The sequence below is a fragment of the Xiphophorus maculatus genome, chromosome 18, assembly GCF_002775205.1.
Source record: "Xiphophorus maculatus strain JP 163 A chromosome 18, X_maculatus-5.0-male, whole genome shotgun sequence".
Classification (NCBI taxonomy): Eukaryota; Metazoa; Chordata; class Actinopteri; order Cyprinodontiformes; family Poeciliidae; genus Xiphophorus; species Xiphophorus maculatus.
Window position 1 is genome coordinate 32,218,921 of NC_036460.1, and position 224,027 is coordinate 32,442,947.

A 224,027-nucleotide genomic window follows, 5' to 3' on the forward strand; every position below is an offset into this window, starting at 1 on the left:
CAGGCACGTGGAGGCCACACACAATACTGAGCCTCATTTTGACTTGTTTTAAGGACATTACATTAAAGTTGGATCAGCGTGTAGTGTTATTTCACTTTAATTTTGTGTGTGGCTCCAAATCCAGGCCTCCATTGGTTAATAAATTTGATTTCCATTGATGATTTTTGTGCTGACATTTTGTTGTCAGCACATTCAACTTTGTACAGAACAAAGTATTCAATGAGAATATTTCTTTCATTCAAATCTAGGATGTGTTAATTGAATGTTCCCTTTATTTTTTTGAGCAGTGTATATGTTCAGCTGAACATTTTTCTGCTTACCGAGGCTCATAGAAGCCTATTTCCACACCAGGTGTACAACACCCTCTGTAGAGTCTTTCCTCTACGATTTGTGCTGCCCCTCAGGATTGACCACTGCACCCCCTACAACCAGAACCTGATTGACCTGCCCAACTGCACAGCCACCGCTGTTAGAATTGGCAAAAACAAGGTATTCAGTTGAAATAATCTACAGACGTTAGTTGTAGAAAATGTGTAAACCACAAAATAGGGGTAGGCAATACAGGTCCTGCAGGGCTGGTGTCAAGCATGTACTAGATGTCTCTTAGGTCCAAAACACTTCAATCAAATAGCTGAATCACCTCCTAAGTGCAGTCACATTCTCCAGAGTTGTGATAGTGTTCTCATTATTTGACTGAGGTGTGTTGAAGCAAGGACACATCTAAAGGTTGCAGGACTCTGGCCCTTAAGGTCTGAAGTTGCCCAACCCTGTCTTACAGAGAGCACTAAATCATCAAAAATGACACTGACAAAAATTATATTTGTCATGCTAACTTTTACAAATAGGTGTTCTGTACCCATGAGGACCTCCATGGGGAGGATCTCCATAAATATGGGGGTCTGGAGTTCCCCCAGATAAATTATAGCAAGTACAACATGCATCCATATCGCTATTTCTATGGCTGTGGCTTCAGACACCTTGTAGGGGACACCCTACTGAAGATGGACATCAGGAGGAAAGAAATGATGGTAAGCTGATGTAGTCCAACAAATAAACTGAACTAAATCATGTACATGTAACACACTTTTTTCACTAAAGGTGTGGGAGCATCCCAGTCTGTATCCATCCGAGCCAATCTTTGTACCCTGCCCATATGCTACAGAGGAGGATGATGGTATCATCCTGTCTGTGATCATTACTCCAAACAAGGTCAGGTATATCTTAACTGTGAATTTCTAATACCTCACAGTACTTCATAGAAATAAGGAGAAATGTTAAATGTAAAATTGACCATTTTGAGTTATAATATTATTCCCACATCAAAACCATATCTGGAGTGTTGCCTTGATTTTTTTTCATGCATGTTTGAGAAATCCTTTAATCTAAAAGGCAACCATTCAGCTGTGCAAAACACTAGGTTGACATATCACTGTCTCACAGGGTAGTCCTCCCCCCAAAATTCCCCACTCAGCTCCTTCAGACTAGCCTGCAGCAATTAGCAAACACCTGGTGAAACTGCACATCTGCTGAGCTCATTATAGGAGCTCCCTGCTAGTGCAAGGCTGGTAAAAAAAAAACACAAAAACCAAAACACGAATAAATATTTGAACCCACCTTTTCTCCACACTAGGCCTCCAGACAGACTGAGTTGATCCCATAACTGACTTCCAACAGTTATAGCCTCACTCTTTCTCCAGTTTACTTTTGCAGAAGAGATACAGCCAAAAAGAAAGACAGTGTTGACTAAAACATCAATATCTTCCTGTGTGTTTAAGCTGACAACTTTAAAGAGACATTACATACACCACACAAATTTTTCCTCAGCTTATGAAGCAAAGGTTCAATTGACAAGGAATAAAGCATCCCTAACAAAGAACAGCCTTGCCTCACTCCTCCATCCATTTTCTTCCACTTTATCTGGGGTCGGGTCGCTGGTACCCTTGGGGGTAGCAGCTTCAGAAGGGAGGCCCAGACTTCCCTCTCCCCAGCCACTTGTTCCATCTCCTCCATGGGAATCCCAAGGCATTCCCAGGCTAGCCGAGAAACATAGTCCCTCCAGAGTGTCCTGGGTCTTCCCCGAGGCCTCCTCCCGGTGGGACGTACCTGGAACACCTCACCAGGAAGGCGTCCAGGAGGTATCCTGACCAGATGCCCGGGTCACCTCAACTGGCTCATCTCGATGTGAAGGAGCAGTGGCTCTAATCTGTGTCCCTCCCGGATGACCGAGCTTTTCACCCTGTCTCTAAGAGAGAGCCCAGACACCCTACGGAGAAAATCCATTTTGGCCGCTTGTATCCGCGATCTCGTTCTTTTGGTCATGTCCCAAAGCTCATGACCATAGATAAGGGTGGGAACATAGATTGACCAGTCATTTGTGAACAAGATCCAGAGATACTTGAACTCCTATACTTGGGACAGGACCTCCTCGCCCCCGACCCGGAGAAGGCACTCTATCCTTTTCCGGTTCAAGACCATGGCCTCGGATTTAGAGGCACTAATCCTCATCCCGGCCACTTCACACTTGGCTGCGAACAGCTCCAGCAAGAGCTGTAGATCACGACCTGATGAAGCCAATAGGACCACATCATCCGCAAAAAGCAGAGATGCTATCCTAAGGCCACTAAAACGGATCCCCTCAACACCTTGGCTGCGACTAGAAATTCTGTCCATAAATGTAATGAACAGAATCGGTGACAAAGGGCAGCCCTGGCAGGGTCCAACTCTCACCAGAAATGAGCCCAACTTACTGCCGGCAATGCGACCATACTCTGACCTGTCACACAGGGACCTGACAGCCCGAATCAAAGGGCCCGGTACCCCATACTACCGGAGAACCCCCCACAGGGCTCCCCGAGGGACACGGTCGTACGCCTTCTCCAAGTACACAAAACACATGTAGACCGATTGGGCAAACTCCCTGCACCCTACAGGACCCAGCTGAGGGTGTAGAGCTGGTCCAGTGTTTCACGACCAGAACAAAAACTACACTGCTCTTCCTGAATCCGCTGTTCAACTATCCGACTGACCCTCCTCTCCAGGACCCCTGAATACACCTTGCCAGGGAGGCTTAAGAGTGTGACCCCCCTAAAATTGGAGCACACCCTCCAGTCCCCCTCCCCCTTTTTGAACAGGGGGAATACCACCCCACTCTGCCAATCCAGGGGAACTGCCTACGATGTCCATGCAATATTGCAGAGTTGCGTCAGCCAACAACATTCAGAGCTTAAAGGAACTCCGGGTGAATCTCATCCACCCCCGGGGCCCTGCCACCGAGGAAATTTTTAATCACCTCTGCGACCTCGTCCCTAGAGATTGGAGAGCCCAACCCAGAGTCCCCAGGATCAGCTTCCTCAATGGAAGGCATGTTAGTGGGATTGAGGCGGTCTTGGAAGTATTCTGCCCACCGGCACCTCTCTTTACCAAAGTGTCCAAGACATATGGCCACAGATGAAATGATGACAAAGTCGATCATCGAACTGTGGCCTAGGGTGTCCTGGTGCCAAGTGCACATATGGACAGCCTTATGCCTGATCATGGTGTCGTTATGGACAATCTGTGACGAGCACAGAAGTCCAACAACAGAACACCACTTGAGTTCAGATCGGGCAGACCGTTTCTCCCAACCACGCCCCTGTAGGTCTCACTGTCATCACTCCTCTTAAAACATTGAATGAAGCACTTAAGCAACCATTTATTTTAAGTACATTTGCAATGTCATGGTACAAAATCTGGATCATAGCTATGAAACCAGGGCTTAAACCAAAAGCAGTCAAAGTTTGCCACAAATATTGGTGTTCAACCTGGTCAAAACCTTTTTCTTGATCTATAGAAATCAAAACAATATCTATGCTCAGTGAGCTGGAGATTTCCAAAACATCTCTGATTAAAGTGACATTATCACTTTTCAGCCTGCCAGGCACACAAAAGGTCTGGTCTCCATGAATGACTGAAGACATCACTTCTCTAAGTCTGGTAGCTAGGACTTTGGAAAAGATCTTGTAGTCCGTGCAGAGCAAAAAGACTGGTCACCAGTTCCTTAGATCCTGTAGATCTCCTTTCTTTGGAAGCAGAGTAACGACTGCTTGTCTGCAGCTCAGAGGCAGCCAATCTCTCTGCAGGCTATCTGTGATCACCTCCAGCAAGTCCTTGCCAATCACAGACCAGAAGGACTTGTAGAAATCAACAGGAAGACCGTCCATGCCAGGGGATCTACCACTCTTTAGGTTCATCAAGGCAGTATGCAGTTCATGCAGCGTAAGCTGAACCCCCAGTTTTTGATTGAGTCTCTGGCTGAAGGTGCTCCTGTATCCGGCCAGCACGTCATGGAGTGGACGAGACTCGTTGTCCAAGATGGCCTGCATCTTGGGACAGGATCCTTCTTTCTGACACCACTGTCAGAGACTCCAGCTCCACTCCAATGACGTTACTGGACAACGTCTGTTGGTGTCCTCCACCTTCAGCCTGCATACAGGGTAGCACTGGCAACCACAGAGTCATAAAACACCCTTTTATATGCGTCATAATTATTTTTTATTTGCCTGTTTTTCAGGACAAGAGTACTTTCCTTCTGGTTTTGGATGCAAAGACATTCAAGGAGCTGGGAAGGGCTGTGGTGCCAGTCAACATCCCATATGGCTTCCATGGAACATTCAGTAGCACAGCCTAGACTTGCCTTCTTTAATGTTCTTGTCTAATTATACATTACAAATGACTTCGCTATACATTTAATGATAGACTGAAACCCTTCATGGCTCTCTGTTTATATGTTGCATGCTGATGTTTTGCTTATATTACAAAAAAGGCTTAAGAATGTTGATACTATGAAAGCTTTAAGCACAATGTACCCTGTATTAGTGTAAGTGTGTGTTTATGCTATTGTGCAGCAGGGAATGTGTAATGAAAAGAATAGAAGTACTTTATTCATCCCAGCAGGGAAATTACTTTGCAGTTACAGCATAGAGACAAGACACAATAACAACTACCACTGCCACTACCACTACCACTGAGTAGTAGTTGTAGATAAAATAAAAAATAAAATATAAAATGCTATAAATTGTAAAAATATAAAATGCTGTTAATATAAAAAGCAACTTAAGAGCAGTCCTTGCAAGATTCAAAAAATGCAGATATGTATATGTAAATATATGTACAGCAAGTGTGCCACAGTGCAGTTGTGCAAAATCGGACTGATTAGTGCAGAACAATGATTTAGCTTTGATTGTACAGTGAGATGGCATGTGGCAGGTAGGATTTCCTGTATCTGTCCCTACGACAGCGGAGCTGGAGCAGTCTGTGTGAGAAGGTGCTCCGCTGTCTGTCTACTATGTGGTGGAGAAGGTGCTGTTTATTGTCCATAATAGACAGAACCTTCTTCAGTGTCCTCTCCACCACAGTTTCCAGGGACACCAGCGTTAGTCCCAGTACAGAGCCAGCTTTCCTGATGATTTTGTCCAGTCTATTAGAGTCGCTGGCTCTGATGCTGCTTCCCCAACACACAGCAGCAAAGAAGATGGCACCGGCAACAACACTGTGATAAAAGATTACTTAAATAAAAGATACTGCTTCCGTAAACCCTGCAATAGCAGAATAAATGATAAATGATGGCAGTACATTTCTAAATACATGAAGCATAAGGAAAAACTTGTGCTTATGTGTAAAGTGCTTTGATTCACTCATGTTTGACTGAAAAAAGAAAAAACAGGAAGTGATCATTGGAATAAAATGTTTCAAAGATCACTCACACCATTTTTTCCCTGTAGCTTTAAAAATTACTTTGGTAATTTTAAAGGAAATACTGTCACCCCGCAATGCTTTTCATAAGTCACAGGAATGTTTTCTTCTTTGTTTGTGCTTCCCTTTTAAGTGTCTGTAGAGAACAAAATGTGTCACTCTTTGTAGTGTAACTGCAGCTGGAATAAGTATAGACATTTTTAATTCATTTAACATTTTATTTCAGCAGAAAGATAAAATAATTTTGTAAATGAATTCTCTGTCATTTATTTACAAAGAGGAAAAATATGTTTCCATATTTCTATATTCTAAGTATAGATTCAATAAAAACGTAGGTCTTTTAACACATTTCCTCCTGAACTGCAGACAGGTCACATTTAGTACACAAACAGGGTGACCAGAGAAATAAAACAAACACAACTGCCTCTTCTCCCACTTAACTTGTCAAACAGCAGATTTAACTCTGCAGTTTATTAGAAATTAGAGCCAAAGTTTGCCTCAGGTTGCACTTCTTCTCTTTCAGGTAGGACTCCAGGTTTCGAGCTTCTGTCAGAATGCCCTCCAGTTCCTTCATCTGTGTCGTGTCTGCTGCTGCTCTCTCACTGGAACAAACCAGACTGACTGTAAAAATATGATCATACTCTTAAATCAGCAAAAAAGTTACACATCCTGATGTTGTGTAACTTCTTCGGTCTTCATCCCACGTTTTGAAAACAATCAGTTGTTTAAACAATCAGTTTAAACAAACCTTAACGACTGGTGATTACACACTAAACACCTGGACCCGCTGAAAGATCACAGACTACTGGATCCTTTCAGAACAACGAAAGCTGACAGAGAGCATCAAACTCAAACAGTTTTAAGGTCAACACCTTGAAGGAACACACACTAATAAGTGGAGGTAATAGAATATATTAGAAAGTAAACTTAGCTCATCCTGACTGTATATGACATTGTTTGATGGGGTTAGGAATGACTCAACATTGACTTTAAACATGTAATCTCTTTTTTCCACAGCGTGAAATCCAGTGCAGTCATGCGTTTATGTTACGTAGACACAAACAGAGTTTTTTTTTTTTTAAGTTGCCATAAAAAAACTGCTAGGACCGTTGCCAGGTCCTAGCAGTCCGTCAATAGTTGGGCTGATGATCGGTTTAGACTACCTGACTGCAGGTGTTTGACTGTGATAGAGATTGGGTCGGTTTCCCTCACACATTCACACTCTTCACTCCATCTCATTTGGTGCTGACTCACCTGGCAGATTAACCACAACCAGAGACAGATGCAGACTGTCACTGATGGGAATTGGGGGTAAAATCATGTAGAGCACATCCAGCTTTATTGTTACTGGACTACATCAGTAAAGCATTTGAGATGAAGATCTGTCATGATCTTCACTGACAGCCAGATGGATAATCTAGCTCAGCATAGGCAAAATGTTTTGGGTTCTTTTATTCCAACCCCTAAGGAAGAAGTTAGTGCTTTCAACTATAGCAAAGAGCTGCAAGAGGTGTTGCTGGTGCAGGTAGTCTCTTCTGCTAAATTCAGAGACAGAAAGCCTTTTGTCTTTGCCATGACAGGGGAATGAGTGTATGTATGGCTGAAAAATTTTCATGCAGTCTAGATTTATAAGCAGATCCAGGTTTTTTAAGGTTATGATTCACTCTTAAACTTTTAATCAGCTGATGTAAGGGTGATCGATATTTTCAAAAAATATCACAATATTTTTTTTAAAACATCCATGACAACATCACAGACAATATTCCACATTTTCAGATTTTTCATTTGTTTTTATGATTTGGTCAAACAAATATGTAACTTCAAAACAGTTGCTTTTTTAGTTTAATTTATAAACTGACATTAGAATAAGAAATATTTTCATAAATAAAATCACATATGTTTAGTGCATCAAAGAAAATATAAAATAGATCAAATATAAATGTAAACTAATTATAGCCAACAAAAAGCAGTTTGAAATCAGTTACCAAGTGTAACAAAAAAAAACCCCACAAATAAAACAAACTTGTAGTTCTACTGAACATTAGTTTTAGAAGATGTTAAAAAGTATTTCCCCCTCATGTTTTTTAAAGAACGCCTACATTATGTGCAAAGCTAAGAATTTTATTTTAATATGAAAAATAATCTTACTTTTAAAAATGCTCAACACCAAAATACATGTTACATAAAAAACTCTGCAGATAGTAAATGCTTGTGCTCACATTCTAATGATCTGGAACTCATTTTAACTGCTTAACTGAGGTCGGGCTTAACTGAGCCCAACCTCAGTTAAGCCCGGTATATATATATACATATATCAAATATGTCAATATCATTTGATATTGTTATATTAATTTTTTTATTATTGTAAGCAAGATTATGTAGCACACCCCTAAGCGGATGAACAATCTCAGTTAAAATGCCGTTTTGAGTCATTTGTCTGCTATTCTATTTGCACTGTCTTTTCTAGTTTGTTTTTTTTTTGCATTTGAAGCTCATTGGTTATGATTTCCAGAATGCAGTTTGAATATTTGCAATTTCTTCACTGGCATTGATATTTTTTCGCAGAATTGTATCTGACAGTTAACATTGTGCCAGTGCTTGTGGTCACAAACTGTGTTAAGAAAGTGTGATGTAAACACTATCATTGGGGTGGTTAAATGTGGTCTCTTATGCGGTCATAGGTAGTTGCATAGCTAATTACCAGACATCAAAAAATAAGCTATTACCACCCTCAAGCTCCAAGCCAGAGTAGCATGATCAAAAACTGGAATAACTTCAGGATTACCGTAAAAGGTCAGTAAAGTTTGTGAGCAGCATGCTGATCTCTCTTCCTGCACCTGGAGCAAGAAACAAAATGTCACATAATAGTAAGATTTCCATTCTAGTAGTAAAAAGGAACTATCACATGTTTTATATACGTTTTTCAGCATCTGTAAGTGATCTGAGGTTAGTCTAGACTGGGGCATCCTTACACATATTAAAAGTAGCTCACTACTTGTGAGAAAGGCATACTTGCAGCTGTGGCATCAAATGAACCGGCTGACTTCAGAATAGATGGTTCAGAATTAGCTTTTTTCTTCTTTGGTGGAGATTTGTCCCGATATGAACGTGGACAATCCATCTGCAGCAAGGAGAAAAGATGAATACTTAAAGCTTGTCATGGCAGTTTTGTTCCTCTTAATCTGTCACTGTATCATCTGTCAAACATCTGAACGCACGTTAAAAACAGATTTCTCAAAATGGAATATCCAAGGTAAAGTGATGCATGGTTTTGAAAATATTTTACAAAAATAGTAAATGTGTGCATTGTATTCACATACAACAGACCCTTTTAATCGAATACCTCGAAATAAAATTCTCTCTCCCCCCCTCACCACTGCACACCATTTTCTACCTCGTTACATGCCTTGTTTAAAGTGAGCGACACCAGAGTATCTTGACCTATGCATGTAAACCCTAAGGCAGGGGTGCCCAAATTTTTTGAGACCAAGATCTACTTTTTCATTCACCAGCCGGCAGAGACACAAGACACAAAGTTATGAAAATTGTAAATGAAACTCTATTGACTAATTTTATATGCAAATACACATCAGTAACAGCACACATATTAAAGTGGTAGAACATTTAACACAGTTTTGTCCTCATAGAGATTCTGATACTAGAAGGAGATTACTAGTTTCTCATAGCAGAAGCTTGTTGCAAACTTTAGGCCAGCAGGCGAAAATCAGTTATGGTAGATCTGAAATTTAGTTTTATAATTTAAATGTGAGAGATGGCAGACTAATAGGAGGAATCAAAGAGAACTGTTAAGATAAAAGCACATCTTCTAAAGTTGGGATATTTTTCCTCCAGCAGGTAAAGGGAGTGTCACCTCAAGCCAGATGTTGGACTGGATTTTATTTCAGTGTCAATTGTGAATGTTAGCTCCTCATTTTCAGCAGTGGAGCTATGCAGGTTGAAAAAGCTTCTCATTTTGGAGAAAGTCTCATAAACATCAACATGTAGTCAGTAAAGCTCCTCTCAAACTCTGGGCTCAAGGCAAGATTTTAATATTGGACAAGTAATTTAATTTCACAAAATTGTTGTGGGAGGAGCCATTTATTTGCTAAATACTTCATTAAATGTCCTATTTGATGTTTGTTGTGAATGACACTCGCAAACAAGGTAATTAGACCAATTTTGTCGTTTATTGAACACTAAAATTACAGCGGCTATAATGCGCCATAGAAACAGTAAACAAAGGTAAAATAACCTGAACAAGTAAGCAACTCAAAACCACTCCTATTTTTTTACTTAGTCTGTACTTAGAGATTACGTTAAAAACATAACATTCAGTCCTCTACGATATTTTATTTTCAGTCTTTCTGTTTATTTTGCGATTATCTATAAGCGCTCGCCTGAACACAGCAGTGGTTGATTAGCTATTTTAAACTCCTGCTCTGCTAGTGATGTCAGAAATTCGGTCTGTGGATCACCTTTTTTTAATTGAACCGAAACGCACAGAATTGCGCAACACATTTGCGCATTAGTTTTGTTGGGTCATTAATTTGAACATGTTTTGTTGAGTTCTTCTTTTTTATCTTTAATAAATTTACAAACGTTTTCGATCTTAGTGAATATTTTGATAAGTGTGTCAGGAGAGGACCTGCTGGTCTCAGCCTCCTGGCAGCATTCAGCTTGTCTCTTACTGCAGAAATCAACTCAAAACCTTCCAGAGATCGACCGGTCGATCGTGATCGACATATTGAGCACCCCTGCTCTAAAGCATTCAAATGCTGCATAATGCTCAAGTGAATGCTGGTAAATTGCAAGCCGCACTTGCAATTTACGCTCTTTGGTTATGCTATTCAATCTGCATCCACTGAAAATACACCCTTGCAAGGTACAGTGTTTATCACAGAGCTAGAGTTGATTCAAGTGGCCTAAATATAAAGATCCCTGCCACATATTTTTTAGACACAATTTTTCTTTTGAAAACCTTGTATCCTTTTCCTATAATTTCAAAAGGTTCTCTGTGCTGATATGTCACATAAAGTGTCAATAAACTTCGTAGTTGTAACAAAATTGCCAAGATATAAAAACTTGCATGAATATACTTATTTTATCCATCCATTGTCTATACCCGCTTGTCCCTGTATGAAATATACTCTTTCATGAGAAACTATCTGCCATGTAGAGACAACTTATTAATAGGGCTGCAACTAATGATTATTTTAGAAATTGATTATTCTATCAATTATTAACAATGAGTAATCACTTATTCAGACAAAGAAATTGGCACATTCTCCAACTGAACCACTTAAATAAGTGGTTAAATTGACTGATGCCTCCCATCCCTCCTCCCCCTACCCTTTTTTTATTACCCCCTCTCCTTTCTTTTCTGTCTTTATTTTCCTTTTTTATTTTATTATCTTTATACTTGGTCTGTACATATTTTGTCCTGTTCAGTTATGTAAAAAAAAAAACTCTTAGGAGGTGAATTATATGCCTTTTTCCAGCTGTTCACTCAGTAATTCTTTTGTATTTGTGTCTCCTTTTTTGTATGTCATGGAAAGGTTGTGTAATATGTGACATAAGTAGTAATTTTGTGACATAAATAGTTAGAATTCCTGTTGTAATGTCCCCTTTCCTCCTAATAAAAAAATATAAAAAAATACTTATTTAATATTTATCATTCCAAAAAAATATTCAAATTTATTAGAATATTAGAAATATATTTTAAAAAATGCTATTAACCAAATAATTCAATTCATTTTATATAAGAAAACATTTTATTGCCTTAAATGCAATGCATTAGTGAACACTTATTTCTAACATCAACATGTGAAAGCTCAGCCTTTTCTGCTTGACTTAGGATCAAACACAGTGTAGAGCTAAGGTGCTTTGGATTAACCAATTAATAACTGGATAGCAAAATATGCTTAATAGAACATTTATTTTGAGGAATGTTAATGGGGTGAAGCTAAAACTATGCCAATGGAAGAGTTCTGGATAGAACAAATTTGTAAACAAAGAAAGGTAAAGTGTATATAACTTTTGTACAGTTTACGCTTAATTAGTACTGTGGGTGTGTTCTTTATTCAGCAAATGGCCTGTTTTTGAGTGTCCAATTAACAAATAATTGATTACTAAATTAGTTGATGATGATTTAAATAGTCATTTAATGACAATCTGACCGTTTCAGTTCTATTTGTTACAAACATTTCTTATTGTGTAAAACTTTTGAAGATTAACACTGAACGCGTGACAAGTCTGTGGAACGCACTGAAGTGTAACACTGTCACATAAACTAGCCTGTCTTAGTAAAATATTCATATAAAAATCATTTTATAAAAGAAAAATAAACTTTTTTATTGCCGTAATGCTGTAAATATTTCATTTCGGGAAATAAGTTAGTCTAAAATGTATGTCTTCTCAAGATAAGTAACATGGAAATTGGCTTCTTATTTTGATATATTGAGTACATGGTTGTGAGAAGATTCCTGCAGATAAGTAAACAGTTGGATGTGTGCATGAAGTGATATCAGATGTTCTAACCTCTTGGGAAGTTGTTTGGGTTGTCCCTTTGTTGCTGCTCAGCGTCTGTTTGGCTACTGCTGGTGCCATCAGTTTTCCTGCCATTGTTGCCATGTCTTTCATTACACTGTAGACAAGACATTTAGCAAGTCAGTGGCTATTCCTAACACTTCTATTACAAGTGATAGGTCACGTTTGCATGAGTTCAATGCAGCTAAACACAAACGTTGTAAGGTTCAGTATAAAAAGTGCTAAATAAATGTATCTAGCACAGTTTCACTGAGCAATCGTGGAATATTAGTGGTTTTACTGATAGATTTTGTTTAAGGATAAATGTCAAATATTATTTACACTTTTACAGCTTAAATCTGTAACAATTATTATACCTCCATAAATATTACTGTACGTGTTAATTTATTATCTTATCTGTATGAGGACAACCAGAAGCTGCTTATTACACTTCTCAAAAGCTATAAAGTTGATTTGTATCAAACGACTTCATACTCATGCTTGTAATTTATCAGCAATTCTATTTTTTATTTCGCGACCTTTATTGCTAAGTATAAGCTAACAATATCCTGAGGAGGAAAAATAAATATAAGCAAAACAAGCTAGTCGCTAGCCTGTTGCTAATAAACTGCATAAAACATGTAACAACGATTGTTTACAGGTGACTACTCACAAGCTCACTCACAAGTGCAAAGGGTCTGTTTAAGAATTAAATATATTCATATATTATTGCGTTTTCATCCGCAGCCGAACTAGACGTTATTTTCTAATTAATTTTAGAGGGGCGCAAAACAACAGCGCGTGTCAACCGTGATGGATTCAAGAAAACGTCGGGCCAAAGAACTGCGCAACTTTTCTGTGGCTTTTGAAATTTAACCCATTAATGCCTGAATTCATATCCAATTGTATGGGCGGGCATTGGGGAGCATTGCTCGCCCACAGAGTCAATCGTTCTCCTTTTTTACCTCAGAGTGACCAACTTTCTATTATTTCTATCTCGATTTGATACAATAGAGGTTCCAGCACTTCCCGTATCTGTGCCCTTTGTTTCCCGCATTTTTTTTTCAGTCGTTACAGCTGCTTAATCCATTGTTAACATGTCATAGGGGAGAGCTGCTGCTACTGTGCAGAGCGGCACGCCGGTGTATGTTAGAATCATGGCAGCAAACTAGCCAAAGGAAAAGAACTCTGCACAGTTTTATTCCTAAAATTAACCCGAGTGAGTTGAATAATGCTGTTGTAATGTTAGCTAAATGATGACTAGCTAATGCCAATATATCACGTTAAGGTGGTTAACAAGAAGAGGCTACTAGTATTGTTGTCATCTATGTTCAAAAGTGGGTAGTACTGGTCATGTTCATTTGAGCAACTTTTTTGAGAAAATAAAGGGTACTTATAAATAATTGTGTATGTTTTCCCCATGAAGAGACTTCAGATGTACCTTTTTGTAGTCTGAGCACTCCAACACTACCGTTGGACTGTTGTTTGTGGACACTGTGATTTCCTGTGAATTATTTGTTTATTTCACATTCGTTCGGTTATTAGTTTCGTTTCATGGAAACGCAAGCTCTCAAGAACAGTCTTTGTGAACGTGAGTTGTAGATGTTTCTCACATTCCCACAGCTCTTGAACGCAGCATCATTGGCATCACTTGCCAGTAGAAGGAGCTCTTTCGAGCTCACCTAATCTAGGAGCCAAACATACACAAACATGGCGAAAATGCAGGCGGACAAGATGCTGTCCCCTCTCTGGTGTTCCATATGCTTCTTGGTCCTGGCGCTTTCCGGGGGAACCCCGTCGGTCCTCCATCTTCACCAAGAGCGACGCTACACCCTTCCTCAGAACAGAGGCTTTTTCACCGTTGGAGCGAATCTGGATGTATTCGCGCGAGATGGAAGAGGCGCCGCGGCTCCAGCGCTGCCTCTGGCCGCTCAAGTTGCGTCCGGTTCAGGCGCCCAGGGGGAGCAACGGAGCCGACGGAGCGCTGGCAAGTCGGCCATGCCGAAGGTTTACGGCCAGGTAAAGCAGCGCACGATGCAATCCGGTGAGGCTGGGGCAATCTGAGCTCCATGCATCATCTCACACTGTCCTTAGCTAACAGACGTGGACATTTCTCACCATTCTTCACCATAACCTCACATTACTCCAACTTGAATGTGGTAAAGAAATGTGTGTTTGTGCTGTTTAACCTTGCTCAGGGTAGTGCTGAGGAGGTTCATCTGGTGTTTGCAATGGTGCAGTGAACATGCACAAACCAGCAGCCTGCAAATGGCAGCCTGTTTAGAATAAGATAAACCAGTAAATTCAGATCTTACTAGAACCCACTTACAATTCTACAAACATCAGAGTGTCTGCAGGTTCCTGTAATTAGCTGGAAGAGGGAAGCCTGGTGTTTTCTCAATAAAGAGACTTGTGGTGTTTGCAGGTGTGGACTGTTGGGTAACTAACAATTGATTTGTTTTCCTGGGTGCTGAAGAAAATGCAGCACTGCAAGGATTTTATTGTCATCCAGCACTGAAAATACTGGAAGGAAAATGCCTTGGCAGAATGCTGTACAGGTATGCATTAAACAAGAGCTTGGTATAATTGATACTTGAGTAATAGTTAGATCAGGACAAGGAAGTGATCTCATCCTGCCTTGGTCAGAGTAAAGCAAGCCTATGTTTGCTGAGGGGGTCCGCTGTGGGTTTGCATCACTGGAACATAATTATTAGGATTGGCGCAAGTCGTCAGTGATGCTAGCTTTGCTTTGTCATTCAATAAAGGCCATCCATTAGTCTGACATTCTGTGTGTGACTAGTGCACGCTCCTCATCTTCCAGGATGACACAGCTGTTGAGCAGGAAAACACTTTGAAGGAATGAGTGCAGTACCACAGCAGCATGCAAGTTCAGGAAGACTTGGAGAAAGAGGGCTGTGTTTTAGGGAACTCAGCTGAACTGATTCAGGGTGCTGCTGCCATTTGGATGATTCCTGCAAGTTCTGGAATACAAGAGAATTCAGAGGCAAAACATGCATTAGAATATGAAAAAAGTTCCCTGTCTCAATTAGAAGATGACCATTCTTCTAATTGTGAAACTACAGATCTCTACTTGCAGTTGTTTAATTTAATAATGAACCATTTTGTAGAATATGTACATAAACAAAAACATTGAAGAACCTAAGCTCCTTCAAAATGCATAAACGGCTCTATCCCTTCTTGCTGAGTTTCACTAACCATGTTTCCATCAATACTTTTTATTTAGCACATATTAAAGCATTGCATCAAAAATGTTATATTACTCAATTTTGTGAAAAAGTAGTTCTTATGCTCATTGGAGTTTGTTTTTGGCTTGTTTGAATGAGTTAATCCGCTAAAGGGGAGATGGAAAGACATTTGCTGAATAAGTTTTAATGTAACGAAAGCGTCCATCCACTGACGGATATGCACCTTACCAGAGGCAAGAAGCTCTGAAAAATGTCCAAGTCCAAACCTTCAGTACGGACTCTGCATTTTTCTGAGATGTGTGGTCTGTTCGAGTTTGCAACGAATTAAATTTTTTGTTGTTGTTGTTTTAAGTTAAAGTCGGATCTGTTACTCTGAGTGTTTCACTGACGGATCAAATGTATTCCTAAAAGATAAGTTTATAGTTTATGCATTTAAAAGCCAGAGAGCGGAACAATCATACCACTGGCACCTCTGTGCGTTGAAGCCTGCACTTGCCGCTGCTTGATCTCAGCACAGATCGTGCACACCTCCTTTCACTCAAACAGGACACAGGCTGACTTGTATGCCTGTGTCAGCCTGGCATACAAGGCTGACACAGGCATACAGATAACCTTGATAATAAGTTTATCAAGGTTATCACCCTTGATAACCTCATGAGGTTATCATAATCACAACCTTGTAATAATAATTCCTCACATGAACCCCTGTGAGGAATTTGGTTTCTTTAGAGAACTCGGAATTTGGTTTCTTTAGAGAACTCCACATCAAGGTAAGGGTTTAAAGCCAGCCGCGTTAGCTCTGGTTGCTCAGCTCAATGTGGACCTCAGGAATAACTTGTACAGTAGTCGCGCTTTCAGAGGTGCTTGCTAAACAAGTGGTGAAAATGAATTATCTTTGCAAACAAAGAATTATATGGGGCATTTACATCTCAAAACGCTGCCCAGCGTGTGGCTCTGTCTTCCCTGTAAAGTTTATGTATGTGGTCCCGGTTGGTCGGTGCAGTATTGGTTATCGAACCGGTTCTAATCACTCATCATGCAGGTGCAGCCCGGTGACGAGCTTTCGTGCTCTCCTCGTAGTCACTCATCATGCTTGTTTTTATATTATTTTATTATTATTTTTCCGTTTACACGATGCATCAAACCATATCAAATGCTTTGTGTACTTGGGTAGCCAGAGGCAAAGATCTGACAAACTCGTCACTTAAAGTTGGGCAACCACAACATTTTCTGTGTATTTAAAAACTCAACAGACACGAAATGGAAGAGCTACTAAAGCCACATTAGCTACCTTGAATTAAATCGTGTTGCAGCGGATTTAACTCATCATGCATCATCATGACTCATAAAGTCCAAGGCTTTATGAGGCCTTGAGCAGAATTTGATTTGAGGGCCGCTCTTGCTGCTAAAAACATCAACATCTTTAACAGCTTCTGTGTTAGATTTAGTGAAATCTGGGAGAGGGGGAGTAGTTTAATTGGCCAACCTAAAAAGCAAAAAATTATAATTGCAGTTTACTAATTTGTATTTGTGAAGAAACACATCTCAAAGTCACAGATTAAACTCATAGCATCAGAGTGTAGCTGTGGTAACAAAACAATCTAACTATGAATATTGTTTTTTGAACTTTTACAAAGTAAACTCTCCACCTCCTTAAAATCTTAAATTTAAATGTTAATTTAAAATATTTAAATTTATGTATGCTGAAGCCATTAAATCAAATTTAGCAGCATTGATAATCTCAATAAATTAATGTTATATATCTGTCGTCTGTGTTAAAATATTAGCATTCATGGGGTCCCTGAAGGTCTGGGGGCCTGATGGAGCCACTGACTTAATTTGGATTAAACAGAAGTGCAATAATTGATATACATTTTAATTGTCTACTTGTTATTTTTAAGGCTAGTTGTGGGTTTTGCATTTCACTGGCGATGTCTTCCTGTAACATACGGAAGGCGTACATCTGAAAACCTTACTCCAGCTTACTTGTTGGAGTTCAGATTGATGTACATCACTGATTGTTATCTTGGGCAAGCCCTGCAAGCACCAAGTGTAAAATACCGTTTTCAATAAACCGGAAGCGACCAAGCCGCTTATTCCCGAATGTGGAAGCAGACGTTCATTGGTTCAATATATATTTTCTCATTGATGCAAGAATTCAAAGATTTTTTTTATCATCATACCAGCTTGGGTTTGTGGTACGAAATTTGTACTCAGATCCCAGATTAAGAAACACACAAAACATAAATAGATAAATAATTAAATACAAATAAATAAATGAACAAAGTAATTTAAGAGACATATATATATAAAACTAACTAATCTATGTGGAGAAGCTGCATTTGGTGCAGGCCAAATTTTTATTTATTGACTTAAATGTTTATTTATATATTTAGGCCTGTCGCGATAAACGATAAATCGATTAATCGTACAATAAATTAAAACTATCAACGTCTTTTCAATTATCGGCATTATCGTCTCTTCCGGCCTTTTTCTCTTTCTGTTGATGACACCGAATGAAAAAAGGCTCAACTCCGGTGCTCTCCACTGACCCTCCCTTCCTCATTTCCTTAGTGTAAAGCCCATTTTTAAAGCCTGACAGACCACACACAAAATAATGGCTGCAAGTTCAGTGAACTAATTTTAAAACCAGACATTAATCAATGCTTTACTACAATCTACATGCAATGCATGTGGCTAGTGTCAGCGTAAAGTCCTGACTGAATGAAAATCATTATAACCTATTTAAGTCACGTTAACGAAGAGCAGCTGAAAAGTTACCGGGTTTATCAACTGCGGTAGCAATTTCGCTCCAACTCCTCCTCTTGTCATTTCTATATTCTTTGCATGTTGAATAAACATTAATGTTGTTTCCACTTATCTCCAATGTTCGCTGGGTTGCGCCGTGTCAGCTGTTTGGGATTCCCCTCTGTAATTTCCTCTCAGAAAGCGTGGAGCTTTTTCCCCGCTTTCTGATTGGCTACCTGTCACATTCAACAGGCTGCGTTAACGCTCCCAGTCGGGGAAAAGCCCTGATTTAGATCGGAGCAGCAACGACGATCTACCATAACACACCACACAATCTTAGAAAGACCAACGTCCTAAGATTGTCGTTAGGGGAAAAATAGGAGCAAAAAATTATGTAGTGTGAATTATTGCATCAGGTAGTCGATGTGCCCATCTTCTCTATTTTACTGATGGGCAACATAATATACAGACTTCATAATCTGCACTCTTTTGGTTGAATGCAGTATTTATTTCCACTTTGGCTTTATGTTGTTTAGTTTTTATCAAGTACATTTTTTGTTAATGGAGACTGAGAATCCATTTTGTTTTTGGTTGTTTTGTTTATCAGCTCCAGTGTTAAATATTCTTTTGAAAATAAAGTGTATCTATCTTTGGCAGGAAATCACATGCATGATTACGTCATTTCCATTAAATCAGTGTAAAAAGGTCTTCAAACAATATTATCGTTTATCGCAATAATTTTTTGAGACAATTAATCGCTCAGCAAAATTTGCTATCGTGACAGGCCTATATATATTTATTTTATTCTATTTTGAATTTCATGTCTAAACAACAAATTTTATAAACTCTTCTGAACAGCTTGTAGTTTTCTTTTTTACAGTGCACTTTGCCCAGCCAGTTATATCTTTTATACCCATGTTAACGACAAGATTTGGCTTTTTCATCACAAACACATCTGCCAGCTATGTACTTCCACGATGTGCTCTGCCACGTATTTGTTGTGACCGGAATGATATAAAATTTAGTTTTCCAGTTTGTTCGCAAAGCTGATGCTACGTTAAGCATCAACTACAGCACAGCAGCCTGCTGTGTTCAGTCTATCTGCTCACCGGTGTAAATACGCCCACCGTGTTCACTCTGAACAAGGCAGAAGCTCCAGGAGGAGAAAGGTTGTTGTATTCCATGCATCTCACCAGTCATTTTAAGGATGCCTATTGGTCTCCCAAAAAAACCTAGACATTATCATCTTCAATGAAGTTCACCTGTAACGAACTTGAAAATTGGATGTTATGCTGCTAGCTCATAGCATTTGTCAACAACTCATAGGTTCAAGTGAGAGCGTTATGCAACACAAATAATCACCTGGATGAAACATTGTGTGCTAAATAATAAAACATAATTTAACAAATTTTCGAGGCAGATAATTTGTTTCTAGGAATTTTAGTAATTGAAGTACTCGAATCATTCGAGGAATCATTCCAGCCCTATTCTTCAATCAGAAATCCTCTGGCTGAACCTGGCTACGTTCTGGAGTGCAGCTTAAAGTGCCAAACATCCTGCTGCAGAGGCCATCCACCACAGACACATTCTGAGCTAGTGGTGAACTTGTGTGCTGCTGTAAGTGTTGGAGGAATCTGTAAAACATGGTGCAGTATGCGTCTGGGTTTTAAATTGGCCACAGGAATGTTGCAAAGTGGAGGTCTGTTGGCTCAGAATCTGAAGAACAGCTCTGCTGCTGCCTCTGATGTGTGGTTGTCAAACCACAGAGCTGGAATTGCCCAAGACCCTCCCTGTAATCCGCTGATGAGCGCATGAGGAAGGGTCAGGTGCAAGTCAGCTGAGCTTGGAGAAGGCTCGCTAGTTGAACCACAAAGGCTGTTCACCAGCTTTTGAACCAATGAAATCAAGATGCTGTGTTGCATAAGAAACTAACTGTAGGCTACAGTGGTATAAAATAGCTTCTCATCATCATCCTACCCCATATTCAACAGTAACACCCTCCAGAGTTTTTGCTCTACCACCAGAGCTCTGATCATCGGTCAATGAACCCTAATAATGTCATCTTGCTCCCAACAGTTTGCTGCAACGTGTGAAAAAGCCTTTTGTCTTCACAGCCAGTCTGATTCCAGTTCAGTCGTGCCAGGCTGCAGAGACTGCCTCCCCCCCTCTAGTCCTCTTCACCTGATATAAAATGCAGAAATTTACTGCTGCAGCAGGCCTTGGCTTGAGAGACGGCCCAGGCTTTTACCCAGGCATGCTGACGAGGTGGTGTGTGTCAGTGGAGTGGGGCCTTTGTGTGCAGGTAACACTTTGGCGACAGCATATGCCCTTGTTCCCCAGAATGTTTGCGTTGCTGTGACTACAGCATCACAAAAGGGCAAAACCACATTGATAAATCATCATTTACTTGCTGTGCCTCTTTGTTGTCCACCCACTCCCTGGACGAGAGCTTGATATTTCTAGTTACTACGTTGGTTTTATAGATTTTTCTTTTTTCAGGCTGCTGTGGGAAAAGATATTAGCGTCTTTGCCTTTTATGAGATTTATTTTTTTCTTTCTCCCTGTAAGACAGTGCTTCTCAATTCCAGTCCTCAGGCCCCCCTGCTCTGCATGTTTTAGATGTGCCTCTATTCCAGAACAGCTGATTCAAATGATTGCATGACCATTAAGTGCTGCAGAAACCTGTTGATCACCCATAGATTCAATCCAGGTGTGTAGCAGAAGGGAAACACCTAAAACATGCAGGGCAGGGGGGCCTGAGGACCGGAATTGAGAAACACTGCTGTAAGATCATGGCAGGAACACTGGTGTTAGATCAGCAAATGAAGCTGTGGAGAGCGGATCACGTTGGACCACAAAAACTTGTGTCAAAAAAGCTGTGTGTTATTTCTGGAGCAGCAGAAAGACTTTGGAAGAAAAATTAAGCTCTTTCAGGGATCTGCCCCCTCTTGGAGTCATCCATAAAAGATTAGTGAAGAAGAACTCTGAGAGATGAGATAGCCGAGATAGCCAAGCAGTGACAAGAATGATGAAATAGCCCATTTATTTGTATTGATCCATCTGCATGATGGGAGGTGCACACAGGAGGTTTTGGTGTTTTGGCTTGTCATTGCAGTATTTACTGTTTGCATGGAAACAGACATGCAGGCAAAATTATAGGTACGCCTCTCAGGTGTTAATGACATGGCCATGGAAAACTACAGATCGATTTTCCTTTTTAAGTGAGCTGGGTGCGTTACAAGTCAGTCTGCTGTGGTATGAAATTACAAAAACAAAAAAGTTCAAATTTTCTACTTCCACCTGTTATATTTTAGTACTGTTTCTTTTTGCCCCCCAAAAATAAATAAGTAGGGCTCCACCAATTTTAAAAATATGGCCCAATATGGATATCCAATATTAATATTGCTGTGATGGCCAATAATTGATCTTTACTGATATTACATATATTTCCCTGCTCTTGTAACTGCACTGAAAGACAACCACACCACTGATCTATTCTCTTTGCTAGAGGCAGTTGGGAGGAAGTTATAACATTATAATCTCTCCCCATTATAACTGTCCTAACCCCTCTGGAAACATATATTAAACTGCCGCCGCTCAAAATAGATTTGACCTAAACAATGAGCTGCTGGCAGTATTAAAGTCTGATATTGTGGCGAGTAAATTCAGAAAAAAGTATACAACGCTCCTTAGGGTCGTGTACAAGGTAAACATAAACGTATTGTTCAGAGGTACTTTGCTGATATCCACATGGACAGGAAAACATGAAATGCCAAAAAACATCAGATGCCAACCGGGCTACTGCTATAAGCTAATGCTATGACACTGATGTGTGAAAACAATGTGTAATGGTCAGAAAAGCACCGATAAGAAGAACGGTGAAGTAATAACTGTTGTTGCGCAACACCCCCCCCCCTCCTTTCTGTCTCTACTCTCTCACTCTCGTACTTCCTCTTCTGAGAGGGGAGATGTGCTACCAGCTCTCCATCTAACGGGTTAATTGAGTTTCCTAAATCTGCCGGGATTTACCCTGTCCAGAACTGAAGTAAACTCTGTTTAAGCTGGTTTCGAGAAACGATTCGCCTGGTTTCTGACGGCCAACATCCAGGTGTCCCACCCTTCTTCCCCCTGTGAATTAGCCAGACTGAGCAGCCTACAGCCAACTAGTTTCACAGAGCACACCTGTTAACGGTCGCTCGTTCTCTATTTTACAACTTGCATTTGTTATTGAACCAGGTAGGTTTTAGTGACTCGGGCGAGTCCCAAGGATGTTGTTTTAAATTTGGGCTACCAGCAACCTATAAAACATTTTAAACTTTTTCCTCTCCAGAATCAAACATCACAGCTATTTTACAACCATCAAAGAACTTTAAGGTGACTCATTAACTGAATGTCCACAACATCTTTTAGATTTTCTTTATGCTAAATATTTTATTAGTAAGGCATTTTTGCAAGGGTCAGTACAGCTTAATTCAGTAGCAGAAATAATCAAATAAGTAAAATCAATCATCTAGTCTGTCTTTCCCTACTGCTGATACTAAGAACTAAAAAAAAGAGAACCTTTGAGAGAGACGGACGGAGTTTGGTGTTTCGAACCCCAGACCTGGCCTGATGATGAAGAAGGTGTTGCAGCAGGAGGAAGACGCCGATCGATGAAGGCCAGGATCTCCGCAGGTCTGATGATGAAGAAGGTGTTGCAGCAGGAGGAAGACGCCGATCGATGAAGGCCAGGATCTCCGCAGGTCTGATGATGAAGAAGGTGTTGCAGCAGGAGGAAGACGCCGATCGATGAAGGCAGGGATCTCTGTAGGTCTGATGAGCCTCCTCTCCGCATGGATGGTGAGGTCACACAGGACTTGGTGCTGGCAGGAAGGAAGGCACCAGTTCTTCTTCTTTGTCTTTGCCTTTGTCTTCATCTTTGTCTTTGGGGTCTGAACCCAGCCGATGAGAGAAGTGCGATTTGAAGCCACAGGTTGTGGGGCTGACGGGTTGGTCCCCATGGCCGGACAGTCTTCGGCTCCGTGGCCCCGGCTCTTCTTCAGCTGCAGAGTTCTTTGTCCATCTCTTGGCTCGAAGCTGCCCGGAGGATCCAACGAACGGTTCCTCTTTTGCACTCACCTTTTATAGGGTTTCTTTGGCTAGCACTGTTGCTGGGCTTGTTTCATTGGCTGACTGCTCAGATGATTTCATATCCATCACTGTCTTACAGACATTATGTCCTGATGTCTGTGCTAATGTCTCAGGGTTGCTCAACCTCCTATGTCCATTGCCTGCACAACCTTTCACCTACTCTCTAAATAAGGCGTTGATCATCTCTGCTCTCCTGTTAGTTCCTTGCCTTTCACCTTTCACCTACTCTCTACCTCCAACATATCAGTGATGTTTAATTGCAGTTACACCTTTTACACCATTTCAAGTTCAATGTCAAAATCACATTTATATCACATTTATTTTCTTTAGCTTCTCTGATCTAGCATTCATTTATAATTTTATAACCATAACTTATATCACATTTATTTTCTTCAGCTTCTCTGATTTATCATTCATTTATGATTTTATAACCATAACTTATTAATTATACTTATTATAATCTTAATGTGAGTTATTACAGATGTTTTTCTGAAAAGAAACCAAGAATAATACATGATTCTAATTATTTGATGCCAAAGTTACAGTTACTTGTTTTTCTTGTAACTGTTCCCACAAATGTTCGTGTAAATATTATTACAAGTAAACCAATATTAATATAAGTATTTTACTTTGAATCTTATCAAATTACCCAAAATGTTTTAGATTTCATTCTTTAAAACTTTCATGATTTAAAATAAGAAATAGTCTCAGCTATTTTTTATAAATCTGCAGGCTGGAACTTACTTCCTCTTTTTCCAGGAAACCTGCTTTTCTTGCTTCATGACTCTCTCTGACTGACTATGATTTCTTATGATTAAATAGAGAAAAGTAGAATTAAAGCAAAGTTTGCATGAGACAAAAACAACACACACAACCAGATTTATTTTATTGACACTTAAGTCTACTGTTGGGCCTAGATATCACTTGAGTGATTCATTTTAAAGATAACTTTATTTATTATTACTGTTAAACTAACTTTATTGACACTTAAGTCTACTGTTGGGCCTTGATGTCACTTGAGTGATTCATTTTAAAGATAACTTTATTTATTATTACTGTTAAACTAAAATCTCCAGCATGGGGAAGTGGGATGAGCTCGGATTTTCTTGACATAACGTTCTTGGAGCGTCCAGGCTGAACAACATAAGCTAACGGTATCTGTTTAAATATTTTCACCAATAATGGTGTTCTGTCCCTCCAAGCTCTCTCATCGAGAGTTCTCCAGCAGTACCAGTTAATTCAGGAAAATGTTAATCAGCTGGCTGCTCTGTCGACTACTTAACAGTGAAGCAACAAAACAAACCAGTTTACTCCCCTCCATTATTCCTCTGTTTACTTGTAAAAACAGTGAAACGTTATCTTACACAGTCTGGAGATGTGTTTGGGGTTATTGTCGTGTTGAAAAATAAATGATGGTCCATCTAAACGCAAACCGGATGAAATAGCATGCCGCTGCAAGATGCTGTGGTAGCTATGCTGGTTCAGTATGCCTTCAGTTTTGAATAAATCCCCAACAGTGTCACCAGCAAAGCACCACCACACCATCACACCTCCTCCTCCAAGCTTCACGGTGGGAACCAGGCATGTAGAGTCCATCCGTTCACCTTTTCTGCGTCACACAAAGACACGGTGGTTGGAACCAAAGATCTCAAATTTGGCCTCATCAGACCAAAGCACAGATTTCCACTGGTCTAATGTCCATTCCTTGTGTTCTTTAGCCCAAACAAGTCTCTTCTGCTTGTTGCCTGTCCTTAGCAGTGGTTTCCTAGCAGCTATTCTACCATGAAGGCCTGATTCACATAGTCTCCTCTTAACAGTTGTTCTACGTAGAGATGTGTCTGCTGCTAGAACTCTGTGGCATTGACCTGGTCTCTAATCTGAGCTGCTGTTAACCTGCGATTTCTGAGGCTGGTGACTCGGATGAACTTATCCTCCGCAGCAGAGGTGACTCTTGGTTTTCCTTTCCTGGGGCGGTCCTCATGTGAGCCAGTTTCTTTGTAGCGCTTGATGGTTTTTACGACTGCACTTGGGGACACTTTCAAAGTTTTCCCAATTTTTCGGACTGACTGACCTTCATTTCTTAAAGTACTGATGGCCACTTGTTTTTCTTTACTTAGCTGCTCTTTTCTTGCCATAATACAAATTCTAACAGTCTATTCAGTAGGACTATCAGCTGTGTATCCATCTGACTTCTGCACAACACAACTGATGGTCCCAACCCCATTTATAAGGCAAGAAATCCCACTTATTAACCTGACAGGGCACACCTGTGAAGTGAAAACCATTTCAGGTGACTACCTCTTGAAGCTCATCAAGAGGATGCAGAGTGTGTGCAAAGCAGTAATCACAGCAAAAGGTTGTTACTTTGAAGAAACTAGAATATAAGGCGTACATATTTCCACATGTGTTAATTCATAGTTTTGATGCCTTCAGTGTGAATCTACAATGTCAATAGTCATGAAAATAAAGGAAACTCATTGAATTAGAAGGTGTGTCCAAACCTTTGGTCTGTAATGTCTGTAATGTGTATATACAGTATATATACACATTATATACACTGCTCAAAAAAATAAAGGGAACACTTAAACAACACAATATAACTCCAAGTAAATCAAACTTCTGTGAAATCAAACTGTCCACTTAGGAAGCAACACTGATTGACAATCAATTTCACCTGCTGTTGTGCAAATGGAATAGACAACAGGTGGAAATTATTGGCAATTAACAAGACACACTCAATAAAGGAGTGGTTCTGCAGTTGGGACCACAGACCACTTCTCAGTACCTATGCTGTCTGGCTGATGTTTTGGTCAGTTTTGAATGTTGGTGGTGCTTTCACACTAGTGATGGTAAGATGAAGCCTCATGAGGCATTGAACCACTTGAGCCAACTGGTTCGAGAAAGGGTTCATTTCTTGAGGCTTCATGTGCACACGAAACCACCTATTGGCCAGGTGTATAATCACAGCCAGCTGTATCTTAACACGTGTGATGCATTGAATTTTTGTCTATTATGGCTCTTGAGAATGACTTCACAAAAGATGTAGGACGAAATCATTTGTCTACATAAATTATGTATACACATATGTGTATAATAAAATATTGTTTGAATGTATTCTCTGTGTGTAATTATTCCCAAAATGGTAGTGTCATGTGATATGGCATGTTGTGTAATAAAGTTTTTCTGTGACTCTAGAAAAATGGCATGGGCTTAATCAGGCAGAGGACAGTGAAAGTGCTTGTGGAACTAGGGAGGGGGTAGTGAATAGGCTAATGCTTGTGTAACTTGGATGATTTCATGCATTTTTATTAAGAAACAACAATTTCTCCACAGTTTTTGGTTTCAAACGAGTTCTCTTTTTTGACACTACATGGATGATGTGTTATTATTGTACCCCAACTCCTTGGAGCACAATAAACACCTCACCTTTACAGAAAATAAGAAACAGTGAAAAATACAGTTCCTCATAAGCAAATATAATGCATCTGCAAATGTTCAGTTCACCTTACCTTGTTAGGGCTTATCAAATCGAAATGTTCCCACATAGGGGAAATCCTCCTCTATCTCGCCGGCTCCATCCTACTCCTATCCTGTCCTCGTGCTCCTAAATCTCCTATCTCTCTCTCTCTCTCTCCTAAACTCTCCAAAGACCAAACTAACTGTCTCAAACTAAATAACCACTATCCAAACTCTGCTATCCAAACTATCAAAACTCTTTCCACTCTCTCAACTGACCGCAACTCGCTTTAGAAGCCTGTGGGGTTTCTAAAGCTGTCAAACCCCGCGCCAACATCTGAGCCACTTCCCGAAGCAGTCACGTGTTACAGCCAGGCAGCGAGGCTTCGGACGTCATCGTTTTCGGCTCCTCCCCTAAATGAAGCAAGCCTCGATACAGTCACGTGTTACAGCCAGGCAGCGAGGCTTCGGACGTCATCGTTTTCGGCTCCTCCCCTAAATGAAGCAAGCCTCGATAGGCGCTTTACGGAAACGCCCCCTTCATTACTCGACACACGCCTCGAAGCCTCGGCACATCACGTAACATCACTATTTCACACTCGTGGTAGCATGAGACGGACTCCACAACCCACACAAGTGGCTCAGGTAGTGCAGCTCATCCAGGATGGCACATTAATGCGAGCTGTGGCAAGAAGGTTTGCTGTGTCTGTCAGCGTAGTATCCAGAGGCTGGAGGCGCTACCAGGAGACAGGCCAGTACACCAGGAGACGTGGAGGTGGCCATAGGAGGGCAACAACCCAGCAGCAGGACCGCTACCTCCGCCTTTGTGCAAGAAGGAACAGGAGGAGCACTGCCAGAGCCCTACAAAATGACCTCCAGCAGGCCACAAATGTGCATGTGTCTGCACAAACGGTTAGAAACCAACTCCATGAGGATGGTATGAGGGCCCGACGTCCACAGATGGGGGTTGTGCTCGCAGCCCAACACCGTGCAGGACGCTTGGCATTTGCCAGAGAACACCAGGATTGGCAAATTCGCCACTGGCGCCTTGTGTTCTTCACAGATGAAAGCAGGTTCACACTGAGCACATGTGACAGACGTGACAGAGTCTGGAGACGCCGTGGAGACTGGTGTGCTGCCTGCAACATCCTTCAGCATGACCGGTTTGGCAGTGGGTCAGTAATGGTGTGGGGTGGCATTTCTTTGGAGGGCCGCACAGCCCTCCATGTGCTCACCAGAGATAGCCTGACTGCCATTAGGTACCGAGATGAGATCCTCAGACCCCTTGTGAGACCATATGCTGGTGCGGTTGGCCCTGGGTTCCTCCTAATGCAGGACAATGCTAGACCTCATGTGGCTGGAGTGTGTCAGCAGTTCCTGCAAGATGAAGGCATTGAAGCTATGGACTGGCCAGCCCGTTCCCCAGACCTGAATTCGATTGAGCACATCTGGGACATCATGTCTCGCTCCATCCACCAACGTCACGTTGCACCACAGACTGTCCAGGAGTTGGCGGATGCTTTAGTCCAGGTCTGGGAGGAGATCCCTCAGGAGACCATCCGCCACCTCATCAGGAGCATGCCCAGGCGTTGTAGGGAGGTCATACAGGCACGTGGAGGCTACACACAATACTGAGCCTCATTTTGACTTGTTTTAAGGACATTACATTAAAGTTGGATCAGCGTGTAGTGTTATTTCACTTTAATTTTGTGTGTGGCTCCAAATCCAGGCCTCCATTGGTTAATAAATTTGATTTCCATTGATGATTTTTGTGCTGACATTTTGTTGTCAGCACATTCAACTTTGTACAGAACAAAGTATTCAATGAGAATATTTCTTTCATTCAGATCTAGGATGTGTTAATTGACTGTTCCCTTTATTTTTTTGAGCAGTGTGTATGTATATATATATATATATATATATATATATATATATATAAAATATAAGCCGCATGGTTCAAAGCGTGGGGAAAAAAGTAGCGGCTTATAGTCTGAAAAATACAGTAATGAAGAAAGACATTTCCAGGGAAGGCATACTACATTAGCTGTCGCGTCAAGATTAAAGTTACATCTTACATGTCCGATGTTTAGAAGCTGTCCAGTGCTGTCCGTAAACAGAGATCACATTAACACAATCCTGTGTTCTTAAAGCACCATTGTATAACACAATAGTCACGTGGTGCGTCATTCCTTCCAGGATGCACTTTGATACATATATTTAGTAACAAAGTGGTCGTTTTTATAAATTGATTAGTGATTTTGGTATATTGCAATGACGCCAACGCTGGAGATGCAGTCCCGTTAAACTGTGTCATTAGAATAAGTACGAGCTGCTATTCCTGAGGCTGCAGCTCACGCCTCTAACAAACCGGTACACTCCACTGATAGCTTCATTACTAACCCAACTCTGAATGCTCTCCTCTTCCGGTCCTGGCAATGCCACTCCACCGATCCCCCGCCCACATGACAGGCCTGTCACATGTGAGTGGAAGTCAGCAGAGTCAGACAGGGGAAGCCCATAACACCCTTGTTACGGCCCCTGGCCTCTTGAGGCTGTGCAGGCTCTTTGTTTTTTTTCTACTATGCAGGATCAGCTGTGCGGGCACAGCTTTCTGATTGGCTGCCTAGAGGCTGCAGGAGAGCAGCTCTCCCATTGGAGCAGCAAAGCCAATCAGATGTTGATGAGACCACCTGCACCACATAAAAGACGTCTGAGTTCATTCCTCCAGTGGGGCAGCTAGCAGGAAGAGGTTGTGTGAAGCTGACCCCCACCTTCCGTGTTTGGTGACTGTTTTGGACAGTTCGAACAATTTTGTTCTTGCTTATTTTGCTCAGTGGTGAATCTGCTTTAGATACATCTTGAACAAGCTAGAGGCTTGTGTTTGGGAGGTTTTGGTGCTCCCTTTTGTCCTTTCTTTTGGGTTGTTTTGAGTTACTTTAGACTGATGTGTTTGAACATCTTGTTATTTAATTTGCACTCTGATTTCTGAATTTGTTGGTCCTTTACTTTTGTTTAATTGGGTTAAGTTGTATTGTGTTTTGGTTCTGTGAAAACCTTCTTTTTGTAATAAATCATTTTTCCATTCCATCCACTTTTTTTCTCTGGACACATTTTTATGTTACCGCCCCGGGACCCCTAGACCATAGGGGGCGTAACAACCCTACACATAACAATAAGGATCACAATGCAACTTATAATAAATACACATAATCATATGGACCCCAGCAGTACTAAAACACAGAATCGTTGCACTAAATTTAGAATGACACATAGCTATATTATTGTGTTTTGTTGCTCAAGTCCGAGGATGGTTGTGTGACAAAAGAGAAGAGGATACTGCTATGTCTTACCATTACACTGACTTGCTTGGCATTTGCGCAGAAATCACACTTAAACTGTATTAATTTAATTTTATATACTTTACCTTTTCAAAAGGCTACTGCTTTATTTTTATAACTGCAGGTTGCGTTTTATTGCACTCCGTTTGTTGCCAAGATAAGGGGCACGTTATGCATGTTTTTTTTTTTTTTGTTTTTTTGTGTATGTTGTTTTTTCGATCACACACTTAATGGTGATTATTTACAAAGAGCGATCATTATGCAAACTGCATTTGGGAGCAGATTTCCCGAGTTCCAAAAGTTAAAAAAATGACATTAAAAAATCTGATTTCTTTATTGCATTTCTTTAATTTTATCAATGCAACGAAACATAATACATTAACAAAAGAATAGTCATGTGGTGTGTCATTCCTTCCAGGACGCACTTCAGGGAAAATAAACATTTATGTATACACTTAATCATTTTGATGATAGGCTAATATAAACATAAGGCTTTTAATTTTTTGCTGCTCCAGACAGATTTTTTTTTTTTTTTTTGATCCGATATGGCTCTTTCAACATTTTGGGTTGCCGATACCTGGCTTAGGTAATTAGGACCCCCTTTAAGTGGTCCACACATCACGATTTACATCAGTAAAATTGTTTTCAGTCCATACAATAATAGTGAAGAAAAAAAGACTACAGATTAAAATATATTAATCATGATCATTTTGTTATTGCAATAGTCAACAATAGTCAACAACGGAAGGCATGTTGGTGGAATTGAGGAGGTTTTCAAAGTATTCTGCCCACTGGCACAAAACGTCCTGAGTCGAGGACGTTTTGCACACCATCCCCCCTATAAAGAGTGTTGGTGCTGTACTGCTTTCCCCTCTTGAGATGCTGGATAGTGAATCAGAATTGCCTTGAAGCCGTGCAGAAGATCACAAAATTACACAAAAACTGGTCGAGCTCTTAACGCACAGTATTAAATATATTAGAGTTTCTTAAATTCATATCTGATTTTTATTTTTGTTTCGTATTTGTGTCTTGCAGGCCAACTTGAATGACTCTCATAATCAGATGGTGGTACACTGGGCTGGTGAGAAGAGCAACGTCATTGTAGCCTTAGCCCGAGATAGCACGGCAGCCACTGGGCCCAAAACCAGTTCTGTAAGTACTCATACAGCACAGTACTATTTCATCTTCCATGCATTCAACCTCTGCTGCATGGCATTTACTGACTTCATTTTTGCTCACCCCTAAAAATATCTACTTAACAGACCAAGATCTTTCATTTCAAAAAATAGACACTAGTGGGGACAATTAATATCAGTGTGGTTTTGGACAGACATGGTTCTCCCAATCTGCCATGGTTGGGCGAACTCCCACGCTCCCTCTGGGACCCTGATGAGGCTGTGTAGCTGGTTCAGTGTTCCACGACCAGAACGAAAACCACACTGCTCTTCCTAAATCTGAGGTTTGACTATCCAATGGACCCTCTTCTCCAAAACCCCTGAATAGACCTTGCCAGGGAAGCTTAAGAGCTTAAGACCCCTCTGTAGTTGAGCACACTCTGTAGTCTCCTTTTTAAATAGAAAGCCCACAATGGTCTGCCAATCCAGGGGAACCTCCCCCAATGTCCATGCAATATTGCAGAGTCACGTCAAGCAACACCCTACAGCATCCAGAGCTTTAAGGAACTCTGGACGAATCTCATCCACCCCCCGGGGCCTTGCCACTGAGGAGCTTCTTAACCACCTCGTCAATCTCAAGACCAGAAATTGGAGAGCCCAATCCAGAGTCCCCATGCTCTTCTTCCTCAGTGGAAATCATGTTGGTGGGATTGAGGCAGTGACGTGCGGTCAGGGGAGGCAGGTGAGGCAGTGCCTCACCAGCCATCATGGAAAGAAAGAAAATATATAATCATAAAGTAATTTAAATTGTTATATTCATCCGGTGGTTTGTACTAAAAAATATTTATTTTTCATGTAGCTTCACCAATTTCGATTTTTATTTGTTCAAAATCGCTGAATTTTCTTATTTTCCCATTCAAATGCTTGGAAGCGATGCCGGTGAGGCAGCAGCGAGCTCTGCCTCACCTTGGATTGCGCAACCCCTGGCTCTGCGCTGGCTGCTAAGCGGAGAGAGCATGTTGCTGTACGGCGTCAATAAAATGGTTTAAACAAATTTAATATGTGAACTTATTTCCAATAATTTAGCTTATGTATATAATGTACAGTGCTTTTTGTCACCAACTGTGTTTGTGTAACGTGTTTCGTGTAATGAGCGATTATAAACGGCAGAGAACAGGTTCGAGGTGAGGCAGGCAGTTCTCTTGCCTCATGGCAGGGGGCGCTCAAGATCCCAGACGTTCGTCTTGTTCACTCCTCAACTGCCGAGTAAGTGACAGCGAGCTAGGCTAAACGATTCGGGAAGCAAGTCAAGTGCAGCGATAGATTATAATAGAGATAGTGATTTTTTTCCTCTCGCTTATCCCGACTTTCGACATGGATGACTACATTACAACACTAAAAAAGTTTTCTCAAGTGGACTTTCAATCGAAGCAGGTAAGAGTAATAACATTTATTTTGTTTTGTTTTTTAAGGAAATGCGTGTTTTGTGAGCTACAGTTAGTATGTGTAAGGATGCAGAAGTGAAACATAACCTGTAAACTGCTGTCAATCTATGCATCTATTTGCAAATCTGATTCTGATGACGTCAGTGCCTCACCAGCTATGAACCTCACCGCACGTCACTGGATTGAGGAGGTCTTCAAAGTATTCTACACACCGGCACAAAACGTCCTGAGTCGAGGTCAACAGCACACCATCCCCGCTATAAAGAGTATTGGTGCTGTACTGCTTTCCCCTCCTGAGACGCTGGATAATGATTCAGAATTGCCTTGAAGCCGTGCAGAAGTCTTTCTCCATGGCCTCTTCGAATTCCCATGCCCATGTTTTTGCCTTAGCAACCATCCAAGCCACATGCCACTTGGACTGCCGGTACTCAATAGCTGCTTCAGGGGTCCAACAGGCCAAAAAGGCCCAATAGGATTCCTTCTTCAGCCTGACAGCATCCTTCACCAAAGATGTCCATTGGGTTTAAGGGTTGCCACGACAGGCACTGACAACCTTGCGGCACAGCTCCACTACTCCGCTGTCATGCATGTTTTTGATGAGGCAAGACTCCAGCACAGCTGATTCATATGATTCCATTACCTCCTTTGCAATCCTGCAATTGCTGCAGAAGCTGCTTAATCGCCTGTTCATTTAACCCAGGTGTGCAGCAGCAGGCCCTGAGGACCAGGGTTGGGGACGCCTGATCTACAGCAGTCGTCCCCAACCCCCGGACCGGTACCAGGCCGCACAAGAAATAATTAAATATTTCCGTTTTAATTATTAGCTGAGTCTGAAGGATCTTTTATTTTGAAAATCCTTTAACCGGATTCTGTCGGTCACGTCTTGCGTGCCAACGTTGAGCCCACAAGCAGCAAAATGAGTAAAAAACAGATCAGATGTCTTTGGAAAGTTTCTTTGTGAAGGGCAAAAGCCCCAGAGAAGAGACGTGAGAATTTATTTATCCCGGTAGGTGATTCCAACAGTCCAAGCCTGCTCTGCATGATATGCGGCGACCGGCACGCTAATGAGGGAATGAAGCCTTCAAACTGTTTCTCCACTTGACCATAAGCAACACACCTTGGGTGTTATTGTCTCATCACTCCCAGATGGGACCGTCTCGTTGCAGAGAAACATGCTCAGGGCTCCCATTAATTTGCCGTTATTCAGAGTAAAAATTTTCATGAAAATAAAATGTTTGTTTTGTGCCGCATCTGTATCTTATTTTGAAGGTGTAAATGTTACCATAGCGACCAGAGTCAGAGAGTGTTAGGGCAGTGGTAGAGATGAGAGGAGCAGAACTTGTGAGTCTTAAGTTTGGTTCAATCGTGCCGTGTGAATCACACCCCTCTCTGGGTACTGTGTACCCACGCTAAATCTTAGTGGCATGCAGTACCCGACCATAATGACTTACTTTCACCCCTGGTAACGACATTGCAGACTGAAACCTAAAGCCATTTACAAATATGTTTACAAGCTGCCTGTCATGTAAATAATGTAAGTGGACATGTAAGTAATACAGCAGCTTAATGAAAGCCAGGTATAAAATAAGTTAAACAAAGCTTACTGTAATTTTAGTCAAAATAAAACAGATGAAACGAAACTTCCAAAGGTAGGATGTATGAATAAGAAATCTGCTTAGTAAGCAGTATGTGACATAGTATCGATGTGCACAAGCGCATTACCACAAGGTAGGACGCTTTGATGGGTAGCGCCGATAGAACACCAGGTCTGTGGAAATGGGATTACTTCAAAGTAGAGCTGAGCCAGACTGGGTCAAGTAGACCGGAGCTGCTAAAGTAGAGCCAGTGTTAAAGGGACAATAGATGGTCATTAGCCAAACTTGCTGTACAACACTAGTAGTAACTGCAGAAAAAGGAAATCATTGTTCTAAAGCTGCACACAGTGAGGCTTTGGTATGGGCCTTAAAATCCTGATTGCCGTGTTCCTCTTCAGGTCTACGTTTCGTACAACTATGGGACAACTTTCATACCAGTGTCGGCCAACTTCCAGCTCTCTGAAGCGAAGGCCAAGAACGGCAGTAAACAGGTCATCTCTCAGTTCTACCACAGTCCTGCAGACAACCGCAGGGTGAGTCACTAATCTTCTCTTACTGTGGCTGATATATTCACAACAAACTTGGAAGCAGCCGCGTCACTGCACTTTTTTAGCAACAAAGCAGTTCAAAGTGCATTATGTGTCATCAGTATGGCCATTTATCTTGTATAACATTCATGGTACTTTAGGAACCATGAATAAAATAATTCATCCATCTTTTTTTTCTGTTTTAAGAAATGAAAAAACTACAACAATTTAACTTCCTATGACTTAATGTGCAACCTTGAAAGACCAACTGTATTGATAGAAAAAAACTGAAAAACTAAAAGCAACTTGCATTAATTTGTTTGCTTTTGGCTTAGTCATGCACAGAGTTTGCTAACCATTAGTGCAGATTGAATACTGATTGAAATATTTTGCTCTCCCTGAGGGGGAACTTCTTAATTGTTCCAATACATTTTAAGCATTTCGATAAGGCATTAGATGTTTGGTCAGTGATCCCTTTGGTTCTGGATGCTGTGCTCCTAATTTTCTACTTTCTAACAGCTGGTATGACGAATAACCATGGTAACAAGGTATTGTTTTAGAACTAGAAGAAACTGATTAGTATTTCAAAAGCTCAAATACAAGTGCATCTGGGAAGTATTCACTTTTCCCCTCCATCTTATATTCAGTCCTTATTCCAAATTGTATAAAATTATCCTCTTTCTTCAAAATTTTATTCAAAATTTTGATTCTCCATTATCACCTTGTGGAAATGTTCTCATTGCAAATAGAAAACTTAGGAAACCAAATTTCTTTAAGTATTTACAGTGTTGCCCTAATACTTTGTTGATCGACCTTTGCTAATAACAGTTGCAGTCTCCATCTTAGCTCACCTGTCTTTAGGCAGTTACATCCACTCTTCTCTGCAGTTCTTCTCCATTAGGTTGAGAAGAACTGCAGGGAGACATATGTCAGCCATGTTTAGTCATGTTTCGATCTCCCCAGAGTAGGTCAGTCAGATTCAAGTCTGAACTCTGGCTCAGCCCCTCCTGGATCTCCACAAGGTAATTTTGGATCCTTCCACAGATTTATGACTTAATATAATCCTATCTACAGACAGATTTTTGATCTCATTTTTGGTGTTTGACCTCTGACCTGTTATCAACTGTGGGACCTCATAGAAACAAGTGTTTGCCTTCTCAAATCAAGCCCAATCAACTGAACTGGACACAGCTGAACTCCATTTAAATTATAGAAACATCTCAGAGATTATCAGTTTTTTCCCTTCATGACTACTGCAGTTAATATTTATGTAAGTGGGACCTCTTGTTTTTCTGTTTTTTATTTTTTGCTTAGTTTCTATTTATTTTTAACAATAAATATTGAAACTTTTTCATAGTTACATTCTTCTTTCTCTTGCAGCTATATACATTCCACATTATAAGTTGCCAATAGAAAACAAGATGGCAATAACACTGTGAAAGTTATAGAACTTTTGACAAAAATGATGACAAAATAGGGATGGAAACAAAACAAGATAAATAAAAAACAAACAAATCCCATCTGACGTAAGGTGGTGTGCACATTCTTGTTGGTTTTTCTATTTTCAGTAAATAGAAATGGCGTATGTACCAGGAAACTGACTCTGTCCAAATGGAACACATCAACACCATCACACAGTCCGACTTTCTGCCAGGACAGCCAGAGACTTAAAGAGGAACAGCAAACACAAATGAGGTGGATGAGCAGAGCTGCTAACAACTGTGTGTATCATCCAGGACATGTTACTGTGGAATATCGTTTCTGCTGCCTGGATATTGAGATGTTAGCACGTGATGATAGCTATGACCGTCATACAGCAACAATTTTCTTCTTGAGATTGGTTGCAAAACTGACTTCTTTTGGAGATCATCCATAACGATTCTTTGAATACGCTTGAATGACATGACTTATGACAACATTTCATTTCCTTCTGGGGAAAAGAAAGCATTGTTGAATTTAACTGAATTTCTACTTTATGCTTGTACAGTGGTTCTGTGTGATCATTTGAACTATTAGTATATGATGCTTCTCCCTCTAACCCAGGTTTTTTGGGGAGTTTTGCCATTATTGCAAACTATATTGCAGATTAAAATCTAATGCTCCGTCCTCACTCCTCCTTAGTATCTGTTTGTGGACTCCACCAACAACTACTTGTGGAGCACATTTGACTTCTGTAAGACGGTGGAAGGCTTCTCCGTCCCGTTCAGACCCACTGACCTGCTGCTTCATCCAAGACGCTCCAACCTGCTGCTGGGATACGATGGCTCCCATCCCAACAAACAGGTAGAGCCTCTTCTTGCTCTCCAGGTTTTAAATCCTCTCCAGGTGTTGGCTTATTTCTGAGTTGACTTTCTGTGTAAATACTGCCCTGTGTACATTATTGGTGCGCTAGCACAGCTAGGTTATTCTGCAAATATATATATTTTACAAAACAAAGGATTTGATGCTTTGGTTTCAGCCGCTAGTATGACTTCTCTGTGCCATAGCTGGTAAATCTTCCTTACTGGAAAATTTTAATAGGTGTTAGCTGCTGATGTTTCCTCAGTATCTGCGTTCCCATTAACCATAAAATTGCACAAATAGAAATTACAAAAATTTGCTTTCTGCGCAAGGAAGAAGTGGATTTTTTTGATGTAGGTGTATTTCGCAAAACTGCAATGGAAACACTTTTTTCGCATTGCACAAATCACATTTCAGATGTTACTGCTGATGAAAAAGATGAAGAAGGCGACAGGACGTGGCAGAAGGTTGATGATTTGTTTTTGCAGCTGGCTCTATCAGAGCTCTCACAGCATCACACATTTCATAAAAAGTTGTTTGTCATTCCAGCATGCTGAATCCATAGCTCTTCTGTAAAATCATCAACTACAATTTCCCCAAAACACCACATACATAGCCGCTCCCAATAAAGGGGTTTATTGCTCCAATGCCTAAATAAGATGCTGATGGATCGCTGAATAGCTGAATTATGAATAAATCTCATGTTACTGTTTTAAAAAAGCCCATTTAGGTGCTGTACCCATGCTATAACTACTATGACACTAGCATGACACTGCTGTTTTATTCAACTTGTCTATGTTAATGTGTGTCCTTCCTATTAAATAAACGTAATGAAATAAATAAAGATAGAACTGTTTACATCCATCACTGCCATGCCATGAACAAACTTATTCAGATTTGACTTTAATTTAATTTATTATGTAATGGAAACACTGCAATTGCAAAACTGTTTGGTAACATTTAGGCCTGTCCCGATAAACGATAAATCAATTAATCGTACGATAAATTAAAACTATCGACGTCATTTCAATTATCGGCATTATCGTCTCTTCCGTCCTTTTTCTCTTTCTGTTGATGACACCGAATGAAAAAAGGCTCAACTCCAGTGATCTCCACTGACCCTCCTTTCTCATTTCCTTAGTGTAAAGCCCAGCGCACACTACACGATCTTAGAGCTGTTGGCCAATTGTCGGCCCATTTTCAAAACCTGACAGACACACATTAGCCGACAGAAATCCTAGGTATAAGGTTCGATCCTGCCATGTGGTGTCCAACAATGGGCACAAAATAATGGCTACAAGTCCAGTTAACTAATTTTAAAACCAGGCATTAATCAATGCTTTACTACAATCTACCTGCAATGCATGTGGCTAGTGTCAGCATAAAGTCCTGACTGAATGAAAATCATTATAACCTATTTACGTCACGTTATCGAAGAACAGCTGAAAAGTGGGGTTTATCAACTGCGGTAGCAATTTCGCTCCAACTACTCCCCTTGTCATTTCTATATTCTTTGCATGTTGAATAAACATTAATGTTGTTTCCAGGTATCATCTCCGCTGGACTTCGGTTGCGCCTGTCAGCTGTTTGGGATTCCCCTCTGTAATTTCCCCTCAGAAAGGAGGAGAATCTGTGCTTTCTGATTGGCTACCTGTCACATTCAACAGGCTGCGTTAACTTAAAGCTCCCAGTCGGGAAAACCCCTGATTTAGAGCGGCAACGAAGATCTACCATAACACACCACACAATCTTAGAAAGACCAACGTTTTAAGATTGTTGTAAGGGGAAAAATAGGAGCAAAAAATCATGTAGTGTGAACTATTGCATCAGGTAGTCGATGTGCCCATCTTCTCTATTTAAATCTAATTATTACTGAAGGGCAACATAGTGTACACACTTCATAATCTGCACTCTTTAGGTTGAATGCAGTATTTATTTCCACTTTGGCTTTATGTTGTTTAGTTTTTATCAAGTACATTTTTTGTTAATGGAGACTGAGAATCCATTTTGTTTTTGGTTGTTTTGTTTATCAGTTCCAGTGTTAAATATTCTTTTGAAAATAAAGTGTATCTATCTTTGGCAGGAAATCGCATGCATTATTACGTCATTTCCATTACATCAGTGAAAAAAGGTCTTCAAACAATATTATCGTTTATCGCAATAATTTTTTGAGACAATTAATCGCTCAGCAAAATTTGCTATCGTGACAGGCCTAGTAACACTTTATTTGATTGACATGATACTGTCATAAACATGACATAACACTTGTCATGAACATGTTTAAGTCTTCATGAATATTTATGACTGTTGTCATAAAGTGTAATTTGGTAAATAATGACAATTTTAATGCAAAGTTGACATTATTCAAAATTTCTTTGTTATTACAACTTGACAGAAACCTACCCAGCTAGCAAGCAAATGTATGGACTATGTCCGCCGAATGTAGTCTGAAAGTCGGACTTCAAATGTTCGGACTTGACGTACGCCGAAAGTTGTCTTAACATTCACTCCAAACATTTGCACATTATGGAAAAAATATTTTTGCTGTAATTTTATTTAATCAATTTTAATATCTTTAAAACCTTTATGGTGGTTAATACTTTTGACAAAATCTTTAGTTTTGTCCTTTTAGAAAGTCTGCATCTCTGAATGTTGACTGAAATTTGTATGAACGTCCATATGTGATGTTTTTATAAAATGCGGTTACTAACTTTAATACCATACTTAGGCACTAGGGGGCTCCACGCCCGGCCAAACATTATCCTCTCCATTCAAATAATGGTTATAAGTCTGATTTTTCTGATTGCCTTTCCTGCATAATCTGCATTGCATTTATTCTAAAGTAACGTAAATCTCAAAGGAGAGTAATACTTAAATAAAAGTCCAAGAAGTACTTTCATTTAGAAAATATTTATATTATGCCGAGTGACGTCACTTCCCAACCCAGATTGTGTTCAGATTTCTACAGTTATGAAACAACGCTTCTGTATTTCACATGAAACCGATGAGATCTACCTTGTTAGGTAAGTTTTTGGTTTGCATCCTTATTTGTATCATATTCTGACCAAGCATGTGTTTAGAGCGTAAAAAGGCATATAGCTTGTAACCGACACTTTTTATGTGTACGTTTGTATCACATCGTCCTTCATATCGACCACATGGCGCCATTATCTTATGACTTCTCAATTTTTATTACAAGTTTGACGCAGCCAGAAATATTTTTCTGTGTGGAATGTGCTGCTCTTTTTTTTTCTCTCGATGTTGTAGTTTCCTGGACCACAGTGTCAACATAACTGGTAAGCAGGTAATCAAGAAAGTTTGTGGTCGGTCTGCTTCATTCATAGACTGAGGGCCATAGAAAAAAATCCAGCATGGCCTCAGTCCACATATCTACCGAAAGTCGGTCAGAGTGGTGCTTGCTAGCTAATGAGTAAAAATGATAGAAGGAACTGAGTGCAAATTGTCTTTTTCAGCGTATCAAATGGAAACATTTATGTTTGAGATGTACTTTGCCCCTTTTAAAAAACCAGGTTAAAGAAAATAAATGCATTAATACTTTATACTGCCAAATGTGCAAAGCTTACTGACATTTTCCAACACAACAATGAAAAGAGGCAGCTGGTAAAGGGAGTTAAACAATTTAATCTTCTTTTGTGATCAATGAAGTATTTTTGAATTGAATTATTTTTTGATCCATAGGTGGAATCTAACTAACAGCAGGATCGACAGGACCAGTAAGCACTGAAGTGGAGTAGTTTCTGTAAACTAGTAAATGGTTGTGAAGGAACAAAAAATCTCTATGTTCAGTCTGATCCATAATACCATGTTGTTAACCCTGTGGTTTATCCTGAGCTACTGTCATCTCACAAAACACTGCCTGTCTTTTCCTTCTCTCTGGATCATCTGCTAAAAAATATGCAGCTGGACATATTAATACCACAACATGAATTGATATCACAGTAAAAAGTACTAAGTGATGCTATGCTTTGTGCCAGTTGTAGTTAAATTGTCAATTAGATCTAATGTTTATCTCATTATTTCAAGGTCCTTCAAAGTCTTGTCGATGCTGATGGCTGTGAGCAGGAAGGATCTCCTGTAGCAGTCTGTGTTACAGCCTCTGACTGAAGACACTGTTTTTCTATGATAGTCTCATGAAGAGGATGCTCAGGGTTGGTCATACTCTTCCTTTATGAACATTATTGGCATTTCATACTATTAATAATATACTATTTAAATGTTTGCTGTAATAGATTTGATTAGAGTAATAACTATTTTTTCTGATATGTAATTTCAGGTGACAACGTGAAAGTAAGGCATAAATTCGCCTGGCTGAAGATGTCAAACCTCAAAAGCAGAATCCCAGAACGATCAGGTGTAAAAGGTTTTTCTATGGCAGTAATTAGGATTATTGGCTGCAAAGAGAGTGAGTTCTTTGTGGTTTCCTTCAGTTGGATCTCTTTATGCTGTTTCAATGTTATTAGGAGATTTAAAAACCACCTGCCTTTACTACTGTATTACAGACCACATCAAAATACATGACAGTCAAGTATTAATGGACAGAACTTGCCTTAAATTAAATAAATTATGCTGATGTTTATGCAGCTTTTTTAATTAAATGTTTTTGTTACAGGTGAACTGAGATCTATTCAGATTCTGAGGAAAAGCCACAGATTCAGAGAATCTCCCCCATGACCAGCATCTCCATGTAGCCACAGCCTCCCACGTGTCATCTACCGTCACCATCTTATCCACTCTGATGATCCACCAGCTGCTCTGTGTTCACCTCCATCCATCCATCCATCTTCTTCCGTTTATCCGAGGTCGGGTCGCGGGGGTAGCAGCTTCAGAAGGGAGGCCCAGACTTCCCTCTCCCCTAGCTCTTCCGGGGGAATCCCGAGGCGTTCCCAGGCCAGCTGAGAGACATAGTCCCGCCAGCGTGTCCTGGGTCTTCCCCGGGGCCTCCTCCCGGTGGGATGTGCCCGGAACACCTCACCAGGGAGGCGTCCAGGAGGCATCCTGACCAGATGCCCGAGCCACCTCAACTGGCTCCTCTCGATGTGAGGAGCAGCGGCTCTACTCTGAGTCCCTCCCGGATGACTGAGCTTCTCACCCTATCTCTAAGGGAGAGCCCAGCCACCCTACGGAGAAAACCCATTTCGGCCGCTTGTATCCGCGATCTCGTTCTTTCGGTCATGACCCAAAGCTCATGACCATAGATGAGGGTAGGAACGTAGATCGACCGGTAAATCGAGAGCTTCGCTTTATGGCTCAGCTCTCTCTTCACCACGACGGACAGGTACAGCGCCCGCTTGACGGCAGACGCTGCACCAATCCGCCTGTCGATCTCCCGCTCCCTTCTTCCCTCATTCATGAACAAGATCCTGAGATACTTGAACTCCTCCACCTGGGGCAGGACACCCCCCCTGACCTGGAGAAGGCACTCTACCCTTTTCCGGCTCTAGACCATGGCCTCGGATTTGGAGGCACTGATCCCCATCCCGGCCGCTTCACACTCGACTGCGAACCGCTCCAGCGAGAGCTGCAGATCATGACCTGATGAGGCCAGTAGGACCACATCGTCTGCAAAAAGCAGAGATGAGATCCTAAGGCCACTAAATCGGATCCCCTCAACACCTTGGCTGCGCCTAGAAATTCTGTCCATGAAAGTGATGAACAGAATCGGTGACAAAGGGCATCCCTGGCGGAGTCCAACTCTCACCGGAAACGAGCCCAACTTACTGCCAGCAATGCGGACCAGACTCTTGACACCGGTCATACAGGGACCTGACAGCCCGTATCAAAGGGCCCGGTACCCCATACTCCCGGAGAACCCCCCACAGGGCTCCCCGAGGGACACGGTCGAACGCCTTCTCCAAGTCCACAAAACACATGTAGACTGGTTGGGCGAACTCCCATGCACCCTCCAGGTTCACCTGTGGCCGTTTAATCCAACAGGGCTGAAGACTCTCAGTCTACATTGTCTTCTTTGGCCACTGGGTAATAAATGCTCTGAGTTATTTTACATTCTATTTTACTGATTTTTTTTGTCATTCTTTGCAGACTGGAGCATTCAGTGTAACGTCTTCAAAGCTTTAGAGGAGGTGAAGGAGACGGCCTTGGAAAACCACAGGATGCTGCGAGTCATTCTGATCCGACTTACAGCCACTGATTCTCCTGAAGAGAAGGATTCACTGGATGAGCTCGACCTTCCATCCTCCACCGCAGAAAAATTAAAAGTCCTGAACCAAAAACTGGAGTCAGGAGCTGTTCAGAAATAAATAGTATGTATAATTCTTTGAAAACTTAATTAGCTTTTCTCTTGACATTATTCTTCCCTTCTATCAGGAGCAGTACTGTGTAAATATTGACTTTTAAATTCTTTGTGGTGTTATTTTCTTAGCTGGATCTCTGAGGGACCTGATTGGCTGTCTACAACATTTTATCCAAAATCCTCTCAAACCGCCAAGCAGAGCAGTAGAGCGAACGGGATGGAGAGAGAAGTCTTTCTGCTCACCAGCACTTGGTGACTGAATTTAGTAAGTATAATCTCATGGACCTTTCAGTCTAAAACTATGTGAATTGTTGTATATTATCCTATAGGTGGACTTTGTTGTCCGCGTTTCTTTGTAGCCAATGAAATATTTTGTTTCATAAAACCATGAAACTTTTCTCTATAATACATGTCTCCATTAAAAAAAAAATATATATATATTTTGTTTCTTTTTCAGAGGCTGTACCAAAGAACCAAAGGTCAGATTCAGAACACCAAAACAGTTTTAAGAAGGCTCAACGTTGTCTGGTTTGTTTGTTGGTTTTTTTATTATTATTATTTTGTGCATGTGTCAACGCTCATGAAATCAGTTATGGCGTAAATATCTCTTTTAAAGTCATATTTTTAAGCAGTGGTTGTTTTTTAAATGCACTTTGCCTTGATTTATTATTATTGTGAATGTCTTTTCTGAAAACTCATTTCACTAAAATTGATACCGCGCTATTTCACTTTGTTATAAGCAAGGCTTCATTAATGTCTTTTTGGTACATATGTACTGCATATGTATGAATAAATGTAATTCTTTTTTTAGCATATTTTGTCTTGGGTAATCTTTAATGTTAATACCATAAAATTAATAAATTCTTTGCCAAGTGTATTTAAGTGGTTGTCATTGATTTTCCAATTTGATACAACATTGGATTAATATTCCTAGGAAATGGAAGACAACTGTTCCAAATGAAAACCTTGTGTAACTTGCACAAAATAATCAGAACATATTTTATTTTGGCGGGTCAAGCAGCAGCACACTTTAAGTTCCGGGTTGGGGGTGGACTTGGGTCCTCTTCATGATTGTTGCTGCTGTCGCTGTGGCTGGCTGCGTGTGTTGGCGTTTTCCTAAATCGCTGCAAGAACATTGCTAAATCGACTCAGATTAACACAGCCAAAGCACTACATTCGGTGTGTTATGACAACTACTCGACGGTGAGTTGTTGATCCTATGTCTTTCGTTTTTTTAAAGTAGAAACTTGGTGGCGACACGCCTACTTGTGATTTATGTATTGGCATTTTAAAATGGTTTTGTAGGCTAAAAATCATTCTTTTTCTGTTAATTATGTGGCCGAATTAAAGATATGACCTTAAAGCGTTAAATAAGGCCTTTGATTTTGTCCTTTAGTGGTATTTTTAGTTATTTTTTCATTTGATTTTGTGAACGGCCAACAGAACTCTGCAGTTGGTTGGTTGCTCCGTAGTTGCGCAACAAAACCAGAAACCAATTCAATGTTTATTGAAATAGTATTTAAGTAAATTAAGTTTAATTGACTTTAGTGTCAATTAAACTTGGATAGAACTTCTATATCTTACTTGACTTTACTTTGATATCTCGTCTGACTTTACTTGATCTGTAATATTAATGTGATCCAATGAAGAGCTGAAAGAAATGAAAAAACAACTTCAGAAATTACAGCAGCAAATGTCTCAACTTCTGTCCAGGAAGAATCCAGCTGAATTCAAGTCCATGTCAAGGCAGAACCAATCCTACTCTCCTTCACCTCAGTTAAAAACAAATCCCAAGCCTTGGTATTGTTTTAATTGTGGAGAAGATGGCCATCTTTCCTCCTCCTGCACAAATAAAGCAAACCCCAGTCTCGTTGAGCAGATAAAGAAACTGTTACGCCAAAAGCAGCAAGCATGGGATGCCAAGAATTCAAAATCATTAAACTAGAAACAGCTTCTGTTGTGGGACACACAGAAACTGTGTATATGAACAGTCCCAAAGAACGCAAAATGAAAATACTGCCACGAGGTCTTGTTGGCACAAAGAGCACAGGTCAAGTTCAAATAAAAGGAGATCAGTTCAACTGCCTCCTTGATTCCGGCTCACAGGTTACTACTATCCCCTACTCTTTCTACAATACTTACATCACGGATCATAAAATCAAACCAATAAACAACCTGTTGGAAATAGAAGGAGCAAATGGACAAACAGTGCCTTACCTGGGATACAGTGGGGAGAACAAGTATTTGATACACTGTTGATTTTTCAGGTTTTCCCACTTGCAAAGCATGTAGAAGACTGTAATTTTTATCATAGGTACTCTTCAACTGTGAGTGATGGAATCTAAAACAAAAATCCAGAAAAATACAATGTATAATTTTTAAATAATTAATTTCCATTTTATTGTGTGAAATAAGTATTTCATCATCTATCAACCAGTAAGAATGTTGGCTCTCACAGACATGTTAGTTCTTCTTTAAGAAGCCCTCCTGTTCTCCACTCATTACCTGTATTAATTGCACCTGTTTGAACTCGTTACCTGTATAAAAGACACCTGTCCACACACTCAATCAATCAGATTCCAGCATCTCCACAATGCCCAAGACCAGAGAGCTGTGTAAGGACATCAGGGATAAAATTGTAGACCTGCACAAGGCTGGGATGGGCTACAGGACAATAGGCAAGCAGCTTGGTGAGAAGGCAACAACAGTTGGTGCAATTATTAGAAAATGGAAGAAATACAAAATAACGGAAAATCTCCCTCGGTCTGGGGCGCCATGCAAGATCTCACCTCGTGGAGCATCATTGATCTTGAGGAAGGTGAGGAATGAGCCCAGAACTACACGGCAGGACCTGGTCAATGACCTGAATAGAGCTGGGACCACAGTCTCAAAGAAAACAATCAGTAACACTCTACGCCGTCAAGGATTAAAATCCTGCAGTGCACGCAAGGTGCCCTTCCTCAAGCCAACGCATGTCAAAGCCTGTCTGAGGTTTGCAAATGACCATCTGAATGATCCAGAGGAGGACTGGGAGAAGGTCATGTGGTCTGATGAGACAAAAATAGAACTTTTTGGTTTAAACTCCACTCGTCATGTTTGGAGGAAGAAGAATGATGAGGACAACCCCAAGAACACCATCCCAACCGTGAAGCATGGCGGTGGAAACATCATTCTTTGGGGATGCTTTTCTGCAAAGGAGATAGGACGATTGCACCATATTGTGGGAAGAATGGATGGGGCCATGTATCGTGAGATTTTGGCCAACAATCTCCTTCCCTCAGTAAGAGCACTGAAGATGGGTCGTGGCTGGGTCTTCCAGCATGATAACGACCCAAAACACACAGCCAGGGCAACTAAAGAGTGGCTCCGTAGGAAACATCTTAAGGTCCTGCAGTGGCCTAGCCAGTCTCCAGATCTGAATCCAATAGAAAATCTTTGGAGGGAGCTTAAAGTCCATGTGGCCCAGCGACAACCCCGAAACTGAAGGCTCTGGAGATCTGTATGGAGGAGTGGGCCAAAATCCCTGCTGCAGTGTGTGCAAACCTGGTCAAGAACTACAGGAAACGTCTGATCTCTGTAATTGCAAACAAAGGTTTCTGTACCAAATATTAAGTTTCGTTTTTCTGGTGTATCAAATACTTATTTCACACAATAAAATGGAAATTAATTATTTAAAAATCATACATTGTATTTTTCTGGATTTTTGTTTTAGATTCCATCAGTCACAGTTGAAGAGTACCTATGATAAAAATTACAGTCTTCTACATGCTTTGCAAGTGGGAAAACCTGAAAAATCAACAGTGTATCAAATACTTGTTCTCCCCACTGTATGTAGAGGTCAACATAACCTTCCCGCCTGAATTGTTTGGTTTACCTGTTGAAGTAGACACATTTGCCCTTGTAGTACCTGATATTAAACCATCTCAACATTTGATTCTCATTGGCACCAACACCTTAGATGTTTGCTTATAGCAAACATTTTGATACTCATCCTGACCAGTCATTTCAACCTATGATCTCTGGGTATATAGCAGTGTATAAGATCCTCCAACACCGCTATGCCCAGAGTTTGAATGACTATAGTGCAACTGTCACCCTGCAGTCTAATCAGCCTCAAGTCATTACTGCTGGTCAAACCACAGTTGTAGAAGGATGCTTAGCTGCAAGACTATGGCAAGATGAAAAACAAGTCCTCCTGGAAAAACCTAGTTCCTATGCCCTCCCTGGTGGGCTCATGGTAAAAACCTGCCTCATTGACTTGCCTCTAATCGGCCTTGTCATCCGCCAGTTGTGATAAACAATGAGTCTGACCATGAAATTCACATTCCAGCACGAGCAGTCATAGCGGAAATCAGCACTTTCCAGAGTGTGATTTCACAAGAGCAAAAAGTCCAGAATTCAACCCAGTCTACAGAGTCGCTACAACCATCTCAACCACAATACAACTTTGGAGACTCACCGTTATCTCCAGAATGGAAGCAGCGAATTATCCAAAAACTCAACAGTATTCCTGAGGTGTTTGCAAAGCACGACCTGGACTTTGGCTGGACAGACAAAGTTAAACATCAAATCAAGTTGTCTGATCCCACTCCCTTTAAACAAAGGCCAAGACCAATCCACCCTCAGGATGTTGACGCTGTAAGAAAGCACTTGCAAGAACTTTCTGATTCAGGAGTCATACGTGAATCTGATTCAGCATTTGCTTCTCCAATTGTGGTTGTACGCAAGAAGAACGGCAGTGTACGCCTCTGTATTGACTACAGAAAATTAAATCTCCAAACAATAAAGGACGACTGTGCTCTACCAAAGCTTGAAGACACATTTTCTGCCCTTTCTGGATCAAAGTGGTTCACTGTCTTAGACCTGAAGTCGGGTTATTACCAGATTGAGATGGAGAAAAAGGATAAATCCAAAACTGCTTTTGTTTGTCCATTGGGGTTTTGGGAATTCAACCACATGCCACAAGGGGTCACTAACGCCCCAAGCACATTCCAATGGTTGATGGAAAGATGCATGGGAGAATTAAATTTAAAAGAAGTTTTGGTTTTCATTGATGATTTGATCATCTTTGCACCTACTTTGGAGGAACATGAAGAACGACCGATGAAAGTTCTCAACAAACTTAAAGACTTTGGGTTAAAATTGTCAGTTGAGAAATGTGTATTTTTCCAAACATCTGTGAAATATCTTGGGCATGTAGTGTCCCAGAATGGTGTTGAGACAGATCCCGATAAGATCAAAACACTTACCTCCTGGTCAGTGCCCAAGAACCTGAAAGAATTGAGATCTTTTCTCGGGTTCTCTGGATATTATTGCCGTTTTGTCCAAGGATACTCAGCCATAGTTAAGCCACTACATGACCTGACTGCTGGTTATCCGCCATCCCAGAAGAAACTGAGATCAACAGTAAAACCAGAGAACTATCTGAACCCCAAAGCACCATTTGGAGGACGGTGGACACCAGTGTGCCAGCAGGCTTTTGAAACCATCATTGAGAACCTAACTTCTGCTTCTGTAATGGCATGTGCTGATCCACAAAAGCCCTACATACTCCACACCGATGCCAGTTCCACCGGTCTTGGTGCGGTGTTGTATCAGGAGCAGGATGGAAAGAACAGAGTTGTTTCATATGCCAGCAGAGGTCTCTCGCGAAGTGAGTCCAAATACCCCGCTCATAAATTAGAGTTTCTCGCTCTAAAATGGGCAGTGACGGAAAAATTTAATGATTATCTCTATGGTGCTCAGTTCACAGTTGTCACAGACAGCAATCCACTAACTTACCTGTTGTCCTCAGCAAAACTCGATGCTACCAGTTACAGATGGCTTTCAGCTTTGTCTACTTCACATTCAAGATTATCTACAGAGCTGGAAAGCAGAACATGGATGCTGATGGGTTGTCTCGGCGACCTCATGGTGAGCTGTCTGATGATCCTACCTCCAGGAAGGAACATGAACGAGTCCTGAAATTTGTCCAACAACACCTAAACGAACCAGATTATGTCTCCATCGACCAGCACACCATCGAAGCAGTTTGTGCTTGTCACATGGTGTATAGTGCAGTTGTACATCTTGACCATGCTCTGGTGTTGTCTATGTCCGCCCATGCCAACAGTCTATCTGACAGTTTTACTGATGATGAACAGTTCAGCTCCTCTTTACTTCCTCGATTTTCAGCAGATGACATCGCAGCCAAGCAGCGTGACGACCCTGTTATCCGCCATGTCATAGCTCAGCTTGAACGAGGAGAGTCACCATCACCATTGGTGAGGGAAGAACTTCCTGAACTGCCCCTTCTACTGCGAGAAGTAAACAAAATGGAGCTCCAAAACAACCTTCTCGTTAGGAGGAGACAAGTAGGAAGTGGACCAGCATACCAACTAGTGTTACCTGAGGAGTATTGAGCTGTTGTGCTGCACCAACTGCATAACCAAATGGGCCATATGGGAATTGAAAGAACTCTCGACTTAGTTCGTTCTCGTTTCTACTGGCCTAGAATGTTCATCGATGTTGTCAACAAAGTCAGAACCTGTGAAAGGTGTGTGAGACGTAAATCGTTGCCTGAGCGAGCAGCACCTTTGGTCAACATTAAAACCACTCATCCTTTGGAGTTGGTGTGTATGGATCTCCTCTCTGTGGAACCGGATCGCAGAGTCAAAGACATTCTTGTCATAGCAGATCATTTCACAAAGTATGCCATTGCTGTGCCTACTCCAAACCAAAAAGCCAGGACTGTTGCCAAGTGTTTGTGGGACAATTTCCTTGTGCATTATGGCATTCCGGAAAAGTTGCACAGTGGTCAGGGTTCAGATTTTGAATCACAAACCATTCGAGAGCTCTGCAAAATGGCCAACATCCAAAAAATAAGAACCACTCCATACCATCCAAGAGGAAATCCCGTCGAATGTTTTAATCGAACACTGCTGGACATGCTGGGAACGTTAACTGAAAAGGAAAAAACTCATTCTTTGTAAAATTGCTAGTGCATGCCTACAATTGTACGAAAAATGATGTTACAGGATACTCACCATATGAGCTGATGTTCGGACGCCAACCTTGCCTACCAGTGGACTTAGCCTTTGGACTGCCATTAAGTAAGGATGGATTTACCTCCCACACACAATATGTGCAGAAGTTAAAGTCTCACCTGGAGGAGAGCTACAAACTGGCTAGTAGGATCTCAGCTAAGGTGATGCAGCGTAACAAGACTCGATTCGACCGAAAAGTTACTGCGTCAGAATAGGACATTGGAGACAGAGTTTTGGTGTTGAATGTGCGAATAAGAGGGAAACACAAGCTCACAGATAAGTGGGAGTCGTCTGTGTATATTGTTGTGAAGAAAGCCGGTAATCTTCCTGTGTACACAGTCAGACCAGAAGGCCAGAACAAACCACTAAGAACCCTGCACCGAGACCTTTTATTGCCATGTGGGTACTTACCTGTTCCTGAGGAAGAAATACCTACCAGAGATAAAAAGAAATCTCCTGTGTTTTCTCCAGTATCTGCTGATGATGAAAAGAATCCATCAAAGGATGAACTAATCAATCCACCTCTGCACATTCCATCATCTTTTGAACCTGTCAAATGTACGATTGACATTGACCTACCTCCTGCCGAGCAGTCTGTCCCCTTGACACAATCTCCAGTACCTGTCACTGAAGAAGACAGTGCTGAGGAAGATGAATCCAAACCTGTGGAAAGGGAACCCACCTCTGTTAAAGAGGAACAACTAGCAATGGACAGTGAGGAACCTGAAATTGACTCTGAACAAATCAATCCTGCAAAGGTCTCCAGAGTTGAGCTATAGAACAAAACCTTTGTACATTGGAATAAAGCAAAGGATTATGTGTTCTTGAAACAGAGAGTTCTGGTCAGCATATTGTAACTCTGAGATACTGATTAAAAAACTTAAACAGAATTACTTAAGAAAAAAGTTTCTTTCAAGATTCCTCACATTTTTTGTTCTGATTGTGTCAGCCATCTCCTTCATTATAGCCTTCCTGTAACGCTCTGAAAATAGGGAGATCTTGTTGTTTTCATTTCCTAGGAGCAGCTCTTTGAAGGTGTCCAGAAATGCTCAGAAATTATAGCTGTTCTTACAATGTTAATCATGGTGAAAGCCTTATCATAAATTCAAACTGGTGAATCTCTTCTGGACATTCTCATAGTAGGTCATGACTCAATCCATTGCCGTCACTTAAAGAAAGGACAAAACCAAATAAACAAAAAAAACAATGTGTTCTTAATCCCGCATTTATTTAAGTACCATTTCAAGAATGTCCCTTGATGCACACTCTCAGAATGGTAGACTGGCAGACAAATGTGGTTGTTATAAAGTGCAATATAATTATTTCTTAATACAAGTAGCATAATGACTAGAGCTGAACAAAATTATTCTGATCAAATATTTGTTTGGCAGAGGTTCATACAGCCTGCCACTATTGTTATTCAGAATGCATCATTTAATGAAGTGGTCCCCAACCTTTTTATCAGCGCAGACTGGTCAAGGCTTGTGGTGAACCGTCAGACAAGGCTTCTGCATGTTGGTGTGTCCATTAAAGCGGACACACATTTTACGGACACAATATGTGCCATGTGCGGACACACATGGCACATTTTATAATATTTTGCCCCGATTTTCCCCTTAGGACAATCTTAGAACTCGGAACGTTCTAAGATTAGAACGGTTGCGATAATTTTTACTGATCATCCTGCAGTGTGTGGTGTGTTACATAGAACGCCGGACCGCTTTTAATATTTAATATTTAATTTAATATTTTTTTGCCCTGATATTCCCCTAATGACAATCTGTCAGGTCTAAATACCTATTAGAGACAATTAAACAAATACAGGAAAGACAAGAGAGTTAGATTCTTTTATACTCGCGAGGAGAGCAGACAGAGAGATGTTTCCAGTTACAAATCTCCACCTACTCTGGAAACACATCTCCCGCTCCCTCTATTTTATTGATCTTTAGGAACCTGCCACAAGGGGCGCTGCAACCCTATGGGGTGGGGTCAAAGCATTCATCACATGGTTGCAGCGCTAAATAACATTCACTTCTAGACACATGTTATCTATACTCTAAATCTTTCTTGCTCCAGGCCCGGTGTGAAACAAGACACATTGCATAGCTTCAAAGCAACGGCTTTGTATCACAAAGCAGCACAGAGCAGAGTTTATTGTCAGGCCTGTAAAACTCTGCTGGGAGCAATTAACACCTCTGTCTTGTAGGAAGTCCTGCAGGGCAACAGCTGCTGAGAGTAGCTGTCACCCCTATTTCCCAGGGCAGTCTCAGGATAGAATCAAAGTTATTTAACACACAGAAACATTATCTAAATGTAACTACAAGGCTACATGATACAACAAATATTTGATAATTACTAATAATACAATTTATCCAACAGTTCCCTCCTGTTTATCGAATATTTGGTGTCGTCTAATATCCCTCCAAAAACAGTCACTTCAAATGATTTCCGCTGGGAGTTCATTTTTTTGAAAGCAAACATTTTTACACTCAGGGGTTATACCCAGTCCAAAAATTAGGATCTGGATACCTGTCAGAAGAAGAGTCATCATCAGAGTAGGCTTTGTCAACATCAGATTTTTTCTCTAATAAAGGATACATCTGTGCCATCTGGTCCTCCATGGGTGAAATCGCTGTGGTAATGAGACGGTTGAACAAAGAACGCAGGCACGGAACAAAACAACATCCACACAAAGTCAAAATTGCAGCAAATACTGCAATTGATACTAAGACAGAGGACACAAGGTTTCTATACTTCCCAAAAGCATCCATCCATGCATCCCACATGGAAGTATCCACTCCAGAGTGTTCCTTCATTTTGCCATTAAGGGTGCGAAGCCCTGTAATGGCCTTCGTTAAGCTTCCATCAGCTGCTGTATTGTTTGGTAAAAATGTGCAACATTTTTCTCCAAAAATCATGCACACCCCTCCTTTCTCAGCCAGCAGCATGTCAAGAGCTATGCGGTTCTGAAAAGCCATCAGTGAAGTAGCAGGCAGCTGTTCATACACTGCCTCGAAACCAGCCTGTGTCCAGTTTCCCAGTTTTTGTACATTGTAATGGATGTAATTTATTCCGTCTACGTTTTTGTTAATCGTGCACCACCAACAAATTGTAGATTCAACCCCACCCTGATCAACTAATTTATATTCATCAGGCACTCCACGAGGGACCCCGATGGCATCGATGTATGTCGGATCAGTATCTGTATTTTCCATGTCACTTCACGTTTCTGTAAGTGTTGCCTCTTCTGAAACAAAACACTAGACAAAAAAAGTATTAGATCTTCAGCAGATGTAGGACAGACATATACAGGCAATAACAGAGAAAACTAATGCACAAAACCCCGTTACCACCAGCTTCAAAAGACATGTTTCTAAAGTAATGTTTTGCCAAAATGTTAAACATATGCAGATCTTTCTCTTAAACCAATCTTATAAAATAGAACTAAACAAACAAAACAATAAACAAAAACTTCAAATTTGTTGCAGTTGTACAGTTTACATTTATCATCAAAACAATGAATATCAAAGTGAATTAGACAGTCCAATTTAAATTACTTTTATAGTACAAACTGGATCTTACTAGTTATTTGTCTAAAACATTCAACATGCTTTCCTTAAACAAAAATTCAAAAGAGTTAGACCTGGAGAAATTATAATGTCAATGTATAATTTAACAAATCTAGGCATTTTCAGAATATACCAATTTTACCTAGGTCTTTTGCTTGTCGTTGAATTTAAAGTTCTATTCAGAACCATTTTAAATGGATGTAAATCAAAACAAAAATCAAGTTTAGAAAAATCATTATAATCCCACCTGAGTACTTTTACTGATTAGTGATAACTTTAATCAATAACAGATTCTTCAAAACATTTCTTTAAACATTTTTTGCTCCATTAAATTAATGCTCTGAAAATGGCTAACACAATAATATTTTTAATTTCTATAATTGTTTTCCTAAATTAATTTACCAAAATATGCTTCATTAATCGCTATAATTTTGTTATCTATTGTTTCAAAATCCTTTAGCCCATTGCAGAACATGTTTCAATGGAGAACGACTCAAATCCATTCAAAAGAAACATATATTTCACCAGACCATATCTTTCCTTTCACTTTTTATGTGTAACACGGATCAAACGTTCTTCAAAAATAAAAAATATTATTCAAGTAATATAAAAGATAAACCTATAACAATATTCTCCCCCCAGATGATGCATTACTCGCTAATGCATCATACTTCTACTACTTTAAATAACGATGTTGATAAAACAGGTTTATGATGTTCCCTGAGAAATTCTACCAAATTCAATGCTGCCTTTTTCCCAAAAGGTAAAACTCGTCAAAACAAACAAAACAATTTATGTTATCATGCTTTATCTTCAAGATTACTATTTTCCCAAAACACTTCACATTACAGTTTTAAAGCTCCTTATCACATTTAACTCTTATGATTGTCAAATAATTCATTTTACAAACTCCTCAAAAATTTTCACTAGTGTTTGACAAGGCGTGTTTACCAATTTAGACTCTGTGAAGGTTTCGCATTAACCAGCCAGAGAGACGGTGAAGAAAATTCAAAATATAGTCAACAAAAAATCAAAAAATGATAAATTGGGCCCAAACTAAAATCAACATAACAAAGTACAATGCAGTCGGTAACAGAACAAACTCAAGCACAAACTGACTTAACAAGACATGAGGGGAACTTAGATAATGGCTGATCAGACCATTAACACACACTAAGGGGCAATTAAACACACAAAACCCTAACAAATACTGGTCAGTATATCACTAAATCTACAAATGAAAGAAATTAAAATAAAAACCAAATTTCCCCTCCCCTTTTTGAACGGGTCAAGAGGAAACTGGTAACTCAAAAGAAAGAAATGAATTCGTTATATTTAACAAAATATAGAAGAACTGACACTTATAGCTTAAATAAAAAGTCAGACTAATGAAAACAAATTTAAAGATGGGAGAGACAATGATGTGCCTCACAGCAGCTTGTCCTTTTCTGCTGAACTGCTGTAAGCAGAGGTTACTTCGCACTTAAAATTAGTGGTATGCAAGGAGGCTTCACATGTTAATTAGTTGAATCTAGTGGGGTAGCAGTTACAGCCCAACTCTGTGGCCCCCCTGCGGAGCTGCTGCAAGGGGGGGGGCTGCAAGTCTCCTGATCTACATCATTCACTACAAAAATTCCACCAGATCCTCTTTAATTAACCCATAAGTTATTTCTAACTTAATATTATCCTTCAACAACAAATTTGTACAGTGTAGCAAACTTTTTCTATATTCAATCAATTTCTAGTTAACAAGTGAGTTACTTCTATTGTATTCTGTCTTATTCATCCATAATTCCTGTAGATTTAATAATATTTTATCTATCCTAAAGTTTTGGTCAGTTTAAAAAGACTGATTTTGAAACTATCTAGAATCGGTTGCATACTGCAGTTTGTTGTTATCGGAGCAATGCCTCTTACAGTTAGAGCCTGTTTCTATTTATTTATTAACTTTATTTCCTTATTTCATTTGCAGCCCTCTCTTCTTTCTGTAGGCACTTTTTTGAAATGAAATGACCTTTTGTAATGCATTAAAAGTTCTTAAAAAAAATAAATAAATCCATAAATAGAATCTTTTAATAGGTCTGCACGAGTTACTGGTTTTCCTGTAGAAGTTATCATACCCCTATTTTGCCAGTACTGTGCAAACGTGTGTACTGTTGCAAACGCATATTGACTATCGGTGTAATCGTCACTGCTTTATCTTTCATTAGTTTACAAGCGGTGGTTAGCGCTATCAATGCTGCAGCCTGAGCCGAGTAGTGTGAGGGAAGTTTTTTAGCTTTTAACACTATTTTTTTTTTTAGTCACTACTGCATAACCGGTTTGAGTTTTCCCTTGTACATTTTTCTTTGAGGAACCATCAACAAAAAGTATTTCACCGTGATCTAATGGTAGATCTTTTAAATCATTTCTACTCTTTGCATTTTGTTCTGCCATTTCCTGACAATCATGCTTTGTACCATCATCTGGAAGAGGTAACAAAGTTGCAGGATCTTAAAATCGTGCATCTTTCAATAGTCAGACGAGGTTGCGATAATAATGTGCTCATACAAGTGAGATGCCTCGCAGGCGATAAAAAATCATATTTGTTTGTAATAATAGTGCTGAAACTGCATGTGGTACTTTTAATGTTAACGGATGAAACAGTACAATAGGAGCACTAACTTCTACTGCCATAGAAGCAGCAATCACTGCTCTCACACAGGGAGGCTGGGCACACGCCACACTATCAAGTTTGGAAGAAAAATATGCTATTGGTCTCATTTTATCACCATGTTGCTGAACTAGCACCGAGGTCATATACTGACCTTTGCAATCCACCATCTGGAAAAAATGTTTTTTATAGTCTGGTAAGGCGAGCGCAGCACTTGACACTAGGGCCTGCTTTATTTCACTTAGTGCTGTCTCTGCTGCCTCTGTCCATTCCAAAGAGGAAGACATTTTTAAATTTTTTTTTTTCCATATATTAGTTTGCTTAAAGGAACCACTATTACTGCAGAATTAGGCACCCAGTCTCAACAATAGTTAGTTAACCCTAGAAAAGACATCATCTGTGTTTTGGGGTTTTTTTTTTTTTTTAGTTTATTTAAAACAGAGTTACATGCGGGGAGGTCCACGTTCTATATACCAGAATCGTGGACGCTGCTCCATCTTCCCCTACATTTGGATTTGCTAACTGTATCATAGGATAAAGATTAGTCGTGTGTGGCTGACTATTTGCCTCTTCTGAAGGGCAACATGGGGGAGGGAGAAAAGCCCAGTGGGAGCTGCAATTCCCTGCACCAAAGTTTCTCCCCAGTTCTTAGACCACTTAAAGTTTGCTTTTCGTATTATTTGTTTCTCCCCTTCTGTTTTGTTATTTTGGTATTTGGTAACTTCAGCTACTTCCCCTCCCCCTCCTGCTGCTCGACTGCCTGTTAACCGCTATGTGCCCATCAGTGGTTGGAATCAAAACTAATCCTAGCTACATAAGGCCATCCCTGCATAAAAAGTGTTATTTCTGGTCTTACACTGTCCATAGATAATAAATCCTGTAGATTTAAATTGGACTTCTTCACTCTCTAAACTTTCTGATTCTAGTCATGCTGACTGATCTATGTATTTTTTCTGGGCAATGTCTGGCTATGTGTCCTTCCTTCCCACAACACCAACATCCTAAATAATTTTGTTTGAAATTATTTTGTCTGTAATTATTTTGTCTGTAGTTCCCTCTTCCCATTCTCCCTCTCTGTCCTCTGGGGTTCTGACCTCTACCCCTAAATCTTCCTCTTCCTCTCCTGTCGTGATATAATATTTGCTCCTCATCTGGGAAAAAGGCTCCTGAAACCTTTGTCTGTTCTTTTGAGACCTTTTCTACGTGTATAGCGTGGTTAATGCATCCATCTAAAATCCCAGTTTTCAATCCTACGTAATGTTGATGTATTCTCAGGCTGTATTCATCAAACGATTCTTCCTCCTCTTCTCTTTTTTGTGCTAATTCCAACCAAAATTTTACATCCTCATACCCTTCTTTGCGCATTTTCTTTGGGTTTGACTTTGTTTTTTGCTTTATTTCATCCTGCAGTACTGTTAGTTTCTGTGAGTTTAGACGGCCGTCAAAGTTATAGTTTGTTATCCATTTATCTAAATGTTTTATTTTATGCGGATCCTGATTTTCAACATATTTCCAGTCATTTGATTTTAAACTGGCTGTCGGCTTAATTTTACTTAGACTCTTCCCCATTTTTTTTTGTTTTTTTTACAATTTAGCCCAGTTTGTCCGACTCATAGGGAATCCTATAAACTGGAGATCTTTTCAGTAGGCCAGCAATTAAAAATACCTGTAGTGGTAACCCCCGCTTCAACTCTTTCGAGTGGGGGGTTCTTACCTCTGCATCCAAGACAGGTTTGCTGGTTACAACCCTACTGTTTTTATATGAGATAAAACACCAAGCGGTATTTATATCTCCAATCACACTCACAATCACACGTGTTGTTGCTGCGGAATTTAAGCTCCTGCTCAGCCGGACTCCGCCATCCGTTCCAATTACAATTTTAATGCCTGATTTAAATATTTTTATTATTGATTAAAGTTTATTATTATATATCGAATTGAGGAAATTTTATTATTTTAATTTTTTATCGGCTAATTGATTAAATTTTATTATTTTTATTTTTTATCTTCCAATTTATTAAATTTTACTGCAGGTTAATACTAGGCTCCGTGCGCCTTTTCCACGAAATTTTTACGTAAGGACTTCGGACGCCCTTCACGGATTCAGTTTTATTTTTTACCTGTTAGAGTCTAGAATGTCCAGGGTTTTCTTATTCGCGCAATGACCCGCAGTCATTCGCCACACTTTTAAACAAGAATCTACTCACCCTCTCCTGTCTTCCCGTCAGAGCCGTCAACCGTAAGATCCCAGCAGGCAGGCAGAGCGCCAGCCCTTGAACAGGTTCTGATAAGCTTCCACTAGGAAACTTGCCGTGCGCACGGTCTTTACTGGGGTCCACCATGCCCGCTGGAATCCTTCCGGTATTTTGGCATCCGGCTGCGAAGGACCAAATAATGTCAGGTCTAAATACCTATTAGAGACAATTAAACAAATACAGGAAAGACAAGAGAGTTAGATTCTTTTATACTCGCGAGGAGAGCAGACAGAGAGATGTTTCCAGTTACAAATCTCCACCTACTCTGGAAACACATCTCCCGCTCCCTCTATTTTATTGATCTTTAGGAACCTGCCACAAGGGGCGCTGCAACCCTATGGGGTGGGGTCAAAGCATTCATCACATGGTTGCAGCGCTAAATAACATTCACTTCTAGACACATGTTATCTATACTCTAAATCTTTCTTGCTCCAGGCCCGGTGTGAAACAAGACACATTGCATAGCTTCAAAGCAACGGCTTTGTATCACAAAGCAGCACAGAGCAGAGTTTATTGTCAGGCCTGTAAAACTCTGCTGGGAGCAATTAACACCTCTGTCTTGTAGGAAGTCCTGCAGGGCAACAGCTGCTGAGAGTAGCTGTCACCCCTATTTCCCAGGGCAGTCTCAGGATAGAATCAAAGTTATTTAACACACAGAAACATTATCTAAATGTAACTACAAGGCTACATGATACAACAAATATTTGATAATTACTAATAATACAATTTATCCAACACAATCTTAGAACGTTCCGAGTTCTAAGATTGTCGCTTGTGATAATCGTACGATTATCCTGTCTGTGTGGTGTGTTACGTGGAACGTCGGACTGCTCCCATCTAAAATAGGGCTTATTCAACATGTTTGATTGTCTTGGCCCTTTTATTGCAGCCTGTGGGGTTTTCCCTGACTGGGAGCGAGAACGCAACCTGTTGAATGTGACAGGTAGCCAATCAGAAAGTGTGGTGACGTAAGTGTGTGAGTGAAGAGTGATGCACAGGGTATTCCTTTGGCGAAACAGTTTGAAGGCTTCTTCATTGCCTCATTAGAGAGCTGGTCACCACATATCATGCAGAGCGGGCTTGGAATGTGGGAATCACCTACCTGGAAAAATACATTGTCCTGTCTCTGGGCCTTTTTCCCTTTGCAAAGAAACTTTCCAAAGACATTTGTTTACTCATTACTCATTTTGCTACTTGTGGGCTCAAAGACGTAACCGAGAGAATTCAGTTAAAGGATTTTCAAAATAAAAGCTCCCTCAGACTCACATAATACATAAAACAGAAATATGTAATTATTTCTTATGCGGCCCGGTACCAATTGGTCCACGGACCAGTACCGCTCCACGGCCGGGGGTTGGGACCACTGCTTTATAGTACAAACCACAGGGTGAAAATAGCAATATAAATTATTTTATCATTATATATTATTTTTCCATGATGACCGCACATCACTGTTATAATGATAAGGCTATTCATTCAGTCAGGGCTTGACGCTGACACTAGCTCGCTTAAAATGAGCCCACAAACTATTGCTATTGCTTCTACATTGTCACCCTGTTTGTTTATTCTAAATTCATGTTTGGTATGTTGGGGATTTTACGGGATTTTCTTCTGGAATTGGGATGTTTGTGAGTGGAATCCGTGTGTGGTGTGTTGGTCCTGTGTGTGGCTGGACACACGAACCGATCTGACCTGTTGTACTTTTGTACTTTTGTGTGTGGTCACAGAGGTTTGGAAAATCGGCTGACATTTCTTAAATTGTGCCGTGTGAACCAGACTCACTCCAATCTGGTAGTGATGAGAGACAATGACACCTGAAGTGTGTTGCTTATGCACAGGGTGCTTGGTCACTATGTGGCAAAGCAGTTTGAAGGCTTCATTGCCTCATTAATGATCAGAACACTGGTACCAATTGGTCCATGGACCAGTACCGGTCCGCGACCAGGGATTGGGGACGACTGATTTAATGTATAGTTTTAGGCACATGAGTGTATCTTTTCACTTAATGAGCATTCAGAATTATACTCTAGCTTATGGATGTTTGCAAGAAGTTTATTAATAAATAAATAGATTAAACACCAGTTTTACATTTGACAATTAGTTGTCTAAAATGTAACTTCTTAATTCAGCTGATGGATGCTGAATCCCGCTGCCCCTTTCCCACTTACCTGTCCCCTCCCACCAACCTTCACCTGGAGAGAATAGTAACACAAAAATGACTTACCTAATTTTCTTGGGGAATATTTCATCTGCTTCTTTCTCTTTGGTCAAATAGGGACTTTTTTCTTTGGTGGCTGGTCCTCATTAGCATCCTCTACACCTGTAGCATGTCTTCATTAAAATGGGTCTTCATGTGGCTAAAGTTAGCAAAGCAAGAACAAAAGCACCATGTCACATCAGCCAAGTTCCTAAATAATGCACATAAAGGATAATGTTGACTAACATATTAGCTTTTAATTTGCTAGATAAAAATTGGAGGGAAAAAAATCTATATTGCACTACTTAAACCAGGGGTCTCAAACTCCAGTCCTCGAGGGCCGCAGTCCTGCAACCTTTAGATGTGCCTCTGCTGCACCACACCTGAACAGAATAATTAGGTCATTAAGGCTCTGGAAAACTGATCTACACAAGGAGGAGGTCATTAAGTCATTTCATTCCAGTGTTTTGTATCTGTGGCACATCTAAAAACTGCAGGACTGCGGCCCTCGAGGCCTGGAGTGTGAGACCCCTGACTTAAACAGTCTTAAATAATGTTTCAAATGCAAAGTTCATAAGTGCTTTGTAGACATCTTGCTGTAAAACTTTAGGATCAATTAAATTAAGAAATTTAAGACTAAACAAAATGGCAAACCATTATAATATTACCACATAAAGTTACATAATTTTTTTAATCTATAATACTTTTACAACAAATTTTTTTTATAACAAATTAATGACAGATCATGATTTCTTGGTTAATGTCACGTTGTCATAACAAAGACATTTTGAATAATGTCAGCTTTGCATTAAAAGTGCCATTATTTACCAAATGAGACTTTATGACAACAGTCATAAATATTGATGAAGACTTATTTATGTTCATGACAGGTGCTATGTCTTGTTTATGACAGTGTCTTGTCAGTCTTATGCACACCCCATTACATAAAGTGTTACCAAGTAGTTTTTTTTTTACATTAGCATAATATAGACAAAGACTTGTGCATATTTGTAACGGAAAAGCAGCTTTAGAAAGCTTTCGATAATCGTCTTCCTGCCTTAAGCTCAAGCATTTCCAGTGTTCTCCTTGTCATATGTGTGAGTGCTGGAGCATAGCAATGAGTCTGACCTACATTTTTGAAATTCACCATCCCCCTCTTTCTGCTTCTCCTCCTTCCCTGCCTCCCCCCCACTATCCCTCATCCACCCACCTCCACCTCCATAGCTGTGGAAGTCAGACGACTTTGGGGAGACGTGGGTGTTGATCCAGGAACATGTGAAGACCTACTTTTGGTAAGACAACAGCTGTCTCTGTTCGTGATGTGCAGACCTTTCACAGGAGTGTGAACGTAATGTGAATGGGAGGAGTGTTCTGGGCTCTGTGGTATGTTCTCTGGATTTACAGTGAAAACAAAAGAGGAGATTCTTCCTTCCCGAAAATATCAGTGGAATGGAAGAACATCTTGTTCGAGAATCCAGCTGGGTTCAGTTATGTCTGCACCAGCATCATATGTCATGCTCTCATGGCTGAAAGAGTTGAAGAGGGGTAAATGTGGACAATTAGTTGGCCAGGTTGAACAATGTAAAAGATGACACCAAGACATCTTGTTGCTGTTCTGCTCCTGATTATTCAGATTACAGGGTTGATTGTAATAGACAATCAACCCCCATGTCTTTCTTTTGCATTGTCACAGTTTCACCACCATTTATGTGAATTTTAACCCGTAATCCACTAAATTTATTAGTGATGCACAATTGTCTTTTGACAGGTAAAAAGCCTGTTTATTTGTAGGATTGATTTTAAGATTTCATTGCTTATTTTTTAAATCTTAAAAGGATTGTCTTAGCCTATCTTTGTGATCTAAACATGCATTCTGCAGAAAGAGTACTTGAGTCAAACAGCCAGTTTCTCTTAGATGTTCTGAGATTCAGGTTCAAATTCAGAGGTGGTCAGACTTTTGCAATTTGTGTTCCTAAAGTTTAGGAACATGCAATTTGTGTTCCTAAAGTTTAGGAACACAAATTGCATGGACCGCCAAGACTGTTGAGACTTTTAAATCTTTGCCCATACACTTTTTTTTTTAGCTGTTTAATTTAAACATGGTTTGAGTTTCTTTTATGACAGTTAAGGATTATATTTGTATTTTCTTTTAACCTTATTTTTATATATATTTTTTGTGTTCTTATTATTGTTTTCTTGATTTATTTTATTGAATTGTACAGCACTTGGGTCAACAGCAGTTGTTTTATGTACTATATAAATAAATTAACATTGACATATTGGAATAACATTGTAATTCATCCCCATAAATCAAAATGGGCTAATATTAAGAACCGATATTTATTCCTATCTTGTCGCCATTTGTTTCTGGAGGGAGAGGGAGAGGGTGGGTCATGTGTTAATGGTTTGGCCACCCTCCCCCACTCCCCAAGGGCAGCTCCAAGACGCCCCTCAAAAAAAGTCCATAAATAAATATCAACCAACCCAGGGTGGGCGGAGGGGAGCTGGACATAGGCAAGAGTCCACAGAAAAAAAACCCCAACCAAACCAGGGTGGGCGGAGAGGCGCAGGAAGGAGGGCCAGAGTCCAGGAAGCAGAAAACTCAGTCCATAAATAAAACAAAAACTGTCAGGGCGGGGCCTGTTGAAAACAGCGCAGGAGGCAAACTCATGGTGGCGAGTCCGGAGGCCAGGAATGACGAAGGAAGTGGACCCGTCGTGGCGGATCCGGAGGCCGGGAACGGGGCAGGAAGCCTATCCGTCGTAGCGGATCCGGAGGTCGGGTATGGCCCAGGAAGCGGACCCATCGTAGCGGATCCGGAGGCCGGGAACTGTGCAGGAGGAAACAGCGGAGAGGCGGAGGCGAGCGGCCGGATAGCCGCACGGACTCTCGATGAGGTGGAGGCTGGCGATGAGCAGGAGATCCAGGAGTGCCAGCAGATGGATCCGGAGTGCCGGCAGACTGTCTCGATGATAGCTCTGGTGGCTCAGGCTGGCTATCCGCAGGCAGAACGCAGGAAGACTCTGATACCACACAGGGGAGAGAGCCACTGAGGAGCGATGAAGAGCCACTGAGAGAACAGAGAGGATGAGGCAATGAGGAGTCACTGGGAGGCAACAAGGAGTCACTGGTAGGTGATGCCGGGCTGGCAGCAGATTAGTCTGCAGCAGCTGAAGCCAGGCTGGCAGCGGAGGCTGGATGTGGACTGGCAGCGGGGGCTGGATGCAGGCTGGCAGCGGAGGCTGGCAGCGGAGGCTGGATGCAGGCTGGCAGTGAGAGGTGAAGTGTCTGCAGCAGCAGTGAGAGGCGAAGTGTCTGCAGTAGCGGCAAGAGGCGCTGAGTCTGCAGCAGCGGCAAGGAGCGAAGTGTCCACTGTGGCGGCGAGGGGCAAAGAGTCCGCTGCGGCGGCCATTGAATGTGGTGCTGGTCCCGGAGATGTTGGAGTTGGAGAATGGACTGTCCGGCTTAGGACGCAGAGCTGTCTGGCGTTCCCACTCTGCCTCCTGCTGCAGCTCCACCAAACCCAGCAAACGGAAATGGGCGGACCAGCCCTCCAGCACATAGAGAAGTCAAATTGCGATCCCAAGACTTCTAATGTCGACCACTGTTGAACCTGTGGTCGGGTCCTTCTGTCATAAAGTCTGGTGAAGAGGTGTTGAGATGCTGAAGACCCAGGGTGAAGTGAAAGAATTATGTTTTTAATGATGATATGAATACAAATCCAAAATCCAGGCAGCACAGAATGAGCGGAAGTCTATTGCTCAATGCTGGTAGCAACTGGTAACAGGACAAACATCTGACGCGACAAGACAGCTTGACGCAACAGATTAGACAAGGACCCGACGAGGAACAAGGAACACAGATGGGATTAAATACGCAGAGGGTAATCAGGGAACAAGACACAGCTGGGAATCAAGGGGTAGACAGGACAACATGGAGACTCAATAGACACAGAAACCTAAAATAAACAACGAAAACTCAAATCCTCACAAATGAAAAAAAAAAAACTTTGGATAAAGGATGAGGTAGTTTTAGTTTGCAAAACTGCAATGGAAACACTTTTCGCATCACACAAGTCACATGAGCAACAACCAGTGGTTGCCACTGGTGCAAACCCTGAAGAATAAGACCAGAAGTGGTAGGAGGATGATGGTGTGACATATTTTTTTATGACTTATCATGTGAACGAACTTATTCATGTGCGATTTTAATTGTTTAATAGAAGGGCCACATTTACAAAATTGTGTTTTTTTGACATCAGTGGAATATTGACAAAATTTGCACACATTTGTCATGTAAATCCAGGTAGTGATAGGGATGCAGCAAAGAATTGTGAGGGTATCCGTGGGGTGTTTTTTTGTTTTTTTCAAGGCGTCAAAGGGGAAATTGGATGTTGGTGCATTTTGTGGTGACTTTAATCAGCAAGAGGACTGCTGTAAAATGAATGTGTGGTTTTCTAGTTGGACCACAGATTTTTTTGCAAACTTTCTCCAGGGCCGTTTAAACAGCTACTGGAGTACATTAACATTCTTTTCTCTGACTGTTTGGTTTCTTTAGACATATTATATACTTTCTTTCTAAAGTCAAGCACAGTTGACAGTGTTTTTATTATGTGTGAACCGTGAAGGAGGGAGATTTATTAGTGGAGTTGTGAAACAGGTTTCTCCCTGAAATGCTGTTTGCTTTAATGATCACAGAATCTCCCAGTATGAACTGCAGACTCTCACTAGTAGATCATTTGTTTTTCTCCATGCAACATGACAAACAGAAATGTGAATTCTGGTGATCTGGTGGACTTTGTTTTCTTTAACCCTTTTAGGACTACCATTATAAAAGTCCGCATGAGCATCTTTTTACATTTTTGGATGCTGCAGAGTCATTATTAGGAGCACTCCAATGTTCTTTACATCTATAAAATCCTTATAAGTCCTCCTTTCCAAGTTTGTATGCCATTTATCAATAATAACTGATTAAAAATAGAAAATTTGCAAAACAATAACAAGAACTCCATCCGTTTATAATTTTTTTGACATATTTTTGTAAATATGAAGAGTTTCCTAACTTTATTTACCAAAGTTCCCAATACAAAAAAGTTGCACACAAGCCTTCTAAACCAAACACAATTTATTTGGAGTTTTTTCAAAGCTTCGTTTCAAAGTTACAGCCAATTTTCTAAAAACAATAAAACGAGGGAAAATAAAAAAAATGCTTTTATCAGTGCAATCAGAAAAAAGAAGTGCAGAAGATACATTGCACATTGGACGAGCTCCAAGACTTCGGACGCAGAGTAAAATCTTCTTACTCCGTGTCTTTCCATAATTTTTTTTTTTTGGGTGTTTGCCTTGCAAGAGCAGAGCCAAATAGCACGTGCAGGAAACGGAAATGACTTTTATGAAATCTCACCTGAAGTCATGTGACATTTCATGAAATCTCGTAGTATTTCATTCTGTCAACGTCAGAACAACACAGGAAGTGATTGGCCAGACCCGAGCTGATCTACAAATATAGGGATGGATGCCACATCATGTTTGTGGACCCATCCTTTTTACTATAAATCTGTGAACTCGTCTGCGCGCGCACAGCAACTCGGGGGGGATGTTTAGGGTCGGAAAAGGAAGCGCAATTCTTACAGTTTAATATGCAAAAAAAAAAAATTGCTCTACCTTACGTGGTTCGAATTCTACCGGCATTTGAAAAATATGTATGCATCTCAGATCGCCGGCGATCTGGTAGCCCGAATCGGGTTAAAAACAGGATTTTCATGATTGTAATTGGATCTCATTGGATCCCTCTGCCCTCACTTGTGATCAGACATTAGATATGTTCTTTGAGGAGACCAGATGCCTGCAAAGATTAGAGTGTATCACTTCATTTGATTTCCCGGAGTCCTCCAACCACAGCATCAAATTGAAACAGCTGTGTAGAACGAGAAGTGTCTAGATTTCAATGGGTCCTCTGGAGAGTTCCCAAGGTCAGTGTTTCCCCAACTCTGGTCCTCAAGGCACACTGCCCTGAAGGTTTCAGATGCTTCCCTGCTTAACATATTGGATTCAGATTATTGTAATTCAGCAAAAGCCTGTTAACCAGCCATCAATTGAAATCATATGTGCTGAAGCCTAAAGTATGCAGGGTAGTGTGCCTTGAGGACCATGGTCGAAAAACACTTCCCCAGTAAATCCATCAATCCATCTATTTTCTGTACACCCTTGTCCCTGGTGGGGTCGGGAAGGGTGCTGGTGCCTATCTCCAGCGAACGTTCCGGGCAAGAAGCAGGGTACAACCTGGACAGGTCGCCAGTCTGTCACAGGGCCCCAGTGAATCCAAAAGGAGAGAAATATCTTCCCAGAAAGATGCTCCAGCTTGATTCACCCGATGTTTTCATTAATAATCCTCTGTCCTTTGTCATTTTTAGTTTAGTTCCGTGTTAGTTTGCAACAACACGGAGCTTCAGGTTTTAGTTTTAGAATTACTTACATAATGTGATAGATACTTCCTATTATGACAGTGTCAGTTGAAACGCCGTCACCTCCATGGGACAATGTTGGTGACATCAGGAAGAGAAAAAAAAACAATCTGAGCCGCAGGGCCAGCAAAACTATGAGGAAAAAGTACCACTTACAGTACGTAAAATATGGTAATTATTTGTCTTTGTAAAACAAACCAAACAGATTATTATCCTAGAGTGGTCACAGAGGTGTACTGATCCATACTCCGGTGGTAGGAGGTTGTCCCACAATCGGTGGGTTTCCAGTTCCATTCCCACTCTTTCTGCCTCTGTCATTGTGTCCTTGGAAGACATTCACCCGCCTAGCCTTCTGGTGGTGGTCTCCCCTGTCAGGCTGCCCCAGGACACTGTGGCTACTATCCAATAGCTTGCCCCATCAGTGTGTGAATGTGTGTGTGAATGGGTGAATGACTTTTACCATCACTGATACTCCGCCAATGCAGAACAGAAGCAAAAACTGACTGAAATGTTTTTTGTTTGCAGTCTGTGATAAAATGGAGTCACAGCTGACTCACTGCCCCCCTCCTTCCTCGACCCCCAAATTAGTTTTATGTTCATCTTTGAGCAGCAGGCTGGAGGTAGCAGAAGGCTGCTAATCACTCATGTTTCGCCAGCACTTTTTCATTGCAGCTGCATTTGGTTTTCAGGTCACATATGTTTCTTGGTCAACTTCCTCCCCTGGTAGTTTTCATACCTCTTCCAGTCACTCATGCATTAAAGCATCAACAGAACAGAGAGCCCTTTTTGATGTTTGGGGTGGTTTCCACCTACTTTTGCCAAGAGCCCTTTTGCCTACAGAAAATGGCAAAGTTTTCTACTCAGGTTAAATAAAATATACAGCATAAAAAACATTAGAATTATGGCTGCGTTCTCCAGGGAAACCCTGCTGCCCCACTCCAATAGTTTTCCAGAGACCCCCTCCCAAAAAAACTATTTATATTTATATTTATTAGTAAGCAGAGCTGGGTAGTAGCTAGTTACATTTACTTAATTACATTTACTTGAATAACTTCCTTGAAAAAATTTACTTTTTGGAGTATTTTTACTGCGCTGTAATTTTTCCTTTTACTTGAGTAATTTTATTATGAAGGTGTTGCTACTCTTGAGTAAAATTTCTGGATTATCCACCCACTGTGAATAACTTCACTGAATGACAAACATGTTTTAACCAAAAATTCACCAGACACAGACACACATAGGCCTGTCATGATAACAAATTTTGCTGAGCGATTAATTGTCTCAAAAATTATTGCGATAAACGATAATATTGTTGAAGACCTTTTTACACTGATTTGATGGAAATGACGTAATAATGCATGCGATTTCCTGCCAAAGATGCACTTTATTTTCAAAAAAACACTTAACACTGGAACTGATAAACAAAACAACCAAAAACAAAATAAAATGGATTTTCAGTCTCATTAACAAAAAATGTACTTGAATAAAAACTAAACAACATAAAGCCAAAGTGGAAATAAATACTGCATTCAACCAAAAGAGTGCAGATTATGAAGTGTGTATTATGTTGCCCTTCAGTAATAATCAGATTTAAATAGAGAAAATTGGCAGATCTGACTACCTGATGCAATAATTCACACTACACAGTTTTTTTGCCCCGATTTTCCCCTTATGACAATCTTAGAACGTTGGCCGTTCTAAGATTGTCGCTTGCGATTTCATAACCGATCATCCTGCAGTGTGTTGTGTGTTACGGTAGATTGGGAACGTTAATGCAGCTAGTTGAATGTGACAGGTAGCCAATCAGAAAGCGCGGATTCTCCTCCGTGCTTTCTGATGGGAAATTACGGAGGGGAATCCTAAACAGCTGACACGGCGCAACCTGAAGTCCAACGGACATTGGAGATGATATGTGGAAACAACATTAATGTTTATTCAACATTTTGTGCAAAGAATACAGAAATGACAAGGGGAGGAGTTGGAGTAAAATTGCTGCCTCAGTTGATAAACCCGGTAACTTTTCAGCTGTTCTTCATTAACGTGACATAAATAGGTTATAATGATTTTCATTCAGACAGGACTGACACTAGGGTTGTCACATGCATTGCAGGTAGATTGTAGTAAAGCATTGACTAATGCCTGGTTTTAAAATTAGTTAACTGGACTTGTAGCCATTATTTTGTGCCCATTGTTGGACAACACATGGCATGATCGAACCCGATCGAACCGTTATACCTAGGATTTCTGTTGGCTAATGTGTGGTCTCTCAGGTTTTGAAAATGGGCCGACAATTGGCCGACAACTCTAAGATTATGTCGTGTGCACTGGGCATTACACTAAGGATATGAGGAAGGGAGGGTTCTTAACAGTGTGACACCCCCTGTAATTGGAGCACACCCTAGGTTCCCCTTTTTTGAACAGGGAGACCACCACCTCAGTCTGCCAATCCAGGGGAACTGCCCCCGATGTCCATGCAATATTGCAGAGTCATGTCAGCCAACACAACCCTACAACATCCAGAGCCTTAAGGAACCCAGGACGAATCTCATCCACCCCCAGGGCCCTGCCACCGAAGAGCTTTTTAACCACCTTGTCCCCAGAGATTGGAGAGCCCGACACAGAGTCCCCAGGCTCAGCTTCCTCGATGGAAGGCATGTTGGTGGGATTGCAGAAGTCTTCGAAGTATTCTGCCCACCGGCCCACAACGTCCCGAGTCGAGGTCGGCAGCACGCCATCCCTACTATAAACAGTGTTTGTGCTGCACTGCTTCCCCCTTCTGAGACGCCGGATGGCAGACCAGAATCTCCTCAAAGCTGTGTGGAACTCTTTCTCCATGGCCTCTCCAAACTCCTCCCACAGCCGAGTTTTTGCCTCAGCAACCACCCGAGCCGCATGCCGCTTTGCCTGCCGGTACCCATCAGCTGCTACTGGAGTCCCCTGATAGGACTTCTTCTTTAGCCTGAAAGCATCCCTCATCAAAGGTGTCCACCAACGGGTTCAAGGGTTGCCGCAGCAACAGGCACCGACAACCTTGCGGCCACAGCTCCAATAAGCTGCCTCGACAATGGAAGCACGGAACATGGTCCACTCAGACTCAATGTCCCCCACCTCCCCAAACTTGTTCAAAGTTCTGCCAGAGATGGGAGTTAAAGCTCTGTCTCACAGGGGACTCCGCCAGACGTTCCCAGCAGACCCTCACAACACATTTGGGCTTGCCAGGTCTGACTGGCATCCTCCCCCACCACCGGAGCCAACTCACTACCAGGTAGTGGTCAGTGGACAGCTTCGCACCTCTCTTCACCTGAGAGACATACGGCTGCAGATCCGATGAATCAATGACAAAGTCGATCATCGAACTGTGACCTGGTGCCAAGTGCCCTTATGCCTGAACATGGTGTTTGTTATGGACGATCTGTGACATAGCACAGAAGTCCAAAAACAGAACACCACTTAAATTTATATTGGGGGGACAGTTCCTTCCAACCACACCCTCCAGGTCACACTGTCATTGCCCACATGACTGTTGAAGTCCCCCCGCAGAACAAGGGAGTCCCCAGGAGGGGCACTCTCCAGTACCCTCTCCAAGGACCCCAAGAAGGGTGGGTAATCTGAACTGTCGTTTGGCCCGTAAGCACAAACAACAGTCAGAACCCATCCCCCCTGCTGTAGATGGAGGGAGGGCTACCCTCTCGTTCACCGGGGTATGAGAGGGTACCCTGGTAAAGCCCAACCTCAACGTACGAGCGCCGAGATGGGGAGCAACAATTTGCCCATGATGCCCTCTCATCGTGGGCAACTCTAGAGTGGAGGTATGTCCAGCCCCTCTCAGAACCAGAACCAGAGCCATGCGTCGAGGCGATACCGACTATTTCTATCCGGAAACTTTCAACCTCACACACTAGCTCCAGCTCCTTCCCCACCAGAGAGGTGACATTCCACGTCCTCAGAGCCAGCTTCTGCAATCTAGGATCAGATCGCCTGGGCCCCCTCCCTCGGGGGCATCACACACTGCACTCGACCCTTTTGAACCCTCCCACAGGTGGTGGGCCCATGGGAGGGGGGAGCCATGTCTCCTCTTCGGGCTAAACCCGGCCGGGCTCCATGGGTAAAAGCACAGCCACCACCACAGCCACCACCCATCAGTGTGTTATGGGTGGTGGCCAAGGGAGGGGGCCCTGGCGATCTGATCCTCGGTTGCAGAAGCTTTCTCTGGGGACGTGGAATGTCACCTCTCTGGTGAGGAAGGAGCCAGAGCTAGTGTGTGAGGTTGAAAGGTTCCGGCTAGCCATCGTGCCCCCCCTCCAGGCCTGGCTCCAGAGTGGGGCCCTGGTGGGCCACATCCGGGCGAGGGAACACCAAATCCAAAGTTTTCATCCTTCAGAGGGGTCAGGCTGCGCTTTGTCTGGTCCCTCACCAAGGACCTGTCTGCCTTGGGGGCATAAAGCCCCAGACAGCAAAGCCCCTACGATCATTGGGACAGTCAAACCCCTCCACCATGATCCACCAAGGAGAGGTGGATGGATGGATGGATTTTTTTAGCAGTGCTCCCTAATGACAATGGCTATTTTTTAGAATTTTTAGAACGGGCGACTGACAAGGTCTTCTCAGGCGACCGGGTGCCCGTGGGCTCCGTGTTAGTGACTCCTGCTTTAATTTTTAAAAAATGTTTCTTCTGTTTCTTTTCCATATGGGTTTTTATATGGGGAGTTGGAACTCTTTACTGTACAATGACAACAAAGGAGTTCAGTTTAATTTGCCATTAGCATGGATACCATGGGGAGCAGTTAGGGATGCATAGCACATCTACAGTAACATTGGTTTTTGTCACTGGGCCAATATTAACAACCAATATTTATATCGGATATCAATATTGGCCCAAATGTTCATTTTGATGCATCCAGCAATACAAAGAAAAATCAGTTCTCATTTTATACCTTTCTTGAAAATGTACAGTACAGACCAAAAGTTTGGACAGGACAGACCTTCTAATTCAATGGGTTTTCTTTATTTTCATGACTATTTATAAGGCAAGAAATCCCACTTATTAACCTGACAGGGCACACCTATGAAGTGAAAACCATTTCAGGTGACTACCTCTTGAAGCTCATCAAGAAAATGCAGAGTGTGTGCAAAGCAGTAATCACAGCAAAAGGTTGCTACTTTGAAGAAACTAGAATATAAGGGGTATTTTCAGTTGTTTTACACTTTTTTGTTTAGTGCATATTTCCAGATGTGTTATTCATAGTTTTGATGCCTTCAGTGTGAATCTACAATGTCAATAGTCATGAAAACAAAGGAAACTCATTGAATTAGAAGGTGTGTCCAAACTTTTCGTCTGTACTGTACATGAGGTCTCTGAGTTTTTCAGAAAGCTTCCAGTTTCCAAAGTTAGCATGCTCAAAGGATAAGACAGATGCGGATGATTTTACAGTACAGTACTGTACTTCTTTAAGTCTTTCTCTCAAAAGTCTTGCTCTCACACCCTTACACTCTTACTTTGAATGTTTTGACATGTCATAGAAAATATGATTTACTTTTCAAAAGTTTTGTCCGTTCTCCTCCGTAGCGTTGTCCACAACAAAGAGTGTTATTCTTAACACAGTCACAGTACTTTTATGCTGTCATCTGAAACTGGAGGCCCAGTTTCAGAATAAATATGTTTTTTGCTTATTTATTCAAACTGTCATGATGTCATGGCAGTTAAGAGACAGATAATCTGTGGAAAGATTGATCTCCTCTATCTCCTCCGTGAGATATTATTGTTATTTGAAGAAATGCACCAAAAACAACCAATCAGAGCCAAGAGAAGAGTCTTGGAGCTGTCAGTCATCCTCATGTAATTGCTGTTCAGTGTGCTAACGGTGGAGAAACAACTTTACATTACAGGTAAAATGGTTATCCGCCGTCATCAGTGGCCATGCTAACTAACCTAGCATTCATGACAGGCTCAGGTATCAGGAAGAAGCTGTAGCCAACCTCATGGGTACTGGAAGGGGGTGAGCAGGTGCAAGTGAGGGCGAAGACCGCATCCTGACTTTGATTGGTTGTTGCTAGTTAGCACTGTAAGAAGGCAGAGGAGTTCAATTTTTTCATATATTATCTGTTATAACAGATAATATGTAAAAAAAAAAAAAAAAAAAAAAATTAAGTTACATAATGCTGGTTTTAGGTTGGTTAAACCTTAACAGTTTTGTTCACCAGCTGTGCATAAATTAAAAATATCACATTTTACTGAAATTTGGAATGTAATTTCTTTTTGCTGATGCGTTCTAAAAATATTGCTTTGAGATTATTGAAAATCTGCCAGGAAGCCATTAATATGCAGGTTGACTCAGGTGAACATAAAAACAACCAAAAGATGGGAGGACACTCTGAGTGTTCACCCAGGGATTAGTCCAGAGGAAGGAGCATATAGAGTCCAGATAGCGTCAGCAAGTTGAACTGGGAGCTTTGAAGGGAGGCCAGAGAGGCAGAGCCCAGGCAACACACTGGTCCCTCTGTTCAGCTCTCCAAGCTGCGGGGGGAAACAGCCTGCTCTGGAAAGCTGCTGATAGGATGCAGCAAACCACCTCCATTCATGCGAGCCGAGCGGCTGTACCATGCTACTCCAGTCTGGTGGCTACAAATAGCTCCACATACAGCCATGTGTTCTTGGTTGGAAAATGGCAAATCAACTTTTTTCTTCAGAAGATTTTCTAGACTGCAAATGTCAACAACAATACAAAAAAGAATCAGAGGTCCAGATTCTTGGTGTGGTTTGGCAGTGTTTTAAGACAGAATTTAGTTTCTAATTTAACACATTTGAAATACTAATGCATTCAGCAAGAATATCCTAACTGTTTGGAAAAGAAAAAAAACAACAAGCATATCAGAGCACAAATAACAGAATATTTAGACATGACTTTGAGCATTTTAAACCAGCAGCTGGGTGCTCCTAGCCAGAAGGATAGCAACATTGTTTAATTTGTGTCTGACAGTGTGACCACTTCAGTCCAGGACTCACCAGAGAAACAGAGCAGCCTCACAGGAGCATGACCACATTCTGACCCAGAACACTCTTAAAACTGGAGAGGACACAAAATTAAAATGACACAAGAGCTTATACTGCTGGGAGAGATTGACGGTTTATTAACATGTTTAGTTTATTGAACCATCTTCCAGAAACATGTCCTTTGATGTGGTGGTACTCTACAGAACAATTTGTGCTGCAGCCAATCTGCTCTTTGAGCAGCTCAAACCTATTATGTGGGCTTTACTGTCAATATTGTGCAGATTCTGTCTTGCTGCTGTATTTTGATGTGAAAGAAAGTCATGAGAAGATGGGGATGAGTCTACTGGCCAGTCACTAGAATTTGATTTTCTTTTACCTGATTGATTCTGAAAATGAAAAGATGTTGCATGTTTGAACAACTATTCCTTCTGGCTTTTGATGAAGTGCATTTGGAATAATCTTTCCCCTTACTTTTTTAATGACGAGAAACCATTGCAACAAGATTATTATTTTATTTTTTTTTACAATTGGGAATAATCTTGTCACACTAATCAATTAATCAAATAATCACAAGGAAAATTAAAATGTGCTCGATAATTCTGATGATTAATATTTTTTGATGAGCAATTTTAATTAAAGTATCTTCCAGTTACTGTGTTTAGTGTTCTTATCTAAATCTATGTGTATCAGTCTTTTAGAGAGTGAACTTGCATTATTATGCCATTATCTATATATTACTTGAAAATTGCCTCAAAATAATATTTTTGTTAATGGCAATAATTTTGGGACAATTTATTGTCTATCAAAATGTATTATTGTGACGGTCCTCACTGGGAGTAGTTGATGGGCATCTCAAAAGCTCACATTATACCTGAACTCTGACCCCAAATTCCAGAGGCGGTGAAAAGGTTTCATGGATGCAGAGAGAATGAAGAAGATGAACGTATCTCATCCATCATTTAAATTGGACAACAAACATATCTCTGACTCTGACTTTGTAACAAAGAGGTTTATAGAGGGGCAGCAAAAGCAAATGAGGTGGCTTAGCAGAGCTGTTAACAACAGATGATGTCATTCATTGCATGTTACTGTGGAACAAACCCGATTCCAGAGGAATGTAGCAGGGGGCATATTGGCTTATTTTAGGAGGGGGAAGGGATAGGGGCAGGTTAAACTAGCTTTTACTTGAGTATAAATACATAAACAAACCTTTATGTAACCTTTCAAATAAAATAACCGTTTGTTAGTACAAAATAAACAATAAGCATGTAAACAGTAACATGTATAAAAAATGCAGTAATTATACCCAAATTTGCATTAACATTAGCTCATATGTTGCAGGATTCTAAGAATGTATTGTTTCCTATCTCTGAAGTCTATTTTTAAAAATGTAAAATCAATCTACTCAAGAGTAGCAATAATAATATTCCTTTAGTACAGTGGTTCTTAACCTTTTTTGAGGTACCGAACCCATCAGTTTCATATGCGCATTCACCGAACCCTTCTTTAGTGATAAATAAAATTATTTTTTTCCAAATTCAAGACATAGGTATATGTTTTTTTGCTGGTGCACAAAATGAGCCGTGCATGAACGTCACCTTTGCTCAAAGAACAAAACCATGAACTCACAGCAAGTTACAGTATGACTTCATTCTGGCCCCCAAAAAATATTTTGGCCCCATAAAAGAATTTCAGCCCCCAAAATATGTTTTTACTATTTTACTAATTAAAAATAAATTTGGATTTTTTCAAAGAATTAAACATTTTTTAATAACTTATTTTTTTTATTTATTTTAAATTTAATTTGTTTTTTGTCGTTTTGAATCCACAAAATACTTTTTTGGGGCCAGAATAAAGTATTGCACAAATGACATACCTGCAAATCAGTGTCACTTCTGCTGTTGTCTTTGGGAGACCAGTTCAGATAGGCGTGGCTTCACTTTGGCAAGTGCATCTTCAGAGCAAAGTCTGTTCATTTTCTTCTTTTTTTGCACGACATATTTAGTATGGATTAAAATATTAAGAAAGAAACCATGCAACGTACAACTACGACAGCCGCTGATACTGCGTGCACTAAATTCCCCGCAGCACTGATTGGCTGAGCAATGTAACATGATCCTCTGCAGCAAGTGATGGCCAAGCGGGGCGTGTCATCACGACTGTACACAAGTGTGTCTTTACCTCCACGGCAGAGGCTCCGCTGAACCCCTGAGACCGACTCATCGAACCCCTGGGGTTCGATCGAACCCAGGTTAAGAACCACTGCTTTAGTAAAATAAAAAAGTACAGTGCAGTAAAACTGCTCTTATAAGTACCATTTTCCCCAAAAAAAGTTACTCAAGTAAATGTAACCAGTACTACCCACTTTTGAACATACTGTAGATAACAACAATACTAGTAGCCGGTACTTGTTAATAAGCTTAACGTGATATATTGGCATTAGTCATCATTTAGTCATCATTTAACTAACTTTACCTGCATTAAACAACATTACTCGACTCACTCTGTTAGCTTGGGGGAAACAGAAAGTTGGTAACTCTGAGGTAAAAAAACAAACAGCTTCCAGTAAAGGGGGGGCAGTTGTGTGGGCAGTTGTGAGACTGTCATACAACAAGTCTTCAAAGTTCCCCTCAAACTTACTGCTTCTTCCAGGTCAGGCATCACCATCTATAACTCTGAAGATACTTAATGATATAAATTATGGCATTTAATTTACCTTTTGGAATAAAGTACATTTGAACTGAATCAATAAATATTGCTACGACATAAAATGTGTTCTGAACTTCAACTGCATCTAGATAATTTTAAAGTGCAATATTAATGACTATTTCTATAGTGAAATTTAAAGTATGCATGAAAAATTCTCTAATTTTAAACTTCTGTTCTTGAATTGGAGAAACACTCAAGAATTCCAAAGTGCTTGTACTATAAGAGGGATTATTTGTTTGGAAACACAGATTATTTGTTTGTTGCAACTTGACTTGTATATCCAACAAGTCAAGTTGCAGACACATGTGCAACTTGACATGAAGCCTAGGCGCAAATTCAAACTGGAAGACTCTTTATAGCCCCACCTGCATCATCCAATTGGCGCGTCCCGCTCATCGCCGCCGACCTATCAATGCTGGACCAAGCCATGTCACGTCCAATCACCGACCAAGGCCCAGTTGATAAGGACCTCCATCCATGGCATCTTCCGCTTTCCAGCTGCGCTCAACCCTCCTCCACCCCTTCTCCACCTCCACTCTTCAGGCTCGCATCCTTCACCAACCTCCACCACCAGTGTCGGGCCCCGGGGGATGACATTCCTAACCTACATCAGGAATGCTCATCCGAGCTTATTGCAATTCACAGCTCGATGTCCTCAGCCGGGGCCCGAGCGCCAAAGAACTTTAAATTCATGCATGTCAATAAACCTTTTTAATTGCTGTTTTTTCCGTCTGAGTCTCTCCAGATTGAATTGTCAGCGTACGACAACTGTTTATCACAATGATAAAATAAGTTATTCTACCAAATTGACATTATTGAATGATATGTGTCTTAATGGCCCATAAGTATTAAAGGCCGTTGAGTTGATAATGAAAAAAATGGCCCAACCATCTCTGACATTGGTTACTAGCGATATTAAAGTAATTTGTTCACAGTAAGGTCATCAGCTCTCAATGAGAAGAGAGGTGACCTGTGCCTCCAGGGAATTGTATATTATTGTATTAGCCTAAATGTAAATAGTTTAAATAGTTAGAATAATGTGTTCTTGTCTGCGTTCTGAATGCGACACGCACTTTAGAGTAGATGATGAGGCAACATGACGTCGACTGATAATCTCTTTATAAAGTATCTATGCAAACAATAAATTCTATTCTATTCTAAATGCGAAATCAAAATGGTTTTTATGTCCAGTCTTGCTGTCAGATTTAATTTTGTATATATATGTAGCTGAGATTTTCACCGTAATCATAACACAGGTAAGATCCCCCTCAGGTATTATGAAGGGGTAAGGAGAGCATAATCCTATGCTCAACAGAAAATGAATAAATAAAAATTTCAGGCTTTCAAAAGGAAAAACAAAAAAAAATTCAGAAAAGTTTAGTTTGGAGAACATAAAAGCTGATTTGGATTTATTTCTTATCTCTTTCGTCCCCCTGTTCCTTCACCTGTCTGTCTCAATTCTTCTTGTTCTCCTCCTCCGTCTCAGGGGTGTGGAGCCCTACGACCCCTCCACCACAGTGCTGGTCCAGAGACATGAGCCACAAGGCGTCTCCACCATACTAAGTAGCACCGATTTCTTCCAGAGCGAACAGAACCGGAAAGTGATCCTGGAGCAGGTGGACAGCTTCCAGCTGAGAGACAAGTACATGTTCGCTACAACCACACGGGTAAGTGGGAGGAGCCTAGCGCCCCGCCCACAAAACTCTGACATGCCTCCGTCATGTTTCCATTAACTGTCAGGCAATCTGAGAGGTAATTTAAAAAGATCTTTTACATCAAAGACTGTCAGTGTGTCGCTAGAAAAAAAATTCCAAGTGCTAAAATTGAAAAATATGAAAGGCGAGAATGGACATTTTCCGCATATTGATTTTCCCAGGGATTTTCTTGAGATAAGTTGTCCTTCAGATGCATGCCTTTGTGGATGGAATCAGGTTTAACACACACACAAGCACCCACACCAATCTGGTGATCTTGAGAAAATCATATGCAGAGAACATCCAATCTTTTTTTAATGTCACTGAATATTACTGTTTGCTGTGAGCTCTGAGAGATACTGTCTGTTTGTGTCCTGCTTACTGTAGACATAAGATTCACTTCTACATGGCTTTAGCTTGGACAACTTTGGTATTTCCATATTATCTGATACACTGTGATATGTATCTCATGTATTTCAGCCACAAAAAATGTAGAGTTCTGTAATAACGTATTTTCTTTCACATTTCTACTGAAAGTCTGTGAAACGGCTTTCAGTGGAAAAAGCACCAATATGTCAGTTTTCTCAGCTGCTCTTAAATGATTTTAGACCAGAACCTGATATGTTGCTTTCTGAGATCTTTCTATTGTTTTGACAAAAAGAAAAATTAAATGTGTGTGTATATACTGTATATATATACAGTCATATGAAAAAGTTTGGGCACCCCTATTAATCTTAATTATATTTATCTCTAAATATTTGCATGTATGTAACAGCTATTTCAGTTTGATACAACAAATAACTTATAGACACAGTAATATTTCAGTATTGAAATGAGGTTTATTAGACTAAAAGTAAATGTGCAGTACACATTAAAACAAAATTTGACAGGTGCAAAAAAATATGGGCACCTCAGCAGGAAAGAGACATTAATATTTAGTAGATCCTCCTTTTGCAAAAATAACAGCCTCTAGTCGCTTCTTGTAGCTTTTAATGAGTTCCTGGATCCTGGATGAAGGGATTTTTGACTATTCCTCTTTGCAAAACAATTCCAGTTCAGTTGAGTTTGATGGTTGCCGAGAATGGACAGCCTGCTTCAAATCATCCCACAGATGTTCAATGATATTCAGTTCTGGGAACTGGGATGGCCATTCCAGAACATTGTAATTGTTCCTCTGCATGAATGCCTGAGTAGATTTGGAGCGGTGTTTTGGATCATTGTCTTGCTGAAATATCCATGACCGGCGTAACTTCAACTTCGTAACTGATTCTTGAACATTATTCGCAAGAATCTGCTGATATTGTGTGGAATCCATGCGACCCTCAACTTTAACAAGATTCCCAGTTCCGGTGTTGGCCACGCAGCCCCAAAGCATGATGGAACGAACCTCCACCAAATCTTACAGTGGGTAGCAAGTGTTTTTCTTGGAATGTGGTGTGCTTGCAGAAAAGGCTTCTGTCGTATCACTCTCCCAAACAGCTTCTCCTTATGCAAAGTGCGCTGAATTGTTAAACGATGCACAGTGACACCATCTGCAGCAAGATGCTGCTGCAGGTCTTTGGAGGTAGTCTGTGGGTTGTCCTTCACTGTTCTCACCATTCTTCTTCTCTGCCTTTCTGATATTTTTCTTGGCCTGCCACTTCTGGGTTTAACAAGAACTGTCCCTGTGGTCTTCCATTTCCTTACTATGTTCCTCACAGTGGAAACTGACAGTTTAAATCTCTGAGATAACTTTTTGTATCCTTCTCCTGAACAATTATGTTGAACAATCTTTGTTTTCAGATCATTTGATAGTTGTTTTGAGGTCCCCATGATGCCACTCTTCAGAGGGGAGTCAGATTGGAGAACAACTTGCAACTGGCCACCTTAAATACCTTTTCTCATGATTGGCTGCACCTGGCTATGAAGTTCAAAGCTTTATGAGGTTACCAAACTAATTTTGTGTTTCAGTAAGCCAGTGAAAAGTAGTTAGGAGTATTCAAATCAATAAAATGATTAAGGTGCCCATATTTTTGCACCTGTCAAATTTTGTTTTAATGTGTACTGCACATTTACTTTTAGTCTAATAAACCTCATTTCAATACTGAAATATTACTGTCTATAAGTTATTGGTTGTATCAAACTGAAATAGCTGTTGCATACATGCAAATATTTAGAGATAAATATAATTAAGATTAATAGGGGTGCCCAAACTTTTTCATATGACTGTATATATATAGAGAGTTAGGGTTTTATATATATATATGTTGGGTCTTTTTCCTATATACCTAATAAGGTGGCCGATCAATGTGCATTGTTAACAACAGCGTAGACATTCAATCTTCCTTTATTTTGACATCATTGACTGGCTGACCTTGTCGATTACTTGGTTAATGGACAAGATCTTGGTTAGATCGGACTGGATTGCATCAATCCTGCCCGGCCCTTCTATCCAGCACCGGTGTCTTTCTTGTCTTCATTGGTCATCAGCTGCAGAGAAAACAGTTCTTTTTATCCCTTCTCTTTGACATGATTGGAATAATGGAATCCTACTGGTGCCTCTGGCAAACCCAAGATGCTTTAGCTAATTGAAGAGCCAGTAAGAGAGACATTTGTCTCTCAGGAATTGACTGCTAATTGAACCTGGAACATCTCTGCCTTTGTTCTCATGATGGAGGAACATTGAAGATAACTGGCTGTAATGGAAGTCCTGATGACACTCAGCGGTCTGGCCCTCTGTAGCAATCTGCAGATTGTTTGCAAAGACAAACAGATCAAGAGCAAACAGGAAGTGGTGATTGGAGTAGAATTTATTCCCCCCTTCAAAGCTCTGCATGCTTTTATAGAGGCTTCTAAAACATGGCCTTACTGTCAGATTGTTGTGTACAGCTATGTGACTACATTGGCGGTCGTACCCAGGCAGAGGAAGTAGAAGCACTGTGTGTTTCCTAACAAACAGTTGTAGCAATATTCTAGTAGGCAAACTGTCATCAACTTTGATCAACCCACCTCTGCGTTTCCCCCAGAAAACTTAATAAGCCTCTGGTGATCAGAGCGCCATGACGGTCCACCAGGGCCAACCGTGTTTTTGTATTTAAAAATGTTAAGTTGACAGAAAATGTAAAAATATATACTTTGAACTTACTATCATGTATGAGTCTGAACAAGTTTTCTTAGTAGTTATTACATGACAGTAATTATTCTTTCTCATGTCAGATGAAATGAAAAGCAAAATAAAAAGTTAAATTAACCAACAAAGGAATAAAAAACACAGCTTCTCAAAACGGGTATTTGAGCATTTACAAACAGGTTGGATATAACTGTACACGTCTATTCAGCAAGGCGCACGGCAGGTTCCAGAAAATCATGAGTCCAACAACCCCTCTGACCAGTCTAAGTCCTTAGTAAAGTTAATGAAAGGACTCCATGTCCTCCCAAAAATATATTGCAACTTTATAAAATAATATGGATTTCCATTTCTCCCAAAGAGTTGAAAGCCCTTATATGAGAGACTGCTGGTGTAAATTGATGCAGATTTGTTTAGAGCTCAAAAGGATCCCTGATGCTAAAACTTTGCAGCAAGAGCAGACAGCAGTTAGAGACGGCAGTTGGACTGAGACATTTCCAGGTGGGAACCCAACTACCTTTACAATAAAGCTCAACTACACAAGGGAAAGGTAGTCATTTTTTTTTAGCCATACACAATATATTGGTACTAGCATTGGTATCAATCTGATAAATAAAAACTTAAAGTTTTATTGCAATATTTTGTGGTATTATTGTGATAACACTAAAAGTGATGATAAGAACTATTTATTACTGTTCCATATATTTTTTAGGTAACTGTCTTGCTCTCACTGCATGACACAGCAATGATAACTCCAGAAACACAAACACTGCTCTTGACAAACATTCTCATTTGTAATGTGTTTAAGGATAGCAGCCACATAAAGAAATGTAATTTTAGTTCATTGATGTACTAAACTGCTGTCATTGAACAAACAGTGGAGGAAATAGTAAAACTCACTATCTCAACAATGCAGGCATCATTAACTGGAATTTATCATTGCAATGATGATTAAAAATTCTTATCATAAGAAATTTATCACGATAAATAAACAATACAATAAATGCCCACCCTTAAACAATATAGATGTTGTTGCCAATAGAGAATAGAATAAAACTTAATTCATTGCCAACTTGAAAATTATTATGTCGTGCATGAGCATATGTCTGAACTGTCATTGAATAACACGTCTCTTTCTGGTTGCGGAACGAAATTCCAGCCCAAAATTTTCATATTGGAGCATACTTGGTGGTTTCAAAATGGAGGCCAAAATCCAGCACCTTTGTCTTATTTTATTAAACTCTTTAAAAAATAATTATTGAATCTGAATTGTAGCAAATTAGTCAGGTTCTTATGAAAATGTATTTTTCTCTTGCCACACCACTACAATATATCAGCTTTTAATAGACGAAATTCAGTTTCTAAAATATCAGTAGATAACTTGGGTTTAGAAGTTGCGCTCTCTTTTTTTCAGTGAAAGGAAGATTTTTGGATTTGTGTTGGGTGATTTAGTTGAAAGTTCCTGATATCAGCCCCTGTATGGAGGAGTCTCTTTCTGTCTCTTTCTCTGTCTCTATGACCTTCCCAGAGATTGCTGAGCAGCCATAACTCATCATCTGTTCAGCTCTGGGTCTCCTACAACCGCCAGCCGATGAAAGCTGCCCAGTTCATGACCCGGCATCCAATCACAGTGAGTTTTAAAATGAACAGGGTTGCTCCTGTTTCTAAAAAATCAGACAGAGATGCAACTATGGGACAATTGTTGCAGGTATAGATCAAGTTCAGCTTAAACATCACTGTGTTGGTGTGCTAGGCAGTGATGTTCACTGTGCTTTGAGTGTGTGTGTGAGATGTGACTCTGTGGTCTGAACTCTAAGTGACCTGCTGCTTCCCTCGCCCTTCCAACAGGAGTACTACATTGCAGATGCATCAGAGGACCAGGTGTTTGTTTGTGTGAACCACACAAACAATGCCACACACCTGTACATCTCAGACACACAGGGCCTGTCCTTCTCTCTGTCACTTGAGAATGTGCTGTACTACAGTCCTGGGGGCTCAGGCAGCAACACACTTATCCGGTACTGCAAACACACACACACACACACGCACGCACACACACACACACACACACACACACACACACACATACTGGTTTTGGTGGATTAGAGGGACACTTTTTTCAAACCAGTTTTTTGCAACACTAAACAGTCACCCCTTTCCACTTGTGCTAGGAAGACCTACTAAGTTGTCAAAAATCTTGTTTGAGTTACACAACATAGATCTCACTTGAAAATTTAGATACACACATCAGAACTCAAAATACAAGAACCTGACCCAATGCTGTATTAAAAGGACAAACGATAATGAGGTGCTTGGCTCCGCCCATGACACCAACAGTAATTGTCAGGGCCAACTTTATTTATCAGGACCACGGCATACACAAACATGAAATGTATTTGTATTAAGTCCAAACATGGAAATATGGAATATAACTACGCAGAAAGTGGACTGCATTTACAGCACCTTCTGCTCTAAGAACTAGAGCAACAATTCTATTTGTGAACATAAAGGAAAATCTGTGAATGCCAAAATTAAATGAATTACAGGTCTATTGTTAAATCAAAAAGATAAAACAAATTGTGTGAACAAGATGAACTTACTCATAGTATCAGTAGAAATACTGGATTAATTTATTGAAAGTACTTTCAATGTTACACCCTGATTTCTCACAAAATCTCTTATGTTTTGGATATCACAACTAGCTAGAGCAGGATCCTCAGCCTTTTTGCATTGCTGGCATTCTATCATAGTGGCCAGTTGTCCTTTCTTGATGTGTTAACCAAAGTGCCTCATGACTGCAGCAACCTCTACGGGAGACCATGGATGCTTTTTTGCTCTCCTAGCACTTTCCAGAGATGCTAGAAAAAAGACAAATAATTCATTATTAAAAACCAACTCCAATTGTTAATTTTTCTTTGTTATAAATTATGTAATGCCTGTTTATTCCCCTTTTCAAATGAGCATTCATAAAGAACTTACATTAGTGGGACAAGCTACAGAAATGAGCATGTAGGTTGCACCGATGAAAATTAATTTCTGCAAATGCCAAACAGCTTATACTGCTGTTAACACTTGGTATGGTTGCTTGGTATGTATGACTGATTATTTGACTGAATTCTGGAAAAACAAATATTTTTCATAATCTAAAATTGCATTTGTTTGACAAACAGGCCTCAGCAGCTGGTGAAGAACCATCCAAAGCCAAAAGACTTGTTCTTCCTTCTCATGCTGGTTCCTAGTCTTTTTTCCAGTGAAAGAGATCCCACTCAGAACCATCTCACTGATTCCGCCAAAATACATTTCTGTACAGGTGCAGCATCAGCAAAGGCCCATTGATTGATATCTCTGATTTCCTTAAACCAGAGATTAACCAAATTTAACATCTTAAATTTGGTGAATATCTTAAAATTAACCAAATTTAAAGATATATTCCAATTACTTTGCTTATTACAGTTTTGTGGTGCTTTGCTACTTTGAAAAAATATAACTATGTGAATGTATTTCAGATTAAGATTGGCATAGAGAAAGTAGTATAAACAGTCCCATTACTCATCACTAAATTAGATTTTCTAGCATCTGAACATTGACTATGTGAAAGTTTATCATTTTAATACAAGGTACAGTTTTATATGGTATGTGCATGGTAATTTAAGCCAGATGACATATTGGATCATGTCTGCTCAAAATATTATGCATAAAGAAGAAAATGGTCATCCTATTGCCTTTCAGTGGCGTGGATCATTACTTTTGACCATGCTTCAGTTGTGCTTTTGAGCTTAAGTAGATTGGTGTTTCTTGACTTGTGTAGGTGTGGTGACTTACCAGAATTTTTATTTGTGTTCATTTTCTGCGGGGCTCTATGTCCTTCCGTTTTAGTTTTCTGTTGAGTTCTTTCCCCTTACCATCTCTGTGTTTACTTTGTGCTGAAAAGAAGAACATATAAAAAAATAATGGTCTGGATGAGCATTTATTTGTTGTAGGTAGGTTCCTTAAACTGTGAAGTCCAAAACACTCCTTTATGGGGTTAATCAACTGAAAAGTAAAGAACACTCGCTTAATGTACAGTAAGTCTGTTCCCAATGTAGAAAACAGTCCTCCTAATTCCTGCACATTACATGTTGAATATTACACAGGACCTGTGTGTCTGTGCACTTCTACATGTAACTTTCATTCTTTTGTACTTGCAATTTCAAAACTCAGTCCTCCTGATATCACCACCTTACATGATGACTATTACACAAGACCTGTGCGTTTGAACAGTAGTTAATATAATTTTAATGACTTCATTTTAGAAAATAAGTTGGTCGTTGGAGACCAATAGTACCTCTGGAGGGTTGGTTAAACAGGATCTGCATGCATCCAGGTCACCAGCCTGATATAGTTCATTTTTGAAAATCTGAAATGTAAAGACCACTCACTAATTGTGAGTTTGTTCCCAATGTAGAAAACAGTCCTCCTTATTCCGGGACCTTACATTTGAGTATTACACAGGACCTGTGTGTATGGGCGTTTCTACATGTCACTTTCATTCTTATGTACTTGTAATTTCAAACCTCTGTCCTCCCTTTTTAGGCAGCTTACATATCAAGTATTACACAAGACCTATGTGTTTGAACAGCACTTAATATCGTTTCAATTACTTTATTTTAGAAAATAAGTTGGTCGTTGGAGACCAAAATTACCTCTGCAGGGTTGGTTGAACAGGTTCTGCATGCATCTACCTCACCAGCCTGACACAGCTCCTCTTTGGAAATCTGAAAAGTAAAGAACACTCACTGAATGTGAGTTTGTTCCCAATGTAGAAAACAGTCCTCACTATTCCAGCACATTACATGTTGAGTATTACACAGGACCTCTGTGTATGGGTGTTTTCACATGTAAGTTTTATTCTTATGTACTTGTAATTTCAAATCTCTGTCCTCCCTTTTTAGGCAACTTACATATCAAGTATTACACAAGACCTATGGGTTTGCACAGAACTTAATATTGTTTAAATGACTTTATTTTAGAAAATAAGTTGGTTGTTGGAGACCAAAATTACCTCTGGAGGGTTGGTTGAACAGGATCTGTACGCATCCACATGACCAGCCTGACACGGTTCTTCTATGGAAATCTGAAATGTAAAGAACACTTGCTGAATGTGAGTTTGTTCCCAATGTAGAAAACAGTCCTCCTTATTCAGCCACATTACATGTTGAGTATTACACAGGACCTGTGTGTATGGGTGTTTCTACATGTCACTTTCATTCTTCTGTACTTGTCATTTCAAACCTCAGTCCTCCTTATTCTGGCACCTTACATGATGAGTATTACACAGGACCTGTGTGTATGGGCGTTTCTACATGTAACATTCATTCTTTTGTACTTGTAATTTCAAACCTCAGTCCTCCCTTTTTATGCAGCTTACATATCAAATACTAGACAACACCTGTGTGTTTGAACAGTACTTAATATCCTTTCAATGACTTAATTTTAGAAAATAAGTTGGTTGTTGGACACCAAAATTACCTCTGGAGGGTTGGTTGAACAGGATCCGCATGCATCCACGTCACCAGCCTGACACCTTTCATCTTTGGAAATCTGAAATGTAAAGAACACTCACTGAATATGAGTTTGTTCCCAATGTAGAAAACAGTCCTCCTTATTCCAGCACATTACATGTTGAGTATTACACAGGACCTGTGTGTATGGGCACTTCTACATTTAACTTTCAGTCTTTTGTACTTGTAATTTCGAAACTAAGTCCTCCTTATTCTGGTACCTTACATGTTGAGTATTACACAGGACCTGTGTGTATGGGCGCTTCTAAATGCAACTTTCAATTCTTCTGTACTTGTAATTTCAAACCTCAGTCCTCCCGTTTTATGCAGCTTCCATGTCAAGTATTACACAAGTCCTGTGTGTTTGAACAGTACTAAATATCATTTCAATCACTTTATTTTAGAAAATATGTTGGTCGTTTCAAACCAAAATTACCTCTGGAGGGTTAGTTGAACAGGATCCGCATGCGTCCACGTCAACAGCCTGACACAGTTCATCTTTGGAAATCTGAAATGAAGGGATGTACACTGAATGAGTCCGTACTTCTAAACCTACTACTGAATGAACCTGTCCAGCTGATTGTTAACCAGAACCTTTGTGTATTGACACTGCAAAATATATCTCCTGCTATAAAATGTTCATAAATATAAGGTTAGAATAAATTAATTTACATATGACAGTTTCTAGCATTTTGGATAGCACTGAACCAAGTTGAAATATTGGTCTGATTAAGTCTTTCTCCAAAATCTGTTTTTTTAGGCACTGCTAATCACTTCTTGTTTTCAACTATAATGAAACTCTGTACTACAACATGACATATCCTTCAAAAATGTCTTCAATGCTAGTAAAATGACTTGTGATAGAATTTTCACTCTTATCAATACCTTTCTTCTCCATGGCCAGTCAGAATCACCATAAACATAAGTGATTTCTTCCCCAGGACCAATATCTTTGAGTGCAAATAAACAAAGATGAGGTCTTCCATCCACCCTTGTAACTTTCAATTTGCTGTTTGGGTTCATCTCTTCATCATTTACCAGCCTCCCCAATGATCCATCCTCTCTGGCAGCATCAACACTAAAATATTAAGTAAGCAATAAGAATAATTATACCATGCAAGGGAAAGGATTTTGCATGTTTGCATGTTGGAAGAATATTCCTCCACCAACTAAAACTACTTTTACTGATGAAGCTGAAAATGTTTACATCACTTTGTTTAAATATAAAATAAAAAACAACCTTAAAACAGTCACATACCAAAGCTGTTGTCCATTGAACTTGAAATCAAACATAAAAGCCTCGAGTGCATCATGGTAAATTTTCAATCGGTTTTCTTGTTCCTTTCTACTTATGACTTCCCCTCTGTACTCAATAAGAATCTCCTTTTTGAAAGCACCGGCAACTGTACACACCCCGACCTGTAGGTAAACATAAGGAGTAAAGTAGAATAAACTTTAAACAATGCAGATCTTTCAAACAGTAGCAAATGAGATTAACATTTTTCAAAATCACTTAATTGATCTAATTTGATGTCTTTCTGTGATTACATAAACATTTGTTTGTCAACAGAATGGTGCTTCTAAATGTCACTCATTCTTTTGTACTTGTAATTTCAAAACTCAGTCCTCCTTTACATATATATATATATATATATATATATATATATATATATGTTAATAATGTGCGGTATAAAAATAGTTTAAATGTCAAAACGCAAGATTAAAGAAAAAAGCAATCCTTCAATAAACTCTGGAATCATGTGCATAATAAAGTCACAACTCACCTTTAAATGAATTAATGTATTTTCATCAAATCCCTCTTTATCTTCACCTAAGGAGCAATAATAACTGGCATCATGTTTGGGATTTCTTTTTGCTCTCTGAGACCTTGTTGCTGACATCTCCTGCAAAGATCAGAGTAACGTGCTGTTGAGTAACAACATGACACTGTACACCAGGGGTGTCAAACTCCAGGCGTCGAGGGCCAGTGTACTGCAACTTTTAGATGTTCCTCTGGTCCAAAATACCTGAATTATATGACTGAATTAGCTTCTAAGTGCAGTCAAGTTGATGACCTGCTGATAACCACCTCATTTGATCCAGCCGTGTGGCATCACAGACACATCTAAAAGTTGCTGGACACAAGCCCTCAAGAACTTGAGTTTGACACCTCTGCTGTACACAATATGATTTGATGCTATTGTATGAGAAAATGCTGTATTGAAGTACACAGTATTACATAATTGACTTTCTATTGACAAGTTCTCAATACCTTCAAATATTAAAACATTATCTTAATACTAATGATTATTACCTAGATAATTTGTGCCTGTGAAAGAATATCACTCACTGATACACAGAAAATGACCAAATACAGTTTTGTCTAATTCTGGAGTGAGTCACCTTCCCTTTAAACTCTGGTACGCTGACTAAGATGGTTGGTAAGAACTAGCTAAACTGCAGCAAATCAGATGCTTTGGTGTATCCAAACATCAAGTAACCTACAACATTCTTCAGAATTACAATGTTACATATCATAAGAGAGTCTGTATGAGTCTTACCTCTTCCTCCAAGCAAAAGAAGTTCTATTAGCACTAATTGCTTGCACCTGGTCTTGACGGACTGTACCACGTTGATAGAGGAGGAGGGGTACAACAAAAGGAGAAATCCATTTTGTTTTGGAAGCATACAAGGTTTGATTTTTTTTCAGGAACAAGAAAATTAATTTATTTGAGTAATATTTTGTAACTTTCCTTCAATATTTCAAAGTTAAATAGTTTATCATACATTTTTATTTAATTAGGAGGCAGCAGTCAGATGGTATCTCCCACCAGCAATGTTTCATCATTTAAAAGGAAAGTCACTTCTTTTAATCATTTCTGTTCAATCAATTAATCAAGTTTACTTGTATAGCACATTTCAGCAGCAGTGCAGTTCAGTTTATATCATAAAAACAAAAACTGTTGTCTAATGACAGACACAACACCAGCAGAAAATGGTTGTCTGTTGTACCTGCCTACAGACAAATTAGACTACCTAATCTGCATGTAGGCAGAGTAGCAACATTGAGATAATGACAAAATATCAATTTTTAAAGTTTTGTGCTAACAGTAACATAAGTAATCATATTTTTGGCACTTTAAATATTATTTAAATAAATGCTTTTTATTTTTATATTTGTAATTCTGTATTACTCCATGAATAGTTATCCCTTCTTTCAAATTCAAAAATACTTTATTGATCCTAAAAGGGAAATTAAATTAAAAAAAGCTTGGGTCCTCTACCACAGGCCTTGGAGTCTGAGTGGTCTTCACGGTATATTAGCAGTTCCCAAGGGTGTGCTTCTCTGCATCATGCATTCCAATTTATTTCTAGGTATTTGTTTGAGCCACTCTTCCAGTTTAGGGGTTATCACCCTGAGGGTTTCAGTGACCACAGGCACTACTGTTGCCATCACCTTCCTCACTCTTTTAACCTCCTATCATGCATGGCGTGCATTATTAATTCGTCTTCGATATTTGGGCTGATTGGGACCTAATGATTCCAAAAACAAAGAATTATCTTTCTACATGATATGTGGACATCATTTTTTTTTTCAGAAAAATATTTATTCATTTTAAATCACCATATTTAGCGCCTTTGTAAATCTCTACAGTTGCTAACTTTTGTAAACTTACACCACAACAATAAACACTGAACATCTTGGGTCTAGCCTGTAATGTGTTATAATCTTCCACCACCACTAAGTCATAAAATAATGACCTAACATGCAGACACCAGACCCCATGTAGAGCAAAATTTAGTATTGTGGACTAGACAGCCCAAAATAAGTCATCCACTTATATGGAAAATGTTTTTCTCAGGCTCCAGGAGGATGATGCTTTTTATGAGCCTTTGGTATTTCTCTAGTTTTTTCTGTTCCTTCTGATAATTTGGGATAGCTTTATCATTACAACTGCTTTGCTCTGCTGCTCAGTGATCACCATGTCCAGTTGGTTTACTTTTCCCATTTGTCTTTCTGTATCTGGAAGTCCCACACGATCTTAGTTTGTTCATTTTCTACCACCATATGTGGCATTTTCGATTTTATCGAGGTGTGTTCAAGGTTACATTCCCTTCAGATGTTTCTTTACACTATTCCGGGTACTTGGTTGTGGCATTCCATGTATTCTTTTCATGCTACCATCTTACATCCTGGATTTAGATACTAGATTGTCTCAGGGGACTCTGCATACCATGCACCCAAGATCTTGCTTGGTATTATAGAGGGCCGCTATTGCTCTGGTGCTAGGCACCTGCTTATGTGCCACCATGAATACTACCTCTGTGCTGTGTTTCAGTCTAAGTCTTTCTGTCCATTGGTAGTATTGTTTACTCTTTGTTGTAAAACACCCTGTTGTTATGGTTGTGCATCATAACAAATAGCAAAGTATGAAAAATATTTCCAAAAATCAGTCCAAATACACAGTATCCAAAACAAGAAGGAACTGTCCAAACAAAAGCTATTTTCCCCCCAGAAAGGCAGGAATGAAAGTTTAAAAGTAAAATTATCAATGAAAGAACAGAACTACTCCAATGTGCTACAACCTGAGCAGCACAATTTTCCATGCATCATCAGCAGCTTTTGTATTCTTATATCAGTGGACTGAATTTCCTCCCTTTTCCATCTTATCATCCCAGCAGGCTATATGATAACTGTGAATGCATAGCTGTTGATTGTCTGGACCTTGTTTCTCTCATTGGACTTGCCTTACTTATTGTAGGTACAGTGGCTTGCATAAGTGTCCATAGCCCTTGAACCTTTCTATTTTGTCACATTACAACCGCAAACATATTTTTACAGAATTCTATGGGAAAGACAAACACAAAGTGGTATACATTTGTGAAGTAGAGACAAAACTATACATGATTCAAAACATTTTTTACAAATGAAAGCTGAAAAGTGCAGTGTGCAAAAGTGTTCAACCCCCTTTCCCTAAGTGCAACCAATTGCCTTCAGAAGTTGCCTGATGACTACTAATGACTAAATAGAGTCCACCTGTGTGTAATCTAATCTTAGTAAAAATTCAACTCCTCTATGACTGCCTCAAAGGTTGGTTAAGAGAATATTTAGGAGCAAACAGCATCATCAAGTCCAAGGAACACATCAGACAGGTCAGGGATAAAGTTGTGGGGAAGCTTAAAGCAGGCTTAGGCTATAAACATGTTTTCCAAGCTTTGAATATCTCACAGAGTACTGTTCCACAAATAATCTGGAAATGGAAAGAGCATGGCACAGCTGTGAACCTACCAAGACAAGGCCATCCACCTAAACTTACAGGCTGAATAAGAAGAGCACTGATCAGAGATGCAACCAAGAGGTCCATGGTGGCTCTGGACCAAATGCAGAGATATCCACACCTCAGATGGGGGAATCTGTTCACAGTACAACTATTAGTCATGCACTGCACAAATGTGGTTTTCTGGAAGAGTGGCAATAAAAAAGCCATTATATAAAGAAAACCATAAGAAGTCCCATTTGCAGTTCGCCAGAAGCCATGTTGCGATACAGCAAAAATGATAAGACAAGACCAAAATTGAATTTTTTGGCAAAAATACAAAGCACTATTTGTGGCGGAGAACGGACACTGTACATCACTCTGAACACACCTTCCCCACTAACAAACATGGTGGTGGCAGCATCATGCTCTGGTGGTGCTTCTTTTCTTCAGGGACAGGAAAGATTGTAAGATGGATTGAGCCAAATACAGGGCAATCTTGGAAGAAAACCTGCTGGAGTCTGCAAAAGACTTGAGGCTGTGGTGGAGGTTCACCTTCCAGCAGGACAATGACCCTAAACATAAAGCCAGATCTATAATGGAATGGTTTAAATCAAAACATATTTATGTGTTAGAATGGCAAAGTCAAAGTCTAGACATAAATTCTGCTTCAAAATGCTTGGTTTTGGGGACGCAGAGCAGACCAGAATCAACAAAATGTTATTAGTGGAGTGCAAAAATAGTTTGGTGAAAAAATGGCTGTCTTATGGTTCATATTTCTTTTAATCCATGCACTTATTTCACACATTTATTAACCATAATGTTTTAAATAAACAATATTTGATCAAAATATATATTAATTTCTGTATATTTTTAGGTGCCACATACATTCCAAGGTTGGACAAAAGGTTGGGTTTGTCATGATTTGGGTGGTGAGGCAGAGGCAGCAGACCCAGGGTAAGATGAATAAGATGGTTTAATAATGAAAGAAGTCCAGAAATCCAAAAACATACAAAGTCCAGGCAGCACAAAGGAGCGGATGCAGAAGCTCGCAGATAGTGACAACAGGTACTGGACAAACACGACAAAGACCCGACGAGGAACAAAGAACATAGGTGGGGTTAAATACACAGAGGGTAATCAAGGAGACAAGAAACACCTGGGAACAATCAAGGGGAGACAGGACAACACGGAGACTCAGAGAGACAGAAACTAAAAATAAACACAGCTAAGGAAAAGATCCTGACCTTTATAAAATATTCACTCTTATAGCACAGAGTAATCATATTGCCAACTCATCCCCAGTGTAAATAGCGACACATGAATTAGAAGGACAGTGTAATCATTAGCAGGACCTTCCGGCAGACAACCAATCAGAATAAGACCTTGTGTGAATATTCATGAGGTATTGCTATTACACAAACCTGCCATAGGGGGCACTGTGGTGATACACAGATTATACACAAAATCAGGTTTATGTGTATTAAGCGGACATCTCTTTTTTTTTGCATTTTTGGGGTTTATGGACCAATAGAAACCTTTCTACGTTTTTAGATTTTTGTCAGAATTAGCAGGACACCGCTCCTGTCCTGTTAATTCAAAATGTCCTTCTAGTGTTGTGTGTATTCTGACAAAATGTCCTGCTAAATCACATACACCAACACACACACACACACACACACACACACACACACACACACACACACACACACACACAGATTTAGTCATCTGTCAATAACACCAAGAGGTGTTATTGACAAATTGTTTATTAAGTAAGATTTACCTGATTTGATAAAAAATTTTCAGAATTTCACATTGATAATACACTTTCAACTTAAAGTAATGTCTAAATAGGATTGCTTGATGATGACTGAAATATTTTTAGCATTTAAAATTCACTATTATGCCTGGATAGATTCAAGCTGGAATAGGTCAGTGGCCTATGCCAAACATATACATTACTTTTAATACACAAAATTATTCTCAGATATTGAGAATTCACCAGATCAGTTCTGCCTGTTTTGAGTTCATTTAGGAATGCGCTATTTTAGTGCAATGTCTGGATTATGCAAAGAGCTGCTGCTGGCCACGTCCCCCCAACTCAGTCTTTGCATTAGCTCAGATATATGAAAATGGTTTCAGTCACACAGTGATACAACTGTACATCTTTGACCCAGCAGCAGAAGTGAAACCTCCTGAACGACCATCAAGCCACAACCACTGAAAGGTTAAATGCTGTGGATCTGATGCACATTTATATCTTTATTAATTCAAACTCTGAGGATTCTGCTTTGCTATGGGGCTGTGTGCCATGGTGAGAAGCTGACATCAGCACAATAATTCAGCACAAAGACTGTTTTTCTACTGCAAATGTGACCTTTTTTAAAATATATATATTTGTGAGGTTTGAGGAGAAGTACTTCTCTCAACATGTAAAACAAAAAATTCAGACAATTTTGGTAATGTCTGAGAATCCAACATGTTTTCACAAACACTGCATCTTCTCAATGTAGACTGTCACTTTCAGTTTACTACAAAACAACCAAGTAAATTGGTGCTGTAGAATTTATCTGGAAAAATGAATTTAGCTGAAGCTAAGTGCACTAATTGTTTGTAAAGTGCTAAATAAAAAATTGCTCTGCTATTGACGCATTAGCAGATTAGTGGGAATGTACCAAACACTGTTTAGAGGAATTGCAGTAAAGACCGCTCAATACAAAATATGATCCACATTTAGTTTTTTATTAAATTTTTAAAAAAATTTTATAAATAAAAAATAAAATCATGAAAGAAAACGCACATTTTTTGGTAACACTTAATTTGACGGGTTGTGAATAAGACTGTATGAGACCGTCATAAACATCACATAACACCTGTCATGAACATGAGTATATCTTCATGAATATTTATGACTGTTGTCATAAAGTGTCATTCGGTAAATCATGACCCTTTTAATACAAAGTTGACATTATTCAAAATGTCTTTGGTATGACAACTTGACATTAACCAAGAAATCATGATCTTACATAAATCTGTTATAAAAGTATTACTGATTAAACTTTAAAAAATATGTAGCTTTATGTTATTAAAGCTAAAGTTTAAGTAATTATTTTATAACAAATTTACATTTATTAAATTTGTTATAAAAGTTATACTTTTATAACAAATTTATGTCAGATCATGATTTCTTGGTTAATGTCAAGTTGTCATAACGAAGAGTGGGTAAAACATGATTAAATCCTTTGTGTCATTGGATAACAGTGAAACACATACACTGCTAATATTTCATTTAGCGTCATGTAACATTAAACATTGTGACCTTGCTGTACTATCAAACAGCAACCATAGCATACCAATAGTAAGGTCGTTACCATAGTAACCTCTGGGACTCTGAGGACAGTCTTCAACTCTGCAAGCAGATGCTTGGTAATGGTGACAAAACAAAGGCCGTCCAAACACGGACAGCATGTGCTTTCTTATCCAATAGAAACACTAAAACTGTTATTCGATGTGAAGCATCAGCCTGCTCCCATTTATTGATGATTTGTTGTCTTTTCTCAATTTCATTGGGAGGATTAGCCAGCGTTGGTTCAGGTGTGATCCTTCCTGATGATTCATTTAGTGTCTCTGACACCCTGTCCTCTGCTAATCAGATCAGTGCTGTATGTACTGTTTTGTTGGAGCTGGCTATTTCAGATATTTGGCAGCTGAATTTATGCATGTTTAATTTAACAATGCCTCTGATTGACCATTCCTTTAAGTAACTTCCTGTTGCTTGGCTGGCTTTCAGGTACTTTGCCAACGAGCCGTTTGCAGACGTGCATCGGGTGGAGGGACTCCGCGGCGTTTTCATCGCCACGCTCATCAACGGCTCAGTCAGCGAGGACAACATGCGCTCGGTCATCACATTTGACAAGGGGGGGACATGGGAGTTGCTGCTGGCACCTACTGCTGACAGCCTGGGAGGAACGGTGGACTGCCAGGTACAGCAGGGTCCAAACCACCTGGTGCTTTCAAATGGAAAGTTTATTTGTCCCTTGAGAAACCCCCCCCCAAAACTTCACATTATTATTATTACAGTTTCCTAATTATTTAGTGGCAGTATTATGTAAAATTGGCTTTAATTTTTACATCAGGTCACAATGTTGTTCACTCATCAAAAACACACCTGTGTTGTTTGAGAAACCCCTTAATCTCCATGGCAACCATTCAGCTGTGCAAAACGCACTCAGCTCCTTCAGACTAGCCAGCAGCAATTAGCAAACACCTGGTAGAACCACTTTGCTGCGTACCTTGCTTTAGAAAAGGAACTGACCCTCAATCACACGAAGTCTGGGAAAATCCCTCTTGATACTGGCAGAGGTTGCTGAAGCACTCGCCCTAAAGTGCTCAGTGCAAACTGTCTTTTCCCGCTGAACTGCATACATTTCCAAGAAAAGTAATTTATCCGGACACCTCAAAGAGGCCGGAAGCAATGTATGGAATTGTGTGCGTTAATACATGTAATACATCTTGACTTAATTACTTCCAAATTTGACACAGCTGAAGTTGAACTACAAAATCGCTGCAAGGAAAAACATGGTAAATTCACAAAACTGATTAACCAGAAGTAATAACCTTGTTTAGCAGTTCAATAGCAAATTTGGTTGACATCTTAGAAAAGAAAAATGTTTTAGCGAATAGAGAAATATGAACAGACTGACGAATATAACCCGAAAAGAATATAAAGATATCTACACAACACGGGGAGAAAATAAATATACATTTAGTTCACTCATAAGCACTCAAAATAAAATAAAATATTAATTAAAATATACTGGATTTTGTTTGTGTCCCCTTTAAAGCTGAAAAAGCAAGCAGTATAATCTGAAAATAGTGCAGCATCCTGTGTCTTGGCATTATTGCAGTTGTTGTTCTATATTCTTCTCCGAAAAGAATATAGAATAACTCCTACTTTCTGCATAGAGTCCTCCTGTTCTCCTCATTCCATCTGACTTCCCTCCGTTTCTCCTCCCCCAGCTCAGTAAAGGTTGCTCTCTCCACTTGGCTCAGCGGTGGAGCCAGCTGTTTAATATCCAGTTGAGGAGGATGTCCATTCTATCCAAAGAGTCGGCTCCAGGACTCATCATGGCCACGGGTGAGAGAGCCAGAAGTGTTACAGACGTTAGAAAATCCTGCTACACTGTTAGACCTTTTATTGTAATTTTACAGTAGCCAGTAAGTACCCTTACTGGCAACACTGTTGCCAGTAAGGGTACTGTAATTGCCATTCTACAGTACCTTTACTGTTATGATATTTCACAGTTAATTTTTACTGTGAGTGTGCTTTACAGTTATAACTGCTTTACTGTAAATGTAGTTTATAGTATAATACTGTAATTGTATTTTATAGTAAAGCTGGTCTACTGTAAACTTGTTTCACAACATAATGTCAGAGTTTTACTGTAAATTAAAGTTTACATTTTTTTAATATAAGAATATTTTACCATAAACCGAAAAATTTCATAAAAGAAATTTTAGTCTAAGTACTGTGAATAACAGGTATTTATTTTCAGCAGATTTGTAGAAATAAAATCCATTTACATATTCGCAATGTCATAAAGAACAATGTCACAATACAATATAATGTGCTGTAAAACAACAAAACCATAGAACACATTTCCTACATCAGAAGAACTTTTATTCCATTCGTCAAACAAAATCAGTGGGATCCATCTTGTGGAAGCTGAACTGTAAAGAATAAGACAGACAATGTGGGAGGTCATGAGATGGTCAGGAAGTTATCTACATTTTCAAATCGACAGGAAGGTTGACAAATTAAGCTGAAGTGACAATGTTCAAATGCATAAAATCTTTGTCATAAAGCAGCATTAAGTTGATTATTTGTTTAAAAAAAATCAATTGGACTGAAGTGATAATAGAAGCTGCATAAAGAATGAGCAGGACTGGCTTCACTTCAGGTTTTTGGATTGTTTATGGCAAAAGCAGTTAGTCAGTCTTCAGTAATTCAAAAGATTGCGTACTACAAATGTCCCCAAGGGGACGATGAAGTACAACAATCTTTTTAGTCATTTTGTTGGTGCTGACGGATTACTGCAAAGGTGTGCCTAATAAACTGAAAACTGCATAGTATAAAAATACACCACACTTAAACGACTACACACTTATACATTTCTGTGATTTATTAAGAGATGCAGCGACATCCACTTTTTACCACGGACACAGAAAAGATGCAGGCTACTCTAAAGGGCTATTGTGTAGGAATCACATGCCATTTATAAATAATCATTAAAATCATATTAAAAAGGCTAAAGTAAAGTCAGAGCATGCAAGATAGGAGGAAAAGACAACAAAATAATAAACATTTACATTTGGTAAAATACTTACCTAGTTGGAAGTCCTCCATTCAAATTCAGCAAGTCGTTGGAAGAAGGTGGTGATCTGGGAGTTGACACTGACTACTTTCCTCTTGACAAGACTTCCCGTCTTGCGGCTTGTACCGACTTTGGCTGTGCATTTGGTACCAACATCTGGATTGATCCTCACAAAGAATCTTTTAACAGAAATAAAATATATTAATTGTATTTTTTAATGAAGACGTACAATACAGCAATCAGCTATGGTTCTTCATCATCAGTCAAACTGTCATTAAATTTAATTCATAAATGGCTTGGTGTAGAGTACTTGCCATTGTATCATCTCCAGCGTGGTGGATGCTGACTCCTGATACTCCAGATTGAAGACATAATATGACCCAAAAACGACAGCAAGGACGCTGGCAAAGTCATGTAGTTGCTCAGGCTCGAAAAATACCTTCTCCTCCATACTGACCATCCACCGGGTTGCAGACATCAAGCTATTTCCTAAAATAGACAAACCCTTCTCAGGCTAACGCTAGTGAGTAAAAGTACAGACTACCATAACAATTACATACATTGCTACAAGAACATTATAGTGATAGAAAATATTCCTCTTACCAAGCATGATTACCCTTGGTGTAGTGGGTAAGGTCATTTCCAGTTCAACAGACATCTTGGTGGAAGATACCTTTAAAACATAAAAGGAAAACTCTCTTAAATATGAATTACTGGTAGTAATTTATATTTAAAGGGCCAGTTCACCCAGATTACAACAAGTTTTTGAGAACCTCATCCCAGAGACTAGACTAGACTTTACCCCTACATCCTGCTACCACTCTGAAACAGCGGATGTGAATGACAGTTTGTGGGGCTAAATGCATTTTTTAAAGCATTACATTCCACAAGTACAGTTCCACAAGTGTTCAGTCTGACTTCTGCAATGGCGGTGACTCCTGTGCATGTGGGACCTGAATGCAGAAAATGTTCTGAAGGAAGCAGGATATTGCTGTATTCCACATGCAAACCGATAATTAGCTGTGTGTTGATGTTTCTTCACATGACTACAAAATTCTGTAAATTCTGAAGTACAAATGCTGCAGAATTTACACCTGTACATAGTTGCACCTGTTAGTACTGACTTAACTTTAAATTTGCAGGAGCATGGTTTAAACATGTGAACAGTCCTTGTATGTAACCAGGGTTGGAAATTAACTTTTTTGTCCACCTGCCACTGTGGCTGAACCAACTCAAAAAATAACAGAAACCACTTTAATGTTTTTCACCTTTGTCCTCATTTACAGACTCTTATACACTATGTTGGAGATGTAATGGTACTTTAGCAGGCTAACCAGCTGTAGCAAGCTCAAAGTTATAGATTAGGTTAGCTGCTCCTCTACATTTCCAGACTATTTTGTGGCTTCAAATATGTTTGAAGAGCTGTCTTTTTACCTGTTGTCTTGTCTTTTGAAGAGATGAAGCTATGTTAGCAGTCAGCAGGACAGAACTGCACAGCCACTTGGAGGGAAAAAGCTTGGGAGTTAAAACAAAAAGTCATATGAAGAAAAGAAAAACAAGAACAATGTTAGAATTCATCCTTGCTGACCTACGTAGCTAATCTGCACTTTTAACGTTTGCAAGATCATGGTTTAAACAAATGAACAGTCATTAGATGTAAAAAAAAAAAAAACGGGGAGGCAGGGGGGGGGATCAATTATCAGTTAAGGTTATATTGTTCGACAAAGGATGTAAGAACAATGCTAACAGACACTCACGCACTGAGCTTATCTCAACCCAAAGCCGCCCGAGGAAGATTAAGCGGCAAAAGTCAAGCTAAAACCTTCAACGGTAAAATTAGCACCTTAGCTAACGTTAATTCCGAACCAGCTCCAAAAATAACACCATCATATTTTCCTATCTTTCACCTCATTTACAGACACGTAACTTATAACGTTGCAATATGCCAGTTATATAAAACACCAGAGTTAGTAACGTAAAGGTAACTATTTTACCAGGCTAACCAGAAATGACTCTTGATATTTATATTCAGTGACACCAGCACAAACGAGCTCATGCTATAATGCTAAGTTATAGCATTATAGCATGATGCTATAAGTTACGTTAACTCCATCTAAAATGTATGTACATTTCCAGACTAGGTTTTGGCTTCAAACAGTTTTCTAAGAAGTGGGTTTTTTTACTTGTCTTGACGAGCTGAAGCATTGTGAGCCCACAGCACGGAGACAGAGCTGCACTTGCACTTGGGGAGAAAAAGCTGGTTGGAAGTGAAGCCACCCTTGATGACGTAGCTAGATAAACTGCATTAATGTTAGCTAGGATGTGAAAAAAACAAAAGTACATGCTCTCTTTCTGCCTTAAAAATATGTTAACCACTAAAGGAGTAAAAATACAGAAACAGGGAGAAACATGAAGCAGCTATGATGACCGTTGGAAATCAAATACAATTCTTACTGTATATTATAAGTACAGTACCACTACTGTAATGTGTAAACAGTAAATTACTGCAAATTCAAAACATACAGTAAGTTACTGTAATACTATGTACTATACCCATAATGCAATGCAAATTACAGTAACTACTTGTAAAGATGTCTTATGGTAGGGTGACCAAACGTCCGTATTTCCCGGGACATATCCGTATTTCACGTCCTGTCCCGGGCGTCCCGGGTTTTTTTTAGAAAGTGAGGAAATGTCCTGTTTTTTAAATTACCTTCATTGGACCATTAAATTTACAGGCACTAGGGCACTGCGCACGGCGCTGCGTGTGACGTAATCCCTGAGCCGTGTCAGTGCGGGCAGCCCTGTTCTAGAAGATAGATAGCGTGGCTGTCAGTACGCCAACAACATGCCAAAGCGCAAATGTATGTTTACCGACGATTTACAAAAGAGTTTCCCCGCTTTTAGACTCCCCCCGCCAGCCCCCGCGCTACAACGTGTCCTCGTTTGGTCACCCTACCATAAATACAGCAAAGGCTACAACGTGTCCTGGTTTTCCCAACTGAAAATATGGTCACCATATCTTATGGTAGTTTTACTGGGCATTTTGTGGTATTTAACTGTAAAAAATACAGCAAAGGCTAATAGTGTATGATGACCGTTGGAAATCAAATACAATTCTTACTGTATATTATAAGTACAGTACCACTACTGTAATGTGTAAACAGTAAATTACTGCAAATTCAAAACATACAGTAAGTTACTGTAATACTATGTACTATACCCATAATGCAATGCAAATTACAGTAACTACTTGTAAAGATGTCTTATGGTAGTTTTACTGGGCATTTTGTGGTATTTAACTGTAGAAAATACAGCAAAGGCTAACAGTGTACACTCACAATCACCAAGGCTGCTTCTTCCACATGGCTTTTTGCAAACATCAAGTTGGATGTCAGTTGTTTTTTTTTAACCATGATTTTTATGGCCTCTTCCATAGAAGCCAGATTTACAGAGCACACCTGAGCTGTGGATCTCTGCAGAGTTTCCAAGAATCCCTTTGATGAGGGTTCAGATACATAGAGGGTTCAGATACATAAACATCTTTCAGAGCTTTTGAAGCTACTTAGAAAATGTTCCACTTTATGAATTGCACAATACTTTATCTATCAGAAAACGTACAATAAAATCCATTCAAGTTTGTGGTTTTAACTTAAAATCTTATGATTAATTGATTAATCAAAAAATGGCACATTCTACAGATTTTTCATTTAACCACTTAAGCAATACTATAGCAAAGCAGGTGAAGGTAAAACCGCCACTTGAGGAGTTTTGTCTAAAACACATTAACAGAGAAATGTTTTTTTCTTAAATGCAAATTTTATATATTTCTTGTACAATTTTGGCTTAATTGCTGCTTTGAATATGTTGATTTTTTCATCAAATGGCCTTTTTTAAATCTGTATACTCCAGTTATCAATTAATTGATTACTATATTAGTTGATGATTATTTCAGTAATGGGGAGAGGTTCGAAGTAGGGCTGGGCGGTATGAGGAAATATCTAATATCCAGAATTATTTTTGCTATATTACGATACATGATGTATATATCACTATATTTTTAAATAATTCCCAATGTTATTTTATACTATAGACCTGTTGTAGCATTACGTCATGCGCTCAAGTTCCCATCCCCATCTCCCTGCTGGAGGGTAAAATCTGCTCGTTGATGATGACTACTATTCTTAGCTGTCAAGTTATCAATATAACATGATAAATCTTAAATTTATAGAAAAGAAGGGACACAGTGCTTTGCTACTAATTGTCAACACTAGGACTAGATAAAGTTTTATTTAAAAAATAGTGAGGGAGAGAAGCATTTCAGTTATTATGTTGACTTTGACAACATGTAGATGTGTTGCTGAATTTGTGTTTTGGTTCAGTAAACAAAAAAAAAAGGTGACCTGCCAACACACCAACTCTGACAGATTATCAGTAGAGCAGCTGTTTAATTTTGCTACTCAACCAACGCTGTATTAGATTAGCTAATAGCAGCGATGGCTAATCTACCACAGCAATCACTTATTAACAGAGCCAGCCCAAGGCATAAGCAAACTTAGTGGCCGGTTAGGGCCCCTTAAGGGGAACTGTTTTTTTTTTAGTAATGATTTCTATTATATTTTTATTATATTAGTAATGAATTCTATTATATTAACAAAAACACACAACTTTATTATAAAAGCTTGGGCTCTTGGAGGCTCTTGGGGGTCCCTGTTGGCCGCGGTTGGTACCGTACTGCATGGTAATATGAGCTGCAGTGCAGTGCGCATTCAAACCTCCAAATCACCGGTGGAAGATAAGTTATCTACTTAGTATGCAGTATATAGATACTGCATACTATTGTAAGCAGTATCTACTTACAATGTCGCAAAAAGGACTTATCCTTCAGGAATAGAAAGAAAGAGGAAGAATAGAAAAAAGCCAAGATCAAGGTATGTTTTAATGTGTCTTGGTAATGTAATGTTTATCAAAAACATTTGTGCAGCTCCTAATAGATAGCTTGATAGCGAACCTTGTATGGTCCAGTTCAACAACCAAACATTTATGTTACAATGTTTGTATTTATGTGAAACTGAGCTTTAGCTTTAAATGAGTTGATTCTTATGGTTGGCCCTAAATGTTTCGGAGGGTTTTTTGGCTTCAAAACGACATGTTTGATAACGTTTGATAGCAATAATTTAAACTACGCTATGTTTGACTAGCAAAAATGTTTTTACATCAGGCTACACACTACATTGACATATCATTGAGCTACTCTAAGCTATAGTTGGTGACATATTAGTTTGCTGCTGAGCATGATATTTTTTGTATCTAAAACAAACATTATTTTTACATCAACTTATAAGTTATTTGAAACTTCTCACATAAAATTACTTGAAGGCACGGACTCAGCCCAGTACTAGTCTACATTCTCAAGTGAGAAAGACTCCTGGTATAAATAATTTTTTTAACTATTGTAATTACACCTAAGACAAATTAATTTAATCAAAGAATGTCATGAATATGTGTGTATGTATTCCATCTTAAGTAGGGATGTGCCACAGGTATAAACCACTAGTAATGAAATGGCTTAATTACCTCCTTCTTGTGTAGATCAGTTCTCCAGAGCCTTGCTAATGACCTAATTATTCTGTTCAGGTGTGGTGCAGCAGAGGCACATCTAAAAGTTGCAGGACACCAGCCCTTGAGGACTGGAGTTTGACACCCCTGAGTTACAGGAACACTACAGCAGAAGTTGGCCCACATTTTCACATGAAGAAACATAATAATTAAAGGGGCAGTATTATGTAAAATTGACTTTTTTGAGCTTTACATCATGTTAATCCCTCATCAGAAACTTAAGGAATCTTTTAATCTCCCCTGGCAACTATTCAGCTGTGCAAAATGCCAAATTATGGACACATTCCCCCTATTTGGTACCTTCTATAAAAAAAATAGTACAACAGGACTTATGTGGTGGTTGAGACAGTAAATAGGACAGGATAGTGCTTGGTGGAATATGCATCGACTGGCATTAGTGGCCATTAAGACCAAGAGCAGTTTGGGGTAAATTTGAAACCAAACTGAATACCTTAGCTAACCTTTTTTTCATCCATTCAATATCTGAGATTTGGTCTCAGGTGTAACAGGTCCAAGAAAAAGCACTGGGCATGAACCAGTATGGAAACTTGAGCAAATTTCAATTACCGATATAAATATGCTGTTATGACAGATAACTGAAATGTATCTATTTATATATCGGTAAATGTCAGTGAAGTATATTATACAATTCATCACTCTCTTGACACCTTGAAAAAACTTCCACACTATACTGACTTCACCACTGTTTCTCTGCTCCAGTTAAACTCCCCACAGTCCTTTGCTCACTACCACTGTCACATGACTAAGCACCCAACTTCCCAGCCCCACCCACCTCCGCCCACACACCCCCTCCTCACTCCTGCAACAAGATGAAAATAAATATTTGGTGTGAATACCTGTTCAGTTTTATTCATCAAACCAATGCTAATATGTTAAGAGAGGATTAATATATTCTGATTTTGATCAGTGCTGATTTATTGTGCATCCCTACTTTTATTACTTTTTGTCATCTGTTAATTATTGCTTCATTGATAACTCATGTTTCTTTTTAAATCTGCTAAAAGTACAACATATGATTTCCCATCTGCCAAATTACAGCCAGAAGTAATAAAGAACCTGAAATGTTTGGGGGGAAATTCCCAAAGACTGTGCCTATGCCTCTGTGTGGTTTTGTCACTGTGTGAAACACCTTCTTGTTGTCTGGCTGCAGGATCTGTTGGCAGGAATCTGGCCAATAAGCCCAATGTGTACATATCAAGCAGTGCTGGAGCCCGGTGGAAAGAGGTCAGTACAAAATGTGACAATGATATCAGGAACAACACAGCTGAGTCACAGGCAACATGTCTGGCAATAAAAAATAACACATTGTAGTCATTGTACTGCCCAGAAAGGTACATAAGCTTCTGCGTTTTGGTGTTGGTACTAAACCCAGCAGGGTTCTTTTGTCTTCCAGACAAAAAAATAACTAATTTATATCAGACTTTTCCTAATTATTGCAGAAACATTGCATGATTATTTAATTTTTTTCTACTTGCAGTGCTGCTAAAAGAGTTTTAAGAGTTTCAGGATATCTAGAAGTTAATCTCCTTACTGGGCTGTGAAATAAAATGGAAACATGACATTACGTATTAATTTTATTGTGTTTAAATCTAATTAAATCAGCATGCTGAAGCAGTGAAGTGGAAAAACAACTTCTAAACACCATTAAATGTAACTCAACAGTAACAAAATGGTCTTTATGACTGAGAGCAGTTGATTAGCATCTCAAAAGCTTACATAATAATACCTGAACTATGAATCCCATAGGAGTTGAAAAGAAAGAGAGAGAAGGAGGAAATTCAGACCATCTCTTCCATCCACCAGAACAGACTTTCTGTACTTACATTTTCTAGATCCCACTAGCAAGTTTTGTAGGGTCTCTTAAGGTGATATGGATTTTGATTATGGAAGGGTCTGGCCTACTCACCCTCATAATTTCCACAGAAGCAGGCTGGACCTGGCTTTACCCACATTCAATCTGTCTTTTGTCCCAGTTTTTCTCTAATAATTGGTATCTGTCATAACATTGACATAACAAAGCATAAACAAGCTGTTAACTACTGCTCCTGATCATAATTTTCATTACCATGGGACAACGTCCCCGATTCCTGTCTCAACAAATTAAGCATAACAATTGGAAAAACTAGTTGCCCAAACGTGCCACGACAGATTTGTTCTACAATATCACAAGATGGTTCACTGATTGCATGATTCACTTCGCAGTACAAAGACTTTTTTTTACCAGCAGGGTTGCACTAACCCTACATGCACTTTTATGAGGTTTTTTTTTCTGCGTGGTTTTGGGAGCTGATGGTCCCTCCTGCTCCCCACCCCCATGATGACATCTGCTGTACTGCTCCTGAGCATCACACTAAGACCGCAGGAGGGTTAATAATTGATTTATCAGAATTAATCCGATTAATTGTTTCAGCCCAAATCTGGGGTTGTATTCACCTTGTTCAAGATTCTGGGACTCTGCAAAGCAAAAATTATAACCTGCATGAACCCCTGAAATTTAGAGTAGATGCCAACCACGCTCTGCTTCTACCCCATATACTGTGCATATTTATACATAGCTCATGTTTCATTCCCTTCAGGCTCTGGCAGGCCCTCACTTTTACACTTGGGGGGACCATGGTGGTATCCTGATGGCCATCATACAGGGAGGCTCCACCAAACATCTGAAGTAAGTCAGACTGATAAGTAGGAAACAATGCAAAGAGTGACTTGGAAAGCTTGGAAGGTTTCATTTGTGAACCCTTCCAAGCTACCAATGATCCACTGCTAACATACCCTTACTAGCTTGCTAGTTAGCTAGCTACAATTCTGTTTGTCTCTATAAATAATTGATTCTTTTATTTAACATTTCCTTCTCACAACTTCTCCCCTCTCAGCGGAGAGAATCTAATCAGATGTAATGTGTTGCTTGCAGGTTCAGCACCAACGAAGGCGAGACGTGGATTGAATTTAAGTTCTCAGACAAGGAAGTGTACGTGTACCAGCTGCTGACGGAGCCAGGGGAAAAAAGCACCATCTTCACCATCTTTGGCTCGTACGCTGAGCAGAGGCACAGCTGGCTCATCCTGCAGGTCAACACCTCTGATGTTCTGGGTAGGCTGGAGAGCGAGAAGGCTGTTCTGGAAACATGCATTTTCTGAGTCTTAAGTGAAAATTGTGACAGCCTAAGGCAGTGGTACTCAAGTCCAGTACTCGAGAGGTACCGTCCTGCAACTTTCAGATGTTTCCCTGCTCCAACACACCTGAATCAAATGAATGACTTGTTACCTTGCCTGTTCAGAGCTGAATGACTTCTGGTGAGGGAATTCAGCCATTTGATCCCAGTCTGTTAGAGTAAGGATGAATCTAAAAGTTGCAGGATGGTAGCTCTCGAGAACTAGACTTGACTACCACTGCCCTAAGGTTTCACATCAAATCTGGCTGCAGTTTTCCGTTTTGCTGCAGGTGTAAACCATCCATATAACTGCAGTATGAGCTGTGTTTTTTCTTTTACGAGCAATTTACTGTTTTTCTTTTTCTTTTGAATTGCCTACATGTCTATAACTTTGCCACTCATGATGGCAGCATGTTGGAGTATCTCTGTTAATTCTTATTCGTTCATTTTGTTGACTTTTGTTCATATTTTTTTGGGGGGGAGTGTTAAATGTTTTTAGAATTATTCTCCTAGCACAGAATTTTTTATCTTACTTTTTTAGTTTCAAAGAGTTGTAACAATGCATAACCATGGAAACAAGGCAGCATCTCAACGGAGCAGAAAGAGAAGGCGGACTTTCGAAGCATCTTTTCCAGAGATAATTATATCCCACACTCCAGACAGAGTTAAAGAGTAGCAGCAAAAAAATAAATAAAAAATAGGCGAATTAGCAGAACTGCTAACCACAGATGATGTCATCCAGGGCATGTTACTGTGGACTATCAACTGCTGCTTAATATTGAGCTTTAGCATGTGCTGACAGTCATTCAGCAGCAGTCTACAGTCAGAGGCTTCTTCAGATTATTCAGCTAATTCGCTGCTAATATGCCCTGTCTAGCTAGCTTCTTTGCATCTGTCATGGGTAAGTGAAAATTTATTCCCAGTTGCTTCTGTCACCTCTGTTGCCAACCCATAAGGTGCTACATAGATTCTGTGCTAAAAGGTTCAGATGCTTCAGAGAGACATACGCATCGTAAGAAGCACTAAGCTATGATGAGTATGGCTCGTGAGAAGACATACACACTAAGAGGGGTACATGGCTTGGACTTGTAGATGTGTGGGAACAGTTGGGAGCTGGCCCCTTCCTCTTCCAACATGACTGTGCAGCAGTGCACAAAGCAAGGTTCATAAAGACATGAATGGCAGAGTCTGGTGTGGATGAACTTGACTGGCCTGCACAGAGTCCTGACCTCAACCTGATAAAACACCTTTGGGATGAATTAGAGTGGAGACTGAGAGCCAGGTCTTGTTGTCCAACATCAGTATGTGACCTAACAAATGTGCTTCTGGAAGAATGGTCAAAAATCCCATAAATACTCCTAAACCTTGTTGACAGCCTTCCCAGAAGACTTGAAGCTGTTCTAGCTGCAAAGGGTGGACCAGCGTCATATTGAACTTGATGGATTTGGAATGGGATGTCACTTCAGCTCATATATTAGTCAGGGCAGGTGACTGAATACTTTTGGAAATACCCATTTATATATGTCTTAAAAGCTCTTAAATTTAAGTTGGTGAAATGTACAACTTGAATATGAATGCCTTTCTTGTTTTTTTTTATTTCTTACCTTAAAAAAATCAAAAGGTGTGATAATAACTGTGGATGACAACAGAATTTTTTTTAAAAAACAAGGGAATAAAGCTGAAGAAAGATTTTATTTCCATCTTGTTCTATTTGCTTCAAAGTTTCTATCTGCAGATAGCATTAATGAGGTAAAGTCAGGAGTCAAAGTGCTCCTCTGTTGTCCAGGTGTTCCGTGTTCTGAGGCCGATTACAAGCGCTGGTCTCCATCAGACGAGCATGGTAACGAGTGTCTGCTGGGCAGGGAGGTGACCTTCAAGAGAAGAGCTCCTCACGCCACGTGCTTCAATGGGGAAGACTTTGACAGGCCTGTCACCATCTCCAACTGTTCCTGCACCCGCCAGGACTATGAATGGTGAGGGACCTTCACACCTTGGCCACCATCTCTTCCAACTATTAGAGGGAGGGACTTCAGGGCAATATAGACAAGAACTAACAGAGTGAAAAACAGTTTCTACCCAAGAGCTGTTGTTGTTCTGAACACCACAAATTAATCCCAAACCCTGAACATCATTAATTAATTAGTTTATTCATGTGTTTCTAGTATATTTTTTAGATTTATTGAAATATACTTATTTATTTTCACTGCCTTTGAAAGTTTCTGTTTTTTAAATGTGCTTTCTTGCACAATGACAATAAAAGGAAATCTGCTTCTTCTGAGAAGACTGTTCGGTTCTCTGGTGATATAGATGATTAGATTGTGTTCCAGCTGCTTTAGCAGCACTACTGCTTTCTAGCAGCACTACTTGTAGAGTGCAGAAGTTAATCTGAGAGTGTTTCTCTCCACCCTCCCTCTCCTTCCAGTGACTATGGCTTTAAGCTGAGTGAGGACTTGTCTCTTCAAGTGTGTGTACCTGACCCGGAGTTCCTGGGAGACCTCTATGCTCCTCCAGTTCCTTGTCCCATTGGTACCAGCTACCGCCGCAGCAAAGGGTAAACTCTGCATCTCTGGCTTCTCAAAACACAGATGTCTTGTTGTTTTAATTTGTAGAAATAAATTGCTATAAGACTTTAGCCCCATGCATGTTCTCATGAATGTTCATATCAGATTTTAAAATTGAAAAGCAAGAGTAACAGCTACAAAATTATTCCAACCTTCCTTTGCACATTTGGAATTACTTTAACCACGAAAATGTGGTTAAAGTGTGATAAAACCTTGTTTTCCACATTTTATCACACTTTAACCGCATTTTTATTTTGTTTTTTACAAATGTAAAGAAGAAATGTTTTCTGTGTTTATACTAATTAAAACAGGCCATTCCCTTCTAGGGGTGTTGTAAACGAATATTTTAGTAATCGAGTAATCTATCAATTATTCTTACGATTAATCGAGTAATCGGATAAAAAAAAATTACAAAATAAAATTGGTAAATCTGGCATAACACTGGTGCTACTATCGGATATTAATATCAGTCCAATTTTTCATTTTTGAGCATGGCTAACAGTTACTTTTTTGTAGTTTAGAAAACTAACCTGTAACAATAATAGCTCATTTTCTAAGTTAACCAGAAGAAAGGTTATACAAAACTCTAAAATTCTATTCACTTTAATAATAAAGCTTAATAAAGCTTACAAATATGCTTATAAAAATGTCTATACTCCAGCTTTTAGTTTATGTATTCATCTTCAGTCAGTTTAATAGATGAATTCTCACCTTGCCCCATACCTGTCAAGCTTTGGGTTTGAGAATATCGGAAATGTCGCCTGGGGTTGGCGGGCTTGCTGTGGTGGTGGTGGGATGCAGGCGAACGAACGTAAGATGGAGGTGGAGGACAGGAAATAGACCAGGGAACAGACGAATGAACAAACCTAATGTACGACCGGTAGACCAGGGGACGAAAGTAAGAACGAGGGGGACCAATACGGGATATTTACGGCACCTTCATTCGTCACACTTAGAAACTTATCTACCAGCCATGTACCGCCACGATGATTTCCGCCACCCGTTTGTTCAGCCCGGGATATATGAAATTTATTGTGTGATTCGTCCGTAAAGCTACACTTGCACTGTAACCATCAACTACTCAGCTATTCAGTCTATCTGCTCACCTGTATAAATATTCCTGCAGCGCTCTTCCTGCTGTTCGCTCTGAAACAGCAGCTCCCGGAGGAGAAAGGCTGCCGTACTCCAGGCATTGCGCCAGTCATTTTAAGGATCCCAAAAATTATGAAAACCCGGGCATTATCATCAATCAATAAATTCCCCATCTCCCAAACTTGAAAATTGGACGTTATGCTACTAACACTTAGATTAGAACTCGGAGGCGGAAGTCAGAGCTCCACGCAACGCAAATAATGTCCCGGCCAGAACACAGTGTGCTAAAAAATAAAACATAAATTAATGAAACTTTGAGGCAGGTAAATTTTCTTCGAGGTACTCAAGGTACTCGAATCATTCGAGGAATCGTTTCAGCCCTATTCCCTTCAGAAGTCCTTGTTAAGAATTTGTGTAGTTTAGTGTACATGCAGCTGTTCTGTGCCACGGAAGTTTGTTAGTGAACAAGCAGTCTTTTAAAGCTCCATCTGCAGAAGCCATTAGCAGTGCAGCAAACGTGTGGAGGTAGGTGGTCAAGTGCAACTGAAATTGAAAATTTTTTGGCCTCTATGCACAAACTTGTTTGGTTAAAAACATAATACAATATCACTCTGAACACATGGTGGTGGTAGCATCACGCCGTGGGAATGTTTCTCTTCATCAAGAACGTGGAAGTTGGTCAGAGTTGATGGGAGTATGGACGACCACCCTTTAACATCCAACCAGAGCTGCAATACAATGGTTTAGATCAGAGTCTATTCTTGCATTAGTGGCCTAGTCAAAGTTAAATGAGAGCTATATATCAGCTTTTATCTGCTTTCCAACTATTCACTACATCTGGTTGTCACCTGAAATTCTAATGTGAAGCCTTGAAGTCTGTGGTTATATTGTGACAAAATGTAAACTGAAAAGATTTAAAAGACTTTGTTGATTTCAGCAATGCTGCTCCAGTTTGATTTCATTTCTGGATTACTTTTTCTGTGCTCATCAAAAGAAGGACATGGGTAATCTTTTCACTGATTCCTACTGCTGTGTTAGTGGGAGGAGCATCCGCCCTCCTGCTGAGGAGAAACTGTTGTATTGCTGCTGTAGCTACAGGAAGGTACCAGGGGACAGCTGCAGTGGGGGAGACGTTGAGGCCAGGCTGGACGGAGAGATGCTGCCCTGTCCTGTTGGAGGTTATTACAACAAGTCTTTGGTTGCCTTTACGTAAGGAATGCCCTAACCTGAATCAGTGTGTGCTTTGTTTCACAGAGAGTAATGAGTTCATCCTGTATGCCGTGAGGAACTCCATCCACCGCTACGACCTGGCCACCGGCACCGACCAGCCCCTACCTCTGGTTGGCCTTAGGGAAGCCGTGGCACTGGACTTTGACTATGACAGGAACTGCCTTTACTGGGCGGACATCTCGCTGGACACCATCCAGGTATGAGCTGGACCTTATTCGTCTTTTATCCAAGTTGCTCTGGAGAAGTTAATTCATTTTGGTCTTATCTGAAATAACTGCATTGCCTCGGCCTTTACGGTTTCTACGTTCTGCTTCTTCTGCAGCGTCTTTGTTTGAACGGCAGCACAGGTCAGGAGGTCATTGTGAGGAAAGATCTGCAGAATGTGGAGGCTCTGACCTTTGACCCCATCAGCAGGCTGCTGTACTGGGTTGATGCAGGAGCCCAGAAGATTGAGGTATCAGAGAAAAACATTCAGCTCAAATATCATTTCAGCTCAGTGTCAGATCCACTTCAGTTCAGTGTGAAGATGAAAGTGTGGCTGTGGCTTGAATGCCTCCACCAGATTGGAAGGAGTTGACAGGATGTGATGTTTCTCTTGATTCAATGTATGGTTTAGCTCGCCAGTCTGGTCCACTTGGCAACAATCAGAATCCAGGATCTGAAAACAGGAACCTGGCTTGATAATCAACCTTGGGTTTTGTCAATATCAAAAATCATTCCATATATGTACATGTTTTTCTTCTTATTACTATGGACCTTACCAAGCTCCATCCACAACCGACCCACGTGACCGCAAGTCTCACAAACACAGCCTTGCAGGGCGTTGTTTCTATGTAAACATGACTCGATTAGTGGATGATTTCTACCGGATTTTCACAATATATCAACTACTACAATGGACAGAGGAACTAACAAGTTCATGTCATCATCTGGGAGGAGGTTACTGGTTTCTCAGTCACAAACGGGTTGCAAACCTGAGGCCAGCAGGTGTTGGTCAGTTATGGTAGATCTGAAATTTGGTTTGATGACCTCAATATGAGAAGCTACAGACTGATAGGAGGAACCAAAGAGCTCTGTAAAGGTAAAGGCAAATCTTCTGAAGTTGGAATATAATTAATTTAATTTCACATAATTATCGCGGTAGAAGCCATTTGTTTGTTAAAATTTTATGAAATATATTTGTTCGATTTGATGTTTGTTGTGAATGATGTATACTCACAAACGATCGAGGTAATTAGGCCAACGTTTAGAAACTACAGCGGCTGTAATGCGCCACAGCAAAGGGAAACAAAGGTAAAATAACTCGAACAGGTGATCAACTCAAAATCACTCGTACCTTTTTACTCTCTCTCTCTTTGTAGTTTAAGCACACCTGTTACCGTGGCAACCGCCTGCGCCCCGCAAGACGAGCAAAGATTACGTTAAAAACATAACATTCAGTCTGTTACCATATCAAGTTTCCAGGCTTGATATTTATTTCTCGATTATTAATCAGCGCTTCCCTGAACACAGCAATGGTTGATTGACTAGCTGTACTTGGTGCTAGAGTGGCTAACACGAGAAACAGTTTAGTCCAAAGCCTTTTCTGCTAAAATAAAATCTTTAGTGTATGTCAGATACAGACACATTGCATATTGATCTGTTTAACTAACGTAAGACTGTGTAGCAGACAGGCTTAAAGGTGTAGAAGTTGTATTAGTTCTGCCATTATGCTGTACTTAGCTAACGGGAAGCGTGTGTTTGTGAGACGGTCACGCACGTGACCACGTAGAATGGGCATCAGCCAATGAAAAGCGGCCCCTCTGGTAAGGTCCTTGGTGAATAAGTTTATATTATAACAATAATCAAACTCATGTGAGTACTCAATATTCATTTCATTTTAGCATACAGTAGAAATAGTGTTTTACCAATCAAAATATTTTCAGTTTAAATGCTTTATCAAGGTAACAAAACATACTCAGACCAGGTTAGTTTACACTGACCGAACCCAAACAATAACCAGGAGGTTAGCGCTAGCATGCTAGCTCCCAAACAAAAACAAACACTCACCAGTTCCCACTTGTCAAACCGTGTGATCAGTTCAAAGTTTTGATCCTCAATCACACATCTAAAAGTTGAGAGGCATATCAATGAGAGACAGCAAAATTTTTAAATTAATAAAAATAAATAAAAGTGAATCCAACAGAAATGGAAAAAATTGGTTGGTTACATAATGGATCATGTTTGTACTGTAAAATTATTGAAACAAGTCCTCACATAATATGAATTATGGAGCTCCAATCACTCTACTGCCACATTCAAGATGGAATCGACATAACATAGGATTCAGCATTCAATTAAGTGTCTATGTATTCATGTTTATGATGGTGACAACCATAGTCATTGGGCCTAATCTAACAACAAGCAAACAGTTTTGCACCATAAAAATGACCAGCATAGCATGTGCAATCTATTTTTTGTTCCTACCTTCTGCAACATGGCAGACGCGCCTTCAAATAGAGTTAAATACCACCTATTTGATAAATTTTTAAATCTTCTCACTATTGTGTTATATCTCTTTGAGATATTTATTTAAATGAAGTGAATTATTATTATAATAATACTTTCAACTACATGCCTACAAGTTTCACTTTGCTCTGCTCTCCAACACTCCATGATGACAGCGCACACAACCTTCTCAAATAGAGCGGTCTGCACCACTTTTCACGTGCAATCTTTGTAGCTTGCCCACAACACGCCCAATTACTTTGTATTCAAATTTAAAAATAGATTTTTTGCTCACACAATTCAGTGCTCCTTATTAGGAATCTTTCATAAGACTTTTTGACTATGGCTCGTTGATGTAAAGGGCAGCAAAGGACCCATTTCTAGGGTTGGTATGATTGCAGTTTTCTGTGTTTTATCAAGGGCAGGGTCAGTGCAGCTAGCTATCAGGAGATTTTGGAGCACTTCATGCTTCCATCTGCTGAAAAGCTTTATGGAGATGAAGATTTCATTTTTCAGCATGACCTGGCACCTGCTCACAGTGCCAAAACCACTGGTAAATGGTTTACTGACCATGGTATCACTGTACTCAATTGGCCTGCCAACTCTCCTGACCTGAACCCCTTAGAGAATCTGTGGGATATTGTGAAGAGAAAGTTGAGAGACGCAAGACCCAACACTCTGGATGAGCTAAAGGCCGCTATCGAAGCATCCTGGACCTCCATAACACCTCAGCAGTGCCACAGGCTGATTGCCTCCATGCCACGCCGCATTGAAGCAGTCATTTCTGCAAAAGGATTCCCGACCAAGTATTGAGTTCATAACTGTACATAATTATTTAAAGGTTGACTTTTTTTGTATTAAAAAAACTTTTCTTTTATTGGTCGGATGAAATATGCTAATTTTGTGAGATAGGAATTTTGGGTTTTCATAAGCTGTATGCTAAAATCATCTGTTTTAAGACAATAAAAGACCTGAAATAGTTCAGTTGGTGTGCAATGAATCTAAAATATATGAATGTTCAATTTTTATCATTACATTATGGAAAACAATGAACTTTATCACAATATGCTAATATTTTGAGAAGGACCTGTATATAGTCTGCCGTCGACATGTTAACTACTTTTGTTATTCGGTCAAAATCCGTGTACGCCTCATAGATGCTGTCCTTTTCCTCTTTTAGAAACAAGTCATCTAGTTTAGTGAACAATGTGGTCATTCCAGTGTCTTTATTTAGATCGTCTACCGGAATTTCCATCCCCGTGTCCCGCGCTCTTCCAGACAGTGCCAGGGAGACAGCAAGAGCTTGCTTTTACTTCTCCAAATCTGTAACTCTCGTCCAAATGTTGACTTCATTCTTCCAGCTTTCATAAGGCTTTTCTTCTTCAAAAGTTGGTGGAAGTCTGTAGTTACTAACCATCCTCTGCTACCAATATTAGTCGGTAAAAATAACTTGTTTCTTTGCTCAACTTTATTTCGCTATGTACATCAGTCTAACAGCCAACCAGAGACCAAGAAGAGTACAAACCCAAAAAAACATGCTCCTGGCATAAACAGTGCCCCTAGTGGATGGACATGTAATACAAACAAAAAAGGGAGTAACAATTGGAGTTGATTTATCAGTGCACTGCGATTCATCTCTATCCAATAAAACCATTAGGGACAAACTGAATTAGCAGGAAGTGATGAGCTGCTGAAGACTGGAGCAAAGCTAGATTTGCTGATGAACTACTCTTCTGATTGTTTTGACATCTGGCCAAGCTTTAGCCTGGAAAATAAAACCATGAGGGCAGTGCTGTGGTAACAGTGAAGCATCCTGATCCAATCAATGTATTTGCTTTGCTTCTCATCTAAAGGAAGTGTGCTTACGCACAATCCTGTTGAAGAATCCAGCCACAAATAAAAAGTGGGATCAAAGTTTCCTCCAAGATAAACTTCTCTAACGATCCAGGAACAATGTGCTGCTGATTTGTGGGTTTCCAGCACGATGCAGCGCCTTGTCACAAGCCTGAAGTGGAAATGAAGCACATCATAGATCTGAACACAATCTGGGCCTTTGGTCAGGACACTCTTAGGATCCAAACCTAGAAGCAGGTGGACAAACAGAAGACAGTAAACTGGGATCAAATCCATACTCGTTATATTCATTTTATGCTTTTGCTAAGGAAAACTTTTCAAACAAAAAAACATGAAGACACTTGGCTGCAAAACACAAAACCTGTGAATAGAAACCTTAGGGTCATGACCTCCCAGTATTCTGCTCTATGGTTGTTTCTGCAGAGTTTTATGTTAACCTTAACTTTTGACAAAATGTATATTCTCATTAACAGTATTTGTTTAAATGTTTAAACTTAACCCTTCAAAACTAACAGAGCTCCAGTGAAAAGTTCCCCCTTGTCTTCGAAGGTTTCTAATCCTGACGGAGACCTGCGTCACACTTTGCTTAACTCCTCCGTCCTGGAACACCCCCGAGCTCTGGTCCTGCTGCCTGCAGAAAGGTAGAGATACATCTGTAATTAATGTAATTAGGTTTGGAGTAGTGCTGATGAGGGTCAATACTATTCAACAGTAGAATTGCCTGTAATATAGAGCATTAGAGGTAAAAGTTTCAGGAAACTCATAAATGGTTAAACACATCATTGCTGCACCATCTCTTTCCGTTTTGATGTATTATAAGTACAGTAGGCATGCTTGTCCCGATAGTGGCCAACTACCGTCATTTCTGGAGTATAATTCACACATTTAGAGGTCTGGTTGTCACATTTGGTTTTCAAGCAACTCAGACTACGGTTGCAAATCATATATCTTTTTCTCTTCGTGACATATTTTTTGAATGATTAGACTTATACTTGGGGGCGACTTATTGTCTTGAAAATACAATAACTACATCTTTGTCTCATTTGGCCATGAATTTTTTTTTCGTGTTTAGCTCATGCATGTAGAGGTGTGAAAACCAGTGAAATACCAGAACTTTGAATCTTCACCAGTATGATGTTCTGGACTGACTGGGGAGACCGGGCAGCCGGCGTCTACCGGGGCTACATGGATGGAAGCAATGTGTCCTGCATCGTGGCAGAAGGAGTCCGCTGGCCCAACGGGATCACTGCAGACGACCGGTGGCTGTACTGGACCGAGGCGTTCAGCGACCGCATCGAAAGGGCAGACTTCACCGGGGGACAGAGGAGCATTCTGATGGAGGGACTGCCCCATCCGTATGCCATTGCTGTCTTCAAGGTAAAGTATGGTTCCCAGTTCAGGTCTTAAGCTTTGGACAGACAAGTTCAAGTCAAGTCTCAAGTTTCTGACTGAAATCCACTTTCTCACTTCAGATGCATGGTCTGTCTAACGCACAAAATGGCTGTTGTTTATGTTTAAATTACTACATAACACACATTTTTATCTTAAAAAGAACATTAAATAGGTGTGTATTATTTTTTTTAATTAATAAGCTATATTTACTCCACTGCAATGTAAATATGTATTTATTCATAAGAGGAGACAAACACCTGTTAATGATAAGTGAACATTTCACCATAATTGATTGTACAAATTGCTGAGAAATACATTGCTATTAGCTTGTATTGCTAATAGCAGATAACTAGATAACTAGTACATTCTGTTAGGTTTCCGTTTTGGAGCGGTGTAACAGCTAAGTTACGTTAGATCAAATCCTCCAGATCTAACTTTCAACTCTTGAGTAAATGGAATCCAGTATAAGCAGCCACCATACCTTGTTCCTGATTCACTCTTTTCTTCACTTCATAATTAGAGTTTTCTCTACTTTGAAGAAGATTTCGAACAAGCTGAATTGGATGTGCTTTAAAAACTCCTCTTTTTGCCAGTTGGAACTTCTCAACTCTACACAATATAAACTTCTTGATATTTACATTGTACATAATCCATTCAAACATTTTCATTAAGTATCACTAATAGCAGTCCAAGTACCACCAGTTGAACTTATACCACTGTAGAACCATGGGTTTAGATGTACCAGCTTACTTTCACCCTTACTGGTATGAGGTAAAGATTTTTCATGAGATTTATGTCTTTTCCCTCAACTCTCAGTTGAGTAAGGAGTTTTTCCAAGTCCCAGGTTAATGCCATCTTTCCACTGAACTTTATGGTGACTTAGTTTGGCATTATGCCATTTTGTCTGTTTCCGTTGTAAAAGTGTCCCATATAACCAATTAGTACCCCACCATTCCTGGACCCCTTCAATTGTAGGTCCATAAGACTACAGTACAATACAATTTGGGTGGCGCTATTGGTGTCACAACACAGTCTATTGATTGGAGGACATAAAATCATTGCTGCTCTCAACAAGCATGAGACATACCAGTGTGTCACGTTTGCCGTCGCACTAGTACGCAATGTTAGGCATATAGGTTTAATGCCGCCTGCCCAGTGAGAGGTCTAACTGGTGATGAAAACGCACTCTTGAATACGCCGGACCATAAAATAGTGTATCGACTCATGGTGTACTGCTAATTGGAAATGGGGCATCTGTGAATTGAAGTCTTTGTCTTTACAAGGAAGGTCTTTGTCACAGTCTTAAGTCTCCTGTTTGAAGTATTTACTGCCTTCAAACAGTTACCTTTTGTCTTTGTTGTAGTCACTTACTCATGTTAAATCTGAACGCTTTAGTGTTTACATTGAATGGTGATTTCAGAATGATCTGTACTGGGACGACTGGTCAAGAATGGGAATCTTCAAAGCTCCAAAAGCTGGATCTCAGAACAATGAGCTGATTGTTGGCAGATTAACTGGAGTCATGGACCTCAAGATTTTCTATAAGGGAAAGAACAAGGGTGAGGAGCATTCATCACCATTATTATGGAGCTGAGTTCCCTGTTCTGGTTATAAATCAGGACTTATTATGATCATCTGGTCGTTCTCTCTTCCTTATCAGGGCATAATGCCTGCACCTACCAGCCATGCAGTTTGCTGTGTCTCCCACAACCTAGCCACAAACACACCTGTGTTTGTCCGGAGGGTGCACCGACCCTGACCATACCCAATGGAGAGCTGCAGTGCCAGTGTCCCCCTGGTTACCAGCTCCAAAATAACACCTGCACCAAAACCGGTGAGCATAACCAGGCTTTAACTTCTCAGTGATTTATAATCTTCTCCGTCCTGGAGCAGAGGAATACATTCTTAGAGAGTAATTTGCAGCTTGCTTGTCATTCTTCCTGTCCTTCCATCAGAGCACAGCTGCTTGCCCAATCAGTACCGCTGTACCAACGGACGCTGCATCAGCAGTATCTGGAAATGTGACAGCGACAATGACTGCGGAGACATGAGCGATGAGCAGGAGTGTCGTGAGTTTCCATCTGCTTAACCTTTTCCACATAAAAAAACAAGAAAAGCAGCCAGATTAGGAAAGAATTTCACTTTTCTCCTACGCTCATCTCTGTTTGCAGCCACTACAACTTGTGATCCATCCAACCAGTTTCGCTGCATAGCCTCGGGCTCGTGCATCCCACTGGCCTTTAAGTGTGACCACGAAGACGATTGTGGTGACAACAGTGATGAGGAGCACTGTGGTACAAGGGTGTAATTTTGTGTTGCAAGTTGGTGGGGACGAGGAGGAGCGGGGGGTGGGCACTGATGCACCCGCAGTTACTGGAAGGCCTTTTCTTTTCTAGTGCTAAGAATGAGGCCAAAACTTACATGTGAATGCCATACAGCCTTATTCAATAAATTAGGATATACGCCATGATCAGGCTTCTCAGATTAATAGTACCTTTCGAAAATAACCTCTTAGCAGGTATTAAATATACTATGAAATATAAATATGTTAAAAGATACGTAATCTAATTAATCTATATAATGTCTTTTACTTGGTGATGGAACTGCTGACAAAGGAACTTTTCAGTCATATTCTAATTTATGGAATCAGCCTGTATTTGTTGAATGCTTGCCAACAGTTTCACAATTCAGTAATATTTTTTGTGAAGAATTATCACATAGTTGCCTCTTATTGTCTATCACATAGTTGCCTCTTGATAAAATCAAGTATTTTTAGCATTTGATTTTATCAAGTGCTAAAAACATCAACATGAGATTCTATAACAATCAAAATGTCATTAAACATTTCAAAAGCAGAATAAGGAACTTCTGTGTAAACCTATTGAATCCTTGTCAGTGCAAACTTTGTATTTTTCAATTATGTGATTCTGACTCCACAGCTGCCCCTCAGTTGGTTGGCAAAACCTTTGCCCTGGTGACTTAACATAGCAGATGAGATAAGATGTGTCTTTAATATAGCAAATATTAAAGACGCAAAAACTGGTCTTGTTGGGGCAGTTGGTGAGTAAAGTGACCATCGATATTATTGGATTCTATAAAATGAGGCTTAAAGCTGAGATGCTGATGTTTAGATGTGAACATATACTGTATATTCTCTCTGCATATAAATCTATAAATAGTTTGGTTTCTGTCAGTTCTGTAAAGATACAAGAGAGAACAAAGCAAATTTCTCTTTTATATTGACCAATAATTAAATTTTACTTAATTGTCGCTGTAGAAGCCGTGATTTAAAATTTAACAAACTTTGGCTCTTGATGCCTTATGAAATATTTAATTCTATTTGATGACTGGTCTGAATATTGAAACGTTCTGCTTACAAATGATGCAATTTGCCCAGGGGAAAAATGTAGAAAAACAGGTGGTTATATTATATTTTTCTCAATCTGTCAGCTTAAGGTCACGCACAGACTCGTTGCCATGGCAACCAATAAACAACAGCCCCAGGAACGCAGAGCAAAGATTACGTTGAAGTGCATCAGGAATTAACATAAAAAAAACACAAAAAACATTTCCCACACAAAAAAGTATGTAAAAACACCAAACAGAAAATTTTGTCCGTTGCAGATTTATGTTTTTGAATTTCCATTTTGCGATCATTAGAAAGTGATCCTGAACACTAGCGGTGGTTGATTAGCTAACTTAAACACCGGGACTCCTGATTATGTGTCATTTTTTAGCAAAAATAATGTTATAAACCTAACGACCTAAGCTTTTAATTTATGTACTGCTATATTTTAATATACATATATCTAAAAAAAAATTCCGCTTTATCTCTCTCTTTGTCCTCCCTCATCATAAGAACAAAAATCTCTTGTTTGGCCTACAATGACTCTTAAAGGTTCCCACATACTTGGTGTACTTGACTCCGTGGAGGTCCGCACGTACACAAAACAAACTGAAATTGGATATCCGTTGTACATGTTTGCACAAAGGTAAATTTTTATGACAGCGTTTGTGTACTGTGTCGCACAGTAAACTGCTCAATGGGAAATGGTGTTCACATCAAACAGTTTTGTATGTGACACTGAGTTGATAAGTTTGAGATTCAGTGCAGGGACGCGCATCAGCCAGACTTCCACTCTCTGTGCCGCCCTAGTGTGTGTGCAGTGGCTTCCCTGGTGGAGAATAAACGGGGCTAAGCACCAAACTGGCTTATCAAACTTGCTCATGTCCATTTGGGTTGTGGGGAATGAAGGAATTTGCTATGTGAAATGTAGGCTGTAACAATGAAATCCCAACAATCTTTGGACAGTGGATGCGGAGTCCACATACAGTAAACCCTCGTTTTTCGCGGAGGTTGTGTTCCAAAAAGAACCCGTGATAGGCGAAATCCGTGAAGTAGTTACCTTTATTTTTTACAATTATACAGCATAATTAAATACTCTACGTTGAAACCAAAGAACAAAACCTGTTTTCAGGTCCAAGCATTTTTTAACAAATATAACTGTCAGATCTATAACCTGATATTCTCGCTGGACAAAAATAAGAACACAGGGAGACAGTTACATTTCTTACAATTGAACGGAGAACTATACCCAGGGACATCTCCTTATTTCTGTCTCTGGACCAGTTCTAACATGCTCCTTTGCAATTGCATATTTATTACATTGAGGCGTGGCTTAAGTTACAAATCATTTGCATAGAAGGTGGGGCAAACAGAAAACATAGCTGTCAACACAGAGTCAGTCACAAGTCACTACTTAAGCAATGGTTCCCTTCTGCATTTCCTTCCAGTTCCCGAGATTCTTTGGGTCAGCTCCCTTCCCCCTGTGGGTTGTAAACTTCGGTTTTCATGTCCTTCTAGGTCATAAAACTTTGACCCTTAGTCTTTGATGTTCTCTCTTGTTAGGTGTCAGCTCTTATCTCCAGGCCATTTGTCGGCTTGCTTCCTGCTGCTCCAAACATCTTACACATAACACACACATTCCGAGAGCAGACCTAAATTCTCACAGTCCTTAAAGTCTCCTAATCTTTAATATTTATATTTGTATTTATCTAAAAACCTAACAATAATGCTTTCTTACAAATAACTACAGTAAAATAATCATTTTAATCATCAATTCGAAGTACAGTAGGACAAATTGTGACTCGTGTATTTCACTGTGCCTCTGACTTGACGCTGCGGCTTGACGTCGCTCTCTAGTGTCTTTTTCTTCTGAAACCTGTGGTGCAGGTGTGTTTTTTCCAAAGAAGAACATAGTTATCGGTACTAGTAGGAACAGTTGTCCTGCAGTTTTTCGAGCTGACCTAGACTCAGGAGTGATGGTTGTGTCAATTTCTTGTGTGAATTCTTAGCCAGGAAGAGGCTGAACATCAGAAGTTACATCTTCAGCAATACCAACTTCATCATTCTCAATATCTGATAAAATCTCAGTTTCACCATTTCATCTCCCGCCCTAATGTCCACCTGTATGTCTTCCAAAACCTTCTCTTGACATCTCCCACCCTGCTATTTTTGGGGACACTTCTAAGCTCGACCCTGACGAAGGGTTCCTTCTCGACCCACAAGCGCTATAGGATACACTACCCCTCGATCAGGAGGTGGGCAAACTACTTGATAGGGAGTTGAGTCATAAAAGCCCTGAATTTTGCTGCGACCCCATACTGAATGGTTTCTTGTATACGCCAGGTCCCCTGCCTGAAAATCTGGGGCAACATCCACATCCTGATTTCTCTGAACCCTTCTACTCTCTACGTTTTGGTATACCATGTCATAGGCTGCATTTAGTCATTTTTGGCGCTCTTCTACCCACTCTTCCAAGGGCAGGTCAAGATCCCCATCATTTTCACTCAGTCCCACAAAAAAACCCACCGGCAACTATTGTTTCCAACCAAACATCAAAAAGTAGGGTGTCATGCCAGTAGATTGATGGGCCACTTACGTTTCTTTTTTTTTTTTTTTTTCAAAATATTTTTATTAGAATTTTTTGCTATATAAACATACAAGAAAAGAACATGAAAAAAGAGAAAAAAGGGGAAAAAAATTAACACAATGCCGTCCCTCCCCCCACCCCAAAAATAATAATAATAAAGAAAAACACACAAAACCCCAGGGTTCACTATCTACACAAAAAGAAAGGAAAGATTGAGTTTACATGTTACATTGTTCGATAAAATATAGGAAAGGGGACCAAATATCCTTAAAGTCTTCAAGTTTTCCTTTTGTTATACAAGTCAGTTTTTCCATTGCCAGGTTGTTGCTCAGTAGTTTGACCCATTCATTTATCTTCGGTCTTTCTGGGTTCCTCCATTTCAGAGCAATCAAATGTTTAGCCTGCAAAAGGCAAAAACTCACAAGCTTCTTTCTCTTTATAGGTACTTTAAATCCATCTGGAAAAATATGCAGTAGGCATAACCACAAGTTTACTGTCCATTGAAACATCCTGTTCAATCAAATGAGAGGTGAACACAATAACCTCCTTCCAGAAAGTTTGAAGTTCCATACATTGCCACATACAATGAAAAGAGTACCCTTATCTATATTACATTTAACACACACATCAGGAATATTTCAGTTGAAATGGTGAAGTTTTATAGGAGTGATATATGTCCTAAACAACCACTTGTATTATAATAGTCTAAACCTTGTGTTAATAGTTTGCGTTTGTGCCAGTAGACAAGAGTTGTTTCATTCATCTTTAGCCCTCTATGGCATGGCGTTGCCCTCAGGCAACAAACCACATAGCTGTACCTCACATTGCTCCTTTATTTTATTTTTTGGGGGGCATGATTTTTGACATATTTTTGTCCAAAAAAAAGTTATTTTATGAATATAGTGTTTGTTTGATTTGTATTTCATTTCTCATAATCAGTGTAGACAATCTTGGTGTTCTAGACCAATGTTACCCTGAGGCAACAAACCCAAATCTGGTTCCAGGAGGTGTCAGAGTCCGATTTTATGATTGACATGTAATTAGGGACCACCAAGCTCCCAAAGAATGCAGGAAAATATGTCTTCCCCACAAAAATAAAAAGTCATGCCATAGAGGGTTAAAGATTTCAGTTTGCAGATCTTTTTTCCATGCTTGTAAATATGAGATACTATTTTCTTTTAAGGCTAAAAGCAAGATATTATAAAATTTGGAAAGTAAACCCCCACTCTGATTGTGGTGAGTGGCTAAATATTCTATGGTAGAGAGTGGAGGTTCAGCAGTGGATTTCAGTGACGCAAAAACAAAGCTTCTAATCTGTAAATACTTAAAAAATGTTTTTGAGGCAGACAGTACTTATTTGCCAGCTGTTCAAAGGACATCAAAACTCCTTCACTACAAAGGTCCCCTATTTTATTTAAAATGCTCTTCCTGGTTTGAATCTATTATTTCCCCAAATAGGGGATAAACATGAGAGCTCGGACACCTCATCCAAAACCGAATGTGAGTGGTGCCAAACTGATATTGTGTTTTTGAGAAAAGGATTTTTGGTGTTTTTTAATAGATGTTTAAGATCTGCTGAGCAAAGATAGGATGCCAAAGATAATGTTATTAAGTTGTTCTCTATTTGTACCCAAGAGGGTATGTCATCAGTGGAAAAATAGCAAGTAGCAGCACAAAGCTGTGTTGCATAATAGTACAACATAATGTTTGGCACTCTAAGCCCACCTCGTTCATAGGGTAGATAAAGAAGAGAGAGTTGCAATCTGGGGCATTTATTGTTCCATATAAATTTGGTAAAGGCTTTATCTATCGAAGAAAAGAAGGAAGCTGGAATATGTAAGGGGATGGACTGAAAAAGGTATGAGAACTTCGGGAGAATGAACATTTTACTGACGTTAATAAGACCTATCATTGAAATTGGCATCTCATTCCACCTATCTAGGGAATCTAATATTTTCTGCATTAAAGGATCATAGTTTATAGAGACTATTTTCTCTAGATCTGGGTTAATCTTAATTCCTAGGTAGGTAAAGCCCTCATAGGTATAAGCAAATTGTGTTTGTATTGGGGGGTTATTTCTGTTAAGCAGTAATAAGGAGCTTTTCTTTTGGTTAACTTTGTAACCTGAGAATTCACCAAATTCCTTCAGAATTTTATCAACAGCCTGAATAGACTCTTTCAGATTAGCTAAAAACAGAACAATATCATCTGCAAAAAGAGACAACCGGTGCGCCACATCTCCAATTTGAATGCCGGTGATTTCAGGGGATTTACGTATTGCCATGGCAAGCGGCTCAATGGCAAATAAGAAAAGGAGGGGGGACAGGGGGCATCCCTGTCGCGTCGGTCTACAGAGGCTAATACATGTTGAAAGTTGACCGTTTGTTGCGACCTTAGCAACTGGCTCAGTATATAGTTATTGAATCCATTTTAAATATTTTTCTCCTAGGCCAAATCTCTTAAGAGTATCAAAGAGATAGCTCCATTCGATCCTGTCAAAAGCTTTCTCAGCATCTAATGACAGAAAGGCGTGGTCCATAGCAAACTGTTTTGCATATAATATATTTAGCAATCGACGGGTATTGTGAAAGGCTTGGCGCCCAATAACAAATCCATTTTGGTCATTCGAGATTAAATTAGGAATATGAGTTTCAATCCTTCGAGCCAAAGCTTTGCATAGAATTTTTGTGTCACAGGACATTAAAGAAATGGGCCTATATGAACCCATTTCTGTTGGGGGTTTACCTGGCTTTAACAAGAGAGAAATAGTTGCCAAACGTGGTGATGGAGGCAGGATGCCTTTTTCATAAGATTCATTGAATGCTTCGAGTAAAGGGGGCAGTAATTTATCTGGAAATTTTTTGTAAAGTTCAATTGGAAGGCCATCGGGGCAGGGTGCCTTACCCGAATTCATGCGGCTTAAGGCCATTTTAAGTTCTTCAATACTCAGCTTTTCATCCAAATTGTTCTTATTCTCTTCTGACAGTTGGAAATTATAGTAAATTGTAGTTGGTCCAGAAACTGTTTCTGTTTATTTGTGTTGTCTAGATATTGGGATGTATATAAGTTTTCATAATATTTTGCAAATGCATCGTTTATACTTTTTGGATCTACCAGATTTTCACCATTATTTAATTTGATTGAATTTGTGGCACGATTCGTCTGTAACTTTTTAGGCCTCCAAGCTAAGAGTTTACCTGCTTTCTCACCCTAATCATAATATGATTGTTTTAACCACAGTAGATTAGTTGCTATTTTGTTGGTAGTGAGCTCATTATATTCCGATTTTAGTAAAAGAAGTCTCCTATATTTGTCAGCGTCATTAGAGTGATACAGTTGCTCTTGTAATTCTTTGATTTGTTTTTCAATGTTTTTTAATTTATTCAAATGTAGTCTTGATTTATGCCTAGTAAAGCTCATTATTTCCCCCCTTATGTAGGCTTTAAAGGCTTCCCATTTTATTGATGCACTGGTTTGGGTTGTATTAAAATTGAAATACTCAGTTATTTTCTCTTCGAGAAATTCCTCAAATTCTTGGGATCTAAACCATTTAGCTTGAAATCGAAATGGGATTGAAGACCGGCAATAATTTGGTAATTTTATTGACAGAATAACTGGGGCATGATCAGAAAGTAGAATAGCTTCATACCAACATTTTTGAACTGTAGATAATAAATCGGAGGAGACCAGAAAATAATCTATTCGTGAATAAGTTTTGGAGGTGCTTGAAAAGCATGAGTACTCTGTCTTATTTGGATGAAGTTGCCTCCAAACCTCCACTATATTAAGATCTTTCATATATTTCTCGACAGTTTTTCTGGCTTGTTGGTGGGATATGACAGAACTATTTGAACGGTCTATTGCAGAGTTTAAAACACAATTGAAATCTCCACCAATTATAAATGGACCGTTATAAGCTGACATGGTTAAAAACAGATTTTGGTAAAAGGTAGGATCATCCTCGCTGGGGGCATATAGACATACAAAGTTGACCAATGTAGAGATTATAGTCCCACTTAGAATGATAAATCTCCCTGCCGGGTCAATGTATTTATTTTTAAGTTCAAATGGAATTGATTTGTGAATCATTATTATTACTCCTCTGGCGTGAGCTGTAAAACTAGAGGAGAATACCTGTCCCGGCCACCTAGATCTAATTTTATTTACATCCTTTTCAATCAAGTGTGTCTCTTGTAAAAAACATATTGTAGTTTTCATCTGTTTGATCCTGCCCATCACTTGTTTAAGTTTGACCATTTTGTTCAGACCTCTAACATTCCAACTAGATATATTGATTACCGGGCAATCAGACATAAATCGTGTACTTGGAGATGTAAATAAATATAATGCATTGGCCTCTTCTTATTCTCACATTCAAGTCATGTAAAGTCAACAAAAAAACTGTACCCATAGTGAGCCCTTCATCCCAAATCACCACACATTTCCCCAAATGAAATGTGGTGTTAATCCCTTCTGAACATTGAACTCGGGTTATGTGAAACGTTGCATCCACTAAGTGGGTAACGTAAAAGTCCACACGCATAACGAAGGTAATATGTGGGTTGGCTGGCCGAACAAAGAATAATTTTACCAAAATATTAATAGTTAAGGCTAGATTTGGTAACAATACAAAGGTATAATAAAGAAATATTAATAGCAGTGTTCATGCTTTCACATACATCAACAAAACGTTTGTCAACTTACAATACTGTCCACTGCAATTTGTTCCTTTTGTATCCACTGTTGAGGGGAAGCGATGGGCACACACTATGTCCTGGAGTTATTCTCTGTCTGTGGGCTTATTCCATCGATGTATTTCTCGGCTTCTTCCACTGACTTGAAGATCCGTCGCTTGTCATTGTGTGTGATGATCAGATGAGCTGGATACAAAATACCATACCGGACTTTAAGGACTCGAAGCCGGGCTTTCACTCCATCAAAGCACCTCTGCAGCTTGCGAGTCTACTTACGTTTCTATTCAGATGGAAGAAGCAAGTCATGTAAATTGCGGTTAAAATGCTCACACTACCCATTCCCATAAGGATAACAAGGGGTAGTGTGACTTGTGTCAATTTTGTACAACCTACAGAACTGATGAACCAAATTACTCTCAAAATTATCAAAAATCAGAATGAATCTTGCTTTGGGGCCCAAAAAGTTGAAACCAATCTTTCACTAGTGCCTCTGCAACAGTACTAGCACACTAATCTTTTGTGGTGACAGTCTGTGTAAACTTTGAAAAGATGTCAGTCATTACAAGAACATTTTCTCTACCACAGGTTCTAAAAGTGTAAAATCTTATTAGCTTTGATTGTGCCCATATAGGTTTTACCTTTTGGCAACAGAGCCTTCACTAATGTTCATACAGACTGTCTAAAAGGGTGTGGTGGTGGGGGTTACTACTTATTAGCTTTGAGTGAAATCAAATGACTTAAGTTTGTGAACACATATGCTATGTAGCATAATAAAGACTCTCCTCATTCATGCACTAATTTTTAATCAACTCTTCAGAGTCTCACCAGTGCGGCCCCGGAGAGTTCACATGTGCACAAGGCATTTGCATCCGTGAGGTGTGGCGCTGCGACGGGGACAACGACTGCAGAGACTGGTCAGATGAAGCCAACTGCACAGGTTGGCAAATTAACACAAACTAATGGAATATTCAGTAACTACTGTACAAGTAATTCAAAATGTAGAATGTTTATAAAGTTGTATCTAGCAAATTTCATAGACATGAACCCATAATCCATCCTGTGTCTAACACAGAGGAGGCTCCCCTTTCAGGATATCACATGTGACAAATTTGTTTAACTTGCTTCTTCCTGCATTTGCTTCTTTTTTGTTTGTACCTAGTGGGTCACCATACATGTGAACCAAGCAGCTTCCAGTGTCACACAGGTCACTGTATACCACTGCGTTGGAAGTGTGACGGAGATGATGACTGTCAGGACAACTCGGATGAAGATCCTCAGTATTGTGGTGAGTTGAGACTGCTCTGTGGTGAGGTCAATAGCCACTGTTCATTGTGTCTCTTCAGCAGGTATAGGGGGGAAATGTTAGGACAATTCCAAGGGCCCCTGATCAACAGGGGGTCCTCTACAATTTTTTTTTCCTCATAGAAATTAAATAAAATGGGGCCCTGTCAATTACAAAATTAATAACATTGTGTTTTCTGAAATTGTTTTTATCAGTAATAAGTAAATGTTACCACTCCCAGACCAAAAAGCACACATCCATATTTGCACTGAACCCTCCCCTGGATCTGCATAAAATGGTTCGTTTCTGCTTAGCCGCTTGACTGTGACGGTGTTCAGCAGCAGTCAGTAGAAGACAAGAACGACTGTGGCGGTTATTTTGCTACCAAAAAATATTGAGAAAATACGGTTCTCTCTTTCATAGCATTCGTTTCGTGTCTCACAATGGGAACGCCCTTGGCCTAACCTCATCAGAAGCTCCTATTACATTACACCAGCCCGGATTGGCTGAAGATAAGCCTGTCAGTGTCAGAGAGGGCAGGACGCCTTGCTCCAACCAACCACCTCCCTCCTCCACTCAGACCGTGAAGGGGAGGAAGTGGCTGGCCTGCCCTCCTCCCTGGATGGAGAGAGAAATTACAAAAAGAATATCTTGAAATGACCTACAATGCTTCTTTACATACTCAGACATGAAAATATTTTTAGTTATAATTACCCAAAATTTAAACATGCAGAAAGATGATTTATAACTTACAAGTAGGAGGCAAGGTTTAGCATGCAACTCTGCTTCATAAAAAGGACTGCATTCCAAATACACTAAAACAAATGTCTATTGTCAAATCAGTTGATGACAAAAGAAAACAGCCACTGACAGTCAACATATACCAGGATTGGCTACAAATAATTTTAATAACTAAAAAAGATAAATATGATTTAATTGACTCTTTTGTTACTGAACATGAGTTTGACAAAAACTTTGTGACAATATTGCATTTACAAATTTTCTTTAAGTATGACTATCTGAGTGACAAGGCTGCCACAGTTTCAACAGCAGATGTCACTAGTGAGAAATTAATGAACCACCAAATAATGAACCTTTGGGCAAAGCAATGGGCTGGGAAGCTTCATTGCTTCATGAGGCTTCATTTGGCCATTACTAGTAGCAACTGGTAAGACTCAATAGACAACTGACGACAGACTTGACGAGGACCCAACAAGGAACACAGGTGGGATTAAATACACAAGGAGGTAATCAGGGGAAACAAGACATAGCTGGTAACAATCAAGGGGTAGAGAGGACAACACAGTCTCAATTGAGCACGGGAACCTGAATGAATACACAGAAAAACTCAAATCTTCACAGCTGGGCTGCATCCTTAATAGCAGATTTATTAAGGACGCAGCCCTCTGCTTCATCCTTGTGGAAAACCTAGAGCAACGAAGATACCTGTGGCTTATAGCCTGATGCAGCTTATATATGTACGTTTCCAGTTTTTAAAAAAAACTTTGTGGGTGCGTCTTATTGTGAGGTGCCCTCTGTAGTCCGGAAAATATGGTCTAATGTGCCCGAAGCACATAGCAGGCGCTTATCAAATATTAGAGCAGGGCTGGAGTTCTTAAGCTGAATTTCTGTCACTGTTGGACAGAAACTCGCGTGCAAACTGACATACACAGGCTGATTCTGTGTGTCATTTGTGTGAGTAAAAGATTGTAGGAAAAATATTTCAAAGCAAAAAACTGTATTTTCATGTTTCAATAGTTCAACTTTGTTTCTCGTAGCAGAATAAACAATCTTATCTGATGTAAACAAAGTAGGATGCACTGATTGATCGCCCACCTGATTTTCCAAAATTTTAGTTGATCAGCCGAAACTTGCATCATTTCAGACCCTTCCGACTTTCAGTCTGACGCAACTTATTTCCAAAAACGCAAAAAGTTACAATACTAACAACCTTTTTCTGTGGCATTGGAGACATTGGCAACGTGAAAAATCATCAATCGTACTGTAATTGCAGCTACCAGTGAGATTTATTTGGATTTAAAATGTGTAAAATGAAAGAACAAAACAAGTGGTTCTTGTAATTTAGTAGATGGGACATCAATGCTATTTTTTATATTTGAGAACTCTGCATCATGTGTAGTTAAACAAGTTTGTGTTACTTCACAGGTATTATGTGAAGTAATACCTGTGAAGTATGTTTTTCAATTAAATAAGGCTAGAATATTGAAGGTGCATTGTGGCCTTGACAGTTACAAAAAGAAAGAAAATGGACTTGGCCAGAAAGTCCAATCGGTGCACCCATACCAAAAGGGAGCTTTTTCTTTCCTGGTCATGCTCTTGTGTATATCTTAGCCTGCAGGATTAAGCTCTGCTAGGGGCCAATTCACTGTGTTAACAAGATTTTAATAAAAGGAGGTGGGAGAAGCATCCATTCTGTTTAGTGTCAGCTGGTTGGTATAAAGTAAAAATATCACAGTATCAGAAATAAAACGAAATGTTTAAAATGTTCTCATTGTTTTAATTTGAAACCGAAAAGAGATGCTCTTACTGCTGCTAACGCAATCTCACATATTAATTATTTAGAGCTTTTGGTAAATCTTTCTATAGTAATACATAGACCAAAGTAAAGCAAAAGAAGTAGTTTTCAAAGACATCTGCTTATGGCTCAACATATTGTCCTCCTTGGCTGTTCTGCCCTTTCTAGTTGACACCAGTCTAGCAAGGCAGTATTAGTGAGTTAGGTGGTCTGGCTGTCTGACCTAAAGAAGTCCTGCAGTCAGCTTCTGAATAACAATGTCAATCAGTCTCCCAAATTCATTTTTATGTTGTCCTTGAGATGCTTGAAACATAACATTTTGGCTTATGTCTTTATAGATGGATGGATGGATGGATGGATGGATGGAAGACAAATTCTTATGTTTAAATTCACTTATTTAAAATAACTTTTCTTCCACAGTGACAAAAACCCCTGACTGTAGTCCCAGTACGTATGCACAAAGAAATTAAATGTTCACACTTATATTATGGAAGATTCACCTGCAGTGGCCTGACATACAAAAGGATTTCCCTCAGAAATGGTGGACCGCCTCGGTGCCTCGACCACCGAGGCGGTCCACCATGTTTTTGTATTAAAAGATGTTGACAGGAAATGTAAAAATATTGCTGGGTAAGTATATATGTTATGGGAAAGCATCGCCAGTGAAATGCTGTCTAAACCCACAACTAGTCTTAAAAACAACAAAATAAAAAAGACCATTAAAATTAATATAAATTATTTGCACTTCTGTTTAATCCAAATTAAGCCAGTGGCTCCATCAGACCCCCAGGCCTTCAGGGACCCCATAAATCAGTGGTGCCCAAAGTCGGTCCTCGAGGGCCGGCATCCTGAATGTTTTAGTGCTCGCTCTGGTTTAATGCACCTGGATCAAATAATGGCTCATTAGAAGGTCTAAGAAGAACATTGACATGTTGAAAAGGTTGTAATTACCAGCAGGGAGAGAACTAAAATATGCAGGATGTCAGCCCTTGAGGTCCGACCTTGGGCACCCCTGCCATAAATGCTAATATTTTAACACAGACCACAGATATATAAATGTAACATTTATTTATTGAGATTATCATTGCTGCTAAATTTGATTTAATAGCTTCAGCATACATAAATTAAAATATTTTAAATTGTTTAACATTTAAATTTAAAATTATAAGGAGCTGGCAAGTTTACTTTGTAAAAGTTCAATATTCAAAAGTTCAACAATATTCATAGATTGTTTTGTTAAATCCGCTGCACTGAGCGCAGAGATGCGCAACAAACGGGAGATTGGATTCAATGCTGCTAATGTGGCTTTAGTAGCTCTTCCATTTCATGTCTGTTGAGTTTTTAAATACACAGAAACTGTTGTGGTTGCCCAACTTTAAGGGACGCACATTAACTCTGGCTACCTAAGTAGACAAGGCATTTGATATGGTTTGATGCATCGTGTAACTGGAAAAATAATGCTAAACATAAAAATAAAACAATATAAAAACAAGCGTGATGTGTGACTACGACGAGAGCATGAAAACTCCTCACCGGGCTGCACCTGCAAGTGAGTGATTAGCGCTGGGAAGACAGAGCCACACGCTGGGCAGCGCTTTGAGATGTATCAATGAACACCATATATAATTCTTTGTTCACAAAGATAAATCATTCTCACCACTTGTTCAATGCGCATCTCTGAAAGTGTGACTACAAGTTATTCCTGCGGTTCACATTGAGCTGCGCAACCAGAGTTAACGGTTTAAACTCTTACCTAGATGTGAAGTTCTCTAAAGAAACATAATTCCTCACAGGGGTTGATATGAAGCCTAGGCGCAAATGTCCCAGTGTTTTGATGTGGATCTGTAGTCTGAATCGATTTGCTGCCACACTGGAAAGTGGAATTAAAGATGCCACTTTAGTCGAAATTTTGAAGTCAGGGAACATTTTTCCAATTGATCAAAAGTCAGCAAGACTTGGAACGAGTGGATTTCTTGTCCCATCTGATTTAGACGACCGCAGAAATTTCACACCATGCGCCCCTATACCAGACATGCTCCAAAGTGTCCGCAAATGTGGCTGTGAAGTCACCCTTCACTCTGTTCAGTGCTTGGTTTGTTGTCCCAACTGTCCCCAAAAGAGAGTGTCCTGTTCTTGAAATAATGAATAATACATTTCAATTGTGTTGTCGTTAGAGGGTACCCAGTGTAAAGGTTTCCTGTGCTCTAATGACACCTGCCTGCCAGCCAAAGCTCACTGCAATGGGAACCACGACTGTCCTGACGGTGCTGATGAGCTCAACTGTGGTGAGTGTTTCTGTCATAGTCTGACGTTTGACAGAAACGATGTGACTGATAGATGTTCCTGCCCTCCTGCACTAAATAAACAGCTTTAAACAGATTAGGCTAAAGTAAACGGTTAATAAATAAATCAGAGATACTTGATCCGATAAGAAAAGAACATGGCAGTAAGATGGAAGTTCATTCTTCCTGACCTAAATGTTCCTTTTGTTTCCCCCACAGATCCCCTTTGTACTCGGTACATGGAGTTTGTTTGCAAGAACCGTGCCCAGTGCCTGTTTCAGTCTCTGGTGTGTGACGGTATTAAGCACTGTGAGGACGGCTCTGATGAGGAGGCTGCGTATGCTGGATGTGGTGAGCAACAGACTCTAAATGTGTTGTTAATGATTCATGTTCAGACCGTTCACCTGTCAAAGTCTAAAAGCCAGGAATACCACTGGGTTGTGACTGTGGAAATGCAAAGCAAGCTGACCTTTCATGTGATGGCAACAAAAATACAGAACATGTGAGAGGCTGTAGAGCAGTCCAGAGATAGCCATGCTATTTTTCCACTAAGATAGGAGAGAACAGTCCCTTCTCTTTATCCAGGGGCAGGGTGGTCCTCTCAGCCCACTTCTCTTTGCTTTAGCTATCAAGCCACTTTTCAGTTATCATAAGACTTCACAAAGCTTTAATGGAATTTATAGAAAACAGCTAGAACATTGACTGTACTTATACACAGGCAACTTATTGTTCTACATCTCTAACCCAGCATTTTGTATCTTCAGCATTATGAATTTGCTAGACCGTTTTGGCAAATTTTCATGATATAAGTAGAACTTCCTAAAGAGTGAATGTTTTCCAGTAAATAACACTGGGCTCCAAATTACAGAAACTGTCTTGCTGTTCCCTCTCTCTAGAACAGGATTTAAATATTTGAGAATCAATGTGACCTGTTCATCTTCTGATCTGTTGGAAAAAAATGTCACTCTTCTCCTTAATAATCTCAAACACGACTTCCAGAATGCAGTGTCCTAAATTTATCCCTAGATGGCAAAGTAGCATGTAGCAAAATAAATATATTGCCAAGATTTATGTATCTCTTTCAGAGTATTACGTTTTTCTTCCAAAATCATTCTTCAGACTTATTGATTGAACAGTTTCCTCGTTAATGTGGAGTAATAAACACACCATAATCAGTAAACAGTTCCTTCAGAGACACAAAGAACAGAAGGGTATAGCTTTACCCAACCTGATGTATTACTACTGGGCAGCAACCTACAAACAGTAGCCTATTTGCTTCACCCACCAGATGATGACTGGTGCCAATTACAACTGAATGTATGTAAACCAGTGGTGTCCAAAGTTGGTCCTCGAGGGTCAGCATCCTGCATCTTTTAGTTCTCTCCCTTGTTTAACACACCTGGATCAAATGATGCCTCATTAGAAGGCCTAAAAAGAACTTTGACCTGCTGAAAAGGTTGTTACTATCACCAGAGAGAGAACTAAAACATGCATTATCCCGGCCCTTGAGGACCGACTTTGGGAACCACTGATGTAAACCATCTCATCCCTTGTTTTAGTTATCTCAAAGCTTCCTCTCTTCTCTAAGCAATACTCTTCCTACCCAGTTGTAATCTCCACAAATCTGTCCACAATTTAGACAACACTTCAATATGACAAACTTCTTTATCTATAGTCCCACATATGATAACCATGTTTTCCTGCCAGCCATATTAGATCCTGTCTTTGCCCAATGGCAATGTAGTGATCTTTTTATATATGAAATTTTCGCTACCTTTGATGCCATCATGTCTAAATTTAATTTACAGCGTTCCACCCTCCTCCACTATTTCCAGATTAAAAATTTTGTTTGTAACATCAGTCCTTGCTTTCCCAATTTACTTCCAAAGGGAGGAGTGGAAATCATTTAGCAAATTCCCGCACAACCAGAGAAGAATCTTAGTGTAGATCTCATCTCAATACAGAAAAGCTCAATGAGATCAGAGCAGAATGGTCAGAAGTACTTGGAATAAACATCTCTGAGACTTTTAATCACGGATTACATAGAGTAAACGGGTCAACTTCATGTGCTCAACTTGGACTAATTCAATTCAAGGTTCTTCATAGAATTCATTAAGCCAGATTTTCAAGGATATATTCTACAGTCAGCGAAACATGTCATACATGTCAACAGGCAGATTTTACTCACATGTTCTGGTCCTGTAACAGACTGTGCAACTTCTGGTCTACGATATTTCGGATCTTATCTGAAGCTTTTGGAATAGACGTCCAACCCAGTGCTGAATTGGCAATATTTGGAGTACCCAGTTGTATATTAATAACACATGATTTTAAAAACGTACTAACTCTTTCAACTCCCCAAGACTGGAGAAGAATCTTAGTGTAGAAATCAGAACACCCACCCAAGGCTTTTCTTTGGTTGAAAGACCTGACTGTGTTCTTTAAGCTAGAGAAGATCAAATTTTGCTTTAGAGGATCGATCCAAAACTTTTATAAAACTTGGGTCCCTCTACTATCTTATTTTGAGAAAGTAGATGCCCTCCCTCAAGCTTGAAAATCACACAGGAACTAATTCTGTTGTGAATGTACCTGCACCCCCAGCTTGGTGGCCTAACTAATTCCTTGTAGTTCGAACCACTGTCAGGGGTTAGAACTACTGACAGTGTTCCAACCACTGTCAGTCTACTTATGTAGTTTTAAATATCCATATTCTAATTCAGTTTGTGTACACTTTGTCATGAAACGGTGCGGTGTTGGTGGTGAGGCAGGCGCAGCGGACCCAGGTCAGATGAATTATGATGATTTTAATGATAAATAAGTCCAGCAACAGGCAGCACACACATTGACAACGAATTGGCAAGACATTGACAAGGACCCGATGAGGAACAAGGAACACAGGTGGGTTTAAATACACAGCGGGTAATCACAGAACGAGACACACCTGGGAACAATCAAGGGGAGGACAGGACAACGAAGAGACTCAAGGACACAGAAAACTCGAAATTAACACACAGAAAACACAGAACACAACACACTTAGGTGCATGCGTGAATGTATGTTATGCACAGAGGTGCCGCCAAGAATCTTGGGCCCCTTAACCAAAAATTAAATTGGACCCCCCCTACGCAGCTGCTGTTACAATTTCTTGAGTCTATCTGACCCATCAAAAGCATCATGATTTTTAATGCTTGCAACTACCTTGCTTTCTTTGGTTCAATACTGATACTAGCGAGACTTCCGGATGGCGGAGAAGCCAGCAACAGCATAAATTTCGAGCTCCCAGACGGTCGAGTTACCCCCCGACAAATAATTCATAAAACACTGTTTTTCAGTATTTACATGTCATGTCAGGGAGTAACAAGAGGAAGACAAGAGGAATTCAGCAAGAAAACGCGAAAGAAACTGTTGTTTTATCAAAGGAGGTCTCTGAAGATAGCAAGCTAGCAGCGGACAAAGCTATGGAAGCTATGGGAGCTAACATTCTTGCAGAGCTGAAAGAAGTTCAGACGAACCTTAAAAAACAAATCACTGACCAGTCAGGACTCATAACAAAAGAAATGTCTGAGTTTAGAAAAGAGATGGGGAAGCGGCTTGACGACATTGTTGCAGACCTGAAAGATGTAAAGAACAGAGTTGAGGAGGCTGAACAGCGAATAACCGAAGTAGAGGAATTCAACGTCAAAGACGTGCTGAGCCACACGCTCCAGCTACAAGAAGACCTAACAGACCTGGAAGCCCATTCACGTAGGAATAACATTCGTATTCATGGGGTCACAGAGGGAGAAGAAGGCGACATCTCCCTCACGGACACCACACTGGGCATACAGCACTGTCACCGGTCACTCGGACCCAAACCGCTGTCCGGCTCCAACCCCAGATCCATTGTGATACATTTTCTGGAGTATACTACAAAGGAACTAGTGCTTCGTTCTGCGTGGGGGAAGAAAGTGATACAGCTGAAAGGAAAGCGCGTGTTCTTCGATCAAGATTTCCCCAGTGATATCCTCGCTAAACGTAAAGCATTATAATCCCATCAGGAAGATCTTAAAAGAGAAGGGACTTCGCTTCCAGACCATGTACCCATCCAGACTTAGTGTGTTTTACCAGAACGGCCCTGTGATTTACAACAGTGCACAGGACGCGTCTGACGACATGAGGAAGAGGAACATGTTTGAAGCAGCGGGTAAACCAACGGAGGACGCCTCCCAGCCCAAACCGAGAGTCTTCTCCCGGGAAGGAGCGAGCGGAACCCAGCGGTGGACCCGGGAAACGCGAGTGAAACACATCCAGGAAAAACTTAGGGCCTTCAAGCGCAACGACAACACCCTGTAACCTTCTTGTGAATTCCTCTGTAAAGTACCAGTATTACGGACGACCGCAGATCTGGGAACAGACATGCTTTCTCCATGGGCGCTGCCATGATGGACAAGAGACGACAGGCAGCACCGCGAGGAGCCCCGTGGGATTCCAGGGACTCTCCTCACTACTCTGAAGGTGGAATGGTACTTCATTCTTGGAAGTCACGTATGTTATGTGTTTTGTTGTTTTGCAGACCCCCCCTTGTTCACCAGAGCACCTGGAAAATAATAGGTATTTCTTTTTTTGTATACTAATGATAGAAGTGAAACAACAATATAAGGTAATTACTCTTAATGTTAACGGCTTACATAATCCCATTAAAAGAGGCAAAGCTCTTGCAAAGATGAAACAAGAAAAGCAAGATATAATTTTTTGGCAAGAAACACATCTTTCTACTGCTGAACATGAAAAATTATGTAAAATGGGGTTTAAAAATGTGTACTTTTCTTCATATGCAAAAAGCAGCTCTAGAGGAGTAGCGATTTTATTGTCCAACAGGCTGAACTTTCAGTTCTCCTCACAAATTAAAGACAAAGAAGGACAGTATATACTGGTCAAAGGATACATAGATCATAAAGTAGTAACCTTACTGAATGTGTATAGACCACCCGGGAATAATACACGACTTATTAAGAAAATATTTGACATAAATGCAACAGAAGTATCTGGGATATTGATATGCGGGGGAGACTGGAACTTTCACTTAAATCCTTTTCTGGACTCAACCAGCAAAATTACAAAGGCTCAGACAGAAGCAATATACATTAAAAGAATGCTTAAGGAATTAGGGTTGGTGGATGTATGGAGGAACTTGCATCCTCAGGATAAAAAATACACCTTTTTTTCTTACTCTCATCAGATGCATTCAAGATTAGATTATTTCTTTATACAAAGTGCTGATAAACATAGAATAATAAACTGTGACATCGGGGTGAGAGATATATCTGATCATGCGGGGTTGTATATGACACTTCACCTGGATAATGATCGTAAAGAAACCCTGTGGAGGCTTAATAATAGTTTATTGAATGATACTAAATTTGGCAGCTTCGTAGAAAAAGAATTCAAAGACTATATGGACCACAACAACACAGAGGATATTTCTCCCTGTATCTTATGGGACGCAGCAAAGACTGTTCTGAGAGGGAAGTTAATTATGTGATCCTCCCATAAGAAAAAAAAAGAGAAATGTTTAAAAGATCTTACTATAAAATTAAAATCTTTAGAAATACAGCACATGGAAAATAACAATGACCACACCGTGCTACAAATAACAGAAACAAAACAAGCTCTAAACTGCTTATATGAAGACCAGTTAGAGAAAAAAACTAAATTTATTAAACAGAATTATTATGAAAATGGACCCAAATCAAAGAAATTTCTGGCCTGGAGAATACATAAACAACAAACTGATAGATTTATACAAAAAATTAAAAATCCAATAGATACAATGACACACTACTCTCTAAAAGACATTAAAAAATCTTTTGAATTATACTACACTCAACTATACACACAGCCTCACGCAGTGGACCTGTCCTCAGTGAGAGCATTTCTTGCCTCACTGGATTTACCATCGATAGGAACAGATCAAAATAATAGGCTAACACAACAAATAACTGAGGAGGAGATTAATAAAGCAATTTCAAAAATGAAAGGGAATAAGATGGCAGGTGAGGATGGCTACCCGGCGGAGTGGTATAGACACTTCCGAAAATTATTTACTCCTCTGCTTAAGAATTGCTTTAATCATGCACTTTCTGGAGGGGAAACACCACCATCTTGGAGAAGAGAGGTGATCTCAGTGATTCCTAAGCCAGGTAAAGATAAAACAGAATGTGGTTTATACAGACCAATATCAGTTTTAAACGTTGATTACAGGATATTTGCAACAATATTGGCTAAAAGGCTCGAATTTATAATTCCAGAAATTACAGACGCAGACCAGACCGGTTCTGTTCACAACAGACAAACCCATGACAATGTGAGACGGGCTCTTCACCTCATAGACCAAATGAAAAACACAGAATCGATAGCTGTTAGTTTAGATGCAGAAAAGGCGTTTGATTCAGTGAGTTGGGACTATCTTTATTTGGCTTTGGAAAGATTTGGCTTTAATAATCAAATTATAGGTTGCTTTCGATCTCTGTATGAGTCAACCTCTGCCAGGATTAAGGTTAATGGGGATTTATCAGATAAAATACAATTAGGAAGGGGCTGTCGCCAAGGCTGCCCCCTCAGCCCCACATTGTTTGCGCTTTTTATTGAGCCTCTAGCACAGACCATCAGAGAACACAAGGATATTATGGGTGTAGCCATTAAAGGCACAATGCACAAGATTTGCCTCTATGCCGATGATGTGCTCGTATTGCTAACTAACCCGGAAGTCAGCCTACCTAATCTTCTGTCTTTACTCAAGACATTCGGCACTTATTCAGGGTATAAATCCAATCTACAGAAAACACAGGTTCTCTCATTTAACTATCAACCGTCAGTAAAAATTCATAAAATGTCTAGGTTCAACTGGCACAATATATTTATAAAATATCTGGGAATTAAAATTCCTGTAGAGTTATCTAATCTTTTTGAATGCAACTATATCCCACTGACAGTAGAGATTAGGGCGGATCTACAACGTTGGTCTCTATTACCCATGAATCTACATAATCGAATAGATATAATGAAGATGAACCTTTTACCAAGGCTTCTTTATCTTTTTCAGGCCTTGCCTATAAAAGTACCTGACAAACAATTAGAAGACAAGCAAGTAAAGACTGAAAGAAATGCTCGAATTTTAAGATGGCCAGTTTATGATAGAGATTTTCTCCCTGCAAGAATGGATAAGAGATTTACACAGTGGTCACAAAAAGGCATAACAAGTTATTGGAAGATTACAAAGAATAATGAATTAAAAAGTTTTAAACAACTTCAAGATAACTATAACCTGGAAAAATGTTACTTTTTTAGATACCTCCAGTTAAGACACTACTACAATAAAAGTATAAAATATTTGGAGGAGGACGAGAATGGTATACTTAAAATTCTATTAGATTCGAGCAATGGAAGACCTCTCAAAAAACAATATCCAAACTATATGCATGTCTACGAACGGAGAGGAAATGTAATACAACATATATTAAGACTAAATGGGAAAAAGAAGCCAAAATAACAATAAATGAAGAGGTTTGGTTAAATATATGCAATTCTGTGATTCACACGTCAAGTTCAGGCCTGTGGAAGGAATTTTCCTGGAAATGTATGGTGCGTTTTTTTGTTACTTTTGTTATTTTTGTTTTTTCCTTGTTATCACTCAACTGCTCCTGTCAAACTAGCTGCTCTGTAATTTTTTGTTAGAGGGGGGTCTAACTGTTCAATGTATGTATGTGTGTCTCTAAAACTGCAAAAATAACAAAAATAAAGTTTAAAAAAAAATACTGATACTAGCATAATATTTACTACTAGTGAACAATGAACAATGTTCTGTTCTTGCTGGATAATTAAAAATAATAATAATAAAAATTCATTTCATTTCTACATTTCAAAAGCAAGGCTGAGGAAGAAGAGACATGCCCAATTTCACAGTTTTGGTCCCCTGAGAAGAAAAACGAAAAATGTATATATACACTGCTCGAAAATATAAAGGGAACACTTAAACAACACAACATAACTCCAAGTAAATCAAACTTCTGTGAAATCAAACTGTCCACTTAGGAAGCAACACTGATTGACAATCAATGTCACCTGCTGTTGTGCAAATGGAACTTTGTACAGAACAAAGTATTCAATGAGAATATTTCTTTCATTCAGATCTAGGATGTGTTATTTGAGTGTTCCCTTTATTTTTTTGAGCAGTATATATACAGGTCCTTCTCAAAATATTAGCATATTGTGATAAAGTTAATTATTTTCCATAATGTAATGATAAAAATTGAACATTCATATATTTTAGATTCATTGCACACTAACTGAAATATTTCAGGTCTTTTATTGTCTTAATACAGATGATTTTGGCATACAGCTCATGAAAACCCAAAATTCCTATCTCACAAAATTAGCATATCATGAAAGGGGTCTCTAAACGAGCTATGAACCTAATCATCTGAAGCAACGAATGAACTCTAAACACCTGCAAAAGATTCCTGAGGCCTTTAAAACTCCCAGCCTGGTTCATCACTCAAAACTCCAATCATGGGTAAGACTGCCGACCTGACTGCTGTCCAGAAGGCCATCATTGACACCCTCAAGCAAGAGGGTATGACACAAAGATATTTCTGAACGAATAGGCTGTTCCCAGAGTGCTGTATCAAGGCACCTCAGTGGGAAGTCTGTGGGAAGGAAAAAGTGTGGCAGAAAACGCTGCACAACGAGAAGAGGTGACCGGACCCTGAGGAAGATTGTGGAGAAGGGCCGATTCCAGACCTTGGGTCACCTGCGGAAGCAGTGGACTGAGTCTGGAGTAGAAACATCCAGAGCCACCGTGCACAGGCGTGTGCAGGAAATGGGCTACAGGTGCCGCATTCCCCAGGTCAAGCCACTTTTAAACCAGAAACAGCGGCAGAGGCGCCTGACCTGGGCTACAGAGAAGCAGCACTGCACTGTTGCTCAGTGGTCCAAAGTACTTTTTTCGGATGAAAGCAAATTTTGCATGTCATTCGGAAATCAAGGTGCCAGAGTCTGGAGGAAGACTGGGGAGAAGGAAATGCCAGATGTCCAGTGTCAAGTACCCACAGTCAGTGATGGTCTGGGGTGCCATGTCAGCTGCTGGTGTTGGTCCACTGTGTTTTATCAAGGGCAGGGTCAGTGCAGCTATCTATCAGGAGATTTTGGAGCACTTCATGCTTCCATCTGCTGAAAAGCTTTATGGAGATGAAGATTTCATTTTTCAACACGACCTGGCACCTGCTCACAGTGCTAAAATCACTGGTAAATGGTTTACTGACCATGGTATCACTGTGCTCAATTGGCCTGCCAACTCTCCTGACCTGAACCCCATAGAGAATCTGTGGGCTATTGTGAAGAGAAAGTTGAGAGACGCAAGACACAACATTCTGGATGAGCGAGTCCTCATCTTGTCCACTGTCAAGTCTGTCGTCAGTTATTTTGTTACCATTTGCTGCCAGTTTTGAACTTTTAGCCTTCCGCTCATTCTGTGCTGCCTGGACTGTGGACTTTTGTATCTCTGTCATCTTCATTAAATTCATCATTCATCCTCTATAAAACTGGGTTCGCTGCGTCTGCCTCACCACCTCTAACCGCAATTCGTGACTGAAGGACTCAACCAAAAGTGACTACGGTGAGGTACGCTAAAGAAAAAAAAACATCAACATGGAGCCTGCTCACTGGAATGAAATAAGATCCACAATTAAAGACTGTGGAGATTGTGGCAGAACCATACTTCGCCCTTAGACACCTTGGGGTTGCCATCAAGACTCCTCTTGGTGCTGGAGGGCTGGTCTGCCCATCTCTCGTCCCTGGGGTTGGTGGAGCTGCAGCAGGAGAAGGCAAAGTGGGAACGCCAGACAGCTCTAGCTGTCATGGCCTCCTAAGCCAGATATCCCATTTTTCCGCTCCACCACCCCAGCTCCAGCCTCTCCTTCATCTTCAATGCCCTTCACAGCTCGGGTCACATCTCCAGCACCCGCCACAGCTCCAGTCACCTCTCCAGCGCCCGCCATAGCTCTAGTCATGTCTCTAGCACCCGTCACGTCTCCAGTGCTCGCCACAGCTCCAGTCACGTCACCAGCACCACATCCAGCAGCTGCTGCCAGCCCGTCTTCAGCCACCGCTGCCTCCTCGCCTCCAGCCACTGTCTTCATGGTCATGGGGTTCCAGGTGGCCAGGCTGGCACCTGGCCGACAGGAGGCATGGCTGGTGGCATGGCCCGCCCCAGTAAGTGGGTTCTCTGCCACAGTAAGTGGGTTCTCCTGCCCAGTAAGTGGGCTTTCGTCACCTCCGTGTGACTCCTCATTCCCTCTTAGTGCTCCCAGTGTGCTGCCTGGACTTTGGACTTTTGTATCTCTGTCATCTTCATTAAATTCATCATTCATTCTCTACAACCTGGGTCTACTGCGTCTGCCTCACCACCTCTAACCGCAATTCGTGACAGACATTTTGGAGGGAAAATGACAAGCAGTGCTCAATTTGGACATTTAGGGGTGTAGCCTCTTAGGGGTGTATTCACTTTTGTTGCCGGTGGTTTAGACATTAATGACTGTATATAAGTTATTTTGAGGGAAGAATACATTTACACTGTTATATAAGCTCCCTGCACACAGGCTACTTTTCATTGTGTCAAAGTGTCATTTTGTCAGTGTTGTCCCATGAAAAGATATACTTAAATATATGCAGAAATGTGAGGGGTGTACTCACTTTTGTGGTACACCGTGTGTGTATATTTTATATATATATAGTACACCTATGTCGTGATATAAGTCTTAAATGTTATTCATAATCGTCTTAAAATTATCTTTGAACATCTTAAATTTAAGTCGGTGAAACCTGCAGAACCTGTCTTAGTAGTTGTACCTCTTTCTTAATTTTTTTGTTTTTTGCCCCCTCAACAAAAGATGAGAAAAAATAATATTTCTCTTTCCTCCCTTTCAAATTTCATAAAATTTGAGCATGTGTTGTTTTTTTAGCTACACCATCCGAGTTTGGCAAAGTGTGTGATGCCTACACATTTCAGTGTGCCAACGAAGTATGTGTGAGCCTGGAGTGGAAATGTGATGGCATGGACGACTGTGGGGATTATTCTGATGAAGCCAACTGTGGTGAGGAAATCGCTGCACTGCAGATCACTATCGATACAGGCAGATCCAGATTAAAAGTAATCACCCCTCCCAAACCAGCACCTACACTAACTCTCAACATTCCAGCTCACACTCCTGAGGTGCCAGGTTGCTCCCGATACTTCCAGTTTGAATGCGGAAATGGGCGCTGCATCCCTACCTGGTGGAAATGTGATGGAGAGAATGACTGTGGTGATTGGTCGGATGAGGCACAATGTACAGGTACAACTAGCTGCAGAAGAGTGTAAAACTTGAATACCTATGAATTTTCCTTTGCTTATTCACTGATTTACTTTGATTTCTTACCATCAGGGGGCGTTACTCCCCATGCTGTCACATTTGGTCCCGTCACATGTGCGCCCAACCGTTTTCAGTGTGGCTCCGGAGCCTGCATCATCAACACCTGGGTCTGCGATGGCTACGCCGACTGTCCTGATGGCACTGATGAGCTTGGATGTCCCACAGGTTGGAGTCCTCTGCTTCAGTTCAGGACGTCTTTTAGATCAGAGCGGGACCACCAAAGGACACTAACTGGAACTCGGAAAGCTGAAATAGTCATGAGAAAAAAAATTTAAGATATTTAATCTAATACACGTTTTTAATCCTAACTCCTTTACCCTAAAATCTAATCTAAGTTCCAGCCATTATTATAAAATTCAAACATTAGAAAACCTCCTATGTGATTTAAAAAGGTGTACACAAAAACTTTTAATGCTAAATATTTCTCAAAGTTATAAATATAAGTTAAGATATTTTAAGTTGTAGTTTGTAACTTTCATTAAAAAATATGTTTTTTACATATTTGTTTGAACTGTCACCAGGGTTTCCCCCAGAAAACTTGCTAAGTCCGGTGGTCAGGGCACCACCGGACTTAGCAAGGGCCGCTGCTGGGAGGAGCAGAGTGGGCCGCTGCTCCTCCCAGCAGCGGCCCACTCTGATTATGTATTAAAAGATGTTGACAGGAAATGTAAAAATATTACTGGGTTATTATAAATGTTGCAGGAAGACATTGTCAGTGAGATGCTATTTAAATCCACAACCATAGAGTCTTAGAAACAACAAATAAACAAAAAAAAAACAATTAAAATAAATATCAACTACTTGCACCTCTGATACGTCCAAATTAAGCCCGCAGCTACTTAAAGCCATCAGGCCTTCAGAACTCCATAAATGCTAACATTTTAACATAGACCACAGATATAGAAATGTAACATTTGTTCATTCAGAATAGCAGTGCTGTTAAAGAGCTGGCAAGTTTACTTTGTAGAAGTTCAAAGAACAATCTTTTTAGATTGTTTTGTTACCATAGCTGCAGTCTGATGCTGTGAGTTTAATCTTTGAGTTTGAGCTCTGTTTGTTAACAAACATATCTCAGTCAGCTACAATTATCACTGATTTCTTTTTAGGTTGGCCAATGAAACCACCTTCCCTCCCCCATATTTCTCTAAATCCATGGTGAAACGCTGTTAGTAGTGCTGATGTTCTTAGCAGCAGGAGGGCCCATACATCCAATTCTGCTCAAGGCTTCATACAAAGTTAGATTGGCCCTACATGATCAGTTAAATCCACTGCACTGCACATGTTTCTGCTGTATATAGAAAGACAAATGAGAGATTTAATCCATGTGGCTTTAGCAGCTCTTCCAGTTTTTAATAAGTGTCACACTATATCTCACCAGTATTCTGTAATCTGATTTGGACAGTAAAAGAAATGAAAAGAAACTTACTGGAGAAACCATTAGGTTCTGCAGGTGCTTTGTAAAGGTTTAAACTTTCGGTTAAAGCACAGTAAAGGTACGAATGTAGGACAGATGGTTGATGTTAGAGAAAAGTTAGCTTATTCTAAAAAGTAAACTTCTGCTTAAACTCTGACTTCTCAGTTCCTGAGCAACAAATAATCTGTCCCCATTTCGCTTTTCTTTTTTGTCTTGAAAGCACAGGAGAAGACAACCAAACAGGGAGCAGAAAAAAAGAAAGTGTTTTTTTTTGTATTAGAGACACATTTATGTCAAAGAAGCTTCATAGATTGCTAGTGTGTTGCCAAGCGACTGGGGCTGCCGTATTATGTGGTTCAGTCCTGGTTGTGCTCCCTTTGAATACAACCATGTAATCTGAAACATTCACTGCTCCTTATTCCTCTGACAGCAGCTAATAGCTCCATGGCCCCGGCCCCTCCTTTATCCCCTGGACGCTGCACTCAGCATCAGTTCCAGTGTCACCATCCCCCCCACTGCATCCAGGAGTGGCTGCGCTGTGACGGACACCCACACTGTGAGGACAGCTCAGACGAAGCCAACTGCCGTAAGTCTCTGTGAACCACATGCAGGCACTGAAATACTTCTATAGACATTTTACTGTTTGTCGCAGGGTTGCTATGCATTCTGAGACATTCAGAAATTTTCTTTGACCACTTTCCAGATCTGAAAAAGTAGAAAAGAAAGAAAACTGAATGTTTGATTTTTTTTTTTTGCCAGCTTCAGTTGGTTGAAGGACAAAAATCAAATTGGCAACAACAGAACAAAGTATAGCAATGACACATCAATGTCTACAAAATAATCAGGTATAATAAGAGATATCCGTAACATACAGTACATTTGAATGAATCCAGAAATGCTACCTTTGCCACACTCTGTTCACAGTTAAGAAGAATGTAAATTAAAACATTTCAGATGGGTACTTTGTCCAGGAAAAAGAGGACAGGTACTCTAGCACCACCTGCTGTTTATCTGAATACACTTTTGATTTTATAGTCAGTTGATATTCTTTAGCCGTGTCCGAATTCAGAGGCAGCATCCTTCAAAGGTCGGATTTGTAGGTCATCATGGTGAGGCGACAAGGCCTGTTCGAATTCGAAGACTCCTCCAAATGTGGCCAACATATGCGTCCTCCCCCAGATTTGAAGGATGGGTCTAGTGCTGGCAAACCAGGCGTTCAGGCAATGGCAGTGAAGAGCGGCAAATTATTTTACTATATTACACTTTAAGCGACTCAATATGATTTTCTACATAGTGTTTAGGCAAGAATGTAGCGTTGTAAGTCTCAGATATCTGCTCGGTTCATCAGTACATTGCCTAATCACAATATTACTCCAACATTTTTGGAGATGTCTGCTCCCACTGCATTAAACACTGATATTATTCAGTCAGATCATATCTGGTTGTAAAATATTTGGTTAACTAAGGTATTACTGAACAAATTGGTTTGACTCATTATAGTTAAGCCTTCAAACATAGTAGCTTTATTTAAGTCCTAGTTGGAGAGTATTACATTTGTAAATCAATAATTTGCTTATATTTATTCCTTGTAGAACTGTGCTATACATTGAACATGTTAGAAACAAAAAATATATATATATATATATGTTTTTAGAGGTGTGCCAATCAATCGTCCACCGATCATAATCGGCTGATTTCCGTGAAAAAGTGTAGGATCGGTGATAGCGATCACTCTCTCTTGTTGCCGATCACCAAAATCAATCACATTTATCTCACTTCGCAGCCTGTGTGTGCAGCTGATCTCCTCTTTCCTTCACACTCCGCAAGCATGCGGCATCAAATCCTGTCGTGTGGAACTATAACACTCTGAGAGTGAATGGAGACGTTTGCGTGTTGTGGCGGAAAATTACCTTGGGGTGAAGCACGTCAAAATGCATCAACACAACAAATCTAATATGGCATTTTAAAAACAAGCACTTTACGGAGTTTGGCTACATCGAAGCTCACTTCAGGAAAAAAAGGACATCCGGAGCGGCCATATAGCAGGTAAATCTGCGCACAACTACCAACTCTCACCCGAATTAGCATCACGGTCAGAAAGCTAAACAAATAATCCGATAAATAATTCAAGTCTTTGAGCTGGCGGTGTAAGATCCTGGGTTCTGCTCATGCTCTTGGACCGCCGCTATGCGCTACTGGTAGTAATATTTCACAGACGTAGCGATGCTCAACCTCCACTAGACAGTGAGCTTTCACACCGAACATCTGCTTAAAGCTACAGCATGTAATTTAAAAAAAAAAAGATTTTAGATATGTATTAAAATATGTCTAAATTAAGTGAATTTATCGCCAGATAATTTTTCCATTTTGCCAGATAACATACTATCATTTATACCTAAACCGAAAAATTAACAGGCAATTACTAACCAAAGAACACATTTTAAATAACAAATTAAACAAAAACTGTAATTATAAATAAACTAGAAAATAAGCAAAAAATAAAAATAAACTAAATAATCTAAATTCTAAGATTTAACTGAAAATTGAGAAGTAGCTCCTATACTCCAGCCCCTAATTGTGCATTAAATCACAATTACATCTAAAGGATCTATTCTATCAACCTCAATAATATCCTATATTAATGCAAAGACATTAAGGAATTCTTCTTTGTTCTTCATTTTCATGATGATGAACCTGCAAGAGAATAGAAGGAATAGGAATGTCTTTAGTCTGCAGATGCCTCCAGGAGCAGACAGAGCTTTGTCACTGGCCTCTCCACCACACTGGTTTTGGTCTGAAGTTGCACTGAACGAACCAGGCCTCCTGCATCAGCTTTGACTGCTAGGACTTTCCCCATCTGCCAACATCCTCTGGGTGCAGTAGCATCTGCAATCAAGACAATGTCTCCAGGAGAGAGGTTTCCTTTCCATCTCATCCACTTTTGTCTTTCCTGCATTAAGGGCAGATACTCTGAAATCCATCTTTTCCAAAATAGTTCAGCCATATTCTGTACTTTCTTCCATCTGCGGCTGAGGTACAGGACTTGTTTCTGAAACAGTCCAGATGGCAGAACATGTTTGCTCTTTAACATCAGGATGTGATTTTGTGTGAGGGCTTCTAAATCATTTGTTGATGGGTCTGTCTTTCAAAATGGCTTCAGCCTCACAGAAAACAGTTTGCAACGTTTCATCATCCACAACCTGCTGTTTTAAAACTGAGGTGAGTACTCTCCTGACTGAACGAATCAAGCACTCCCAGATGACACCTTGATGTGAAGCTGCAGGTATATTGAAATGCCAGTTTATGCCATCCTGGACTAGAGCCTTTTGGATTTTATTCTGGTTTAAGGCAGCCAGACTTTCTTTTAGCTCTCTATTGGCTCCCACAAAATTTGTGCCATTATCTGGCACACATTTTGCCAGATAATGGAAGAGACTGGACCACACCTGCAGATGAATCTTCTGATTGCATTAATACAAGAAGTGGCATCCAGAACACAAATCACTTTCAAATGAACAGCACAATCAACTCCAACATCTGTGAATGGAGGTTGTCTGGTGGTACCTTTTCCTCAGCCATTTTTATTCTAGAAGTTTTCCTCCATTTCTTCTGCAGTTAACACAGTCAGACAAGATCTTTCTGGCAGCAGAGTTTGCACTGACTATTCAGCATCTTTGATGCAGTCTGGACAACATGTGGTTTCTTTCTGCTGGACCAAGCAGATGGTAAATGCAACACAGAATTAATGTTGTCACATGCATGACTTTACACAGGACAACTGGATGTCCAGCCCCAGATGGCACAGCAGCTCCTCCAAGATGTCCACCCACTCTGAGGACTCTATTATCAACCACTGGACCAAGTCCGAACAGCTGGCCGTCTTCTGAGATGGCCCCATCAGCTCTGAGTGAGCTGATCTCTGGTCCAAACCTGTGATGTTGTTCAAATTGAATAGCTTGAACAGCTTTAGATGGGCATCCTCTTCTTCTTCCAAATGCTCCTGCAAGCTGTTCTGGTCATCTGCTTGACTCAACGTTGTAGAGACCGGAGGTTTCTGGAGAATCTCCTCAGCCAGCAACTGCTGTCCATCTTGGAGCTGGGAGGAAAAGCTGGTAGCATCTTTTCCCAGGTTGATGTTCTTGCCCTCTGTTTCATTGCAGATGTATTTTAGGACTGTGATCCGGTTCTTGGCAAACTTTCGTTTCAGGCTCTGAAGACGTTGTTCTGCAATACAACGGTTAATAGGCGAGATGGAATTTTCAGATTTGAAAGGCAAATCAATACAATAATATCCATTTTTTAAATTGTGCTGAATTGTTCATGATATTTATAAACTTGACATCTTCTCTGGACATTTCAATCTGCTCTTGGGATGTTTTTTCAATGAAATTGATTGTATTGTTCAGTCAACATTGTTTCCAGATGTTTAACCGAAATCCTGTTTACAGTGAAAGAATGGCAGTCTGTTTTGTTCCTTTCACTCCTGAATGGACCATTGATGACCCATCCAACTCGGGTCCAAACTGCATATGGGCATTGCTCCTGACTGTTGATCACCTCCCATGGCTCCATTACTTTAGGTGAATCTGTGCCAATGAGCAGATCTACATGATCATATATGTTGTGGAGCTTGATGCTTTGCAGGTATGGCCATTTGTCAATGTCCTTCTGTTGTGGAACATTTCGCTTTGAAACAGGCATTAGTTTCTGTGTCATGACATCTGGAAGGTCAATGAAATAATTTTTATCAAGTGCTGCTACTTGAAGTCCAGAGATTATGTTTGTACTCACAACATCTTTATGTCCCATTGTTTGCAGCTGGATACTTGTTCTTTTACCTTTCAGTGTCAGCTTCCGGGCCAAATGTTCAGTACAGAACGTTCCTGTGCTGCCCGGGTCCAAAAATGCATACGTCTGCACAGTGGTGTTGGTTTTTGGACTCCTGACTTGAACTGCAACGATAGAAAGGTTTGAGTTATCTTCATCACAGACCCTGACATGACCATAGGTCTGAGTCATTGTGGAGGTGGTACTCAGAGGATTCTGTGGATGTCTGGAGAAAACTCTTGTGCTCTCCTTGTCAATGTGCAAGACACTGGGATGCTGCTGGTGACAAACAGAACAGACCAAGCGACCTCTGCATTCTCTGCTTATGTGTCCAAGCTTTAAGCAGCCAAAACACATTCCTCTTTCCTTAATAAAGTTTACTTTATCTTTATGTCGCTTGTCTTTTAACTTAAAGCATTTGTCAACTGTATGATTATTTAGGAGACAATACAAACAGCTGTGGCTATTTGAGGACTTTTATCTCCAGATGGACATTCAAGAACATTTGTAGCAAAGCTACTCCCCCTTTTCTTCTGTTTGGTAAAGCTGCTATTGGAGTTGAGCTGTTGAAGGTCCTTGATGTTGCCAAACAGTGGATCAGATGCAACTTTAATTTGTTTTTCAATAAAAACAAGATCGGTGAATAATGCCCTCTGACCCCTGTTTTCCTGAAGGTCACAGGCCACATTTCTCCAGCTCTCTCTTATTTTATAGGGAAGCTTTAGTATTATGCTACTCATTATTGACGGCAAGTCCAGTTCTTTCATATGAGTGATGTATTCTGTTAAATTTGAACATCCCTTAAAACAGAGAAAATGCTTGCAGTGATTTAATGTCCTCATTTTTAATAGCTGGCCAGTTGCTAATTTTATCCATATAGGCCTGTGCAATTTTATATTAATTTCCAAAATTTTCAGAAAGAAGACCTTTAGCTTTAAGGTAGCCCAGTTCTGATGGTAAATGCTGGCAACTAAGCACAAGGTCTCTAGATTGCCCCCTTGTGTATTGTTCTAAAAAGTCCAAACAGTCATTTAAATTGGACGTTTTGGCCTCCACGCCGTTCTCAAATGCTCTTATAAATGATCTATATTGAAGAGTATCGCAGTCGAAAACAGGAATGTTTCTTGGTGGCAAGACAGCGCTTTGGTTTTGTTGAACCAACATGTCAGTGATGTCATTTTGCCGCTGCATGATGTCAATAATACTGGTTTGTTGATCCATTTGTTGATCTGGTTACTGTTGCATACTTGTGTTCGGACTTTGAACAGTTAATTGAGCACAGATACTTTGTGGCTTATCAACGCTTTAGCCGAACAATTGGTTGCTCAGAGCTGGCAGAGGACATTTTAACATCATCCATATTTTTCTCTGGAACAAACACATCGGCACAGGGGTCAAGTTTTAGTACCGAATTGGTGTTGCGCTTTTCAATACAGTATACGAGTTCATGCCATCATAACATTTTGCGCCGTACTGTGAATTTATTTCCAACACATGAAGTTTTGCTTTAGCAGCCGCTAACTCCGTCTCAAGTTCAAATTGCTCTTTTTCTTGTATTAGCTTTTCCTCCAGCGCTTCTAGCTGATGTTTCTTTTTGAGTCCATTAGCGCCGCTTCATCAGCGCCGCTTTCTCGGCCTCTGCTTTAATTCAAGCCAATGAAGTGGAGGAGACACAGGACACCTGAGTGCCTGATTTTGACTTTACAGAGCGCACGTTGGAAGTGCTGTCTTCAGGATTTATTACATCAACATAATTTTTGACTTGGTCATAATCATCTGCATTTGGTTGCACAAAAGACTTACCCAGTTCACATAACCAGCCCCTGACAAGCTCAGTAAACTCGTGGTAAGTTCTTATTTTATTTTTAAAATGTTCATTTTGTTTCATGAGTTCATCAGAGGGGAGTGGCAAACTTGTCAAGTTTTTATGAGATACCTCTGCATTCTGAGAACACTGAATAAATGTAGCAAGAAGAGAATTCACTGAGTCAACTTTATAATTTGACTCCATCAAAACATTTAAATCTTCCATTATTCGTCTTACTTGCTTCAATTTAGCATTTCTTTTATCTTGGCACGTTTTTATATAGGACATCAAGCCTTTCTCAATCAGTTTAATACTTCGACTGGAAGAAACCTCTAAATCACTCTTGGCCAATTATGCTTTCATTACATCAGACATTTTAGCAAAACACTTTGAACTGCTTGTAGCTTTCTTGTTGCTGTCTTTTACTTCCTTTTTCTTTTAAACCCACTGGCTGTGCGTAAAGGTGCAGCGCTTTAACCCAGTCTTTTATTCATCTTCATTTGACGAACTTGTACTGTAACGTTGATCGCTATCATCAAACTCCTCTCGTTTGGCCGTTTTCCTTTACAGCAATAGCAATTGTTGTACATTCAGCTGTCTTTGAAGAAAGACGTGAGCATTTGTAGCTTGTAGGTGAGGCACTTTCATGGTGTGACGGTGCGGTGAGAGGTTGGAGAAGGAGTTAGCAATGGTGGTTATCCACTCTAACCCAAAACATCAGGACGCACTTGAAGTATTCCACACTTTCACTTTATTTCACTTTGTCCATGTAAAGCCAGATCTCCATGGTACTAAACATTATAGCCTCATACACAAGAAAAGTAATGATGGTTTACCACTCTGCACCTCATCATCACCGATGATCTCCTTTACAACAACGTGGAAGACGAGTTCTCACTCTGTACAATAGTACAACAAAGGAAAAAGGGAATAGGCGCCCCCTTGTGGTGATACCTATTCATCTCTGGGAACCAAGCAGTATAATGACTGTTACAATGGCTTGTGGGCACGGCCGTTTCCGCTATCAAAGAACAAAGGAGATGGTTCCTCCAAACTCTTTGCAGCCATCCGCGCATCAACAGACTTGAGATCGTCGATTTAAACTCCAAGTTCGGCTTTTTTACTTGTTGTTGTTGATTCAAAAAGCCAAGAGTCAGGTTTTTTACTTGATGTCGTTCCAAAAATGCCAAGGTCCAGGTTTTTTACTAGTTGTCGTTGTTTCAAAAATCCAAGGTCTGGTTTTTTACTTGATGTAGTGACTATTTGTCCAAAACTCAAATAAAAAAATCAAAAAACTTAAGACTTAAATGTGATCAAAGCAAAAGGTGAATTTAATTCAAATAGTCACCTGATGCACCGTGGGTTCTGGCTTATGCAGTCCAAAAAGATAAAAAAAAAGTCAAAATTCAGTTAGAGGGTTGTTTTGTCAATGTCAAATTTATTTATATAGCACTTTAAAAACAGGCATAAAACTGCACCAAAGTGCTGTACAAGAATGACAATAACACACATGAATAAAAACAGAGTATCAAAACACTAGTTCAATTAAATGCCAAGGAATAAAAATGAGTTTCAAGAAGCGATTTAAAATGATCCAGGCTGTGGGCAGATCTAACTTGGAAAGGTAGATTGTTCCATAGAAGAGGAGCAACAACAGAAAAAGCCCGATCTCCTTTCCTCTTAAGTGGGTTTTATTCCGTATTCAGGGAAACAAGTCACAGGCTTCACAGGATTCTGCTGCTTCTCCTGCTCTGATTCCTGTACCTGTTCTCTGACTGATTAACTGACAGACTGACAACTGATGACTGATTGGATAGACTGGCTGACTGGTAAAAAACCATCTGACCACCCACGTGCATAATGAGCTACTTAAAATCTATATATTTATACTGTGAAACAAACTGAAATTAATTAACTAATTAAGTGAATTACTAACCAAAGAACATCTTTTAAATAACAAATTAAACAAAAATTCTAATTATAAATCAACTAGAAAATGAGCAAAAAATAAAAATAAACTAAATAATCTAAATTCTAAGATTTAACTGAAAATGGAAAAATTGCTCCTACACTTAGGCTCAGTTTTTTTTCTTCACCACTCTGTGCTTCACGCTGTCACGGTTGCTAGGCAACATGTGTTACACTGAGGTGCAGGCTAGACCTGTCCAAATTCACAGCTTTTTCTTTCTGTCATCATTCACGGCCTCAACGGAGCCGTCCTATGTAAACTGGGTGCTTTGAAGGATGCAGGCTACCAACTTCAATAACTCGCTGGACTCGACTACACCAAAATGGATGATGACCCAAATGATGAAGACTTCGCTCCACTAAAGAACCAGTCCACAAAAAGGCCATTAAAAAGAATGAAAACAGACCAAGAGGAATCATCCTTCAGTTCTCTTCCCGAACGTATAGGGATAGCATATGGAAAGCCGTGAAAAACAACATCTTTTTGAAGGCACTTCGGCCAGTGATCGAGGCAATGAGAAAAGATGGACCATTGCTTACGACGTTCATGCCCGAGCCAATGTGAGCAGTAAAGAGGTTGGCCACCATGGGTAACTGATATGGGCAGGAGAGACTAGGCAGTCGGCGCTGCTCCTCTACTAACATCTAGAAGAAGATGAGGATTTCTTGTGCTCTGGAATCTGACACTTTAAATCCACATTCTATTTAGGGAATTTTGTTCATGAAAACTATAGGTATATGTTCATACTCATTTGGCAGCTCAGTTAAATTTAAGAATGCTGCAGTTTACTTGCTCTATCAAAATGTTCTTAACATATATTTTTTCTGTTTTATCTGTAAATACTGTAGGTGCATAGTTTGAAAGCAGCACAGCACATACGTACATGCACAAAACTTGCATACATTTTTCATAAATCTGTCTTTATCTACAGGTTCGTTGCATGCTAGGTTAAAAAAATGCCACAAAATTAAAAGATTTATTTCCTTTTTCCAAGCAACTATATACAGACCTTTTTTTCTTACAAGAATCACATTGGAATAGTGATTGAAGTTGCTCAAGGTGAATATTTGTTCCTCAAATGTTCACACTGTTATAAAACTTTGCACAAAGAATTTTATGCTCAGCTGTAAAAACGCTGAGTTTCATATTGTCTGCCAGCTCTGATTTTATTTAGCTGGAGATTCCTCATACCATAATAACTCATCTTACTTCTTCACTCATCTTGATATTTAAAGATGCATTTTTTTTATATTATTATTTTTGTCTTCAGCATCCCTTTAACACCACACCTGAGACGTGATTTTGCCCACAAATCCCTTCAGTTATGAAACATGTTGTGTTTGTGAGTGAGAATGGGTGAATGTGACTCTTGTGTAAAGAGCGTTGAGTGGTCCAAATGGTTGGAAAAGCGCTATATAAGTTCAGTCCATATACCATTTACTATTTGTTTTGAGTCATCAGAAGCAGATAGGGTACTAACAAGAGTCTAATGTAGGAGCTGTGTTTGTGTTTAGCCACATGGCAGTCTCTGCTCTGCACCAACGGGACTCGCTGTTCTGATGGTGAGCTTTGCGTGTTGGATAGCGAGCGCTGTGACGGCTACCTGGACTGTTCAGACCACAGCGACGAAGAAAACTGCACCAGTAGGTTTTTGATTTTTTTATCCTGCAAGGTTATTATTGTTTCCTGGAACTAACAAAATAACAAAAACTGAAAAATAGAGAAAACTGTTTTGTTAGCTGACATGAATAAAATTGGTAATTAATGGGGAAAAATTATAACCAGCTGGAACTATATTGTGCATTAATAAACCTAACTAAAACATGCTGAAGTTATGTATAATATCCTTCGTTTTTGTGTTCATAAATCTATTAGCTTTTTGAACTGATGTCAAATAAATCTTTTATTTGACATTTTATTCCAGACACAAGCAGGTTGTCAGAGTACGCCATACTCCTACTGGGAGGAGTCAGTCCGTAAAATAACAGCAAAGGTTGGGAGAAAACACCAGAGTCACTCGTTGTTCAATAAGAATTAAATACAGTTTTTGAAAATGGTTTCTTCTGTTTAGTATTCTGATTGATGTGTACATGATAACAATGCAATGCTTCACCTTTTTGAGTTCTGCACCTAAAAATTAACCAAGTGTGAAAAACTAATTAAAAACAATTATTTCACTAATAAAAACTAGCCAACACATTCTAAGTACTATGAATTACTGCATGAATTACAACTAACTGAATTAAACAAATAAAAAGTCACAACAAAATAAAACTAAGATATAATAAAAAAACCCAAAGCTATCATAACCTGGCTATCCTGGAGAATTTGGTCAGAATAGGGTGATTCTAGGTGCCTTAAATAGTCTAGTGCTGCTTCCTGCTGGTTGCATTTGTGGATTACACAGTTCCAATTTCTTCCCTTGATCTCCCAGTGGACACACTTGCCTACAAAGTCCAGAACCTCCAGTGGACCCCAGACTTCTCTGGCGCCATCACTCTGATCTGGTCCCGTCCCAAGAACCTCCCCTCGAACTCCTGCTACTTCCTTGTACACTACAGGTGAGCTTGGTGGACCGTTACCATCTGACATCTGTGCTGCTCAGCTTAGCCCCAATCAGATGTTTGATTTTGTGTTCAGGCTGGTGGGAATGCAGGAGTGGACCAATATGGACACCCACAGCAACAAAACCAGCTACAAACTGGCTGTGCTGAAACCAGACACCACCTACCAGGTGAAGGTTCTCACTCAGTGCCTAAACAAGCTGCACAAGACCAATGAGGCCATCACCATCAGGACGCCCGAGGGATGTGAGTGTCTCATGACCTGCCTTCATTTTAAGTCAAGTCAAAGTTTATTTTTATAGCATATTTACAGCAGCCTCAGCTGACCAAAGTGCTTAACAAACAGTGAAGTTAGTAACGCGTTAATCAAACCACTTTTTTCAGTAACAAGTAATCCAATGCATCACTATTTCAAATCCAGTAATCAGATTAAAGTTACTTATCCAAATCACTGTGCGTTACTATTTTCTTTTGTAATTGGGCCCTTGTAGCGAAGCGCTGCGAAGGCCTATTGTATTGTCTTATTATTATTTTTCCGCAAAAAGATACAGCTTTTTTGAGGCTTTAACATACTCAAAAACTCACCAAACTTCACTCAAAATTGTCCCCCCACTAAAATGTTTTAATTCTAGTGGAATCGCAAGTGGGGGTGGAAAAACTGCTCTACAGCGCACCCTAATCCTAAGAATTAGGGCGACCACCCAAAAAGTGTACATTTGGGAGAAAAAATGCCCCTTTTTGAAAAATCCTGGAGGGCTAACCATAGGTCATGGGGTCACGGGACATGGCTCTAAAAATAGGGTGATCCCTCGTCACCCTAATGACCCAACCTAGCGATTTTTAAGACCCCCAGTCTTCCCGTGAGAGACCCCCAAAGGGGTCAAAGTTTACTGAAAAATCGCTTTTAGGCGCTCCCAAATGGCAACATTTGCTGTAATACCATTGACTGCCACCAGATGGCATCTTGCCATTTGGATATCTTTCTCAACTGCAATTTGCCACTTGGGTATTATTATCCATGGCACTTGCCAAATGGGTATAATTCACAATGGCACTTGCCACATGGTTATCATTCTCCATGGCACTTGCAATATGGGTATTATTATCAATGGCACTTTGCCACCTGGGTATCATTCTCAATATAAGTGACACTTTGTCATATATCACTCAATGGCACTTGCCATATGGGTATCATACAGGAGTACTCCCAAATGGCAGGTCTGTAATTGGAGCCTTATCAGAGTCTTATCGGAGATAGGACAAACTGTAGGTCGTAGAAATCTGAAATGTGGTAGTTAGGTAGATCTCCCCAAATCAAGGAAAAAAGTCTCTTGAAGGTACCCCTAAAAAGTACATGGAGGTGACCATTTTGGGTCAAAGGGTGAATTTTGGCCATTTTTCACTTTTACTTATGTCGAATTTTAACAAACTCCTCCTATGGATTTTGAGCTGTCACTGTTCACAACAAACACAATATCACAAAGACAATTAGAAAATACCAAAAACTAATAACATGAATAAAAACCAAAACAATACTTAATTTCAGCTGTAGATATTTTCTCTTTATCTGGTGTTGAAGGCTAGAGAGAATAGATATGTTTTCAGTCTGGACTTTTAGACCTATTGACTGAGAGGGCTTAACAGGGAAGGAGACTGCACCACAGAGAAGACTCTGTCCTTTTTAGTTTTTAGCCTGGCTTTAGGGACACCTACTAAAGGATGGTCAGTTGAACTTGGGGCTCTGGGTGGAGTGTAGGATAAGAGTAGGGCTTCTTAAGTAAGAAGAACCCATAGAGTTTAGACACTTAACAACAATCAATAAAACCTTAAATTTTACCCGAAAAACGACAGGGAGCCAGTGAAGGTTGCGCCAAACCGAGAAGGCATACTGTCCCAGAGTTACAGAAAAACTCCTGTTTAGGTGCTTTTCCACTATACTGCCTCTAACTCATTTGGTCCTGGTCTGCCGCAGATTCGTTTTCCATTGACAAATCCAGTGCAACTTTGGCTGACTGTTTTTGGTACCTACTTTAGGAGAGGAACTAGCAGAACTGAGTCAGGTACGGCACAGAAACGATTTGATTGACAGCTGACCTCATTCGTTGATTGGCTTGTGATTTACTGTATGTCACTGAAAACTGCAAACATTAAAGTTAAGCTGTGGCCTGCTGACATGATGTCTGCTATCAAAGAGCTGCTCAGTACGGAGAATCAGTTATGAATTTAATCAGGATCAACGCCTGGAACACATGCTGTAAGTTTTCCAGCAGAATGGACAAGACTTAGCAGCTCTGCTTATTGCAGTTAGTCGCTTTGAAGATCAGACAGCAGTGAAGAAGAGAGTGAAACAGTGAAGCTGTGGTCAGCTTTCTGACTTGGCTACAGTTTTACACAGACAGTGTGAAACACCAGAACTACATAATATTAGCTTGTGATATGGATTTTATTTTTCCTTTGGATAAAAAAAAAAAAAGTTCATGCGTGACTGTTTTTCTCTTTTGATTACATTACCTAAATCCAAAAGATTGCACATTTAAGATAATAAAGTGCCAGAATGTAATTATATTTATTCGTACCCCAAAATAATCAGCTGATTTGAGTCTTTATGTTTGAGCCAGAAATGAAATATCTGGGTTTATTTGAGTCAATTCCTGAGTGTTACTGCAAACATAAGGGGAGAGTTAACCACAGTTACGGCACACTCATGTCCCACCCACCATAGTGAGAAAGAGACTGTATGATGGAAAAGTTCACTACCTGGGGTAGAACTGGACCGTACATTAAATGGTTAATGTGCGACTTGCCAGTGGAAAAGAACGGGAACCAATTTAAAGATAATTTAAAACTTTTGAAAGGGCAGTTTCAATGCTGTGCCACAATTTTAAATCAGTCTGAAATTTTTCACCAGTTTTGTCAAGGTCAAGATAAGTCTGCAGTTGAACATAAGCAACTTTCTCAAAACTTTAGACATAAATGGTCATTTAGAAATAGGTCTGAAGTTAGACAACACATTTGAATCCAGGGGGTAACTTTTCTAGCAAGTGGTACAAATATTCATACACAGCCTGACATACAGTACGTGATCAAAACAGTTCAAATACACTGGGGCTACTGCAGAATACAGTGAGGAAAATAAGTATTTGAACACTGTGCAACTTTGCAAGTTCTCCCACAATCATGGAGGGGTTTGAAATTTTCATCTTAGTATCATCTTACATAATCATTTCAAACCCCTTACAGGCACTTAAAGCAGCTGGCTTTGAGTCTCTTTCACTAACAGCAGTTCTACCAAAAGTGGTAGAACCTGAGTGTTCTACCTGAGTGGCATCTTGATATTGTGTATTCACTGATTAGAAAATTTGATTTTGATGTTTCTGATCAGCCAGTCCTTCATTTAACTTAAAAATGTCTCAATTCCAGTCACCAGCCAATTTCACTGTGAATGTCCAACACTTTTCTGTCTCCTGATGACTGTATATGTGTTTGTGTGTTAATGTGGGTCAGTTCCTGACCCGCCCAGGAACCTGCAGCTGACTTGTGACAGTAATGAGGATGGTACAGTGAAGGTTTCCTGGAGCCCCCCTGACAACAGGCATGGTCTTATCAGAGAGTACATTGTAAGTGGTTCTCAGTCACACTGTTTCAATTTGTCCAGTTTTCTTTTTTTTTTTTTAATTTTGAAAATATTGAAGATGGTAATCAATGACATTTTATGCATAGTTGTTGGGTTATTCCTTTTATATAGAAATCATTTTATGTGTTATGTGTCGAAAGACCCTCAAAAGGACGAAGCTGAAGTTGGTTTCGATTGCAGCTTCCGATTCGGGAAATAGCTAAAGGACGATTACACCTCATTTTTCACTTCCTATAGACTTTTCAAACCTGGGTAGAATTATTCTCAACTAATAGCAGAGTATTTAAAGCATGTATGGGATTTGTGAAACTTTTATCTGATTTGTGAAACTACAATAATGGGCGATTTAACACTTGTTATGCATCTGGTCCATGTGAGAACTGAACTTCTCTGAAATGTACGCTATTTTGATCTTATATCAATTTACTGTTAGTTTTCTGTTTTCTTTCTTTTTTATCTTCAGTGTAGGAAGATTTGGTATTGCATTGTTTTTATCTCTGATACTCTTCCCTTTAATTTATTGTAAAATAGGTTCTTAGTTTTAATTTTTGTGTTAGAGTAATAAAGCTTTTATTTTGAAGGTCAAGGTAGGTCTGGGACAGGAAGCCAGCCATTAGGTTTTTTTTCCTCAGTCACACATGAGGAGGTGAATCTGTCACAGTCAACCTTTTGTTTAAGCCATCGAAATCACCGTCTGTAAGTTTTCATTTAATATTGAAGAGTAGATTTTATTCAATGTCTTATTTGTTAAGAATGTGTTCTTTGTTTTGACTCTTTTCTACTCATAATAAATGCAGCTGTTTTATTTATGTTACAGTTTACTCTGTTATATGAGTACTTGGGTCACCAGAATAAGCAGAAGTAAAGAACCTGCATCCTGACTCAAGCGTTCATTCTATTGGAGTTAGGCTTACTGCTAAATTGTGTTAATAAACACACAACTAGAGCAGAATAGTAAAAGGTGGTGTGCAGTTGGCTGAACAGCATTAAAGCAGCTATATTAACAGATATGGAGAAAGCACACCTCGAAGGAGCAAGATCAAAAGACATGAAGCCTTTTCAAGATGGGTTGTCGATTAAAAGCAGTAAAAGTACTGGTTCCAGTTCAAAACACTCAAGTATGTCATCGGTTGGTGCTGCAGCAGCACACGCTAGGGGCAAAGCCGAAGCAGTTTTTGTATGTGTTTCATTTGCTCTGAGAGAGATCAGCATTAAAGTTTAAAAAGTTAGACTAGAAGCCAACCTTGAAGCTCTTAATCTTGAAAAGGAACCTGCAGCTGCTATTGCCCAAGTCGAAGTTTTGGAAGCAGCAGCAGATTTAGAGAACAAAGAACACTGCAGTTGGAAAAGCCTTCCCAGCGTGGTCCAGAATACACATGAACGTGTAAGTGAAAATAACCCACAACCACCAACCAAGAACATTAATTAAGAGGAGTATATTGTGAAAGACTGTTGGCCTCCACCATTTCAGCAACAACCAAGTTCAAAAGCTTCTAACCCATTTCGGACTGCTCACATCTGGACTACACCAGCTCAACTAGCTAGAGAAGACAACTTCCCAGTTCAAAGTGAGGTACACTTACAAGAACCAAAGTCCAATATACTTCGGCCAAATACCAAGTTAGTTTTTCCACAGTACTCTGACACTTCTCACACGAACCCACCAAAGTCTTCAGTAATGATGAACATGGCAAAGTATTTGGCACGCAAAGAGCTTGTGAGCACTGGTTTAACACACTTTGATGATCGTCCCGAGTCCTACATAGCATGGAATTTTTTTTTCTCAAACACCATCAAAGATATGGACCTCACTGCCAGTGAACAGTTGGATTTAGTCTCAAAATGGCTTGGTAAAGGGCTCTTCTGGATATGTCAAACGCTTAAGAGCTGTTCATGTTGACAACTCAAACAATGCACATAATTAACCTGGGACAGGCTGGATGAATATTATGGTGCTCCAGAAGTCATAGAAAGTGCTATTTTCAAGAAGTTAGACAACTTTCCTAAAATCACAAACAAAGGTAATCACAAGTTAAGAGAGCTCGGGGATCTGCTGATGGAGCTACTCTAAGCAAAAGAGGATGGCTACCTGCCCAGCTTGGCATACTTGGACACAGCTCTTGGCATCATACCCATTCTGGAAAAGTTGCCACACAACTTGCAAGAAAAATGGATTGCTCGGGTGTCAAAGTATAAAGAGGACTACGAGGTTGGTTACCCACCCTTCTCCTATTTCACCTTTTTCATTTGCTACCAAGCCAAAACAAGAAACGATCCCAGCTTTGCCCTTTCTGGAAGCAGTTCTGTGCCAAAAAATCCAATCTCACATCACATTAATTTCAGAACCCCAGTTTCAGTGCACATGACTAAAGTCTCTCCTGGAGTTATACAAGACAAAGTACTACTTAAAAGTGATGGGGCCAAGCATTGCCCCATCCATAACAAACCTCACCCGTTAAAGAAGTGTCATGGCTTCAGGCAAAAACCATAGAAGAATGTAAGGCTTACATGAAGGATCAAGGAATCTGTTTTAAATGCTGCTCGTCCACTTGTCATCTCGCTCGTGACTGCAAAGTCACACTGAAATGTGATGAATGCAATAGTGATAAGCACATCGCGGCTCTTCACCCAGGTCCACCCCACTGGTCCATCAAGCCTGCAAGTCCTGTGATAGATGATGGCGGGGAGCCTGAAAAGGAGGACACTATGCCAGCACCACTCTTAAATCATCTGTGCACTGAAGTTTGTGGTGACAGCTTCACCACAATCCTGTTAAAAAAATCTATCTAGTCAAGGTTTACCCAGTATGCTCCCTTTGCACAAAATCTTGACCTCGGATGGGTGTTAATGGGTGATATGTGTTTGGGAAAGGTCCATAAGCCTATTGTCCATAACTGTAAGACAAACATTCTAGAAGATGGAAGACCCTTACTGTTCAGACCCTGAGAAACACATCTATCTCAAGCAAATGGTCAACTTCAGCCCAGTTAATGGACTATCTCACAGTTACCACACTGCTGTGGTGGATTACGACTCTCTCGCCCTCACAGTCTTTAAGAGAACAGCAGATGATAATAAGCAGGACTTCTCCATAGAAGACAAACAGTTTCTGCAAATAATGGACAATGAGGTTTTTCAGGACGACTCCTACAGTTGGGTGGCTCCACTTCCATTCAAGTCCCCTAGGCCGCCTTTGCCCAACAATCGTGAACAAGGTATGAATCACCTCTCTTCACTTGACCTGAACAAATCAGGGTTGTCTTCAACTCAAGTGCTCAATACAATGGCATCTTCCTAAACAACACGCTGCGCAGCGGAGCAGACTTGAATAACAGTCTATTGGGAGCTCTCATTCCTTTCAGAAGAGAACGAGTAGCAGTCATGGCTGAAATCGAACAGATGTTTCATTGTTTTGTTATAAAAGAAGATCACCGAGACTACTTAAGCTTCCTTTGGTATTGAGATAATGACTCCAGTAAGTCCTGTACTCCATCATCGAGTACAAGATGATGGTTCATGTATTTGGAAACAGCCCTTCTCCAGCTGTGGCAAAGTATTGTCTCAGGAGAACTGCACTGAAGGGAGAGCAACAAAACGGGCCAGAAACCAAACGCTTCGTAGAGCGTTTGGTTTGGTTTCTGCGTTGACAACGGCCTTGTTTCCTCATCAACAGAAGAAGAGGTCATTTCTCTGTTATAGAAAACCCAAGCATCTCTTTCAGAGTCAAACTTAACACTTCACAAGATCACATCCAACAGCATCCAATCTTCAGTTGGAAAGACTATTTCCAACTGAATATCATGCTAAGGGCATTATAGATCTCTGCTTGGATAGAGATGTAGTACCCACAAAGCGAAGTCTTGGATTGAGTTGGGATGTCAAAAGGGATGTATTCACCTTCCAAGTATCCATCAGTGACAAACCATTTACCAGACGTGGTATCCTTTCCACCATAAACAGTCTCTTCGATCCTCTCTGCTTTGTTGCTCCTGTAAGCATTCATGGCAAGTTGTTGCTGAGGGAGCTCAGCATGGATGGAACGGAATGGGACAGCCCACTCCCTCAAGACAAAGCTGAGGTTTGGGAGGCATGGAGAGATTTGCTACAGCAATTGCAACATCTTCACATTCCTCAAGCTTATACTACTACTTCTTGCTCCAATGCCAGTTGGAAAGAGCCATGTGTGTTTTCAGATGCTTCGACCAAAGCAATCAGTGCCGTAGTATACCTGAAGATAACAGATGAAAACGGCCAGATAGATGTGGGTTGTCTTTGGAAAAGCTAAACTTGCTCCTCCAACTGAACCAACCAAAACCAGATTAGAACTCTGTGAGGCAGTGCTAGCTGTAGAAATGGCCAAACTAATCGTTCAAGAGATTGAAATTCAAGTTGATGCTGTTACCAACAGTAAAGTGGTGCTGGGTTATATTCATAATCAGTCAAAACGCTTTTATGTCTATGTCCACAACAGGATACAGAGAATATGCCAGTCTACAGAACCAAACTAATGGAAGTATGTGTCTACGGAGCATAATCCAGCTGACTATGCTTCTAGGTCAGGCTAAGCCTCAAAGCTCACTAAGATCAGCTGGCTCACAGGTCCAGCGTTCTTACGCAAATCACAGACGACCATTGAACAGCAAGAGACCTTTGAGCTCATCGATCCAGACTGCGATGTGGAAATTCGATCACAAGTAACAAGCTGTGTCACAAGTCAAAAGGTCAACCAACTGGATCCTCAGAGGTTTACAAAATTCTCTTCTTGGAAGTCTTTACAAAGAGCAGTTACAACACTCATTCATGTTAAGGATTCCTTCAAGAAGGAAAGAAGGACCACAGAATGTAGTGGTTGGCAATGGTGTCCAAAACCTTTCACCACTGATGAGTTGTTGAAGGCCACAACAGCGATTATTCTTGCTGTGCAGCAAGTCTCCTTCTCTGAAGAGCTGGACATTCTCTCAAAGGGAGATCATATTCCCAAAGGAAGCCTACTGATTGAGCCAAATCCGACTGTAGATTCCGAAGGCCTGCTACACATGCATTCCACATCGAAGTCATTGACTCCTTAGACCAGGGGTCACCAACCTTTTTGAGACTGGGAGCTACTTCACGGGTCCAGAGTAACACGAAGGGCTACTTGTTTGATACAGGCATAAATTTTCTTGGCTCAGTCTTTGTAACAATAATACATATATGTATATATGATTACATGGTACCTGATCATATTAATGTTAGGGACTACTCACAATAGTTATCAATAAGGACAGCTATGGTTAATTGCTATTATGTGATCAGAAGTTCTTAGTTCACAGAGTTTTAAGTTTGATTCCCTTTTGGAGCTTTTCTGTGTGATTCTAAATTGAACACAAGTGATTGAGAGTATGGATTGATGCAGCTGCAGCTGTACAGCTGTATGTACTGAGTACCTTGAGATTTTCCTTTGAATAAAAAAAAGAAAAGAATAGTTATTGTTTTATTATCTAACCCTTTTTACTATTAGCAAAATTGTGGAAAAAAAAAAATCTTTTGTGTCAAAAAATATTGTACACACAGCTGTGTCAGTCGGTGAGGGGTGAGGTGGGGCATGCCAAAGCCTAAATCTGATTGGTCGGTTTTCTTTTGTTTATTTCACAGGTTGGCGTTTTTATGTAAGCTAACATGATCTTGGAACTACGGGAGTAGTTCCAAGCTCCCGCCTGAGCTTTTTACAGTGTGAGCGGTTCTGGCCGGTGCTGGTTTATCAGCCTTTTTGTGGTTTCGTGAACTGAACAGCTGACGGGTAACCCGCTGGCTGACACCAGCAGATGTTTGAAAAAAAAAAAGGTCAGACAGATCGGAAGGTAACACAAAACTATCACTGAAACTGACCTGCAAGAGCACAACAACCTCCCCAATGCGCAAAAATCAGCACAAACCGAAACCACAAGAGCAGCGGACATTTTTTTTTCAGACGATGCTAAATAATAAAGACATGTAAGCAGAGCCTACCCTTGTGGTTCACGGAAAGAGGAGAGTGTTGATTTCAGATTCAGGTGGTGTTAGACGTCCAGAGGACGAGAAGGTGAAGCAACAATATTTGCTTAATTTCCACTCTACTTTGGCTAGATTAAATTTGACTAGATTAAATTGTTTAACCCGTAGTCTAAGTGCGACGCTCAGGAAGAGCGGCAGATGCCAGCCGACAGGTGACGCATCACCTTTCCAGTTCGAGAAACATCAAAGAAGCTCATAAACCGACGACCTGACAGAACCGCACACGGTAAAAAGCTCCGCCGGGATCCAAACGACAGCTCTTAGAACTAAGGGAGGTTCAAACTCCTGTCATTCATTTTTAGCTTACAGAAAAAGCGCCAAATCAACAAAAGTAAACTGGCCAAAAAGTTTATCAGGCTTATTACAGAAGTTGTTATGCTTTTAAAGAATGAGGACTAACAGGTTTATAAGTTTGTTTTAAGTATTGATATGTGGCATCTTGGCAGATACCAGGCAGGGAGTGTTCTGCCCTTTAATTTATTGTAAAATAGGTTCTTAGTTTTAATTTTTGTGTTAGAATAATAAGGGTTTTATTTTGAAGGTCAAGGTTGGTCTGGGACAGAAAGTCAGCCATTTTGTTAGGTTTTTTTTTACTCAGTCACACATGAGGAGGTCAATCTGTCACAATCAGCCTTTTGTTTACGCCATCGACATCACCGTCTGTAAGTTTTCATTTAATATTCAAGAGTAGATTTTATTCAATATCTTATTTAAGAATGTGTTCTTTGTTCTAACTCTTTTCTACTCATAATAAATGTGGCTATTTTATTTATGTTAGTTTACTCCATGTTATGCGAGTGCTTGGGTCACCAGAATAAAGTGGAAGTAAAGAACCTGCATCCTGACTCAAACGTTCATTCTATTGGAGTTAGACTTACTGCTAAATTGTGTTAATAAACACACAAGGAGAGCAGAATAGATATGTTCTTGGAGGTGGCATCAACTGGAATATTGTTTTCTTTACTCTGGTATTACCTTTTTGCTCTTCTTTTACACTGAAAGTAGATCAGTTAAAGGAAGTGTTTGGTCTCTGTTGTCGCTCCATGCTTGCTTGCTATAAGTTTTTGCTCCAAAGTGAAAGACAAATGCAAATGATGTTCACTATGGATCCATTCATAACAAAGACTGAATGTAGCACGCCAATGACTGGATGCTACCTGTTGGGTTTCCTCATATAAAATAACTGCATGGAATGAGTGTGAATAATAATCTGAAGGGCTGAAACCTCCCTTTTGAAGTTTTTATTTCAAGGTTTCACAAATCCCAAATTTGGTTTTATAAATTATGCTACTAGTTGAGAATAATCTAGTCCAGTATTAAAGAGTCTAGTTGTTTTAGTTTTGGAATTAGAGCTGTTCTAGTGTGATCCAGATTCAAAAATGTGGTGAAACCTCCCTTTATTGAAGTTTCACAAGTGAGATAAAAGTTTCACAATTCACAAAAATGGTTTTAAATTTTCTGTTAGTTGAGAGTAATCCAGTCCAGGTTTAAAGAGTCTACGTGTGGTAGTTTTTTTTTAACTAGAGTAGATTAAAGCTGCTGGAGGTAGTGAAAAATTTGATGGAATTGTCCTTTAGCCATTTCCCAAATTGGAAGCTGCAATCAGAAACCAACTTCAGCTTTGTCTCAAAAGGCCCTTTCAGTAATTCCCATTTACTTTAGTAAATGAAGCCGGTATGGCAGAACCAAACAAGGACACTATGCACAAAATGCTTTTTGCAGGTCATCTTCAAACTCAGAGTTTTGATAGTCCTGTTGGCCAACTTGGTGCAAACAGCTGTGGACTTTGGTACTTTTTTCATGCATGAGATCTATCATCAGTTTCTTTCTAGAAAAGGGTAGTGTAGAGACAGGAGCTTCAAAAATGAATCAGCTTATTTTTCAGACACCGCAGAGGACCAATCAGAGAAACTAACAACAAAGGAATTAACAGGAAAATAACAGAAAAAACTGCCGAGACAACCAATTTAAAACATTTCACAGTTCAGTTTCCTGTTTAGGATAAAACTTCCTGTTAGTTCAAAAAATGCATTTCAATAAATTCTAAATATAATTAGTGAATTTTCCTAAGTGAGTTTTGCAATCTTTATGAAATAATTATTCATTTATTTCCTATGAGATATATTACTGGTTTTAAGCCTAAATATTTTTACAACAGGTTATTTGTCCTTTGAAGTCTGAATTTTCATTTCAGAATCTGAAAAATCTCAGTAAATCTGTCTTTAAAAGTTTGATTTTTTTTCTACACTATGGGTTAGACTCTTATATCCAGAAATTAGCCACAAATCTAAACTTAGAATGTTCAAAATGTTGAGATGCATGGACAGTAATTATCAAGGTCAACTGGATGATTTTGATATTATTACCTTTGAAGGTAATAATATCAAAATTATTATTATGAGTTTCAAGATCCAAGTTTTGAGTTTCAAAGTAGGAAGGGCCTCAACAGCCAACATTTTTGTTGGAGTCACATCCAAACTTCAGCATTTTCTTTTCACAGTGCAAGACACTAAATTCCATTCTACTGTAATTAGTGATTGTTTTTTTTTATTTTAAGCACTATAAACATTAAAGGCAAAAAATGTTCCCTAAGTATTTTGGGAAATTAGTAGTTAGGAACACCCCTTCTACCCCAATCTTCCTGTCCCAAAACAGGAAAATTACAAGATTGCTCCTACATGTGGGTGCAATCCGAAGGCCCTAACTGGTCGCCTCCATGTTGACAGGTTGATTACAGTGAGGACAAGGTTCCTGATTGGACATCACAAAGATCCACCAAGAACATCACTGAGGTGAAAGAGCTGCAGCCTGACACGCTGTACAGATTCAGGGTGAGCAACCGATTTGGCTTGTTCTAGTCAGAGAGGAAAAGATAACGTTGACATTATTCTTTCATTGTTTATGGATTTCCACATTTTTCCAGGTGGCTGCAGTGACCAGTCGAGGTGTTGGAAACTGGACTGAGATTAAATCCATCACTCCCCAGAAAGGTATGCTGATATTCTCTGACAGGATCAGGTGAACTCAGTTCTTAGAGTTGTGTAACACTGCCATCTACTGGCCAAGACGTTACAAACATTTTACCAGGTACACTGGAGCTTTTGGTTTTATTAAACTTTTACTGGATTCTGATTGGTGCACCATTCAACGACCGGATATCTAATCCAGATGTTTTAAATGAAATCAGATTAAAATGAAGTCAGTCTTTTCTCATTGAGTTCTGCACAAATTTACTACCTTACAAATTAAGACCAGATGTGAAATGTGGGGTGTTATCCAAGCACATTTAATTACATATTTAACTACTTAAAGACTTTTTAACAGTCAGTAACCAAAACTTCAACACATATCTTGTACTTTATTCAACTGAAAGGGTACAAAACAGCCCAGCGCTTTATAATTTAACTATTTTTAACTTTAGCAAAAGCCATTCATCCATCCATCTTCTCTCACTTATTACTTAGGTTGGGTTGTGGGGGTAGCAGCCTAAGAAGGCTGGGGAGACTTCCCTCTCCCCAACAACTTGTTCGAGCTCCTCTGGGGGAATCCCTGGGCATTCCCGATCTTCCCTGGGGCTTCCTCCCAGTGAGACGTGCCCGGAACACCTCACCAGGAAGGCCTCCTATCTAGATGCCCGAGCCAACTCAACTGGCTCCTCTTGACGTGAAGGAGCAGCTGCTCTATTCTGAGTCCCTCCCGGATGGCTGAGCTTCTCATGCTATCTCTAAGGAAGGGCCCAGACACCCTGTGGAGAAAACCTATTTTCTTCATAGGCTTGTATTCACAGCCTCGTTCTTTCGGTCATGACCCAAAGCTCATGACCATAGATAAGGATAGGAACTTAGATCGACCGGTAAATAGAGAGCTTCGCTTTTTGACTCAGCTCTCTCTTCACCATGACGGACTGGTACAGTGCCCACTTCACTGCAGACGCTGCACCAATCTGTCTGTCAAATCTCCCACTCCCTTACCAATTCAGCAACTTTCTTGATATATTGAGCAACATTTTAGACAAAAAACTGATAAGTTACCAATTCCTAACTTATCGGAATCGGTAAGTTAGGCTTTTTTAAAAATTGGTAATCGGTGATTGGCCAGAAAACTGCAATTGGCTCAGCTTCCTCACTGGATGGCATGTTAGTGGGATTGAGGAAGTCTTCGAAGCCCACCGGCCCACAACGTCCCGAGTTGAGGTCCACAGCGCACCATCCCCACTATAAACAGTGTTGGTGCTGTACTGCTTCCCCCTCCTGAGACGCTGGATGGTGGACCAGAATCGCCTCAAAGCCGTGCTGAAGTTTTTCTCCATGGCCTCATTTCAATTGCTGGTCATAAGGGGTCTTCAGGCTGCGTTTTGTCTAGTTCTTCACCTAAGATCTGTCTGCCTTGGGTGACCCTACCCAAGGCAGACAGGGTAAGGGCAAGAAACCCCACACAACATAGCTTGTAGGATCACTGGGACACTCGAACCCCTTCACCACGATAAGGTGGCAGCCCACAGGGCAAAAGCGCTAAGCAAAAATTACCTCTGCTATTAGTGTGTATGTGGATCTTTTAGTAATAAAAAACTGAACCAAACAAAGTGGTTACTACCAGCTAATTCTTGATTAAACAATGGGTATAAATATGTTTTTACATAAGATCAGGTTAATTTTCATTCATCTAAATGATCATTCAAAAACTGCTTTTTGTCTTTACTCAGGATCCCTTTGTCAGGTGCTAATAAAATAACAAGCAATCTCTGTGGGAACAAATACTTTATCACAGCCTTGTATCTACAGCTGTGCTCATTCAAAGCTGATTGGTAATATTCTTGTTGTCCTTCATTATCAAAGTTAAATAAAAATCAACAAAAGTACAGTACATGATGTAATATTGTGATGTCTTTAGCTCCAACAAAATCTGTCTCCTTGTCCCATTTATGACTCCATACGATCCTTCTCAGGTCTGTGGGTAGACTATAAGCCAATGCTAACTCACACATCAGCAGAATCTGACTGATAATGGAGCGTGTCTGATGCATTCTTTGTCTGCTGCAGCTCTGCCTCCTCCTGTAGTGAAAGCTATCAATATCTCCTCTGACTCCATGTCATTCAGCCTCAGCTCCCAGTCTGAAGTAAGCGCTTCTCTTTATCACCTTCAGGTTTTGAACAAGCGAACTGTGTTCTGGGTACAGTGTTTCATGGACCTCATGTGTTTTTCTTTTCCAGACCAAATATTACATTGTAAACCTGCACTGGCAGTTTGACTCTCATGTGAAAGAGAGCCACATGTACAACATCACCCAGGGAGAGTTTAAAGGTAATCTTCCTCTGTGCTGTCTTTCTTTTTCGTTGTGAGGGAAATTAGCATGTCTGGTACAAAACAGTCTTCAGATAAATTCAACTTCTATTGCAAAAACTTATGCTAAATAAATCACTGTATTTGCCGATAAATTTATTTAATAAATAAATTAAATACATTTATCAGCAAATATAATGATTGATTTTAAGTATTAGATTTTGTAGCTGTACTTTAAAACTTCCAGCAGCTGCTATTGTAGTGCCGCTGCTAGAAGAGCAGCATTATATACTTCTGTTGCACACTGTCTATACTGCTATCATTATAACACATGCATTATAACATTAGCTACTTTAGTTAAAGTGAGTAGGCCATCTGTACGGCTAATCACCACCCAATAATTGTATTCAAGAATATTTTCAAATGTATATTTAAGAATGCCCTACTGAAACCAAGAGTTAAAATTGGAGTTAGGTAACTGCCCCCTACTGGCAGAGTGATCTATGCTAAAGAGATAGCTCTTTACAGCTAAACAGAGTTGTTCGGAGTTACTTTCGCTATGAGGCAGATGGACAGGAAAAGAGGGAATGTCAAAAGATGCCGTATACTAGCTGTGCTAACGCTATAATAATAATGCTACACTGATGTTTCAGAGCAACTTAAAAAGGTCAGTAAAACTGATTAAAATATTGTGATATGAAACGAAGAGCAAATGGAAAAACACTGCCTACTGTGAAGTACAGTGGAGTATCCATGATTCTCTGGGGCTGGTTTCTCCTCTAGATGTCCTTGGACTTTGTTAAAAATGTGGCTAAATTAGAGAAGTTCTCCTTACAAAAATTAACCGTCTTCCATGGCTGTGTCAGTCCCCATAGAGAAATAGATAAACCATTTGGTCAAAGATGTCTCTATCTATATTCTCCAACCTTATGAAATATTACAGGAAAAGAGCTGTCCTGTTTCTTACATTTCTTACACAGAACTGTTGTGATTCTATTCCAGTTTAGAATCACAAGATGTGATGCTGCTCCAATAACAGATCAATTTCCCACATCTTTACCAGGAGTGTCAATAAATGTTGCCAGTACAGTACGTCTGAAACAGTCTGCTATGTTGGCAGCCACAAACCTGACAGCGGGGACGGTGTATGAGGTGGCTGTTTGGGCTCACACCAGTATAGGAGACAGCCCCACCGCTTTGTCACACTACCAGACCCGTGGCACCCAGCCAGAGCGCCCTCTCCTCAAAGCCAAGGCTCTTAACCAGACAGCGGTGGAATGCAGCATCAGCATTGACTCCGCTCCACTGGTACACTGTGTCTCTTTTTCTGTCTCTCTCACTTGTCTATTTCTCTGACTACCTCTCTCTCTCTGTCGCTATCGCTCTATATTTCTCTCTGTCTCTATTTCTATCTCGCTATATATCTCTCTCTGTCTATCAATCTTTCTTTTTCTGTCTTTCTCCCTGTCCTTGTTTAACCAAACCATCTGTACTAAATCCAAAGTGTTCATTATCACATTCCAAGCCTGAAGCCACAATCTGTAATTCAATACTTCGGTCATGCAGGTATGAAGAAGAAAAAAACTGATAAATGTGCTTTTCTATCCCACATTGAATCACTATCCTAAAGAGAATAATTGGTTTATTACTATTTCTTTTTAAAAACCTACTTGTAAACTATAGTTGGAAACATTCTTGATCCTAACCAGATCCTAACCAGAGGTATTAGATCACCTCAGTAACATGAAGGGACAACTATGTCTTATTTTTTTGTGCGTGCACGTGTGTGCAGGTTTATGGTGTGTTTTATGCCACCTCTTTCCTGGATCTGTACCGCAGTCCTCATCAGGTCCAAAGCACATCCCTGAGCCTCTCTGTGACTGTTGACAGCGATGAGCAGTATCTCTTCCTGGTGAGTCGGTCCTGGAAACTCTTTGTAAAATTCCTTTCGGATGTTACTTGATAAAAGAAATATTCAGGCTTGCTGAACCCCTTGTTTTTCTTTCATTTTGTGTTACATTTTGAATTATGGGTAATCCACAATATTAAGCCCTACTGATAAAAGCTATCAACAGTCAAGTCAGACAACATATCCAGATGTGTTGACTCCCTGAAGTCTGGAGTAAAGTGACATATTTTAGTCGATACCCAGTTTTCACACTTGCTATATAATCAAATTTGTTCTTGCTGAAAAGACTGTGACATATGTTAGATAATAAGAGGCTCATCCAAAAGGAAATTAGGCACATATGTTGTTTATTCCGTGTTGAGCCTCCCTAATTCAGAAACAAACGGAATCACTGTCACGTAGTGCTGCAGGTGGTGGTTGAAGTGTGGCAAGGAGTGTCAGAGTGAAGAATTAATTTTAAAGTTGTTTAGGTTGCATTTCTAAAATAGTCATTCTAAAAATGGGGATATTAAAAAGAAGCTGCACAACTTGGCTAACAACCCCGGTGAGAATCTAGTGTTCACTAGTCTTTTATCCTTTTATTTTACCTTTATTCATTTACCAGCTAGAGTGAAATGGTACTGAGGTTTTTTAGAGACCAAATAGAGGAAAATCTGTAATTTTTGTTCTAAAATATATACCCGCACTTGTAAGATTCTGCAAACGAGGTGTTCACAGGAATTAGTGAGCTGATGTAATTGACTCATTGACAGTAAATATAGTTCCAACTAGAGAGCTGTCAGCTGAAACAATAGAAAGGATTGGAAAACTTCTACAAGATGGTAGTTCAACAAAGAGAATGCAAGAAATGTTCATTAGTAGAGCTGGATGATGTGGCAGAAAATCTCATTAATTTCAGATATTTAAAACAAAAAACGAATCAATAATTATCGATATCCACTGATATGAAACATGTCATATCAGTGGATATCGATAATTATTGATTCGTTTTTTTGTTTTAAATATCTGGATATTGATAATCAATAATTATCGATATCCACTGATATGAAACATATCATATCAGTGGATATCAATAATTATTGATTCGTTTTTTGCTTTAATATCTGAAAAACTAATCAATAATTATCGATATCCACTGATATAAAACATGTCATATCAGTGGATATCGATAATTATTGATTAGTTTTTTGTTTTAAATATCTGAAATTCTGCCAAACTTGCATCATGGCCTTTTCTGTTTTAGCCAGTTTTCACTCAATGCTGTTCTTTTTTTATTTTTAAGCATTTATTAGGCACAGTGGCTAAACTTTAAACTGCTGCTGCTCAAGTTACTCAACAGGCCGTTGCTAGGTAACCACAGAGTGAGTGAGTTGATGCCATTAATGTAGCTTAGCTCACTATGAGAGGTTGAGCAGCTAAAGTCTTTCGTCTGCCTTCTTCTGTCTTCCAGAATTCTGTGCTGTTCTGGATTATAGTACAGTAAATATTCTATAAGACTGATTATCTATTGATACTGATCACGTGTCTATTGCAATGTTGTCATGGTTGTTATTGATTTATTGTCCAGCCATACTAGCTAGTTAATGTTTGTGACATAGGGTTGCTGATGAAGAAGTCATTATCTTGGATGATGACACATTTATCCCCTCTGCAGAGGGTTGAAGTTTTACTTTAGGAAAGAGATGGACCCAGCCACATGACCAACAGATCATCTGAATCAAACTAGACATTCATGTTGCAAATTAAAGCAAAGGCTGATATTTAAGATGCTATACAAGAATGTTGCATAACAACATGAAGAGTTCTTTCGTTTGATGAAGAATTTTTTCATTTGTAAAGTCTGTGCCTCAGACAATTCAAGCTGTTAAGAAAGCCAGAGGAATAATTATTTTTGTAATTTGATTTCTGAATGTTTTCCATAAATATTTATTGATTCTATAACTGTTTCCTCTAATTAATTCAACCAGGATTGACCATTAATTACAGAAATGTCTTTTCTGATTTTCTTTTTTTACTTTTTTTTGTCTGACGTGTAATGTTTCACAAGAATCAACACAGTTATTGTAAAAATTAGCAACAAATATAATAAAAATGAGTAAAAATAATTTTAAAAAGTCTGAGACCATCTAAAAAAAGGAACAAATCTGCTAGGAATACTAAAAAAAATGTGCAAAGGAGCTGTAGCAGAAATGTGGTTACCTTTGAACTAAAACTTTTTTGAAACATTTAATTCAAGATCGAGGGTCTTCTTGGTTCTGCCATGCAAATGTTCTCAAATCTATTAGTTTGTGATGAGGTCTTTCATACACAGCATTAATTCGGTGATCCCTCTGATTTTATGGTGAATTTTAGTTCTAGGTTTTGGCTGGGCCATTCTGAAAATGTAGCTCTATTTAAGCCTGACTGACTGCCAGAGACCAAGTACACAACGCTGCAGCAAACAGAAAGGGACAGACCACATGGGAGACTAATACCATATTTGGAAATGGGACCATGGCACTCCGTTAATGAAGGGGGCACTGTTTCCTATATTATCTGCGGTCTCCCGTTTTTAGTTTCTTTTGAAATCTGTGATGTCTTCACCTTTATGAAGGAGATCCACTCCCAGCGGGTATTTGAATTTCTCTCTTTTATTTACTTCCCACAGCTCACAGTTCTTAAATGGGCTTTTTGCATGTCACATCTGAATGCTTCCGCTTTGAGTGACCATGACAGCAAGGAAAGACAAAATCGTATTTGAAAAGCAATTTAACTGTTCAATGGTGCACAGCGTCTTCCAATGGATTTCCAGGCGATCCTGAAAATCGCCTGGAAATACAAAATCAAATACAAAATTGTATTTGAAAAGCAATTTAAGCAATACCATGAACACTGTTCAACGGTGCACAGCGTCATCCAATGGATTTTCAGGCGATCCTGGATTGAGAAGCCGATGCCTTGTCAATATCAAATTCAAGCTAATGCAGCACAGTGAAATAAAGTTTGCAGCCTTCACTTCACTCCGGATCAGCTTCTTCAGCCTTTAGGCTGGTGGGAGAAGAATGGTAAATAAAGGAGCCGTCCCTGTGTTATTTCAATGGAACAACTTCTGTGTTCAGCCTGAAAAAGCCAGTGTATGGGAACGAGTTAGCAGACAAGAGCCAGACAGCCGAGCAACTGATCCACCTGTAGAATGCACTTCTGTAGATTCCGATTATTGCTCTGTCCCAGAACCAGCTGGCCTGGACATGGCCATAAATGAAAACGGGAAATTAAAAGAAGAACTAAAAGCCCTACAAACCAGATCGAAGATCTGAAAATCCAGTCTACCTTTGGATTACAAAAGTTCGCAGGGTCCGATGATGACATCCGGTTCTACACAAGGTAAGCTTGTAAACCGCAAATTGTTTTCTTTTTAAAATTTGGGTTACTCGCCCCACCTCTGGTTTCTTAAAAAGGACAATTATGTCTTAACTCAAAAGTACAATAAACACACTTACATTTCATAATAATGTCACACTTGTTAGGTTAGAAGCTACATTGATCAGAAATGGTTTGTATTTGCTTAACCTGCTGTGCTATATGGATATCACGTGAAAATAAAATGTATATAATGTTACTGAAAGTATTTTGCATTTTTTCTAACATAAAATACAACTAATACAATCTACTACTGTAGTTTCAAATGATTTTTAACTTGAGAAAATTTTATTTGTTGGGGTTTGGGTATCGTCCTTTTAAAGTACTTCAATACTTGAACGAGTAAAAGTTTTTGTTACTTTATCCACTTTTGCATTATTAAAAATAATTTACAATGGTACACAACAATTTACTGTGTTGTGTGCCAACAGATCTGTTGTGTACCAACAGATTTGGAAGTTATTGTCACTTCATGATGTTTTGGGGGCTCATTGAACCTTCTGTCCAAAAAATTATTCGCTCATCAAGAGCCAGAGCTGTTGAGGGAAGCAGCGAACCAGTAACTGCTGTCAGATAAGCACACACGGTTTGTATCTGCAGCTTCCCCAAGTGCACATTGTATATGCCATAAGAACGTTTTACTACAGATTATACAAGAATATGTTATCTTCAGAAAGTGCTGCTTGTGTGTTATTTTCAGTCACAAATTTCTGATAATTATTGAGTCGGTATGTAATATATTTCATTAAACTGAAATAAGGGTTAGGGTTAACTAAGTGAAAATGAGTAGGAAGAATTTAACAAACAGAAAAATAGTGGTAAGCTAATTATTCTGTTCTTGGTTATGTGTCCACATGTTTTCTCTTTTTTTCTGTTAACTTTTCTTTTGATTTTAATAAATATGATTCTTTGGATATTTTAAATATATGTCTGGTTTTGCTTTTTCTTTTATCAGAGGCATTCCTTGCAACCCACTGATGAGCTGTTCCTAATCCAGATGTACCTGGCTGCAGGTCTAAAGAAAAGATTCCTAGCAAACCAGTTTAATATTCACCCTTCTACTGTAAGCTGCATTATTTGTTCATGGACCAATTATTTGTACCCTCTTTTGGGTTCTCTGTGTATCTGAATTGATACAGAGGACATCAGCTGAGTTTGGATAATGACTTCAAAGATTTTCTTGATATTCAAGTAATAGATTGTACTGAGCTCAAATGCCAAACTCCTGCTTCTCCTCTCCTCCAAAGTGAGATGTTCTCCAAATACAAATCTCAATGAAAATCTCAATGAAAGGTCTGGTCGGAATGGGTCCATATGGTGCAGTAACCTTTGTTTCTTCACTCTATGAGGGGTCAGTATGAGACAAAGAGCTCTTTATAAGGTCAGGGTTGGCTAATCTTCTCACTGAGGACATGACCATAATGGTAGATAAAGAATTCCTCATCTTTGAGTGTGTGAAGTGCACTGTGTACTGTCCACCGTTTCTCAGCAAAAAAAAGGCAGATACCAGGTCAAAATGTCCTCCAGATACAGAAAGTCGCACGTCTGCGTGTGTAGTTTGGCCCTTTGAAATGAAGCATACTGAAAATTTCAAATTAAAAGCCTTGATATTTTTACATGACGTAATTGCTCTTTTTGGCTTTATTTGACTTTTTATCCAAAGCACTGTTACACATGGGATTCGTTCGGAACTTTAAAATGGAGCATAATAATAATTTCAAAATAAAAGCCTTGAATATTTTTACATGATGTAATTGCTCTTTTTGGCTTTATATGACTTTTTCATCCAAAGCACTGTTACACATGGGATTAGTTCGGAACTTTAAAATGGAGCATAATAATAATTTCAAAATAAAAGCCTTGAATATTTTTACATCAGGTAATTGCGCTTTTTGGCTTTATGTGACTTTTTTATCCAAAGCACTGTTACACATGGGATTCGTTCGGAACTTTAAAATGGAGCATAATAATAATTTCAAAATAAAAGCCTTGAATATTTTTACATCAGGTAATTGCTCTGTTGAGCATGATATAACTGATTTAACCCAATGACTGTTATACATGGGATTAGTTTGGCCCTTTGAAATGAAGCTTAACAAAAATTTCAAAATAAAAGCCTTGAATATTTTTACATCATGTAATTGCTCTTTTTGGCTTTATTTGACTTTTTCATCCAAAGCACTGTTACACATGGTATTAGTTTGGCCCTTTGAAATGAAGCATACTGAAAATTTCAAAATAAAAGCCTTGAATATTTTTTACATGAAGTAATTGCTCTTTTTGGCTTTATTTGACTTTTTCATCCAAAGCACTGTTACACATGGTATTAGTTCGGAACTTTGAAATGAAGCATACTGAAGATTTCAAAATAAAAGCCTTGAGAATTTTTACATGAGATTATTGCTGTTTTGAGCACTATATAACTGATTTTATCCAATGACTGTTATTCATGGGATAAGTTTGGCCCTTTGAAATGAAGTTTAACAAAAATTCCAAAATAAAAGCCTTGAATATTTTTACATCAACTACTTGCGTTTTCAGCATTATATAACTGATTTAACCCAATGACTGTTATACATGGGATTAGTTTGGACCTTTGAAATGAAGCATATTGAAAATTTCAAATTAAAAGCCTTGATATTTTTACATTGGGTATTTGCTCTTTTGGGCATTATGTGATTTTTTTTATCCAAAGCACTGATAAACATAGAATTAGTTTTGCACTTTAAAATGAAGCTTAACAAAAATTTCAAAATAGAAGCCTTTAATATTTTTGCATCAGCTACTTGTGTTTTGAGCATTATATAACTATTTTAACCCAATGACTATTACACATGGGATTAGTTTGGCCCTTTGAAATGAAGTTTAACAAAACTTCCAAAATAAAAGCCTTGACAAAAATTTTAAATCATACTGAATGGTGCACGTCCACCTCACTTAACGTTCTTGTGATTCTCAGCATGCTACTGATTACGTTGCGGCGTTCTTTAGCATCGATGCCAATTTGTAGCGTGACGACGCCGGGCCCAAACCCACGGGCGCGCCTTGGCAGGCCCCGGCTAAATTTCTTCCGAAATTTTCTAGTCTTCTTTATTTTTCTTCCGTAACCGTTAATGCGGCTCATACCGCTGGGTGCATACCTACAAATGAGGTATCAAAACCTGCAGAAAATTCACGCCATTGGAGCTATTACTTTTGGTGGGATTTGGGGTTAACGTGGCGACATAATTTGCAAAAAACTACGAAAAAACCCCCATTATAAGTCAATGGGAAAAATCCTAGAAATACCCTATTTTTGAGGATTTTCTGTGTCGTCACGAATTCACGTAGAAATGCCATTCAAATTTCATTTTGTAGATACGTCTGTGATCTCTTCGAATTGAAGACGGCTCGTCGATACCAGTTACGGTTTGTCCACAATTTGCCTCTAAGCGACCCAAAGTTTCTCATTTTTCCTAAAATTAGAGTGCATCTCTCGCTGATTAGAGTGAGAAATGAAGAGATTTTTTGAGCCCAAGATAATTTTGAAATCGCCATCACGCCCACAAATATCGCACGATTGGTATCAAAATCGCTCCTGACATTGATACGCATGTCTGCTCCGGTAAAATGTTTTTGAAATTTATCTAGATCGTACGGTTTTCTGTCACGGTGCTTCAGAGCAAAGTCATGCGACAGGATTTTCTGAGGCTGTCTCAGGCTTTCTCCCATGTATTTGACTAGAATTTCAGATCTGGGCACAACATTTCTTTCTCTCATCGCTGGAAATGCTCGGAGTGAGGTACAGATATGAATCTCGGGACTATCGCAGAAGACACATAGGCCTCTCATACACTTCAAACGCTTTCGAATATGTATTACGTTTCCCGAATGGGAAGGATTTGTTTCCAATGCTTTTTTTCAGTAAAACTTGTTGGCTCAAAGAGAGTATTCTCTGTCTCACCCTCTGTCACTAACAGTTCACACCCTGCTGAGACCATTATTTACCATAGCAACGGAACTCAAGAGGCTATTGGCTGCTGATTAGGACTACAAATACGCATCACTGTAGTTCTATCTAACCCTTTACAACTACTTGCTGCTATGGGCTGTATATAACTGATTTAACTCAGTAACTGTTACACATGGGATTAGTTTGGAACTTTAAAATGAAGCATAATAATAATTTCAAAATAAAAGCCTTGAATATTTTTACATGACGTAATTGCTCTTTTTGGCTTTATTTGACTTTTTCATCCAAAGCACTGTTACACATGGTATTAGTTTGGCCCTTTGAAATGAAGCATACTGAAAATTTCAAAATAAAAGCCTTGAATATTTTTACATCAACTACTTGCGTTTTCAGCATTATATAACTGATTTAACCCAATGACTATTACACATGGGATTAGTTTGGCCCTTTGAAATGAAGTTTAACAAAAATTCCAAAATAAAAGCCTTTAATATTTTTACATCAACTACTTGTGTTTTGAGCATTATATAACTGATTTTATCAAATGACTGTTATTCATGGGATTAGTTTGGCCCTTTGAAATGAAGCATACTGAAAATTTCAAAATAAAAGCCTTGAATATTTTTACATGATGTAATTGCTCTTTTTGGCTTTATTTGACTTTTTCATCCAAAGCACTGATAAACATAGGATTAGTTTGGTGCTTTGAAATGAAGCTTAACAAACATTTCAAAATAAAAGCCTTTAATATTTTTACATCAACTACTTGTGTTTTGAGCATTATATAACTATTTTAACCCAAGGACTATTACGCATGGGATTAGTTTGGCCCTTTGAAATGAAGTGTAACAAAACTTCCAAAATAAAAGCCTTGACAACATTTTAAATCATACTGAATGGTGCACGTCCGCCTTACTTAACGTTCTTGTGATTCTCAGCATGCTATTGATTACGTTGCGGCGTTCTTTAGCGTCGATGCCAATTTGTAGCGTGACAACGCCGGGCCCAAACCGACGGGCGCGCCATGGCAGGCCCCGGCTAAATTTCTTCCGAAATTTTCTAGTTAAACATGTCATGCATGTGCACAGCTTTAAAACCTACAGCAGTTCGGGGTTTGTGCCATTGCTGTTCTGTTTGAGTACAGCTGTGAACTAGAGAAACAACTGGGACACTGAGCTGGGAAAAGTGGGCTGTCTGGAACAGCAGAGCACAAAGCAGTACCAGACACAGGAACAACTACAGTACATGTCACCATGATAACCAGAACTGCATCTCTGAGTACTACCTGTTGAGAGATTATTTTCAGTCATTACATTTTGTTACAACTTTGCTTTCACACTGTTGGCACGAAATGGAGTGCCCTCCTTAAAACTGTTAAAAATACTGTGTTTAAATGGAACACATGTTTACAGTAAAAAAAGTCATAATCAATCAATTAGAATATTCTTTTTGATGAGGTCTGTTTATGAGATTGATCAGTTTGCCATATTAATGTGATGTGATAATCTTTTATCAGCTGTAAGCAGAAAATTATCATAATTAAAAGAAATAAAGGCTTAACCACGAGTTTAATTGAAAAAAATGAATTAATTTAGAAAATGTATTTTACTTAGTGAATCAAACTACTGAAATAAATGAACTGTTCAATGTTACTCACATTTGTTGACTATGACTACATTTGGTGAGGAACTCTGATCTTTTAGAAATGTTTCCCATCTGAAGTCATTTACTAAGTGAAACTTTAAAGAGCAGTTTCTAAAGATATAAAATTACAAAAAGATCACAATCAACATTAAAACAAAACTGAAACTGGTCTTGTCAAGAAAGATAATAATTAAAAATGGGAGGGGGCTGTAAACACAATCCCATTTGAGCTCTTCACAAGAAGCATGCAAAAGTAATAAAAGGAAAAAATAATAAACAGTACGATTACAATAGGCCTTCACAACGCTTCGCCGCTCGGGCCTAATAACAGGGAGGCCCTAAGGAACAATCAGCTATGTTTGTAATAGCAACAACTTTGAACCTGAACAATCGGCTGAACTCGAACTCTGACAAAATACCAGTGCTGCCCTACTTTTAAATTATGGGGCTTCTCGTGTTTGATCATACTTCGGAAGTAAAAGGCCTCCCCCATTACTTGGTCTGTAACGTAAAAACATTGTCTGTTAGAATAAGAATGTTTAGAGACTTAAATAGCACATTTGTATAAGAGAAATATCCGAGAATATTGCTAAGCTAAAGTTAATGCTAGCCACAAAGTTTAAAGGACTTTAAATTAAGACTCACCTTTGTATCCATAAAAGTATGACAGTGGAAGTCATCAGAAAAATATGAAAATATAATTTGAGTCTTGTTTTATTCTCATTTTCTTCCAATCCAAACCAAAAATAGTATGAAGTACAACTGTTGGTGTCTTCTAACCTCACCTTCTCCCCTTCATAATAAAAGTATACATTCGGATGTAAAATATATACATAGTATACGCCACACAGGCCTCCCCCCAGAATACACAGAATGTCAAAAACACATAACATGTGAAACAACATCACAAGTACATAAAAGAAAACACACACAAAAGAAAAACTAAACAGCAGCGACAAACAAAACAATTGAAATACCTAACGGTAACGACTAGGGAGTTTAATAAGTCGGCCACCATGGCTTCCTTTCACAGGAACAGGGGTTGAAATTGAAAAAGACTCTCCAGATTGATTGCTACCAAACTGTCCACCTGAGGGGAACAAACCAGCTGTAAGGGGAGGACCCGGAAAAGTAGGTAAAGAAACTGGGGGACGACCACCACAAAGTGGCTGAGCCAACTCAACTGTGTCCCTGGTAACACATGAGCTGGCTTCAAACGGTCCACCGAAATACTCTCCTGATTACCCCCCAATTCCACCAAAAAATCCTCTCCAAAACACGGAATGGACCATCGTAAGGAGGCTGAAGTGGTGAGCGGTATGAGTCATGGCGGATAAATACATACTCGGCAGACATTAGGTCCTTTGGCACAAACACCTGTGAAAGGCAGTGATGTGCTGCCAATGGGGCAAAAGATCTAGAATCCCCATTTAGAACTGTTCTACTTCCCTTTGAATCAACCGAACCCACTGGACCCGGAAGAAATTCCCCTGGCACCCTCAAAGGCTGGCCCAGCACCAACTCAGCTAAAGAAAACCGCAGGTGCTCTTTTTGAGCCGAACGTAGGCCCAACAAAACCCAAGGCAGGCAAACTATGCAGCTTTTATCCACCAACAAGGTCCACAATGCAGTCTTCATTGTGCGGTGGAACCTCGCACAAAGACCATTGGCCTGTGGATGGTATTCAGTAGTACGGTGGAGTTGAACCCCACGGCTCTCTACAACTCTGAAGTGAACTGGGGACTTCTGTCGGAGGTCAAGTCCAATGGCACACCAAACCGGGACACCCAGGAGGAGAAAATGCCCAAGTCACATCAACCAAAGTGGTTGATGACAGTGGAACTGCCTCCGGCCACCAAGTAGTTCTGTCCACCGTCGTCAGGAGATAGGTAAAACCTCTGGGAGGTGGAAGCAGCCCCACTAAGTCCACATGCACATGTTCAAACTTCCATACAAAACAGGAAAGTGCTCCAGTGGAGCTTTGGACCTTGGCACGCTGGGAAGCCAAACAGGAAGCCTTCCATGTTCGTACATCTTTACGGAGTCCTGGCCACACAAACTTTGCCCCTACCAGTTTAACAGAAGCTTTAACGCCCAGGTTTGAAAGGGAATAAACTGCATCACAAAACCGCCGACGCCAACTAGTAGCAACCAAAGGCCGAGATTTTCCAGTCGAGACATCGCAAAAAAGGGTTGCGCCACACTCACGAAAGGAGAACTCCTCTAAATGCAACCTGGATTCTGCCGCTTTAAAGACCAGAATATCCTGGTCTGTCAGTTGGTCTGTGGCCATGGCGAGATAGTCCACACCTAAAAGCACAGAAGCAACCTTTGCTCTGGACAGTCAGCCAGCTACCAGGTTATTCTTGCCAGCCACATGCTGAATGTCAGTGGTGAACTTTGAAATGGAAGACAAATGCCGTTGTTGCCGAGCCAACCACAGTTCAGAAACTTTTGCCATGGCAAAAGTGAGAGGCTTATGGTCAACAAAAGCAGTAAAGTCCCTGCCCTCCAACATGAAGCGGAAATGGCGTGTTGCCAGAAAAAGGGCAAGCACTTCCCTGTCAAAGGTGCTATATTTTTTTTTCGGCATCCCGGAATTTCTTGATTAAAAAAAAGCGAGGGGTTGCCAGGCACCATCCACCCATTGCTCACAAACTGCCCCAACTGCATAATCAGAGGCATCAGTTGTTAGAGCCACAGGAGCCACTGAAGATGGATGGGCAAAAAGCACAGCATTAGCCAAGGCCTTTTTGGCATCATCGAATGCCTGCATCTCGGGGGTCCACTCTATCTGTTGGTCCCTTTTTTTGCCTCTAAGTGCTTCATACAAGGGGTGCATGAGGTACGCTGCCCGTGGGATGAAACGGTTATAAAAGTTTACCATCACCAAAAACTCCTGCAGGGGCTTCACTGACGGAGGGTGGGGAAAAGCGAAAACTGCTTCAACCTTTACAGGTAGGGGGCCTGCCCCTTGAGAAGACACTTTGTGTCCCAGGAACTCAACAGCAGGCAACCCAGAGCTCATAACCATAGATGAGGGTAGGATCATAGATCGACTGGTAAATCAATCAATCAATCAATCAAATTTTATTTGTATAGCACATTTCAGCAGCAAGGCATTTCAAAGTGCTTTACATCAAAAACAAACACAGAAACACAATGCAATATAGAATCAATCATTAAGTCAAGTTCCATCAATAAATTTGTAATTGATTACATTTCAAATACAATTCTAAACAGGTGGGTTTTTAGTTGAGATTTAAAAGAAGTCAGTGTTTCAGCTGTTTTACAGTTCTCTGGAAGTTTGTTCCAAATTTGTGGTGCATAGATGCTGAAAGCTGCTTCTCCTCGTTTGGTTCTGGTTCTGGGGATGCAGAGCAGACCAGAACCAGAAGACCTGAGAGGTATGGAAGGTTGATACAATAAAAGCAGATCTTTAATGTATTGTGGTGCTAAGCCGTTCAGTGATTTGTAAACTAACAACAGTATTTTAAAGTCTATTCTTTGAGCTACAGGGAGCCAGTGTAGGGACTTTAAAACTGGTGTTATGTGCTCTATCTTCCTGGTTTTAGTGAGAACGCGAGCAGAAGCATTCTGGATCAGCTGCAGCTGTTTGATTGATTTGTTGGACAGACCTGTGAAGACGCTGTTGCAATAATCAATACAACTGAAGATGAACGCATGGATGAGTTTCTCTAGATTTTGCTGAGACATTAGTCCTTTAATCCTGGAAATGTTCTTCAGGTGATAGAAGGCTGACTTTGTGACTGTCTTTATGTGGCTCAGGAGGTTCAGGTCAGAGTCCATCACTACTCCCAGGTTTCGGGCCTGATCGCTGGTTTTCAGTTGTAATAACTTAAGCTGTGCATTGACTCTACATCGTTCCTCTTTAGGTCCAAAAATAATAACTTCAGTTTTGTTTCTGTTCAGCTGGAGAAAGTTTTGGCACATCCACACATGTATCTGTTCTAAGCATCTGTTCAGTGATTGGATGGGCTCTAGGTCACCTGGTGACATCGTAATGTAGAGCTGTGTGTCATCTGCATAGTTATGGTAGCTAATATTATTTCCGGTTATAACCTGAGCTAGTGGGGGCATATAAATATTGAATAAGAGGGGTCCTAGGATTGAACCTTGGGGTACCCCACATGTGGCCTTTGACCTCTTTGATGAAAAGTTTTCATTTGAAACAAAGAAATCCCTGTTCTTTATGTAGGATTCAAACCAGTTAAGCACTGGACCGGAGAGTCCGACCCAACTCTCCATGGTCATTGTGGTCGTTCAACCTCACCCTTCAGATGAGGTTGAACGGCTTGTATCTGGGCCCCACACGGAATGCTCATTGTCTCAGGAGACTCTGGGTTGAGCCTCAATGTCTTTGGTCTTTGTCCCAGTGGAGGACGAGATTGTTTTCGACAACAGGGGTCCTGCTTGGTTCCCTCACATATCAACAGAAGGTTGTGTTTACGGATGCATCCTCCATGGGCTGGGGTATGACCTGGCAGGGTCGGAGGTAGACTTGAAGTGTGCTTTGTAAGTATTTATATTCTAGTTTCTAGTATATATTTACTCATAATAAGTGATATTTTCTTAGTATCAAGCTTTTATATCTTACAAAAACACTTAAAATAAGAAAAAATATTCTAACCTAAAAGCCTCTTGGTGAGAAAATTATCTTGTCAGAAAGAAAAGCATAAATCTTCTTAAGTTAAGATATTTAATCTTACTAAGATTTAAATTTTTGCAGTGATGGGCATCATCTACGCACAAGCTGTTTATGCTAACAAATGGGCGATCTTTGCAACCTGGTGCCATGATGAAGGGCAGAATCCGGTGCAGTGTTCAGTTTCTGACATACTGACCCAGACACCCTACGGAGTCTGGGTCAGTAATGCCTGCCTTCCTGCAGGCATCTACCTTGAAAGTATATGAGGGTGATATTTCCTATTGGCATGCTTGATTGAATGGTTGCTTGGAAAATAAGGACATTGTGCTCTTCTTAAGAGGTACTTTGCGTACCCCCCCAACTGCTCTGTGTTGTATGACCTTTCTCTGGTGCTTTAGGTTCTTCGGTCCCCCCTACTTGAGGCCTTTACATCTGCAGACCTCAAATGGATCTCACTAAAGACGCTGTTTCTTTTGCCAATGATTTCTGCAAAGCGTGTGGGGGAATTGCAGGCTCTCTTGATACCTGAGCCCTGCTGACGGTGGAACCCTGAGGGCTCAGGTGTCACACTGTGGCCTGATGTGGCATTTATTCCTAAAGTGCCACTGGTGGCAGGATGTACCCAGCCGCTCCATCTTGCCCGGTTTGACACCGGGGGCCCCTCTGAACGTCTGTACCCTGTTCATGCTCTTAAGGCACATATATCAATTGAACTGTGTTTTCAAAAGATGAATGGCCTTTTTGTTTGCTATGCGGACTCACTGAAACTTCAGGCCCTTTCTGAGCCATAGCTTGCACACTGGGTTATGGATTTGATCACAATGGCTCATGCCTTGCAGGATTGTCCACTGCCAGCAAATGTGAGATGCTATTCTATGAGGGACATGTCCTTGCATCTCACGAGAAGGTTGAGGGATTGAGTGCTGAGTGTCATGTGACTATATAGAGTCACATTGGTCACCGACAGGTCAGGTGACTTTGCTGTGATTAATACTCAACCTGTGAATGCGCAAAAATGATTATTCAGTGCTCGAAGCACTACCTCAGGCCGGCATCTGGGATTTATGGAACCATAGTTACAGTGGTAACTTTTACTCTGGGACTCTGAAAATCCAATTCCTCCTCATTGTCAGTTTTCTTCCACCATTGAAAGAATTGGAACTTTCTGTATTTGAATATGTTCTTGATTTTATCCACCTTGACAAACAACCGTACTTCCATTTGAAGAATAAAGTAATCCCCATAGCATAATTCTGCCACCACCATAATTTTTGCCAATTTCTTGGATTTATCAGACTATAACACATTGTTTCATGTTAATGTGTATATAAATAACTAACTCTGAAGTTAAAAGAAAAAGTCTAGTTAATCAGAAATCTCACAACACCCTGCAGTTCTTCCGGGTCCCTCATGTTGAAGACCTCTGTTCTGTTCTATAAGGTTCTGCTCTAGTTCCAGAGTGAAAAGTTCTATACAGACATGGTGCTGATGCAAGGGCAGCAGAATGTTTTAGTATCCTTACTGAATGTGACAAAGCGGACAGTATGGTGTGTAGTTGCAGGACAGACATAATCTCACACCAATGATTGATATTGATATGATATTGATTCAGGCTCGGGTTGTCTCTCCCTTCCTGGGTCCTCCCTCTGACTACGCTGTGGTGAAAATGATCCCTGACGAGAGGCTGCCTCCGCGGAACCTCCATCGTGTGCATGTGGACAAGACACAGGCCACCCTGAAATGGCAGCCACCCTACGACACACCAGATGCCCCCCTGGTATGAGGCTGTCACTCTGCTCTGAGACGTTGCTATGTTGGTGCTTTTAAAGGGGCAGTGTCATGTAAAATCCATTTTTTGAGCTTTACATCACATTGTTATGTTAACCCCTCATCAAAAACATAACCTGGAGTATTGTTTTGATTCTTTCATATATGTTTTTTAAAAGAAAAGTATTACCATGGCAACCACTCAGCTGTTCGAAACGCTGTGCATGCCAGCCCCACCCTCTTATGTTTCCGAGCTTCCGTCTGATAGAGCATCCCTTGGCCTTGTAACTCCTTGTAACTCCCCCACTCCTTCAAACTAGCCAACAGCAATAAGCAAACATCTGGTGGAACTGAGAATTTGCAGAGCTCATTGCATGAGCTACTTTTCAGTGAAACACTGGCAAAAATGTTGTTGAAGAGTTAGTAGAATAGCCATGTTGTGATGACTACCTCAAGCTCGAGTTTCAGAAAGACCAGGAATTTTTATAGACAGAGGCCCAATTTAAAGACACTAAATTATAAAATAATTTTTTTTGCAATTGTTATACTTCAATTTGTATAACAATTGTAGTTAACATATTTACTTGATTGTGCCATAGAATAGCACTGTATGCCTGAAAAATGTGCAATAATGCCCTTTTAACTTTACTTTGGGGATTTCTGTGAAAGAATACCCACTTCAGTTTGAATGCTTGTGATCCATCTGGTGTGTTCACCTGCTCTGTTTTTGTGTGTCCATCCTCTAAGACATATGTGATTCACGTGAAAGATGTAATCCGGAAAGGGGAGAGGGACTACAAGCTGACTACCCAGAACAACACGGTGGAGTACCTGCTGAGAGGCCTGGAGTCGGGAGGAAGGTACAGCGTCTCCGTCCGCCTTCGCAACATGACCAAGGAGGCCAGCTTCACCCTCAACACAGGTCTGTCAAAGCCACTCCTCAAGGGATTGTCATGTTTGGTTCCAGTTTACGAACCCACATGCACAAACACAATCAGGAGACGCGTGTGCAAAACAATAATGGAGTTTATTGACAAGAGGGAATAGGGTTGGGGAGAAAACACGGAGCAGGAGTCTGGAAGGGGCAACCAGTTCAGCCACTGTCAACGAGGAGAAGCTGTTAGAATAAACGAATCCAGGAAGGTGGATGAATATGTATGTTGACGCAGGGAAAGGCTTACTAGGAGCGGATGGATGTTTCCTTTGGAGCAACAATGGACCCAGGGGCGGCGTGGAGAGGCAGCGAACCGTTGGAGGGCGGACAGGTAAGTCAGACTGAGCGGAGGAGCGAACTGACGGCTGGTCGGAGTCCGGGACAAACGACCCACAGAACTCTCCTCTCAGAAACCTCCGGAGGAATCCAGGTAAACCTGACAACAGGGAAAAAAACACAGGAGGCGATTATCTTGGGAAATGCTCAGAGGGCCTACTCAGGAATGATTTGTTACCGAGGTAAACAAACACTCAGGCAAGGAAGTGTCGCTCGCCGCTTCTTAAATACTCCCAGCCTCAGTCAGACAATGCGCCACAGGTGTGTCCCCGGGTTCGACCCCACGCCTCTCCAGGGGCTCTGCTCCTAGGCGGCATCTGGTGGAGGAAGTGGGAAGCAGCAGGCTTCCACAAAAAACAAAACAAAACACCGATCCTGACAGTACCCCCCCCTCAACGGACGCCCCCGGGCGGCCGAGAAGAGGTGGACGGCAGAGAGGCGGCATAGTCCTTTATCAAAGAGGGGTCAAGAATAAAAGAACGGGGAACCCAGGAACGGTCCTCCGGGCCGTAGCCCTCCCAGTCGATGAGGTACTGAAACCCACGACCTCGCCGACGGGAGTCCACAATCCGGCGGACGGAGTATGCCGGGTGACCATCAACATCACGGGCAGGAGGAGGGGGTTCGGCCGGAGGGCAAAGGGGGCTCGACCGGACCGGTTTGACCTGGGAGACATGGAAGGTGGCGTGAATACGTAAGGAGGGGGGCAGACGAAGTCGTAGAGCCGTCGGACTGACAACCGACAAAATCTCAAACGGACCAATAAATTTAGGTGACAACTTCCTGGACAATGACTTTAGGGGAATATCCTTAGTGGACAGCCAAACCTTCTGACCAGCTGTATAGACTGGAGCCGGCGTCCTCCTGCGGTCGGCCAGACGTTTGTTTCGTGCGGCTGTGTGGTTGAGTGCGGTTACAGTCTCCCTCCATATCTTATTGCAACGGCGGATATGATGCTGAACTGAGGTTACCGAAATCTTGCCCTCGTCAACGGATAATAAAGGTGGTTGGTACCCCAGGGAGACCTCGAACGGAGACAACCCTGTAGCAGAAGAGATGTGGCTATTGTGGGCGTACTCGACCCAAGGGAGATGCTGAGCCCAGTCTTCGGGGTTGGAGGAGGAGATGCAGCGTAAGGTAGCCTCCATCTCCTGGTTCATCCTCTCGGTTTGCCCGTTGGTCTGGGGATGATAACCGGAAGAGAGAGCAGTTTTGGCACCCAATGCAGAACAGAACTGTTTCCAAACCTGTGATGTGAACTGGGGGCCCCGATCAGACAGGATCTCTTGAGGCATGCCATGCAGCTTGAAGACATGCTTAATCAATAACTGGGCGGTCTGAGCAGAGGTGGGAAGCTTGCGGAGAGGAATGAGATGGCAGGCTTTCGAAAAGCGGTCAATGACAGTAAAAATGGTGGTCATACCTTTAGACGGGGGTAGTCCAGTAACGAAGTCTATGGCAATGTGCGACCAGGGTCTCTTGGGAATGGGAAGGGGCTGTAACAACCCTGCGGGAGGCTGGTGAGATGACTTGTTTCTCGAACAGACGGGGCAGGAGAGAACAAACTCCTTCACATCCTTGTGAACAGAGTCCCACCAAAACCTGCGATTAATTAACCCGACTGTGCGGCTCATACCTGGGTGTCCGGAGAATTTGGATGAGTGTATCCACCGTAGGAAGCGGGGTCGGACGGAGGTGGGGACATAGATTCTCCCTAGGGGACAAGACTCGGGTGGGGGTTCCAGGCGTTGAGCCTGACGGATTATATCCTCTATTTCCCATGTCACCACCCCTACGGTGCAGCTAGGGGGCAACAAGGGTGCTGGACCCTCATCAGAATCATCAGGCGTGTAGAGTCTGGAGAGGGCATCCGGCTTGACGTTTTTAGATCCTGGGCGGTAGGAAATGGACAGATTAAACCGGGAAAAGAATACTGACCAGCGGGACTGTCGGGGGTTGTTCTGTTTAGCGGATTGCAGGTATGAAAGATTCTTATGGTCAGTCCAGACAACTACAGGATGTTCAGCTCCCTCCAGCCAATGACGCCACTCCTCCAAGGCGAGCTTTATCGCCAACAACTCCCGATCTCCCACGTCATAGTTTCGTTCAGCCGGGGACAGTCTGCGGGAGAAAAAGGCACAAGGGTGAGTGTTGTGATCTTGCGAAGAAATTTGGGACAGGACGGCTCCTACTCCAGAGTCTGATGCATCGACCTCCAAAATAAACTGCTTGGTAGGGTCTGGCTGGATGAGGATGGGTGCATTAGCAAACAATGACTTCAAACGTGCAAAAGCATCCTCTGCCTCGGGCGTCCAGGTAAACGTCGTCTTGGTGGATGTAAGTGCCGTCAATGGAGCAGCCGTCCGGCTGTAGTCGCGTATAAAGCGGCGATAGAAATTGGCGAACCCTAGAAATCTTTGCAGTTGCTTCCGGGTTTCAGGTTTGGGCCACTCCAATACTGCTTTTATCTTATCCCCCGACGGTCTTACCTGTCCGCCCTCGAGCACATAGCCGAGGAAGGTGACTGAGGGTTGATGAAACTCACACTTTTCGGCTTTGACATAAAGCCGGTTCTCTAGGAGGCGCTGGAGAACATGTCGGACGTGCCGCTTGTGTTCCTTCAGGGAGCTGGAATAAATCAGGATATCATCCAGATAGACAAATACAAAATCATTAATAAAGTCTCTTAACACGTCATTCACTAATGCTTGGAAGAAGGCGGGAGCATTTGACAGGCCGAAGGGCATGACTAAATACTCATAGTGACCCATAGGTGTTTTAAAAGCAGTCTTCCATTCATCCCCTTCGCGAACTCGAAGGAGGTGGTAGGCATTTCTTAGGTCTAGTTTGGTGAAAATGGTCGCTCCCTGAACAGGTTCGAAGGCTGAAGAGAGGAGTGGTAGCGGGTACTTGTTTTTAACAGTTATTTGGTTCAATCCTCTGTAATCAATGCATGGCCGTAGCGACCCATCTTTTTTCCCAACAAAGAAAAATCCAGCCCCTAGGGGTGAGGTGGATGTTCGAATGATACCTGCTGCTAGGGAATCATTAATGTACTTCTCCATGGTTTGGCGTTCGGGCCGGGAGATATTGTACAGACGACTGTTGGGTAGTGGGGCGCCAGGCAGAAGGTCGATGGCGCAGTCGTATGGACGATGAGGTGGAAGTGACAGGGCGTTATCTTTATTAAATACAGGCGCCAGATCATGGTATTCAACGGGTACTGAGGAAAGGTCGGGGGGTTCACTCTCAGAAGGATCCTTAGTTGGGGAGTTCGAGGGAATAGCTGAACGGAGGCAAGTAGCATGACAGTTGGACGACCAGGACTCTATGTGAGCTTTAACCCAGTTAATGTGAGGGTTATGGGCAGATAACCAGTTAAATCCTAGAACAATGGGAGAACTGGCAGCACTGAACACAAAAAAGGATATTGATTCAGTATGGTTACCTGAAACGACAAGACAGACTGGCTTGGTTTTGTGTGTGATATGAGGTAATGCTTTACCGTTAAGGGCAGCAACACGGAGGGGAACCGGCAGTGGTTCTACCTCAATGGACATCTGCTTGGCCAGAGTCGAGTCGATTAGGTTTTGTTCGCAGCCCGAGTCAATAAGTGCTGACAGGGGAAGTGACAAGTGATTATTTATGAGAGTTGCCGGTAGGATGAGACGAGATTGGGTTGTGGGTGTTGGCTCCAACAGTCTCCTCGTCGTTACTGTCGGATCTGGGGGTTTAAACGGACTTGACAGTTGGCAATGAAGTGGCCAGACTCACCACAGTACAGGCAAAGACGTGAATGTAACCTCCTACGTCTCTCCTCCGGGGTTAAGTGAGTTCGCCCCAGCTGCATGGGTTCAGGCTCGGGAAGAGGTGTTGATGCAGGGGATACAGGAGAAATAGCAGGTAGGTTCTGAAAATGAGATCTAAAAGGTGAGTCACGACGGTTTCGTTCTTTAGCACGTGATCTGATGCGGTTATCTATCTTTATGGTGAGTTTAATGAAATCTTCTAAAGTCTCTGGTTCATCTAAAGTGGCTAGTTCATCCTTTACCTGCTCACTCAGAGCGTGGAAATAAGCGCTCTTTAGCGCAGCTGCGTCCCAACCAGATGCTGCAGCTTTAATTCTAAAGTCAATAGCGAACTCAGAAACTGTTCTTTGACCCTGCTTGAGAGTCCACAGCTCTCGGGAAACTGAAGTCTTGTCGGTGTCACGACAAAAAACCTGCTTAAATTCCTTCACAAACTCAGAAAATGTGCACCCAAAATTGGTGGGGGAGGGAAACCTAGCCTCAGCCCACTCCAGAGCACGTCCAGTTAGCAAGGATAACATATAAGCTATTTTGGCATTATCATGGCGAAAACTCTGAGGTGAGTGGTTGAAAATGATTCCACATTGTAAAATAAAGCCTTTACACTTCCTCACCTCACCACAGAATTTCTCAGGTGCTGGCTGTCGTACCTCCGAAAACGTGGCGTGGCTAGATGGATCCGGAGCTTGAGCTGCCGCTGGCGGTGCGCTCGGGTCCGGTTGGGCAGATCCCTGGAGGAAATTGGATATTTCGGCTAACCGGCGGTTAGTTTCTGCTTGCCGGCTACCTAGCTCTCGCAGGGCTGCGTCATGAGACTGAATGAGAGATTGTTGTTCAGCCAAGGCTCTCCTAATTGCGTCTGCAGGGGTAGACTGTTGGCCTGAGTGTTCTGTCATGTTTGGTTCCAGTTTACGAACCCACATGCACAAACACAATCAGGAGACGCGTGTGCAAAACAATAATGGAGTTTATTGACAAGAGGGAATAGGGTTGGGGAGAAAACACAGAGCAGGAGTCTGGAAGGGGCAACCAGTTCAGCCACTGTCAACGAGGAGAAGCTGTTAGAATAAACGAATCCAGGGAGGTGGATGAATATGTATGTTGACGCAGGGAAAGGCTTACTAGGAGCGGATGGATGTTTCCTTTGGAGCAACAACGGACCCAGGGGCGGCGTGGAGAGGCAGCGAACCGTTGGAGGGCGGACAGGTAAGTCAGACTGAGCGGAGGAGCGAACTGACGGCTGGTCGGAGTCCGGGACAAACGACCCACAGAACTCTCCTCTCGGAAACCTCCGGAGGAATCCAGGTAAACCTGACAACAGGGAAAAAATCACAGGAGGCGATTATCTTGGGAAATGCTCAGAGGGCCTACTCAGGAACGATTTGTTACCGAGGTAAACAAACACTCAGGCAAGGAAGTGTCGCTCGCCGCTTCTTAAATACTCCCAGCCTCAGTCAGACAATGCGCCACAGGTGTGTCCCCGGGTTCGACCCCACGCCTCTCCAGGGGCTCTGCTCCTAGGCGGCATCTGGTGAAGGAAGTGGGAAGCAGCAGGCTTCCACAAAAAACAAAACAAAACAAAACAAAACACCGATCCTGACAGGGATGGAGTTTAATAAATTATATACTTTCTTCCAAAAAAAAGTGGTCAAAGCTTCCAACAGCTTTCACTCCCAAACATGAGTAAACACAAGGCAGCACAAATATATCCATTGTTGGAGATATGCGACTCCTCCTACACAGCCAAATGGAAGGAGATTGAATGTACAAGCAATGGTGTCATCTTGCAAGCAGCAATTGGAAATATACACTTAATAAAAGACCTTAAAGAACTCAATCCATGTTCAGAAATGGCACTCAAGACCTGGCCAAAATTAGTAAAAGAAAAGAAAGAGTCCTGTTTGCCAATCGGATGGATAGCATGTGACCAAGACTTTACCCCAAATAAAACAGATAATACTTTTAAAAAAATGGATTGAAAAGGGCTTGGTAAAATACAATGATTCATATCATAAAGGCTGTCTGAGGACCTTTCAAGACATTAAGCAAAAATATGGTCTCTATAACAGATTTTTTTCATTATTTACAAATCTGGCACTATTTAGAAAAAACTAATTTGTTGGTATCTTAAGTATCTTTCTTTAAGTATCTTAACTTTAAGTATCTTAACTTTAAAAATCGTTATAGTTTTATTTAGTGAAAACAAAATAAGGCCTGCAATATTAATATCAATATCAGCCCAAATTTTTTTATGTTGCTGCACCTCTATTTTTTATGTGTCTGCAGCAAAATCTTTTAAAATATTTTACATATTATTGCTAGAGCTAGACCATATTATAAACAAAGTTGCAATGTTTTGGTAAATACTATAAAATTGTGGTCATTTTAATTTATAGTCATCATAACGGTGGGATTCTAATTTGGATCCAACGTTAGCATGGAGTTAATGTCATTCAAGTCTATGATGAATTCATGTAGGTGTCTGATTTTAACTGTAGTTTTGCTCACAAGAGCAGCAAAATGATTTGATTTATTATTTCCCTCCTTTTCAGTTCCTTTGCCTGCTCCAGAAGCCTTGAAAATTCTGACAGAAAATGACAATGTGTTCCTCTTCTGGAAGAGCCTTGCAGTCCGAGAGAAGGGCTTCAATGAGAGCAGGGTGAGAAATTACTGACTTCTGCATTGCTTTAACAGGGCCACTGCCACCTCACCACTTCCTAGACCAGGATATGCTCAGGCTTATTTGCATGATCCAATCCTAACATTATATTGTTGTCTATTAAGGTAGGAATACAGCTAGCATTTAAAGTTGCTTGAACCATACAAACAAACTCTGTATGTCAAATAAATGCTCTAACCTCTCAACATGATTATAACAAATAATGCAGTCACCACTATCCAAACTATATTTTTCGTTATATTTGGGAGTGGCACATTCCCTTTAGAGTTCAGAGACCATCTTTTATTACTGCCACTTACTTGTGTGTAGATTCCTTTACATTAGTAAGATGCTTTATCTGCTTTAGTGCTGTAGTCTGATCTATCAGGAGATCCAGTTGTTAAGTGATCCCCAGTCTTTCAGTTGGGAAACATATTCCAGTCAGTAGTGTGAACACTTTCTATTTTCAAAATCTTGGATGACTGCAGGTAACATTTGGCTGTAGTCAGAATTTATGGTTCAACAATAAGAAAGCGATTGTGAAAAACCTACATTCATCCAAAAGTTCCAACACCAAACTACTGCTGATCTAAAGAACTCAAAGAGCAGTAAATCACCACAAAGAAACATTTTGATGATCCTTGGCTGGTTCCCACAACAAGATTTTAAATTATCTGCCGATCTTCAAAACCTGAGGGACCACACATGATAATAACTGTGTGGTCCCCCTGAGAGGAACCAAACCTGCTAAAGCTTAACAGGTTTGGTTCTACAGTGTGTGGTGTTAAGTCACATGGCTGGAGCAACACACCACACACAAACTGATTTCACTCCCCAACATTCAGCTGTCAGATGGGAAGTTTTACAAAATCTCAGGACCAAACGTGAGTTAAGAGTACATAAACATGGCCGAAAGCGATAGCTTGTGGACTGTATTTAACAGAGAAAAAACCCCAATACAAACATGTATGCAACATACACCTTTCTTGTTGCCATGCCAGATATTTTGTCTTTGTTGTATTTTTGATTCCTTTCTGTGTTTCCATCATTTCCTTTCTGATTGGCTATATATCACATTCAACAGGTTGCGTTGTCGTTTGTTTTTGGGGAATACCACGCATACTGCGATATCAGGACAAGACGATCCAATATGTTGAATATCCCTGATTTTAAATGTGAGCGTTCCTGAGCGGACCAGATTTGTTAATATTCCACACACGGCAGGAAGAAGATCTCCTAATATGATAGGAAGCAGCTCAATAATCTGGATGTTCTTAAAATTGTCGGAAGGGGAAGATCAGGACAAAACTGGCATAAAAATCTGTCCGTGTGAACAAGGACAGAAGGGATAAGAGGGATAAGACAGAAGACAGAGGTTCAGGCCTTTTGCGGGGGCACACGGGTATCGCACAAACCACATACAGAGGGCTTTAGTCCCTCACACTGCTGTCATAGGCTCGAGTCTCACGTCTCGAAGTCCACAACCTTTGCCACATGACCTTTCCCTTTCTCATTACCCACCTTCCTGTCTGACCACTCTTAAATAAAGGCCACTAGAGCCAATAAAATCTTAATGAAAAAAAGACAGAAGTTCAACCACTTGAAGCTTGTAAGTCAGTGTGATTTATTTACTGATAGATTCTACTGCTGTTGTTCACAGGGATATGAGGTCCATGTGGTTGACAGTGTGACCAACCAGACAGTTTATCTAGGAAACACCACAGAAACTTACTTCCGCATCAGCAGTCTGCTGGTGGGACACAACTACACATTCTCGGTGCAGGCCAGGTGCCTGCTGGGTGGCCAGCTGTGTGGGGAACCTGCACTCTTGCTCTACAACCAACAGACAGGTACGGGTGATCCTCTAGAACCTCCAGGGAAGGGTTATCGCACAGATTGATGAAGCTGGGTTTAATGAGGAGCGCAAACCACATGATAAATACTCAACTTGTATGCTACTTTTGATCATGTCAAACATCCCATGCATTAGAAAGAGAAATCTTAATTTCCTTTTCTTGATGTTGTTTTTCCCACCTGTTTAGGGAGCAGCGATGCATCCCGCAGTGAGAACCATTCCAGAGATATGGCATCAGTGGTGGTTCCTGTCCTCTTTCTGCTGGTGGTGGTCGTGGGCAGTGGCCTAGTGGCGCTCTATATACGACACCGCCGGTTGCAGAACAACTTCACTGCCTTTGCCAACTCCCACTACAACTCACGCCTTGGTTCTGCCATCTTTTCCTCTGGGGATGAATTAGGTAACTGTAAAGGATTCTACACATAGCAAGTTAAATCAAGTTTGGTACATTTTGGGGGAATTTTATGTGATAAATCAAAATAGCACCAAATGTAGAGTGGAAGAAAAAGGTTGTTTTTAAAGGGCATAATGATGAAAAATCAACTTTTTTGAGCTTTCTATCATGTTATAATGTTATTCCCTCATCAAAAACATACCTGGAGTGTTGCTTTGATTCTATCATGCTTGTTTGAGAAATCCTTTAAATATATCCATGGTAACCCTGGAAAACAAACCCTGGATCACCAGTGGCCTAATGGAAATTTTAAACAAGAAAAAAGAGCCTTTAAACAAGCAAAACAAGGAGTTATTGGGGAGTATACAGAATCAGTTAAAAGTCAAGATTAGAGACAGCAAGGAGAAGTACAGGAAGAAGCTGGAGAACAACCTTCAGAGGAACGATCTCACAGATGTGTGGTCAGGGATGAAGAAGATCACAGGCTTCAAGCAAAAGGAGGATCAGATCAATGGAAGTCTGGACAGAGCAAATGAGCTGAACACATTCTTCAACAGGTTCTTCAACTCATCATCATAGTCTCCTGTCTCCAGCCATACAAATATCCCACCTTCCTCTGATACCCCTTTTTCCCACTTACACCCCTTTTTCACTGGCTCTACTCCAGCTCGGCCTGCCTGGGCTCCGCTCTGCTTCGGAGTGAACGCGTTTCCACAGGCCCGGTTCGACTCCATAGCTGCATGACACCTCCTGGCGGTCAGGGGTATAGCGCCCCGCCTCCAGGCGCTATGTGTTGTGCTTTGTTAAAATGCGTCCTAACGCGAGTTGTTGTTTTTCTGAGACAAAAGAAGAAGAGAGAGAGCTGAGCAATTTTTTATAGCCTGATTGTGATTTTTCTGAGATCTCAAGAAAATGCTCAGTGGGAGGAATCCTGCGATTGTGGTGAGAATGACAGCTGATCTCCACCTTGCAGTGGGAGGAAAGCAGGTGGCTCAGACATTGCAGGGTAAGCTAATGATGATTTGTGTATTATAGTATTATAAAACTTGTAATACAGTGCCGAATATACACGTGCTAATTTTATCCAGGGTGTCGCAAATAACTTAAAGTGTCAGAATTGCATGTTAGTGCCGCACATTCATAATATATTTCAATGTGTTTTCAGATGTTGGTAAACTGTCACCGCAGATCATCAGTGTGGTTATTTCTGCAGCCTCTGAGTTGTAGCATGTCTCATCAGTGTCCGTCTTCCTGACTGCCAGTCTGTGTTACCTTCAGGATGTCCAGAGACCTTCACCTTTATGGAGCAGGCATGAGCTCAAGGTGTTGATGAAACATTTATAATTTTAAAAAAATGCTTCTGATGTTCTCACAGAGTTGAAGTGCATTAACAATCTGTTGTTTTTAATTTCTCAATATGTTTAATTGTGATTCATCTAAAGTTCAAGTTGCACTGAAAACAAATAAAGCTGTAGTCCTTCTAATCTGAGCTATTCTAGTTTTGATTAAACCTTCCATGTTTTCACATTTTGGTCACTAAGAATTAATCAGGGGCTTAAAAGTTTAAACTTAATCTTGTTTATCATTAATTAAGACTACGGGTTTTGGTCACATCTTCTCACTTTCTTACATTGAAGATTCTCCAAGAAGACAGCTAACAGTGAGTGGATAGAAGGATGTTGTACAAAATAGAAATTAGCAAAAACATGACTTGTATTTTGGGGTCATGTGGAGCAACCCTGATAATAATGTCAAAATGTTTGGTTTGCTGAATAATGTATGTTCCATTTTGGATGCCTTCATTGGTAATCTACAATGTTAAGTGTCAATGAAATATTTACATTATATAATAATAATAATAATAATAATAATAATAATAATAATAATAATAATAATACTTTATTGATTCCCTAAAGGGGGGGGATTTAGTTTGTCCCAACATTGCACACAATAACAACAATAATAAATAACAATGAGCATATAATGATAGTCCTAAGGACACACATATTGCTCAGTACATGAAATATATAATCAACATTTAAAATGCACAGCTCTAGTATGAATTATACAGTCTGATAGCCTCGGGCAGAACGCTCTAGCGTTCTTTATCACATCTGGGCTATAGTAATCTTGGGCCATGTCTGCTCCTCGGGATGTCCACCATGTTGTAGAGGTGGTTATACTTCTGATCTTCTTCAGCATTCTGTCTCTCATCACCTCTTCCAGTGGACCCAGCTTGATCCCTACAATTGACTCAGCCTTTCTTATTAATTTGTTAAGTCAGTTTGAGTCTTTCACCTTCATTGCAGCACCGCAGTATACCACTGCATTGAAGATGGAACTAGCCACTGGTGACTGATAAAATAATAATATAATGTTATTTTCACTCTAAGGCTCCTCACATTTTTGGGAGGATTGTATTAGGACCTTGATGCCATACAAACTACACTGTGTATAATGTGTTATAATGTGTGGAGTGGGTATAAAAAAGAGACTTTCTTCATTGAAAGTCTAGGAAGAAGGAAATGCAAAACAGCATTTTTTCTTCTTTTGCTTGCCTTAACTCTTCTCCATGGAGCTCTACCATCTCTGCTAGTAGCTGTTTCCTCCTGAAGGAGATCCAGTTGTTTTGACGGTTCCTCTCATTGTTCACCATCGTGTCAATCACGTTCCTCTTCTTCTGCTCCCTGGGAAAAGTAATCAGATGTTATAGCTTATAGCACATAAATGTAGATAAATAACACAGAGTTACTAATGTGGACATTAGAAGAACTTATCTAAAACAGACACCTTACTTTATATGTATACTAACATTTTTTTTTTTCCATCCAGACATACACAATTATAAATAACTGGAATAGTTGTGTAAATCAAAGAAAAGCGTAATTACTTGTAAGTTTTAGACCTATGCAGACATACAGCCATGGGTAAAATACCACTCTTGTATTCTTCAGGTTTGTTGTATGTTTTTATGTCCTGTACAATTAATTATTCCATCCATCCATCCATTTTCTTACACCCTTGTCTCTAGTGGGGTCGGGAGGTGCTGGTGCCTATCTCCTCCAGCTAACGTTAGCAATTAATTATTCATAGCTGTTGAATTAGAGAACTGATATCTAGCCATTTTACAATAATAGAATATCATATAATATGTTTTAGTATCTCCCAATGAGGAAAATTCAGATGCAACAATATCAAAATGACAAACAATTGAAGCACACTGCTCCAACAAGCCTCCTCTGAATATTGAAACTGATGCAAAGAAAAGCCGGCATCTTTGTTCACCGCTTGCTTGTAGCTTCCATCTCGTCTGTGTATCAAGGGTCAGGTTTAGGGTCATCTTAGGCAGGATTTTGTTTACTCAACCAAATATAACATGGGTACGACATGATATCTCTGTCTGTCTCTCTGTCTGTCTGTAGATAGATAGATAGATAGATAGATAGATAGATAGATAGATAGATAGATAGATAGATAGATAGATAGATAGATAGATAGATAGATAGATAGATAGATAGATAGATAGATAGATAGATAGATAGATAGATAGATAGATAGATAGATAGATAGATAGATATCATGTCGTGACTATGTTGTCTTTGGTTGGGTGAACAAAATCCTGCCTAAGATCAGTAGCTGTTAGCGATCAGTAGCACACTGCTGGCGGATGTTTAGTGTACTACAGAACATATTTCATAAGTGAGCAGAGAGTCCGAGCAGAAGAGACGTTTTGAATACAAGCATTACAAGTTTTGAGAAGAAAGACACAAAGTCGTGCTTTCAAAAATGTAAGAATATATGTAAGAAATATTTAAAGTTATGAGAACAAAAGACATGACATCCTGTTTTCAGACTGAAAATGTATGCTCTTGGATTATGGCAGAAAAATTCCTCCATAATTGACCTCTGAGAGTTTGCATTTACATTGTTATGCAATGCAAATACATAACAATGTATAACATAACAAATACAAATTGTATCTATTTATTGTATCACAATAAATATTGTATTGTATGGCAATACATACAATATTATGTATTGTCATTGTCATTTGAGAAATTTGCGTAAATATACACAAACTTTGTCCTGCAGTGAAAATGTGCGGCAGCCACACAAACTTTCTTTGTGGACAATAACAAACTACAAAGCACTAAAACTCACCTAAAGTCACTGAAATCTGACTACGTTTCATATTATTTAGACCAAGTAGCATCGCAACCTGTTTTTAAATTATTTACATTTTTTATTGTTTAAACTTAAACAATGAAACTGAATTACATGCATCCTTGTCAGTAACATAACACACACATAAAATAAAAGGATCAGAAAACCCCACTCAAATGCAAATAGTATGTTTCCTCAGATTTTGTCACATAATGATGCAATGCATTGGTCTGTGTGCTCTAGTGCATGTTACCTGTGGAGTAATTTCATTCTCACTGCAAAAGAAAAATGGGGTTGTATCAGCAGATTAACTCCAAACAGGTCAGTTTTTAATATTTTTAAAGTAATCAAGGTGTGTGTAGACAATCACATGTATATGATTAGGTGTGCCAAAGTGCGCTTAAGTAATTGTGGAATGCTTTGGGTTTGATGGAGAAAATTGCCAATAGAAGGATTTGTATAGGGAGCATGTGTTCAGAGATCATGTGGATCAATTGGCACATGTTGGTGTTTTATTACTCAGAGTGATCATTCTCTAACAAACTTGTCCCTGCCTCAAAAAGAAAGCGTTAATGGTGCTGGTGCAGCTGGAGCTGCTGGTCAGACAATCATCCTTCAGTTGAGCCATGCCAGCTTTGTGAATAGAAAGCATCTCTATTCTGTAAATGTGCAACTTGTATCAGCAAAAATGCCTAATAAATATAGTGGCTATCTGTCTTTAGCTGAATGCTCTGCTGTTAAAACAAGCATTTCTATTTGCATTAATCAACATTGTCTTTCTTAATTCCCTTTTTTCTATTTGCATTTTTCCTGTAAAATGTATTGTTTTTCTTTTTTCTCAGGTAACTTTTTGACCTGAAAGCAACTTTTAAAGAAAATATATATTGTTATTATAAATACTTATATTACTACAAAAAGAGAGCGTTGCCATTGTGGTGGCACCTTTCCGGGTATTTATAGTTATTTACATGTTATGGGTGGGGACGGGGCGGACCAGCAGCTGCTCTCTTTTTCCTTCATATTTGGATGTATAAAGGAAATGTATACATCTGACTTTTTTCTGTGTGTCTCACTTTTCAAAATTTGTCTCTACACCAGGGGTGCCCAAAGTCGGTCCTCGAGGGCCGGCATCTTGCATGTTTTAGTTCTATTACACACACAATATCGGTATTTTGAGGCTGTTTTCACTCCATATTTCAACACCTTTAGGATTTGGGGTCATAGTTCAGGGATTATTTGAATTCTGGTTATGCCAATCATCTGCTCTCAGTTATAAAAAAAAGAAAAAAAACCCAAGCAAAAAATTGTGGACTTAAGTCTGCAAAAAGAACAAACCAGAACTAAGAGAGCTATGCCAACATGAGGCCACCATGAGTGCCTCACTTCTAGATACATAAATTATATCTGAAGTGTTCTCTTTTCTTTTGCTTAGGTGATGATGATGAAGATGCTCCGATGATCAGTGGTTTCTCCGATGATGTTCCCATGGTTATTGCATAGCAGAACATCTCTTTTACTACACCCGCCCCCCCTCCTGCTCCTTGTGTACCCTTTTCCCCTCCCTGAGCCCCCGGCACTCCCCATCAGTGGTGCCTGCACATCGAAGCGTCAGGATAACATGTGGAAACTTGCATCAACTGGAATCCATCCACTTGGCAGGAAACATAAAGAAAAATGAGAATATCTTAAAAGATTAATATTTTTCAAGGGTACAATGCACTTTTTTGGAGGCGCAGTAACTTATTTTTTGTAATGTTAAATATATGTGTATGATGTGGGGCCAGAAAAAGTACTTGGAGGAAAAAGTAGAAACAGAAGAAAACCGTGAATGATCGGAGTTTGTCTGGCGAATGAAAGACCCAATCTGGAATTTAAACTCTGCACTGGCATTGTTTAAAGCCAAAATAAGTAAACGGAAAATTTAGAGAGAGAAAAAGGGAGACGAAAAAACTAGCTTCAGGTCAGTAAAAGGTAGATGTTTTAGTAGTGCAATGTGTACTCTTGAAGTATATGTTGTACTATATAAGCATGTCCATATTTGGTGCCCCATGTGAGGCAGCTGGAAGAATTCACTGTGGATCATGTTCCGTATTTGCAGAAGAATCCGCCAGTACACCCCAACATGTCTGTCACTGGACATAGTGTACATAGAGAAACACTTTTCCATTTTACCACCAGCACACTGTTTTTTGTAGAGTCAAACACACAGGCAGGGATTGGAGAATAAGCCTGACATTTGGCCTCCATGCTTTGCAAAAATCATCTTACCTATTTGTAAATATTGACTTTTTAAGATCGTCTCCTTGTAATGCTGTACCATATCATTATGTAAAATGTGTATTTTGGTTGTTTTGGTTTTTTTTAATCCTTCAGGATGACAAATTATTGTCCCGAGCATTTTTGCCTTAGCTGTGATCATAGAGCAAGTGAGTTCAGGGTTCTCAGGGAACTGTGTCAGAGCGGACACCAGCGCAGCATCATAGCCACTACCACGGCTTTTTCTCAAATGGACGTTTACTGATGATCAGTTTTTTAAAGAGCTTTGGGTGGCTCAAGCAGGTTTCTGTCACTGATTAGGTGACAAAGTCAAGACCTTAATGGGATCGTTTGAATCGTGTTCTGTGGAGAGGTTATGAGCAGGTAACATCTCCTGCAGTAGCTCCTCAAAATGGATAGTTTGGAACTTTTAATATGAGCAGTTTACAGCTGCAGTATATAACTTTTATAATATATATATATATATATATACAGTACAGACCAAAAGTTTGGACACACCTTCTGATTCAATGGGTTTTCTTTATTTTCATGACTATTTATAAGGCAAGAAATCCCACTTATTAACCTGACAGGGCACACCTATGAAGTGAAAACCATTTCAGGTGACGACCTCTTGAAGCTCATCAAGAAAATGCAGAGTGTGTGCAAAGCAGTAATCACAGGAAAAGGTTGTTACTTTGAAGAAACTAGAATATAAGGGGTATTTTCAGTTGTTTTACACTTTTTTGTTTAGTGCATATTTCCACATGTGTTATTCATAGTTTTGATGCCTTCAGTGTGAATCTACAATGTCAATAGTCATGAAAATAAAGGAAACTCATTGAATTAAAAGGTGTGTCTAAACTTTTGGTCTGTACTGTATATACAGTATATATACAGTATATATATATATACACACACAGCACAATCTGAGACAGATTGTAATAAAAAAATTGGTCTCCTCTGACTCTTCACTCTGCTCCTACAGCCATCTGCAGAAATACACCACTGGGTCAGAACTAACCAATCAGAGCCAGGAGGAGGGGCTTAGATCTGTCAATCACTCTCATGTGCACTCTGCTCACACTCTCCCTCTTGCACTCGATTTAGTTTGCCATGAATGCTAGTTAGCGCCACTGATGACAGCAGATAGTTTTTATGTAGCAGTATGTTGTTTCTCCACCATTATCGCATTGAACATTGTGTACATAAGACTGATTCTCAGCACTTAGGCCCTCCTCCTGGCTCTGATTGGTTCTTTCAGACCAAGCAGTGCATTTCTAAATGACACTAAGACCACAGGGAGCGGGCAGAGGAGTTTTGATTTTTTTTTTCAGATTATCTGTCTCATACTGTCACAACATGGTGACACTTAACAAATATTTAAAAGACATTTATTAAAGTTATATACTGTAGCTTTTATAATGCTGATAAGTACTTAATGAGTTGGTATTGGATCATAAAGCTAATGGTTAGTCAAGCATTGGCTCATCCTGAGATAACCCAAGTCTCAAAAATATTGTTTTTCATTCATTATAAACCTTTAAGACTTCAGAGTAATACCCTATCAATAACATAGAGTACACTTAATCGCAATGTGATTTTTACTTTTCTTTTTTACTGGTTAATTGGACTGGTATTGAATCACATGTTCTTTTCTCAGTCTGTTTCTTCCACCACCTGGAAGATAAGAAGTGGTGCATTTCTTCCTACCTCAGTACCCTGTGTAAATAATCAACATGTTCATTGTAAATAACAGACTGATGCAAATATAAGTTTCATAGTGCTCACTTCTATGACATGTGAAAACAGTAGAAATCCTGCCATCAGAACCAAGTAACCTGGATTGATAATAAATTAAAACAGCAAGAGAGTTATCTATGGCACATAAGATAGTTATGGCTCACTACCTTTTACCAGGACTTCACCAGAGTTTGGGTAAGATGTAAGATGTTTTGACTGCCTCTTTGTGCTAATGTCAAGTTAGAGCAGGACTCGCATCAAAGCACAGTGCTGCTCTGTCAAGTCTCAGAAATGGCATAGTCATACTAACTATTCATAACCTGTCCACACAACACTTAGATAAACAGTTGAATGTTCTATTTAACTCCATCCAGACTTCAACTTCATCAGAGCCATCAAAGGATTCAAATCACTGAGATCAGAACGTTCCGCCTCTCTATTGCCTCATCTCCACTGAGCAGTATGGAACAGTTTGATGTCTGTTTTCATTATAAAAGCATCCCAGTACCCCACCATGTACAACGGTACAGTACGGTCAGGGTGGAGCTGCCAGCTTCACATATCACAGTCCATTTCCTGGAGGACAAAAAAACCATCACTGCTTTCAACAACCACGAGACACACTACTGCGTCACATTTGCCATCGCACGATTCTGATGCAATATTAGGCATTTGGGTTTAAGGGTACCTGCCCAGTGAAAACTGGTGAAAATGCTGCTCTGAATACGCCGGACCATAAAACAGCGTAACAAACTGCACCCACCCAGGGCATGCCATTTAGGGGAGACGAAGTGGTTCTGTCTAGTCATGTCTAGTCAACAGTCTGCTGTTGTTGATTGTTCAGAGATGTCTTTCCTTTGTCTATGTAAACAGAATACCTGTAAACAAGTTCACATCCAGAATAAGAAGGAAAAAAGAAAACAGGCCTGTGTTCATATCTACACCACACCTCCAGCTCCCCCACACTGTTTGCTGATGTTTGTGTTTTGCCTTCGGGCCTGAGCCATTTGAAATTTGTGGTGTCCTGCTTTCTTTCATTCATGAAGTCTTCATAACTGTATTTTTAAATGTGTTCTTTCCAAAGCATCAACCCAGCTTGCTATGCTAGTGTTACCACCTGTCTTTGCTTAAAGAAAAAATATAGAAGTCGAGCTGACAGCCTTTATGTCTACAGAGTAAAACGCTCTGTAAAACTCCAGCTGTGAATATAGAGTGTCCATTCACTAGCTCAGAACTGTTTGGTTCCTCTTGACATCAGCGCTCAGTTGTGACATTAATTCAGGGTTCCTACGCAGTCTGGAATTTTAGTTCACCATTTTCCAGAAGTATGGCAAAAGAAAATATGGAAAAATATGTCTAAGCTCTTGTATCATTTGTTCTGACATTGGTCTTAGTTTTGTCTATTCTTCCATTTCTTACTCCTTTATGACTGTTCTTGGTTCATCCCATTGTTATTCTTTGTGTTCTTACTTCTTTCACTCTGTGTCTTTCTTTTCATCCTTGCATCCTACTTTCAGTACTCTATAAACATCCACCAAAAATTCATAAACTTTACTGTTTCCTATTGTAAAACAAGCAGAAAGGATTGTGATCAGGGCCGGCCCAAGGCACAAGCAAACTAATCAGCCGCTTAGAGCCCCGGGGCCACCGGGGAGATAGTAACGATTTCTATGTCATTATAATAACAAAAAACACACAATTTCATATATTATTGTTTTTACAGTAATATATATTTGATGATGTGTGCAGAAATAATCTATGGACAAAAATAAAAAAAATTATCTTGGGGGCCTCCTGGTGGCCATGGTAGGCAGTGGCGCTGCACTGGTCTCAAACTCCAGGTCTCGAGGGCCGCAGTCCTGCAGGTTTTAGATGTGCCACAGGTACAAAACACTGGAATGAAATGACTTAATTACTTCCTCCTTGTGTAGATCAGTTTTCCAGAGCCTTATTGACCTAATTATTCTGTTCAGGTGTGGTGCAGCAGCATCTAAAAGTTGCAGGACTGCGGCCCTCGAGGACTGGAGTTTGAGACCCCAATGCAAAGGGGAGCTGCACTAGCGGGGGCGCAATTTTTTTTTCTTTCTAATCAGCATTTTATGTACTTAACAGTTGTTTGTGTATGAAATGATCAATAACAGAGGAACAGCACTGATTGGGCTCCCCTCCTGCCAGCCGATCTCCCCTCCAATACAGGTAGCTTGGGCACCCGTCCCTTCAAGAACGCTCTAAGCGTGTTTTTTTTTTCTTTTAAATTTCAATTGTGGTAATGCACTCGACAACAGGGAGCTAACGATGGGGTGGCAGAAAAAAACTAGATACGATAAGTTAGCAAAACAAAAGTCCTCAAAAAAGGACTTATCCTTGAGTAAGAGAGGAAAGAGGAAGACTAGAAAAAAGCCAAGATAAAGGTATGTTTTAATATGTCTTTGTAATGTAATGTTTATAAAAAAAGATCTTTGAAGCTGCTAATAGAAAATTAGCTTGATAGCGACCTTGAACATTCAAAGTTCAACAGCCAAACATTTATGCTAGCGTCTTAGTGAAGCTGAGTTTTAACTTGAAATTAGTTGGTTCTCCTGCTTGGCTTTGTATATTTCTGAGGTTTTTTGGCTTCAAAACAGCATTTGATAACAATAATTAAAACTTCTCAATGTTTGATATTGTCTAACAAAATGTTTTACATCAGGCTACATGGATACTGCATTAATGTATCAATGAGCTGCTTTAAGCTGTAGTTGGTGATATGTTGTTTGCTGCTGATCATTTATGTAGCTAAAACAAACAATATTTTTACATCAACTTCTAAGTTATGTGAAACTTCTGTTAATTAAATTTTTACACCAGGTGAGTTACGCTTAAGAGAAATTAATTTAATCATAGAATGTCATGAATATGTGTGTAGGGCTGCACCGATTGTTGTTTTCTGGCCGATTCCCAGTTGCCAATCTTTAAAAATCCTGACCTGACGATTTTGATTTTGGCCGATATCAATCTTTTTGTCTGAAATGCCGCTAAATATAGCAAGAAAGTTGCTGAGTTGGCAAAGTGGGGTGAATACTGTTAACTGTAAATGTTCAGACATGACCTGATTGGCCAGTCTGTCAGTCAAACCTCTCACTGTATAGCAGAAGAGGACAGAGACTGATTTTTAAACTTTTGCTGACAATAATAAGATCAGTAGATAAGATGGGCTTCACATATAAGTAATACTTATATCGGTAATCTGCTAATGCAGATCACTGATCCCCCAAAAATAAGGAAATCGGTGCCCAGAAATCGACTGGCCGATAAATGTATCCTATATTATACATGCATAGGGGCAGTGTTGTATAAAGTACTGAAATCTCAGAGTCAAGTAAAAGTATAAGTACCTCTCCAAAATATGACTTTGGTAAAAGTCGAAGTCACTGACTGAAATGTTACTTGAGTTAAAGTCTTAAAGTATCTGAAACTTCTTGTACTTAAGTATGGAAATTACTGTAAAAATGGATGTACTCAAGTAATGTAATGAAAAGTACAAGTAAAAAGTAAAACAAAGCAAATGCAGTTTGAATGACATTTTTTATATTTTGGTAAACTTGTCAAATACACTTAAAATAATGTACCCAACCAAGTGCAGGCAAAATTAAACCTGCTAATAGATATACCTGCAGGCATCATTTAGTTAAGAAAATTAGGTGCTTTACCTATAGCACAAGGTTAACTTAACCTGCTTTACAACTGAACCAGCTTCTTAGTATACCCTCCAGGACAGAAAATACAAAGTTTTTGTAAGCCTTAAGTTTTCCCTTCAAGTAAGGTCAGTGCTGAAAATGAGAAAAATAAATAGTACAGAAAATGCGGCCAACATGAAGAGAAAGATCTGTTACGATTACTCTACTTCACAAATCAGTGAATCAGTCAATCCTACAGTCAGTAGGTGGTGCACACAACTGGTCATTATGCAAAAGAAAAAAAGAATTGGGAGGGAAATGCAGCTTATTGGCATCTGTAAACCTGGTTTTGAACTTGCATGCCTTTCCTATATTCGTTAAATTCAGTCTAAATTGCTATCGCTATGGCTTCTGCCCCCCCTTGAACAGAGGAGTCTAGGTAGCCTGCTACAGTCAACATTAGGCCTAAGCTAAATACACCACGTGTGGAACTGAAACAATGCCAAACAAAGTTCATTTACGGTCAACGTTTCACAATACAGTAGTGCCTAGTGACCAAGCTATAGTTACTGAAACAGGAGGATTATAACCATTTCATAAGACGTTACCTCGATGTGTTTCTTCAAGTTGGACGGGGAGTTTTTGTAAGATAGAATTTCCACATCTTCGGGCAGGAATAACATAAACTGCATGCGGTACGACGAATCTTTAACACCCACTAAAGAGTATATTGTGTTTAAATAAGGCCATGGGCTCTCATCACCAGCTGGTGGTTCCCCTGGAGCCGTGTCCGACGTAGTTGCAGTTGCTGTGGTCTCCGTCTCCTCCTCCATGTGGCTGCTGCTGATTGCGAGACTTGCTTTGTGTTTAATGGGAGAAGCGAAACAGGTGTATCCTATTGGAGGTGATGAACAAGCCCAGGCAAGCAGGCTACCGACTTGCTACTTGCTAATCAGTAGGTGGGATCAAAACACTTGCGTTTCTCTCTCTCGCTTTTTTGTAACGAGTAACTAAACCACACATTGAAAATGTATCGGAGTAAAAGTACGCGATTAAGTTCGGAAATATAGTGAAGTAAAAGTGAAAGTCATCAAAAATGTTCATACTCGAGGAAAGTATGAAGTACTCCAAAATATACTTAAGTAAAGTAGTGAAGTATTTTTACTTCGTTACTATACAACACTGCATAGGGGGCGTGCTGTGGTGGCACAGGGGGTTAGCAGGCCCCACGTGCGGAGGCCTTAGACCTCGACGCGGACGTCGCGGGTTTGACTCCCGGTCCCGGCAACCTTTACCGCATGTCCCCCCCCTCTCCTCGCCCTCTTTCTTGTCTGCCTACTGTTGCAAAAAATATGAGCCACTATGCACTATGCGAATGATCTAATATTCTAACTATTGATTCCAACCGGTCCACACTGTTAGCTGAAATAGAGGGCCCCAAAACCAATTTTTGCTTAGGGCCCCCTGGAGGCTTGGGCTGTCCCTAATTGTGAAGTTAAGGCTGAAAAAGAATGGAAACTTTTGATGAGAAGTTTTTCTGCCTTTTTTTCAGAACCTCAGTTTGAGTTCTACTGATATATTCTGTTCTGTTGTTTGGCCTTAAAACAGTTTTCTGGTACAGATATTTCTGTTGTCTGATGTTCTTTTTGCCACATAATGCCTTATCACAACACATTGGGTGTTTATGTGAAGTCACGTTTGTATTATAGGAACATAAGTGCGCATGCATGCACACATTGCCACACACTCACTCAAGCAGTATGAAGTAGCAGTATGAAAGACAGAGGAAACAGCTGATGAAGTGATCGAGCCCATCAAAGTGTTTGTAGTTGGGTTTTCCACCTGTGCAGAACATAAATATTGGTGTTCATGTGACTGTTTCCTTCTCACCTGTCTTAACATTAAACATTTTGTCAAATAGTTTGCCTCACATCATTTGACGTGGAGTTGGATCATGTTTGATAATGAAAGAAAAAGAAGTTTAGAGAAACAATGTTAGGTGTTTTAAACAACCACTTATATTGAAATAAACTCACTGAAAACTAAACCTTTGTCCAGTAGTCTGAAGGTACCAGAGCTGAGGTTTTGACCTCTTTTCCCCCTCTTAAATCCTTTCTGCATCAGTGAGAAACTACGCAAGTGATTCTGACCGTCAGCCAACATTCTGCACCCCTCTCAGCCCTGCAGGTTTTAAATAGACTGGAAACAATATTAAACTTTTATGTTTTTCATTAGGCTGCCTATTCCATTTGTTTCAGCATTGCATTAGCATTTACTTATTTAGGCTAAAAGAGATGAAAAATAACCTCTGGATCCAGTGAAGTGCTGTTGATGGGATTTGCTGCAAAAACATTAATCTGACTGGGCTCTTTAGCTTTCATTGAACATAAGTTGGAGAAAAAGAAAAAAAGGCCATATGGAGGTTCCAAGTGTTTGGTTTTTTTTTCTTATTCTTTTGGCCTAAGTATTCCTCAAAATTCAGCTCTGGGGTTCAGGGAAAAGCTTTTAGAATTAAGCAGATGACATAAACAAATTACTCTGCAGCACTCCCTAAATTGAAAAGCTCTCATACCAGTTTCACTGTTTTTCAATAAAGTTTTTGTGCTTTAATGAGGTGGTTTTTCAAGCGTATTGAAAGGTGTGCATTTTACAAAACTGCAATGCTGCCTCCAAATAAAAGGACTTCAATGCTTGGATGAGATGCCAACGTTTCTTCTAATGGATGATGATGGGTGGGTGCTATGCTATAGTGCCCTGCATAAAATAGCAATGTTTTATGCCTGGACATCAAAGTGTTGTCCATGTTGTAAGCACTGACAGTTGTAGCTGCCATGATTTTTAATGACTGCAGACTTGTTACCTAATACAGTCCTGCTCACCATTATTGGCACAAGTTCATGTTTTGCATAGCTTAGTGAATATCGTTAGAAATAAATGGAAATGTTCAAAATTTACATCAGCAAAATCTTTCCATTTGAGGTCCAAAGTAATTTAACAAAGACAATTGCTATTTCAACATAATTATTTTAATTCCAACGGACAAAACAGGAAATTATCATGTGATATCCCTCCTCACACCTTTTGGCAGCAATGACAGCATCCAAATGTTTCTTACATCCATAAGCTTCTTGCATTTTTCTGGTGGCATTTTCTCACAGTTTCCTGTACAATATGCTCAAGCTCTTGAACATGTTGTGGAAAAAATTATTTTACCAAGCACTGTCAAGTGAAATCACTCAATATTCATATATTGTGCACAGTACAGAGAGCTTGTAGGACAGTCAATAATGAAAAAGGTCTGGGTGAAAAGCTCTTCCAGGCAAAGACAACACATGAGCTTTATAAAAAAGATAAGGAATTCAAAACAAGGGGAAATGCCAACTTGTTCTAATGTAGCTGTAGAAAACAACTTCCAACCTTGTATGTGTAGCTCAAACAGGTTCTTTTGGTTACAGTTCATAAGCATTTAATATAACGTGATCAGCAGATGTTAACTTGTAGTAATTTTCCTGCACAAACATTTGCAGGGTTCCTTTCTCACTTCTCTCACAAAGATGAAGTTTTTTGGTCTCTAACATTCAAAACTCATGAAACTCAAAATTTAGACTTGGTTCCAGGGTCAAACCACCAGAACTACTGCGTCTCAGCATTTCTATGCTGTTCCAAAGCTAATAAGGCTGAAAATTGAATGCGGTGCTGAAAATTCACTTATTGTCACTTTTTCACTTCTCTCGCCGAGAAAACGCTTTTTTGGTCTCTAACATTCAAAACTCATGAAACTCAGAATTTAGACTTGGTTCCAGCGTCAAACCACCAGAACTACTGCATCTCAGCATTTCTATGCTGTTCCAAAGCTAATAAGGCTGAAAATTTAACGCAGTGCTGAAAATTCACATATTGTCACTTTTTCACTTCTCTCGCTGAGAAAACGCTTTTTTGGTCTCTAACATTCAAAACTCATGAAACTCAAAATTTAGACTTGGTTCCAGCTTCAAACCACCAGAACTACTGCATCTCAGCATTTCTATGCTGTTCGAAAGCTTATAAGGCTGAAAATTGAACGCAGTGCTGAAAATTCACATATTGTCACTTTTTCACTTCTCTCGCTGAGAAAACGCTTTTTTGGTCTCTAACATTCAAAACTCATGAAACTCAAAATTTAGACTTGGTTCCAGCTTCAAACCACCAGAACTACTGCAGTCTCAGCATTTCTATGCTGTTCCAAAGCTAATAAGGCTGAAAATTGAATGCGAGTGCTGAAAATTCACATATTGTCACTTTTTCACTTCTCTCGCTGAGAAAACGCTTTTTTGGTCTCTAACATTCAAAACTCATGAAACTCAAAATTTAGACTTGGTTCCAGCGTCAAACCACCAGAACTACTGCATCTCAGCATTTCTATGCTGTTCCAAAGCTAATAAGGCTGAAAATTTAACGCAGTGCTGAAAATTCACATATTGTCACTTTTTCACTTCTCTCGCTGAGAAAACGCTTTTTTGGTCTCTAACATTCAAAACTCATGAAACTCAAAATTTAGACTTGGTTCCAGCTTCAAACCACCAGAACTACTGCATCTCAGCATTTCTATGCTGTTAGAAAGCTAATAAGGCTGAAAATTGAACGCAGTGCTGAAAATTCATATATTGTCACTTTTTCACTTCTCTCGCTGAGAAAACGCTTTTTTGTTCTCTAACATTCAAAACTCATGAAACTCAAAATTTAGACTTGGTTCCAGCTTCAAACCACCAGAACTACTGCATCTCAGCATTTCTATGCTGTTCGAAAGCTAATAAGGCTGAAAAGTGAACGCAGTGCTGAAAATTCACATATTGTCACTTTTTCACCTCTCTCGCTGAGAAAACGCTTTTTTGGTCTCTAACATTCAAAACCCATGAAACTCAAAATGTAAACTTGATTCCAGCTTCAAACCACCAGAACTACTGCATCTCAGCATTTCTATGCTGTTCCAAAGCTAATAAGGCTGAAAATTGAACGCAGTGCTGAAAATTCACATATGGTCACTTTTTCACCTCTCTCGCTGAGAAAACGCTATTTTGGTCTCTAACATTCAAAACCCATGAAACTCAAAATGTAAACTTGATTCCAGCTTCAAACCACCAGAACTACTGCATCTCAGCATTTCTATGCTGTTCCAAAGCTAATAAGGCTGAAAATTGAACGCAGTGCTGAAAATTCACATATTGTCACTTTTTCACTTCTCTCGCTGAGAAAACGCTTTTTTGGTCTCAAACATTCAAAACTCATGAAACTCAAAATTTAGACTTGTTTCCAGCTTCAAACCACCAGAACTACTGCAACTCAGCATTTCTATGCTGTTCCAAAGCGAATAAGGCTGAATATTGAGTGTAGTGCTGAAAATTCACATATTGTCACTTTTTCGCTTCTCTCGCTGAGAAGCGAGAGAAGCTTCTGCTGAAGCATCTCGGACCTCTTCGGTTGCTTGGACAATCACAGCTTCATTCACAGCTTCTGCTGAAGCATCTCGGACCTCTTCGGTTGCTTGGACAGAACTTTTCTCCTCCCCAACATCTGCATCACCTGAGGTTTCTCCTGCTCGAGAACCTTTTTGGTCTCTAACATTCAAAACTCATGAAACTCAAAATTTAGACTTGTTTCCAGCTTCAAACCACCAGAACTACTGCATCTCAGCATTTCTATGCTGTTCCAAAGCTAATAAGGCTGAATATTGAGTGTAGTGCTGAAAATTCACATATTGTCACTTTTTCGCTTCTCTCGCTGAGAAAACGCTTTTTTGGTCTCTAACATTCAAAACTCATGAAACTCAAAATTTAGACTTGTTTCCAGCTTCAAACCACCAGAACTACTGCATCTCAGCATTTCTATGCTGTTCCAAAGCTAATAAGGCTGAATATTGAACGCAGTGCTGAAAATTCACATATTGTCACTTTTTCACTTCTCTCGCTGAGAAAACGCTTTTTTGGTCTCTAACATTCAAAACTCATGAAACTCAAAATTTAGACTTGATTCCAGCTTCAAACCACCAGAACTACTGCATCTCAGCATTTCTATGCTGTTCCAAAGCTAATAAGGCTGAAAATTGAACGCAGTGCTGAAAATTCACATATTGTCACTTTTTCACTTCTCTCGCTGAGAAAACGCTTTTTTGGTCTCTAACATTCAAAACTCATGAAACTCAAAATTTAGACTTGGTTCCAGCTTCAAACCACCAGAACTACTGCATCTCAGCATTTCTATGCTGTTCCAAAGCTAATAAGGCTGAATATTGAACGCAGTGCTGAAAATTCACATATTGTCACTTTTTCACTTCTCTCGCTGAGAAAACGCTTTTTTGGTCTCTAACATTCAAAACTCATGAAACTCAAAATTTAGACTTGTTTCCAGCTTCAAACCACCAGAACTACTGCAACTCAGCATTTCTATGCTGTTCCAAAGCTAATAAGGCTGAAAATTGAACGCAGTGCTGAAAATTCACATATTGTCACTTTTTCACTTCTCTCGCTGAGAAAACGCTTTTTTGGTCTCTAACATTCAAAACTCATGAAACTCAAAATTTAGACTTGTTTCCAGCTTCAAACCACCAGAACTACTGCATCTCAGCATTTCTATGCTGTTCCAAAGCTAATAAGGCTGAATATTGAGTGTAGTGCTGAAAATTCACATATTGTCACTTTTTCACTTCTCTCGCTGAGAAAACGCTTTTTTGGTCTCTAACATTCAAAACTCATGAAACTCAAAATTTAGACTTTGTTCCAGCTTCAAACCACCAGAACTACTGCATCTCAGCATTTCTATGCTGTTCCAAAGCTTATAAGGCTGAAAATTGAACGCAGTGCTGAAAATTCACATATTGTCACTTTTTCACTTCTCTCGCTGAGAAAACGCTTTTTTGGTCTCTAACATTCAAAACTCATGAAACTCAAAATTTAGACTTGGTTCCAGCTTCAAACCACCAGAACTACTGCATCTCAGCATTTCTATGCTGTTCCAAAGCTAATAAGGCTGAAAATTGAACGCAGTGCTGAAAATTCACATATTGTCACTTTTTCACTTCTCTCGCTGAGAAAACGCTTTTTTGGTCTCTAACATTCAAAACTCATGAAACTCAAAATTTAGACTTGGTTCCAGCTTCAAACCACCAGAACTACTGCATCTCAGCATTTCTATGCTGTTCCAAAACGAATAAGGCTGAATATTGAGTGTAGTGCTGAAAATTCACATATTGTCACTTTTTCGCTTCTCTCGCTGAGAAGCGAGAGAAGCTTCTGCTGAAGCATCTCGGACCTCTTCGGTTGCTTGGACATTCACAGCTTCATTCACAGCTTCTGCTGAAGCATCTCGGACCTCTTCGGTTGCTTGGACAGAACTTTTCTCCTCCCCAACATCTGCAGCACCTGAGGTTTCTCCTGCCTCAGGAGAAACCTTTTTTGGTCTCTAACATTCAAAACTCATGAAACTCAAAATTTAGACTTGTTTCCAGCTTCAAACCACCAGAACTACTGCATCTCAGCATTTCTATGCTGTTCCAAAGCGAATAGGGCTGAATATTGAGTGTAGTGCTGAAAATTCACATATTGTCACTTTTTCACTTCTCTCGCTGAGAAAACGCTTTTTTGGTCTCTAACATTCAAAACTCATGAAACTCAAAATTTAGACTTGTTTCCAGCTTCAAACCACCAGAACTACTGCAACTCAGCATTTCTATGCTGTTCCAAAGGTAATAAGGCTGAAAATTGAACGCAGTGCTGAAAATTCACATATTGTCACTTTTTCACTTCTCTCGCTGAGAAAACGCTTTTTTGGTCTCTAACATTCAAAACTCATGAAACTCAAAATTTAGACTTGGTTCCAGCTTCAAACCACCAGAACTACTGCATCTCAGCATTTCTATGCTGTTCCAAAGCTAATAAGGCTGAAAATTGAACGCAGTGCTGAAAATTCACATATTGTCACTTTTTCACTTCTCTCGCTGAGAAAACGCTTTTTTGGTCTCTAACATTCAAAACTCATGAAACTCAAAATTTAGACTTGGTTCCAGCTTCAAACCACCAGAACTACTGCATCTCAGCATTTCTATGCTGTTCCAAAGCTAATAAGGCTGAAAATTGAACGCAGTGCTGAAAATTCACATATTGTCACTTTTTCACTTCTCTCGCTGAGAAAACGCTTTTTTGGTCTCTAACATTCAAAACTCATGAAACTCAAAATTTAGACTTGTTTCCAGCTTCAAACCACCAGAACTACTGCAACTCAGCATTTCTATGCTGTTCCAAAGGTAATAAGGCTGAAAATTGAACGCAGTGCTGAAAATTCACATATTGTCACTTTTTCACTTCTCTCGCTGAGAAAACGCTTTTTTGGTCTCTAACATTCAAAACTCATGAAACTCAAAATTTAGACTTGGTTCCAGCTTCAAACCACCAGAACTACTGCATCTCAGCATTTCTATGCTGTTCCAAAGCTAATAAGGCTGAATATTGACTCTAGTGCTGAAAATTCACATATTGTCACTTTTTCACTTCTCTCGCTGAGAAAACGCTTTTTTGGTCTCTAACATTCAAAACTCATGAAACTCAAAATTTAGACTTGTTTCCAGCTTCAAACCACCAGAACTACTGCATCTCAGCATTTCTATGCTGTTCCAAAGCGAATAGGGCTGAATATTGAGTGTAGTGCTGAAAATTCACATATTGTCACTTTTTCGCTTCTCTCGCTGAGAAGCGAGAGAAGCTTCTGCTGAAGCATCTCGGACCTCTTCGGTTGCTTGGACATTCACAGCTTCATTCACAGCTTCTGCTGAAGCATCTCGGACCTCTTCGGTTGCTTGGACAGAACTTTTCTCCTCCCCAACATCTGCAGCACCTCAGGTTTCTCCTGCCTCAGGAGAAACCTTTTTGGTCTCTAACATTCAAAACTCATGAAACTCAAAATTTAGACTTGTTTCCAGCTTCAAACCACCAGAACTACTGCATCTCAGCATTTCTATGCTGTTCCAAAGCGAATAGGGCTGAATATTGAGTGTAGTGCTGAAAATTCACATATTGTCACTTTTTCGCTTCTCTCGCTGAGAAAACGCTTTTTTGGTCTCTAACATTCAAAACTCATGAAACTCAAAATTTAGACTTGGTTCCAGCTTCAAACCACCAGAACTACTGCATCTCAGCATTTCTATGCTGTTCCAAAGCTAATAAGGCTGAATATTGAACGCAGTGCTGAAAATTCACATATTGTCACTTTTTCACTTCTCTCGCTGAGAAAACGCTTTTTTGGTCTCTAACATTCAAAACTCATGAAACTCAAAATTTAGACTTGGTTCCAGCTTCAAACCACCAGAACTACTGCATCTCAGCATTTCTATGCTGTTCCAAAGCTAATAAGGCTGAAAATTGAACGCAGTGCTGAAAATTCACATATTGTCACTTTTTCACTTCTCTCGCTGAGAAAACGCTTTTTTGGTCTCTAACATTCAAAACTCATGAAACTCAAAATTTAGACTTGGTTCCAGCTTCAAACCACCAGAACTACTGCATCTCAGCATTTCTATGCTGTTCCAAAGCTAATAAGGCTGAATATTGAACGCAGTGCTGAAAATTCACATATTGTCACTTTTTCACTTCTCTCGCTGAGAAAACGCTTTTTTGGTCTCTAACATTCAAAACTCATGAAACTCAAAATTTAGACTTGGTTCCAGCTTCAAACCACCAGAACTACTGCAACTCAGCATTTCTATGCTGTTCCAAAGCTAATAAGGCTGAAAATTGAACGCAGTGCTGAAAATTCACATATTGTCACTTTTTCACTTCTCTCGCTGAGAAAACGCTTTTTTGGTCTCTAACATTCAAAACTCATGAAACTCAAAATTTAGACTTGTTCCAGCTTCAAACCACCAGAACTACTGCATCTCAGCATTTCTATGCTGTTCCAAAGCTAATAAGGCTGAAAATTGAGTGTAGTGCTGAAAATTCACATATTGTCACTTTTTCACTTCTCTCGCTGAGAAAACGCTTTTTTGGTCTCTAACATTCAAAACTCATGAAACTCAAAATTTAGACTTGTTTCCAGCTTCAAACCACCAGAACTACTGCATCTCAGCATTTCTATGCTGTTCCAAAGCTAATAAGGCTGAAAATTGAACGCAGTGCTGAAAATTCACATATTGTCACTTTTTCACTTCTCTCGCTGAGAAAACGCTTTTTTGGTCTCTAACATTCAAAACTCATGAAACTCAAAATTTAGACTTGGTTCCAGCTTCAAACCACCAGAACTACTGCATCTCAGCATTTCTATGCTGTTCCAAAGCTAATAAGGCTGAAAATTGAACGCAGTGCTGAAAATTCACATATTGTCACTTTTTCACTTCTCTCGCTGAGAAAACGCTTTTTTGGTCTCTAACATTCAAAACTCATGAAACTCAAAATTTAGACTTGTTTCCAGCTTCAAACCACCAGAACTACTGCAACTCAGCATTTCTATGCTGTTCCAAAGGTAATAAGGCTGAAATTTGAACGCAGTGCTGAAATTTCACATGTTGTCACTTTTTCACTTCTCTCGCTGAGAAAACGCTTTTTTGGT

General features: G+C 40.0%; 3 protein-coding genes and 1 long non-coding RNA gene across 6 annotated transcripts; 3 read left to right on the forward strand and 1 right to left on the reverse strand.

Annotated features, from left to right (window-relative positions):
• The first annotated feature begins 420 nt into the window (after positions 1 to 420).
• LOC111611924 (beta,beta-carotene 9',10'-oxygenase-like) lies at positions 421 to 4,957 on the forward strand. The gene is made up of 4 exons (XM_023350930.1): positions 421 to 489; positions 846 to 1,028; positions 1,099 to 1,209; positions 4,550 to 4,957. Exons 2-4 carry the CDS (start codon positions 936 to 938, stop codon positions 4,664 to 4,666), a joined length of 321 nt encoding a protein of 106 aa, XP_023206698.1. The 5' UTR covers positions 421 to 489; positions 846 to 935; the 3' UTR covers positions 4,667 to 4,957.
• Positions 4,958 to 13,923: 8,966 nt separating this feature from the next.
• Positions 13,924 to 208,564, forward strand: sorl1 (sortilin related receptor 1). 3 transcript variants are annotated; one of them, XM_023351415.1, is made up of 48 exons: positions 13,924 to 14,274; positions 31,169 to 31,285; positions 34,687 to 34,821; positions 36,937 to 37,098; positions 62,290 to 62,357; positions 78,715 to 78,895; positions 83,557 to 83,658; positions 83,877 to 84,046; positions 96,617 to 96,809; positions 97,846 to 97,963; positions 105,991 to 106,064; positions 107,417 to 107,505; positions 107,752 to 107,930; positions 109,778 to 109,964; positions 110,414 to 110,542; positions 112,737 to 112,822; positions 112,899 to 113,071; positions 113,197 to 113,328; positions 117,765 to 117,856; positions 118,346 to 118,592; positions 120,028 to 120,166; positions 120,268 to 120,441; positions 120,563 to 120,676; positions 120,779 to 120,901; positions 130,052 to 130,171; positions 130,394 to 130,519; positions 135,227 to 135,337; positions 135,554 to 135,685; positions 146,332 to 146,463; positions 146,569 to 146,703; positions 146,794 to 146,946; positions 148,626 to 148,781; positions 158,313 to 158,441; positions 159,233 to 159,359; positions 159,439 to 159,608; positions 162,867 to 162,979; positions 171,756 to 171,860; positions 171,953 to 172,019; positions 174,069 to 174,145; positions 174,240 to 174,330; positions 175,430 to 175,617; positions 176,102 to 176,221; positions 191,495 to 191,659; positions 192,397 to 192,571; positions 199,281 to 199,387; positions 201,048 to 201,237; positions 201,430 to 201,642; positions 207,233 to 208,564. In XM_023351415.1, the coding sequence occupies exons 1-48, from the start codon at positions 13,966 to 13,968 to the stop codon at positions 207,298 to 207,300; spliced, it is 6,663 nt and encodes a 2,220-aa protein (XP_023207183.1). In that variant the 5' UTR covers positions 13,924 to 13,965; the 3' UTR covers positions 207,301 to 208,564. The 3 variants fall into 3 exon arrangements, 2 of the variants coding, with proteins under 2 accessions (XP_023207183.1, XP_023207184.1); XM_023351416.1 differs by having other exon boundaries at positions 148,629 to 148,781; XR_002754350.1 differs by lacking the exons at positions 201,430 to 201,642; positions 207,233 to 208,564 and having other exon boundaries at positions 191,566 to 191,659; positions 201,048 to 201,136.
• LOC111611998 lies at positions 42,971 to 44,106 on the forward strand. The gene is made up of 3 exons (XR_002754351.1): positions 42,971 to 43,376; positions 43,496 to 43,631; positions 43,824 to 44,106. It is a non-coding gene; the product is annotated as an uncharacterized LOC111611998 (long non-coding RNA).
• On the reverse strand, positions 85,779 to 89,512 carry LOC111611997. Its single transcript, XM_023351417.1, has 8 exons — positions 89,353 to 89,512; positions 88,827 to 88,987; positions 88,454 to 88,646; positions 88,005 to 88,076; positions 87,537 to 87,608; positions 87,070 to 87,141; positions 86,711 to 86,782; positions 85,779 to 85,951 (listed from the first exon to the last, which is right to left on the reverse strand). Exons 1-8 carry the CDS (start codon positions 89,467 to 89,469, stop codon positions 85,901 to 85,903), a joined length of 810 nt encoding a protein of 269 aa, XP_023207185.1. The 5' UTR covers positions 89,470 to 89,512; the 3' UTR covers positions 85,779 to 85,900.
• Positions 208,565 to 224,027: the final 15,463 nt, after the last annotated feature.

Excerpts from the sequence above, each read along its gene's own strand:
- LOC111611924 (XM_023350930.1), top strand. The coding sequence starts at position 936 with ATGCATCCATATCGCTATTTCTATGGCTGTGGCTTCAGACACCTTGTA. Across the intron at positions 1,029-1,098 it reads TCAGGAGGAAAGAAATGATG|GTGTGGGAGCATCCCAGTCT; the intron begins GTAAGCTGATGT and ends TTTTCACTAAAG. Across the intron at positions 1,210-4,549 it reads TGATCATTACTCCAAACAAG|GACAAGAGTACTTTCCTTCT; the intron begins GTCAGGTATATC and ends CCTGTTTTTCAG.
- sorl1 (XM_023351415.1), top strand. The coding sequence starts at position 13,966 with ATGGCGAAAATGCAGGCGGACAAGATGCTGTCCCCTCTCTGGTGTTCC. Across the intron at positions 146,704-146,793 it reads GGATGAGGCACAATGTACAG|GGGGCGTTACTCCCCATGCT; the intron begins GTACAACTAGCT and ends TCTTACCATCAG. Across the intron at positions 172,020-174,068 it reads ATCCATCACTCCCCAGAAAG|CTCTGCCTCCTCCTGTAGTG; the intron begins GTATGCTGATAT and ends TGTCTGCTGCAG.
- LOC111611997 (XM_023351417.1), bottom strand. The coding sequence starts at position 89,469 with ATGTCAGCAACAAGGTCTCAGAGAGCAAAAAGAAATCCCAAACATGAT. Across the intron at positions 88,077-88,453 it reads ACTGGCCATGGAGAAGAAAG|ATTTCCAAAGATGAACTGTG; the intron begins GTATTGATAAGA and ends CCTTCATTTCAG. Across the intron at positions 85,952-86,710 it reads GTTCAACCAACCCTGCAGAG|CACAAAGTAAACACAGAGAT; the intron begins GTAATTTTGGTC and ends TCTTCTTTTCAG.